The 245,480-nt window shown below is 45.6% G+C and overlaps 1 protein-coding gene and 1 pseudogene across 4 annotated transcripts; one reads left to right on the forward strand and one right to left on the reverse strand.

The window, feature by feature from the left end:
• Positions 1 to 20,251: 20,251 nt before the first annotated feature.
• Positions 20,252 to 231,527, forward strand: DNAH6 (dynein axonemal heavy chain 6). Of its 3 annotated transcripts, none has more exons than XM_084766547.1 (78): positions 20,252 to 20,402; positions 20,724 to 20,795; positions 21,855 to 22,090; positions 24,667 to 24,822; positions 26,936 to 27,198; positions 32,624 to 32,891; positions 35,798 to 35,932; positions 36,130 to 36,250; positions 36,549 to 36,675; positions 37,305 to 37,473; positions 38,276 to 38,392; positions 40,635 to 40,835; positions 51,055 to 51,175; positions 55,590 to 55,741; positions 57,791 to 57,943; positions 61,397 to 61,648; positions 67,241 to 67,369; positions 69,548 to 69,661; positions 72,329 to 72,472; positions 74,079 to 74,291; positions 75,143 to 75,235; positions 77,133 to 77,252; positions 78,188 to 78,368; positions 82,230 to 82,326; positions 83,356 to 83,575; positions 84,923 to 85,087; positions 85,168 to 85,278; positions 87,649 to 87,774; positions 87,860 to 88,015; positions 88,758 to 88,919; positions 93,476 to 93,613; positions 96,649 to 96,816; positions 100,179 to 100,327; positions 102,350 to 102,457; positions 104,952 to 105,507; positions 106,274 to 106,396; positions 113,435 to 113,617; positions 114,291 to 114,434; positions 118,787 to 119,008; positions 119,966 to 120,113; positions 122,600 to 122,757; positions 125,644 to 125,775; positions 126,683 to 126,854; positions 128,637 to 128,783; positions 129,941 to 130,014; positions 132,679 to 132,833; positions 135,957 to 136,188; positions 142,325 to 142,477; positions 144,538 to 144,678; positions 146,488 to 146,730; positions 148,344 to 148,511; positions 149,679 to 149,914; positions 150,254 to 150,515; positions 152,338 to 152,461; positions 153,169 to 153,365; positions 154,925 to 155,128; positions 155,961 to 156,086; positions 160,132 to 160,296; positions 161,285 to 161,352; positions 163,766 to 163,946; positions 165,348 to 165,527; positions 170,420 to 170,653; positions 179,428 to 179,563; positions 189,870 to 190,012; positions 190,863 to 191,053; positions 192,855 to 193,015; positions 194,738 to 194,826; positions 195,932 to 196,078; positions 196,891 to 197,029; positions 198,893 to 199,012; positions 199,981 to 200,102; positions 204,395 to 204,524; positions 217,313 to 217,440; positions 219,177 to 219,362; positions 220,233 to 220,305; positions 222,258 to 222,409; positions 223,643 to 223,865; positions 231,306 to 231,527. In XM_084766547.1, the coding sequence occupies exons 3-78, from the start codon at positions 21,863 to 21,865 to the stop codon at positions 231,407 to 231,409; spliced, it is 12,429 nt and encodes a 4,142-aa protein (XP_084622673.1). In that variant the 5' UTR covers positions 20,252 to 20,402; positions 20,724 to 20,795; positions 21,855 to 21,862; the 3' UTR covers positions 231,410 to 231,527. The 3 variants fall into 3 exon arrangements, with proteins under 3 accessions (XP_084622673.1, XP_084622674.1, XP_084622675.1); XM_084766548.1 differs by having other exon boundaries at positions 20,724 to 20,791; XM_084766549.1 differs by lacking the exons at positions 179,428 to 179,563; positions 192,855 to 193,015; positions 194,738 to 194,826; ... (9 more) ...; positions 223,643 to 223,865; positions 231,306 to 231,527 and having other exon boundaries at positions 190,863 to 190,997.
• Positions 177,666 to 178,138, reverse strand: LOC311588663 (large ribosomal subunit protein eL42-like; annotated as a pseudogene). The gene has a single exon. The product of its transcript is annotated as a large ribosomal subunit protein eL42-like (transcript).
• Positions 231,528 to 245,480: the final 13,953 nt, after the last annotated feature.

The following is a 245,480-nucleotide window of genomic DNA, read 5'->3' on the forward strand; positions in this document are numbered from 1 at the left end:
ACCGTGGTCACGCACCTTGGTTTTCCTTGCCTGTTAAAGAAAAGATAATGCCTCTGTTGCCTTCCTTGTAAGGTTCCGAAAATAACCCCTGATAATAGGGATCGAATTCTCACTAGTGGCCAGGCAAAAGAAAGGACCAAAAGAGATTAAAGATTTGAAGCTCCGCAGCTAATAGTTTCCTGAAGCAGGAATCTTTTTGTTACTGATTCACTGCCTTCGACTAGTGCTAAATGCATGGATGCCTCATTCTAAAATCCTAAGAACTACAATTCGAGATCAAATATATAATGTTTATCTCATTGGAACAAACTATTCACTCCACGTTTTTAAAACCTCAGTGAGCCCTGGAGCCAAAACGTAAGGTTTCTTGTCTAAAACTGCATTCCTAAGATTCCTTATCATTATCATCAATAAAGTTATTCTAGTTCACTAAGTCATTACTGCAAGTCTCTGGACATGTCTAAAAGCTCCTTAGTTGTCTTGTAGAGTCTGCGCTTGTGGGAAAGTTAAATATTATCAATACTTTCCGAATAGGTCCAGTTTTTTTTTGTTGTGGTGGTTTGGTTTGGTTTGGTTTTGGGGGGTTGGTTTGGTTTTTGGGGTTGGGCTGGGTTTTGGGTTGGGGCAGGGAGTTTGTTTGTTCGTTTGTTTGTTTGTCTGTTTGTTTTTGAGACAGGTTTTCTCTGTATAACAGCCCTGGCTGTCCTGAAACTTGCTTTGTAGACCAGGCTGACCTCAAACTCACAGAGATCCACCTGCCTTTGCCTGTGCTGGGATTAAAGATGTGCACCATCTTGAACACTGGTTTTAAAGAGGAACCTTTTCACTGAATATTTATTTAATAATTAAACATTTTTGTTTCCCTTATTTAACAAAATATCTATTTAAAGAAAAATATCCCGTGGGAGAGGGGGAGGAAGGATTGAAGGAGCCAGAGAGGTCAAGAACACCACAAGAAAACCTAATAAATCAACTAACCTGGACCCATAGGAGCCACAGAGACTGAACTGCCAGAGAGCATGCATGGGGCTAACTTAGGCCTCTGCACATATGTCACAGTTGAGCAGCTTGTTCTTCACGTGGCACTCCCAACAGCAGGAGCAGCGCTGTCTCTGACTCTGTTGCCTGCTCTTTCCCCTAACCGGGTTGTCTTGTCTATCCATAATAAGAGAAGATGCTCCTAGGCCTACTGCAGCTTGATATGCCAAGGCAGGTTGATGTCCAGGGGAGATCTCCTCTTTTCTGAGGAAAAAGGGAGGATTGGGGGATAGGGGGGCAGGGGAAGGGACTGGGAAGAGAGGAGGGAGGAGAAGCTGCAATCAGGATGTAAGATAGATAGATAGATAGATAGATACATACATACATACATACATACATACATATAGATTATGAATATAGTGTGTGTGTGTGTGTGTGTGTGTGTGTGTGTGTGTGTGTGTACACTATATTGACAACATTATACTGATTAGACTAAGTGAGCAGGGGCTAGGAGACCATTTGAACTCATGGTAGCACACATGCATACCAAAGGATGGAAAGTAAATCCAACTAAATATCAGGGCTTTCTACCTCAGTGAAATTCTTAGAGGACTCCAGTGGTGTGGGGCATGCAGACATTTTCCTTCTAAGGTAAAGGATAAGTTATTGCACTTGGCCCCTCCCACCATCAAGAAAGAAGCACAGTGTTTAGTGGCCTGTTTAGATTTTTGTATACACCACACTCCTCACTTGGGTGACTCCATCTCATATATCAAGTGACTCAGAACGCTACTAACTTTGAGTGGGGCCTGGAACAGGAGAAGGCTCTTCAACAGGTCCAAGCTGCTGTGCAAGCTATGCTACACTTGGACCATATGATCTGGCCGACCCAGGTACTTGAGATGTCTGTGGCAGATATGGATGCTGTTTGGAGCCTTTGGCAGGCCTCTATAGTGAATCAGAGAACAGACTTTTGGATTTTGGAGAAAAACTTTACTCTCATCTGCAGACTATTCTCCCTTTGAGAGGCACCTTTTGGCCTGCTATTGGGTCTTAGTGGAAACTGAACATTTGACAATGGGTCAACAAACTACTATATAACTTGAACTGCTCATTATGAGCTGAGTGTTATCTGACCCACCAAGTCATAAAGTAAGATGTGCATTGTCAAATGGTATATGGTAGTATATGCGTGATCTAGCCTTAGCAGGCCCTGAAGGCACAAGCAAGTTACAAAGAATTTCCCAAAATGCCTTTGGTTTCTACTCCTCTTTTACAATGTTATCTGCTGCCAAGAATGCCCTATAGCCTCATGGGGTATTCTCTATGATCAGTTGATTGAGGAAGAGAAGACTGGGGCCTGGTTTACTGATGGCTTTGCACACTACACAGGCACCACCCAGAACTGGACAGCTGCAGCATTACAACCACTTTCTGGGACAACCCTGAAAGGCACAGGTAAAGGGAAATCTTCACAGTGGGCAGAACTTCGGGCAGTACACATGGTCATGCATTTTGTTTGGAAAGAGAACTGGCCAGATGTGTTATTGTTCACTGACTCATGGGCTGTAGCTCACGCACTGGCGGGATGGTCAAAGGCTTGGGAAGAGCATGATTGGAAAATTGGTGAGAAAGACAACCGAAGAAGAATTATATGGGTAGATCCTCTAGCCGGGGATGAGTGGCTGTGAAGATACTTGGGTCACACGTGACTTCAGCTAAGCAGGAGTTCATTAATCAAGTAGACAGGATAAACCATCCTGTGGACAGTCAGCCTTTCCTCAGCCATCCCTGTCATTGTGCACTGGGCCCGTGAACAGAGTGGCCCTGGTGGCAGAGACGGAGGCTACGCATGGGCTCATCACCATGGGATTTCCACTCACCAAGGCTGACCTGGCTACAGCTGCTGCTGAGTGCCAGATCTGCCATCAGCATAGACTAACACTGAGTCCCAGATATGGCATCACTCCCTGGGGTGACCAGCCAGTGACCTGGTGGCAGGTTGACTAAATCAAACCACTTCCTCCATGGAAAAGAAAAGGCTTTGTCCTTACTGGAGTAGCTACTCATTCCAGTTATGGATTTGCCTTTCTGTTCACACTTCTGCTAAACCCACCACCCAGGACTTAGAATGACGAATCCACAATCCAAGTCCCCCACAAAGTATGCCCCTGAGCAAGGACTTCACTTCACAGCCAGAGAGGTGCAACAGTGGGTCCCCAGTCATGGAATCCACCTTTCTTACTATGTCCCCACCATCCTAATAGAAGATGGAGTGGCCTTTTGATGACACACTTGCAATGCCAATTCGGTAGCAGCAGCATGGAGGGCTGGGGGGCGGGGTTCTCCAGAAGGCTGTATATGCCTCGAATCCACTTCCAGTGTGTGCTGTGGTTTCTACTACATTCAGGACCCACAGGTCCAGGAACCAAAGGGTGGAAAGGCAATATTTCCACTCACTGTCACCCCCTAGTGACCCGCTGGGAAAATTTTTACTTCCTGTCCCGGAGAAGGTAAATTCTGCTGGCCTAGAAGTTTTTGGTTGCAGAGAGGGCAGCGCTTCTGCCAGGAGATACAACACACATTCCATCGAGCTGGAAGCTCAGGCTTGGCCACTTTGGAATGCCCTGAAGCCGACAGGCTAAGGAAGGAATAACAGTGTTAGGAGTGGTGACTGATCCAGATTACCAAGGGGAAATTGGGTTGTTTCTCCACAACAGAGGTAGGAGAAGGTATGACAGGAGTACAGAAGACCCTACAGGGCATCTCTTGGTGCTTCCGTGTCCTGAGATTGCAGTCAATGGGAACCTACAACAGCCGAATACCAGACAGGAGGACAAGGGCACAGACCCATCAGGGATGAAGGTATGGGTCACTCACTCCTCCAGGGGAAGAGCCACGACCTGCTGAGGTGTTTGCTGAGGGTGGAGGAAATACAGAATGGGCAGCAAGGAAAATAGTTATAAATACCATCCAAGGCCACAGGACCAGTTGCAGAAACAAGGATTATAACTGACATGGGTGTTTCTGTCATACTTTGTTAAGAATGTGTTTGTACAGATATTTGCACTTTCTTTCCTTGATTTCTTCATTGTGTGGTGTAATATCAGTTGTCAGTTTAAGTCTGAGATACCAAAGAATGTCCCTCAAAAGGCTAGAAATATGGTGTAGGATAGAACCTGTTTTCTAAAGTACAGATTCTTAGAATTTGCACGCAGGTCCTCACGCAACTGCTCCACTTTACTGATGGAGTTACCTCCCCATCCTTCCTATGGTTTTGATTTTTGGGGTTTTTTTGTTTTTTGATTTTTGGGGGTGTTCGTTCATTCATTTGTTTTGTTTTATATGCTAGACATTCTTGCCCAGCAATGGAAGGAAATCAAGGGGATACAAACTGGAAAGGAAGAAGTCAAAGTATATCTTTATTTGCAGATCAAATGACAGTATACATAAGTGACCCTAAAAATTCTCCCACTCCAACAATCAGCCAACCTGGGGCTGACTCTGTTGGAATGAAAGACAACTTGATCAGAACTGTGAGGAAGGGATTTGCATCGTCTTCTGGGTCTTCTTGCATCATGTCTCTGGTGCTAGGAAATGTATCTGACAGTGGATGGTACCAAGACAAGGCAAAACAAGACTGAGCGAGGCTGAGCAGCACACTGTCTACCATCAACGCTCAAGGCGGTACCCAGTGCTGTCTGTGAAGAAGGGAAGCCTCCCTTCCCAGCGGGAGTTAGCTTTTTCTTTTCTTCTCTTTCCAGTCACCAAATGAAACTTCCCATATTGCCAAGCCCGACGCTGCCTGTTGAGTGGCCCAGTTCAAGTCAGCTCTTTTCCTTCATGCCCAGTGCAGGTCTTAGAACAGCATCTGTTTTTCCTACTAAGTAGGTACCCTCTGTGGAATGTTCTACTCCTTCCATGCCAGCACAGTCCCCACTTGCCATCAGTGGGACTTGCAAATAGTTCAGGCCTTCATGTAAAATATACTCCTGACTTTCTCCCTAGATTCTGACCTCTGGATTTATATTTCCATGAAATGGAAAGAAAAACTTGAAGGTATTTTGACATGTCACCCTGTTTTATAATCTTCACTCACATGTCAGGCATGGTGCAGCATGTCTATACTTCCAGAATTTGGGAAACTGAGGCAAGGAAGATTACGAGTTTGAGGACAGCCTGAGCTACATATCCCCGATCCCTGTTTGTCTCTTATGCACATATGTATCTTTAGTCAATAAAGGACAAAATGTTTGAGCTGCTAAGGTTTTTAACAGTAACTACTACCTGTAACCCCAGTGAACATGAAAGTAGGGTAGAGAGTGAGGTCCAGAATGCCTTGTACAAAGCCTCACAAAATGAGTATTAAAAAAAAAAAGTTGGCCAAAAAACACAAAAACCTAGAGCACACCTACCCAAGACCAGTGAAAACTAGCTGAAACCATTGGTCCACATGCAGAGAGAGGCCCTGTGGAGTGGCCGAAGATGACCTGTGGCTTATTTGTGATATTAAAACACACAAGCCTAGGTGGATAGTTAAGTGGCTAATGAGACATGTCATGAATGAAAGTATATGCAGAGCTACATGTAACAGACAGAGCATGCTCAGAAAAGCCCACATTATGTAAATGAGCTCCAAAGCTTAATCCTTTGTTTGGTGGAACTATTTGGGCTAGAGAGCTCACCCTCTTTGTTTTACCCATTTCTTCTCATGCAATGTACAAGCCTTTCTTTTTCTAATTATTTTGTTTGTTTTTTTTTTCAAGATAGGGTTTCTCTGTGTAGCCTTGGCTGTCCTGGACTTGCTTTGTAGAACTCATAGAGATCCACCTGCCTCTGCTTCCCTGAGTGCTGGATTTAAGGTGCATGCCACCACGCCCAGCTCTTTATATGGGGATCAGGAAGTGGGTGGGGGTGGGGCATGAACGGCCATGGAACAGACTCCTGGGAATCAGACTTCAGAGACCATACTCAAAGGTACAGACCTAACTTTATTGTTCAGTGTATAAAGCCTTTAAAAGGTTAAAGTGCCAATCAGACTATCCCATGCTAGACTCAAGCACCAACAGCAAACAATCAGGTACCAATCTGAGGAAATGGGGCGACGGCGGTGGGGGCAGGGGCGCCACGACTACCTCAGGAGACTTCTGTAAAGAAGGAGGAAGCTGTCACCGCCCTAGCCTTGGGTCCATTTTGAGACTTCACTAGTGTGCTAGGTAGGTCTCTAGTAGATCGGCACTGTGTGCAGCGGATCAGGACTCCGCTGGAGGAGTCTCAGGAGCCGCCGCCACTTCCCTCGCCGTTCTCTGTGGCCTCCAAAAGGCTTGTCGCCACCACCCACACAGCTTTATTTTTAATTTTTAATTATGTGTGTGGGTGTCAATTTGTGCACATGTGTGTGTGAGCCATTAGAGGACGTTGGATCCCTGAAACTGGAGTTAAAGATAATTCTGAACCTCCCAATGTGGATGCTAGAAGCAAAACTAGAGCCTTAGTCACGGAGCTGTGTCTCCAGCCCAGTGTATCTTTTCCCACCAGCTTCGCTTGGGTGCCTGCTGTTATCCACATGCCTCTGTCCAATTCTTTTTTCTGGAACCCACGAACCTAGAACTTGCTAAACCCTGACTATTATCAGTGAAGGTCACCAGGAATGAAAATGAATGCACGATGTCTCCGAGGTGTTGATGAGGAGAAGGTTTTATTATTGTAGCTATGAGAGAGATACAGTCAGAGGCAACTGGAAGAGGCCAGAGCAGGGAAAGAAAAATACAAGGCTGAACATGGCCAGCCTACTAAACCAGGCCTGAGAGGAGAATGGGGAGAGCAAGAGAAGAGGGAGGGCAAAGGAGACTAAGGGGTGGTGGCGGGGGTGGGGGGTAGAGAGAGGAAGGAGCCCAGAGCAGAGAACCAAGAGAACACTGGGCCAGAATGGCGGGGTTATATAAGAGAAGCCAGGGAGGGAAGCGAAGCCACAGGCTGGAGAGGCTTAGGATAGGGGCAGGGTCAGAAGAGGAGCCACAGGCACAGAGCCAGCCTGGCCAGCTGTCATGTTAGTATGCTAATAGGTGCCACACTTAGCCATTTGTCCTGAGCTTCTTTGGAAGCAAACAACCAGCACTTGGGAGGCTGAGTCAGGCAGGCCACAGATTCAAAGCCAGTCTGGGATTCATGGCAAATCCCAAGCCACCGTGGGATATGTATAGTCAGACTTTGCTTCAAATCGAACTCTTGTTTTCTTTGCTTGGTTTTTTTGTTTGTTTGTTTGTTTTTTAGGTTAAAACTGTGATTTTTATGTAACAGTACCACCTCTGGGTGAGAAAGTGGAAAATACTTCATCTGACTGACTTATCCCTTGTAGAGGAATTTTAATCCAGCAACGTGCCTGCTCTGGCAAGGGATCACATCCAAAGACCTTCGAGGCCTATATGATCTGTCTGGAATACACACATGCCCTTAGTACACACTTTTAAGGTAAAATTAGTTTGCAGATGGAAGCAACCATTTTCAAAAGTGATGTCTAATTGGAGGGTGGCCAAAGTGATGAATCAGAGAAAGATTTGACAGGCTAGAATGCGCCCATCTCTCAGGGGAATTAGCACAGGAGAGAGAAGCTATTTAAGAGCAGTGTGTTTGGTCAACTGGGAGTCAGTGCAGTGCATTTGAGTTCATTCATGAGTTATGCAGCCCAGTGCAGGTCAGAAGAGGCAGTTGAAGGCAGAGAAGAAGGATCCAGAAGATTAGGACAAACTGCCAGAGTTAGATTGAAGCCAAGCAGGGCAATTCAATAAGAAGTCAACTTGAATCAGTTGGCTTGAAGAGGAGTTTGAACCAGAACAGCTGAGTTAGTTATAGCACCCAGCTAGAGGGCAGAAAGAACTAGGAAGGAGTGATCTTATCTAGAAATAAGCTTCTGAAATGACAAGTACATGGGGCAAATAAAAGTTACTTTTATAAACCCTCAAATTTTCCCTCCATTAACCCTCATACAAGCCTATTTTCCTCAAGCTTTCTCAAACATATCTTAATATTTTCACAATTCTGTACCTTTAAGTATAAAATGATGCTGCCAGGGCCTTGAGATGCCACTAGCGAATAGTCCAAAATACATTTAAATCTTCAGTTTCTTGAGCTTTTTCCCTCCAGCCTCACCCACCCCAGATCCAATGACTGCCGCATTGCAAGTGACATCTACCTCAAGCTGCCTGAAACCAGCTGCTGGGATTCCAATTGCTGCTGCCTGTGTCCGGTTAGAGAGAGGAAGGAGAAATGTGTCTTACGGCCTTGGGCAGAAATGTCAGGAAAAGAGCCTGCTGCTGCAAACAAAGAGAGGCACCAAGGTCAAGCTACAGAGCAAAATTATGTTGTCTGCTGGTTAATAGCTAACCAGTTTGCTCCTTTATTGCCCACAGAACTTGGCAACCTCCTAGGTCTACGTGGCTGTTTGCCTTTCCCACGGCAAGGAAGGAGGGATTTTCTTTCACCCTAAACACAACTGACAAATAAAAGTCTGAGCAGACAAGAGAGGCATTTACCAAAAGAAAATTGTTCTGCATAGAACTATCTCAGCGAGGATGAGAATATTTCGAAGGGACACTTGTTTTCCACCCTTTTTGCCTACCAAAGTAGGCAATAGGAACTCAGGAGATTGCAATTTCCCCTGGAATCTAATGCTGGGAGAAAGAAAAGGCTGAAGCCTGGTGCCAGCCAGAGAGGGGCCTGTCTCCCAGGATGAGAGTTCATTCAGTTCGGGCTTGTCAGACTGCAATGCAGGAGAGACTGGAGTTCAGAAAATGGCGGAGGAACCGCACATTGACCAGGCCTGCTCAGCTAGGCACACCTCCTGCTTCCTACCTAAAGCCGTGCCTCGCATTGGAGCCCTGAACACAAACTTGAGGAGTCCTAGACTTTTTTCTCTCTTCTCTCCAAAGCAGCCACATGGAACAAATCTCCTTTCTGCTTTTTACTATTATGTCACCACTTAAGTGACCTCTCATGGATGCAGCATGGTCAAGTCTAGCTTGCTAGGGCTTCCCAGAGTCAAGAAGACAAATCTATGAAGTTCTTGCTGGTCTCAGCGGTTCAGAAGGAGCTTAATGATCAGAACCTATCGACCACATATTCATTCAACAAGTATTGAGCAGGGCCCTCTGCTGTTGAAATTCAAAAATGGCTGTAAACAGATATGTAAACCAATTGCCAAACCAACCCAATAAAACTTCATTTATAAAACCAGGTAGCAGGGCTAGAGAGATGGCTCAGAGGTGAAGAGCACTGACTGCTCTTCCAGAGGTCCTGAGTTCAATTCCCAGCAACCACATAGTGGCTCACAACCATCTATAATGTGATCTGATACCCTCTTCTGGCCTGCAGGTGTACATGTAGGCAGAGCACTGTATACATAATAATAAATAAATAAATATTAACAAAAAGAACAGGTAGCAATCTGAATTCAACCCAGAGTATACAGTTAGCTGACTTATGCTCTGTGCTACATATGGACAAACATTATGTATGATTATATAGACAATGTTCCATTCTTTTGAACAAAATGGGGTAATACATATCTATGACACACATTCCGCCAAATATATTTAACATATTTTGCCCCATTCAATAAACATAGCTTTACTTTGGTTCTAGGCTGTTACGTGAGTGCTGGAACCTGAACTCTTGTCCTCTGAGTGTTCTTAACTGCTGAGCCAGCTCTCCAGCTCCATGACCCAGCTTTCAAATTTAACAAATACTGTAAAAAAAATTCTCCCTGAAACACTGTACAAATTTGGATTCTGTAGGTAGGAAATCTTGGGCAAGTTCAGGTTATTTCAATTCCTGAAGAGGATGCTAAAAGAGTTAGCACTGAATGTCTCCGAAAGACTCTACATCAACGGTCCTCAGTCTTCCTAACAATGGGACAGTTCCTCATGTTGAAGTGACTCCTGCTACATCACAACTATAATTTTGCTACTGTTATGAATCATAAGGTAAATATCTGCTATGCCATCTCCCAAGGAAGTAGTGACCCACAGGTTGAGAACGGTTGCTCGACATGAAATCCCCATCCAAAGACAGGGTAGGTATACAAGTAGTTCAAATGAACAAAAAAGGAAGCCAGAATGGAGTAACCTTGGCAGGAAATCAGCCCTAGGCTCAAAGATAGGTGAGGAAGTGAAATGTTGGGATTGAATATTCAGAGAAGGACTCACCTGGGACCATAATAAAATGCAAGGACACCCTGGGACTTCATATGGCCAAACAGATGAGAGTAAGCCACAGGAGAAGGTGCAGGCCTGGGGCTGTTGAGTTTGGAGATATGGTGTGACACAGCAAACGTAAGAGGAGAATACTTTTTTGTTTCAGAGATTCTTGTAGCTCCTCTTTGCTTTCTGAGAACCAGAAGGTTGGTCACCCTCAGTTCTGACAGCTTTTTATTGTGGAATTACTAGAACAAATTCTGCAGAAATTCTCTATATAGACTTAAGAAACAGGATGTTTAGGAGGGAGGGGCTCAAGGAAGAAAACTGGAGGGGAGAATAGTGTTGTCTTCAAATGCTTCAAAAGAGATCGTGGGGGGATGCTACAGGATAGTGGGGTGATGGCTCTGCTGAAGACGGGATTTCTTACAATAAAAGTCTCCCAGCGGGGTCATAAAGTAACACACATCCTGTAGCTGGGAATCAATAGAGAGGAGAAACCCAGCCAGGCATGGTGGCACAGGCTTTTAACACCAGCACTCAGAAGGCAGAGAGGCAAGCAGATCTCTTGAGTTGTAGGCCAGGATGGTCTTCAGAGTCCCAGGACAGCCAGGGCTACACAGAGAAACATGTGGGGGAAAAAAAACAGAGGGGGGGGCGGAGAGGGAGAGCGAGAAAGGGTGAGGGGGAGAAGACACCCACCCACTGGGCACCATTCCTAACTTGAGTACTCCGGAGACTTTTTTTCCACGACAGCCTTTCTTAAAATTTAACATCCAGGGAGCTGCCTGAGAAATATGATGCTGGCTGATTCGGGAAGTTGGGGGCAGGATGTTAGAGTCTGTGTATCTAACAAGTTCCAGATGACACCAAAGCCACTGATCCACAAATCTGACTGTGAAGAGCAAGAACTTAAGCAGAGGGACTGGGACTTGACCACACATGGGAATCATCCAGGAAGAGGGAATCTTTCCTTTCTGAAACCTTTTAATTCCCAAAATGTGATTACCCAAGACCAACCATGGTTCATCAGTTATACATATTAACAATGACTCAATAATTACTATTAAGTTTCATAAGCTCTGAGACTCAATCCTTTCAAGCCTTCTACAAATCTAACAAACGTTACCCAGCAGAGCCACAATTCCTAATTTATTTGGCCACAAGATGTCACCAAAGGAACAAAGTATGCATCTCAAAGCCTTGCAAAGCCAAGCAAGGCATCCTCTGTCCCATCTTCCCAGTTCTGAGGAAGAACAGATCAGAGGTTCTTTTAAAAATTGATCAAATCTATAGAAAAACTGGGTATGCACAAACATAAACACAATTTCCATAAATTTCGCAGGACCTGCAATTTAAATCTTCCCTTACTCTATGATGCCTCTGTTACAACCTTCACGACAGCTGACCTGCTTCATAACGAAAACAGAATCTGGCCCTAGTTTTCCAATTTGCTCAGTTCACCCTCCATTTTCCTTTCATCTTCATAGAACAGGCTTAATTTCTTTTTGAGGTTTTAACTTTTTATTTATTTTTGCGTATGTATGTGGGGAGGGCAGACAACAACTTGCCGAAGTCAGTTCTCTTTGTCTAGTGTCTGGGCTCAGGTTGACAGGCTTGGCAGCAAGCCTGCTTAACCACTGGACCATCTCATAGGCCTGACATCATTTCTTTTCATTGACGGTTAAATTATCCAAATCCTGATCGTTCCACCTGATCTCTGCCAAAATTCATACTTTCTTGTGCCAATTTTGCAGCCATTCACTTTTCTGGTTATTAGAATAGCATAAGGTCATTTTGTTTAAATACAAAAGGCCAAAGGCTATTATACAGATATAGCTCACAAACATTTATAGTTTTCTTTCATATACTTTCTGAGTTTATATATGTAGCCAATACTTATGAAATAAAGCCATACTTGCGTGTATGTGTGGTGTGTGCATACATCTTGGGTATTGCTCCTCAAGCACTTTCCACCTTGGGGAAATGGTCTCGCATTGGCCTGGTGCTCACAGATTAGGCTAGGGTAGCTGGCCAGAGAGCCCCAAGGATCTGCCTGACTCTGCTTCCCCAACAGTAGGATTACAAGAGATGCATGTGTTGATTCTACACATCAAACTCAGCACTTTTCTCATGCTTGCGAGGTAGCAACAAAACACCTGAAAACTCTAGAATAAAAAGAATAAAACACACCCAAGAGCAGTAGACAGCAGGAAATAATAAAACTCAGGGATGAAATCAATAAATTAGAAACAAAGAGAACAATACAAAGAATCAACCAAACCGAGAGCTGGTTCTTTAAGAAAATCAACAAAATAGACATACCCTTAGCTAAACTAACTAAAAGGTAGAGAGACAATATCCAAATTAACAAAATCAGGAAAGAAAAGAGGGACATTACAACAGACACGAGGAAATCCAAAGAATCATTAGATCTTACTTCAAAGAACCTGTACTCCACAAAATTGGAAAATCTAAATGAAATGGATAATCTTCTTGATATATTCCACTTACCAAAGTTAAATCAAGACCAAACAAATTAAATAGTCCTATAACCCCTAAGGAAATAGAAGCAGTCATTAAAAGTCTCCTCTAACCACCCCCGAAATCCCAGGGCCAAATGGTTTAAGCACAAAAGTCTACCAAACCTTCAAAGAAGAGCTAATACCAACACTCCTCAAATTATTCCACAAAATGGAAACAGAAGGAACATTGCCAAACTCATTCTATGAGTCCACAGTCACCCTGATACCTAAATCACACAAAGACCCAGCAAAGGAAGTGAATTTCAGACCAATTTCCCTTATAAACATTGATGAAAACTGCTCAATAAGATACTCACAAACCGAATATAGGAAAACATCAAAAACATCATCCACCATGACCAAGTATGCTTCATCCCAGGGATGCAGGGATTGGTCCAACACACAAAAACCCATCAATGTAATCCATCATGTGAACAAATGGAAAGAAAAATAAAAACCAAATGATCATCTCATTAGATACTGAAAAGGCCTTTGACAAAAACTGACATCTTAAAAGTCTTGGAGAGATCAGAGATACAAGACACATACCTAAACACAATAAAGGCAATATACAACAAGCCTATAGCCAACATCAAATTAAGGGGAGAGAAACGTAAAGAAATTTCACTAAAATCGGGGCCAAGACAAGGCTGCCCACTCTCTCCATATCTTTTCAATAGAATTCTTGAAGTCCTAGCTAGAGCAATAAGACAACTAAAGGAGATCAAAGGGATATAAATTGGGACGGAAGAAGTCAAAAGTATTGCTATTAGCATATGATATGATAGGATACATAAATGACCCCCAAAATTCTACCAGAGAACTCCTACACCTGGTACACATCTTCAGCAAAATGTCTAGACACAAAATAAGCTTTTAAAAAAAATCACTCACCCTTCTCTGTACAAAAGTCATACAGGCTGAGAAAGATATTAGGGAAACAACACCCTTCATAATAGCCACAAATAACATAAAATATCTTGTTGTAACTATTTTAAAAAAAAACAAGTCAAAGACCTGTATGACAAGGACTTCAAGTTTCTGAAGAAAAAAATTGAAGAAAATATCAGAAGATGGTAAGATGTCCCACGCTCATGGATCAATAGGGTTAACATAGTAAAAATGGCTTTTCTACCTAAAGCAATCTACAGATTCAATGCAATTCTAATCAAAATATCAACACATTTTTTACAGACCTTCAAAGAATAATTCTCAATCTTATATGGAAAAATAAAAAACCCAGAATAGCCAAAACAATGCTGTACAATAAAAGAACTTCTGGCGATATCACCATCTCTGATTTCAAGCTGTACTACAGAGCAATGGTAATAAAAATTATGTGGTATTGACATAGAGACAGACTAGTTGATCAGTGTAACCAAATCAAAGACTCAAAATAAACCCACATACCTACAAACACTTGATATTTGACAAAGAAGCCAAAACCATAGAGTGGAAAAAAAAGAAAGCATCTTCAACAAATGGTGCTGGTCTAACTGGATGTCTACATGTAGAAAATGCAAATAGATCCATATTCAGCACAAAACTCAAGTCCAAGTAGATCCGAAGACCTCAACATAAAACCAGATACACTTAAGATGATAGAAGAGAAAGTGCAAAATAGCCTTGAACTCATTGGCACAGGGAACAACTTCCTGAACAGAACACCAACAACTCAGGCACTAAGGTCAATAATTAATAAATGGGACCTCATGAAACTGAAAAGCTTCTCTAAGACAAAGGACACTGTCAAGAGAACAAAACAGCAGCCTACAGATTGGGAAAGTATCTTCACCAACCCTACATCCAACAGAGGGCTAATATCCAAAATACATAAAGAACTCAAGAAATTAAACACCAACAGACCAAATAATCCAATTAAAAATGGGGTACAGAGCCAAACAGAGAATTATCAACTGAGAAACTTCTAATGGCTCAGAAACACTTAAAGAAATGCTCAATGTCCTTAGTCATCAGGAAAATGCAAATCAAAACGACTCTGAGATTCCATCTTATACCTGTCAGAATGGCTGAAAACAAAAACTCAAGTGACAGCACATGCTGGTAAGGATGTGGAGAAAGGGGAACACTTCTCCGTTACTGGTGGGTGTGCAAATGTGAAAAACCACATTGGAAATCAATCTGGCGCTTTCTCAGAAAATTGGGAATAGCTTTACCTCAAGACCCAGTTGTACCACTCCTGAGTATATACCCAAAGGATGTTCTTTCATACCACAAGGACATTTGTTCAGCTATGCTCACAGCACCTTTATTTGTAATAGTTAGAAACTGGAAACAACCCAGATGTCCCTCAACTAAAGAATGGATAAAGAAAATATGGAACATTCACACAATGGAATACTACTCAGCTATTAAAAACAAGGAAGTCATGAAATTTGCAGGCAAATGGGTGGAACTAGAAAATATCACCCTGAGTGAGGTAACCCAGACCCAGAAAGACACGCATACTCACTTATAAGTGGATATTAGCCATATAGTACAGGATAGCCGTACTACAATCGACCGACCTACAGAAGCTCAATAACAAGGAAGTCCCAAGGAAGGATGCTTGAATCTCACTCAGAAAGGCAAATCGAATAAATATCAAAAGTAGATGAAGAGAGGGAACAGGGAGGAAGAGGATGTGGGGAGGGGAATAAGGGTGGGGATCAGATCTTGGGGAGAGCAGAGTGGGAGGAGAGAGAACTGGGAAAGAGAAGGGAAGCCAAGGGGAGGCATCTCCGCATCAAGCTGGAAACCTACCACAGGGAAGGCTCTTGGGAACATATAGGGGTGACTCATGGAAACTGAAGTGGCCACTCCTAGCCATGCAGGACTTCCAGTAGAGAGAGGGAGACACCAACTCACTCACAAAGCCTTTGACCGAAAATTTACCCTGCCTACAAGGAGTACGGGGATAAAGATAGAGTTGAGATTGAGGGAATGGCCAACCAATGACTAACCCAACTTAAGACCCACCCCATGAGAGAGGGTCGACCTCTGACACTACAAAGGATGCTCTGCTATGCTTGCAGAAAGGAGCCTAACTTAACTGTCCTCTGAGAGGCTCCACCCAGCGGTGGACCGAAACAGATGCTGAGACTCACAGCCAAACCTTAGGTGGAGCTCTGGGAGTCTTGTTGAAGAGTGCAGGGGTGAGGGGGTGGGGGAGGGAGATATAAAGACCCAAAGGGGACAAGAACTCCACAAGAAAACCAGCAGAGTCAACTAACCTGGGCCCATGGGGGCTTACAGAGACTGAGCATGCATTGGTCCCTGACAGATACGTAACTGATGGGCAGCTTCATCTTCATATAGGTCCCTGCAAGTGGAGGGCAGGGGGCTGTCTCTCACATGGACTCTGTTGCCTGCTTTTGGGTCACTTTCCTCTAGCCAGACTGCCTTGTCTGACTTCAGTGGAAAGGATGTACTTAGTCCTGACATGACTTGATGTGCTGGGGTGTGTTGGTGGGAGGGTCCTCTTATCTGAGGAGGTGAGGTGGGAAAGGGGAAAGAGGGTGGGAGAGTGCTTTGACCAGGATTTAAAGTGAATAAATAAATCTAATAAAAAGGAAATCACTCCATAAGATGTGGACATAGGGAAGCCCGTAGAACATTTTCTTAATTAGTGATTGATCTGAGAAGGTAAGCCTTCTATAAGAAAGCAGGCTAAGCAAACCATGAGGAGCAATCCAGTAAGCAGTACTCTTCCATGGCCTCTGCATCAGCTCTTGCCTCCAGGTTCCTGTGACTTGTAAGTTCCTGTCCTGACTTTCTTTGGTGATGAAGCATAAGCCAAATAAGCCCTTTCCTCTCTAAGTCATGGTGTTTCGTCTCAGCAGTGGCAACCACAACTAAGACAATCATCTTATGTAAATTGTTTCATGGCCCATTTAATTCTCTATAATAAGGTCTGGCGTTACTGCATATTTATTGTATATAGTTTTAAACGCTGAAGGAAAGTGTAGAAAATGCTTGCACAGATGGCAGCTCTTGCTGTGGTGGCTTCACAGCCCCTTTTCAGAATGATTTCCAGAGTGGTGGCTTCACAACCTCTTTTCAGAATGATTTCCAGAGTGCCACCTCAGATTTTCAGTGAAAGCCAGTGCCATTTTCTCTTCAAATCCCAACAAACCAATGTCGTTTATCGGGTTTCTTTAGGCTTGATTCACTACCAAAAAATTAATTTTGTCACATTATAAAATTATGAATACAGGTGCTTGGAGAGCTGGCTCAGTAGTTGAAAGCACTGGTTGCTCTTACAGATGATCCAGGTTTGATTCCCAGCCCCCACACAGCAGCTCGTCATTATCTGTGTAACTCCAGCTCCAGGGATCTGATGTCCCTTTCTGACCTCCGCGGCCACCAGGCACACATATGGTGCAATGGCATGCACGAAAGCAGAGCACTCATACACATAAAGTAAAGTAATTAAAATGAATACTTAAACCCCTTCAAAAGGATGCCAATACAGACCATTCTGCTTTTCAATGCACTCCAATGACATTAATGGAAGACGCAGTATTTAGACCCATCAATGGAGCTGGGGAGTCACCTCAGAGAGTAAAGGTGCCACCAAGCCTGCCATCCTGAAGTTTGATCCTCAGGGCCCGCATAGTGCAAGGAGAGAACCGATTCTCAAAGGCTGTCCTCTGACCCCCACATGTGTGCCACTGTTACACACCAAACAAACAAAATGAGTATGTAATTTTTTTTAAAGAGAGATAAAACCCATTGGTGTTAGCACATCGTTTTTCATTTTAATTATATATTTTACTTAACCCAATGTACCTAAAATATTATACTTTCAGCATGTAGTTAATATAAAACATCAGTGGGATATTTTACATTATTTCTTGCATTCTAAGTCTGTTTTGTTTTGGGATTGTTTATTTGGTTGGTTGGTCGGTTTTTGTTGGGGTTTTTTTTTGGGGGGGGTGGTGTTTTTGTTTTGTTTGATTTGGTTTTGTTTTGGTTTTTCAAGACAGGGTTTCTCTCTATGTGTGACTCTGGCTGTCCTGGACTTTGTAGACCAGGCTAGCCTTGAACTTACAGAGCTCTGCCTGCCTCTGCATTTTGAGTACTGGGATTACAGGCATGTGTCTTTAACTCTATTGTATATTTTATCTTATTGATTTAGTTTGAGATGGGGTTGCAGGTTTCCCAGGCTAATGGAAGTCTCTACATGACTAACAATGACTTTGAACTCTTGAAATCACTCCCTTGGGTTAGCATATTATCTGCAAAGACAAGGCCATATGTTCAGAAATAAACATCATTTAATGTGAAGGAAAACCAGTATTTTTAATTTTATAATTCTAGAAATAGAAACACAACAAAACAAGCCATCCTCCCTTCCCCTCTTAAAAAAAAAGCAAACTTTAAAAAATGCCAGCTTGTTATGTGTAGTAGCAAGCTGTTTTGAACAAGCTGTGAATAGACAGCAGGCGAGGGCACCCTGGAAAATTCAGGCTGAGAGCCTTGAAGCCAGACAATGTCCTGACCTGCTGCCAAATGGGGCAAAGTTGAAACTCCTGTTATAAGCAGTGTGATAGAATGTGGCACCTCAGCCTACTGACACACAGGGTTTCTCTCTCTCTCTTTCTGTGTGTGTGGGGGGGGGGAGGGTGTGTGTGGGTGGTGGTGGTGTGTGTGGTGTGTATGTGTAGTGTGGTGTGTATGTGTGTGTGGTGTGTGTGTATGTAGTGTGTGTGTGGTGTGTATGTATGTGTGGTGTGTATGTGTGTGTGGTGTGTGTGTATGTAGTGTGTGTGGTGTGTATGTGTGTGTGGTGTGTGTGTGTGTGATGTAGTGTGTGTGGTGTATGTTTATGTGGTATGTGTGTGGTATATGTGTGTGTGGTGTGTGCGGTGTGTAGTATGTGGTGTGTGGAGTGTATGTGTGTGTGTGGTGTGTGTATGGTTTGTATGTGTGTGGTGTGTGTGTGGTGTTTGTGTGGTATGGTGTGTGTAGTGTGTATGTGTGTGTGGTGTATGTGAGTGTAGTGTGTAGTGTGTGTGTGGTGTGTGGTATGTGTGTGGTATGTTTGTGGTGTGTATGTGTGTGGTGTGTGTGTGTGTGTGTGGTGTGTGTGGTTTGTACGTGTGTGTGGTGTGGTGTGTGTGTGGTGTTTGTGTGGTGTGGTGTGTGTAGTGTGTATGTGTGTGGTGTATGTAGTGTATGTGTGTGTGGTGTGTATGTGGTGTGTGTGGTGTGTGTGTGGTGTGTGTGTTGTGTAATGTGTGTGGTGTGAGTATATGTGTATGTGTGGTGTGTGTGTGATGTATGTGTGTGTAGTGTGTGTGGTGTTTGTGTGGTGTGGTGTGTGTAGTGTGTATGTGTGTGGTGTATGTAGTGTATGTGTGTGTGGTGTGTGTGTGGTGTGTGTGTGGTGTGTAATGTGTGTGGTGTGAGTGTATGTGTATGTGTGGTGTGTGTGTGTGATGTATGTGTGTGTGGTGTGTAGTGTGGTGTGGGTGGGGTGTGTGTGTGTGCTGTGCTGTGTAATGTGTATGGTGTGTGTGGTGTGGTGTGTGTGGTGTGTGGTGTGGTGTGTGTGTGTGTGTCGAATGCTGGAGTGGGGAGAAGCAGGCTGAGAGTGAGAAACTCTGGATTTCCAAGGACCAGGCCTGGGTCCAGAGCTGTAGGTTCTCACGCCGTGCACCAAGCCGCTTAGATGCCGTAGCATGCCTAATGAGCCTTGTTTAACATCAGGCCTTCGTTATTCAAAAAGACCTTTGCTACTAAATTAGTGTGCATTTATAAAATATGTTGTGTTAATTTTTACAAGTTGCTAAAAAGCCAAGTTGCCAACTTAAATATATATAATTTAAACACTCCCTAGAGCCAGTGAGATTGCTCAATCTGCTGCCAAGGCTGGTGACATGACTTTCATCCTGGGATCCATATGAAGGGAGAGAACAGAATTCTTGTAATATGTTTCCTGAAAACTTCATGTGGCAAGAGACAAATGTCAGCTCAATACTCAGTTCGTGTGTGAGGGGAGGTAGGGTTTTCAAGCTAGCATGCTAAATGCGGTTTGTGCCGCTGTTTTCTCGGCTTCACTTAAGGGGTCGCCATCCAAGGCTTGAACACGGTAAAAAGGGGAAGAGGTAAAAAGGAGAAGAGAAAAAGAAGGCAGTTCCAGGCGTGATTACCAAATTTGTAAGGAAGGGCTTCCACAGTCCACCCACCCTCCTCCTCAGACTTTTCTTTTTCTTTTTTCTTTTTCTTTTTTCTCTTTTTTCACCTCAGGGTTTTAAGATGTGGGCGAACGTCAAGTTAGACTCTTGAGAGACAGCAGATTCTTGCAAGAGGTTGGATGGAAGATCACAGACCATTCAGGAAGGAAGGAACACACAGAATGACGGAACCACCTCTCCTTGCGGTACACTCAGCCTGCCTGGGATTTCCAGCCTAAAGAATTTGCGCCTGCTCCCTGAGAACTAGTGACGTCAAACGCTCTGGAGGCACCGATTGGTTCAATTGCTTGGCGCGCTCCTGGCTTGGGAGAGCGAAGGCAGTAGCGCAGCTCCGCGTTACTGGCCAGCAACGACAGGCTCCTCCTTGGCGCACGGAGCGTCCTTGGAGGCCCAGTGGTTGCTAAGCAACAGGAAATATTTTCCACAGAGACTAGGCTTTCTGTTCCCAGACCAGGCATTTCTCAGTCTTTGGAGACCCCTCAGAAACGCCGCTATTGAACCCCTTGGTGAGTCCAATGGAACTGAGCTCTGGGCAGAGCCAGACACTCAGGGATGGAAAGCCTCAAGAAGGATGGATTCAGCGATAGTTTACTATCTTAGGGGACCAGAAAGTAAAGACTAGAAATGTAAGACTTGCCCAAGACCTTACAGTGACTGCTTAAATCTAGACCTATCCTGTCCAATAGGGCAGCTCCTAAACGCCAGGTATAAATGCAATCAGAAAATTAAGATAACCCTGCATTACAGAGCACCGTTAAGTATTGAAAGGATAGTTCGGATATTGGATAAAATACATAGTTAAAACCGAGACCTCTCGTTTTTAACAGGTTTACTTGAGAAGTTGAAACTGCATAAGAGGATTTTGATTCCTATTGGCACCAATCCAGATTAAAACGTAGGTATGTCAACGCCTAATTCAGGACGTGTGTGTGTGTGTACACAATTGTGTGTGCACCCTTGCATGTACATATCGGCACATGGGAGGCTAGAGACATTGGACTGTCTCCTTCAATTGCTTCTCCACCCCCATCCCCTTTTTTGAGACAGGATCTCTCACTGGATCTGGCTGGCCAGCAAGCCCTGGCGTTCACCCCCGTCTGCCATCACTCCCCAAGGCTTCAGTTACACGCAACACTTCTGTGCCTTGGTTTTTACGTGGGTGCTCAGGATCCAAACTCTGGTCCTGGTGTTTGTTGTCCTGTTTTGGTTTTGTGTCAACTTGACACAAGCTAGGGTTTCTTGGGGAGGACTCTCAACTGAGAAAATGCCTCCCTTAGATTGGCCTAAGGGCTTGTCTGTCCAGCGTTTTCTTGCTTGGTGCTTGACGTGGAAGGGCCAGTCTACCGCTGTCTGTGCCACCTCTGAGCAGGTGATCCTGGGTTGTACAAGAAAGCAGGCTGAGCAAGCCAATCAGTGATGTTCCTTAATGACCTTGGCTTCAAATTCCTGCCTTGAGTCCCTGCCCTGACTTCCCTTCAGGATGACTACAAGCTGTAAGATGAAACACACCCTTTTCTCCCCCAAGTTGCTTTTGGTCAGCGATTTACCACAGCAATGGAAACACTACTACGACACTTGTCTAGCAAGCATTTCACAGATGGAGCCGTCTTCCCAGCCCCCTTACCTGCGTTTTTAAGAAGTTCCCTGGGAGACGTTTCGCACATGCAGATCTGAGAAATGTAGTGTTCAGTGCCCACCTCTGCATCCGTCCCAATCCGAGCCAGCGTAGTTCCCAGAGCAGGGCTTCTTCAAGCCACGCCCAGCACACTTCTCAGTCGGCATTCCTCTGGTTCAAGCTCTCTGTTGATGGGGACCACAACAGCTTTGATTTGTGCTCTTTGGGCGAAAGCATGTGAAATCACTTCCCCCTATTCCTTAATTCCATCTCCACTCCCTACAGCTCTCCCCAATTTCGTTCAACTTTGCACCTTTTTTTTTTCTTTATTCCACTCGTGTAGGAGTAAGGATGGCTTCCAAAGATACGGAGAGTGAGATTGACCTGGAAGACATTGAACAGCGTGAAGAAGGAAATGCTGTGCTTGCCAGACTAAACAATATAAGAGCAAAAGGAGTTCTGAATTATGTGACACTCAAAGAAAATGAACCTAAACGTCAAACTCTCATGTTTAGGCACTCCACTAAAGCTCAAGAGAGGACAAGAAAGCTGCAGCAGCCTGTAAAACTGGAGCCTCTGGTAAGTTAAAGGAAAAAGGAAAACCCAAGCAAACAAACCACACACACACACACACACACACATGCATGCACACATGCATGCACACACACACATGCACGCACATACGCACATGCACACACACTTGCGTAATGGAAGTTTTGATTTCTTTGTAAACTCAGTTATGCTGTGTAAATATGTTTTGTTTTAATCCCAAGTGTGGAATTTTAGTTTGGGCCTCAGTTTGTCCACAGCTAATAATAGCCTCGTGCGAGCCATGGTCTTTACCAGCTGGTAACAGCCTACTTTGAGGCAGCACAGAGAGGGGTGTGGTCAAGGACTCTGAGGAAGATAAATAGCAGAGCCTGGAGAGAGAAAGGGTGCCATGTGGTGGTGGCATCTGGTGTGTAGCAGTTTGGAGAGACCAGAGACAGAAAGTGTGACGGCTTGGAGATAGATGGACAGAAATGTTTCAATACAACAGCTTGGAGGAGACTGCTTGCTGTGTTTCCTGTTGGTGGAGATTGGTATTGTCCCCAAAGAAACTAATGGACCCTAAACATCTGGGAGAAGTAAAGAGGTCTGTGCCCCCTCTCTCCACTAACCTCCTTTCTCTCTTACTCAGAGTTAAGGGGTTGGTGGAAGGGAGGTAGAGGCTTGAATACCTCAAATAAAATAGAATTTAAAAACAAGTGTCAAAAGCCAAGTGTAGTGGTGCACACCTTTAACCCCAGCACTCGGGAAGCAGAGGCAGGCAGATCGCTGTGAGTTCGAGCCCAGCCTGGTCTATAAAGCGAGACCAGGACAGCCAAGGCTACACAGAGAAACCCTGTCTCGGAAAAAAAAACCCAAGTGTCAACACACACACACACACACACACACACACACACACACACAATGCTGGCTTTGTGTGTGTACGTGCACACGCATGCATGTGTGTGTATATTTGACACAAGTTAGGGTTAACCTCAATTGAGAAAAGGCCTCCATCAGATTGGCCTGTGGAGGAATTGGTCGATGGGGCATTTTCTTGATCGTTGATGTGGGAGGGTCCAGCCCACTAAACCAGTCCTGGGAGATATAAATGTAAAAATAGCTGACTGTGAGACTGGAAGGCAAGCCAGTAAGCAGCATTCCCCCATGGTCTCTGCTCCTTAGATTTCTGTGCCCTTCTCTTTCTCCCTGCATTTATCTGCCTCAAGATGCCTGCCTTGAGTTCTTGCCCTAACTTCCCTTAATGGACTGTAAGCTGCAAGAGGAAGTAAACACTTTCCTCCCCACATTGTATTGCATTTGGTCACCGCGGTGTTTATCACAGCAATAGTAAGCAAACCAGGACATCTCCCAAGCATGAGGACCTTAGTTCAATCCCCTGGAATTCACATTACAAAACAAGCGTGGGTGTGGAGCTGGCTAGGGTGGCATGTGCGTGCTATCCTTTTGAAGAGGGTGACAAGCAGGTCCCTGGAACCGGCTAGCTATCTACCTACTCTACTTTGTGAGTCCCAAGACAATGGGAGGACTGTCTCCAAAAAATGAGGTGGACAGTACCTGAGGGATGACAGCAAAAGTTGTTCTCTGACCCCAGTTCACATATAAATACACATGCATACACACAGCACGAACAAAGGAAAAACCATGTGCTTTCTGTGTTTTGCTCTCCTTCCCTGCATTTGTCGGGATCCTCTCTTTTCTTTGCGCCTATTGTGTCTGTCTCATTCAGTTGGCATTCTGGTCTCTGAAGTCGCTTCCATATTTGGGATTCAGTCCTAGTATCGATCTTTGCAAGCTTACTAGAGCCGTGCTACTATTGACATCTTCAGTCTGCCTCTGAAGTCTATATTGGACTTTGAAGGGTTCATAGTTTCCATGGTTAACCTCATGTCTCATGGTAAATTGTTGTTGGGGAGGTTGTGTGGTGGTTTGAGTAAGAACGGCCCCCATTGGCTCATAGAACGCTTAGTCACCATGGAGTGACACCATTTGAAATGATTAGAAGGATTAGGACCTGTGGCATTGTTGGAGTAGATGTGGCCCTGTCGTAGGAAGTGTGTCACTGCGGGTGGGCCTTGAAGTTTGAAAAGCCCACGCCAGGCTTAGTCTTTCTCTCCTCCTCTGGGCCTGCAGATCAGGAGGTAGCTCTCCACATGACTCTTCCGGTTTGTGTCAAGATAACCAAAACTAATCAGGGTGGAAACTGACCTCGTTTCCCCTGAGTATCCACTGGTAATTTTCAGGTGCCCCATTCTAAAGGTCATTTTGCATCCCAGAGCCTTGGCCCTCTTTCCTTCAGCACACAGACTTGTGTGGTGGTGCCCGTTTCTTCCAACAGTTGAGTGGTGGTGCATTTGCCACCGTTCATTAGAGGTAAGTGATTCCATGGTTCCAAGCTTTCCTTAAACGCAGTTCTAGAAGTGTTGACAGCAAGCAGAAAAGTCTTCTCTGAGCAGCAGCTCAGGGGCAGGAAGCAGGAGGACTGTGGCTTGCATAGGAACTTAGAACAGAGCAGATGAACTTCCAACAGGGCGAGAGCCCAATCGTGGTCACGATAAAGTCTGCAATGACGTTAACAAGATGACCCCATCTCTTACTCCCCAAAGCCAGTGCTGAAGATCTACCAAGACCACAAGCAGCCAGACTACATATACAAACAGAACCGACAGCAGCTCATGCTCCCCGGCATCCTTCAGCCAAGCACAGCCGAAAGGTCTTCACTTACTTCTCAGGAGGCTCAGGAGGCTGTGAAAAGGAAGCAGGTATGACGTGTAAACCACTTAATCTTTTAAACTGCCAGGTTTGTCACGGTGCTCTCATGCTCTCAGTTCCTAAGAATGTGGATAAAGTTTCACACGCCTGGAAAAATAAGAGTATTTCTAAGGAAAATGAGCACAGAAAAGGAAAGTCATGGGAGGAAACATCTGGCATCTTGATTGCCTTCTGATGTTTTCTTGCATGTTAATGGTGTTATTATATAATGTTAAATATATATATATATGTATATATATATATAATTATTTGAAATTTGTAATAGACTTTTTACTAGAAGTGGAGAAACTCTTGGGAAACTCTGAAGAGGGGCAATAAAATGGCGCCCGCCTTTAATCCCAGTACTCAGGAGGCAGAGGCAGGCGGAGCCAACCTGGTCTACATAGCAAGTTCCGGAACAGCCAGAACTACATAGTGAGACCCTGTCTCAAAAGAGAAAGGAAGAAAGGAAGGAAGGGAGGGAGGGAGGAAGGGAGGGAGGGAGGAGGAAGAAAAGATAGAGATCAAGGTAGCCCAAAACACATCGTGTACTCAATGGGAATTCTAAAGCAATCGACTGCTTTATAGTCGTTTTAGGAATGAACTTGACAAGTGCTCATCAGAGCCTAACTTTAAACCAGTGGCTTTCAGCCTTCCTAATGCTGGGACCCTTTAATACATTTCCTCCTGTTGTGGTGACCCCCAGCTGTAAAATTATTTCATTTCTACTTCCTAACTGTTATGTTGCTACTGTTATGAATTATAATGTAAGTATCTGTGTTTTCCAATGGTCTTAGGCAACCCCTGTGAAAAGGTCAGTCAATCCACAAAGAGGTTGCAACCCACAGGTTAAGAACCACTCCTTTAAGTGATGGTAGGTAGGTAATTCAGAAAGAAAGAGAGATGGGAGAAGCTGTTCCTCCTTCTTGAGGGAGAATCTAAGTAGAGCCAGGGAAATGTTTGACTTCTAAAAAACTGATTCATTTGACATAAAAACCCTCACAAACTTGAGGGTTAAGAATAGAAACCATATGGGCATCTTCCATGGATGGGATGGCTGAGCAGGAATGGCAGCTTCTGAGCAATGCACAGTTCCTGGTTGTAAATTGAAGGAATTTGCTTAAAGGGATTAAAGAGAAACATGGAAGAAAAGAGATGCCTGGGAGAAACATATATATATATATATATATATATATATATATATATATATATATATATATATATATATATGGGGGGTGAGCACAGGGAGGGAGGGTGGCACTCAGCCTTCCTGCTCGGAAGTGTGGTCCAGCTACCGGTCAGTGCCACCTCCACTGTGAGCAGGTTAGAGATGCTGAATCCCAGGCCCACCATCCTAGCAGTACCAAATCAGAACCTGCCCTTTAAACGAGTCCTTTACATCTCCGTTAATCCACAAGTGCACTTAGATTTGAGAAGCGCTGGTCCAGATAGCAATGATCTCCAGTGGTCACTGGCGCCGTCCTCCCAGAGCTCCATCCACAAAGAAGCACCGCTTATTACAAGATATGATGGAAGCAGCCTGCGGCTGCATTCACCGAAAAACATCAAAGCCATCCAAATAAAGTGCTAAGGCTGAGAGGAGGCAGATAGAGCGCAACTGAGCAAGGAGAGGGCTGAGCTCCCAGAGAGCCAGCAGCACATGGTGCAATAAGTGTGGTGTTAAAGAGAGAAGGCTGCTCACCTTTGACCATGTCCCCTGGTCGGGGAGACCTGGTGGCACTCAGAGGAAGGACAGCAGGTTACCAAGAAGAGACTTGATACCCTATGATCATATAGAGGGGGAAGTAATCCCCCTCAGGAACAGTCATAGGGGAGGGGAATAAGAGGAAATTGGGAGGGAGGGAAGAATGGGAGGATACAAGGGATGGGATAACCATTGAGATGTAACAAGAATAAATTAATAAAGGAGGAAAAAAAAAAAGAGAGAGAAGGCCGCGCGGGACTGTTGTGTGGTAAAGGAATGGTGAGGGTTGAGATGCCGCTCCTTAATGGCAAGTGAACGCGGTCAGCCTCTTTGAGGGGATTTTGCGTCTTGGCCTTTTTTTTTCCTCTCCTTTGTTCGTTTTGCTGAAGCTCCTGCTTAATACTTTTGTCTTTGTTTAGCCCCATCGCCCCTCTGCTGATGTATTCTCCCCTCCTCCGTCTAAACTGCCGCGCACGGGTATCGGAAGAAGAGGGCTCTTCGGAAAGAGGTCTTCAACTTATCCCAAGTACACCTTCCAGGACCGAGAGGAAGTCATCAAAGCCAACATTAGAGACCCCTTGCAAATCATCAAAATCGTCCATGAGAACGAGCACCTTGGGTTCCTTTACATGATTTCGGCAGTGCCCAAGTCTTCCATTGAATACGACACATATAACCTGAAGTGAGTTCTCATTTATAAAGCCATTCATTCGATTAGTGTAACAAATCACAAATAAGACTGTAAATATTATTCATAATTGATTTGGTACAGATGATAAATGTGATCAAAAGTAATTTTGATTGTCTCCCAATTTTAAGTGACTCTTCATACAGTAATTTTATTTATATCTCCCATTTATCTTTCCTTTTTCTAGGTACAAAAGTTAACTATTTTACAAGGCAGTGCACTGCTGTGTTTCTCATATATTTATGTAGCATTACATAATGTTTTAGCATGTATTCTGATCGGTATTACAAACACTTCTTTATTTTGTTTTTATCACTGAGAAAATAGAATATCAAGCTATAATCTCAGCAGGGAAAGGCTAGACTGGGCTTTAGCTCAACTATACCGCCACCAGAAACTTCTGCACTGCATCTGCCACAGAAAGAGGCATCTCTAGAGTTAAAAGTGATGGTACTTTTGATAGCTAATTGCATGAGGACCAGTCATCCCAAGTGCTGGGAATTTCTAGTCGACTGGCACAGGGCAATAAAGCATCTTCCACCACTCGCTGCTTCCTGCTTACTTAGTTCTCTCCTGAGAGGTGGCAGCCGAGACCTTCAACAAATCCTGCACCAAGTCTTGATGTGAGACTCCGGGAGCTACTTCAGAAAGGGTTAGGGGCCTCGCCATGGCTACTTAGGAACTACATTTTACATGGAGCTTTTATCAAACTTGATGGACTATGCCCCTTGCATTTGTTTTATTGTATGATATAAAGAAATCATCAGTAGCATCTTCACAAGCCCTTGCAGTCATCAAAGTTCTGTCTCTACGTGGGTGTTTTATAGCAAATCTGGGAAGTGTTTTAGGATTATAGAACATTTTTATGCCTCACAGGAACATGACCTTTGTTTAAAATCACAACTCCATTCTCCTGGTAAACTGTTAATTAAGCTGATTGTTTCTAAGTAACATTGATTATGATTTAAAAAAAAAAACAACCCTGACTGGTAAACTATTTCTGCATGGGGAGGAGCTAAAAATGAGTTATGACTGTATGGTGGAGAGCAATTGCTTTGGCATTCCCAAAGCACAGAACCTTGGGGTCCGAATTCAGGGAAGAACCTTTCAGCAGTGGACAAGCCTAAGGAAATAAGATCACAGAACATTGCACACAGCATCTGAATTTGTATGGGCTCTCACTGACCTGGCTGCCCCCTCTGTCTGCTAATTGGATTGGGTTGGATCTCTGTGAGAAGAGTCTTGTCACACTAGTAGGAAACAGCTCGGGTCAGTAATGTGCTTTCTTTTCAGGCATGAGAATTTGAGTTCAGTCCCCAGCACCCAGATAAACAGCTGGGCATGGTGCCATGTGTTTGCCGTTCCAGTGCTGGTGAGGTGAACACAGAACCACCCCTGGAGCTCACCAGGTAGCAACTTAGCCTAATCAATGAGCCCCAGATGCTAGTAAAGGACCCTGTGTCACGAAATAAGACAGATGACTCCTGTGAATAATAGTTGATGTTGATCTCTGGCCTCCACATGTACAGACACACACACACATACATGCATATGCACACATGTATTTTCATACATGCATGCACACTAATCAATACACACACTATATATATATATAAAGCATGAAGTTGGGAAGGGGCGTGTTTGGGGGAGGATATGGAGATAGATATGATCATATTTCATTTTATATATTTAAAATCCTCAAAAAAAATCACAGTTGATGTAGGAAGTGGGGGAGAAGGACTAATGGGCCTCAAAGCTGGTCCATGGGATGTTGAAGAAGGGGGGGGTTGAATATGGCTGCTGGCCCACACCATTCTGAAGGGACAAGGGAAGACGTGAAGCTTCCAGTTAGATGAGCAGCAGGGTCAGGAAAAGGCTATCGACAAACAGGAAGATGTTCTGCACAGTTCAGATAGATAAAATGTAGCCAAGAGTCTATAATACTTAAAAGGAAGTTAGGGCCAGCTTTTTGTTGTCAGTATGGAGGAAATTATAAGAGATGCTGAGGAAGGGAAAATGCCATGGCAGTTTTTAAGTGTCTCCGTGAGAGTGAACTCACTTGGGCTCTGCAGTTTTTTCTTATTTGTAAATGTCCAAGTGGAGGCCAGTAGCTCATAAATATCTCTATCAGCATGGTCTAGGAAGCTGTTGACCTTGGAATGCATGAGGATTCATGGTCTGGGTTTGACCTGGATTCTAGTTTTTCCATAAGCACCCAGTATGACTCCACGCTAAGGATCCAGTGTCTGAGCCTGGACACAAACTGGCCCCACAGGCTCGTGTCCTGAGCACATGGTAGAAACACAGAATGATGCTTACAAATTTTCCTCTGACCACATGTACTCTGTGGCATGCCCCCATCCCAATAAACAAATAAATAACAATAAAAATGTAATGCATGCTTGTGAAAGGTTTACCTGTGTTTTGCTTTGTGGTGAGGCCTGAAAATATTTTGTAAAGAAATAAAATAAAAATAAATCTCTAAGTAGCATTAATCCCTAGCAAGTGGATCGATGTCATGGGCCCCAGCTGTTGGGCCCATGGCCCCCCGTCAGCAGCTAGCACACAGAGCAAGTTTTCCAGACATGTCTAAAACAGTGGCCATCTGCTTGTTCTTACTTGGTTTTAATGTCTGATGCTAATGAGACACCTGAGCTGATTGAAATTTCAGTGGTATAGTGCCTTGAATAAGAACAGTCCCTATGGGCACATATATATTTGAATGCTTAGTCACTCAATAGTGGCACTATTCGAAAGGATTAGAAGGACTGGAGGCTTGGCCTTGAGGAATTATGTCACTGGGGGTGGGCTTTGAGGTTTAAGAAGTCCACACCAGCTGCCCTGCCAAATGATTCAGGATGCAGCTCTTAGCTACTGCAGCACCACCATGCCTACCTGCTGCCAGACTCCCCAACATAATGATAATGAACTAACCTCTGACACTGTAAGCAAGCCCCCAATCAAATGCTTTGTTTTAGAAGAGTTACCTTGGTCATGGCATCTCTCCACAGCAACAGAATGGTGACTCAAACAAGAGGCAAGTTGAAGTTTCATATGATGGAGAGAACCCAAATACGTTCCAGTTATATCTTCAGCTATTGATAGTGTCAAAGGAAAAGCATTCAGATGTTTCGTGCAATGCCTGACACACATTTTCCTGTGTGTGTTCATCAGAATATGTACAAAAAGTCAGACACTGAGGTCAGATGAAAGCAAAGCAGGTAGAGTTTTCCAAAGCAGCAGTGAAGTAGGAAAGCAACATTTTTTTCCTGTTTTATTAATGTAAAAATATAAAGAAATAGCCCAAACTGGCTTATGGGAATGGTTCATAGCGCTTTGACTAAGAGGCCCAGAGCAGATAAGAATTTTTGTTCTGATCTCTTAAAAGCTGATCATAAGTGTGTATCTCATTGATCTTCAGTCATGGAAGGCATTTCGCAGACCTTTGAAAGGCCTCTCTGTAAGGACCTTACTCTCCAGACTCAAAACACAGAGCCAAACCAAAAATATATAGGTGGGAAACATTGGCTCTCACTGCGGTGCCACTGTCTACTCTTTATCTAGTGCATATACTTTTTAAAACTATTCAAATTGTTTATGTTTTAATTATGTATGTGTGTTGTGGGGGAAAGGGTATGATGTGCACAGGAGTGCTAGTACCTGTGGTAGCGAGAAGAGGGCAACAGGTCCCCTGCAGCTGGAGTAACAAGTAAGCCGCTGACATGGGTGGGAATTGACCTCCAGTCCTCTGCAAGAACAGCCATTAGCCTTAACCACCGCGCACCCACTCTAGCCCCTATTGCGGGCACTTTTGCATGGCTTTAATACAGAAATGATTTGGGCTTTGATTTTTGTGCTTACTTGTTGTCTCGTGACTCTAGACTCCCCTAGACTCTTTATGAGTGCTACTCTCCTATATCCCTGAACATATTTTGAAAAGGTGGTATACCATATTTCACACTTGTCTTATTTCATTTAAGCAGCACTTGCTTTGTTGCTATATGTAAAATGGCAGAAAATATCTTTGTGCCTTAAATTCCTGTCAAGGAATTTTTAAATCGACAATCTTCTTTTAAAAAACCTACCCTTAAGCCGGGCCTGGTGTCACACGCCTTTAATCCCAGCACTCAGGAGGCAGAGGCAGGTGGAATTGTGAGTTCGAGGCCAGCCTGGTCTACAAAGTGAGTCCAGGACAGCCAAGGCTACACAGAGAAACCCTGTTTTGAGGGAAAAAATCTGCCCTTATTTTTCCCTTTTAATTTGTCCCGTTTTTGCATTTCTTCTTCTTTTGCTATATGAAGCTGAGGAATGCCCTTGAGAGCAGATGAAAAGCTGCATCTTTAGTTACAAAACTTTTGACGGTAATTCATGTGATGAATTAGGCATATATTTGAGCTTAATTAGGATTTTTATTCTACTCTTCATAACTCATGTTTCCTTTCATCTTTCTCATAATTCTGCCAGTACTGGATAGTTTAAGGGTCTTTTGTGCTGTTGATATTGAATAATCCCTAGAATTCTCAACTTTCCTAATGCTGTGACCCTTTATACGGTTCTTCATGCTGTGGTGACCCTCAACCACAAAATTTCTTTTGTTGTTATTTCGTAACTAATTTTGCTACCGTTATGAATCATAGCGTAAGTACCTCTCCCTTCTCCCGCCCCTCCCTCCGCCCCTCACCCCCCACTCCCCCACCCCACCCCCTCCACCCCACCCCCCTGCTAGGGGTCAGGACCCACGGATTGAGAACCAAAGCTCTAAAGAGTTACTAATTAATACAAACTCAATTTCAAGAAGTTTGTATGAAAGGACATTAAGTTAAGAATATCTGTAGTTGAGCAGGACGTAGTGGCACACACCTTTAACCCCAGCACTCAGGAGGCAGAGGCAGGCAGCCCTCTGTGAGTTCAAAGCCAGCCTGATCTATGTACTGAGTTTCAGGATAGCCAGGCCCACATAGTAAGATCCTATCTCAAGAAAAATATTGTCTAGAGTGAGGGTAGCAAGATGGCTTGTGGGTAAAGACACTTGCAGCCAAGCCTGCAGACCTCGAGTTGGACTCCCCAGAACCCACATAGTGGAAGGAGAAAACTGACTCCCACAGGTTGTCCCCTGAATGGCACAGGCCTGTAAGTAAATGTATAAAAGTGTCTACAGTGGACTTCTTTTGCTGAAAAGATGACTCAGCTGTAATGATTGAACATGTCACTAACATGACATCTGTCCAACATCTTGTCTGTTTGAAGTTTGCCCTTCTCCCTTGAGACTTTTCTTTAGTTTCAAAGTTTGTTGGAATTGGCTAAGCTTTCAATGGTCTTGTCCTTTGATACTTTTATCTCTCTACAACAACCAAAAAGCGTTTCCATTGCTTACTTCGCAATACTTGACCCATTTGTCTCAATCGGTATTTGCCCACAGGGTCGTAAGTTATGAAAACATCAATAAAAATGACTACTACACAATTAGCAGTAGGGCGGTGACCCACGTTTACAACGACGACATCGAGTACATCGAGCTCGAACGGTGGGAGAAGGAGTATCTGTACCACAGGGAGCTCACCAAGATCCCCATCTTCTCGCTCTTCCGGAAGTGGAAGGCTTTCAGCGTGTGGAGGAAGAACGTCCGCTCCAAGAAAATCATGAGCTGCCGGAAAGCACTGCAAAAAAATCTATTCATTGTTAATCCTGTACGTATTCTTTAATCGTGTTTTAAAAGCATTAGGAGCAAGAAAGTGTGACTTGGTCACGAGTGTTGGTATAGAAACGCCTGGCATAGACTATTTCATCTTGGTAAAAGTACTTAACAGCCTTTTCCCCCCTCGCAACAGCTAGCATGTCTTCTGGCCCCTTAACTAGGGCCGCAAAAGGCAGGCATGTAGGAAGAGAGTGGCTCCTTCAATTAAAGGCAGTTTACAAATCTTTGATTGGTGATTCCCTGGCGAGGGGAGGCTCGTGCGCCTCTGCCCGGTCTATGACTAAGTATGCCAATGTCGTGCAGGCAACACTTAGGCAGCCTGTTTCTACAACACTAGTTATCTAGAGTCAGCAGGCACAGTTTGCTTCTCTTTGAGAATAATCTGTCAGTTGTACAGTAGAAGAGGTTGAGAGAACTAAGATAAATATAGATCAATAATAATTAAAATTAACCACGCAAAGTAAGTGTTAGGATGTGTCCTCTCCGGTCATCCCATTGCGTATGCTAAACTGTGTAAGGATATCGCTCGTTCCGTGCAGCATTAGCCTCAGACTCAGCATCTATCACTTCAAGCTTGTTAGCCTCTTGAACTTGTTTTTTGTTTTGTTTTGAGACAGGGTTTCTCTGTGTAGCCTTGGCTGTCCTGGACTCGCTTTGTAGACCAGGCTGGCCTCGAACTCACAGAGAGCCACCTGCCTCTGCCTCCCGAGTGCTGGGATTAAGGGCGTGTGCCACCACACCCGGCTCCCACTCGAACTCTTTTTTACCATGCTTTGAACAATGTATAGATTATATTGGGTTTTTAAGTCATTATGAAAAAAAAATCTTCCTGGATTTCTCCTTTTTATGTATATGAGTGCTCTATGCGCATGTACACCTGCATCTAAGGATATAGATGGTTGTGAACCGCCATGTGGTTGCTGGGAATTGAACTGAGGCAGTGCTCTTAACCACTGAGCCATCTTTTAAATGGCCTCTCCCAGTCCTATTGTCCTTTTATACTGAAGACTGTCACTTTGTCAGTGCTGTCATGGTCATGAGAGTATCTCCTCTTAAATTTCTTCCTAGCGTGCTAGAAATTTCTCATCTTTCTAAGCTAAGGTTCACCTAGCATTCTACCTACTTTTGTTGTTCAAATATCTATTAGGTGCTAACTGACATCCCACAAGCACAATGGCACAATTAAGTGACTCTGGGGGCTGATTCTTCTAGAATAGGCTAAAAGAAGATGCATGAAATTGAAACATTTTATTTAAGAATCATTTTTTAAACTTAAAAAAATTAACCTTTATTTTGTGTGTTGCCCGTATATTTGTCTGTGTTCTATATGTGTGCAGGGCTTGTGGAGACCAGAAGAGTGTTGGATCCCCTGGGGATGGAGTTACAGACAGTTGTGAGCTGCCATGTGGGTGCTGGGAATCGAACCTGGGTCCTCTGGAAAAGCAGCTAGTACTCCTAACCATTCGGCAACCTCTCCAGCGCCTAGTTTTACATTTTTGTTGCATTTTACTTCTTTGGTGTGTGTGTGTGTGTGTGTGTGTGTGTGTGTGTGTGTGTGTGTGTGTGTGTGTGTACACGCTTGCACATATATGTGTGGAGGTCACAGGACAACTTATGGGATTTGTTCTCTCCTTCTACTTGGTGTATCCCTAGAACTGAACTAAGGCCCTCAGGCTTAGTGGCAGATATCTTTACTTGCTGAGCCATCTTGCTGGCCCTGCTATTTTATTTCATGTTTCTTTTATGAAAATACCCATCCCTGTAAGCACCTGGATCTATATTTTAACAACTTGTTGATACATAATTTAATATGCTTGGTGTATATCCACCCGCCCACAGTGTATAACTTAGTAATATAACTTACTTTAGTGTGTTCACAGGTTGGACCAAGCATTGCCACAGTCAATTTTGGCACATATCCGTCACCCTAAAAAGAAGCTCCACTTGCCGCAAATAGCCATCCCCCATTTCTCCCCAGCTCCCTTGCTCCTCCCCCAACATCTACTTCCTGTCTCCATGACTTTGCCCACTCTATGCACTATGGAATCATATAATGTGACAGACATTTTTCCCTTAATCTAATCTCTTCAAAATGCCCCTGTGCTGTGAAATAGCATTTATTTTCACTGGCTAAATGTAATTCTTTGTGTGGTTCACCTACTTCATTTTTTTTATTTATTGATAGATATTTGAATTCTTTCTGCTTCTTGGCAATTACAAATAACGTGGTTTTTAACAAATAAATATCCATATATAATTTTTCTGAGAACATTATAAATTTTCAAAATATTTTCTAAGCACATTATCAATATTCATGTATAAGTTTTCCCCCCTTGGGAACATTATTGGGGTGGAAGTGCTGAGTCGTTGATGACTTTGTTTATCCTTTTCTAGCACATCTTGTTAGCCATGGTAAATTTAAAGTAAAGTTTATTTTGTTCAATGTCAATATCATAGCCTTTTAGATTAATAAGTGGTCCCTTCTGTGATCATTGTGACTGGACATCATAAAGCCTTTTAGTAGCTATTAGCTGAAGCTAATGAAATTTAAAATGCACAGTTTTCTGCTGCTTGCCTTCAATTTTGCTCCTTAATAGCCAAAAGACATGCATGCCTCTCAACATGAAAGGGAGACAATTGGGCAAACGAAATATGGTAACTTGAGAAATTCTTTTACAAAAAAGTTTCTGAAGAGTTCCCACTTGATGACTGACTTTTGTACCTCATTAGCCACGGTAACACACACACACACACACACACACACACACACACACACACACACACACGTACCTATAACCACTTCATAACCGATTTTTGTGTGGCACATACTTTTACAGTGTAGGACTTTAAAGTTTAAGCAATGATTAATTCTTCTTCTTCTTTTTTTTTTTTATTCAGTATCTGCTACCAGCTCTTCTTAAAATCAATGACATGTGCTATCAACTGAGTTTTATGGGACTTTGTTATATTGAAAAATTTCACACCTACACCCTGCAGGACTTCAAGGCTGCACAAATTGTGCGGCTGCAGGAGGTAATGGATGTTGTCTGTCAAGTTTCAGACGCCTCTCTTCTCTGGAGACTTTGCTATGACTAATTATACCCACCCCACCCCCCACCCCCCCCACCCCCCACCCCCCACCCCCCCCACCCCCCACCCCCCCCACCCCCCACCCCCCACCCCCCACCCCCCACCCCCCCCACCCCCCCCCCACCCCCGTGAATGCTCAGGTGACAGAGCGCCTGGAAGATTTCCGAAGTGAGGCAAAAGATGTGGTCCGGAAGTCGTGCCGCTTTGCCTTACGTGCCGAAGGATTTATCCCTGATGACTGTGTATTTGAACCCTACCAGGGTATGAAGGACCAAGAACTGGGAGGGCCCAAAAGGGGGTTGCCTTCTAAAATACTCTCTCTCCGGTGTTTCCACTTTCTTCAGAGTTAAATAACTGTTCTCTTTTCACTTGTACCACAGTTCTGCTTCATGTGTAGATTCTATTCTATTTGCTTTCTGGGGTTAAGGATTGTTTCACAAACCAAAGGATCATGTTTCTTTTGTACTTTGTGTACTTTGGTTGTTTGTTTGTTTTTCTTTGAATGAATAATTGAAAGATGAAATGTTTACAAAAGATTTCTGTCTTGTCTTTTCCTCAGATTACTTTAAGTTAAATACTAAACGTTCTATTGAAACTCCATTTGATTTGCCCGCTTACGGAGAATCTGAAAAAATGACGTACACAGAACAGGCCAGCAAAAGGCATCATTGCATGAGGCTCACCTGGTGAGAGCATCTTCTTTCAGGATAAAGTAGGGAATCTATCCCTTTTAAAGACATGAACAAGCCAGCCCTGGGCTGGGGAGATGGCTCAGTGGTACCCCATGTAAAACATAGATACAGCTTGCAGTGCCAACACTCCACTAAGGACGCAGATCGGTGCCTTTGGGCTAACAGTTCCTGTCAAAGGGCATTAATACCATGAGAATCATGTTACAGGAGTATGTGCCCCATATGAGCTAAACTGCAAAGATCTCATACTTTACCTGCAGATGTAAGTTACATGCATTGTATGCATAGATCTTTTCTTTAAAGCTCTTTGAAGAACTCCTGTGGCTGCTTGACTAGGGGGATGGATGTATTATACTTAATATCCATCTTGTTCATCAAATAGCCCATGGGGAGTCGTTAAGTCGATGCCCTATATTTGAATATAGTTATACTTTCAAGGGAAAAAAGCCTAAGAGCAACTATCTGAACTATCTCGTGTTTTAATATAACTCAACCAAAATTCCCCGAGGCATTATGTTTTAAATTTTAAGTTCCTGCCTTAGAGTTGCTGTTGAAAATATGTAGTAGTCAAAAAGAAAATGTAGTGGGCACAGAAAGCTGAGAGCATTTGCCTTTCTCTCAAGCTTCATCCGTCTGAATGACTACCTAATTCAGAACACGCTGCACGTCCTAACCGTGAACACCGTCAGCTCGCTTCTGAATTTTCTCTCTGACAAACTAAAGCGAACCCCCTCGGCGGACGTCATCCAGAAGTGGGTCACTGAGGAAAAGCCCGAAGTCAGTGAGAAAAAGGTACATTTGGACAAAATCAAGTCTCCAGGTGTTCCCTGAGGAGCGTCTCTGTGTCAGAATTTTTGCTGTGGTTTTCTATGTTATGGAAAAACTGAGAACTTTCTCTTTGAATGTTGTATGGTTAGTTTTAATGGTCATTCTTGACACAGCCCAGAACCATGCAGGACAGGAGTCTTAGCGAAGAATAATGCAAGTCGGGCTGCCTGCCCTGAAGGTGGCGTGTCCTAGGTGGCAGCCACCATTGCCTGGGCTGAGCCCCTGCCCTATAGAAGTAGGAAGAGTAAAAAAAAAAAAAAAGGAGGCAAGGATGCATTCTGCCCCTGTTCTTGACTGTGGACATGATGTGGCTCGTGGCTTGAGGTCCTGCCTTGACCTCATCTCAGTGACCTCCTGTGGCTTGGAATTGTGAGCCCAACCAACCCCCTTGTCTCCAGTGCACCTATTTGTTAGGGCATTTTATGACAGCCACAGAAATGAGCAAGGGAGTATCTGTCACAATACTGGCTATTAGAACGTGAGGCTTCCATCAAGTATATGAACCCCATTTCTATTTAAAGTAGTTTTCCAAGTTTGCTTGCATTTCCATTTTTACAAAGACATTTTTACTTCCCTTTGTATATCATCTTCCAATCTTTTTATTTGTTCTTCCTATGGTATTATCCCCAGAAAGACTTCCACGTGCCAAGGATCTAAATTTAGCTCATTGTCTGAAGTCAAGTCCACTCATCTCTGTGTGTTCACTGTCCTCCATAGCATTCTGCTGGGTGGGGTCCTTGTAACCGTGTGCATGTGGTCCTCCCAGGGGGCGCCACTGATGGAAAAGCAGGAAGAAGATGAGTCTCTCATCCCCATGTTCCTCACAGAACTGATTCTCACGGTCCAGTCGCTACTCTTCGAGCCTTCTTTGGAAGACTTTCTGGTGGGTATTTCATACTCTACCATCTACAAGTAAGCAACCTTTAACATAACGCAGCAACTTCTCTCTGGTCAGCGAATAGGCAAGACTGCCCTTGGCACTGCCCCTTTGCCTGGGGAGAAGAGATCAGAGGCACTCCCTCAGGAGGATGATTCAGGGTGGTGCAAGCCTTGCATTGGTTAAAGCAACTCTCTGAACAGTGTCTAACACACCTCGCTGTGTTGTAAACACCACTTTTGAGCTCGTTTCAAAACCACAGTTTTACCTTACAAAATTCTGGGGAGGGGTTGGTTATTCACCTTAACAATACACAAATTTGTCAACATAAAACAATAGCCATGTTTCCTCCCAGTCTTGTTTTGTGTCGGCTGGTGTGCCTGCATGCCTAGTGCACCATGAGGTTATATGCACTTGCACACATTTTTAAGTTGGAGATTCTATAGTGTTCTCCTGGCCATCCTTCTTTCTCTTTTTAAAAAATTTCTTTCTCAATTTTTTTTCAAAATATCTTTTTTTTATTATTTATTTTTAATTTTATGTGCGTTGATGTTTCGCCTGCATTGTATTTACGTGAGGGTCCCAGGTCCCCTGGAACTGGAGTTACAGACAGTTGTGAGCTGTCATATGGGTGCTAGGAATTGAACCTGGGTCCTCTGAGCCATCTCTCCATCCCCCTATTGATGAGTTATTTTTATAAAAACAACTTTTGTTTCTCTTAGCTTGTCTCTTAACCTGGCTATCACATGAATAATTGAGGCTCTTTTATAACACAAGGCTTCACAACACAATCTTGAGCAGTCTAAGTCTGTTCTTAACCCTCCATGCTCTTTTGTCTTACTCCCAGCAAGCATCCCAGTGACACTTGCACTTTGTAGCTTTCCTCAGCTCCAGCTCTTCCCTCCTGATCCTCCATGGACATCTCCCCATGGCTGAATCTCCTACTTCCTCTCCCCTGGCTGGCAGGAAGTCCAGCCCTATTCTCTCCCCTACTCGTCGATTAGCTGTAAGCTGCTTTATTGACATATCAGAGGACAATGGGGGAGCAGTGTTTACATAACATTTAGACAGGAAATCAGAATTTAAACTACACAATAACTTTATGCCCCCCCTCTTTCTCTTTAACATTGTACTATAAGCATTTCTCCATGTCATTAATTACTTGCAAATATCTTATAGCATTTTCCACATATATATGGTAGATATTAATATATTACTAATATATCATATTATTTTATATAATTATATATTGCATAATTAATACATACTAATATATCACAATTCATAGGCCTAATCCACCATTTTTTAATATTTTTGCTTTCTCTAATATCTTTAGTTATTATGAGTAATTCCACAGGGAATGTCTTTGCACATAAATCTTTGTTTCTATGTCTAATTTTTACCTCAGCTTATATTTGTAGACTAGAAGCCATTTTTCCAAATATCAATAATCATTCACGTTTTCCCTGAAGTTTCCCTTGGCTTTCCTTCTCCCATAACCCTCTAGAGTTCTGTTCAGAGGTCAAATATGTACCTTATCATAGTGTGTTACAATTCTTTTCTTCTTTCTTTCTTTCTTTTGTCTTGTTTTTCAAAACAAGATTTCTTTGTGTAGCCCTGGCTGTCCTGGACTTAGCTCTGTAGACCACGCTGGCCTTGAACTCATGGAGATCCTGCCACCTCTGTTTCCATAGTACTAGGATTAAAGGCGTGCGCCGCTATCACTGCAGCCACTGCCGCTGCCGCCGCCGCCACCACCACCACCACCCCAGCAGTTTGCCTCATTTCAATCAGAAAATACTTGCTCTGAAAGCAGAACCATGTCTTCTGATTTGGTGTATTCTTAGAATTGCAGAGTCAACACACCTGCTCTGGTTGAGTTATTCCTTTTTTAAAAAACAGATTTTATTTATTCATTCATTCATTCATTTAGTGTGTGTGTGCGTGTGTGTGTGTGTGTGTGTGTGTGTGTGTGTGTGTGTGTGTGTGTGTGCAAGAGTACATGCAGGAGAACGAGGCCAAGCAAAGGTGCAAAAATCTCCTGGAACTGGAGTTGCAGGCAATTGTGAGGTGCCCAACGTGGGTGATGGGATCTTAAGTACAGTTTATGGAAGAGCAGCAAGTACTCTAAATTTCTCAGGCACCTCTTTAGCCACAGAATGAATTATTCTTAGTTATCAGAAAATCCAAGAACTTCCTAAACACAGTCATCTGTGCTTACATTATGGTTGTGTTTTCTCTCTGACAGGATGGCATTTCTGGGGCAATTAATCATTTTCAAAACACTGTGTTGTCCGTTCCTAATCTGGTGCCTGACTCATACTTTGACGCTTTCACCAGCCCGTTCATTAACAAAAAGCTTGAGGAGAAGACCTGCGGCCCCGGGCCAAGCCTGTCCTCCGTGTTTGAGGATGACAGGAACTTTCTCACCATCATCCTGCAAATAAAGGTAGATTTACTTTTACTGTTTATTATATTCCCAAATTGTAGGAAATCAAGGACTGTGCATTCTTCCTCTCTTATCCTTGAATGTTCTATTTGTGGAAACTGACAGGTCCCTAATGTCTAAATAGTAAGATCTGAAAATAATGTGGAAACCTTAAAAATTGTCCTGCTGGGGCCGGTGAGATGGCTGAGCGGGTAGGTGCTGGGGCCGGTGAGATGGCTCAGTGGGTGGGTACTAGGGCCGGTGAGATGGCTCAGTGGGTGTGTACTAGGGCCGGTGAGATGGCTGAGCGGGTAGGTGCTGGGGCCGGTGAGATGGCTGAGCGGGTAGGTGCTGGGGCCGGTGAGATGGCTGAGCGGGTAGGTGCTGGCTGCCACCTGATGACCTGAGTTTAAGCCCAGGAAGCCACGTGATGGAAGGAGAGAACCGGTTCCTACAGGCCAGTTTTACTCTGACATCTATCAGTGTATGGTGGCAACTGCCATCATACAAAGTAAGTGAATAAATATGTAATTAAAACATTTTAAATATGCTGCAAAACTTAAGATTACATTTTTTAAAGCCTTATTATGTCTGGCAGAACAGGGGCCTGCCATTAGCAAACCACTGTCATGTGTTCCTTGGGACACCATGCAGGTCCACAGAGCAGAGCAAGGTCTTGCCAGCCTCATTCTGACTGAAGTCATCTTTTCTTAAATGCTTTGTGTTTCTTTAAGAAACCATTTAACTATCTGAGACCTATTAGAGATTAAATATAAGGGCTTCTGCCCATCACCCTTAAATACTGATGCTGACTCTATGTTGTTTTTTTATTTTGCGTGTGGATGTCGATGAGAAACAGAGGAAACATGGAGGTCAAAGGACAGTTGTAAGCTTAGGTTTTTCAAAAAACCTACTTTATTTAGGGTTCTCAAAAGCCTCTACCTCCCTTCTGACCAGAGGAAGGAGAGAATGAAAGAATGCGGACCTTTTAAAACATAGTTCCTTGGGCCATTTCCACTCTGCACTGTCAGGATACCGGCAATCCAATCCAATAGCAAACACCAAACAACACAAATCCATAGCAGCGCCACAGTCCAGCAGAAACAGCAAAGCCCTGCGGACTCGGCACATGTCAGCAGAATCTGCTGGAATCCCAGGAGAAGTTCTCTGGCATATTTCTCTCCATAAAGCAGAGATCAACAAAGTTTTGCACAGCAGCGAACAATGCAAACCCATCATCTCACTGTCTGTGGGGTTGTATTTATGTTTCGTCTAAACATCATGGGCCCTCTCACATGTCACTTTTCCACAAAATATCATGTGCCCTTTCACAAGACAGCTTCCAGAAAAACATCACGTGACACACATGAGTTTTTAAAGAAACCAGAAACTCCTGCTTCAGACAGCTTGTAGGGTTGGTCCTGGAGGCTGAACTCAGGTCACCAGGTTGGGCAGCAAGCTCCTTTCCTCTCTGAACACCTCTCCAATTCAGATGCTGAGTAAAGCTCAGCTTGTTTTTCATGTGGGTCCCCTAACAATGGAGCAGGGGCTGTCTCTGCCTCTGTTGCCTGCCTTTGGATCCCTTTCCCAAAGTTGGGCTGCCTTGTCTGGCCTCAGGGGAAGAGGATGCACTTAGTCCTGCTGTGACTTGATGTGCCAGGGTACGATGGTACCCATGGGGTTGGGGTGAGGTCTCCCTTTCTCTGAGGAGAAGGAAAAGATGAGTGGGGAGAAAGGGAGTGGGGGTAGGGGTGTCAGAGGGGGAACTAGGAGGAGAGGAGGGCGGGGGCTATGAACAGGCCGTAAAGTGAAAATAATTAATGAAAATCAAAGAGACTTTGAACAAACTATTCCGCACAAAATTCTTTAACCTTGGTGTCCTGATTTTAAAAATAAGTTTAGATTGATTGATTTATTTTTGTTTGTTTATCTTGTTTTGTTTTGAGACAAGGTCCTAGCTGTCCTAGAGCTTGCTCTATGGACCAGGCTGGCCTTGAGCTCACAGAGATCCTCCTGCCTTTGCTCTGGAGTGCTGGGATTAAAGATGTGCACTGCCACCACCACCTAGGTTATATTGATTTATTTTACGTGTATGAGAGTTTTGCCTGAATGTGTGCCTACGTGCCACATGCATGCAGTGCCCGTGGAGGTCAGAGTAGGTGTGGGACCTAAGGAACTGGAGTCACAGACAGCTGTGAATGGCACATGGACGCTAGGAACCAAACCTGAGTCTTCCCCAAGCACAACCAGTTCTCCTGACCGCCGAGCCATCTCTCCAGGCCCCGTTATCCCAACCTTAATGCCAAAGCATTGGCATGAGAAAGGAAAAGACAGCCCACTCTAGGTGGGGTCTGTTTCTCCCCAATCTTGGGTAATCGGGCTTCTGAAATCAGAGCAGGACTGTGGCTCCTACTCTCAACTGCCTTCCTTCCATTATACGATGTGTTTTAGACATAAAGTTTGCCAACTTGTCGGTCCTACATTATACATTCAGCATTATAAAACTTAAACTTAGTTACACATTTTCACCTTCTCAAACTTCATACAAGCAACACAGAGGGGTTTGGGGAGACAGTCAGAAAAGTGCCGGCTTACAAACATGAGCTTTGAGCTTGCACCCCTGCAGCACCCATGCAAAAGTAGAGCATTATGGCATGCATCTGAAACTTTAGCTGGGCACTAAGGGGACAGAGGTAGGCAAAGCCCTGGAGCTTGCTGGCCAGCTGGTCTAACCAGTTGGTAAGCCCCAGGCTTAAAGAGAGATCCTGTCTCAAAAAACAAAATGGAGGGCAATTGAAGAAGGCACTTAAAGTTGACCTCTGGCTTCTGTATCTACACAGGGATACACCCACTATAAACAAACAAGTAAAGTAACATTTTAGATAACACACAAAGCATGGCAATAATAAAGTATTATTTTTCAATAAACTCATGAGAAGAAAAAAGAAAAAGTTTTTTATCGAGCCAAAGTAGTCCCTTAAGGATCAATGTTGTAGAAAATCAAATTTTAATAGTTTTATCCAATAGAGAGACACTGAGTGTATCAACCACTCCACGGCAGGCTTCCTGTTCAGGACCAACATACAATGGACTACACAGTTTTGTTTTGTGTGCACGCTATTTTTTGGCTAATTTTGTTCTTTTATTTTTGATGTTTTGGTTCATTTGTTTCCCTGCTTAGGTATTGTTTTATTTTGTTTTCTTGTTTGGGGAAGTTTTATTGTTGTATTAGTTTTTGTTGTTGTTTGGTGGGGTTTTTTTGTTTTGTTTTGTTTTTGTCTTTTTCTTAGAAAGAACTTAAGGTCGGGCGGGTAGGGAGGGGAGGGGAAGAATATGATCAAAACATAATTTAAAATAAATAGTTTTATAGAAGAAAAAAAGCATATTTAAATGCACAAATACCTTGGGAATTTGTTAGCTGAGAAGGAATCTACTACAGAAAGAGTTTCCTTCACCTAAGGAGTGAGTTTAAAGCAAATAAAACTGGTGGTTTGTGTTTGCTATGGATTTGCTTGTGACTATATAGAAGCCTAAAACAAAGACGGATCCTGAGGAGAGAGTACACAGTTGAGGTATGCTCCTCTAAAGGAGAAATTACCCAGATTAAATAACAAGGAGCATGGAGACAATGCGAGGGGAGAAGAAGGTGACGACCAACACAGAGGCCATAGGCAGAAGTCATTAATACAATCAAAAATTAAACAATGAGACTAAAAAAACAGGCAACCAGAAAACATATTTTTAAAAAATCTGACCAAGTTGAAATGAATATACCAGAAATACAAGGAATAATGAGTTCTGCTGTGAGTTGGAAACACAGAGAAACCTTGTCTCAAAAAACCAAAAAGAAAAAGGAAAAATGCTGAGGAGATGGCTGGCTCAGCTGTTAAAGGCTAGGTTCACAACAAAAAATACAAACAAAGCAAATGCGCAAAGAATGAGTTCTGCCCCCCTCTGTAAAGAAAGGATTGGGGCTCATGTGTGCTAGGCAAATATTCTACCACTGAGCTACATCTGCAGCCATCTTTTTTTTTTTCATCTCTTTAATTTATATATTTGTTCACTTTACACACCAATCACAGCGCGCGCGTGCGCGCACACACACACACACACACACACACACACACACACACACACATACACGCCATCCTGCCTCACCACTTCATGTCACATCAGGACTAAGAGCATCCTCTTGCACTGAGGCCAGACATGGCTGCCCAGCTAGGAGGAAGTGATCCAATAGCAGGCAACTGCATCCATGTCAATGACAACCCCCGCTCCAGTTGCTAAGGGACCCACATGAAGACTGAGCTGGCCATCAGCTCCGTAAGTGTAGGGCCTAGGTCCAGTCGACACATGCACCTAGGTTAGTGCTTAAGTCTCTGTGAGCCCCCATGGACCTAGGTAAGTTGACTCTGTCGGTCTCCTGTGGAGTTCTTGTCCAGTTCAGGTCCCTCCATCCTTCCCCAAACTCCTCTACAGGATTCCCAGATCTCTATCTAATGTTTGCTGGTGGGTCTCAATATCTGTTTCTGTCAGCTGCCGGGTGGAGCTTCTCAGAGGAACAGTTAGCTTGGCTCATGTCTGCAAGCAAAGCAGAGTATAATTAATAGTGACAGGGGTTGGCTCTCTCCCATGGGGTGGGTCTCAACTAGGCCAGTCCTTGGTTGGTCATTTCCTTACACTCTGCTCCATCCTTTATCCCTGCATATCTTGTATGTGGGGTAAACTTTGGGTCAAAAGTTTTGTTGGTGGGTTGGTGCCACCCTCCCTCCATCGGAAGTCCTGCCTGGCTGTAGGGGGTGACCGTTTCAGTCTTCACATCCCCCACTGCAGGGAGCCTCAGCTCTAGTCACCCCACATCCTCCCAGGCGCCTACCCTGATGTAGGCCTCCAGCCAGTCCTGGAGATCCCCACCCATCGGCTTCCCATCTCTCTCTCAGCCTCACTGCCTCCCACTCCCGCTTTCCTACACCTGGTCCCTGCCCTCGCCCCCTCCCCCACCCCCTCCCACCCAGTCCCTCTCTTCATCCACAGCAGATGTCTGTTTTATTTCCCTTTCTGAGTGAGACTCAAGCTTCCTCCCATGGCGCCTCCTTGGTACTTATCTACTTTGGGTCTGTGCATTGTAGTATGTTTATCCTGTGCTGTGTGGCTAATGTCCACTCATAAGTAAGTATGTGAGTCTTTCTGGGTCTTGGTTACCTCATTCAGGATGATTTTTTTTTCTAGTTCCACCTATTGGCCTGCAAAATTCATAATGCCCTTGTTTTTAGTAGCTGAGGAGTATTTCGTTGCGTAAATGTGCCACATTTTCTTTTCCCATTCTTCAGTTGAGGGACATCTAGGTTGTTTCCAGTTTCTAACTATTATGAATAAAGCTGATATGAATATAGTTGAGCAAATGGACCCAAACACCAACATCTCAGGCACTGAGAACAATAATTAGTAAATGGGACCTCATGAAACTGAAAAGCTTCTGTAAAGCAAAGGACACTCACTGTCAATATGACAAAAAGGGCAGCCTACAGATTGGGAAAAGATCTTCACCAACCCTACATCTGGCAGAGAGCTAATATCCAAAACTTAAGAACTTAAGAAATTAAACCTCAACAGAGGAATCTCAAATAGCTGAGAAACACTTAAAGAAATGTTCCATGTCCTTTAGTCATCAGGGAAATGTAAATCAAAACGACTCGGAGATTCCATCTTATATACATCAGAATGGCTAAGCTCAAGAACTCGAGTGCTAGTGAGTATGGGGAGAAAGGGGAACACTCTTCTATTGCCGGTGGAAGTGCAAACTTGTACAACCACTTTGGAAATCAATCTGGCGCTTTCTCCGAATATTGGAAAGCTATAATACCCAGCTATAATACTTTTGGGCATATGCCCAAAAGATGCTCCACCATACTGCAAGGACACCCACAGCCCTCTTTTCACCCTTTATTTTGAGATGAGGTCTTACTGAGTTACCACGGCTGGCTTCGCCTGTAGCTCAGGCAGGCATCGAGCTTTTGATCCTCTGGCTTCGGTCTCTCAAATAGCTAGGATTGCAGATCCGTGTGTCACCAGGTCCAGTTTAAACAAAGGCTTTTAATTTAGCTTACAAAGCCTAACAAGCCAATATGCTACCAGACAGAAGGCAGTGATTCCGAAAGGCCAAGCTAAAGGGTTGTTCAGGGGTCTAACGACAGACAAGCAGTAAGAAAGCAGAACCGTGACCCTGTGAGTGGAAGACCACCACACGTTGTGGACACCTTGGGGACTCAGCATGCAGCTGTACTCAGGGCCGTGACTTAACACAGTAAAAGCATGTAGAGTGAGATCAGCAACAGGAAACAACATGTGAAATAAAGTCCAAGAGAACAGAGCACAAGCCCCCCAGGGCCCTCTCCCAGTGGAGACCCTTGATCCCTTCTGCAAGGAGAGGTGAGGACCACGGAAACAGTGGCCAGCAGGGATGCTGCTTAGCATCTCCACATCCAAGTTCCCACTGATGCCTACACGAAGGCATGCTCTGCCCAGCATGACTCCCCGGAGGGAAAGCAGATGTTCAGCATAAACCACAGGTTTTCCTGAAGTATTCAGATACGAGCCGAGTATCTGATAAATGATGACAGAGCCCTCTCTGAAGCCCAGGTTTTCTGATGCTGAGCAAAGGCCATCTTTGCAGGCAGACCTTATTTGAAAACCCACAATTTGTAATGAAATATAAAAGTATGTGTACCAAATATGTTCGGAGACTCTTTCATAAGACACAGAGGCAGACTGAAACATAAACGGAACATAAATTAAAAGTAATATAAATCAAATACCTTAATGTACACTCTCATCATAAGGAAGACCAAATAGAAAAGAAATAAGGATAGGGAAGGTATAGCCAGCCCAACTAGAGTGGAAAGAAATGACCATTAAAATAAAGAAACAAATAGACAAAAGCCCTGAAAGCTCTGAGACTACTGTACAGATGTTGATCAAAATGAATTTGAATATTTAGGGGAAATCTGTTTACAATAACTAGCTGACACAGAAACCTTGCCATAGAGAAAATTATGGCTTATGAAACGCACTTGACATTGGTGATTTTTTTTTGTTTTTTGTTTTGTTTTGTTTTGCTTTTGTTTGTTTCTTGTTGTTGTTGCTGTTGTTTTGGGGTTTTGTTGTTGTTGTTGTTGTTGTTGGGTTTTTGTGGTTTTTTTTTTTTCCTTTTTCGAGACAGGGTTTCTCTGTCTAATAGCTGGCCTCTAACTCACACAGATCCACCTGTCTCTGCCTCCCTAGTGCTGGGATTAAAGGCGTGTGTCACCATGCCCTGCTGACTCTGGTGGTTTCATGGGGGGGGGGGTATCAGATCGTCAAAGATCATTATAGTCTCATTATTTCCCCTGCACATCTTTAGGATCTTTTCCTCCCCTTTCATGGTTCCTTTTTAGTTTATGACCACCCTCATCCCCCAACACACACACACACACACACACACACACACACACACACACACACACACACACGAAGTTAAGCTTGGATTCTGCAAGGGGCGGGGGATACTTGTGATATGAAAGCAGGAGGCAGGACCATTTGAGAAGGAAGGGGATTGGTAAAGATTGGAAACAAAAAGACAAATGGGGGAGGGGAAATAAAATGGAGTGTAATGACACATATGTCTAACACATGTAATAAAACTCATTACTTTGTATAGTAACGTAAAAATCAGTTAAAACCATTTCCAAGGGCCTAGTGTTCACAATACTACATAAGCTGTTCTAGAATATTAGAAATGTTTAAAGGAAAAAGGCTTCCACTCATAATAACAAAAAGAAGATACTATAAACAGTAATAACCTAATAGGAACTATTTAAAATTCAGCTATGAATATAGAAAATTTAAAGGTTTTGTGGAGGACACAAACTAGAATTGAATGAGTATCCTAAGACAGGGTGGCTCAGTGTCATAGAGACAGCCATTGCCCCCAAAGAGGTAGGCAAACTTACAGTCACCCTGGTAAGTTAAATACACATATACATACATACACAATACATGTATACATACATACATACATACATACACAATACATACATACATACATAATACATACATACATGCATACACAATACATACATACATACATATACATATATACATACATACATACACAATACATACATACATACATACATACACAATACATACATACATACATACACAATACATACATACATACACAATATATACATACATATATAATACATATATTTGAAAAGAAAAAGCCTTTGAAAGATAGTATACTTACTTATTATTAAACATATTACTCTACAGCTAAAAAGATCAGGCACTATCTCATGAATAGATATCAAACTAGTAGCCTAAAGCAGGAAGTCAACAAATAAACTCCAATATACAGAGATTTGTTGAATGCAAAATACAATAACAGAGGTCATTAAAAGCATCGCATTATGTTAAAAAAAACTGTATGTGCATTTGTTTTTTAACAATGCCACTTTTAAAAACAGCCTGAAAACCCAGGATCAGTGATAAAACAGGACACATGCGTGAGGTTACTGTTAGCATCTTGCTCCTAATCACAAAACATTGGAAATTATCAAAATACCCATCCCTGGGAGAATGATTGACTAAGCTATGTGCATCCTCGCAAAAGAAAGATACAGAAGCCAACAAAAGATTCAGGAAGATAGCTGTTAACAGGAGTGACTTCCCAGATGGATTGTTAGATGAGCAAGGCCAGAGACAACTGAATTTCTGTCATCTGTCCGTTTTTATATCAGAAAAAAAAAAAAAGGCAGCGAGGGAGTCAACAAACCAGAAGCTAAGGGAAACGGCTTCGTGTCGGAGATGGAGGAAATGGGTTGGGAAGGTGAGGATGACGGACAAGGCAAGGAGCGAACACAGTAGGGAGGGTAGCTGTTCTATGTTTATGTTTTAATACAGTTTGAAACGAGTCAGGGTAGAGTAAAATAAAGCACAAACAAAAACAAAGGAACCCAAATTAATTTCAAATGAGCAACATTACCACACTGAAGAATGGAGAGACAGGGACTAAAACAAGTACATTACTAATTTTTATTATTATTATCTATTATTGCCAAGGATTGAAACTCAGGGCCTTACATAAATTTGACCACAGTAGTTTGGCCACATAGACTTATGCTAAAAACAACTGCTGAGCTCTAGCTGTGGGCTTGATTTTTGCTTTTTTCTTCTCTTTTTTTTATTTATTATTTTTATTTCTTTTTTATTTTATGGAATTGGGGTGTAGGCAATTCTAGACCACTTTCTGTGTGTGTTTCACAGTTGAACAAATAAGTAAAAACATACTGTGGGCAGTTACACTAGTTAGGTTCCTATTTCTGTGATGAAACACCACGACAAATGCAACTGTGGAGGTGAGGGCTTATTTCTGCTTACAGTTGTGGTCCATCTCTCAGGGAAGTCAGGGCAGGAACGAGGAGGCAGGAACTGAAGTACAGACCATCAAGAAATGTTCTGACTGCTTGCTCGCCCAAGCCTGCTCAGCCTGCTTTGTTATACAGCCCAGGAACACCTGCCCAGACGTGGCACTGCCCCCAAGGGGCTGGGTCTTCCCTCAAGGATCCTTAAATAAGAAAATGTACTACAAAGTTGCATACAGGCAGTCTGATGGGGGACGAGGAATCCCTCAGTTAAGGTTTCTTTTTCCCAGATGGTTCCAGCTCATATCAATTTGACCAAACACTAACCAGCACAGCAGTGGAGAGCTTAGAGAGAGGTCAGTCAGAGAGTTGACGGACGGGCAAAGAGAGGAAGGACAGAATGCGCCAAATGATGTTGCATGCTTTTTAATTGGCTGGCTGAAAAATAGAGAATTGAGTCTTATGTATGCATGCAGTGTGGTGTGTGTGTGTGTGTGTGTGTGTGTGTGTGTGTGTGTGTGTGTGTGTGTGTGTTAAATTGAATTCCACTTAAGAAAACTTGCCTTGGAAGTGAGGAAGATGGCTCAGGAGTTAAAAGCACGCTGTGGTCCTGCAGAAGACCCAAGCTTGATTTCCAGCACACATACCAGGCAGCTCACATCTCTTAAGACCTCCTTCACGGCATCACATGGCTCTGGCCACCATGGGCACCTGCACTCACGTGCACATAGTCACACATACACACACACACACACACACACACACACACACACACATGACTAAAAATAATAAGGATAAAGGAAAACAGTCTTGTTCGTCTGTCTGCCACTTAGGAAACAATTCACTCAGCGTTCGAATCTGCTCGCTTGTACGCAGCGACATTTGAAAAGTTTCAGTTGTTCTTCAGGGAGAACGAGAGTCTTGATCTGCAGGCGCTGAAGCATCAGGAGCCTGGTGAGTCTGCCCTCACGGCACATCTGACCGGGGCGACGAGGTTCCTCATCTCCCAGCTTTCTGTTCAGTGGTGCTCAGGGACACAACCAGCAGCCTGAAACACTTGGCCTGACGCAAGGCAACACTTGTCCGGGTCTAATATTCCATGGAACACTCGCTCCCTTTCCTCTCACTCTGCACTGTTTATTGGGTACTGTGGGAGGCAGTTCCTCGGTCTCCAGTGGCTGTCTATTGAGGCTGCCGTGAGTACCAAGGCTCTAAGACCTGTGTGCATTGCAAGGAGTTGGAAAGGATGTGGAATGCTTCCATTCCTGTCAGGCGAAGCTTCCAGAAGCTTTCTGTCTCAGAGATTCACGTTGCATTTTTCTTCTGTATTTCTTCTGCATTTTCTTCTGCATTTCTCCCACACTGAGACCTGGTGGGAAGGATCAACAACTCTTAGTGTTGAATTCAGGCCCAGGGAAAATCATCTCATTAAATTTCTTATTCTAATAGGAGGCTGGAGAGATGGCTCAGAGGCTAAGAGCACTGGCTGTTCTTTTATGGTCACATAGTGCACTCTTATACATGCAGTCAAAACACCTGTACACATTAAAAAAAGAAAGAAAGAAGAAAAGTAATCTATACTGCCCAGTGAACTTCCAGAAAAGGGGGTTTCTGAGTGGTAAAGGAATTAAGCACAGTTCACAGGATGCTATTTTCAAAGCATGAAGCACTTTAGATTTTTTAAAAATTTATGAACTGGCTTTATAGCAGTTTTATTTTCAAAAAATCTGGTTTTTATTTTATTAATTTTTTAAACATAAAGTACACCTATTCCAAATAACCATCTTAGTAATTTAGATCATCCAGTTCACAGGGGATTAAACCCTGGACCCGTGTACACACTGAGCTGCATCCCCAGCCTATGGCTTTCTTATTTGTAAGATTTATCTTGTGCAAAAAAGTAAGCGTTGTGCCACCTCCTCCTCCTCCTCCTCTTCCTCCTCCTCCTCCTTGACTGTAACTGTGTTTATTGATGGACCCAGGACCTCTGGGGAGGCTCTAGAAGGGAGGGGGGAAGGAGGAGATAGGGCATGTTGAACACTTTATGACAGAACTGCTTCTAGACCAGGCGAGGGGGGCAGTGAGGCCTCAGGCACACAGCCACACCCAGTCGCCCGCAGACAGAGGTGGATGACAGGCACTGTGCCTGCTTCTTACATGCCTTAACTTTCAAGACTCTGAGGAGCAAGACTCCTTTTTTTCAATGAATACTAGATTGTTAATGATGCCAAATGGGGCTCCACTTTAAAAACAAAATAATTAGGCAAGCCCGTTTCCACTGCCCTTTGGCTACAGTGTCACATGGCATGCTGGCTTTTTGTACTGGAATGAGTTCGAAGGGTTTCAAGGATGTGATGCCTTGTACGCCATGGCACAGCGTCACGGTGACAATAACATCATAGAGCCTGGCATGAGAACACAAAGTAGGGCTAATCCAAAAACCCAGTGTAATCAACGAGCTCATGTAAGGTAGCTAAGTTTTCAGAAACACCAGAAGATACAAGGTACTGAAAGACAAGCCTAGGGCTGTCGAGTTACAACTGTATTATAAAGAATGCTTTTTATCAACAACATGGTTAAAAAAAATGCATGGAAACCAGGCATGATGGTACATGCCTGAAATCGTAATATTTAGCAGGCTCAGGCAGGAAGTTTGTGAGTTCTAGGACAGCCTGAGCTACAGAGTAAGATGCTGCCTCAAAAACCCAAACTAATAATAATAATAATAATAATAACAACAACAACAACAACAACAACAATAACTCAAGAGTAGTTACCTTTCCACTGATCCCAGTGGGTTAGAAAAGGGTTGGCCCAGCAAGTCAACTAAGCTGTAGCAGATGGCTCCACACCCAGGAGGAAACGGGCCACACAAACTGGAGTCATGCAGTAAAGGACACAGGTGGAGAGGGACGGGAGTATGAAGACAGGGTAGGGATGTAGGAGGAGTGGGGTAGAGTAACAACGGTCAAAATGCATTATGTGACATTCTCAAGAAATTAATAAAGTATTTGTATTAAAAATAAACAATAAAACACTGGACGCCACACCCACAAAGTCTCACCAACTTGACAACTTAAACATAAGCTGAACAAGCACAACTAACAAGCCCATGAGGCCTCAACCCTGCACACAGAGCCACAGGCAACTAACACGCCAAGGTGGATGGGGAGCCCGTGGGGCCTCAACCCTGCACACAGAGCCACAGGCAGCTAACACGCCAAGGTGGATGGGGAGCCCGTGGGGCCTCAACCCTGCACACAGAGCCACAGGCAGCTAACACGCCAAGGTGGATGGGGAGCCCGTGGGGCCTCAACCCTGCACACAGAGCCACAGGCAACTAACACGCCAAGGTGGGTGGGGAGCCCGTGGGGCCTCAACCCTGCACACAGAGCCACAGGCAACTAACACGCCAAGGTGGGTGGGGAGCCCGTGGGGCCTCAACCCTGCACACAGAGCCACAGGCAGCTAACACGCCAACGTGGATGGGGAGCCCGTGGGGCCTCAACCCTGCACACAGAGCCACAGGCAACTAACACGCCAAGGTGGATGGGGAGCCCGTGGGGCCTCAACCCTGCACACAGAGCCACAGGCAACTAACACGCCAAGGTGGATGGGGAGCCCGTGGGGCCTCAACCCTGCACACAGAGCCACAGGCAGCTAACACGCCAAGGTGGATGGGGAGCCCGTGGGGCTTCAACCCTGCACACAGAGCCACAGGCAGCTAACACACACCAAGGTGGATGGGGAGCCCGTGGGGCCTCAACCCTGCACACAGAGCCACAGGCAGCTAACACGCCAAGGTGGATGAGGAGCCCATGGGGCCTCAATCCTGCACACAGAGCCACAGGCAACTAACACACACCAAGGTGGATGGGGAGCCCGTGGGGCCTCAACCCTGCACACAGAGCCACAGGCAACTAACACGCCAAGGTGGGTGGAGAGCCCGTGGGGTCTCAACTCTGCACATAGAGCCACAGGCAACTAAGGAATGCTGAGACTGAAATCATCTTCCCCAGGGAAGAGCACAACCAATTGGTTTTCCAATACCAAATGATCAGCTCTGAAAATAATACAAGTAACATTACACAGCCTGAGCTAGTTATATTTACCAATAAATATGCCTATGTATATAACAACTAATGAAAAAAGAAGTCATGAATTTGAAAGAGAGCAAAGAGGAGTATATTGGAAGGTGTAGAGGCAGGAAAGGGAAGTGGGAAATTATGTAAGTATTATAATCTTAAAATTAAAGAAATAAAAAAAACTATTGCCAGAACTGTCAACACACCTTCAATTTGTGAGAAACACAGTGTCTCTAAAGTGTAAGGCATAACAAGAGGCGCATCCAAAGTTAATTCACTCGTTATCTCCTTATGAGAGCCCAAAGACATGATGTTGACATCATAAAATAGTGGAGCTTTTATTATGAGAAAAGCGTATTCATAAGCATCACGAATTAACATTTTAGAATTACATAAAGCACTCTAAGTACAGCAATAGCATAAATACATAAATTTATTAATCTTAAATTTTCATTGTGTATGTTCATTGTAATGGTAGTATGTTTATTTTTACAATAGTATAAATACTTTTCAAACTAGGAAACACTGGACAATGAGAAAATACCCTCCCTGTCCCGCCCTCCCATTGCCCCCTGCCCTGTCTACCCTACTCCCCCTCACTACTCTCCCCCACCCTCCCATTGCCCCCTCTCCTATCTCCCTACCCCCTCACTATTCTCCTTTGTCTCTCTGAACAGTTTCCTTTCTACTTTCCTGTCATACACATATGACTTTGCATCTACACAAAGTCTGCAGGCCACCTAAGACACATGATATTTGTCTTTCAGAGACTGGCTTAGTTAGCTTAGTATGATGACCTCTAGTCATTTTCCTTCAGGTGACATAACTTCATTCTTCACAGCTGAAAAAAAAAAGCCACCAATATGTACAGCAATCTCATTTTCTTTATCCACTTCCGCTGCCAGACATCTAGGTTGTTCCGTAACTTAGTAGATTAGTAACATTGAGTGAGAGTGTCTCTGTGATGTGCTGCCTGGAATCCTTCAGCTATTATCCAAGGAGAGGTGGGGTCATTTGTAATCTTAAAAATCAAGGATGGTATATATATTAATTTATGTATGGTAGGTGTATATGACCTTGGCCTGGCTACGCTGTGACTGGCTTAGTTTACATTCCCACCAGCAGAGAGTGAGGGCTCCCACTCAGTCACATCCTTGCCAGCGTCACATCTGTTGTTTGTTGCTTAATGGCTGCCCTTCAGGCTTGGGTGGGTTTCAATGCCCTGTAGGCTGTTAAAATCTAGTGCGAGCAGTTCTATAATTTATGCCTCTTGTTTTCTGTAGATGTCAAATTCTTCAGTACCCAGCTGGAAAAGTATCACAAACAGCACAAGGACTCAGTAGCCCTGAGACCCACCAGAAACGTAGGCCTGCTGCTCATTGACACCAAGCAGCTGAAAGAAAAGCTAATCCCATCGCCACTGCGGTGCCTGGAGGTAACTGTGAGATAAAAAAGGATTCACTTATGTGTGTGTTCATGTGTGTGTGGTATGTGTGTGTGTGTGCACACGCGCACACACACATATGCGAATGAAGGATCACCATTATTATGGTAAGTTCAGCATTTGCAATACACAAAGATCAATGTATTGCATTTTTATTATTACAGTTTTTATTAAATATTTTACATATACATTTATATTATTACACATATATACAATAAATTACCTACAGCAAGAAGAACCATGAAACAATCAGGAATTATATAAATGTTACATTCATAGTGTTTTGACTATTCTTATTTGGCAGCCTTGAAGAAAACATCTCTCCTATCTAGGTGTGTCTAAAATTCTGAACGTAAATGAATATCTCATTATCATCAACTTAAAACATCTATCTAGACCTAAAAATATCTTAACCCCTAAACAGCTCGGCTTAACTGTAAAACTAAACTATCTGGTCTTCAACCCCATCAGAGACTTGAGAAGGAATAAAATTAATTATCTGAGTAGACAGGAAGTGCAGGTTAGCAGCTTCCCAAATGAGAAGATAACAGAGACAGTTTGCTGCCTGAACAGTCATGCAAAACTCTCTGTAACATTGGAGCATCATCTTTAGCCTTCTAGCCCAATATATCCGACAGACACATTTGTGAGGCAGGAACTATTGAGGACTTGCTTACCCTGTCTTGGCAGAGTTTGGCCGTCAACTCTGCCTGCATCCAACCTTGCCCATTTTTAGGCAGAATTCTGTCATGGGCAGAAACGAGGACATTTTGCCCAGTGGCTGCTTTGCCACATTTGAAGCCATCTCCATAAGGAGGTTCTTTGATATTCCTTATCGTCTTTGAGGTAGGCTGGGTACATTTACAATGAGATAACTTAACTCCTGCAATGTATTTCTTTTTAATGTGTGAAATATTTGGCAACACCATAATTAAAATGATAATAAGAGTAGGCAGCCAGGTGCAGTGGCACATGCCTGTAATCTCAGCACTTGGGAAGGCAAAGGCAGGTGGATCTGAGTTGCAAGCCAGCCTGGTCTACAAAGCAAGCCCAGGACAGCCAGGGCTACACAGAGAAACTCTGTCTCAGAAAAAAAAACAGGCACATAAGTATTTCTTTGACTGTAACATCATAGGGGATCCGGTGCTTTTTTCCTGGCCTCCTAGGGCACCGGCCACATACATGATGCACGTATATGCATACAAGGCAAGACATCTTTTTATGAAAAGATATAATTGAGACAAATACAAATTAATTTCAACAGTTATTCGTACAACCAAAACACCAAGCCAAAGAAAGCAAAACTCAAACTCAGGTGACTAGAAAACATATACATTCACAAATGTCCAGAAATGAGTGAACACCCAGTGTCCCTTTGCTGTGTCCAGGCCCTCGGTCTCTTATCCTCCTTTCTAAGCTCTGAAAGGAACATCACCTTGTGCTTATGAAATGGTGGCTGCAAGTTTCCACGGGCTATGTGCTTCCTTGTCTATATAAAATGAGAAAGAAGAGACTAGGGTTTTAAGTACTCACGTCCCTCAGCCTGCAACAAAAACTGTCACGGTCAGAGGTCCACCCTAATCCAGTTACTTTGTTCAAAAAACAAAAACAAAAACAAAAAAACAAACAAAAACAAAAACAAACAAACCAAAAAAAAAACCTTGCTCATATTCACCCTGGGATCAGTTAAACTTTATCTTTGTTCCTGAAAAGGAGATCATTTCTTCTAAACCATATGGTTGCTACTAAATAGGAAAACAGTGGACTGGGGCCTGGTGCTGAGGGGGGTCCTAATGTCCACTGCGTAGGACAAAGGAGCAGAAGGCATCCCCTGAGTGCTGTCAGAGCACTGAGCAAATCATCCCATAAGCTGTGTGCTTTGAACGGCTGTCAAAATCTGGCCTTGCCTTGGTTTCCATAGCTAGTCAGTGAGAGGTTGTCTTTGCACACTGCTGTTTCCCAAATACCTGCCAAGACTTCTTCAAATATGTAAGAAAGCAAAAGTACTCAATTGTTTTCGTCTTCTTTTCTGTTTCTTAGGTGCTAAATAGTATGCTTCCCCGTTTGAGCAAGAAGAAAGTGGATGCCATCATCTCGGAGGCGCAAGATGCAGAGTACAAACTCGAGTTCGCCCCAACTACCACCATAGAATATGTCAACAGCTTAGTGTTCCTTGACGAGATTCAGGAGCGGGTAGGTTGGCTGATCTCCAATGACCCAGTGTCTCAGGCCACGTCGTAGTAAGGGAAGCTGCATGACAGGACGAAATAAGAGATCCAGAGTCAGGAAACAGTTGCTAAGTATCAGACACCCTCTCGGGCATGGTAAATGATGCCGTGTGTCAACAGCCACTAAGCTTCACCTAGTTCTAATCACTCAGCAGGCCTCGCATGGAGTCTTACAGACCTCACACTTAGAATCCTCACAAATACTACATCTGAGGAAACAATCTAAAGTAGGCATTATCCAAGGTCACATGCATGTGGTAAGGCTGGGATCAAAATCTGAGTGTCTTTGATCACAAAACCAATATTCTCAAATGTAGTGTAGAAAACCAATATTCTCAAATGTAGTGTAGTCCTAATCTTGCAGTAAGTGGTAATGTGGATGTAGATTGTCATGGGGGGGGAAATCCTTTAGCCCTACACCTGCACAACAGCTCAGGTTTTTCTATTAAAAGCGGGGGGGGGGGGCGTGCAGGGGAGACTAGGGGGAGCAACTAACTTAAGTAGAGATAGCCTCTCTCTCTCTCTCTCTCTCTCTCTCTCTCTCTCTCTCTCTCTCTTTCTCTCTCTCTCTCTGCCTCTCTGCGTCTCTATGTCTCTGTCTGTGTGTTTGTGTGTTTGTGTGTGTGTGTGCATCCATCTCCTGTGTGTACCTCTCTTGCTTGCTTTTTCCCTGAAAACTTGATTTTCCCCTGCTAGGCTCTTCTTGGTGACAGCAATATAACATTTGGCTCCAGTAATTAATTTTTTCCCCTAAACTCATTGCTCTCAGTTTGGCTTTGAAGTAGCTATAAATCACTTTCTACGACATCAGACTTCGAAGAAGTGTCACAGAGTAAAAGGTGGCTCTGTGTTATTAACAGAGCTAACAGTAAAGCCCCCTCCACATGCCTGCAGAAGCAGCATCCTTGTTTATTTGGAGAACAATCCCTTCCCAAAGAGGCAGGTAGTTGTGGTTTTTTGACTCAGACTTGCCGCATCCATTGATGATGAAAGATGTCAAAGATTTATCCTTGCATGTGCACTGTTGTGTTGGGACGAAGAGCCAGACCTTAACGTGACCTACTCTACACAAAAATGGAATCCTCGTTTAAGGGTTCAGAGCTGTTGTATGGAAGCTCCCCTCTTCCATCACATGTGTAACCAGGTTCTGAATCCTCTCAGGGGCAGAACAGGAGAGCTACACCCCTCCCTCTCATCTGGTCACTCCACTACTCATTGGGGGTCATTTCCGGTCCCTTCCTCCAACAGACTTGCTGTGCTGTGCTTCATGGTGTAGTGGCAAACATGGCCACCAGCAGCTCCCCAGGGGCAGGTGTAAGTCTAGCCAGCCACCAAAAGAGATAGGCCTGATTTTTCATGTAGAAAGAATTGTATCTGTCTATAACTAGCTTCAGGTGCTGGATACTTTGTTGACAGCCAGCCAAGCTCATAGGAGTAACTTAGAAAATGGAAAACCGGTGCTGGAGAGGCGACTCTAAAGTTAAGAGGCATGGCTGCTCTTCCAGAGGACCTTAATTTGCTTCTGATCACATCAAACAGCTCACGACTGCCTGTAACTCCAACCCCAGAGGATCTGGACACCAGCTTCTGGATGATACTTACATGCATGTATACACATACACACACACACACGCGCGCGCGCACAGCAAATAAAATAAATTGATAATAAAAGAAAAGAAAGTGCAAATGTATTCTAAGTTTGTCTGGGGTTTTCCAGACACTATGGATAGATAAAAGGATGAGGCGTGGGGACACGAGGAAACAAAGGCCTCTCTTCTCTCCAGAAGCTTCGCAAAGGGGCCGGACCTCCAGCAGAGCAGAGCCTGGCTGTTCCTCAGAAAGGCACATCCTTGGGCCCCTGCCTAGGTCTCATAAATCAGAAGCTCTGGAAGGGGCAAAACAGCCTGTGGGAATGCTCTTCCCAAGGCTGTTGTCCGTCAAGCTACAGGCAGAGACCCCTTCTCCACCAGCCTCCCTGCAGCTAGTGTCCACACAAAAGCAGACAGTGGGCATCACATTTACAGCTCCCTGCAGTCAGTGTCCACACAAAAGCAGACAGTGGGCATCACACTTGCAGCTCCCTGCAGTCAGTGTCCACACAAAAGCAGACAGCGGGCATCACACTTACAGCTCCCTGCGGTCAGTGTCCACACAAAAGCAGACAGCGGGCATCACACTTACAGCTCCCTGCAGTCAGTGTCCACACAAAAGCAGACAGTGGCCATCACACTTACAGCTCCCTGCAGTCAGTGTCCACACAAAAGCAGACAGCGGGCATCACACTTACAGCTCCCTGCGGTCAGTGTCCACACAAAAGCAGACAGCGGGCATCACACTTACAGCTCCCTGCGGTCAGTGTCCACACAAAAGCAGACAGCGGGCATCACACTTACAGCTCCCTGAAGTCAGTGTCCACACAAAAGCAGACAGTGGGCATCATACTTACGGCCAACTCCTCTTAGCTGTGCTCAAGGTCTGTGGGAGCTGGGGTCTCCAGGTCCCGACTGAGAACTTGGCGCCTTCTATTATCCTGTGGTAGAGCTGGGAGTGAGGAATTTGCAGAGCCATTTGTTCCCAGAAAATTAGGGAACACGGGAAATGCACTGTCTGTCCACTGAAAGTAAACTATCAAAGGTGCTGAGTACTATTTGGGATGCAATAAAATATTTTAGTGAATTATAGTGAAGCATCACCGTAGATCTGGGTTCTGGACCTGTGACCCAGGAATGTGGCCTGTCCACACTTCAGGCGACTGCTGCTCAGTGTGTGCCCCCTGACACTCAGATGCAAGCAATCACAGCAATATATGGTCTTAGAAGCCAGGTCTCACTGTTTAATGCAGCAAAGAACAGAAAGTTGGGAGAGAAAGGCTGATTTTACTTTCTACGACTGCAGTCAGCTCTGGCCATGTACCTCCTGGTTCAATTGCCCAACAACCTGTACTGTAGCAATGCTTGCATTTACCATGTGATCAGCTTCAGCTAACTAGATGGCCATGCCAGATGCACTCATATGTTGACCATTAACACGTTGACGTTCATAATTCATAGAGGCACCTCCTAGTAGAAAACACTACTGCTCCACTGTGTTTCATGACCTATTTTTTTCTTTTAAATTTTAATTTATTATTATTTGTTCAGATTGCATCCCGAATGTCATACCTTCACTTGTATCTTCCCATTCCCACCCTCCCTTCCTCCCTCTTCTGCCCTATTCCCCTCCCCTAGACCTCCGACAGAAGGGCACCTCCTCCCCCACCGTATGACCACAGCCTATCAGATCTCATCTGGATAGCCTGCTTAGCTCTCCTCTGTGCCCACCAGGCCTCTCCGCCAAGGGGAAGTGATCAAATCCCGGGGGGTGGGGGCGCAAGGGCGTCACCAGAGCTCATGAGCGATGTTTTTGTTTGTTTGTTTAGATTGAAAGCCTGGAGGAGGAAGGGAACACCGTGGTTCAGATGTACAAGCTCATTGAACAGTATCAGGTGCCCACACCTCCTGAAGACTTTGCTGTTTTTGCCACGATGAAGCCGTCCATCAACGCCGTGCGGAACGCCATCGACAAGTCGGTGGGTGACCGAGAAACCAGCATTAAGCAGTTTTGTCTGCACCTGGGGCGAGATCTTGAAGATCTCAACAACGAAGTGAATGAAGTCAAGCTGCTAGCACAGGTGAGCAGATCGTCTCAAATAATCCATCCAGTTTCCAGCATTCGGGTAGGGTTTACAGTGTGCATCAATCGTTATGTATATGTTATAGATTACATTAAGCTAGTTAATCTATCCATCACATTACATACTTGTTATTTTGTGATGAGAACTTTGAAATTGTTCTTCAAATTACTTAGAGACTAGATTTCATTTCAAAAAGTTTTTTTTTCTTCTTTTATTCTAAACAATTCTTTAAGCTGCTATTTAAAACTTAAGCATTTCCAAATCTCTCTTTTAATGTACTGAATGAAGTCCAGGGCACTGTGAGCCAAGTCTGTGTCTAACATTCAGTTCTCGTCCTCCTGGCTGGTATTTAGGATTTTGAAATCAGTGTATTTACTGCTTGCTAACTCATTTTGTAGCTGATGTTGCAGTGTAAAATTTGTTGAGGATAGTGGCATATTCCTATAATACTAGGCATAATATAAACTGATAAAGAGGAATAGAGATTATCTGTTTAATTTGCACCTTTTTATGGAAAAGCTTCATAAATTAGACTGCACATCTAGATGATTCTTAACTAAAATGTTCCTGCGAGCATAATTTTTAATGACTCATTGTTTTATTATCATTGGCTAAATCTTAGCCTAAGAATTGTAAAACCATAACAGAATTTTGAAAATAGCACAAGTGCTCACCAATAGAAGATTAATAAAATATATTTATCTAGATACCCTGAAATGAACATAGTGCATTAACAGCTACAATATTCATTTGTATTAACATGGAGACATTGAAACCAGCTAACACCATATGCATACTGTTAGGCAAACATGGTTCTAATAACTTGCTATTGTTGTTACATTTATATTGAGGCTTTTTGAAAAAAAATTCCAAATAGACCAGATGTAAATGACTACAGAAATTATAAGCTTTGGTGAATTATCAGGAAGTGAGCACATTCGTGTTCTTCTACCAAGAACTATTGCATTACTAGTGTCCTTGAGTTCTCACTGTAACCCTTTCTTTACCCCCAAAGTCAGCTATTGCCCTGAATCTTGCTGTCTTAAAATCATGCAGTGCTTTCTTGTGTTCATAGCACTGTGTGTGGATGCAGTTAATGTATGTTTATTGCTGTATAGTATTTCATTGCATCGCACGTGTTAAGCATCCATTCCACAGTTGACAGACATTATCTAAAGCATTTTACAAAAGGAAAAGAATGCTTCTAGAAGCCATTCTACATGTGCTTGTGTGTTTGATTTATTTTTCAGAACACGTGTAAGTTTTTTCACATTTCACAGAGAAGAAGGTAAGATATGGGGGGAAGTTGCTCAGGGTCACAAAGAGGTGGAGCCAGGACTCAGGCACAGGCAGTTGTTTTCATTGGTTACCGTAGCTGGCAATTCCTGTCCCGTGTGCTGTGCTGTGCGCACTGCAGGTCATCAAAGCGAGAGTCACTATCAAAAGAACAAAATGCCAGCACATGCCTCGCGTGTGACTGTGGGTATCACTAACCAGTCCATCTTCTGTGGGGGGGTTTAAATAGATTCCCTCTCATTCTTGGGCAAAAAACTATCATCTATAATTTACTGCACAAATAAGACCATTTGCTATCAAGACACCCCACCCCACCCACACACAGACATACACACTCACACTGATGGGGGCACGTCGGGGAGGAAAACCTAAATGTGAAAGCCAGTGGTGACTGGAAGAATTTGTAAGCCAGATGTTTGAAGGCCATATTGAGAAAGTCATGCATTATTGGGGCTGTGGGATCTGGCAAAACTGATGGCTTATAGCAATAGGAACTAGCACGGTGCTTAAGGAAACAGGAAATTCCATTAGCCAACAACTACCTGAGAGTGCCAGGTCCATCCCAGTCATGACAAAGGCACCAGTGCCCACATAAGATGCTTCTGCCATGACAATTCCATTGGCGTTTTCTAATCTAGGGCACACTGCCATTTTAATGCAAGGCCACACTGGGCAGGAGATGGATTAGCTAGCCCCTAAGTAATGACTATAAATTCTTAGGTTTTCTCATTTCCTCAGATGCTGTCAAACCCAATTGGAAGTTTCTACTTTGTTCCTAAACCATTCTATGCCCATTTTCTGGGCTTTCAATGCCCAAATGTCAGTCAGATACTTGCCTTAAGATATATGCCTTAGTTTATGTATTCCTATTTTCTCTTTTCTTCTTTGTGATTACACATATACATATTGTACCATATTATGAATTTTACATGTTTTAGGCAATGTGTATATAATTTCATAGTTCCTGGTTCTAATTCCCATAGTTTTGGGTATTTTATAAATTATGTAATAACTAACCTGTCTTGTTATTGTTCTATTGCTGTGAAGAAACATCATGACCAAAGCAACTCTTATAAAAAAGAACACATTTAGTTGGGGGCTTGTTTACAGTTTTGGAGGATTAGTCCATTATCTTCATGGCAGGAAGCATGGCAGCAGGCAGGCACAAGATGGCAGGCAAGCAGGCACGAGATGGGTGATTACATCCTGATCCAGAGAGAGGGAGAGAGAGAATAAGTGTCTGGGACTGACACAGGCTTTTGAAACCTGAAATCCCACCCCTCATTTATGTAGCTCCTCCCATAAGGCCACACCTCCTAGTCCTTCTAATCCTTCTCCAACAGTTCACCAATTGGGGACTGAGCGTGCAAACATATGTGCTTATGGGGCTGCTCTCATCCAAACCGCCGTAAGAGCCAGTTGGGAAGGCAGACATCCTTGATGAAGCCTTGGAATAACTTTAAAGTGCTAAAGGGGAAATGGAGTCTTGTTACAATGATGCCTGGTGTGGCAGGCAGCAAGGTCCCTCTCTCTACCCTTTGTTTCTCTCCAAGAGGCCAAAGAAACTACTGCTTCTCTTTGCCAACAGTGGCACATAAACTGAAAATTCACTATTATGCCTGGTCCCCACATTTCAATCCTGGAGATAGCCATAAAGCTATTTTCTGTCTCCTAGTAAGTGAAGACTTTCATGGGACACGCCATTTGGGCTAGTGTCCAATTATAAGTGAGTATATACCATGTGAGTCTTTCTGCTTCTGGGTTAACTCACTCCGTATGATCATTTCTAGTCCCTGGTGGCACTCAAAGAAAGAATAAGCAGGCTACCAAGATGAGACTTGAAAGCCTATGACCACATAGTGGGGGAGGAGGTCTCCCTCAGTCATAGACCTAGGGGAGGGCAATAGGGTGAAAGAGGGAGGGAAGGAGGAATGGGAGGATACAAGTGAGGGGATAACAATTGACTTGTAATCTGAATGAATTAATTAAGTAAAAATAAAAAATTTTTAGAAAGATATTTTCTGATGGTAGGTCATAAGCACTCCGACACAAGCACCCTTTTAAAAGGGTCTCAACATAGCCTATGCAGAAAGAATTCTGCATAGAGGTTAAGAAGGTTCTAAACAGGCCTTGTGGGTTCGTTCTATTAGCACTAGATCATACTGTTTTAATCTAGGCACACTTCAGTGCAATAATTTATGCATCAAGTGTGTTTACATAATAAATTCTAAAGACAAACCCCAAAGGCCTAGGTTTACAAAGTCCCATGATAGCCAAACACCTGAAAAGTAATGGCCAAGGGAGGTGCGAGGCTTTGTACTCCGTTCCCCATGTCTCACTCTGTGTCTCTTCATCTGTCTCCATATGACAGCTGACGTACAAATATCTCCCCAAGTTCCAGGGACCACGCTGATAAATTAACTAACTCCAAGGAGGGGTCGTGGGAACCTCACTTAGAGGCACAGGCAAAGCCATCTGGGCCTTGCAGTTGGCTTCAGAAGGAGAGCAGCCTCGGGAGGGAGGGAGCCCTCTGCCTGTGGCGTCCAGATGTCTCTAGATAGATAGCAAATGAGCTGATGGGTGCTCAGCTGGGCTGGGGGCTGCCCTGCAGCAGCTCGGTTTGCTCAGAGGGGAACTCACACCTGGTACCTGGAGCCAGTGTTTGCTACTTTGTAGGTTCCTTTTTTTTTCTCTCTCTCTCTACCACCCTCCTCCACCTTTATTAGCCCCTAACACTAGATGGTAAAGGGAAAAGAGGGTAGAGAGAAGGGGCGGGGCGATGTTATCATTAGACTGATTCCGGCTGCCTAGGGGCGTGGAGTTCCTTGAGGCAAATTTCATTCACTATTGGGATATCTCATTTCTTCTTGTTGTTTCTTTGCACACAACTACGTAACAAATAGCATCCAACAGCAGCCAACTACCAACTGGTCACCAACAGCATCTCCACCTCACAGATCCCTAGCATTTATATACCCTCTGAAAAGTTCCCAGAATTCCAAACGTCACACACTCACAGAAACTATCTGCGGCTGGCAAATCGTGCCCCCCTCAGAGCACCAGGCAAACTGTAGTCAGCTGCTGTTTAAGTGGCCTCTTAGCCCCGCACCAGAGATTAAGACAAAAACAAATTTCCATAATATTTCTTTGCCTTTTTTAAAAAAAGAAACCAAAATTGCAAAGTTCTCACTACAGGTATCAGAAGTATTCTGTGAAAAAATACTAGAAGAATCTGACTTGCCTTGCTGTCTCTCTTAACTCAAAGCGTTTTCATTGCCTTGTTTTCAAAAGGAATTTTTGTCTGTATCACAGCCTTCTCTCCTCTGCCACATTCACATCTCCACAGCTGAAGTCTTGTTTGTTTCCAAGTAGGAAATGAAAGAGACTGTATGAGGTTCTGTTTCTATCATGATGGGAGGAGGAGCACGCATGAGCCATGATGGGGGGAGGGGCACGCATGAGCCATGAAGGGGGGAGGGGCACGCTTGAGCCATGATGGGGGGAGGGGCACGCATGAGCCATGATGGGGGAGGGGCACACATGAGCCATGATGGGGGGAGGGGCACGCATGAGCCATGATGGGGGAGGGGCACGCATGAGCCATGATGGGGGAAGGGGCACACATGAGCCATGATGGGGGGAGGGGCACGCATGAGCCATGATGGGGGAGGGGCATGCATGAGCCATGATGGGGGAAGGGGCACGCATGAGCCATGATGGGGGAAGGGGCACACATGAGCCATGATGGGGGAGGGGCACACATGAGCCATGATGGGGGGAGGGGCACGCATGAGCCATGATGGGGGAAGGGGCACGCATGAGCCATGATGGGGGAAGGGGCACGCATGAGCCATGATGGGGGAGGGGCACACATGAGCCATGATGGGGGGGGCAGGGCACCCATGAACCATGATGGGGGAGGGGCATGCATGAGGCAGGGCACTCACATATGCAGGTCAGAAGACATCTTGTGCCTTCCCTTCACTGTGTGAATCCCAGGGACCAAACCCCAAGTCATTAAGAGTCTGCCATTGTCCACTGAGCAATCATGCTAGCCACTTTCTGTTTTAAAACAGTGTTATGTTCCTACGTAATGTTTTTTTCTACAATTTTCTATTTCTTACTGTGATGATATATAATGTTTAGAAAAAAACACAACCATTTTTAGTACAGTGTCTAGGAGTCAGAGAGAAAAGAGAATTAGGGAAAATGCGATTTTGGAAACACGTTTATTGGCTCACATAATCTTGAACAAGTAAACCTGACTAACCAGAACCCACGTTGACTTTACAGGACCCACAGATTTTGGATGTTACTGCTGACCAGGAGAAAATAAAGCTGATGTTGAGTGATCTGCAGTCTGTCCTGGATGACCTTCAGAAACGTGCCTTTCAGTACAAATCCTACCAGAAGAATTTCAAGGTAGCCACGGCTGTTCGTGTGTGCCTCTGGAATGCACACATAGAGATGTATTTACGCATCAGTGCTTTCAGCAAAGTGACCAGAACCGCTCAGTGGACAGTTGTGTGCTGGTCAGTGTGCCACAAGCACCAAGGGAGATGAGTGCACAAGAGGGCTGCAGACTTAGCAGGGAAAGTCGGCTATGACAAGTGTAAGGACCTGAGTTTGGGTTTCCACACCAATACCTGAGTAAGAGCCAGATGGATGTAGCAGCCTGCCTGTCATCCCAGCGATTGGGAGGTGGTGACAGGGTATCCCTGGGGCAAGCTGACTAGCTGGACCAGAAAACTTAGCAAGTTCTGGGTTCAGTGCTTCAAAATATCAGGCAGAGAGCACTCAGGGAACATGTGACATCACCATGGCTTTCTTCACAGCTCTTCCTAGCCCACACTGCCTTCTGCAGCTGTCAGTCATCTGATAAGAGCAAAAGCATGAATGGCTTTGATGGCGTTAATGGAAGACAAGGCTAGCATCCCTCCCCATTTCATTTTGTGTTTCTATTGCTGTGAAGAGACACCATGGCCATGACAACTCTTATAACAGAAAGTATTTCATTAGGGCTGGCTTAGCCCATTATTGTCATAGCAGGAAGCACAGAGGTGCACAGGCAGACATGATGCTGGAGAAGGAGCCACAAGTTCTACATCTGGATTGACAGGCAACAGGAAGAGAGAGAGAGAGAGAGAGAGAGAAAGAGAGGAGAGAGAGAGAGACAGAGAGAGAGAGAGACAGAGAGACAGAGAGAGACAGAGAGAGAGAGAGGAGAGAGAGAGACCCTGAGCCTTGCTGCAACATCTGGAACCTTAAAACCCACCCTCAGTGACACCCTTACTCCAGCAGGGTTGCACCCACTCTTAACAAGGCCACACCTCCTAATAGTGTCACTCCCTATGGCCCTCTTGGGGGGGGCATTTCCATTCAAACCACTACACCCCTATGTCAGAGCTCTAGTTTAATCACAGAATCTAACACCTTCTGTCCAGTCAGTTCAAGGGAAGTTTCCTGACATCCAATCCAAAGCAATCTTTATGTGATCTCTCACGGAAACACCTTCAGGAGCAGGAGAGGTGGCTCGGCAGTTAAAAGCACTTGCTGCTCTTCCAGAGGACAGGACGTCGGTTCTCAATTCTCGGCGCACACAATGGATGGTCTATAACTCCAGCTCCAGGAAATTAGATGTCCTTTTGTGACCTCAAAGGACATCTATAACACATATACACACACACACACACACACACACACACACACACACATATCATCATCATCATCATCATCATCATCATCATCATCATAAAATAATAAAGTAGTAAAAATCAGTCTTTACAAAAAGAAACCACCTTCAGGATATGTGCCTTCTTCCTATCTACAAGGTTTCTCTGCAGTCCATGTGGATAGAAACAGAGCAGTTGTTCTAACCTCACCTCCCTCCACGCTCCCCTCCAACAGCACCACAAACACGTGTTCCTCCTCCACCACCAAAGCATCGGAGCCCTGGGGGAAAGCAGTCAGTCTGAAGACTCATCTATTGACCCCCTAAAAGACCGAGATCCAGAACTGCATGCCCACGGTGCTCTTCCAATGAGGGTCCTGTTCAGAATGTGTAAGGCATAAGGACACATCATGAGTTATATTTTTGTCACTCGAATGAGAAGCTGCACTGTACCGAGAATTCCGTGGGTTTTTTTTTTAAAGACAGATTTATTCCAGTATATTTTTTTGTGCCAGGGGTTTTTGTAATACTCATTTGAGGAACATAAATGTTTTGTAGATTGAGGCTTCTCAAAGTCGTTCTGAACTCCTGGGATCAAGCAATTCTTGCCCTTAAACTTTCTGCATAGCTGGATTTAAAGGAGTGCCACCAGGCCTTGTGGTACCTGGCTTCTGCCCAGTCCTACATCCCAAGGGCTAGCCTACGAGGTCTACTTTATCCCAGGCTATTTCCTTGATGTCTTCAATTGCTTCAAGATGCTTCAATTGCACATCCGTGGGGTTTTTAAGGTCACTCCCTTTCCTTCTCTTTTCCCATTTAGGGCCCACATTCTTTCTTCCAGGAAATCATAGCAGCAAGAGCTACCTGTAGGACCGCAGAGCCCTTCTGCCTGAACGCTAAGCCTGCGTCTTGTTTCTTGTACTTTAAAGGTGGAAGTGTCCAAGTTTGATGCTTTGGAAGAAGTTAGTGCTGAACTGAAGCTCAAACAGCTGCTCTGGGATTCCTTGTCTGAGTGGGATAAACTCCAGCAGGAGTGGCTGCAGGTAGGAGCAGAACAGCTCTCGCCCTCAATGAAATGCGTACTTCAATGCTCAGAAAGTTGAGTTCATGTATCTGCCATGGGGAAAAAAAAGTTAGCTATGATGGCATTGAAACTAGGACACAAGACAAAAATAGCTTTACATCCTTGTTCATATTTCATGTTTTTGCATTCCAAAGGAATTCATGTGTGTGATCCGTTTGGGGAGGTGGTTATGAAAGCTGCGCTTTCTCCTTTATTCCACTGGCCGTTCGTTGTCAGTAGGAGCTAGATGAGGCTTCTTGTCACTGAGCCCATTTATCACACTGACCCACTTAGAAAAAGTGGGGGAGAGGTTTTGCAACCTGAAAGTTTCCATTTTGTTCTTCCTTTTAAAACGACGTCAAATTACTCCATCACCGTGTTATTTGATGTGTAAAGTGGATGGCTATGCATAATGTAAAGTACAGTTGTATGAAAACCTAGCAGCCTGCTGGTTAATTGCAAGAGGCCCTTTGTCACTAAAGGCTATGAAGCAAAAAATTTCCTTATAAGGCAGAGTTCCTGACTCCTTTGTTTAAGAGGGCTGCACGATGCAAGTGTCCAGGGACCACACGACACAACGTCTGACTGCGGTGTGACTTCTAAACACGGTGCTGCTGTGAAACACACCGGTGTTCTTGAGGACTGTCAGGGTTTGTTTGTGATTTTCCTACTCTAGGTATCTGTTAGTTTAGGCTTCTTCTTGCCATTGATGGAAGGAGTCCGTTTTCTTTACAGTGGTAGGATAGACTCAGAGGAGCAACCGCAGAAGTGGACTCTCTTGTCTGCGGTGTCTAGTACGGCAGCCACCATAGCTTTGCATCAAGGATCTACCCTTATTCAAAACTTGAAAGGGAAGCAGAAGACATGACCACCTTCAACCGTGATCAGCTTTTTAAAGTATCACTCTTTAAAGTATGACAGGAATGAGGAACAAATACTGTGTACGCCTGGTGCTTCCTGCCTGTTGTAGTGCCTGTAACTAGAGGCCACATGTCTGAATCAAAACCCAAACACGCAGGCAATGTTTTCCAGGTAATATTCCAAGTGATGGGAGAGCCAGTGAGGCGTTTTTTTATTTTTACTTTTAATTGAGTCTCTGGGTTTCACATCATGCACCCCAATCCCCCTTGTCTCCCTGTCGCCTCACATCTGCCCTCTGCCCTTGCAACCTCCCCCTTAAAAAAAAGAAGCACACACACAAACAAAAAATAAACAAAACAAAGCATAGGAAACATCTCGTCATGGAAGATATAGTGTGTCACAGTGTGTCTCACGGTATCCTGACATCCTTACTTGCAAATGTTCATTGCAATGAGTCATTGGTCTTGTTGGAGTTCTCTGACTTCTCTGACAGCCATCAATACTGGATCCTTACTGGGACTCTTCCCAGTTATCCTGTTGTTACTGTGTCATGGAGATCTTGCCATTTCACGTACCCCAACACTTCACAGATGATATAGATTTTAGGGTGGACCAACTCAGATCTGGGCCTAGGTGGTAGCTGAGCTAGCAGCCCACCAGCTCTCCCTTAACTGCACCACCAAGCAGGCTCTCCAGCAATGTTCTAGCTAGGCCACCCAAAGCCACCAAAGGCAGGAGGTAGGGTCAGCTCTCCTCCTGTTCTCATGTCCTAGGAATGGGCTCACCTACACCCACACCACCAAAGCCAACTCCACTGGCTGCCCAGTCAAGGCTCAGTGTCCACACTCCCAAGTGCTGCAGCCGGTGAGGGACTGGGCCAGCTCTCCTGAACTCACACCCTCAGGGCTGGTTCACCCATACCTTCACCATCAGAGCCAGCTCTATTGTGTTGCCCAGGCAAGATAAAGGGCCCTCTCTCCTAAGTTCTATAGCCAGTGAGGGGCCAGTATGGCTCTTCAGCTCCGATGAATTCAGGGCCAGCTCTCCCAAATACCAGAGGTGATGAGGGGCAAGGCAGAGGGGGTATCATCCCCTCTTCCACCCCACCCTGGCAGACCAACTCTCCCTTGATCTTGTCCTCAGGGATGACTCAGCCATGCCCCACCCACCAGGTACAGCTCCACTGTGCTGCCCAGGTGAGGCACAGGGCCACTTTATCTTGACTGCCACAGCCATTGAGGGGTGAGGCCAGTTCGGCCCAGACCAGGGATGTTCCCATAGTCCTTAATGGTAATATGAGGATCACAGTACTGCACTTTATAATGAAGGAGACAAAGCTATGAAAAGAATTAGCAGTTGACATTATAAATGGCTGTTTCTAAGCCTACAGCTTTGATCTGGTTTAAATTTTTAAGTGCCAGGAATATTCAAATGAAGTTAAGCTTTTATACTACTTTAAGCTTGGCTTTTTTTCCTTTTTTAAAATTTTTCATTTTAATTTTATTAATTTATTCAGATTACAACTCAATTGTTATCCCATCCCTTGTATCCCGCTTTCACCCTGTTTCCCTTCCCTAGGTCTAAGACCGAGGGGGACCTCCTCCCTCACTATATGGTCATAGGCTATCAAGTCACATCTTGGTAGCCTGCTTATTCTTTCTTTGAGTGCCACCAGGCCTCCCCACCAAGCGGAGGTGATCAAATATGTAGCACCCAAGTGCATGTCAAAGTCAGTCCCCGTTAAGCTTGACTCTAATCATGTGTTTTAACTTTTTTTTCCCCACAGTCTAAATTTGACTGTTTGGATCCAGAAGCCCTAAACAGTCAAGTTAGTAAATATGCTAAATTTGTGACACAATTGGAGAAGGGCTTGCCACCCAACAGTGTGGTGCCCCAGCTCAAGCAGAAGGTGGAGAAAATGAAAGAAAAGGTAAGATGACTGGGAAATCATTACAACCGAACTCAGACGCCCTGGTTGGTTGGTTGCAAGAAAAAGAAAGAACAGTCCGCTTTGTCTTTCTCAGCAACTGGTAAAATTGCGCAATTGAGAATGGTGATTAGAAGAGATGCTCGGGGCCTGTTGAGGCCAGGATGCTGCTGATGTTCTCGGCGCATAGGCAACAGATGGGGCTCGTGCAGACAGCCACGCCCATTTGCCCTACTGCTCTGCACAGCTAGGCACTGTCCGGATGTACTAAGTGTGAAAAAGTCTGGGAAGCAGATAGTGTGTATAAACGGCTAGACTGAAACTTTGCACTGGAGCCAAGGCAGTCCTTAAATAGGGTAAAGGATGAGGTGGGGCTGGGTAAAAGGCACTTGCAGCCAACTCAGAAGTTGACCTTCCCATACTGAACTTGCCTGCTTTCTCCCATTTCCGTTGAGACCCCTATTAAATTCCTTGCAGTGGATCTACGTGCTCTGTTCCCAGTACATGCACCGTCTCTGAGTTTGATCCTGTTCACTGTTGACTGTAGGGTGTGTTCTGTGGGAGTCATTTTGCTTTTTGCTGTGTGCCTTTTCCTGTGTCTTGGTCGGCTGTTGTTGAAACCCAGACATCTTCTGCAGCAGTGAGTGATTCCTGAGGTCGGTGACTTGCAGTCTTGGAGCTGAGCGTTAGTTTTGCTCTGTTTACTTTTTTGTTTGCCATGTTATAACTCCAGTTGGGAGTTCAGCCGCGTTAGATCTGACACTGTGACTATTTGCCTCCCTGCCCCCTGGTTTCTTGTGTTCTAGTGACACCTACTATTACCTTGTGCATGAGCTGGGTCCCAGAGGCTGTTTCCAGGTCCTTTGTGTGTGTGTGTGTGTGCGTGCGTGCGTGCATGCATGCACGCGCGCCCAACTGAGAACCAGTTTCCGGTAGCTTTCTATTCTACACTGCATTCTTCTTACATGACAAATGGCAGCAGCCTGGTGGGAAAGGTGCAGACCCCGTGATTAGTTCCATTCTGGGTGTTCCATTCTTGCTGTCTGTTCTAGTGTTCAGAGAAGCATGTGACTACCAGGTTTACCCAAATTTTGAAGTAGTTTGCTGCCCTGAAACTCACCGTTCTCGGTCTTTAAAAAAATTTCTTCATTTGCATTTTTCTTCTGAATTTTCTTTAAGATAGGTATGTTTTCAACTCTCTGTACTTATACATGGAAACCATGCCCAAGGTGTTTTGATAAATTCCACCCACCATCTCTCCCTTCCAACTTCTCCCAGACTCCCCATCACATTGCCTTCCCAACCTCATGCAGTCTTTTTCAGACACTGAGTCATTTATCAAATGCCACCAGTACGTTGATGGGTCTAGGGCCACCCAATGTTGCATGAGTGACCTACACAGGGCCACATCCCCGAAGAACCCTTATGAGGCCTGCTCCCCAAAGCCAGCAGCTACCAGTGGCTCCTTAGGGAGTGAGTGGACATCAGGAGCCCCTCCCCCATCTGTGCTGTGGTGTTTACAGGCTTGGTCATATACAGGTCTTACACATGTTGTACTTTTTACAATTAAAAACAAAACGCAGCACCTCTGAACATGTCCATTTCCCAGCTCCCTGTGATCATTGACTTGAGGAACCCAACCCTGAAATCTCGGCACTGGGCAGCCATTGAACAAACCGTTGATGCCCAGCTAGTGGACGTTGAAATCCCGTTGACCCTAGAGAGGCTGTCTGAACTACACGTCTTTGACTTTGGTCAAGAAATCCAGGACATATCTGGACAAGCTTCTGGGGAGGCTGCCTTAGAGACAATTCTTAAGAAGGTAATTCAAGGAAAAGCCAGGGGGTGACGGTGTGTCCCTTTCATTTCAGCATCAGAGAAAGGGAGAAAGGTAGGTGAATCCTTGGGGCTTGTGAGCCAGCCAGAGTAACCTACTTAGAAAGTTCCAGAGAATGAGGCTGATCTTTGGCCTCCACATGCATATGCACATGTGTACAAGGTTGACTAATAGGCAAATGCACACATGGAAACACACACAGATATATACATACACAAACTGTAGAATGTAAAGGTTTTCAGATACAACACAAAGTTAGTAATATCTATGTGATCTGGGTGGAATTTTCAGCATCAGAGGCAGCAGCCTCTCTTCTCTCTTTGAAAGAGGTCCTTAGTGTTATACATATTCGGCCTACAGCCCAACCAGAAGTCCACAGCAACAAGGGAGGCTGTGTGTTGGCTTTTATTAACAACTACATGTCAGAAGGTTTTTAAAAATCAGAAATAAATATATATATATACTATTTTCTGAAAGCCCAGAGAAGGCCGGGCTGGGCTAACTGCCTTAAAATACACCAAGAAGATGTCTCTATTTACAACATTATCTCCTTAGCCTAACAACATGTGTCTACCAGCCCAGGTATCTAAATAAAAAGAATGTTTTCCTCTGTCCCCTAAGATGTACATCATCACCAGCCCTTCATATGTATTAGTAACAGTCAAATGAAACCAAGAAAATCAATGACTTCTGACCAAGAAAAGGATCTTGAGAATTTCAAGGACCATGGGGGGAAAACGGGGGAGCTAGTGTCCTCTTATTTCACTTCATGTGCCTTTAGTGTGCATCCAGAGGCAGGTGAGTTTACATATCCTAATGCTTGAACCGTCTCCAAGGTGGAAGATTCTTGGAAAACAACTGAATTTGTCATTCTTCCTCACCGTGACTCTAAGGACGTGTTTATCCTGGGCGGCACAGATGACATACAGGTGTGTAACCGGGTTATGGGAAATTTGTGGTAAGCCAAGCATGGTGTCACATGCCTGTAATCTCAACCTTTGGGAGACAATGGCAGGAGGATTGCTATACATTCAGGCCAGCCTGGGCTACATATCAAGTTCTAGGCTAGCCAGGGATAGATGATAACACTCCTCTTCAAAATAAAGAGGAAGGGAGGGAGAGGAAGGGGAACGGGGGTGGAGAGAAGGAGGAAGGAGAGAGGGGTACAATTTTGTGATTAAGGTACGGCCCATACCTCCTGCAGCTCCTGTGAATGATTAAGATGAGGCAGTGAACTATGAGTCGCTATGGAAAAACTAATTTGGAAAGCAAGATGTAAATAATTGACATAAATATTTACCAAAGGCATAAAATGGTGCTGTGTGCGTGTGTGTGTGTGTGTGTGTGTGTGTGTGTGTGTGAGAGAGAGAGAGAGAGAGAGAGAGAGAGAGAGAGAGAGAGAGAGGGAGAGAGAAAGAGAGAGAGAGAGAGAGAGAGAGAGAGAGAGAGAGAGAGGCAGGCCTACAGTTGAGGGATTTATTAAAGCAAAGCGATCAATTATGTGTGAAGTGATGGCAGAGACTTTCCTAATCAGCCAGGACAAGTGGACCTTGAAGATGGGTGATAGAGAAGGGAGGAGGGGGGAGCTTCAGACTGTTTCACCACAGCCAAGTAACACGGGTGAGCATTTCATGTGTGCAGCCAGCTAAAAAGCTAAACTCACTTCCATCTGTCTAGGCAGAGAAAATCTAACCCCATGTGCTTAGAGCATTAGGTCACTTAAAATCTGAGGGTACATTGGTTTAGCAAACGGAATGGGTCCCATGGCCCAACTTAAAAGGCAAAGCCCTAGCATAAGGGTAGATTCAAGGCAGAAGTAGAAATAAAATTGTTGGGAGAGAAGGCAAAATCAGGCATCACTCTATGCAGCAGGTGGTTAAGCCAAGTTAAGGGCAGGAGTTGGGATCCAAGCGACACCAGTTGATGGGGTTCCAATGAACAACTCAATTTTCAGGTCAACACATTTTTTTCAATTCACATGTTTTATGAGGGATGTTGTTGTTCAAGGGGAGCTGTAGGGGTGTGAAGGTGGTGTGAATACTCCTCTAGTGAACTCAGTTTCAGCTTCCCGGAGATGATTTAAAGGGAAATAACCATTCATTGAACTGATGGTGACTTTGCAAGCACAGAGCATTTTGAGAGATGAAAGCCTATGGACGTGAGCTGTATAAAGGAGACGCTGGCTGCCTAGTGTGTAGGGCAGGAGAAGACCATTCAACAATGCAAACACTTGTGCCATTAATGGCTACAGGATCGGGGCTTAGAGATGGCTCATTCAGTAAAACAGTTGCTGTACTTAAAGCGTGGAGACCCGAATTCAAGTCCCAACACCTATATGAAAAGCTAGGGTGGAGCAAGGAGATGATGTGTTCTTTCAATCCTAGCACTAAAGAGTCCGAGATGGTGGACCTCTGGGGCTCCCTGACCAGCCAGTCTAGTCCAACCAGGGAGTCCTGGGTCCTAGTGAGTGACCTTTCCTCAAAAAAACAGTGTGTGGCTCCTGAGGAACATCACCCTAGGTCAACCTCTGCCCTCCACATGCATGTGCATTCATGAGAGTGCACAGCACTCATACACACACACACACACACACACACACACACACACACACACACACACATCTCTTAGTTAGGTACCCCCCCCAGTGACCTTGGAGAGAACACAGATAATTGTAAGCATAGTAAAAGCCCAGCCTTGTCAGTGGCTGGGTAGGAAGCAGTAGGTGGGGCTTCAAACAAGTTGTCCTTAAATGGACCCTCAGAATCCAAAATACCCTGAGCCAAGGCTTCACGGCTCTGCCTGTGTCTCTGTCTCTTCTCTCTGAAGGTCCTTCTAGATGACAGCACCATCAACATTGCCACCATCGCCTCATCACGGTACGTGGGTCCCCTGAAGTCTCGAGTGGATGACTGGCAGAAACAACTTTCCTTATTCAATCAAACACTGGTAAGTAAGGGCAATCTCAGCTCCTGAACTCTGAACCAGAGAGCCACAAGGCCCTTCGAATTATGGATCCTGTGGGGTGAGGGACACAGCAGCTCAGTGGTAGAAGGCTTGACCAGCATGTACACACACACACACACACAAGCACACACACACACACACAAGCACACACACACTATGTATATATGTAGGTATATATATATGTGTGTGTGTGGTGTCCTGTTGTTTTAATATTATATAATTTAGAAATGTAGGATTTAATTTTCAACATTTTGTTGCATTCAGAATGAAAAGAAAGCACACGTGCATTTGATTTGCTTGTATCATTATGCAGCCTACTGGCACCATTGTCATCATTGTTAAATGATTTTGATATGAGAAAAAATACCACAGTGTTAGTTACACATTTGTTAGTTACATATCTGCATAATTGTTACTAAGTACAATACATCTGGAGTCTCGTAATTTCGTGAGTCAGGAAGCGAGACCGGCCTGTGCTGGGTCCCTCGGCTCAGGGGATCCCAGAGCCATGATATTCCAAAACTACCATGATCGCGACAGCTCCTCACTAAGCCTCTTGCTGGGTGACTCTGGGCTGCACTTGTATATATTTGGGAGTCACCATGAACTTGTTTCCCATCCCATCCTTTAGATTTCTGCCAGAAGTATCTTGCTTCCCAGCAGAACGCTTCATGGGGCCCCTCTGGCTTTCCACGTGGCTGACTCATAATTATCTTCCCCGGAGAGTGGGATGGAATCAGGCTGGGCTGATCCTGGGCCCTTTTAGGATATTTTTATCTCAAAGGACTCAAGGGGAGCAGACATAAGCAGCTCCCAGGGGAAAGATGCAGTGAGTCACAGGGCCATGGATTCCCAGTGTAACCAGTGGCTTGGAAGTTTGGAAGTCCCACTTTGATAGTCTCCATATTTTTCTCCAGGAAGAGTGGCTGAACTGTCAGAGAAACTGGCTCTACCTAGAAAGCATCTTTAATGCCCCAGATATCCAGAGGCAGCTGCCCGCAGAAGCCAAGATGTTCCTTCAGGTGGACAAGTCGTGGAAGGAAATCATGCGGAAGGTGAACCGGCTGCCCAACGCACTCCGGGCAGCCACACAGCCAGGTAGAAACGTCAAAGCAAGCACGTCAAATAAGGCATCTCCCTGATCATCCGATGTCTGTCACCTCTAAAGCTCTAAATGGCCCATGGTACATCCAGGGCTTGATTGGTACATCCAGGGCTTGATTGATACATCCAGGACTTGATTAGTACATCCAGGGCTTGATTGGTACATCCAGGGCTTGATTGGTACATCCAGGGCTTGATTGGTACATCCAGTGCTTAATTGGTACATCCAGTACTTGATTGATACATCCAGGACTTGATTGGTACATCCAGTGCTTAATTGGTACATCCAGGGCTTGATTGATACATCCAGGCCTTGATTGGTACATCCAGGACTTGAGTGACCTGAGCACTCTACTTTCTGATTATTGGCTTATAGTTCAGTTTGTGATTTTTAGAACACACATTAAATTCTGTTCAGATTCTCCCTCAGAGATAGAATCACAAAAAATTACATAGTTTTAACTCATTCATTAGGATGAATTAAAAATATCACCATTTGTTGTGATTCAGTAGCAAAATTGAAATTATATTAAGGATTTTCCCTAGCATATACTAAGTATACATAATCATGAATTACAGTATGACATTTTACACATGTGCATTATGCATTTTGACCATATTCAGTGACATTACCCACTCTCATCCCCTTTCCTCTCCTGCTGATCTCTCTCTTTTCCTAACTAGCCCCCTTCCCACTCCCGTGTCTGTTTGTGTGTACGAACCAATGAGTTTAGCATTATTTACAGGATCACGGGCACCTTACCAGTGGCTACACCACCAAAGATGTCACATCGTCCCCCAGCATCAAGGCTGAAATGTTTTAACAGGTTCTGTTTCTGTACACATGCAATCCATCTCCGCATGTACATACACAACCTGAGGTTTACACTCTTTACCAAAGCCTCCGGCGGCCTGCTTGTCACGTGGCCGATGGCAGCTTGTGACGCTGATGGGGACTAGTCAGACACTATCCCTGCCTAACAAAGGCAACTTTGGGGACTACATTCTTTGCCCAAAGGTTCTTACATAAAACACAGAAAAGGGAAACTATGGAATGATAAAAAATTGAACATCCGCACAGGTCTCAGGACTGATAGAGAGAGGGTGCTCGCCTTCGTCGGCTCACAGCTGTCTTCCAGCTGGCAGTAACGCCTCCCCGGCCTCTGACCCTTTGCTCCTTTGTCTCTCATTCTCTGTAGTAAGCATTCTTCTTCTTCTTCTTCTTCTTCTTCTTCTTCTTCTTCTTCTTCTTCTTCTTCTTCTTCTTAAGATTTATTTATTTATTGTTTTGTATAGTGTTCTGCCTGCATGTACAGCTGCAGGCCAGAAGAGGGCATCAGATCACATTACAGATGGTTGTGAGCCACCATGTGGTTGCTGGGAATTGAACTCAGGACCTCCAGAAGTGCAGTCCATGTGCTTAACCTCTGAGCCATCTCTCCAGCCCCAGTAAGCATTCTTATAATGCTGTCGGACCCGCCAGACGACCTAGAATAACTTCCCATACTATGATCCTTAATTTAATACGTCTGCAAGGTTCCCATTTCCGTACAAACCAAACAGGTCCATAAGTGCAGGGGATGAGGACATCAGCATCCCTGGGGGCGGGACCATTACCCTGCCTCCCACAGTCCTTCCACTGTCATGTCCAAACCTTCAGCGCATAAATATAGTGATGTTTTATTACAGACTGTTGCCCCAGTCCCCAGCAGACTTGTTATAAAATGGACACCTAAAATTATGTGTTCTTTGGAAATTTCATACATGAATATAATGTATTTAGGGCGTATCCTTTAGCCGTTCTCCCCTGCTCCTCCCCAAGCCCACCAATCCCCTCAACCTCATGTCCCCCTTCCCTTCCTCTTTGCCCCCTTTCTTGCCCCACCCACTCTGCCTCCTCCTCCTCTTTCTTCTACAACCATCTAGGCCCATTTAGCACTGCTCATATGTGAAGATATAGGGCATCTATCAACTGATGATGGGAAATAGGTCTTTTGGGAAAAAAAAAGAATATGATTCCAAAATAAATCTTGGCTTAAAGACTTCAAATAAAGAAATATAAATTTGTAATAAATCTGACTCCAAACAATGGTAAAGCCATGAAGAAAAAGAAAATAGGATAAGGGAGTAGCTGGGGTGTGTGTGTGTGTGTGTGTGTGTGTGTGTGTGTGTGTGCATTCAAGCACACGTGTGTATGTTGCATATGTGGGTTCATGTGTATATCTGTGTGTACATGTGTTTATGTGAGCATAAACTATTTATGCATGTGTGCAGGTGTGTACATGTGTGTGTACATGGCAGGTGTGGTCTGTGTATATGTGTATGTATATGTGTTCGTGTGTGTATGTGTGTGAGTATGTGTATGCATCTGCAGGTAGTAGGTAGATAGGTAGGTAGGTATGTGTGCATGTATACATGCATGTTTATGTGCATGTGTGTGCATGTGTATGCATGTATATGTGTGTACATGCATGTTTATGTGCATGTGTGTATATCTGTGTACATGTGTGTTTTCTGTGTTTACATATGTATATAAGTGTGTGTAGGTGTGTATTTACGTGTATGTATCTGTTCATGTGTGTGTGCATGTGTATGTGTGCATATGTGTATGCATGTGTATGTGTATAAGTATGTAAGTGTGTGCATTTGCATGTGTATATGTATGTGTTATTGGACTTTTCAATAAAGTAGCTCTTGAGGAGAAACTTGCAGGAGAAAGTGAGTGAAAGTCTGTGTGCTTAGAAGGAGGATTGTTGAAAGCAGAGGAGAGAACAAAGAACAGCATGAGGCTCTGGGTAAGAGCATGCTTAGAGTGCTGGCTGCTGGAGTCTCATGTGGGCTGCAGTGGCGCGCTTGGGGACTGAGTCTTGCTTAGGACATGAGGCCAATGGGACCAGTGGGTGTAAGTGAGTGACTGGCCACTAGATGGCGCCATTGACTACATATGGTCTCAGAAGTCACGGTACAGCTTTGGGATTTGATTTTTTGGGCAGGTAGGAGAGCAGGAACTGTGATCAGCATCAACATTACAAAAATGAAGAGACGTGCTGACTGCTGCCTTAGTAGTGACAAATAATGACCATGACCACACTTAGCCTTTAACCATGACAGAAAAGTTACAAGGAAGAAACTGACAAAATAGGAGGTTCTAGACACTGGCTCTATTTGCCTTTTGTTTGTGTGCTCACAGCCTCCTAAAAGCAGAGGACGCCTGCCAAAATTATTTTAAATTAAAAATACTGTTCTAGCAAGGCAAATATTACTATATTACAATTAATTAAGAGTAATAATTCTTTGGCTGGGGAGATAGCTTAGCAGTTAAAGCAATGACCACACAAGTGAAAAGACTGGCGTTCTGATCCACAGATTTCAGGGTAACAGATGTAGCTCATATGTCGTCCGTCCTTGGAAAGAAGTACAAAGCCTGAAGGCAGAGATGGGAGATGCCCAGAGCAAGCTGAGCAAGACTGGCTGGGAAGCTCTGGCTTTGGCTGAGAGACTGTGCTTTAAAAGAATAGGTTGCATGAGCACACACACACACACATGCACACACACACACACACATGCACACACATACACACATGCACACACATGCACACACTCCAACAAACATGCAGGCATGTATACCTACGCCCATTCATGCATACCACATACATATCACATACATAGAAAGGGGATTTTTTTTTAATGAACTAAGCTTTTTAGCCAATACTCCCATTTTATTTTTCATTGTTCCAACAAACAAAACAAAAGCTTTAACATGTTACTATCTTTTACTTTCATTTAAAATTACATTCTCTATTTTAATATAATTTGGCCAAACCCCTCTCCTTTTTTTTTTTTAATTATTAATAGGGCTTCTGGAGACTTTTCAAAACAATAACGCGTTACTTGACCAAATACAGAAGTGTCTGGAGGCATACTTAGAGTCAAAGAGAGTTATCTTCCCAAGGTAAGTTTTTAAAACAGCCTGAGATATTTTGTTGTAGCCTGTAGATCAGCTGTAGATGACAGTAGCATCCTCACACAGCAGAGCACTGGAGACAAGGCGGGAGCCCCGCAGCAGAATGCTGGAGAGGAGGAGGCAGGAGCCCCCGCTGCCTCTAGCCTTGCTGTTGGGCTAATACTGAGCTCTCAGAGACGCTGGAGGAGAGCGAAGCTCACTCTGCTGAGGGCACAGGGAACCTGCAGATCCTCATTGCCCCCATCACCCCATCCTCAGCTCTGCAACCTCTCTAGCTTTAACTCTTCTATTCCTTGCATGTAATGGGGGCCCTAGAATCTTCACCCCTCTCAACATAAGTGGGTCCCCAAGAGGCTTGGCCGCCCACTGTGCAGTGTTGGCACGACTTGAGTGTCTAGAAGCTTCAGACAAAACCGAGACTGACATAATTGCATTGTAAATGCGCACATGCATTGCTTGGGCCTAAGTTTGGCCAGGAACAGACAAACTTATTCTTTACCAATTTGGCTTAAAATGGTATGGAAACACATACAAGATGTTTTGTTTCTACCTAAGTCTGGCCATGATAAAGTTAGAAATGGTATGTTGGCAGAGCCATATTCTGTCACTTTTCACAGAAGCATGTGCTGCCTTTTGCTTGGTACCATGTCACAGGAGCAAGTAATGGCCCAGCAACCATCCACCTGTCTATTAGCTCTTCAATAGTTAATGTGCTCCATGACACATCTTCACCAAAGAACTTCACTGCCAAGTAAGGCCAACAGGCAAACAGACCAGTATTATATAGCAAGACCTAAATGTAATGAATAGTTGTTAGAGAAATCCTTTCTAGTCTAGCCATCAGGTTTAAGCGTTTGAGATACACCATTAACCTTTACAAGAACCTACTCCCAACCCCAAAGCAAAGCTGCCTCTGGCCAGCAGCAGATGTGGCAGGGTCTTATCTGTCATGTCTACCCAAGGCTAAGCATCTGTGTGAGGTGATGCTTTCCACTCAGTGCCTCTTTTCCTTGGCAGGTTTTACTTCCTGTCAAATGATGAGCTCCTGGAGATTTTGGCCCAGACACGAAACCCGCAAGCCGTGCAGCCTCATCTAAGGAAGTGCTTTGACTCCATCTCAAAGCTCGAGTTTGCTCTCATGCCACCTACAGAAGGGAAGATCCCTGGCATCGATACTGAGCCGGAAAAGGTCTTCACCAATGACATCTTGGCCATGCTGTCACCGGAGGGAGAGCGGGTAAGATGCTTCAACTTAACCGTTCTTTGCGGATAAGCTCAATCACACGTCTGGGACTGGGGTAGAGGCGGCTTCACTCTCAGCCTGGCCTGGCCAGAGACTCCGCCAGCCCAGCAGTGTCGAGAACAGCTGTAGTCCAACTCTTATGCTCAAAGAGCTGAAGAGCTAGTGGAGAAACTGTGCAGCACTACAAGTCACCGCGATAATTGCAGTGGCCCATTCAGGGAGTGATGTGGAAAGAAGCAATCACGTGTTAGCCAGCTCTGCAAGGAACTTCGGCTGACCAAGAGTGCCGGGCCTTTGTCAAGACGAAGACGTGTCACCCTCTAACAGCGTCCACAAGATAGCCTGAGCAATAACACCCTATTAGGAGGGTGACAGGGACTTCCAGTGTATGTAAATGATTTAAGGCAGCACCCAATGAGCTCTGAGTGAGAGTTTCTTACTTCAGCTCCTCTAGGGCTGTGCAGCACCTACGTACTGAGAACACCCACTGAGGGGGATCAAGGTATCGGCAGACAGAAGAGCCCGCTAACTGCACAGGGGACACACACACACACACACACACACACACACACACACACACCGACATACACACATATATGTATATAGACACACACACACACACCACATACATACACAGACACACAGAGACAGACAGACACAGACACACACACAGACAGACAGACAGACACACATGCCCCAACATGCACACATATACATACACAGAGACACACACACACATACACACACCCCAATATACACACATATACATACACAGAAACACACACACATACGCACACACCTCAACATACACACACAGACAGACACACACACACACATGCATAGATGCACACATGCATGCATGCATCATTGCTGGTGCAGAAGGAAATGAAAGAGAGGATTAAAGATAGAACATTGAGAAAACATGAAATGCCAAAGGAAGGTGAAAAAAATGCTTAAGGGAATCCCAAACAAGAAGACATCCGTGTTACCGGAAGTCAGAGAAAGAGAAGCAAGAGGCATGCAGGAAAGACGTCGGTGGGATCTTTCAGTCGTGGAGTCACGGGTGACTACAGAACAGATTTCCAGGAATGGCTGGGGGTAAACCTCAAACTACAACGCTATGGAAAGGGACCCGGGTGAAGAGATCCGTGGAGCCCGTGGGGACTCCTGTTCCCAGCCCTCAGAGCATGTTTTTACTAGAGAGCAGTGGGGTGGGTTGTGTGATGTGATGTCAGAGGCATCGCTGTTCCCAGAGCTCGGGGTTTGGTGTGGGAATCCAACAGGTGGAAGCTTCCGTGAGTGCACCTGTGTCACTCTCTTCTCATCCTAACTGCCTCCTAGGTTGGCCTGGGGAAAGGCCTCAAGGCGAGAGGCAACGTGGAAGAGTGGCTCGGGAAGGTGGAGGAAGCCATGTTCACGTCTCTCCGCCGCCTGTGCAAAGCTGCCATCGCGGACTACCAGAGCAAACCCAGGACAGAGTGGGTGATCGCTGGCCACCCCTCGCAAGTAACACTCCTGTTCAATGTCTCCTTCCGGGGCCTGCTTTGGTGCGACACAGCACATGCTTAGGGGGATGTTCATTGCAGGTGATCCTGACCATTTCCCAGATCATGTGGTGCCGGGATTTGACTGAGAGTCTAGAGTCTGAAGGCAATCACATAGAGGCCCTGGAAGAATTTGAAAAAGTAAATTTTGAGGTAAGTTCTTTATCAGGGAGGCACTGGACATGTTGCCATGAGAGATGGTCCCCATGGTTTTTATCATGACTAAAGCAAAGTCAGAAATTCTGTTGTGCTGACATGGCTTCCAAAGCTCTGGAGCTCTTACTGAAGCGACTGTGTTGTGGTTTTCATAGGGACACTTCCTTGATGCTTATTAAGTATTTGTATGAGTAACTATAAACTAGGCAGTAGAGCAAATTGAGAGGAAAACTTAAGGGTTATTTATCATGATTTACAAATATTCAGACACAACTGTGTTCACTAGGATTAATGTGCTGGTTCAAATGAGGTGACCCCCATAGTGTCAGTATTTGAATGCTTAGTCTCCCATTGTGGCACTGTTTGGGAAGGCTTAGGAGGCGTGGCCTTGTTGGAGGAAGTGTGTCATTGGGGGTGGGCCCTGAGGTTTCAAAGCCTCGTACTATTCCATGCTTGTGGTTTGAAGATAGAGCCCTCTGCTCTGCCATCATGCACACTTATCCTGTAAGCTGCCTTGATAATGGTGTTTTATCACAGCAATAGAAGGGTAATTATTACAACTAGGATGCCTCTCACAGAAATTTATATATATATTTTAAATTCTTGAGTGAAGCCAGCACTGTCATGCATGCCTGAAACCACAGTGTTGTGGGGCAGAGAGGTAAGTGGATCCTAGAAACTTACTGGTCAGCTAGCCAGCCTAGTGTGAAAAACAAAAAAAAACACCTTCAATTTTAGTGCAAGCTGTCTCAAGGCAATTAAAAAAAAACAGAAAGCAATGGGGGAAGACGCATCCTCTTCTGGCTTCTGCATGCATGTGAGACTTTACACCTGCACACACGCACACACAACTTTAAGACAGTATTGCAAATGCACAGTACAGTATTTCTTGCGATAGGCACAGTGTTGTGCTGTGGATCTCTAGGACCCCTTCATCTTGCCCAACTCTGCAGCGTCCTCTCTTCTCAGATAAAGGGTGAGGGTAGCGTGTGTTCGACATTTTCATAATTTTGTTTTTCTTACAATAAGGTTTTGTTAGCATCATGCCTGAGGACTAGAGATATTCAGCATCGTATGTACGGGTCTATAGTAACAAGTACAGATATAGACATGTCTTCTTTAGGAAAATACTATTCAAGTCCCTTTCTCATCTTTTAATTGGATTATTTGGGGGTTTTTTATTGTTATCTTATGCCACATATAAAAACCAATTCAAAGTAGATTCAGGAAAGATTTAAATACATGACCTAAAAGGTCTGTGACATTTTCCTTCACATTGATTTTTTTTTCTGGCCATGACACCAAACGCAAAAATAGACAAAGAGACTACCAAACTAAAATGCTTTTCCTGGCAAAGCAAACAGTTCACAGAGTTGAGACACAATCTAGACAACAAAGATATGTTCTCTGCAAGCCGAGTTCCATCAGGGGCCTAGGCCAGATCTCCAGCTCCAAATTTAATTACACTTCCAAGTGCTGCCACATTTCTAAAGGTTCACCCTTGAAACGGAACAGGGAGAGAGAGCAGCTGCCCTGAGAGAAGCAGAAACGCCACAGGGAGATTGTCAGTGCACTTCTTTCTCCAGAGCCCCAAAGTAGAAAAGTGGATCCTCAGAGACAGTCCCATGACCATCTGCAGATGTCCAGCCCAGAGGTATGAGACTTCCAGAGGCGCCATTCTACTTTGAAAATGATGTAATAATTTGGAGTAAATCAGGAGCTAAAATATTTGTATTTACTTAGTCATTGGCCTGGTTAGAATGTTCTGCAATGATTTTTATTAGTAGTAGTAGAAAATTATACCTATGAATGAGAGGTATCACCCAGGCTGACCTGCAAATCTATGTAGACTAGGCTAGCCCCAAACTCACAGAGATCCACCTTCCTCTGCCTTTGAGCGCTGGGATTAGAGGCGTGTGCCACCACGTCTATAGAGCAGTCTACCCACAGAAACGTCACCATGTACCAGGGGCTTTCCTGAAGCAAATGTCTATCCAGGTCTGATTTTGCCATTTCATGTGAGTGAGCACACACACACTTCTATTAAATAAATGAATTAGACTTATGGATTTGTAACTAAAGTCAGTTCCCTTCAATAATGACAACTGACAATTGATTGTGTGACAGCCATTCAGTTATTGACCCTCTCCAATCCTTAGTTTGCTTAAATGCAAAAATGATGTCTAGTTTATGCTTCATAGAAGTCTTATGGGAATTAAATAAAACATTGTATTAGTTGGACACAAAATTATAAAGTTTTCTAATTAGACAGTTTTAACGTGTATCTACTTTAAATTTAACAATAAAAAATACATATGCCATCCGATGTTAGAAATTTCACTGCCACAATTCTCCTTTCCTGTGCAGAGATTAAATGCCCTGGCTGCAATAGTTCGAGGCAGTCTTCCTAAGTTACACAGAAACATCATAACTGCGTTGATTACCATTGATGTGCACGCAAGAGATATAGTTACTGAACTGGTCCAAGTCAAGGTAAGCCTTTCGTCGAAGGCACACACCACGGCAATCTGCGAACTCCGTGTGGCTAACACTCCCGTCGTTTCTATCGATAACGTAGGTAAACACAGCCGACTCCTTTGACTGGCAGAGACAGCTGCGCTATTACTGGGACATAGACCTGGATAACTGTGTGGCTAGAATGGCGCTATCTCAGTACACCTACGGCTACGAGTACTTGGGAGCCTGCCCGAGGCTGGTCATCACTCCTCTCACAGTAAGCTGTCAGTCCCTGAGGTTCACTCTGGCACACGGCAGTCTTGAAAGGATCTACCATCCCCACATCTTTATAAAGCAAAGGCTTGCATTGTTTGGTTTATGTGCCCCTGTCTGTGAGTAAATTTCAGTTAGGATTTTTCAGGGCCAGGGAGATTTTTTTTTTCTGGAAAGTTCCCACCATTCAGGCATGAGGAGTTGAATTCAGATCTCTAGCACCCATATAAGAACTGGGCACAGGAGCCTGCGCTGTAATCACCATGTTAGGGAAGCAGAAACAGGAAGATCCCAGCGGATCACTGCCCAGCCCGCCTAACCAACCAGTGAGAGACCCTGCCTCAAAAAACAAAAGTGGAGAGCCGGGCGTGGTGGCACACACCTTTAATCCCAGCACTCGGGAGGCGGAGGCAGCTGGATCGCTGTGAGTTCAAGGCCAGCCTGGTCTACAAAGTGAGTCCAGGACAGCCAAGTATACACAGAGAAACCCTGTCTCAAAAAAAAAAAGTGGAACGTGATTGAGGAAGACACCTAATGTTGACCACTGACATAAACATACACAGACCTACACACACATCTCACAAATGTGAGTGTGTGTGTATGTGTGTGCATGCGCGCGCACGCGCGCACACACACACACACACACACACACACACACACACACTTCTATTAATAAATGAATTAGACTCTGAATTTTTAACTGAAGTCAGCTCCCTTCAATACTGACAATTGATTGGTTTCTTCAGGATCGCTGCTATCTTTGCCTCATGGGGGCTTTGCAGCTCGACCTGGGAGGCGCACCTGCTGGCCCCGCTGGCACCGGGAAAACAGAGACCACCAAAGACCTTGCCAAAGCTCTCGCCATCCAGTGTGTGGTTTTCAACTGTTCTGACGGTCTGGACTACAAGGTGCACTTGCAGCTTTTAACCTGAATACAAGCCGTAATGTTTTTTCATCAGCTTCCTTTGTTTGCAGCGTGACTTAAAAATGAGGAGACACCGAGGTGAGGGTGAACAGAGAAGAAATTGGTATTAAAGTAAAATGAACAAACAGAGCAGGTCAACAGGTGGTGGGCAAGGTCATGTGGGTCAAAACCAACGCAAGGGAGACTTGTCACAGAGTGAAAAGGGTTTAAAGAAAATCTATACACGGGAGACGGGGCTGGAAAGATGGCTAGGCAGTTAAGAGTGCCTGCTGCTCTTTCAGGAAACCTCGGTTCCATTCCCAGCATCATCAGGTGGTTCACAGCCATCCACAACCCTGGCTGCAGGATATCTGACGCCCTCTTCTGGCCTTCACAGATACTGCATGCCTACGTACACACACAGATGCTATCTACTGATATTTCACATGTTAGAAACTAAAGATAATTTATTTTATATATTTATTTGACTTAAAATACCAATAATAATGTTAACATAATCATCTATTTTGTAAAAAAAAATAACTTCACAGGCAAAAAGCTTACTGGCTCCTCATGTGTCTTTTTAATCGTTGATAGTTGGCAAAACAGATGACAACTACATTCTCATATTTTCCTCTGGATTTAATCTGTTGAGGTTTGTTTTTTTGGTTGAATTAGATGAAGAAAGCCTCTCATAGAAATGTACTCTGAAAAGAGAGGAATATTTTAATAATTTTTCAGGTAGTTAAGTGCAAAAAGCAGATAACACTTTACTATAATCGTGAAAATGCTTTGACCCCACAGACACCCTGAAAGACACCTTTGGGCTTGTAAAGATCCCTGTCCCTGTCGGGTCTTCTATTCTTCTGGTGGATGCTGTTAAAATCACAAATACATATTTCTTTACTATTAGAAACCTTGAACATTATCAATTCATTAAGTAAGACTTTTTTTTAGACACTGTCTTCCAACTTTCTACCTTCCATTTCCTGTCACAGTATGACATTTGCACATTCTTCAATACCTGTCTCTATTTTGTCTGGAAATTGAACATAAAATGTCAGTGCCTCGCACAGTACTCATGCTGAGATTGCTCTTTGCAGGGTGTGAGGGCGTCGTAGATGCCTAGACAAGAGTTAACACAGCAAAACACACTCCCTGCCCTTCAAAGGAGAGAATTCCGAGCACCACAGTCTCTTTCCTTACCTCCTCTGGGACATTATTTTCAAGACTTGGGTGTGTATTATCTCCCAGTGATCTCCTAGTAAAATAGATGAGATATTTGATTCTATTGGCTTCTCTAGTTGACCACAATTTCACAAGCCATAAATATCAGTGTGAGTCACTGGGAGCCCACAACGGAGGTCGGCAAAGAAAACATACCGTCACTGTTTACAGGAAGAGACATGTGATGTGAACCACAGCATGACTGACTGAACGCACCCCTCTCCCAGCCACCCCAGTCTCTGCTGCATCTACAGCAAAGCTTCAGGCACGCTGTCCTTTGCCCGCTACCCAGGTGGGCGTTATCACGAAATGCATCAAAGAATTGCCCTTGCTTCCCACCAGCATCTCCTGCAGCGCGTTTTGGGATTGTTTCTCAAAAGATGGTCAAGTCCTGACATCCATCTACCTGGCTTAGGGATAGAATCTTTACCATTATATAAGATAACGGTAGAACTGAATGCACCTAACCCAGTGATGCACGCTGTTCTAAGAAGGAACTGTGAGTACAGTCACATAAATAAAAGAGGAAAACTATGTTTAAAAAAACAAACACTAGAAGCAGAGACTGGAGTGGTGCAATGCAAGTTGGGAAATAGTAGGGACATACAAAAATCTGGAGGCAAGAAAAGATAATTTGCCTGGGTAAGCATAGTTTATCAACACCTTGATTTCCAATTTCTAGTGTCTAGACCTGCTTTTCCAGAGGCCAGAGGTTCAATTTCCATTCTCTCCCCCCATGGTGGCTCACAGCCACTTGCATTTCCAGTTCCATAAGATCTGGCATCTTCTCTGGCCTCTGTGGGTATTATGCTCACATGTGGTGCACAGACATACATGCAGACAAAACACCTATGCACGTAAAATAGAATAATAAGTGTTTCAAAATAAATTTATCTTTACATAAATATTATGGGTATACATATGTGCATTCAGTGAAAAACTTTTCTTCACTGAGCCTTTGCTGAGACCTGGGCCAAACCTAACCCCTACAACAAGCTTCTCTTGCATTCTACAACTACCACGGTTCCCTCAGGGATCACAGTGGTCACTTCGCCCTTGTTGGGACAAGGAATACATGCAAATGTGTTTGACTATGAGTGTCTTGCTGTCTACCTTGGGCCCCTACACTCTATCCTCTTTTTTACTTACATAGAAAGGGAGCTGGAGATATGGCTCGAGTAGTTAAAAGAGTGTACGCTACTCATGCGTTGGACCCAAGTTCAGTTTCAAGAACCCATGTTGGGAAGCTCACAACCACTTGTAAATCCAGCCCCAGAGGATCCCATGCCCTCTTCTGGCCCCTGCAGGCACCTGCACACATGTCCATATACACACAGAGAGAGACACAGGTGCACACACGTGCACACATGCACGCACAAACATACACTTTAAAAATTAAAATAGATCTTAAAGAACAAAGAAAAAAATAGAACCTACCTCACTGGCAACAACATTTGTTAATCAGTTGGCCACTAGAGGCATCTTTTCCGGAAACCACTAATTAGACCTCTGGTAGGCAGGCTGCAAGATTTGCACCCCGAGCCAATGCATCATACTAAGATAGGGTTTTGGTGAGGCCAGGCTGCTCTCAGCATCTGCTGGCATTCGGTACTGACAGCCCCTGGGAGGGCTGGCTTTCTAACTCCTACAGTCCTCCTCAGCCAAGAGGGACAGAAGGAGAATGTCACATGTACTCAAGGAGACATGTTTTAGCAAAGAACTTACATCAAAAATCACAGTTAGTTGCTTCTTTCTCACTTCTGTTAAGTTGCCCACACATGGGTATTGCTCGAAAGTTTTCATGTACCCCAGAAGACAGGCATCTCCCAAGGAGAAAGTTCCTCACTCCATGATGCCAGCTTGGTGTTTAGTTTTACACCCATTCTGTTCTTCGGCACATGTTTAATTTTTCTAAAGTTGGCTATCATATTATTAATTTTCAAAAACTTATCTCTGCCAAGCTTCTTATTGTATTATAGAGTGCAAATCTCTCGCAGGCCTTTCTGAGGAGGCCACTGTAATTATTTCAAACGCTTGTCCTTTTCCTCAGTGGCCTGCATTCCCTCCAGGTTGCCCTTCACCCCATCCCTTCTCTTTCTGCATGTTGGTCTCCCCTGAAATAGCTTTCGGCTGGTTCCTAGGTCTGTGTGGGATGCTTGCTTCCCCAGAATGTGAGCTGGGCCCTGAGGTTATAGCACATACAGATCACATATGTGCCCAGCGAGTCTGGGCATGAGAAGCCAGTGCCACTTGTTGAGTGACAGCTGAGAGTCTTCCTTCTAAGTGTTCACATTTCGGCTGTGCTCTCTCCTGAATAAACTGTCTTTTTCTTTTCAATAATTTATTTATTCTCATTTGATGTGCGTTGGTATTTTGCTTGCATGAACATCTGTGTCAGGGTGTCAGATATTGGAGTTATAGTTGTGAGCTGCCATGTGGGTGCTGGGCATTGAACCTGGGTCCTCAGGAAGAACGTCAGTGCTCTTAACAGCTGAGCCATCCCTCCAGCCCCAAGCCATCTTTTATTATTACTGAGTGTCGATGACTGAATTGAGAGATCTGGAATCATCTTTCTTTCCTTGTCTCTGCTTTCCTGACCCTAACCCCATTAGGATTCTGCTATAGAGTAAGTCAACAGAGGCTGGAAAGGTGGCTCAGCTTATCAGTTAAGAGCCCTGGAAGCTCTTGCAAGCTCCTGGTTCAGCTCCTGGCAGGTGGCTCACAACTGTAACCTCAGTTCCAGGGGATCCAATGCCCTCTTCTGGCTGCAGTGGACACTGCACCCACATGGTGCACATATATGCATAGAAAAAATTTTCAAACATAACATAAAAAATAAATCTTTTTTTTTTTAATGAAAAAGAACAAATCAGGACCCACTCCCAGTGCAGCAGTGCCTCTGCTCGGAGTTCTCGTGTATTGCCCGACACAGTGGGCACCATTCAGAGACAACGGAAGTTCCCCAAGGCCTCTTCAAAGCCCTCAAGTTTGTCTCTTCCATGTGTTATCTTTCTTTTTTGAGAACCTGTAAGTATTTGCCAAAACTAAGTGGCAGTTATGAATAAAGATTTCCCAAGGAGATATGTTCCAGGTTATCAATGTATTTAAGAGAAAAATCAGATTCAAACCACTTCAAGGAAAGCAAAAAGACATGCCCCTGTAGACATGAGCTCGCTGGGGGCACATGGGGGTACGCGATGCTTAACATCATTAGGGTACCATCGCCACAGCATCCCAGAGAACACCTTTCTTTACTGTCTTTGCTCCTGATTGTAAACATTAGAGGAGACCAACAATGCGGCCTGAAGCTGAGCGACTTTGCTTGCATTTCAGATGATGGGGCGCTTCTTCAGTGGCTTGGCACAGTCGGGGGCCTGGTGCTGCTTCGATGAATTCAATCGCATAGACATCGAAGTCTTGTCAGTCATTGCCCAGCAACTCATCACCATCAGGAACGCCAAAGCCGCAAAGGTGAGATGGCGGGGTGGCTGGCTTCAGTGTAGCCTTCTCAAATTGGCCTTAATGCAGTGAACAGTGCCTTAGGAAGGGCATGCCTTCAGTATAATGGTGAATGCCACAGTGACAGCATTTCCTTGGGTATATGAAGTCTTAGTCTAAACAAATTTTTTTAAAAAACATTCTATGCTGGGTCCTGGTCCCATAGAGACTATGAGACCCAGTGTCTGTGCTCAGGAAACCCTTCTTTCACCTCCAGAACACACACACACACACACACACACACACACACACACACACACACACACACACACTCCTCACTTTCTTCTCCTTACTTTTGAGATTTACACACCTGTTTCTCTAATGCCACCTTTTCTGGGCCACACAATTTTCTTCGTGGCCTCCAGGGTCAACCAAGTGTTATTGGGAAAATAGGAGAGAAAATCTGAGAATCCCCAAAAGTCCATACTTCTTCCAGCGACCCCAGCAGAGCTCACTGAACTGCAAAATCTGAGGGACAAATGAAGATTCTGAGTGGCTCTGCTACTTACCTTATCCCTGAAGACGGGGCTGTACTTGGGAGGCGATGGTTGTGAAGGATGGCACCTTCTAGGCTTGGTCACTAAGGAGCAGCACAACTCAGCCTGCACAAACTTGAGCTTTCCTCAGTCCCTGAAGGGAACTAACTCTTGCAAATCTTCCTGCAAGTCTCTTAACTCCTCCCTCAGCTCCTTCCAGAAGACACTCACCTTCCTCAGGCTCCATCAATAAAATTCATATTGCAAAGCTGGAGGGTCTTTGGACTCACCCCAGCTCAGGGGTCAATTATTATTGAAAGGTGACCTGGTAAAGAGTTATAAAGTCCAATGTGGACACCCCAAGAGGTCACTCTCCCCAGGCTCTGTCCCTTTCCACAAAGGTGGAAATGAAGCTGGGCTTTGTGCCTACACATTCCTATGACTTCTCAAAGTCCTGTGGGTGGTGACTGAGTAGGCAAACCATGCAGGAAACAGTTAAGAAATTTTTAATTTAAAAAGGTTTTTTTAACCAGCAAAAAATTGAGGATTTTAAAAATATGATCTCTGCAAAATAGCCAATTATTTTAAAAAGAAAGAAAGAAAAAAAAAAGAAAGAAAGGACAGACTGGACTTTCAGTGAGTGGCTGAGTGAGCAAATATCTGTGGTGTTTTTGTATTTTCATTAACCTTTTGTGAAGGAGATGGTTACAGGTGTAGAAGATTCAGAGAAGTTAGAAAGTATTTCTAGGGACATCACAGATACACACGCCTAAATCTAAGTGGCTCCTGCTGTCTGCATTCTGTGCTGCTTTCCTCCCACTCTGTGAAGGGTGGATTACATGCAAAGGTTTCCAGATAGAATTTCAAATCCTTCCCAGAGAGCAAATCTGGAGCTCACAGGGGCAGGAACCAGAGAGAATGGAGGCAGGTTGACACATTCCCAGCTGGAGGGCCGCCCTGTAGTCTAGTGGGCCACACCCTTAGAACCAAATAAGACACTGAACCCTAGGTGTAGAGTCTTGAGCAGTACAGCTATCTGTTCTGAGGCAGCCAGATCACCCACCATGACACAGGGCTCGGCTCCTCCCAGGTCTTCCCCATTGTCTCAGGCCTAGAACAGCAACTTCATCCCGTGGCCCAACTCAGAACCTGGCCTTCATCTGTCTTGTCTCTCTACCATCAGCCCAGAATCAAAACTGTCACTAGATTTGCATCTGCTGGGAGCCCTTCACCCACACATATACTTCTCAGATCCTGGCTCCCCAGTGACAATTCTCACACATATCCCAGACTGTAGTTTGCCCAGACTCTCCGTTGTCACCTCTACCCCAACACTAGAAAGGCTTCTTTGCTTCCCACAAGCCATGAGACAAAGGAGGAATTCTTTAACTTAGAATGAAAGACCCCCTGATGCTCGGAGCCCAGTGTACTCGTAATTTTCTCATTGTCAGGAGCAACCTTAGGGAAGAGGGGCTTATTTTGGCTTACAGTTAGGGGTGATACAGTCCTCATCACAGCGGGGGGAAGGGATGGAAGTAAAGGCTTGAAGGCTAAGACATGGTCATGAAGGCATAGTGGTATGAGCCTGAGGTAACTGGCCAGTCAGGAAATAGAGAGCAGACAGGATGTAGTCCAGACTATAAAGCCTCAGTGCCTACCTCTAGTGATTCACTTCCGCCATTGAGTCACTGCCTTGTCAAAGTTCCACAGCTTTCTGAAACAGCATCGCCAGTTGGAAGTGAATGTTCAAACATGGGGAACATTAGCATTGAGCCCACAGTGCCAGGCCTAGCTGTGCTTCCATCTTAACTTTGTTACTCTTTAGCCAAGTGGGTCCTGCTTGTTCCCTGAATATGCAGTGTTCTCCCCTGTGCTTGCTCCTCTTGCCCAAAAAGCTGCCTAAAACATTCCTCCTCGTTCTTCAGGTCTGTTCCCCCAGCATGGGTTTTGCGTACACACACACACACACACACACACACACACACACACACAAACACACACACAAACACACACACACACACAGAGGAATGGTCACAGTGTCTAGGTCTGACTGCACACGGCAGGGTTCAAGTGGAAGCATCCTTCAACCCTGGGTAACATTGGCTCACCCAGGCCTCCAACCTGAAACAGATGTTCAATAATCACCTACTGTTAAATGAAAGTGGGGAAGTAGTGCTGTGATAAAGGGGCCACACCACTCAAAGATGAAAACTAGACTGAAATTTCCTGGAGCAGGGAGGGGGCCGGACATTGAAGGTGAAGAGTCTCAGCATTGGTTGAGACCGGAAGCTCTCAAGACCTGGCCAGGAAAGGGCACACAACTTGGGTAAGGTAAGGCAGGAAGCAATAACACTGAACCCAGAAGAGACTGGAGGTTGGTTGATCAAGAGAAAGCTTCCTCAATCCCAGAGCAGGATTCGGCGGGCTCTCCTCGGTCTTCCCTTAAGTAAGTCTCTGGTTCAAGCCATGGCTGTGTGAAAGAATTTACAAGCCCCCCAGAGAATCGCTTACTTATGCCTTCTCCGTGAACAGCTCTCCAGGTTCATGTTTGAGGGGCGAGAGATCAAGCTTATCATGACCTGCGCGGCTTTCATTACCATGAACCCTGGCTATGCAGGCAGGACGGAGTTGCCAGACAACCTGAAAGCGCTGTTCAGACCGTTCGCTATGATGGTTCCCAATTACGCGTTGATCGCAGAGGTGAGCATCAGACGATAACGAAGCAGGGTTTTATGCACGGTTCGTTTTATTTGCCATCTAATTCTGTCAAGACAGAAACTCCTTTTATTTCCTAGTTTCATTTTTGTTACTGTAATAAAGTGCCACAACCAAAAGCAACTTAGGAAAGAGAGGATTTATTTTAGCTCATAATTCCAGATTGCAGTTCATCAGACCTGACAAGAAAAGAGGTCAGGAACTTAAAACAGTGAGTCACATCCACAGACAAGAGCAGAGAAGTGAATGCACAATTGCATACTTGTACTCAGCTCACTTATACACTTAGATAGTCCAGGACCTAAGCCCAGGGAGTGGTGCTGCCCACAGTGGACATCCCCCACTGACATAACCACAGGCCAACCTGGGGTAGACACTCCCTCACTAGGACCTCTCTTCCCAGGCGATTCTAGAGTGTGACAAATTGACAACTTCCACCATCTCATTTTCTAAGCACCCAAGCAATGGCTATTCATTATTATTCATGTGTACCCTAAGTGTAAATTCAAGCAAAAAGAAAATGTTTTGTTCTGCACGCTTGTTTAGTTTTCAGTCTTACTGCTAATATTCAGACTGTTCCAAATGGTTTATAGAATATATCAGACTCCTAAGCATGGAATGACACAATGTATTCAATTAATCCAGTTACTGGGACTTAATCTAATTCAGCTCTAGGAGTTAAAATGTTGGGATTCGTTCTAAAAAGATAGCGTTATCCTCATTCCTCTTTGGATATAAATTTAATTAAGGTCAAGAAGTAATTGAGCCCAGTCTGGTGCCTCCTGCCTGTAATCTTAATACTCGGAAGGCTAAAACAGGAGGATCACTGGAAGTTCAAAACCAGCGTGGATAACTGAGTGAGATTTCATCTCAAAAAAAAGAAAGGAAGGGGGCTGGAGAGATGGCGCAGAGGTTAAGGGCACTGACTGCTCCTCCAGAGGTCCTGAGTTCAATTCCCAGCAACCACATGATGGCTCACAACCATCTGTAATGTGATCTAATGCCCTCTTCTGGCCTACAGGTGTACATACAGGCAGAGCACAGTATACATGATAATAAATAAATAATAAATCTTTTTTAAAAAGAAAGAAAAGAAAAGAAAAAATAGAAAGTAGTATTGAGTCAAAGCTGTATTAATTACTTGAATATTAATAATCACTTGAATATTAAGAATAGGGTTCATTTGTAGTCTTTAATAGTTTAGATAAAAACCAATAATCATGAATAAATTGATTATGGTTGTTTAGTCTTTCTATATCTATTAAGGAATCCTTTTATTTGAACATTTTTGTTCTTTTGTCCTATCTAAGAATTCATGTGTACAAGTTTTACATGTGTTTCTCAAAGCACATTTAATTGAGGTATGCTTTATGTACAATAAAAAGTAAACAGGGCTCATAAAAATACGAGCAAGTGTTTTCACAGAGATTCATCCGTCTGGCGCCAAGACCAAAATGCATGGCTTCCTTTCAGAACTCCAAAAGCTCCCTTGAGCTCTGTGCTGCATTTCATATCGATGGACACTTCCCCTTTTAGAATGGAATTTCTCGGAAAGCACCAGTTACTCCTGTGGCTAATCCATCCCTGTGAATTATTAAAGAATCTTTTACCTGAAGTAAAAGGCATTGACTAAGGCTAGACTAAACCACCACTGGAGGAACTTCAACTTGAGTTAGCACAACGCTTGAAGCATTCTGAGGTGTCCTGTATCTCCTGTGGGTGTGACGGTGCGGAGGGCAGCTCAAAGAAGCAACACTTTTGCTCTCGCTTCTGTGACCTGTTCAACACTGTGCTCACATGGCCCACTTTGTCCTATTGTTGTGCTGTTTGGTCCTGAATGGGAGGAATTTCAAAGTCCAGTCTCCTGGGCATGTTTCCCGTGCTTGTCACAGATGAATCTTGTCAGGGCTTCTCCCCAGCAAATGCTTTTAACTCTGACAAATATCCTCCCTCCATAATTAGAGCACTGCAGACTCCAAGCAGGGAAAGCAAGGCAGTTTACTTTCTGACCTTGCAAGGCTGGGCCACAGCCTAGAATGGCAGGCCACTGATTGAAGCACAAGCCCCGCCCCTTTGCCTCCGTGGCTGAGGCATCAGCAGAATTTGATCTTACAAACCATCTGGTCTTATCTTCCCTCTGCTGCTTATGTTTGTCCTATTCTGAACAACAACAACAAAAAAAATCATGTGAGTTTATCTTCAACTCTGCCTTTTAAGTTTATTGGGTATTATGACCTTGTCACATGTCACATCTGCAAGTCATTAGGCAAGATTAGCTCTTAATAATTTTCTATTCTAAGCTTGTAGCTTGGGGTACATAGCTTAGCAGACTCTAGCAGGGCTCCTGTGTCTGGACTTAAACTGACTCGAAGCATCTTTGAAAACGGACGGCCATGTAGTATGTTTTACATAATCGCCTACGGTGTGCAGAGCACTGTGAAACCAACAGTGCAAGAGCCACAAAGAAAGCAGAGCAGTGAGGTGAGCTGTGTGGTCCAAACCCTGCTCCTTAGCTCCCTTGCTACGGTTGAGGCAGGTCATGGCTATGATGGGAAGACTCCATTTTTACCTCTGCTGTCGGAGACACTAAGATTTGAGCAGCAAGAGAGCTTAGCAGGAAAAGGCACTTGCAATTCTGAAAACCTGGATTCAAGCCCTGGGACTTTCTCTCTCTCTCTGGGATGGAGAGGGGACAAAAACCTTTGCTTAGGTTGCCTTGGTTGAAGGAGCAGTAATCGTTGCATTCCACCAGAGCAGCTCTCCTCCTCCTCCTCAGCCTGGAGGGCAGCTCTCCTCCTCCTCAGCCTAGAGAGCAGCTCTCCTCCTCTTCCTCAGCCTGGAGGGTAGCTCTCCTCCTCCTCAGCCTGGAGGGCAGCTGTCCTTCTCAGCCTGGAGAAGCCCAATTCTTGCTTTTGTGTTCAGAGTTTACACCACCATTCAACCTCTATGTGAACATTTTTTAAAAAAGAAAGAAAAAATAGACAAAACTTCTCCTTAACCCAAGTGTCACGATCTGTAAAGATGGCAGAATCACTACTCAAGGGTCCCCGGGCTATCTCCGCCTGTCAGTCTTCCTGGTGCACAGAAAACCCTTTCCATCCTGCCCCTGACTTTCCTCGCCGCCGTTACAAAAATGTCTGACAGAAACAACTCGAGGGAGAAGGTTTTATTGTGGCTCACAGCTTGAGGATACATCAGCGATAAGAGCGGTCACATCCCTACCACAGTCTGGAACCTGTTTGTCTCCTCACTATGCAGTGTAAAGCCTGGGGTCAAGTGCATCTGTATCGGGCTAATACGTGGCAGGCATGACAATGTGCAACACCGTCTCCTCTCCCCTCTCCTAGGTAATTCTGTATTCTGAAGGATTTGAGTCAAGTAAAATTCTAGCGAGAAAGATGACGCAGATGTACAAGCTCTGCAGCGAGCAGCTGTCCCAGCAGGATCACTACGACTTTGGCATGAGAGCCGTCAAGTCCGTGCTGGTCATGGCTGGGTAAGAACCCCGGGGGAGATAGAAAGCCCAGGCAGGAAAGTGCTGGCTATGAGACTAGGAGGTCCATCCTCAGAGGCCACGTAAGAAAGCCAAGCATGGCCTCGCATGCCTGCAATCGCGCTGCTGAGGAGGCAGCGGCAGGCAAGTCCCTGGGCCTCCCTCCCAGGCCAGCCAGGACCTCTGACTCGGTAAGCTTCAGGCCAGTGAGAGAACTTGCCTCAAAAAACAAGGAGGGTGGCTCCCAAGGACACGCAAGGTTGTCCTCTGGTCCCCCATGTATATGTGGCCACACAGAAGTACACACGCATGGTGGGGGCATGGAGACAGAGACAGAGAGTGAGGGGTGGGGGATAAGGATGGACAAGAGTGCAGCTCGTAATCAGATTTGAATGGGCGACTCACAGAGGCTTTGAGAGCAATGCCTGATGAAGATCAAATGAGTAATAAACATGGGCTGCCGCTGTTCTGAGAGTCCCTCCTTTGTCACTTGGGTTGACCCAGTGACACATCTGTACTGTGAGCCCAACTGGACTCTAACTTGTGTTTCTCCCGAACTCCTCTGGTGCATTGGGTTTCAGAGAGCAAGCGCCATGACTGCAGCCGGAGGGATGAATCAGCAGTTAAGAGCAGTTGCTGCTCCGGAAGGGTCTGAGTTTGCCTCCCAGCAGCCATGCCGGATGGCTCACAGCTGTCCACAGTCCCAAGACATCCTATACGCTCCTCTGACCTCCATGGGCACTGCACTCACTCACACATACCCCACAGGCATACAATTAAAGATAAAATAACATCTATTTCGTAAAAGCCTCAGCAACTGTCAGGCTGACCCAGAGGCTCACGGTCTGATATGCACAGGCTGAAAGGTGAACCCCAGGTTGCCTAAAACAACCCCGAGGGCTAAAAGGAACTTGGTGTTTATTCTCGGTCCGTGATTATGTCAGACTCTCTGACTTCAAAGCAAAGGTTCAAATTCAAAACAAACTGCTTCCCGGTCACTAGCAAAGGAGGCTCCAGTTTCAGGCTCTACCCTTTCCCGTTATGACCACTCGAAGCCAGCACCTCCTCAGTCCCCAACTTGCCCAGAGCCTAAAATGAAATGTGTTCTTTTTCTAGCTCTTCCGGTCAGACAAGGACTCACTGAACCCAGTTGGGTGCACCCAGGCCACCTGGCTCCTGAAGCTTGCTTGGCATAAGCCTCACTGCCATCCCCACGCTCAGTCCTTTACTGTAGCCTAGCGTATTCCGTACAGCTCCTCTTTACAGCTGGGTAACAGCTAGGAATCCAGCATGTTCAGATCTGTTTGCATTCAGGGAACATAGCTGCATCCCAGTGGGTGAGACCAACAAGTGTGCAGGCATCTATCTATACGATGTGCCGAAGACAACAACAGGGCAGTGCCTGAAGTTTGCGGCAGAGACAAACTAGCCTATAGCAGCTTTCTGGAGGAGAGGGTGGTTCAGCTGCTTTTGAAGGATGGATAAGAGCAGAGAAAGTATTGCAGAGATGGGTCAGCAGTTAAAAGCATTTTCTGCTCTCCCAGATTTTGACTCTCAGCACCCACCCTGGGCCCAGCACCCAACTGCGTAGCTCACTACTGCCTGTAACTCCAGCTCCAGGGAATTTGACAACCGTCACTTGGCTCCCATGGGAAACATACATACACACATGAATAAAAATAAAATAAGTGTTTTTTTTTACAAAGAGCAGGCAAAATAGAAAGGCAGGGAATTCAGGACAGAGGGGACAGAAAGTGACAGGGATGTGCCCATGGTGATACAATTACAGGGCTCTAAATTCAGATTGGACAGTCTAGATTGATGAGGGAGGGTCTTTGAGGAAATGTCCCTGTCTCTGTCCTCTGGGCTTTATGGCCAATGAAGGCTTTGTCCCTATGCTGTTATACACACAGGATGATAAGTTATTAGCAGGAATCTCAGTGGAGTCCCTGGCCCACGGGCCTAGAACATTCCATCCCGTCTTCCATTCTTTCAGTGTCTTACTAACAACTCTTTTGAATTTAGGTCTCTAAAGAGAGAGAACCCAGACCTAAGCGAAGATGTGGTCCTGATCAGAGCGCTGAGAGACTCCAACTTGCCGAAATTCTTAACAGAGGATGCCCTCCTGTTCAGGCAAGCTTCCTAGAGTTCATGGCGTGAAGCTCCCAGGACTCAGGGCATTGAGCTCCCAGAGCTCACAGGATCAAGCACAGGCACCCACAGAGGGAAAAGGCTCTTGCTGCTCAGGGGTTCTCTGTCTCTTTAAAACCAATGCATTTCTAATCTTTTCTGGAGATATGTGCATCCCTTAAGCAGCAGCCAGTGGGGACATACTCACCTATGAGCCTACCATGTGGGAGAGGGCAGGAAGATCAAGGATGGAAAGCTAGCCTGGGCTACATGAGATCTTATCTAAAAAAAATAAAAAAATAAAAAGCAGAAGTATGAACTGAACTTACAAGGCTATTCTAATCACCTTTTATCTTTTCAAAAATATTGATCACCAAATTGTGTCATTTTACAAATTGGCATTTGGCTACAAATTCCTGGTCTAAGAGAAATTTCTAGTCTGAAAAACAAGTCAGGCTTGGAATTTAACATAAGCATGACTGCTTTAATAGTTCCTTTTTTAATTCATTTGATTTTGTTTCTCCAGGTTATATACTTTAAATATAACTTCTTATATACACATAGAGTGTATACTTAAATATACATATCTTAAAAATAAGGTAGTATATAAATTAGCCTTATAGAAGTCAAAAGTATCTTGCCTTTCACCAGACCCCACTCCCTGGAGCCCATCATTTTCAGCTCTTCTGTTTGTTTTATCGTACCCTCCATAGTTGACACCATGCCTGTGCCATCTCCTGGTTTGTGGGTTTGAGACAGTGTGTGACTAAGGCAGATGGGAATACACAGCCCCACCCAGCCCCTCCGCACAGTTGAACTGCAGTACCACTTGAGCTAAGCAGCCAAGGTTTCCAGAGTACTGTAAGGGTATGAATGTCAGCTGAGCCCTCCCCATCTCTCCTCCCCCCCCCTCCCCCTCCCCCTCCTCCCACCACCACCCCCATCAGTCTCCTTTGTTCCTCTAAGCAAGCGGTTCTCAACCTTCTTAACACTATGACCCTTAACATAGTTCCTCATGTTGTGGTGAACCCCAGCCAGAGAGTTATTTCATTGCTACTTCATTAACTGTAATTTTCTACTGTTATGAATCGTAAGGTAAATGTCTGACAGGCAGGAGGTCTGATACGTGACCCCCAGGTTGAGAACCACCCAAACAGTTTACTTATGTTTTCTTGTCGCATATGAGTGTGTCTCCAGTATGTGTCTGGAAGTAATGGTGCCTTGCCCTCTTTCCTCCCACAGGAATCTCCTCCCAACCATTTCTCAGAACTTTCTCAGCTCTTCACTTCCTCCCTTTATAGCTAGTACTAATTTTCTATTTTATTTGTCTTTTGAAGTTTTCACTCAGTGTGTTTTGGTCACATTCACCCCCTTCCCCTGCTCCCCCCCCCAAAATTACCTCCTTCTAGCCACCCACCTAATGTTATGTGTTTTTAAATTTATTATTATTTATTGATATTACATCCCAACTGTTGTCCCCTCGCTTGTATCCTCACATTCCCACCCTCTCTCCCTCCTTCTTCCTCCCTATTCCCCTCCCCTAGACAGGAGGGCCTCCTCCCCCACCATATGACCACAACCCATCAGGTTTATGTGTGTTTTTAAGTGATTAAGTCCAATTTGTGCTGCCCATATCCTCTTGGGTGCCTTCCACTGTAGCATGTTCCGTAGGGGAATTAGTAACGGTCATGGCGGGGGGATGGGCTTTCAGGGAGGGGAGAGAGGACAGTGGTACAGAGGGTTTAGCAGAACAGTGGATCCAGAAGGATAGGTGGGGGTAGGAGCAAGAGAACAGGGTAGAGGCGCAGGCAGGCAGAGAGACAGCTAAGGCTCAAGACCTTTGGGGAAAAGCCATATGTAAACCTTCTACTCCAGAGGCTTCCTAGGATATATATGTATATACCTGTATGTACATATATATATATATACATATGTGCATATATACACATATATGTATATATACATATACCCTTATATAAAGAGTTTAAATGGAGTTACCCTGTAACTGGCTGCCAAAGCACCTACTGATTTTCTATTTGCACCTCCATCGTATTTTTCTCAATATCCACATATAGTCATAAGCGCATATAATACATTAGGGAAACATCGAAATGAAAAAAAATTAAATCTATTGGTAAATTCATCCGTTAGGTGTTTGGTACTGGGCCACCATGCACTGTGGACAATACAGAAATAACTCCTATTGTTCATCCTATAGGATATCCTATTTTGCAGGAAAAAACAAAAAAACAAAAATTCAAAAGAAAAGAAAAGGAAAGGAAAGGAAAGAAAAGAAAAGGAAAGGAAAGAAAAGGAAAAAAACACTGGTCTTTTTCTGCTGCGCAGAAAATGGGATCAGCAGAAAGTGTAGATCCCAGCACAGCCTAGGGCAGGCTTATGCTGTGGATGGTCAGAGGACCATTCAGTTACTTATGACAAGTACGGGAAATCAAGAATGGCTGGTGACCCCTAACTGATGCCATCTCTGTTTTGTCAGTGGGATCATATCTGATCTTTTCCCTGGAGTTCAAATCCCGGAACATGACTATGGCATTTTGCAATCGACAATTGTGGACGTCATGATTGAACAAAACCTTCAGCCCGAGTTATGTATGGTCAAAAAGGTGATACAGTTATACGAAACTATGCTGGTGAGGCACGGCGTCATGTTGGTCGGACCGACCGGAGGTGGCAAGACCACTGTTTACCAAGTATTAGCACAAACTTTGGGGAATCTGGAGAAACTCAACCTGGGCGATCCTTTTTATCAGCCAGTAAAAACCTACGTTCTTAACCCAAAATCAATCACCATGGGTGAGTTGTACGGGGAAGTCAATAACGTGACCTTGGAATGGAAGGATGGTTTGATGGCACTCAGTGTCCGAGCAGCCGTGAATGACACTTCGGAAGATCATAAGTGGATAATCAGTGACGGGCCAGTGGACGCTCTTTGGATTGAAAACATGAATACTGTGTTGGATGACAACAAGATGCTGTGCCTGGCTAACAGCGAAAGGATCAAACTCACCCCTCAGATCCACATGCTTTTCGAGGTAAATGCATGCTTTGCTGCGGGGCGAAATATTTACGGAATTTACATGCCACCACCAAAAACAGATCACATCACAGTGATCCATTGTTTTCATCATTTGCCTGTGGTTTTTATTTGCTTGCTGAATACTGAGTAAAATTTTCTTTGTCATAGTTTGACAATACCTGTCAGATGCTCTCATTTCTCTATAAAAATAGAAGTAAAATTGATTCTAGCTTCACTTGCTCTCTTTCGGAGATAGATATGTGTGTGGCTTACATAATTTTCACTTCTAGGGAAAACACTGTTAGGTGTTCTGTGAATAAATTCTCCCACTGTGGCAGGAGTGGACTTTCTCTTTGTAAGGGACTGTGAGAAGGGGGGAGTCAAACACAGCTACCAAAATTCACAGAAAATACCAACCGTAGCCTCGCGATCCATCAAATACATAGAGTATCCACTGTATACATTGTATGTGTCTAAATTTTAGGATACAAAACTGACAAAAAAGTAAATAGAATTTTAAAAGGAGGAAAGACAGTGCCTACTGCGTACACTTAAGAATTAGATAAACTGGGTATGGTGGCACACGCCTTTAATCCCAGCCCTTGGGAGACAGAGACAGGTGATCTCTCTGAGTTCGAGGCCAGCCTGGCCTACAAAGAGTTTCAGGACAGCCAGGGCTACACAGAAAAACTCTGTCTCAGAAAAAAAAAAGTGTGTTTCCTTATTAGTAAAGTTGAAAGGTTATGGAAGCTACCTATTAGCTGTTTCCTGTTCAACTTTAGGTACAAGATCTCAAGGTAGCGTCTCCTGCAACCGTCAGCCGATGTGGGATGGTGTTTGTGGATCCCGAAGAGCTCAAGTGGATGCCTTATGTGAAAACCTGGATGAGCGGATTCTCCAAAAATGTAAGCGCAGTCCTCCCTGTATCTGTCAGTGCACATATGTGAGTCCCTTTAGCAGTGTGTGTGATTAGAGGAATTCCATCATGTTAGCTTGCCTCTCTCCCTACAAATCCCTGGGTCCTCAGCCTGTTGTACATTACCCCGCCTGCCAGCTGCCTGGCGCTCTGCCTCCTGCTCTCTCTACTCAGCATCTCTGCAAACTGACTCCTCTTAAGGACCAAGATGAAGTACTACCTCCAGCCTCACGTCCCCCCCCACCCCCCATAAATTCACAGAACAGGTTGAGCCAGCGACCAAGACTTTGCAAGACAGCCTGGTGGGTGATCAGAGGAAAGCCCAATAGAAAGAATATTTAACTTGAGACACTGATGGGATTTTAGGGTTCAGGAGCCACTAACACCTCTGAGAGGCAGAAGGAAACCCTGTTTACCCCCTTCCCTGATCATAGGTGCAGGACACACTATGACCTCAGAGGTACAAGGTGATGTGATCAGCTGGTTATAGACAGTGCCCCAGTATCGATCCATGGTTATTAACTGGAGTATGTGGCCTGCAGCAGGGTTCGCTCTGCATTGTGCATTACATGGGGTTTTAAGCACATAAAGTCATGTATCCACCGTTATAGTGCTTCCCTTCCCTGTCCTGAAGCTCCTCAGTACTCTGTCTACCCGTGCTTCCACCCCTCAGCACAGTACTCAATGATGTCTTCCCACCCTTAGAGTCCCACCTTTCCCAGAAGCCACCATTGGGATCATACTATATAACATTTTGGAACTAGCTTTTTTTTTTTAATTTAGCAATGTGCATTTAAGGCACATCGTATCTTTCTTGGTTTGATATCTCATTTCTTTTTTTAAAATTTAACATCAACGTGTGTGTGTGTGTGTGTGTGTGTGTGTGTGTGTGTGTGTGTGTGTGTTTTGGTCCCCCTGTAAGTGGAATTACAGACAGTTGTGAGCAGCCACATGGGTGCCAGGAATTGAACCTGGGACCTCTTGAACAGCAGCCAGTGCTCTTAACCACTGAGCAATCTCTCCAGCTCCCATCTCATTTCTTTTTAACACTGAGTAATAATATTTCATTGTATGGACATAGCACAGTTTGTTTATCCATTCACCTCCATTTTGGATGCCTGGGGTTTAAAAAAAGTTATCAATAAAACTGTGACAGGCACTAGTATGCAGGTTTTCCCTAAAATTTTTATTAGTTTGAGTATACACATAGAAGCATCGTTTCTAGATCAGATTCGTATACTTGGCTTTGGAAGAAATCTCCAGATTGTCTTGCCCATTGGCTGAGCCATCTTGTATCCACAACACAGGAGAATTGCTGTTGCTTAAACACTTACTGTCATTTGGCATATTTTCTCTTGGTGCTCTGGGACTCATACACCTTAGCGTGTGGGTATGGCAGGCTCTTGTTTCAATCTGCAGATACTCAAGCATGCTTTTGTGTGCTTGTTGGTGTCTGTGTGTCATCTTTGCTAAAGAATGTATTAAGGAATAGTTTTGCCTGTTACTTTACTGAGATTGGTTGTTTTTATGGTTGATATGAAGAATAGACCAGCCTCAGTTGCATATCAAGTTCAAGGCTAGCCTAGACTGGACTATATGCAGCCCTAAAGGGGCAGGGTGAACAGAGGTCTTTGTACATTTCTATACAAATCTTTTTATCAAATTATGTCTTTTGGAACTGTTTTCTCCTAGGCAATGGCTTCTCTTTTTTTTTTTTAATCTTTTTTTAAAGATTTATTTATTTATTATGTATATAGTGCTCTGTCTGCATGTACACCTGCAGGCCAGAAGAGGGCACCAGATCTCATTATAGATGGTTGTGAGCCATCATGTGGTTGCTGGGAATTGAACTCAGGAACCTCTGGAAGAGCAGACAGTGCTCTTAACCTCTGAGCCATCTCTCCATGCCCAGCTATGGCTTTTTATTCCCTTAGCAGTATTCTGATATCTTTTTGGACAATATAATCATACAGTTTCTGTCCTCCTATGTTTACAGAGCATATTTTTAAGGTTTATTTATATTATGAGTGTGTTTTGTCTGCACGCGTGTCTGTGTAGCATGTGCATGGCTGATGCCCACGGAGGGCACAAGAGGTTGTCAGATCCTCTGGAACTGGAGTTATGGGTGGCTGTGAGCCATCTTGTAGGCTCTGGGAATGGAGCTTAGGTCCCCTCCAGGAGCAGCTAGTGCTCTTAACTGCTGAGCCTTCTCCCCAGGCCCCAAAAGCTTCTAATCGTAATGAGGCCTAACATCAGATTTTTTTCACATACTATGGTATTAATGTTGCACCTAGAAACCCATTTTCAATGCCAAAATCATCTCAGTCTCTCTTATTTTCCATAAGTTTTATGTTTTACATTGAAGCCAATGTAGATAGATGAATAATTCTTTCTATATTAATTAATTAATACATGAAACTATTAAGGCAATGGTCTTCTTTAACCAGCTAGTTCCCCCAGCTAGTTCCCCAATGATTGACACACAAAGACTCTGATTTATTATTGAGCTGCAGGCACCATGCTGGGCATACTCTACTGCTGAACTGCTCTAATCCTAGTACCTTTCAACCCCACATAAAAGGCAATCACCTACTAATCTGATGGTTCTCGGTGGCTTCTTCTCCATCAGTCCGTCCTTTACAGCGATGTGTTCATCTCCGTCTTGCCTCATGGTGACTCCTCTCTCTCCGGCTTCCTATCCACCTGTTACATCTTCTCCTGTTTTTCTGTCATCTCATCCATCCTCTTCCTCCCTCAAGCCCAAGCCCTGGCACCTCAAACTCCGCCTCCCTCTCTTCTGCCCAGTCTTAGGCTTCGGCATCTTTATTTAGCCAATCAGGGATAATTGGGGATCATTCTTTATTATCACATGGAGATCATTTGGGGATCATTCTTTATTATCACATGGAGATAATTCAACATTCATAACAATGCCCACGTCAGGGCACTGAAACCACCATTTGAAAACACAGTTGGACCTTCCTCCAATAACAATGACTCATTTTGAGTTCATATTTGTAAAGGGTCTAAGGTCAGTATCTCTATTCATGTGGGTTCATGATGTTTTTTTTTTGTTTTGCTTTACTTTTAAATTTTGTAACAACGTTTTTAAAACTCCAAAGGCAGTAGAGGAACTCCTAGGAAAGAGCAGGACAATGGGAGAGTGTTAGGTAAAGAGATACAATAGATGCATATACAACAATGTCACCATTGGGCCTAGTGATATGTGAAATTAATCTGCACTAAGAGCTATAATTTTGAAAAAGGGCCTTTGGGAGAGTTCAAAAATGGTGGCGCCTATCGCACACTGTATCTGATCTGCTACTGCATGGAGGCCAGGGACCAGATTGGGAGCCACAGACGGCAAGAACTGGAGAACACTCCAGGCTTTAGAAGGGAACCCACCTGCAGTCTGCAGCCGGCGTCTATAGCCCAGGCACAGTGTATGCAGCGGTGGAACACCAGAGCTCCTGGCCTGGGGAAGTCTCAGGGCAACAAGTAAATCTGTCCTCAGACATTCCCACCTGCCCCACCCCAGTCCACAGGGAGGCCTGGAGGCCCCGGCAAAGCCCACGGTGCCCAGCAACAGCATGCGTGGTCTGGGCGGAGCCAGGCAGCCAGCCTCAGCGGACCAAGCCTGCAAAATTTGGCTGATAGAACCCAGCCAGGACAGTGCCACGGCCCAACAGGAGAAACTAGACTTCCCTGAGGGTCTGGAAGGGGGTCTGAATTGTGGCCACAGATCAGTGGGACTGAACCGCCAAAGGTACACAACCTAGACAGGTCAGCTATCTAGACTGGTCTGGGCAGGAACCTGACTGCGAGCCTCAGTGGTCTGGGCCTGGACAATTGGGCAGTTAAAACCTGGCCCCGCAAGGTGCCCCAAGACACCCCAAGGTGCGTCGGTGTCTCCCACATGCTTGGGAGAGGCTGGATTGCCTCCAGGGGTCAGGAAAGAAAATTAAACAGCAGCCCCCAACACAGCTAGTCTGAATCCCCTCAGTAGCGTGAATGGAATCAGTCAGAAGCCTACCTCTGCTGACCAAGTCAGGTGCTTAAGGTGTAGAGCAAAGTCTCCTGAAGCAGAAACCAGTCACCTGCCAATTCCAGGGAAGAACTCCCTGATCCCCACAGGCAAGGGCACGTGAGCTATAATCACTCACCAACTATCCACTCTCAACGACCAGTGAAGGACACCAGAAGCTACCACCCAACATCAAAGAAGGCAAAATAACTAAAGGACAGTGTAAGAACACAAACAACAAAAAACAAAACAACTTGGCATCTCCAGATCCAAACTATCCCAAAGAAAGCAACCCTGAGAACTCAAACACAATAGAAATATAAGAAAATGACCTCAAATCCTTAGTAATGAAGATGATAATGGAGGAAATGAATAAAATCCACAATCAAATGCAGGAAGATGCAGCCAAACAGGTGGAAGACATAAAAGAGGCCTATAGTGAGGCACTGGAAATTTTTTCAGGAAAATACAAACAACCAGATGAAGGAAATCAATAAAACAGTTCAAGACCTGAAGATGAAAATGGAAACAGTGATAAAAGCACAGACAGAAGAAAAACAGGAACGAGAGACCTTAGAGAAGAAAGTAAACAGCACAGAAGTGAGCTTCTCTAACAGACACCGGGAAATGGAGGAATGAATCTTGGGACTAGAAGATACAATTGTAGAACTCAAAGCAACCATCAAAGACAATGCTAAATCTGAAAAATTCTTGACACAAAATATCCAAGAAATCAAGGACACCATGAAAAGACGGAACCTGAGAATAATAGGCATCGCAGAAAGACACCCGACTCCAAGGCCCAGAAAATATCTTCAACAAAATCATAGAAGAAATTTTCCCTAATATAAAGAAGGAGATGCATATAAACATACAAGATGACGACGACGACGATGATGATGATGGTGATGATGATGTGTCTTTGCGACAGGATCTCATGTAGCATGGAGTCTTATGTACCACAGGCTGCCCTTAAACTTACTATGTAGCTGAGGAGGGCATTGAACATCTGATCCTCCCACCTCCACCACCTCCCAAGGGCTGGGATTATAGGTGTGAACTACCAAGTCTAGCTTTAACATTTGTTCTTTTGTTCAGGAAATGTTGGTTGTAATTGCATAGGTCTATTCTGAACTCTCTGATCTGTCTCACTGGGGGCTTTGCTTGGAGACAGGATCTTATCATGTATTTCCTTTAACTTATAATTCTCCTGCCTCAGTCTATGAAATATGTGTGTATACATATATATTTGTACATACATATGTGTGTATAGATATATTTTTTAACATATATTCAAATTATCTTTATTTTGCCCCAGATCTTGAAGTGGGATGGTGTCTTAGTTACCTTTCTTTACTGTGAAGAGACACCACAACCAAGGCAACTTATAAAAGAGATGATTTACTGGGCACCTTCTTACAGTTTCAAAGTGTGAACTCATGACCATCATGGTGTGGAGCATGGCAGTGGGCAAGCAGGCATGGCACTGAGCAGTAGTTGAGAGCTCATATTGCAATCCATAGGCCTGAGGCAGAGAAGGAGAGAGGCAATGGGGATGGTGTGGCCTTCTGAAACCTCAGAGCCCGTCCCAGGGACACACCGCCCCCTACAGGCCATGCCTCCTCATCAGTTCCTCCAACTGGGAACCAAGTATTTAAACATATGAGTCTATTGTGGATATTCAGGCCACCGCAGATGCCATCAACCCTCCAGATTTGCTGTTCTTCAGCATTTTGTTGCCTTTTCATACAAGCCTTAGAATCAGTTTGATATTATCTACAGAATAACTCTCTGGAACTTTGAGATTTTCTGGAGTTAATTTGTGGATGAAATTTAGTGGAGCTGACCTCTTTAACCTTTTTTACTCCTTGCATCTGTGAACGTGGTATAGGTCATTATTTACATCTTTGGTTTTCTTCATCAGGACATTATCTGTCTTCTCCTAGAGATCTAGTATATGTTTTGGTTGATTTATAATAATTGATTCTTGTTGCTAACGTAATGCAATCGTGTGTTTTAAATGTAAATCCCAATTGTTCAACCTAGTATATAAGAAAATAATTGTCTTCCTTATATCATGGATTAGCCTGTGACCCACAGTGACCTAAAACTTTTCTATGTAATTGATTCTTAGTACTTAGTTTTAGTCTTATTTTGCTAGTTTGGGGAGATTTTTTTATGTACAAAATACTGCCATCTTTGAATAAAGACAGTTTTACATTTATGTTTTCTTTTTTACAAAATATTTTATTTTTTAAGTCTAAGTGTTAGAGGTGGTTTCAGTTTTTGATGTGTGTGTGCGTGCGTGTGTGTTTACGTGTGTATATACAACATATATTTGTACATACATATATGTACATGTATATGCAGGCATGTGCATGTGAGGCCAGAAGGGGACATCAGATGCCATGGAGCCTCAGTTATAGGCAGTTAGTTGTGAGCCTTCTGACACACTAGAACCAAACTCTTGTCATCCACAAAAGTAGTGTGTGTCCTTCTCCCTGATCCACCTCTCCTACCCCTACTTCTCCTGTTCCAATCTGCACACTTTTGGTTTGATTGCCCTGTCACATTAGCTTGAACTCACAACACAGAGCTAAGTAATAAGGGTTGAGCTCACTTTTAAGTCCCTTCCGTCTTGCTGAGATGTTGAAATGTTGTCTTCTCTGCTTACTCCTTTTATTGCTGTCATCTGTGAAAGACTGCCAGCAAACAATGCTGTGTACTTTAAGAGCTAACTATAAAGTGAAACCTCTTTACCAAACCAAGAGGTACAGTGCATTCTCCACTGCCTGGTATATCCTCTGTGCATCCCTGCTGAGCCATGGGCCTCCGTGGAGACTGTGTTTCATGTGTGATGCTATGATGCTGAAATCCTTTCATATAAAGGCTATTTAACACACTACATATATGGACTTTAAACAACATCTTTCTAAATTTAAATTTAATCATATGCTTTATCTTCAGTAAGAATTTTAAAACATTTATTTGTTTCATTTTCAGCTGAATGATGAAACCAAGGAATATTTGTTGAATCTTTTCAATCGTTATGTTGAAGAAGGGTTACACTTTATAAACAAAAAGTGCAGCCAAGCCATCCCACAGGTGGACATCAGCAAAGTGACCACACTCTGCTGCCTGTTGGAGTCTTTGCTTCTTGGCAAAGATGGAGGTATCTTGTCAATGGTAGGAAGTTTCATTTTGTTTTTTATTTCTGTGTGCGTGCGTGTGTGTGTGCGTGCGTGCCTACGTCTGTGCCATGGCACATGTGTGAAGATCAGAGAGAATTGGTTCTCTTCCCACCAAGGGCTCAGGGACCAGGCTCAGCTTGTCATGCTTAAGGGCTTTTACCCACTGAGCCATCTTAGTATATGCATGAAGCCTTCTTAGTATAAAGCTACAAAAATACTATTGTTCTATGAGATTCTTGGCCAATAAAAACTCCAAAATTTGACCAATTGATTTTTAATGTAATGTTCATGGGACTAGTGGCTGCGTTAGGCTCACAGAGGTACGTGGGAGGCTCTGATTCAGTCCTCTACTCAACCTCCAATACCACTGTGGTGTGCAGCGTACTCCAGGCCAGCGCATGCCCATTCTGCTCAAAGGCGTTCAAGCAGGTATGGAGTACATTACAGAGCACCGTGGGCAGTCAGCCTTGGGGTGTGCCTCTCATTCATTTTTCATCATTTCCTGTCACGTCAATAAGGAAGAACCGCTTTGTGGATCACCAAAGAACATATTCTCCATGCCAGTTAAATACGTGAGTCTAAATAAGACAAAGTCCCAAACTTTACAGTTTAGGGTTTGCCTTCTATCAGAAGGTAAGATATTTACACTTTTTTCTTTATTCTTACAGGAGCAAATGAAGCTGAACACTGTGCTGTGCCAGACTTTTGTGTTCTGCTACTTGTGGTCTTTGGGTGGAAACTTAACTGAAAATTACTGGGATTCATTTGATACATTTATTAGAACGCAATTTGATGATAATCCTGATGCCAGGGTAAGGACCAAGTGGAGGTGGCATCATCACCTCAAATCCTTAAAATTCAAGAATAAAACTCTGAGACCTTTATGTTTTGTAAATAGAGCAGTAATAATGGTGTGATTAAACAAACACTCCAGAAAAATGTAGCTGTATTTAATTTTAAATAGAAATACGTGAGCAAGATAAACAGCAACTTTAAGAGCTTTAGTCCTATTCATTGTGAGGGTTTGAAAAAGCTCTTCCTCTCTTTTGGCCACTGCAAGAGTACTCCATTAAACATAAAAACGAACAAACAAACAAACAAGAAAATTTTCAGCATGCTTTCCAAGGCATTTGACATTAATATGACAAACGGTCTGTGTACTCTGTACTGTGGATGAATACTGAGTCCTAACTGTTGATCAGTATTGATCCAGAATTACATTTTAGACATCCTAATACTGGAGTCTTTGCTACTTGCCATACAACCAAATGTGCTTCAGTGACTAGATTCCTCACCACCACAGAGGCATTTGTAAAGATGGAGAAAAAAACATTCAAATGTACCTTGTGTTAATGGGCTGAAACTAGAAATGCCAGTACTGGTGGGTTTTCAACATACTAATGAGTGGATGTTTTGTATGAAAATTGACATGTGCATACAGTTGTCCTTGGAGAAACTGATTCCAGTACTCCCCCAAAGATTCCAAAGCCTGCAGATGCTCAAGTAAGTCCCTTCTATCAAATGGGACACACTTCCTCCAGCATACGCTAACTCCTCTCTAGGGTACTTAGAGCTCCCAATGCAGTGCAACACAGTCAGCACTGACTGTTTGTAAATCTCTTGGTCTATGTGTGCTTGTTTGATTGACTGACTCTTCCATTTCCGACATTTCTGCTGGGTTCTTTTCCTGACTCCGTTTCCTTAGTAAGCTTTTTTTCACATGTTGTCAAGCAAGTTGCTCGTCCATTTTGCTACTTTCCTTTCCCATCATGGTGATTTTAATCTAGGACCTGAACTAATTTTCTTGCTTCACCCATGCTGTCCAAATCCTCCTTGAAATTGTTTAATTTTTTAAAATGTAGCATGTGGAATTGTTTTTCTTTTCTTTCTTTTTTTTTTAAGGTAGGGTCTCACTATGTAGCCCTGGCTTGGAACTCACTGTATAGACCAGGCTGACCTAAAACTTACAGATAGTGACCTTCTTCATCTTTCTGGATGTTCCACCTCTAGCAAACAAAGAATTGTTTTCATGACATTTAAGTTACTCCATAATCTTTGCCTTCTGCACGATACGTCTTAGCGATTTCTTATCTTAGTGTTTCTGATCTGTAATTTACAGATCTGTTGGGTTAGAAGAATCTCTTTTTTTTTTCTTACCACCTTTTGCTTTATTTTAAAGTTGTATTTTTTAATTTTATGTGTATGAGTGTTTTGCCTGGAAATATGTATGCCCACCACATGTGTATAGCGCTCACAGAGGCCAACGGGGGGGAATTGGATCCCCTGGAACTGGAGTTACAGGTCATTGTGAGCCACCATGTGGGTGCAGGAAACTGAACCTGGATCTTCTACAAAAGCAGCCAGTGCTCTTGCCTGCTGAGCTGTCTTCCCAGTCCCTGGTTGGTTTGATTTTATGTGGTCTTTTTCATTCCCAGTCATCACTTTGACCTATAAACCTGGCTACTATTTAGAGAGAAGCAGGTAACAGTAGCAGGGATGATGGCTTGACGACAGACCTGACACTAAAGTGCAGTAACAAGCAATGCTGCAGTTCAACTTCATGCCTTCAGTGAGGTACAGGAAAAACAGGTGTTAGGATGTTGTGAAGACAGATGGAGCATGAGGGTTATGAGAGCTACAGAGCGTATGACTAGGTAAAAGGGGAAATCATAAAGAAAAAAGGGAAAGGCAAAATCCAATTGATCAAAATAAAAAGTAAAGCAAAATAATCAAGAAATCTATACCAGGCTGGGAATAGAACTCAGAGGTAGGATGCTTGCCTGGAAGAGGGGGGGGAGGACAAAAGAAGGAGGGCGGGTGGGAGGAAGGGAGGGAGGGAGGAACTAACTAACATGGAAGGAAGGAAAAAAAGTAAGAAAACATGAAGATTCAGAAAATAAAAGACAAGTGAAGTTTAAGTTTTCGAACCTCCTGTTGCTATTCTTCCTAACTGGAAGCTCCTGTGCCCTGCATGGTCTCCTGAAGGTGAGAAAGCAGGTGCGTGTATCTTAAATAAGAACAGCTTAAGGAGTATAGTGCTGAGCAGGGGTTGCCAGGGGTCTTCTCTCGGAGTTTCCCAGCCAGCAGCATGGGCTGCAGTCTCGGCACAGTGCCTGCCCTGCCAGGGACTAAGTTCTTTCTGCACGTGTCAGACTTCAAGGTCCCAGGCTCCAAGGGACTTGGGCTGCGCGCATACAGACAATTAGGCACACACACCTAAATAAAAATAGATAAAATAGATACATAAGGAAGTACATCCCATTCTCACTCTGTCAGCTGAAGACAGGAAGACCTCTGGCATTTGCTAGCCACCAACCTAGCTCCAGGCTCAGCAAGACCTCATCTCAAATGAATAAGAGATTGATAGAGGAGGATGCCCAGTGTCCCCCCAATAATAGAGGAGGATACCCAGTGTGCCCCTGAATGATAGAGCCGGACGCCCAGTGTACCCCAATGATAGAGGAGGACGCCCAGTGTACCCCAATGATAGAGGAGGACACCCAGTGTGCCCCTGAATGATAGAGGAGGACGCCCAGTGTACCCCAATGATAGAGGAGGATGCCCAGTGTACCCCAATGATAGAGGAGGACACCCAGTGTGCCCCTGAATGATAGAGGAGGACGCCCAGTGTACCCCAATGATAGAGGAGGACGCCCAGTGTACCCCAATGATAGAGGAGGATACCCAGTGTCCCCCAATGATAGAGGAGGATGCCCAGTGTCCCCCAATGATAGAGGAGGATGCCCAGTGTGCCCCAATGATAGAGGAGGATGCCCAGTGTGCCCCAATGATAGAGGAGGATGCCCAGTGTCCCCCAATGATAGAGGAGGATGCCCAGTGTCCCCCAATGATAGAGGAGGACGCCCAGTGTACCCCTGAATGATAGAGGAGGACACCCAGTGTGCCCCTGAATGATAGAGGAGGACACCCAGTGTACCCCAATGATAGAGGAGGATGCCCAGTGTACCCCAATGATAGAGGAGGACGCCCAGTGTCCCCCCAATGATAGAGGAGGATGCCCAGTGTCCCCCAATGATAGAGGAGGATGCCCAGTGTCCCCCAATGATAGAGGAGGATGCCCAGTGTACCCCCAATGATAGAGGAGGACGCCCAGTGTCCCCCCAATGATAGAGGAGGATGCCCAGTGTGCCCCAATGATAGAGGAGGATGCCCAGTGTCCCCCAATGATAGAGGAGGATGCCCAGTGTCCCCCAATGATAGAGGAGGATGCCCAGTGTGCCCCAATGATAGAGGAGGATGCCCAGTGTCCCCCAATGATAGAGGAGGATGCCCAGTGTCCCCCAATGATAGAGGAGGACGCCCAGTGTACCCCTGAATGATAGAGGAGGACACCCAGTGTGCCCCTGAATGATAGAGGAGGACACCCAGTGTACCCCAATGATAGAGGAGGATGCCCAGTGTACCCCAATGATAGAGGAGGACGCCCAGTGTCCCCCCAATGATAGAGGAGGACACCCAGTGTGCCCCTGAATGATAGAGGAGGACACCCAGTGTACCCCAATGATAGAGGAGGATGCCCAGTGTCCCCCAATGATAGAGGAGGATGCCCAGTGTCCCCCAATGGTAGAGGAGGATGCCCAGTGTCCCCCAATGATAGAGGAGGATGCCCAGTGTCCCCCAATGATAGAGGAGGATGCCCAGTGTACCCCAATGATAGAGGAGGATGCCCAGTGTCCCCCCAATGATAGAGGAGGACACCCAGTGTGCCCCTGAATGATAGAGGAGGATGCCCAGTGTCCCCCCAATGATAGAGGAGGATGCCCAGTGTCCCCCAATGATAGAGGAGGATGCCCAGTGTACCCCAATGGTAGAGTACGATGCCCAGTGTCCCCCCAATGATAGAGGAGGATGCCCAGTATCCCCCTGAATGATAGAGGACGCCCAGTGTGCCCCCGGCCTCTGCACTCACTCAGAGCAGGCACCTGCACGCATGAATGTATGCACACACACACAAATGAATGCATCTCCACTGCAGTTAAATTTTAGAAGTAAACAGTTAGCCTCTGATATTTGAGCATAGTCTTGTTAAAGAGACAAATGGAGTTCAACTCCATTCCTGTTCTCTCACTTCCTTTGTTTTTATGCGAGTGTATCTGTTTCCGGGGGTCAGTGTTGTCCCTTGACATTTGATTTTATCCTTCAGCTTCCTAGTTCTGGAGATTTGTGGAGCATTCATATAGACTTCGACACCAAACGCCTGGACCCCTGGGAGCGAATCATACCGACCTTCAAGTACAGCAGGGACATCCCGTTCTTTGAGATGCTGGTCCCTACAACAGACACGGTGCGCTATGGCTATCTAATGGAAAAGCTGCTGGCGGTCAGACATTCGGTGTTGTTTACCGGAACAACTGGGGTTGGCAAGGTAGGAATCCCTCACCAGCTAAGAAGGGCTGTCACACTGAGGGCACCGTGGAGTTAGGGTCCTCGGATCAGAAGTAACACATGATTTCCCAGAGGAGGTTTGTTTTTTATTGGTTGTATCACTTTTTCAGGAAGAGTTTAACTGCGCAGAATCCATGCTGATTATTTCTGAATGTATCCTCGGGTGGCTGTTGTAGACCAGGCTTGAGTTTAGGGGTGTTTATGTACTTCTGCAGTTGCTACACGTCATCTGGGTAGAAACTGCCCAGGGCAGTTGTGTTCCCCAAGGACTCTTGCTGACAATCATTCTGCCCTGTTTCCTATTTAACTGACACAGCCACGACTTGGTGTCACTTCAATTCTGGGAGGAACTGGAGAACAAAATAAAGGAGTCTACACAAAGCAGGATTCATTGTTTACTTTCCATATTATTTCTCAGAAATGTGGGCCAGCAAGATGGCTCAGCAAGCAAAGGAGCTTGCTGCCAAGCTGAGTTCAGTCTCCAGGACCCACAGGTGAAAGGACAGAACCAGTTCCTACAACTTGTCCTCTGACCTCCACCCATGTGCACCATGATACACAGCCACCCCCACATATGCGTGCTTACACAAACACACACACACACACACACACACAAAAATGTAAATTTTAAAATATTTCAAAAAAACAAAGAAATGTGGGCCTACCTCCATTATCAAATTGGACTGGATGGTAACACGAATTTTGGTGTGACACTGAGACTTTTTTCTTAATTAGATCTGACTCGAATATTTCTTTGGTTCTGATAAATGTAACTGAAATCAATGTCCATAGCGAAACAATACCAGCCTCACCTAGATCCAGCCTTCCTTTTTCTATACTGTTTCTCACTCATCGTCCTGGCCTGTGGCCAGTATAGGCACTGGAAAAGTACCATATTAAATATGAAATCAATTAACGTATTCTTTTCTATTCAAAGTCTGTTATTGCAAGAGGATTGCTGAATAGAATTCAAGAATCAGCTGGCTATGTCCCTGTTTATCTAAATTTTTCTGCCCAAACTTCATCTGCAAGGACACAAGAGATCATTGAGTCAAAACTAGAACGAAAAAGAAAAAACATTCTAGGTAAGAATCATCAGCGAAGTTTTGTTCTGCAGAAATGATTTCATTCGGCCAATAAGTTGCATACAAAGAAAGCAAGCTGAGGAGCTTTGCGCCAGCTCACTCCTGTGATGAGCAGCCTGGTCCTCCGCGGGAAGCACTGACCTCTTCCAGGGCCTAGGGGTCATGCTGAGGGCCGTGCCTCAGCCCCAGTCCTGCCAACGGGCATGTTTCTCATCTAGATACCTCACTGTGGAGTGCAAGTTGTTTGTTTCTCCCACACTGTGTCAGCTACTCTTCTCATAGCTGTGACCCAAAAAAAAAAAACTGACAAAAGCAACTTAAAGGGAGAGGAACTTGTTCTGGCTCCCAGTTTAAGGGAGACGGTTGATCATTGTGGGAAAACACAGCTTCAGGCCCAAGCAGGTGGTCACACGGCATTTGTGGTCAAGAATCAGAGGGATGAATGCTGATGCTTGACTTGCTTTCTCCGCTTTTTATTTTTCATTTTTCTTCAGTCTGGGGTCCCAGTCCATGGGATGGTGCCAGCCACATTCAAGGTTAATCTTTTCTTCTAAGCTAAGCCTCTCTGGAAACACACTCACAGACACACCCGGAAGTGTCTCCCCGAGGTAGCTCCAAGTGAAGACTAACTATCGTCTGCAGCCTCTGACACCCCATGGCTTCCCTTCTTCCCACTCAAGGCCCTCAAACCCCAATAGATTTCCATTTCCCTAAAAATCAACAAACATCTTCATATCTGGTACATGGAGTTTCTGGGTTCCATAGCATGAGCCTAGGTTTGTTGTCAGTCAGTGTTTTCAGGCAAGATATAGCATCTCCTCTTTCCCTTATTAGCTAGTTAGTGAGTGACTTGTAGGTTTTTTTTAAAGCATATTTTTCCTGGCACCTTCAGGTATTCTATGTCCTAACTAATGTAAAACATCAGCCCCATGCCTATTGTAAGCCAGCCCTCATCTCTGTTGTCAGTCAGATTTTCAGCTCCAGGTACTGACATGACCGTAGCGTGGGGTGATCTTTTTTTATTATTATTAATTTATTCTTATTACATCTCAATGGTTATCCCATCCCTTGTATCCTCCCATTCTTCCCTCCCTCCCATTTTCCCCTTATTCCCCTCCCCATGACTGTTCCTGAGGGGGATTACCTCCCCCTGTATATGCTCATAGGGTATCAAGTCTCTTCTTGGTAACCTGCTGTCCTTCCTCTGAGTGCCACCAGGTCTCCCCCGCGTGGGGTGATCTTACTAACCCTTTCTTCCTGTGGAGGTCCTGATGCTCAGGGGCAGGAGAAGAAGGAGTTGACTAATGCTTTGTTCCTCACTGACATTTATATTGTCCCTTTGTGTGGCCCATGCCCCTCTGGGGCTGGATTACAACCCATGTTCTCTGGGAGGCAGGCAGGCATGCAGGAGCAAACTCTTGTGAGCATTCATAAAAGAGCAGTTCACTGGCCAGGTTTCTGCCTCCTCACCGGAAAGCTGTCTGAGGGAGATCTCAAGGTCTCAGCCTCCATTCATTTCCACCCTCCAGCAATACAAGCTCTCCCTTTCAGTGTTGGCCTTCAGTTAGCAGAGCCTGTGGCCCTCTGAATGGTACCTGACAGAGCTTGGGCGCAGATGCCTTCCACATTTTGATAATGCACTGGCCTCCATGTACCAACAGTGGGGTTACCAACTGCCTAACTGCCTCACTGCCTCTCAAGGTTCCCTTTTCCTTGCGTGGCTAGACACAGGGCAGCAGACGTCAGTCTGGTTTTTTGTAACGAGCTCCAAATTTTTATGAATTATTCTCTTAGGTCTCTTCCCTACTCTGGTCTTGCTACATATGGCTTCTCTGGGGCTGAATATGGCTTGAAGCTCTTAAGTAGCTTTAGTTGCATTGGAATCATCACATATCACTCATCCCAGCCACAGGACTGTAGCTGTTTTCTCAAACCTGCATACCAGACAGAGGGAACTCACCTTCTGAGCTTCCTTCCTACTGTCTGGGGTTTCCCATTGATGGGATTGGGATGGTTTCAAATATCAAAGCCTGCTTTCCATGTTGGGGTGATGAGGTGTGATATTCATGAGTTGAAACCTTTGGTATCCGTGTACTTCCTTCATTGGAAAGATAATTCCCTTCCTCCCTCATGCCCAGGCACTCAGGCCACACTTCTGGTGAGGGTAGAGGATGAGGATGAGATCAGGAAAGGTCCTGACATCACTGGGGAGCTTCTGAGAGGAAGTGTGGCGTGACAACATGAATGCATCGGTCAGGTCTATGTCTCCTGGCAGAGGGTGGATGGGCAAATCCCACATGACCCCAAATGCCTCAGTGGTCTCACCACCTCCCAACGCCATTACACCAAGGACCAAGCTTCAGCGTGAATTTTTGTGAGGACAAATCATTTTTAAACCACCACCATCACAACAACAACAGCAAAATGTCCTTAAATTTTCTAAGGACAAATGGTGCTTCTTTCAAAACTCCTTTCTCTTGTCCCAGGAGCACCAGGAAACAAGCGAGTTGTGATTTTTGTTGACGATCTGAACATGCCCCGGCTGGATCGCTACGGCTCCCAGCCGCCAATCGAATTGCTTCGGCAGTATCAAGACTTTGGTGGATTCTATGATAGAAGCAAACTCTTTTGGAAAGAAATACAGGTTAATTTTTATATTTTACATTTATTGGTGTGTCCAAATATGGAATGCTATTTTTCTGGGCTACTTTAACAAAAATACTACAATCTGGGTAGCTTAACCTCTTTTCTTGTGATTCTGAAGGTGACAAGTTAAAGATCAAGGCGTGAGCAGAATCCACTCCTCTAGGATTTCCCTCCTTAATCTGTATATGTTCCACTTATCCCTGACCTTTTGCATGGGTTTGTTAGTCTGATTGCTAATCTCAGTTACACCAGATGAGTAAGTCATAAAGATATTTATTGCTAACTGTGGTTTTGGTCCAAGGGCAAGAGGCCACATGTGGTGACAGCCTTCCTGCTTCACCACTGGGACCATGCAAGTAGTAGATGACACTGGAGAGATGTGGACAAATGTCTCTTCAACCCAGATAGGTAGCCAATGGCAGACCAAAGCAACGATATCACCAAAATCCAAGCTGATGAACCAATGAGTTATAGGTGTGAGTAAAGGGTTAGTTACAGGAACGTACGTGACTCTAGGGCAGCTGCAGGGCTGGATATAGTGGTGCACGTCTTCAATCCTAGCATTTAGGAGGCAGAAATGTACAGATCTCTATACATTCAAGGCCAGCATGATCTACACATGAGTTTTAGGCCAACCAAGATCACAGAGTGAAACCCTGTCTCAGAAAGAGAAAAAAAAAGAGGAGCAGATGTCTCACCAAAGCTCCCCACCTCCACCCCCACCAGCATGGGGGACAACTCATGAAAGCTGGATCTGGAGTTTGTTGCACAACTTGCAGGCAGTTAGAGTGTTCAGAGATCTGCTCTCCTCAGCAGTCCTTACTACCTGTATAATCTTGGGGATAAAGAGACCTTGTGAATCTATTAAGTTTCTTGGACTTCCTGGAACTTGTAGGCTGTTTATATCCCGATATGACCAAGCTTCCTTTTACAACATCTTAAGAAACAGGGGGAAAATGCTACACAACAGCAAGCCATCAGGTGGAGAAATACGAGGAGCATGTACCTTCTTATCTCTGTCCCTGCTCTCATGAGACCACCAATAACTCAATAGTGGAAGTGCCACTCTGATGACCTTATCCAGCCCTAATCACTTCCAAAAGTTAACATCTCAAAACATCATGGTTGGAGTAAGCTTCTTTCCTCTAGGTGCCTCATAACAGGTATTAAAGTCCACCATGAGTTATAGAGGAGGCAAAGTATACTCAAACCACAGCAATTGGCTTCCTTCTGTGTCCTAATTGCTTATAGAGGTACCATTTGTATTGTATTAGGAGGTCACCCTAAAGATATCATTTTACATTAATCATCTCTCCAAATTCCCTGTCTCCAAAAGCAATCCATTTTTTTTTTTTTACCACAAATCAGGACTGCAACACATTACTTCTGAGTAAGTTGAGTCTGAAAAACATGGTTTGGTGTTTTGTTGGTTGGTTGATTGGTTGGTTGGTTGGTTGGGTTTTTTAATTTGTAATTCAATTCATTCCACCTGCATTGAATTTGTGCTGTGCTGCTTCAGGAGATGAGCAGCAAATGAGACAGTCCTTACCTCCTAGAGAGCCCAGTTTTGGAGAGTAGACAGACATTTGTAGCGAAGGATGACTAGGAGAGACAGAGAGGATTCAGAGTTGAGATTGGGGTAAGTATGAGGGAAGCAGGTGTTTGGGAGCCCAGAGTATAAAGACAGAACAAAAAGAGTGAACACTTTATGCCTTGTAAACAAGGAGTCTGGAATGCCCTGGTCCTGTCAAATGTCACTCGGAACAGCAAAAGGAACATAGCCCACATCTCAGAGGGCTGAGGGTACGTGACAGACTGTGGGTGTATCCTCTTCGTGATGGGGAGTCTCTGAAGCAAGCATTCTAGAAAGATTTACTTGGCTGTGGGAGAGGAGTGAACTAGAGAGGAAGCAAGCGTAGGAAATCTGCAGCCCCTACAAGGAGAAAAGATAAGAGTCAGAGCCTCAGTGTGGTACATGTGCAACCAACAAACCATCAGCAGGACTTAGGAGTCTGAGGGAGAGTGGGGATCCTGCCCTGCCTGCCTCCTCTGTTTCTGTTCTGGGAGGGGACGTGTCTGGGGTAAGTCATTTTATTCATAGTAAAGACAAATTGCACTAAGTGCTCTCCGAGCATCCCTGAAAAACAAATGGTATTGTTAGCTAAAGAAAAGCTAAAAGAAAACCCTAGACTTTCTTTTGAATGTATGGGCAAACCATTGTACATACTTCTCTGATCACTTTTTCCTTTTCATTTCCATGGTCATTATTTGGAGCCAGGCCCTCTCTCTGTCCAACTCCTGAAGCCAATAGTCAGGACCTCATAAAGATATTAGTCAGGTTAAACTAACACATTTAACTGATCTCTAGACACCCTAGGTCTGCTTCCTGGTATGCAGACAGCCTGAGTGGCCTCTTAGTCTCTACTGTTTGTTTTTAAACTTATTTTTTTTTAATTTCTAATCATGTGCCTAGCCAGAGAGTGCATGTGCCCTACAGAGTCCAGAAGAAGGTGTCTGAGCCCCTGAAACTACGGGTACTTGAGTGATGTGGGTGCTGGGAATGAAACTCTGCAACAGCAAACGACAGTCCCCAGCCAGAGCAGAGCAGGTTCTTAAGCCCTGAGCCATCTTGCCAGCCCCTAGAGTGGCCTTCTCAAAATACAGCCCTGACACTGCCAACTGAGCAACTTAGTTAAGCATCCAAGCCTTTTTTTTTCCATCATGAAACAAGGGTAGCTATAGTGACCTCATACCATCATGGGGTTGTGGTGCTGGCTCGTGATAGGTCCTCAGAAGAATGTTGCTTCTGAGTCCGGATATTAGGGAGGGCAGTTCTTACCTCTTCCTCTGCAGGGTGAACCCAGGTGGCCTTCTCTCCACACAGGATGTAACAATTGTATCAGCGTGTGCCCCTCCAGGAGGGGGCCGCAACCCCGTGACACCCCGCTTTATCCGACACTTCAGCATGTTGTGCCTCCCCACGCCCTCGGAGCACAGCCTGAAGCAGATCTTTCAGGTGAGTGTGGATTCCAACACAAACAAGATGGGCCAAGGAAAACATGTACTAAGAATCTCATAGTCAAAATAGTCCCCTGGGTTTCTAGGGATCCCTTTCATCCCTTTCCTAAGCAGAAAGCTCGTGACCATGGGCACACAGACAGCCCCTGACTGGTGTCTGCATTATTGATTTCTGTACTTGTAGTCTCACAGGCAGACTATTTAGGAATGCAGAAAGATTAAACATGACATTCACTCCCAAAGAAGGCAGATATCTTCCACTGCCTAGGCTGTACCTCTTTGTACACTTATGGCCTCCAGGTCTGGATCTCCCCTTAGACCACACAACACTCCAGGCAGCTCCAGATGACAGACTTCATCGACTCTGACACCATTATGAACAATGAGCCATCTTCCTCCCACTTGTACTAACCTCCCAAAGGGGCCATTCCTTCGTCTTTTAAATGAGAAACACCTTGTTGCCTTAACCTAGAAGTGCTCAGCAGAGCGTCCAATGGATGTGAAACATTATTCTGAAAAGAATGATGACAGAGCATGAATCAGAGAGGGCATGCCACCACAGCCCACCCGCGGTCTTGGGGGAAGATTCAAACTGACAGAGAGGGAGGAGATCCCAGGAACAGAGTTCTTGAGTGAACACAGTCACAGAGACAGGAAAAGCGAAGTTCACCGTAAGCCACAGGCCAGCGATGAATTCCACTCAGCCAACCCAAACAACCACAAACCACAAGAAAGGGCGTGTTCTGAAATGAACAAAGGCTTGGCACACAGATGCTTTTGTGTTGGAATTTAGCCCTCTTCTAGTTGTGCAGATATCAAAACTAGAGCATTTGAAAGACAAACATTTGTTGTTGTTGTTTTTTAAAAAGCAATCTAAGGCTCTCACATTACATTTCTGGTTCTAGGCCATCTTGAATGGCTTCCTGGCTGACTTCCCACCAGCCGTAAAGCAAACTGCACCGAACATTGTGGAAGCTGCAGTTGAGATTTATAACAGGATGAGTATTGACCTTCTGCCGACCCCAGCCAAGTCCCACTACGTCTTTAACCTGAGAGATTTATCCAAGTGTGTGCAAGGTAGTGTCCTGAGGCCTCATTCCTGGTTCTGCATTTCCATCGCCCTCTCAGAAACCATGCCCAACTGGGCACGCCCAGCACGGGATCTAGAATCACCTGGGAGAGGGGACATTCTTGGCCTGGTTAATTGAGGTGGGAAGAGCTGCCCACTGTGGGTGGCGCTATTCCCTGTGTTTGAGATCTAGGCTATGTAAGAAGGAAGAAGTGACCTGAGCGTGTCCTATTTCTCCACGTTGCTGTCCCTGCTGCCTGACTGTGGGTATGTTGTGCATAGCTGCCCCAAGCTCCTGCTCATAAGACCTCACTGAAAAGACGCATTATTACCTGGAACTGTGAGGAAAAACAAACCCTTCCTTCCTTCTAAGTTGCCTTTGACAGGATATTCTATCACAGCAACAGGAAAGTAGCTAAGACACAGAACATACTTTATTCAAGTCCCCTCACACCCCTGCCTCAAGCTGAACTCCAGGACTTTCTCAGATCTCTAACATCCATCCCACATCTCACTTCCAGCTGAGGGTGAGAAATAGAAAGTTGAAAAATAGAAACAATCTGACCAGAGATTCTTCATCTCCCCAGTCTCCCAGACAACCCATATCTCCCTACCCTGGACTGCCCTGCCCCTGTACGCCGCCTCTGGTACAAAGTTCCATCCCTACCTGCCTCATCAGAGATTTGGTTTTTATAATTCCTACACCGCTTTTATAGTATCTTCTTCTGGTAGATCCTTCCCAGCATAGATTTTGAAAATCTGATAATACATCCTACCTTTAAAAGATAATTCCTAGCCAGCCGGTGGTGGCGCACGCCTTTAGTCCCAGCACTCGGGAGGCAGAGGCAGGTGGATCACTGTGAGTTTGAGGCCAGCCTGGTCTACAAAGTGAGTCTAAGACAGTCAAGGCTACACAGAGAAACCCTGTCTCGAAAAAAAAAAAAAAGATAATTCCTTTCCATTTCTAGATATATTCTTGTAAAAAGTGGCCTCTCTTCACGATCCCTCCAATTCTACCGTTACTGTGTGTCAGTCAAAGCTTATAGCTAACACTGGGTCTCACTCTGCTTCCCACAGTCCGGATCCGGGTGTTTGGCACCACCCCTCTGTGCCGCCCCAGCAGTCCTGGGTGCAAGTGCTCCTACTATGTTCCCTACTCTCACCCTGGCTGCTGTCGCACTCCATAGGCATGGATAGCTGCTCCTCCTCCCTATCTTAAAATTACGGTCTGGGTTCCGTCCTCAGTCTACTTTTTGTTCAACCTCAGTCAATTCTCTGTTCCAGGTATAGCGTCCCCTCTTCTCAACGCCCTCACTCAGCTCTCCAGTTGGACTTCTTGAACTAGCTGATTGAAAGTAGACTCTTAGCCAGGCTTGGTGACGCACGCCTTTAATCACAACACTCGGGAGGTGGAGGCAGGTGGGATCTCTGTGAGTTCTAGGCCAGTCTGGTCTACATAGTGGCTTCTGGGAAATCCAGAGCTGTATATTGAGAACCTGTCTCAAGGAAGGAATAAAAAAGAATCTTGCTTCACCCCTCCACCACGGGCCACGGCGATCCCTGCATTACAGGGGACTGCCATTAATTCCTCTGGTGTCGCCATGAGCCTTGGTGACCTCCCACTCCAGAAACAACTTCCCCTTCACAGTCAATCCCGAAGCTAACCACCCCTCTCCATCCCAATTGGACTTAAGTGTTTTCTACTTTATTAAACTGTTACGAGATACTTCATAAGTGCATATTTTTCCTTTCTTCCCATTTTCTTAAAAAAAAACCACACACACAAACAGGTATTCTCCAGTGTGACCCAGGAACAATAAGGGAAGAAGTGCAAATATTTCGGCTGTTTTGCCACGAGTGTCAAAGAGTGTTCCATGATCGTCTGATCAATAGTGAAGACAAACACTATTTCCACGTCATTTTGACAGAAATGTCCAGTAAATATCTTTCTTTATCTTTTTTATTTTAAAAAAATTAGAAAAGCAATTTGGTTTCTATAAAATAGGAAATAAAAGCAAGCTTATGAATTTTAGGCATTCATAAGTAAAAATTTTAATAGCTGAAATACATACAAATATTATAAAACTGAGCTACTAGAATAAAGCAAGTTTTGATAGTCTTATTCAACTATGAAATTAGAAGTAGGTACAGGAAAGTAGAGGAATAAAACTTACTCTAATAAGAAGCCAGGATGACATGTTTCCTCTGCTACAAGGAAGAGATAGAGATAATGCTGATGAGTGATATGACAGAAGAGGGAAGTCAGGGAGGAAGCAGTTGAAATAATGTGGGAGGGAACAAGAGAGGGCCAGGGGTGAACAGAAGGACAAATGTCACATGCCTTCTTCGGTCAGGGGGAATGTAGATGTAATGTAGATGTAATGTAGGTGTGTGCGTGTGTGTGTGTGTGTGTGTGTGTGTGTGTGTGTGTGTGTGTGTAGACTCACAGCATATGTATGTCATATATATATGGCATCATAGGGAATCTAGGTATAACTATTTATGTATATGCAGATCTATGTGATACATATGTTACACATCATGAAGAAAATCAATATAACCATATATATGTATGTATGTATATATGTATGTATAGACCCATGTTGTATGTATATATATATGTGTGTGTGTGTGTATATGTGTGTGTGCACGCTTCTAATTTTAAAAAATAGATAAAAAGAAATGACAATAATTCTAAAATGTTCCTTTCTATTTAATAAATATTCAATATTGACTATTTAATAAACGTTTTAAAGAGTGCTGGGCATGGTGGCGCACAGCTTTAATCCCAGCACTCGGGAGGCAGAGACAAGTGGATCTCTGTGAGTTCGAGGCCAGCCTGATCTACAAATCGAGTCCAGGACAGCCAAGGCTAACACAGAGAAAACCTGTTTCCAAAATCCGGGAAAAAAAAAGTTTTAAAGGCTAACCAAATCTGTGAAATTATCCACTCAACTAAAATGGCATATTGTTGACATGGGTCTCTCTCTCTCTCTCTGTTTTCATATTAGCTACAGATATTATTCTGCAGAACTTATTAAAATATTCCCTTCAAGTTGATCCCCATCCTAAAGTTGCTTTTATGTTTTAACAGACAAGCACTTTGGAATTGCAATCGACCTGGAGTACTTTTTGAAGAAGCCTATCATATTTGGTGATTTTATTAAGGTGAGTGTCTGTTGCTTGACTCTGCTGAAAGGTGTTAGCGTGGGTGCTGCTTTCCAAATCAGATTCTTCTACACAATGATTCTGCATTTGTGAAGATTAAACATTTAAGCCGAGTATGGACAAGCTCTCCCATGTGCCAAATCTGCCTGCTGCCTTGTTCTTAGAAATACAGTCTATCCCAACACATCTGCACCCACTCACTCCTTCGTGTGCATCTATGTGGTCATCTTTGCCAAATGACAGCAGAGTCCAGCAGCAAAGGCAAAGACAGGGTGAGCTGCGACACCAAAATTATTTACTATCTGGTCTTTTGCAGCAAAATTTACATTTGTTTTGATGATAGTTCAAGCCAGCAACCATCAGAAGGAGGCAAAGAGGTTTAGTTCCTTTACTCGAGCCCAGAATCCTGTGTTCTACATGGCTCTGCAGCCCCTGAACAAATGCTTCTGGTCATGGAAGTTTATTAAAGAAGCCACTGTTCAAGGAAACTCTAATCAGTAACAAAATATTATTATATTTAACCATCTTTTATGTCATTACATGTTTCTCTTGTATCCTTCCAAAAGTGCCAACACGTGGGTCCAATTTTATCTTCTGAACCTTCCTAGAAAACCTGTGATCTACACACACACACACACACACACACACACACACACACACAGAGCAAACTGCCTTCTGCTTCCACCAAACTGACTCTTGCTTGGGGAATACATTCTTGGTGTCTCAAGGCCAAGGACCCATTTTGTTCCCCCCAAGGTCTTAGCCACACACACAAAGCAAGGTACATAGCAGCCTGCCAACCAAAGCCAGTAATTTGATAATAAATAGACTGGCCTTTATGTAAGCTGTATGCTGGGCCACACTCCAGATGGCTCCTACCATCTGATGGGTAAAGGATAATTTATTTGTGTGAAATATGCGTATTTAAAGTTATCATTAAAAACTAAGGTCCAGCAGCCATAGATGCCTATGCAAGTCTTGTACAGTGTTAAAGCAGTTGGTATTCCCCACAAGTGTGGCCAGAGCCCAGGAGCCTGCACCCCTAGCTAGGGAGCTGTTGACATGTGGTGGCTGCTGGGAGAGAGAGTCAGTTTTCTTCATCAATGTGGCCCTTGTAGGCTGGTTGCAGTGCTCCAGTGGGCAGGCCTATACCCATGGACATATAGGCAGCACTGATTGGACTCAGTGATTATAAAACTCAAGATCAACTAATTAATTCTTTAAAAGAAGAAGAAGAAGAAGAAGAAGAAGAAGAAGAAGAAAAAGAAGAAGAAGAAGAAGAAAAAGAAGAAGAAGAAGACACCATGAACTAGGAAAGGCAAAGTAGAGTGAGGTGCTGGAGTTGTTAAGGGGGAAGATGGATGTCACCTAAATATACTGTATGCCAGTTCAAAGTTACCAACAAATTCTTCAAAAGGAAAGAAAAGCTAGGTCAAACACAACAAAGTAAAAAATAAATAAATCTCGAGTGTTTGTGTCACAGACATAAACTGTTTATATCTACTACATGTTTGTTTTCACAAATTACATTTGCCATGTGTTTTCAGTGATGGTTTGTCAAATGAAAGAATAAAGACAGGCCTGGAGAGATGGCTCAGTCGGCAAAGTGCTTGCCTGACAAGTGTGACGAGCTGAGTTCGGATCCCCAGAACTCCTGTAGAAAGCCGGGTGCAGTAGGGTATACCCATAATCCTAGCCATAGTAAGATGAGAGGCAAAGACAGGGGGTCCCTGGAAACAGCGGGCCAGCTACCCTGGCTTTTTTTTTTTTACAAAGTTCTGGGCTAATAAGACAGGAAAAACAAAGATGTCCAAGGACAGACATCACCCAAGGTTGTCCTCTGACCTCCATGATAGAATATCTGCATCTCTACATGCACACAGACAGACAGATAGACAGGCAGGCAGACACGCACGCGCACACACACACAACCTGACTTGGGTTGGGGCATGACTAGGTGGTTGAGCATTTGCATAGCATGTGTGAGCCATAGGTACAAGCAGAACTCTCTTTGCTTTGTCCACGTCTATTTTAGTAGCAGTGCCTCCCAGCAGCTGATACAGCAGAGAAAAGGCATCTTCAACTGGTCCAACCAGGGAACTGCGTTCCTTTTCATTTACACTTGATTTTTTAAAGGACTTACTTATTTTACGCATATGAGTGCTCTATCTACATGTACACCTGAGGGCATCAGATCCCAGTACAGATGATTGTGAGCCACCATGTGGTTGCTGGGAACTGAACTCAGGACCTCTTAACCACTGAGCCATCTCTCCAGCCCTTACACCTGATTTTTATTCTCAATAGCAATTTAACTCTATTGTTAAATAGAGTTAACAATAGGCTGCTGTTGTCAAAAACACAAAAATGATCATATGGATGATAATTCACAGAGATAGCAACCTTCCATGTGCACTTTCAATTACCTTTTTGAATGTCAATAGCCTAAGAGTAAAAGTATGAAACCAGAGCATTGAATTGCACAAAAAATTAAAATGAATCCAAACTCCTTTCTGCATTGATTTTATTGAAAAATTCATTGACATTACAACTTACCACTTGAAAAAGTGAAGTGAAGAGAATTTTCCCAATAGCGTGTGCCATATGTCTACGTAAGGTAATTGATCCAACTTGACGTGTCTCTACAAATCAATCACCTTACAGTTTGGAATAGATAAAGCTGACCGTATCTACGATGATTTACCTGACATGGAGAAAATCGGGAATGTTCTACAGGACTATCTTGATGACTACAACCTCACACACCCTAAGGAAGTAAAGCTGGTGTTCTTCCAGGATGCCATAGAACACGTGTCAAGGTATGGTACTGCAGGCTCCCGGCTATACACTGATCTTACCTGTTTGTCATTAAGATAGAAACTTAAGCTATGCTCAGGGGCGCACACCTGTAATCCCAGCACTCAGGGAGACAAAGAAAGTTGGATCTCTGTGCATTTGAAGCCAGCCTAGTCTACCAAGCGAGTTCAGAACAGCCAAGGCTACACTGAGAAACCCTATCTCAGAAAAAAAAGATAGAAATTTTGATGCATTAGTAGTTGAGTTAAAGTCTTATAGAAATAATTAATGTGGATTAAAAGATATAGAATATGGTTTTTAAAGAGTTTAGTTATTTACGTGTGTGTGTGTGTGCCTGAGGTAGCCAAAAAAGGATATTGGATCCCCTACACATGGAGACACTACATGCAGTTGTGAACTGCCTGATGAGGGTGCTAGAAACAAAACCCAGGTCCTCTGGAAGAGAAATATGTGTTCTTAGTCACTGAGTCATCTCTCTAGCTCCACAATATATTTCAATGTGCCTTAAATAAATACCACCTGAATTCTCTATGGAACACCACATGTTATTGCTAAATACTGAAACATTAGATTTATTTATGAGTATGGGTGTGTTATCTACATGTATGTATGTGTGCCATGTGCATGTCTGATACCCTTGGTGGTGAAGAGAGGGTATTAGATTCCCTGGAACTGGGTTTTCAGGTGGTTATAAACCACCATGAGAGTGCTGGGAACAAACCTAATTCTCTAGTCCCTAGCAGTGCAAAATATTGATCAATTTCATTGTTTTTAATCTTATCTTATTATAAATAGTATCTCAAGTGGTTTAAATGATATAGTGGGCTAATTTCATGTATGACTATGAAGAGAGCTCAAGATCATAGGAAACACCATTGAACCCTGGTGACAAAGCCATCTGCCTGCAAGTGTGACTCCTGCCCACTCACAGCTCTCTTGGAGGGCCATTCCTCCCATGTGGGCACTGAGTCTGAATTGTGGAGACAGTACAGTAGCGTTCAGGAGTACAGTACAGTTTAATGCAGTTCAGATCAGTGCAGTTCGGTTCATGGAGTTCAGAGGCAGTTTTCCCAAGCAGAGGAACTCAGTGAGCATCAGAGAGAAACCGGTTTGAATCAGTCAGCTTGGAGAGGAGTTTGAGCCAGAACAGCTGGGTTGAACCAGCCAGCCAGAGTTCAGAAAGGACTGGAAAGGGTGAGCTTATTCAGCAGTAAGTCTTGGAAGCTAAAAACACTCTAGGCCTGGGTTAGCAGATGGAAGCTGGAAGCTGAAGGCTTCAAGGTCCAGGCTTACAGAAGATTAGATTGTCCGGAGGCTAGAATATTCCAGGCCTAGCCCTAGGGATATTTAGATAGAAACTCTCTGGGCTCAGTCATGTATCAGTAAGGCTCTCATCTCATCCCATTATCTGACAAAATAGAAACATTTACACTTGTGAAATGATACCTTGAGGCCTGGTGTGTGACCAGCCCATATTGGTTCATTTCTTTGGGGAAATCTCTTACTCCTGCTTTAGATGCTCAAAAAAATTTTAATGTGTGTCAAAAATATAGATCTCAAAGAAAGAAGTGAATGTGATTCCAACCTCTGTGTGTGTGTGTGTGTCTGTGTGTGTGTGTGTGTGTGTGTGTGTGTGTGTGTGTGTGTTTTAGAGGACAACTTACCAGAGTCGATTCTTTCCTTCCTCAGGTCTTCAGGCTTGACAGCAAGTGTCCTAAAGCCATTGAGGCATCTCTTTAGCCCACAGACAACTTCTTGTTTCTCCTTTGTAGTTGCTGTTGTGTGGCCTCTAAAATTCTATTTGAGTCCCATGGTTTATCCTCCTATACTTCTGTGTTCTTCCTCAGCCTCTGTCTTTGTCTCTGTCTCTGTGTGTGTGTGTGTGTGTGTGTGTGTGTGTGTGTGTGTGTGTGTGTCTCTGTCTCTGTCTCTGTCTCTCTGTCTCTCTCTCTGTCTCTCTGTCTCTCTCTGTCTCTCTGTCTCTCTGTCTCTCTCTCACTCACACACACACACACACACACACACACACACACACATATTCTGAGCATTCCTTAAACATGTCTTCTACCTCACCTGCTTCATTCAGCTTCTGCTAACCTTCTCAAATTAGCGGTCACATTTAGCCATATCCTTTTTTTTTTTCCCCTGAATTCAGATTCAATGTTCTCCTTCTTGAGTACCCAGTCTAATATCATGACCACTGTGCTGTTTTAAATCCTCATGAGCAAGGCAACTTATAAAAGAGAGCGTTTAGTGAGGGCTCACAGTTAGAGGGGTAGAGTCCGTGGCCTTCACAGCAGGAGAATGAGAGCAGGCCAGCAGGCAGGCATGGTGAGGAGCGGTTGCAGAGAGGCTCCAGCTCATCCACACACTTGGGGGGGGGCATAACTGGAAATGGCAAGGCCCAGTGACACAGCTCTGCGAGCAAGGCCACACCTCCTAATTTGTCCCAAACAGTCCCACCAACTGGGGACCAAGCATTCGATCATATGAGCCCACCAAAGTCATTCTTTTTTATTTAAGTAATGTATTCAGATTACATTTCAATCGTTATCTCCTTGCTTGTCTCCTCCCATTCCTCCCTCCCTCCCTCTTACACCCCATTCCCCTCCCCTAGGTCTGTGACAGAAGGGGACCTTCTCCCCCACCATATGGTCACAGCCTATCCCTATTCAAAGCACCACCATAACATTCTAAAATGCTGTTGACCTCATACAGTGACTGGCCGCACTAACCCCCCACTGCTCAGTGTCTTTTTTACATGCAGTGATTTGTGTGTGTGTGTGTGTGTGTGTGTTCTTCAAGTGGAGACTTGCGCTTTGCCTGTGTATAACCTGTATCCAAGATCACTCGGGGTTCCTGACAAAACTCTTTATACTTAAACAAAAAAGAAAAGAAAAGGTCCTTTAGTTTAAATGTGCACGCCTAACAGCCCATGGTAAGCAGAGAAGAGACAGAGAAAGGAGGCAACACGGCACTCAGCCGCCATGACTAGCCTGACACAGCTTGGTTCTCCCTTCAGTACCTGCTCCCCTAGCCACAGCCATCCCACTGAGGCAGGCCTCCTCAGCAGCAGCCAGGCCTGTGAACCGGAACTCAGTCTTCCTCTGCTTTGCTTCCTGCAGAATCGCACGGATGATCCGCCAGGAAAGGGGCAACGCGCTGCTGGTCGGGGTAGGGGGCACAGGAAAGCAGTCCCTCACAAGACTAGCAGCGCACATCTGTGGATACAAGTGTTTCCAGATTGAACTTAGCCGAGGGTATAATTATGACAGTTTCCATGAAGATCTAAGGAAGCTGTATAAGATGGCGGGTGTGGAAGACAAAAATATGGTTTTCCTTTTCACAGACACTCAGGTATGTATTTAAACAATGAGCACATAGTTACACCCCACTGTGAGCACACGGGTTACAATCCTCTGTGAGCACAAGGGTTATACCCCACTGTGAGCACATGGTTACACCCTACTGTGAGCACATGGTTACACTCCACTGTGATCACATAGTTACACCCCACTGTGAGCACACGGGTTACGATCCTCTGTGAGCACATGGGTACACCCCACTGTGAGCACATGGTTACACCCCACTGTAAGCACATGGTTACACCCTACTGTGAGCACATGGTTACACGCCACTGTGAGCACATGGTTACACCCCACTGTAAGCACATGGTTACACCCCACTGTGAGCACATGGTTATACCCTACTGTGAGCACATGGTTACACCCCACTGTGAGCACATGGTTACACTCCACTGTGAGCACATGGTTACACTCCACTGTGAGCACATGGTTACACCCCACTGTGAGCACATGGCTACACCCCACTGTGAGCACATGGTTACACCCCACTGTGAGCACATGGTTACACCCCACTGTGAGCACATGGTTACACCCCACTGTGAGCACATGGTTACACCCCACTGTGAGCACATGGTTACACCCCACTGTGAGCACATGGTTACACCCCACTGTGAGCACATGGTTACACCCCACTGTGAGCACATGGTTACACCCCACTGTGAGCACATGGTTACACCCCACTGTGAGCACATGGTTACACTCCACTGTGAGCACATGGTTACACCCCACTGTAAGCACATGGTTACACCCCACTGTGAGCACATGGTTATACCCTACTGTGAGCACATGGTTACACCCCACTGTGAGCACATGGTTACACTCCACTGTGAGCACATGGTTACACTCCACTGTGAGCACATGGTTACACCCCACTGTGAGCACATGGCTACACCCCACTGTGAGCACATGGTTACACCCCACTGTGAGCACATGGTTACACCCCACTGTGAGCACATGGTTACACCCCACTGTGAGCACATGGTTACACCCCACTGTGAGCACATGGTTACACCCCACTGTGAGCACATGGTTACACCCCACTGTGAGCACATGGTTACACCCCACTGTGAGCACATGGTTACACCCCACTGTGAGCACATGGTTACACCCCACTGTGAGCACATGGTTACACCCCACTGTGAGCACATGGTTACACCCCATTGTGAGCACATGGTTATACCCCACTGTGAGCACATGGTTACACCCCACTGTGAGCACACGGTACACCCCACTGTGAGCACATGGTTACACCCCACTGTGAGCACATGGTTATACCCTACTGTGAGCACATGGTTACACCCCACTGTGAGCACATGGTTACACTCCACTGTGAGCACATGGTTACACCCCACTGTGAGCACATGGTTACACCCCACTGTGAGCACATGGTTACACCCCACTGTGAGCACATGGTTACACCCCACTGTGAGCACATGGTTACACCCCACTGTGAGCACATGGTTACACCCCATTGTGAGCACATGGTTACACCCCACTGTGAGCACATGGGTACACCCCACTGTTCTGAGGATGGGTAAATAATAAAGGATCACTGTCTTTGCCAACAGATTCCCTAAACCCTGTAGCTTGTTTTTTTCTTTTTCTTTTTCTTTTTCTTTTTCTTTTTTTTTTTTTTTTTTTTTTTTTTTTTTGAGATAGGGTTCTCTGTGTAGTCTTGGCTGTCCTAGACTCACTTTGTAGACCAGGCTGATCTCCAACTCACAGTGCTCTGCCTGCCTCTGCCTCCAGAGTGCTGGGATTAAAGGTGTGCACCACCATGCCTGGGTCACATTTTTTTAAACCAAGTTTCTCCCTTTAAATTCTAAGTATTTATAAATAAAGTGTAAAGAGAAGTATTCTTTTTTTTAAAGTAATTTATTCAGATTACATCTCAATTGATATCCTCTCACTTGTATCTTCCTGTCCCCCCTCCCTCCCTCTTTATTCTATTCCCCTCCCCTAGGTCTGTGACAGAAGGGGACCTCCTCCCCCACTATAAGATCACAGCCTATTAGGCCTCATCCTGATAGCCTGTTTACTCTTCCTCTGAGTGTCACCAGGTCTCCCCACCAAGGGGAAGTGGTCTAATAGGGGGCACAAGAGTTCATGTCTGAGTCAGTCCCTGCTCTCCACACAACTGTGGAGAATGTGCTGTCCATTGGCTAGATCTGAGTAGGGGTTCTAGGTTTACTGCATGCATTGTCCTTGGTTGGTACCATAGTTTGAGCTGACCAGCCTGAGTCCAAATCTGCCAGCCTTAATGGTCTTCTTGTAGGTTTCTAGGACCCTCTGGATCCTTCTATTTCCCCATTTTCCCTTACCTCTCTCACCTGGAGTCCCAATAGGAAGTCCCAGTATCCATCCTAATCTCTGGCTAAGTGAATACATTCTTGGGATATCTCTGTTGGGTTAGTGTCCAATTATAAGTGAGTATATACCGTGTATCTTTCTGGTTGCGGGTTAACTCACTTAGATGATCATTTCAAGTTCCACCCATTTGCCTATAAATTTCAGGATTTCCTTGTTTTTAATAGCTGAGTAGTAGTATTCCATAGTGTAAGCGCACCACAGTGTCTTTATCCATTCTCCGACTGAGGGACATCTAAGTTGTTTCCAGGTTCTGGCTATTATGAATAAGGCTGCTATGAACATAGTTGAGCAAGTGTTCTTGTTGTGTGGTGGAGCATCTTTTGGGTATATTCCAAGGAGTGGAATAGCTGGGTCTTGAGGCAGCCCTATTCCCAGTTTTCTGAGAAAGTGCCAGATTGATTTCCAAAGTGGTTGTACAAGTTTGCACTCCCACCAGCAGTGAAGGAGTGATTCCCCTTTCTCCGCATCCTCTCCATTATGTGCTGTCACTTGAGTTTTTGATCTTAGCCATTCTGATGGGTGTAAGATGGAATCACAGAGTCGTTTTGATTTGCATTTAAGAGGGAAAGTTTATTGTCCTAGTTTCATTTCTGTTGCTCCAATCAGACAGCCAGGAAGAATGCAGTGTAGGGGAGAACACTACTTTGGCTCACAGTTTCTGGTTACAGCAGAGAAGCCACAGTGGCAGGATCTGAAACAGCTGGGCGTGACACACCCACAGAGAGCAACAAAAGGAAGAGAGTTCGCACATGCTCAGTTTCTTTTTTTTTTAACTTTTTTAAAAATATATTTTATTAATTTATTCATATTACATCTCAATTGTTATCCCATCCCTTGTATCCTCCCATTCCTCCCTCCCTCCCATTTTCCCCTTACTCCCCTCCCCTATGACTGTGACTGAGGGGGACCTCCTCCCCCTGTATATGCTCATAGGGTATCAAGTCTCTTCTTGGTAGCCTGCTATCCTTCCTCTGAGTGCCACCAGGTCTCCCCATCCAGGAGACGTGGTCAAGGATCCAAAGGGTCCTAGAAACCTACAAGAAGAACATTATGATGGCCGGATTTGGGCCCAAAGATCCTGTTCAAACTATGGCACCAGCCAAGAACAATACATGCAGTAAACTTCGAACCCCTACCCAGATCTAGCCAATGGACAGGCAGTCTCCACAGTTGAGTGGAGAGAGGTGACTGACTTTCATACATGCTCACTTTCTTGCTTGAACTCAGATCTTTTCTCCACTCTTACACAGTTCAGGACCCACTGCCAGGGAATGGTGCTGCCTACAGTGGGCTCAGCCTCCCACATCAACTAACTCCAAACAAGTCCCCACAGACGTGATGACAGGCCAAGCCACTGGAGGCAATCCCTCGCTGAGACTCTCTTCCCAGATGATGATGCTAGGTTGTATCAGGTTGACAGTTCAAGCTGAGCACCACAGTCATGAGCTCTTTCTTTTGAAATACATATAGAAATGATACACGTAAATAATTTATACCGTGAACTCTTTCTTCGGAAGTACATACAGAAACCCTCTATGTAAATCATTTACTTCTGTACTAGATCAAGAATCGGAGTTATGTTTTAGGCAACTTAACTCTAGAATTCAGTGGCCAGTATGAGTGATTTTAAATTCTATAGCTGAAGGCTTACACACACACACACACACACACACACACACACACACACACACACACCTTTTTTTTAAAAAATAATGTGGCATTGGCAGAGTGTGGAAAAACTCAGCCTGTTGCTCAGCAAGTAAAAGCAATCTGAGATGGATCCCAAGGCCCCACAAGGTGGAGGGAGAGAATTACATCCTGAAAGTTGTCCTTTAACCTCCATGCACACTCTTACACACACACACACACATTAATACATTTGACCTTCATGCACACTCTTACACACACACACACATGCTAATTAATACATTAAAATTCAATAAAGAAGTTAAATCTCTATTTAGGAACAATAAGCTAAATATAAATTTGAATTTGAGAAAATTAGAAACAATCAAAACTAGTTTAGGAAGAAAAATAATAAGAAAGCATCAGGGCAAATGAGATGAAGAGATTAAAGCACAAAACCACAAGAGACAAAGTCCACGTTTGTTCTAAGGGGAAATCAGCCAAGTTCTGAATAACAAGACTTCCCAGAAGCAAGACGACAAATATTTCTATTACTTGCACCAACTCTGAGAGCAGAGGCTTATGTCATAATATACAAATTACCTACTCCAGTTTAAAAGAAAATATCAAGATGTAAGTAGTTGCAACGTCTGAACAGACTTTTCTTTTTACCAGAAATGACTTATTTTATTCTTTGAGAATTTCGTGTCTATACTGTCCCCCAGCTCCACCATGAGCTCAGTCACCCTTGTCCTTCCCAGCTTCATGTCGTCCTTTTTTCCTTTGTGACCCACTGGGTATATTTGGTTCTGCCCCCGTGTGCATGGTGTAGGGCCATCTACTGAACCATGGACGACTCACTAGGGGTTCTTCCCTTGGATAAAACTGACTCACTCAGTCTCATCAGGCATGGAAGATCAGCAGCTTCTTAGCAAGGCAAGAGGCCTCGTGCAGCCCTCCCCACCCACACGGGAACATTGACTGGCCCGAGAGCATGCAGGACTTATGCAGATAGGCACCGCTACCGTGAGTCACATCCAGAAGGCACTGTTTTATGGTGGAGAGAAGTCAGTGTGGCTTACTTTGCCCTTGCTTCAAAAGCAAAGGCATGCCAATTAAATTCTCCCAAAGGAAGCACTTATAAGACCCAAATTAACAGAAGTAAACGTGAAACATTACTAAAGTCATACTTGACCTAAATGAGAAATTGTTGTTATTTGTTCACTTTAAATGCTAATCTCACTCCTGGGAATTTGATCCATGAAAATAATTTACTCCTAGCTGAGGAGTAAATCTTTAGGCCTAAAGATGAATGTGTAATATAAACTAAATTGCCAGCTATATATGCTCATAGAAATGCATGGCGCATTGTCTCTACGGGCCATAGGATAAATACTCTACCAAAGTAGTGTGGTTTAATATTTACAATAAAATCATAGCTGAATGGAGCAGAATTTAAGATACTTGTATGTGTGACTTTGAAGGGTAAGATAATTGTGCCAGTAAGCTTTAACAGAACCACCTGCAAAAGAGAGTTTCAGTTGCAAAATTGTTTAGATCAGATTGGCCTGTGAGGGACTGTCTTGATTGCTAATTGACAAGGGAGGACCCAGCCCCTTGTAGGCAGTACTATTCCCTGTGTGCATGGCTGGGAGGGAGGGGTGGGAAGGTAGGGAGAGGGGGTGCAGGGGGAGGGGGACAATCTCTCAACAGTAGAAAGGGGGAAGAAGCCAGCTGAGCATGAGCAAACAAGCAACAAAGATAAGTGTATTTCTCTCTGCTTTTGGACCACAGATGGTATGTTACCAGCTGCTTTGAGTTCCTGCCTTGACTGCAACCTGGATCTGTACTTCAAATAAACCCTTTTTTCCCAGTGTCACTTTTGGTCCAGGGTGTTTTATCACAGCAAGAGCAGTGAAGCCAGGACACATGCAAGTGCCCTTCAAAAGATAAACACAAGAGAGAAAGATGGAAACTAAATACAGCCACTGTGTTAGGATTTAAGATGCCATCTACAGTTTAAGTATCTTTTAAGGGTAGAACTTGGACCTGTACGTTTTGAATACTCAGTAACTTCATCTAATAACTGTAGCATGCTGGATTTAACGATGGCCGCTCTGCTTTTTCCACAGATCGTCGTAGAAGAGTTCCTTGAGGATATAAACAATATTCTAAACTCGGGTGAAGTGCCTAACTTATTTGAAAAGGATGAGCTGGAGCAGGTTTTAGCAGCCACCCGACCGAAAGCAAAGGAAGCTGGGATTTCTGAGGGGAACAGAGATGAGGTAGCGCATTTCAGAACAGTCACCCCGCCTTCTAAGCCAACACTGCCTCAGCTTCCTGGTCAGCAGCCCGCAGTGCTCTTAGAAGGAGTCCACAGGGAGAGCTTTTATATGATTTTCTTTGCAATTCTCTGTGCTTTATTTTTCTGGGTTTAAGGGTTCGCCATACTTCCAGAAATGTCCATGGAACACAAATCAGAAGTCCCATTGCCCCCGCAGAGATTACAGTTGCAGCCAGCTCCCTTCTTCCTTGAGCCTGTGCTTGTTAGATACACCTGCAGTGTCTAGCCTGAGGGAGGCTTCAGGCACAAGCTTTTAAAGCGAAGTCGCCTGACAGCAAACAAAGGTGTTTTCTCTCTGTAGAACAGTGTAGCTGCTGCTCATCTCCACTGCACTGGCACCGTGATTTTCAGGCACCCCAATCCCTCCCCTTCTCTCTGCACCTCTTTCCACTTTGGTGCTATGATTCCTGGATAGTTGCTGTGTCCCCGGTGAGAACTCTCCTGGGTGAGAGACATTGAGTACAGTCAGCAAGTCCTCTGCAGCTACCTTAAGGCAGAGTGGATTCATTAGGGAGGTTCCCAACCTCAGGAGGCTCAAGACAGAGGAGCAGCCAGACCTCCTCGGAATGAGTGTGCAGAGAGCACTTGTCCTCGTACCCTTCCTGTCCTGTGGAAATAATCTGACCAGAAGTAACTGGTAGGAGAAAAGAATTTCTTTGGCTCACAATTACAGATTCCAGTCCCTGACAGCGGGGGAAGTCAAGGCGGGAACTTGAGGCAGCTCTTCTCTCACATACATAAAGCTGTGCCTCCCACAGCGGGGCTGGGTCAAGACAACCTCCCACAGACTCTCATGAGCAGCCCAGCCTGGCGTGGCTAATCCCTCAATGAGGCCCTTTCCAGGTTATTCTAGGTTATGTCAGGCTGGCAACAAAAACTAGACATCACATCCATCTTGAGAGTTCACGGCCCCAGGAGGCAAACTTCTACTGTTAAACCAGGGAGCCGATAGATAGCCAATCACCGCGCCCCGGTTAGCAGCTGCCAGCCACAAAGCAGTGTGTCCTCTCCCACGGTAGGAAGCACCTGACATAGAAGTAATATCAAAAAGTCAGTCTCCCCGGGGCCACACCATTTCTTTCAGGCTCTGCAGCTGCAAAGATAAATACCAGGGCCCTGCCTCTTCCTCCACAGTGCTCTCTGTCCTGAGGCAAAACCTATGACTCTCTCTCCACTTTATTCATGAGGTCTCTCCAAAGGGATATACAGTGCCCAGGTTGCAATGGAAACTGAAAAATGTCTTTTTTTCTTTTGGGGGGATACCAGACATTAACCCTAGGGTCTCATACACGGTAGCTAAGCCATCCACCGCTGAACTCCAATACTCCATTTTAAAAGTTTGAGACCATGCCTCACCAAATTTCCAGTTGTGGCCTTGAGTTTACCCTGTAGTTCAAGCCAGCCTTGAACTTGCAACCCTCCTGCCTCAGCCTCCAGAGTAGGTGGGATTACAAAACTATACCACCAGCAGCTCTGCCTCAAACTGTCATTTTTATATTTCCAGATTGCATGAGTGTTTTCCTTACTTTCTTGTTGCTATGATTTAAAAAAAAATCTAACAGAAGTAACTAAAGATGAAAGGGTTTATTCCAGCTCCATAGTTCAGGGGCACAGTGCACCATGGGTACAGCTCATCACGGCTGGGAAGTCATGGTACCAAGAAGCTGCAGCAACTGGACACATCACATCCACAACCGCAAAGCAGAGGAACAAACGTGTGCATGTTATAGAGCAGCCCCTTTCTCCACATCATAAAGTCCAGGGTCCCCTGCCTAGGAAACGGTCCCACTCAGAATTAAGATGGGTCTTCCCACAGCAAGCAATGTGACCAAGCTAACCTTTCCCGGCATCCCCAGCTGAATCTAGATCTTGTCAGCCACACTGAGTGTGGATGTTGGCGATTCATTCATCTGTGCCGATTTTATCTGGCAATAGACTCCTTGCCTGTTTTCCTTGCTGTTCCCTCCTTGCTTTGCCCTGACCCCTGGTCTTTATTGTCAGGTGTTTCAGTACTTCATCAGCCTAGTGCGGCAGAAGCTGCACATCGTCCTCTGCATGAGCCCGGTCGGCGAGGCCTTCAGGTCCCGATGCCGGATGTTCCCCTCCCTGGTGAACTGCTGCACCATTGACTGGTTTGTCCAGGTCAGTGACATCCCAGGACAGCTCTTTGAGAAGACATGTTTGCTTGTTTAGGGGGGAGGCGGGCTACCACACTATCCGAGCATAGCTCACAATGCTTGAGTTTCTTCTAAAGGCTTCCGGGAAGATACTCAGACATAGGATGATGGTGATGGTCACAGAACAAGGAGAAAACACTGTTTGTAAAGGGAGGGAGGCCACTGACACTGAAGTCATTGTGATCCCGATGAGAGCCGTTTAGGTCCATGATTGGGGAGGGAACTGAAAAGCAAAGAGGCCAAGAGATGGTCCAGCCGTTAAGAACTCTGGTTCTTCTTCTAGATGACCTGGGTCCAATTGCCAGCAGCCACACGGTTGCTGAAAGTCATTTGTAACACCAGTTTCAGAAGCTCTAACTTTACCTCTTCTGCCACCAAGGGCACTGCGCACATGGGGTGCACAGACATACACGTAAGCAAAATACCAATACTCATGATACAAAAAATAAACTCAACACCAGGGGGCAACCAGAGTCAGTGAGTATAGGCAACACTTTCAAGAAGTTTCCTCAAAGGAAACAGTAAGACATGAGTAAGGGCTGGAGTGGTCCAGCGAGGCCAAGAAAGTCCTATTTTTTATTTTTTTATTATGTTATTTATTTAGGGGATAGTGTGTATATGCAACAACACTTACATGGAAGTCAGATGTCGTCTTGTTGGAGTTAGTTCTGGGCTTCCACCATTGTGGGTTCAAAGGTCAAATTCAGGTTGCCAAGCTTGGCAGCAACCGCCTTTACTTGCTGATCTGTCTTGCTGTCCCAGAAAGAAGTGCTTTAAATAGAATTTTAAACTCTGGGTGTGCTGATAAAAATGGAGTAGCAAGAGAAATACACTGATACAACAGTAAGCCTCATGGAACCAACTTCACTGAATAACAGTGAAGCATAGGATGTAGTTGTCACTGAAGAAGCTGTGTCCTGGGTGACAGGAGGGTAGGGATAAGAAGCACCAGTACAGGTGGGATCAGGAGAAGAGCCCACTAAGGTTTTATTTGCTTATGTTTTCTTTTTATTTACTTAGCAAGCAAAACCATCCCCCGAAAGTAACACAACAGGGAAACAGAAGTCTAGGGACTAGTGTGCAAAGCACAAGACTACAAAACGGACACATTAGAAAAGGCAGACATGTGTCTGGGATGTACTTGAGGCCTAGTTGTCACCAACTGAAGGCGAAGTAAGCCAAATATGGTGCAACTAAAACCAAAAAGATTGCTTCTCATTTAGGACCATAAAGTGAAAGACCCTGGCTCAAAAAAATAATAATAATAAGCAACCATCAGGGAAATGTGAGTGTGTGCTGGGGTCGTCTCTCTAGCTGTACTCAGCTGCCCCAGCAGCAGCACAGGGTAACTAAGGGTAGCATTTGACCAAGGGTCAGCGGAGCTCCAGACAAGTGAGGTGGGCAGGAGTTGAGGTCTGTGTGGGACAGTGATTATGTTGACACACTGATGTCACTGTATCACAGTGAAGTTTAGAGGTCCTTGTCACTTGTATAATCCTATACATGGCATTCCAAAGATAACCTGCCATTCCTTCTAATCACCCAGTGTTTATCGGCAACTTCGATGACCTTGCCACATCTGAGGGAAAACTGGTCAGCAGATGAAGATCTGGGTCCTCTAGAATAAGAATCAGTTCAAGAAACCCCAAAGGCAGGATAGGTGAAGGGAAGGACTAGACCAGATGTTCCAGACAGATGCCGTTCCTTAATTCTTGAACTTTGTGTGGTAAAAATGACCGACAGAGCGTTTTACAGGTTGCCTCTTTATTTACAGTGGCCCAAAGAAGCGCTTCTGTCTGTATCGAAGACGTTTTTCTCAGCTGTCGACACCGGAAATGAAGATCTAAAAGAGAAGCTTTCCTTCATGTGCGTGAATGTGCACCTGAGCGTCTCCCAGATGGCCGACCGCTACTACAGCGAGCTGCGCAGGCGCTACTACACCACGCCCACCTCCTACCTGGAGCTCATCAACCTCTACCTGACCATGCTCACTGAGAAAAGGAAGCAGTTAGTTTCGGTACGTTTGGTCTCGTCCCTAAGAACAATCTGTCTTTTGGCTTAAAGGCAAGCCTTTGGAGGGTGAATAAAAGATCTGTGTCCCCTGCCTTACCCCAAAGGCTAAGCAAGTCTTCTACCACTAAGCTACATCTCTCTCTGTCTAAACATCCATCTCCAAACCAAATCATGTTCTTCACAACCTGAAATGGTACCCCCCCCAAAAAAGAGGGGTCTTGTTGTGTTGGTGCAAGCGCCTCTCCCTTCAGTTATTTCTGTTAGCTCGGTAGAATAAAGGCAACAGCATTGAGACCGAGCAGAGCTCTCATCGTCTCTGTAGGGTTTAGCACGGAAGAAAGATTTTTGATGAGCGATAGAGGCGAGTCTTGAATGCTCTGCCATGTGCTGATAAGTCAGCTCCAAGGCCAAGGACGTTACTGTCACACAGTCTCCATGCCACCCAAACTCCGCCTCTTTTTTTTTTTTTTAATTCTTGTTATATCTCAATGGTTATCCCATCCCTTGTATCCTCCCATTCTTCCCTCCCTCCCATTTTCCCCTTACTCCCCTCCCCTATGACTGTGACTGAGGGGGACTTCCTCCCCTTTATAGGGAGAATAGCAAACTCTGCCTCTTACATCACAATCTTGAGCCTGTTGTGAAGGATCTGTAAGCTTGAACGGAAGATAACGCTAAACTGGGAGCGATGCCCAAGTCTGCAATTCCAGCACTTAAGCTAGGACACAAGAAGACCAGAAACTCAAAGCCATTCTGGGCTACATAGTGAGCCTGAGGCTAACCTGGGCTACCAGAGACCACATAAGAACAAAAATTAACATGGAATTGTTTTAAGTTAGAAAATAAGCTTTGGAAGTACTTGTAGATTCTACTTGGATTGTTGTAAATTTTTAATAAGATGCTGTTAAAGAATAAATAAGTAAAACAAATATGTAAGGCATTATGTTCATGAAGTACTTAAACTTCGGCCTGACACAGGAGGTGCCCAGAAATAGAGCCATAACATGATCCAAAACTCCAACATTTAAACTACAGCACAAGTGGAAGCCATTGTTACTTAGATATTTAGAAAATTTGGGGGGGGGGGGTGGCGGCAGCCACCTCCGACTTCTACCCATATGAAATGATCTTTTGACACACCTTCAAAGCAGTGCCCCTTCTTCCCTAAAGAGGAGTCCCCCGTGCCGTGTGCCACCTCTGCGGTCCCACACAAGCCTTATTACACCTCGGAAGTAGGGTTCAAGTGCAGCAGTCAGAGCTCTGTGCCCAGAGTTCTGCCTCCCCCGGCTCTCAAGGCCCTTGGCCCACTCCAAGTGAACAAGTGCCCAGAGTAGACGCCTCCTGGGATTCCTGTCTGAGCTTATCGCCCACATTCAACACCCTCAGTGAGCCAAATGGTTGGGGACTTCCCACAGCTGTAGTCGGAGGGATGGGATCCAAACACATGGCCAGTGAGGAGGCCAGTCCCCAGCGGTTTCCCTACTTGCAGTAGGTTCGCAACTTGAACTGTTACAGATTGGTCTGATGGTTCTACAGGTACACGTTTTCATGTATAAATAATGAATGATGACAATCCACAGCTTATAAAACTGTTGCAACTTTTCTGTTGCCATTTAGGCACGGGATCGTGTGAAGAACGGTCTCACCAAGCTATTGGAAACAAACCTGCTGGTAGATAAAATGAAATTAGACCTTTCGGCTTTGGAGCCGGTGCTGCTACAAAAATCACAAGATGTCGAAGCCCTGATGGAAAAACTGGTGGTGGACCAAGAAAATGCTGACCAGGTATGCGGTGGTGTGGACACGGTCCGGTCACATGGGCAAGACGGAGCCTCAAGAATTGCACACAATAAGTGTATTGCTTTTCTCATTGCTATGGCCAGATGTCTGACAGGAAGCAGTTTAAGGGAGGAAGGATCTGTTTGAGCTAACAGCTTGAGGGGTTACAGTCCATCACGGCTTCAGGAGTCTGAGCCAGCTGGCCACAGTGTATTCACAATCGAGAATCAGAGACAGATGAACATTGGGGTTCGGGGTGCTTTCTCCTTTTAAATCAGTCTAAGACACTCCCTGCCCAGCCCGTAGGATGGCACTGCCCACATTCAGGGTGGGTCTTCCCTGATCAGTTAGTCCTTTTTGGAAACAACCCTGTAGACACACTCAGAGTTGTGTTTCCACAGTAACTGTAAATTCTGTCAAGCTGACAACCAAGATTAATTCACAGCAAGTGATTAGGGTTAGGGTTAGGGTTAGAGTTAGGGTTATTAAATACCAAAATTGGTAATGCTGTTTTTGTAGACATTCAGTAATGTCTTAAGTTGTAAAGAATAGCAAATTGGGATGACTCTCTACCACTGAAATGATACCTACCCCTCAGTAACCAGATCTGAAGTTATAAAAAAAAATCTCCTCCTCCTCTTTCTCCTTCTTTTCCTCCTCCCCTTTCTCCTTGTCCTCCTCATCTTCTTCCTCCTGCTCATCCTCCTCCTCCTAAGAAGGAACTACTTGTTGATCTTATCACAGGACATGAGATAGATGAAGTTTGAAGGAAATGAGACTCCCGCTCACCACTGGTCTAACAAAAGGACAAATACAGGCATCCTGTCCATTCAAATACAAACCAGATATCTCTCATCTGAAATGCTTAGCACAAGAGGTATTCTGGATTTTTCCAGATTTGTGAATGCCTGCACATAAATGAGATAGATACACAACCCGAGACTCAAGTCTAAGCACAGTCCATTTGATGTATAAACACTCTATAATCATCTTACAGTAACTTACGATCACTTTAGCTGCCTGCACTGAACTGTGGCTAGCATGTGAGGTCAAGTGTTGAATTCTCTGCTTGTGACAGTGTTTGATGCCCTAGATGTTTCAGATTTCAGAGTTTTCTTACTAGGGATGCTCAGCATTAATGAGGCCTCTAGAGCACCCTTGGTTCTGTCTTAGGTCCGTAACGTTGTGCAAGAAGATGAAGCAATAGCCAAAGTGAAAGCTGAAGAGACTCAAGCGATAGCTGATGATGCCCAGAGAGACCTGGAGGAAGCGCTGCCTGCCCTGGATGCCGCCAATAAAGCGCTGGATTCCTTAGATAAAGCAGATATCTCTGAAATCAGGGTCTTCACGAAGCCTCCTGACTTAGTCATGACCGTGATGGAAGCCATCTCCATCCTCCTCAATGCCAAGTGAGTGGTCCAGGGCGTCTGGTGAAGTTCTCCTCTAATTTGTGTTCTCCATTTTCATATCTTCCTCAATGTCTACTCATCCCTTTCTCTAGCCACCCCTCCTTAGTTTGACTGGTCATTGAACAAAGTTATTCAACAAGTGTTCTGCCCAATGTCTATTTTATGATAGATATAGTGGAAGATATAAAACTACTCTCTGTGGGATTCAGGTAGTTGGTCCTTTACCAGAATTGCACAGCTACTGTGATATATATATATATATTACAATGTTCTCACAGGAGCTCTGTTATGCCATTGTCTGGTGGCAATGTTTTTAACTCACCGTGGTCTGTCTTTCAGGCCGGACTGGCCAACAGCAAAGCAGCTTCTTGGTGACTCTAACTTCCTAAGAAGGCTTTTAGAGTACGACAAGGAAAACATAAAGCCACAGATTCTGGCAAAGCTTCAAAGGTACATCAACAACCCTGACTTCGTGCCTGAAAAGGTGGAAAAGGTCTCCAAGGCCTGCAAGTCCATGTGCATGTGGGTGAGAGCCATGGATCTGTACTCTCGGGTGGTCAAGGAAGTCGAACCAAAGAGACAGAAGCTCCGTGCTGCCCAGGTACATTATCCATATTGCAACATTCAAAGGATGGAAGGTCATAACCAACTCGCACCCACACTCTGTGGGTGGCCACTGTGGTCCTCCTGTGTACCATGTGAGGGGCTGTAGTCTGGAATAGCAGCTCTTTTTTGTTGTTGTTGGTTTTGTTTTTTTCGAGACAGGGTTTTGCTGGGTAGCCTTGGCTGTCCTGGACTCGCTTTGTAGACCAGGCTGGCCTCAAACTCAGAGCAATCCACCTGCCTCTGCCTCCTAAATTCTGGGACTAAAGGAGTGTGCCACAACACCCGGATCCAGCAGCTCATTTTTAATAATAGCAGGCAAAGATGGTTTTTCCCCAGAACTTTTCTCTAAAGTCAGACTTTTGTAGCATAAGAAGAAAGTAAATCTTGAGTAGATTAGCATCCTTAATATTAGGGGAAAGGTAAATATGTCTGTGATGCTTATCAAGTTTCTAATATCTCTTGCATCTTGATGGTCTGGGTTCCCACACCTGGTGGTGTTATGTCGGGTGTCAGAACCACTGAACCCACAATCAGACATGAGGTTTTCAGTCTTCTCAAGAGCAAAGAGTGAAATACAAGTGGAACAGATCACCAAAGCTATTGGATCAAGCAGGAATGAGCAAACCTGTCTAGACACACCCAGCTAGTAAATACTACTCTGGCCTGGCACTGTGACTACCCCCACAGTGCCAAGGCTCTGAGTTAAGTCCTCAGCACAGTGAAGAAAGAGAATCAAGAAGTGGGGGCAAGAGGAACAGAGGAGAAAGAAGTCCTAGTCTGGTTCACAGCCTGAACAGAAACAAGCAGTAGTTTACCATTGCTGGGGGAAGGAAAAGCACTTTCCTTCTGGCATGGTGCCCATGTCCCTGTAAGCAACCCTAAGGAAACTCATTAGGTTATTAAAAACAAAAGCATAAAGGTAGAAGACTAGCTGGGAAGAGGAGGGGAATTGGGAGAGTTGGAGGGGCACAAGAGAGGGTAATGGAAATTGAACATGATAAAATACATTATATATGTATATGAAAATGTCATAATGAAGCCCATTGTGTATAACTCATATGTGCTAATAAAATAGTTTTTTAAAATAAGCAATAGCTTAGTTGTGGCTAATGGGCCACACTTCTTACCCTAACCATTACCATAACCATAACCATAGCCCTAGCCCTAGCCCTGACCCTAGCCATAACCATAACCATAACCATAACCATAACCCTAGCCTTAGCCCTAGCCCTGACCCTAACCATAACCATAACCATAACCATAGCCCTAGCCATAACTCCAACCATAACCACAACCCTAGCCCTAACTCTAACCTTCTGATACAGAAAACTAGTTAGAAAATATTATCTCCATCATATATGAATATTCAATTTGTTTCATAATCTCAAATCTTAATTTATGATGGTAACTACTACATGTATTTCTCTATTCGTTTTATGACTTATTTTGTTGGCATTTGTTCTTGCTCTTTCTTTCTTTGTTTTCTTCTGACCATGTAGCCTAGGCTGACCTTAAACTTGCTATGGAACCAAGGCTGATTCTGGATTTCTGACCCTTATTGCCTCTGCCTCCCAACTGTTGGGATCATGGTATGCGCCTCCATGGCTGGTTCTATGCAGCACTAAGGATCAAACATAGGGCTTCACGGATGCCACACAAGTATCCTGTCATCCAAGCGACATCCCTAGCCCAAGGGCTGCAAGATAGAAGAAGTCTTTGGGGAAATGTTAAAAAGGACACAAATCACATTATAAATCAATTTTACACACAGGCAAACCAGTCTTTGTGGGACCCATTTGCTTGCTTGCTTTTGTTAGGCTGAACTTGACGTTACAATGGCTACTCTGAAAGAAAAGCAAGCATTGCTGAAGCAAGTGGAAGATCAAATAAAGACTTTGCAAGATGAGTACGACAAAGGCGTGAATGAGAAAGAAAGTCTGGGTAAGAGGCTCATGGCTTGTTTTGGACAGGAAAGCCCTGGTTTCCAAAAGAAGGAAGAGTTTTCAGAGTCAGATCATAGCTTTTTTAGAAGACCTTGTTTTATTTTTAATTATGGCTGTATATGGGGGTGGGGGGGTGTATAAGCACATGAGTGCAGTACCTGCAGGAGCCAGAAGAGGGCACCAGATAGCCTCAAAGCCAGAGTTAACAGTCAGCATCTTACATGGGTGTTGGGTGCCACACTCAAGTCCTTGTAGGAATAGTTAGTACTCTTACCTACTGAGCCATCTCTCCAGCTCCCAGATCTTAGCTTCAGCTAACATGTAGAACATGCTTTCATTGTCCTTTCATAAGAATGAAGACACTGTATAAGTTCACCATGTTACATACAAAAAGGCTTGCTAGAGCATTTGTGTTATAACTCAAAAGAACACATGACTTTGGTCTACACAATAAATACCGCAGGCCCACAGCGAACACTGTTTTCAGCCAGCATAAAGAGCACACAGGAAGTTCTTGACATGGAAGAGACCAGACTTGGCTCTGAAATGTACACACATGAGGAATTGATGTGAGCGTTCATAAAGATGAACTGACCTCATTCGCTACCTAACACTAGCACCTTTGGAAACCAAAGCAAGTCAATCACCTTTTAATAATTTGGAAAACATTGACTAATATGATCCAATGTTCTCAAAACTGTGCAGCAAAGAACATGGCCCTGACCAAAGCACGCCTGGTACGTGCTGGAAAGCTGACGGCTGCCTTAGGAGACGAGCAGGTTCGGTGGGAAGAAAGTATTGAGACATTTCAGGAGGAGATAGCCAACATCGTTGGAAACGTGTTTATAGCAGCAGCCTGCGTGGCTTATTATGGTGCTTTCACGGCCCAGTACAGGCAGATGGTGAGTAAGGCCACTGTGTGAAGAGTGGTAAGAAACAACAGGAACTGGGTGGGATATGGTGGACTCATTTTCCTAGGTTTTTTTAAAAATATATTTTATTAATGTATTCATATTACATCTCAATGGTTATCCCATCCCTTGTATCCTCCCATTCCTCCCTCTCTCCCATTTTCCCCCTACTCCCCTCCCCTATGTCTGTGACTGAGGGGGACCTCCTCCCCCTGTATATGCTCATAGGGTATCAAGTCTCTTCTTGGTAGCCTGCTGTCCTTCCTCTGAATGCCACCAGGCCTCCTCATGCAGGGGACATGGTCAAATATGGGGCATCAGAGTTCGTGTGAAAGTCAGACCCCACTCTCCACTCAACGGTGGAGAGCGTCCTATCCATTGGCTACATTTTCCTAGGTTTAAATGGAAGTCACTATGGCAACTCACTAGGGCAGAAGTGTGTTTGTATACACACACACACACACACACACACACACACACACACACACACACACTGAGCTTTTCACCTCTCCCATTGGCTGACCATAGCATACACCTAAGCTTCCAATAACACATTTCTCCCCTCCCTTCTTCTGCACTGTAAAGCTACCTGTCCCTCAACACAGTAACCTGAGAGACAGGATGGATACAATGCGGTCCCTACCTTTATGTGGGAAATGCCACAAAAAAAGGAAGAAAGGAAGGAAGAAAAGAAAGAAAGAAATGGCACCTAAAGTCAGAAGAGATGTGGTATTGCCAAGAGGCAGAACAAGCACAGAGCACCTGAGGCAGAAGATAGGAAGGAGCAAGACATGGGATGAATATCTATACATACATATATTCATATATTCAGAATTATAGACAGTTATGAGCCTTCTGACATGGGTGTTGGAAATACCCATGTTCCCAAGCAGGGAGAGAGAGAGAGAGAGAGAGAGAGAGAGAGAGAGAGAGAGAGAGAGAGAGAGTGTGTGTGTGTGTGTGTGTGTGTGTGTGTGTCTGTCTGTCTGTCTGTCTGTCTGTCTGTGTGTGTCTGTGTGTGTGTGTCTGTGTGTGTGTGTGTCTGTGTGTCTCTGTGTGTGTGTGTGTGTGTGTGTGTAGATAAATGTTCTATCTACATGCACTTTCCTGAGAACTAAATTACCAGGAAGAACTGCATAGTCGTTTTTTATGAAATAGCTTCCTAAAAATGTTTACCTTCATAAGCCATAGAACGTGGTCTAGGAGGCACCCAAACTTGGGAAATGCTCAAGGGTCCTCTGGTTCCGTGTGAATAGTCCTTTGCTGGGAAGGAGAAGAAAGACCGTTCTATGTCACACAGCAGTACTCACAACAATCCTGACAGCTCCATTCGCATAGTTCTGGACACTCCAAAGAGAAAACTGAAGTCCACACAGGAGAATAGCATGCCTGAAGTGAAAGTTAATGGCACAGTTTTGGCATTAGATTCCTTGGCTTTTCGGCCACTTCTGTGTTCCGTGTTCCCTGTGGGGGGATCCGCAGGTCATAGCTCTCCCAGCCGCTGGCTTCCTGCTGCTCTGCACCATATACGAATGTTCTCCCTTATACAGCTTATCGAGTGCTGGATCGAGTACTGCCTGATCTTGGAGATCCCGATTGATCCCTCCTTCAGTCTCATTAACACTCTTGGGGATCCCTACGAAATCCGCCAATGGAACACAGATGGGCTGCCCAGAGACCTGATATCAACTGAAAATGGCATTTTGGTTACTCAGGGGAGAAGGTGGCCTTTGATGATCGATCCCCAAGACCAGGTGTGTACAAAACCCTTGTGATGGGGTGGCCCGCTGATGAATAGAACATGTAAGAGAGGGTTTTAGCATGATTGAAAGACTTAAGTTTCCATGGAGACTTAGGCCTAGGGAGTTGAGAAGCCTTTTATTTGGAGACCCTCATCTTGCAGACGTGTTTGGGTTTGTGAAAAGTCAGAAGGGGCCTGCGTAAGAGCCCCGCCCCCTCCTCCCTCCCCACCACCCCCCCGCCCCCCTTTTCCCTTCCCTGCCCCCCACCCCACTCCCCCCGCCCGCATCCCTGCCCCCCCCACGTTCTTCATTTTGACGGGTTTGTTGAAAGTTTCAGCCATTGCCTTTCCGTGTCCACGGGGACCATACAAATGGGCAGAAACTCATGATCATGCATCTTTTTACCCTAAAAAGTCTGAGGAATCGGGGTGAAGTCAGGATGCACAGAACTGGGGGCAAGCCTGCCTTCAATTTCCAGACTCCTGCTGTCTGGCTTCCGAAATCAAAGTGGGGATTAGAACAGGAAGCCTTGAGAAAGTCACAGAAATGAAGCTAAGAACCAGAAGCCTGGGCTTTCCCAGGTGGCTCTTTCCTTCCTTTGTTTTAAATTTGAACAAAAAGAGAAATCTCAAACACTGGACTTAAAAGGTGTTTTTATTAGGGAGAGAATTTTGGTTGGTTGGTTGGTTGGTTGGTTGGTTGGTTGGTTTTGGGGAGTTGGGTTTTGTTTTGTTTTGTTTTGTTTTATCTCTAATTTAGCTCTAGATTGAACGATATCTCAAAACTTTACTCTAGAAACTTCCACTTTCCCAACATTTGGCCTTCGTTGTGTTTCCTCACACAGGCCAACCGCTGGATAAGAAACAAGGAAAGCAAGAGTGGGTTAAAGGTCATTAAGCTTACAGACAACAATTTCTTACGGATACTGGAAAATTCCATCCGACTGGGTTTACCTGTCCTGCTGGAAGAGGTTCGATTTTTACTTTGCCCTCTCATGTTAGTTGCTAACTGATAGATGTCTGGGATGCTTGCTGTGCATGCCAACAGACCACATCTGCGCATGTGCAGGACACCAGTCAAGTCCATCTTCAAGTCGGTCAAACCAGTTGCTACTCAATAGCACATTCTCAGATGAGCCGGAATCTGTGGGTTGAAGGAATTTTTCACCTCACTGTTTTGTAGCAAAGAGTCTCTACTCCACTGCACATTCCCAAGCCTCCCTGTGGGCTTACCAGGTGAAAATTTTCAAAGCAGTAATGACAGCAGGAACCCCTGTCTACATACATGTAACACACCAATGATGAACCATGAACCATTCTCGTAGATGTAATTAATCATTATTTCTACTTGGGCATAAGGTCAGATTAATCTAATGACTAATAAAAAATGAACCTTTTTATTTGAGACAAGTCTCACATATACAGGCTGTTCTCAAATGTATTATGTAGCCAAATATTACCTTGAACTCTTGACCCGCCTGGCTTTACCTCCTGAATTCTGGGATTACAGATATGTGCTACCAACACTAGTTTCTACAGTGCTAGGCCTAGAACATGGGCTTTGGACATGCTGGGCAAACACACTACCAACTGACCTACATTCCCAGCCCCTAGAGGCGTGGCTCATTGAGTTAAGATGTTCTCCTGTGAGATTTATCATTCCAAGACTAATTAGTTCATTCATTCCACAAACAATATACTCAGGGTCCCTGTCCCCAATAGCACACAGACTCACTAGGAACAAAGATAGCAAACAAAGAAAGCAAAGTGATGGAGAGGAAGAGTTCTTTTATTTCTTTTTTAATTTATATTAAGTAATTTGTTCATATTACTTCTTATTTGTTATCCCCTCGCTTGTATCTTCCCGTTCCCCCTCCCTCTTTCATCCTATTCTCCTCCCCTAGGTCTGTGTCAAAAGGGGACCTCCTCCCCCACTATAAGATCACAGCCTATCTAGGCCTCATCCTGGTAGCCTGCTTACTCTTCCTCTGAGTGTCACCAGGTCTCCCCACCAAGGGGAAATGGTCTAATAGGGGGCACAAGAGTTCATGTCCAAGCCGGTCCCTGCTCTTCACACAATTGTGGAGAATGTGCTGTCCATTGGCTAGATCTGAGTAGGGGTTCTAGGTTTACTGCATGCATTGTCCTTGGTTAGTACCATAGTTTGAGCTGAACAGCCTGAGTCCAAATCCGCCAGCCTTAATGGTCTTCTTGTAGGTTTCTAGGACCCTCTGGATCCTTCTATTTCCCTGTTCTGTCTTACCTCTCTCACGTAGAGTCCCAATAAGAAGTCCTAGTATCCATCCTAATCTCCGGCTAAGTGAATACATTCATGGGATATCTCTGTTGGGCTAGTGTCCAATTATAAGTGATTATATGCCATGTGCCTCTTTCTGGGTCTGGGTTAACTCACTCAGGATAATCATTTCTAGTTCCACCTATTTGTCCATAAATGTCAGGATTTTCTTGTTTTTAATAGCTGAGTAGTATTCCATTGTGTAAACGCACCACAATTTCTTTATCCATTCTTTGACTGAGGGACATCTAGGTTGCTTCAAGGTTCTGGCTATTACAAATAAGGCTGCTATGAACATGGTTGAGCAAGTGTTCTTGTTGTGTGGTGGAGCATCTTTTGGGTATATTCCAAGGAGTGGGATAGTTGGGTGTTGAGGCAGCCCTATTCCCAGTTTTCTGAGAAAGTGCCAGATTGATTTCCAAAATGGTTGTACAAGTTTGCACTACCACCAGCAGTGAAGGAGTGATTCCCCTTTCTCCGCATCCTCTCCAGCATATGCTGTCACTTGAGTTTTCGATCTTAGCCATTCTGAGAGGTATAAGATGGAATCTCAGAGTAATTTTGATTTGCATTTCTCTGATGATCAAGGATGTTGAGCATTTCTTTAAGTGTTTTCTTCAAATCTCTGAAGAAGGAGATTGAAGATCACATCAGAAGATGGGAAGATCTCCCTTGTTCATGCATCAGGAGACTTAACAGTAAAAATGGCCATCTTACCAAAGGCAATTTACAGATTCAATACAATCCCTATCAAAATACCTACACAAATTTTTAAAGACATTGGAAGAGTTCTTTTAAACAAAAGCTCTGAAGGAACAAGCATTATACACAGACAGCCAGTAAGAGCAGGGACCTGATCCCATCCTAGTTTCATCCTCTTGCTGGGATAAGACACTCTCACAAAAGCAACTTGGAGAGGAAAGAGTTCGTTTGACTTATACTTCCAAGTCACCGTCCATCACTGAGGAACGGTCAGGTAGCAGCAAGAACACTGCTCATTGGCTCCTTCACTGACTCATACTTAGTTTTGTTAATAGACCCCAGTGTCACCTTCCATCATCAACCAGTCATTAGGACAATGTCCCACAGACATGTTCACAGGCCGATCTGATTTAGACAACCCCTCTACTGAGGCTCCCTCATCTCAGATGACTCTAGGTTTTCTCAAGTTAGCAATAAAAACTAACCAGCCAAGAGCCTAGAGAGGGTGAGAAGTAAGCTGCGATTTCTGCCTCAGCTCAATCCTGCAAGGTCTCTTAGATGATGGGACTCAGGCACCAAGAAGGTTGCCTAATGACCACACTCAACTTCCTTAGTTTGCCATTCCATTTTTATAAGGGAACAAGGAATAAATAAAAGCATGGGCTGTGACCTCCTCAATCCCATGTAGAAGTATCTCTGATTCAGCCCAAAGGATGCTCAGAAATGACACTGACCTGGGGTAACTTAGCTGCAGCCCTTTCATGCTAACAAGGACCGGTAATTAACATGATGGCATCCCAAACATTTGTGCAAACCAAGCAGTCACAATTTTGTTCTCAGTGTCCCATGTCATTAATCTTTATTTCAACCTTACCAGATAGCTACTATCATTAACCCATTCTTCCAATGGAAAAGATGATCTAAAATCTAAACAGTCTTCACTGCCCAGAAAATCCAAAATGAGCAACAATACTCCCCATTTGAGTCACATAGAGTACCAAGGCCTCAGTGTGGCCAAGCTTTGGCCAACACAGAGAAGGTGCTAGAATGGATCCTGAGCCCTGACTTGAACCCTGAAGTCATGTGGTAGAGGAAAGTCTCTAGAAGACTTCAAGCTGTGCTCTCAACTCTGCGCTTACTTTGAGCCAGGAGAGGTCCCAAGGATTTTTCTCTTTCACAGCAGAGGACAAAATTCTTCCATAGTGTTGTGTCCCTGTGCAAGAGAGCCCTCTGTAGGAGAGCACACTTGGGAGTCAGGCTCCCAGCCCTTGGCAGGAAGCTCCAGCTGGGCCTTCCCTGCTCTCTGAGGCTTGACGTTATTACCATGGTGCTTGGTTCTTGGATCCTCTCTGGATTTGCTGCAGTGGGTCTTGCCAGCTCTGTTCCTACCTATCTGTGAGCATGAAATCAATCTAGTCTATTTCAGCATTTTGTGTGGAGGCCAGGGAAGCGGTGGTTCATATGTTGTGCATGCACGTAGAGGCCAGAAATTGACCTCGGATGTCTTCCTCTTTCAGTCTGCATCCTGTTTTTTGAAACAGCATGTCTCACTGAACCAGGAGCTTACTGATTAAGTATACAGTCTTAGATAGTCTCAAGGCAGATTATTAACTTGGCTACAAAGTCCAGCACAAGTTCAATCTTTTTGAGATCAAGAAATATTTTCAGAAAAATGTGTCGCCACATAGACCTAGTTGTCTGCAGACAACTGAGGAGTGGGTCACTCAGCAGCCATATCCCACCACGAGCCTTTCCTCTCTTAGCTTATTTCTCATGGGGCTGGATAGCATATGAGATTATCCTAAACAAACGCATGACCTTTGTGTGCTCTTATTCACTTATATAATTGATAAAATAATCAGAAAACATGTAGTGTTGGAGGTAAGGTAAGGACATTAGAAAAAAAGATCGCTGGGGGAAGTGCTTATTGGAAGTAAATTCTGAGGCCCCTAAGTGACGGGTTGATGGTGTCCATTTTCAGCTCTTTGCTTTTTGCATGGTTTGTTCCTATTTTTAAGCTCAAAGAAGTCTTGGATCCAGCTCTGGAACCCATTCTTTTAAAGCAAACTTTCATCAGTGGCGGGAGACTACTCATCCGCCTTGGAGACTCGGACATCGATTATGACAAGAGTTTCCGGTTCTATATGACAACCAAGATGCCGAATCCCCACTACCTGCCTGAGGTGCGTATGAGTGGCTAGTCTGGAACTTTCTACGCAGCTGAACTATGTGGGCTGAGTCTCCAAAGCTTGGTGGGTTCCCACCTGCAGGGACCAGCTGACAACCTCTCCTGCTCTCCCATTTCTCCCTCCGCCGCCCTCCCCCTTTCCTTTCACAGGACACAAGTGCCCCCACCAAGTCAGTCCCCAAAGCAATGGCCTGTCTCACAGTTCTGTTCAAATGCCCATGTCCTATACACCCAAATAAAATTGTCACCTATTGGGAAACTCTAGTAACTGGATGAATTTAAGGAATCATTCGTTGGCCAGAGTTTCAATAACTGTAGACATGGCATAAGGCATTATCCTCTTCCTTCGTCTTGCCATTGATTTATTCAAGAGGTCTGAATATTGCGATAGTATACTAATAGATTCCCATAAAAAGGATACAATGAAATGAAAGAAGTAAAGCTCATCTTATTACAAATAAAGCTTCTTCTTAACAAAGCCATTATGTGCAAGTCACTATTTATAACTGAGTGCTTTTATTACCTTGTTCTATCACCATAGATACCCATGGGTTCTTTACTAACGATCAGAAATTGACGCTTGACAGGGATGAAAAGGTTTGCCAAACATCATGAAAGCACTAAAGGATGCAGCTGGAATTCAAACCCAGCTTGTTGATTCTAAAATGTGGCTACTAACCCTTTTCTGGCTCATCAGTCCTTAAACCATCATGTAGGACCCTGGGTTAGGGAAGACAGGGAGGAGCAAGATTACTCCTCCTCCTGGCAGAGAAAAAGCACATTTGAATTTTGAAAGCCATGCTATGCTTGGCAAGTGTGGGTAGAGGAGTGCATAATCCTGCCAGAGGTGCCTCTCTTTAGACAATAGGGACTCTTGTTCTTGTTTTAAGCACACACACACACACACACACACACACACACACACACACACACACACACATCTTACACTTAGGCATTCACTATTCTCCATGTTTCTCCCCCAGGTATGCATTAAAGTCACCATCATCAATTTCACTGTAACTAAATCTGGTCTGGAGGATCAGTTGCTAAGGTAACCTGAAGAGAGAGTATGTATGGGGAGCTGGGTGACGACAGGCATGGGTTTCCTAATGTTTTGCTTAGAAGGGTTTTGAGATTTACTTTTTATATTTAATCCTGTGTGTCCATGTTTTGTATATCTGCACTTGAGTGCAGGTACCTCCAGAGGCCAGCAGATGGCATCAGATCTCTTGGAGCTGGAGTTAGAGGATGTTATAAGCCACTATGCAGCAGTAGTTGCTGGGATGACCTTTTTGTGTGTGTGTGTGAAGGTTGTCTCTGTATATTCAACTGTGGTTGCTATAGAGAGCTCTGGACTTTCCGGACTTCGGTGTTGTTATTCTTGTGAATCATCACCTGCCTCATATTTTGTAAACACTCTTCCCTCACTTTCTGATTGGCTTAATAAAGAGCTGACAGGCAATAGCTAGTGAGGAAAGGAACGGAGGGGCTTCAAGGTTAAGATAGGGTCTCTGTGAGACAAATCAGACACGGGGATTCAGTGTGCAATAAGAAGCAGACATACAGGGCTGAGAGATAGAGGTAAAGACTTGGCCAATGTGGCAGGATATAGGTCAGGTTAATTTATGAGCTAGCTGAGAGTCTGTCCAGCTACAGTGCTTAAGCTTTTATAAATATTGATAAAAGTCTTTATTTAAGAGCTGGCAGATCTAGACAGCCCTGCTATAAGTTGTATGCACTTTTAACTTCTGGGCCATTCTTCTGGCCATTGCTTAGATTTTTTGACAAAGAAAAACAAATAATAAAATAAATCTCGACAAAAAAATATGATATCAGGCCTTATCAAATCCACAGCTAAACAGGAGGTCTTTTTTAAATGTGATATCAAACTGTAAACACTATCTGTAGTATTATTTTCACAATATATCATCGAACTTACTCCATGTCTATATACGCATAAACATACATCTAAAGATTCTGTTATTATAGTTTATGTATATAGTGTTATACATTTATATTATTATATACAGTGCTCTCCTATTTTATTTACTGTGTGTATGCACATGTTGTGAGCACTGTACACCACCACTCAGAGGACAGCCACAGGAGTTGGTGCTCTCCCTCCAATATGGGGGTCTCAGGGATTGAATTCAAGTCTCCAGGCTCAGCAGCAGGCTCCTGTGCCTGCTGGGCCATCACAACGTCCCACCCAGCGGAACAACTTAGAAAGATGCATCTCAAACAATGGCCACCTCTAAGGAAGGCATTAGGTATGGAAACGGAGCCTCTCAGACCATGATTACCACTAAGGAGAGCATTAGATGTGGAAATGGAGCTGACAAGATAGAGCTGACATCTGTCCATCATTTGCTTTGTTATAAGGATGAACTCACATATTATTTATACAAAATAATTGCTTCTTTGAGGTGGTACAGTTTCATAATCTCCCATGCTCATATTTTTTTTTTGCTCCTGCCTAGGATGCCTGCTTTCTATTTTCCACTTGGCATAGATGAGCATTAGTGAATGAAACTTATTGATTACAGTGGCAAACTGACTCCCCACAAATGAGTAGATGCGAGAATTATGGTGGAGAACAGATCTCTGGCATACAAGGCAAATAACCATAACTGACATTCAGGCCAGGGGATGCACTCAGTCCGTAAAGCACTTGGTGGGCAAGCATGGGGACCTGAGTTCAGTTTTTGTATTTATTTATTATTTAGTGGGGAGTGTCTTATGCATGGGCCACAGGGCATGTGTAGAAGTCGGAGTCAATAATCTCTTTCCCTGGACGGGTTCCAGGAGGCGAGCTCGGGTCATCAGCCCTGGTTCCAAGCACCTTTACCTGCTGGGTCATTTCTGGAGGCCCTGGGACCTCGATTCAATTCCCAGAACTCACTGCTTGTAATCCCAGCACTGGGAAGGTGGAGAGAGGCAGATGCCTGGATGTCTTCAGTCAGCCAGCCTTGCCTAATGAGCGAGCTCCAGACCAATGAGGCCAGTCTCAAAATAAGTTGAGTAGCATTGCTGAGGAATACCACCAGAGGAACACACACACACACACACACACACACACACACACACACACACACGTGCTCAAACACAGACACAGAGAGAGACACATACACTCACACTCATGCATATGCACACACACAGATATGCACAGAAACATGTGCACATGTACGCAAACACAGGCATGAGCACACACAAATGTGCACACACAGACACTCCAAATAAATAAGTACATATAAAAGTAAATAAGTGATTGGCGTGCAGTTCTCTGAAGAGCCATCACGCCCACCCAGCAAACCAGGAATACTGTGCTTTCAGATTCAGCTACACAGCTCTCCCAATGCCCAGTTACTGAATACTCAGGAAAAAAGCCAAAACACAGGGAAGGAAACAGCCGTGACTTAAGGGAGCCAACGGTTGTAACCCAGCTCTCCCAACCCTGCTTCTAGCGACGTGGTGCGACTTGAGAAGCCCGAGCTAGAGGAACAGAGAATCCAACTCATTGTGAGGATCAACAGTGACAAAAACCAGCTGAAAGCGATTGAGGACAAAATCCTGAAATTGCTCTTTGCATCCGAGGGGAACATTCTGGATAACGAAGAACTCATAGATACGCTCCAGGACTCAAAGGCAAGTGACACAGTCTTAGTGTTTACAGAGAGCGTTGATAATCAATCCATGACACTGTAGACCTGTCCCAGCATTCAAAAGGCTGGTGGGGGGGGGGGGTGCGGGGGAGGATCAAAAATTGAATGCCAACCTGGACTATAGTGAATTACAGAGTCGTATGGGTTAAGTGTAAGGAAACTCAACCCGAGAAATGTACACTGCTTTAAAAGTCAGAGTTTATGGGGATGGATGACTCTGTGATGGCTCAGTGGTTAAGAGTACTGGCTGCTCTTCCAAAGGACCGACATGGTGACTAATAGCCACCTGTAACTCCTGTTCCAGAGGATCCAGCACCGTCTTCCGGCATCTTCCAGCACTGTACACAAGTGGTGCACAGGCAGGCAAAATACCCATACACACAACATAAAAATTTTAATACGTCATCATTTCAGCATCTGAGGGGCCTGCAGGGTTTCAAGGCAAGAATGTAAGTTGCCAGGGACACACATAGCTTGCCTGGCTCTCAGGCCTCCTCATCAACAAAAGAAGAGCAAGTAAACTGTCCACCACTGACACGCCCCTCCCCCACCCTCCATCCCCCACCCCACCACCACCCTGTCTATTCAACATTTAAAAAAATAAACATTGTGAAGAACCAGGACAAGAGACAAAAGGAACGCTACTGTCATCTCCTCAGGTAGTCTGCCTAGAGGCTAAATCAATCTGGGCATAAGTCTTGCCCTTCATTAGGCGGGTGAGTTCTGGGACAAGCTTGTCCTATCATCTCTTCTCTAAGCATTAGGTCTGGCGGTCACACACCACCTGGGTCAATAGAAACCTGTGGGTGCCACGAAGAGATTTCACGCTCAGTGTGTGATCCTGGAGTGATTTGCCCCATACACTTAAAGCATGGTTTCGGAAGTGTGGTCCAAGGAACACGGCCCATTAAGTGCTTCTCATTGATTCACAGAGGCGGAGTGCTTTACTAAGAAAACAAAATTACCCTTGAGCCTTCGACTAGACACGAGACCATGTCACAGTCTCTATATTTGCTTGACGTTAGGTCATCCTGGAAGTGGTGGCCTACGGATGTACGCAGTGACGAACACTTACCTAGAATGTTCACGCACTGAGTCTCTGCACTCTGAGCACTCTACCGCCAAGCTCCATCCCAGGCCCTTCTCAGAAACTGTCCACTGTCCTTCCGGGTTTCCTAATCACAAGGAGCCGGGATCAGCTCGGTCAGAAGACCAGCACTGGGTCCCGAACCTCTTCCACTGCATCTTTACCTTGATGCCGTCTTACTACAACCGGAAATTCACTCCATCCGTATTCCTTTCCTAAACTGGACTGGATGCATTCCAAAATCCCTACTATTTTTCAGAGGCAGATCCCTAAGAACTTTGCTATGTGTTTATTTAGATCACTTCCGGTGCCATTAAAACCAGGCTGCAGGAAGCCGAGTCCACGGAGCAGATGATCAACGTGGCTCGAGAGAAGTACCGCCCAGTGGCCACACAGGGCTCCGTGATGTACTTCGTCATCGCCAGCCTCTCAGAAATCGATCCCATGTATCAGTATTCGCTGAAGTATTTTAAACAGGTAACTGCCTTGTTGTTGTGATTTCCCTTTGAACCCTGTTGGGTTATTTTATGTCTTTGACAAACCATGAATGAAATTTTAGGGGTAAAATCCTCCCAGATGTGAGGTGCAGGCACAGAGTTCAAGAGTGGTCCCATCTACCAGATCAAATGAGAAGTTCAGTGTTCAGTCTATAGAGGAGGAAGAGGGCTGAGCTTCATTCTCTCTCCTTCCTCAACTACCTAGCTTGCTTGCTTCCCCTCTGGGCTGCCCGCCATTTGCTGTAAGACGCGCTTTAGGGCCACGGTTCTCAACATGTGGGTCTTGACCCTTTTGAAAGTCATTGCTTATCAGATATCCTGCATATCAGATATCCACCTTACAATTCATAACAACAGCAAAAATCATAGTTATGAAGTAGTAAAAAAATATATGGTTGGGGGTCACCCCAACATGAGGAACTCCATTGAAGGGTGGCAGCATTAGGACAGTTGAGACCCACTGCTTCAGAGGTTAGGGAGATGGAGCAATGGTTAAAGCACTTTCTACTCAAGAGCAAAGACTAGAGCAAATGTCAGGTGGACAAGCTGCCTGGCTGTAATCCCTGCCTGAGGAGGCAGAGACAGGGCCTCCTCAGAGCAATCCAGCCACATCGATGATCACTGGGTTTGATCAAGATATCTGTTTTAAGAATTCAAGTGGAAGAGTGAAGACAATTCCCTACATCGACCTCAGGTCTCCACATACGTGTTCACATGTGTGCGCGTGTTCACGCACCCGCAGAAACATCTCACAGTCACACCATATCTCCCAGCACACACACACACACACACACACACACACACACACACACACACACACACACAGGGAAATAGAATAGAATCTCTTTGTACTTGGTGCTGGTTCTTTCTACTCTGCAGTAGGCTTGGACATGGGGTGCCAACCTTAGCAGGGCTGGCTCCTGTGTCTGCCCCACCCATCCCCAGAATGTCTCCTTCACCAGGCTGCACCTTCTTCCCTGATTGGCTATGACTCAGGGGCCTCTCTTCCCTTTGCCCCTTTTCTGTTTCACTATCCAGCTGGGAGACATTTCCTGTTTTATCTCAGTCTCTCTCGCCTCACGTTCACACCTGACTCAGCTAATGCCTCGCCATCTATTTTTTTAAGTTTTATTTTTTATTGATAATATTCATATTACATCTCAATTGTTATCCCATCCCTTGTATCCTCCCATTCCTCCCTCCCTCCCATTTTCCCCTTACTCCCCTCCCCTATGACTGTGACTGAGGGGAACATCCTCCCCCTGTATATGCTCACAGGGTATCAAGTCTCTTCTTGGTAGCCTGCTATCTTTCCTCTGAGTGCCACCAGGCCTCCCCATCCAGGGGACATGGTCAAATATGGGGCACCAGAGTTCGTGTGAAAGTCAGACTCCACCCTCCACTCAACTGTGGAGAATGTCCTGTCCACTATCCCTCGCCATCTTTAAAGTCATGTTCAGTGCCTACCAAGAGCACCCCGAGTCCTGGGGCATCCGCAAGCTCTGCTGCTTCACTGAAGACTTCAAGGAGACGGAAACCTCACCCCAGGAGTGCCTCGCGAGTCCTATCTTCCTTCCACCTTCCTCCTCCTCTTGTCATGTCTGTGTTGTGTCTTTTATCAAAAAAACTAAATAGTCAGAAAGGTGGGAAAATGTTAAGTTTTAGCTAACTTAAAATTAGGGGAGTATACACAATATGCAATCCATATAAACAAAAGCTTGGAGAGGAAAAGGCAAGAGAAGGCAGAAAAGAAATAGTATGCATATTTAAGGTATATAACATGTTATGGGATTCATATAGATAGTAAAAAGCTTTCTATAGAGAAGCAACTTAGCATATCCATATTCTCACAGTTACCTGTATCTTTTGTTTTTGTAGTCAACGCAGATTTTTTTAAAACTACTCATTTAAGCAGGAATCAATGGAAGAGTATGATTTTGTTACTTAGTCTTCGGGTTATATCTTAGGGAGACTCCGTCCTCCTACCTATCTTCCACTCTATGTTTTCCAGTCCGCCTCTCTCCATTTTCTCCCCCCCCCACCCCCACCCCCCTCCTGTCCTCTATCAGCTCCCACAGCATATACTGGCCCCTCTTCTCTGCAGAGCAATTTAGCTTAGGGCCACTTTCCTAATTTTCCATGGTCACCCCCGTGACATTACGACAAACGCCTCTTCCTCCTACGTGCCCCGCAGTAGAGAACCACAGATACGCTTGATTGCTTGGGACACCCTAGCCAAACTGATCCATTCCTGTTGCCTACCTTCTTCACTGGCTCATTCATGATGACATCACTCTCTCTAATAGCTACAGTACCCTGACTTCTAGCCACAGCGCCACCGTCTCCAGCAAGGCCTGCCGCACCCCTCTGCAAGCTGAGCAGGCGGCACAGCTGTGAGGACTTACTCCTCACACGGGTGGGTTGCTGAGCACTCTACAAGAGGCCCTGGTGCCTTGAAATAAGCGCACACTCCAAGCAAGGCAAAAGGTTTACTTCAGAGGCCTGCAAAGCTATGCCCAGTCAAGCAGGCAAGCACACCTGGCAGCAGTCTCATTGGATTTTAATCCCTAACTCAAAGGGACCCTGTGCCTCACTCCAAGTGGCCATGTTCTTACTCAGTTGGCTAATTTAACGCATCACAGTTGAGAAGCAGAATGCAATGTGGAACGGGAAGTGCAGCCCTGAGCACATACTTTAATTCCAGGAAGTGCTGACCCTGCGGGAATTTAAATTTCTTCCAAGCAGCTTCTTTACCATGTCTCTCTCTCTCTCTCTCTCTCTCTCTCTCTCTCTCTCTCTCTCTCTCTCTCTCTCTCTCTTTTTGTCTTAATGGATTTTGTTTCATTTAATTCTTTAGTAGGAAAAAAGCAGTATGTTTTGTTTATAATCCCTTCCTCTTTTGTAGTGCATTTTTATTTTCTTCAAATTTAAATAACATTGTCTGTCTTTCCTGGATTGTGGTGGTCATCAGGAACTTAAGATAAGACATGGGAAGTTGCTTCAGCTAGTGGCTGACCTAACCCCCGTACACATACGATCACAAACATCCAGCTGTACTCACAGTCAGTGGCCACTCCAAGGCTGTGGCCATCTTGCTACAAGAAAATGTGGTGGCACACAGCTTTAGTCCCAGCACTTGGGGAGGCAGAGGCAGGTGGATCTCTGTGAGTTCGAGGCCAGCCTAGTCTACAAAGTGAGTTCAGGACAGCCAAGGTTACACAGAGAAACTCTATCTTGGAAAAAGAAAGAAAGAAAGAAAGAAAGAAAGAAAGAAAGAAAGAAAGAAAGAAAGAAAGAAAGAGATGAAGAAGGAAGGGAGGGAAGGAGGGAGGGAGGGAGGGAGAGAGGAAGGGACGGAGGAAGAGAAAACGGGTTGAGTACCAAGAGGCCATCTCCCTGAAGCAAAGGTACAGAGCACCAGGTAGAGCTTTGGGCTGCCTCTTTGTAGCACGCACAGCACTCACTCTGAGGTCTAACAAGTTGCTCAATAGTCCAGACTTGAGGAAGAGGGTACCATCCTGATTCCAGATGGGTGGGCTAGCCAACAATTCCAGTAGTTGTTCCTGTCACCTCAGTGCTCTGTGTAACACTTAGCCCACCTCACCTCAAATGCGGGGTGTCTCTCTCCAGCTGCAGCGTGACCTCCCAGAAGGCCGTGCTAAAGTGCTCCACTCCTCTGTCCCCTGTGGCACCGTGAGCTGTCTCTTGAGTAAAGAGACTGTTTACATTTACCCGCAGCAGTCAAACAATCCCCGTGAAAACAGAAATACCTGGACAAGTATTATGACAAATAAATAAATAAATAAATAAATAAATAAATAAATAAATAAATAAATAAAATGAGCTAGACTTGGTCTTAACAGCTACTGTCGCCATGATCAGGGCCCGACAGTAATTGGACCGGCTGGAGAGAAGTCTACCCCGTTTGGAAACTCACATGCCCTGTGTTGACAAGGCTACCTGAAAACTGAAAGCCAGTGAAGCCTCTGTTCAGAGTGCCTGGGCTCTCTTCCTGCAGTGCCACCTCCTCGAGCAGCCTTTAAAGTTGTGTGCACTGGAGTCACCCCTCAAATCCTACAGCATATGTCCCTTTGTTTGTTTGTTTGTTTTGTTTTGTTTTGTTTTGTTTTGTTAGCAGATACAATGCCAAGTAAAGTAAGGATTATTAACTCCTTTAATACCTCCTAAATGACTTGGATAATACCTTCTTATTCCTGCTGTTTGGGAATTCATGCTTTTCAAGGGCTTAAAACCTCCTTCAAGAAATAAATGTGTGAGGGCTGCAAAGATGATGAGCAGTTAAGAGCGCTCACTGCTCTGGCACCCGCACGGCAGCTCACAACTGTCCCTAACGCCAGTTCCACTCCTGTGGGTCCAGTGCCCACTCCTGGCCTCCACAGGCAGCAGGCATGTTTGTGGTGAACATATATACATGCAAGCATACATAAAATAAAAATGCACATGTATACACATACATACAAATGTGGGGCTGGAGAGATGGTTCAGAGGTTAAAGAGCAATGGCTGTTCTTCCAAGGGTCCTGAGTTCAATTCCCAGCAACCACATGGTGGCTCACAACCATCTATAATGAAATATGGTGCCCTCTCCTGGCCTGCAGCTGTACATGCAAGCAAAACACTGTATACATAATAAGTATATCTTTTTTTTTTAAAAGAGTTTGTCATTGGTCCATTTCTGAAAAGTGATGGTGGCCACGCAGAAGATAAATCTCACATACTATGTTGACAGACTAGGTTTTTTTCTCCCCGCAGTGTTTAGCTGCCACATTGCTCACTGAATGTCAAAGTGAGTGGGGAAAGAGGACCAGGTTTTGCTTCACATAGAATCAGCCAAATTCTCTTTCTTCCTCAGTTGTTCAACACAACAATTGAAACCTCCGAGAAGGCTGACGATCTACAGAACCGCCTGGACATCCTCCTGCAGCAGACCCTCCTCACGGCGTACACCAATGTGTCCCGGGGGCTTTTCGAGCAGCACAAACTCATCTACAGCTTCATGCTCTGCGTTGAGATCATGCGCCAGCAAGGCCAACTCACTGATGCCGAGTGGAACTTCTTCCTCCGGGGTTCTGCAGGAATAGAGAAGGTACCATGACACGCTAAAAAACTTGAACGTTCCCCCCGCCCACTAACTCGTGTGTTACTCTCCTTTACTGTTGTGACCAGATAGTGACCAAAATACATGACAGGGAAGGAACTTGAGGGAGTGTTCACTCGAGCTCAGCAGAGAGCACAGTCTGTCATGAAGGGATGGCAGAGCAGGAAGCACCCAGTCACGTGTTGTATCCATAGTCAGGGAGCAGAGCTAGGACTAGAAGCTGGGCAGCCACTTGATGTTGCTCCAGAGTCAAGAGGCCAGGTTACAGCTCAGTTTGGCTGACAGCCAGCTGTAATATTTGGTTGACACTTTGCCTCTTACACAGCATTATCCTCACTGCAGAAAAGGGTTATCAGGAGTCACCAGTGAGCTAGAAAATTATCTGAGAAACTGGAGAAATGGCTCAGTGGTTAAAAGTGCTCGCTGCTACTTACGAGGACCAAGATGAAGTCCCAGCACTCACATTTGATAGCTCATAACTACCTATCACTCCAACTCCAAGGGATCCAACATCCTCCATGAGCGCTTGCACACTAGTGCACACACACACACACACACACACACACACACACACACTTAAAAAGCTCTCTTACAAAACAAGACCAAAAAATTTAACCAACCATCTTACAAATGCGAAGAGTTTTCTCACATGGAGCCTCAGAGAAATGAAAGAACTTTCCAGAACACACTAATGCATGAGAGACTGATTCAAGAATGTGTTTAAGCCTCCACAGCCAGGTCCATCCCACTGCTCACTGATGTCCCTCATGAGCAACACATTTTAAAAGAGGTTTGAAATCCTCCAAACTCAAAGTTGTAAAAACACACAGAAATCAAAAAAATTAATTAATCAATTAAAGGCCAGGCTTAGTGACACACACTTTTAATTCCAGAATTTGGAGGGTGTGTGCAGGTGGATCTCTGTGAGTTCAAGGCCAACCTGGTCTACATAGAAAGTCCCAGGCTAGCCAGAGCTACATAGTAAGACCCTGTCAAAAATAAACAAGCAAACCCACAAGAACTCCTCTTTAGAAATTTCTGAGAAGTTTTTAAAATTAAATTTTCCTTCTCTCATAAGAAATTAAAATGAAAGATAAATGATTTTTTTTAATGTTTGGGACAGTGAGATGGCTCAGGGGTAAAGGCACTTGCTGCCAATCCTGATGACCTGAGTTCAATCCTCAAGACCCACAGAATAGAAAAAAAAAGAAATTACTCCCACAAATTTTCCTCTGACTTCTGCATAAGCACCATGGCATGTTTGTACCCACATGCATGCACACACAGTAAATCAATTAATAAATATTTAATATATGTTTGGAGATATAATTTATACCACTACCTATTTACCTGTATATCTTAATTGTAATAATTTCTATTTTTATCTTAAGTGTCATATGGATTTTGCTATCTTACAAAATACATTAGATTTCCTGGCATGATATAAGAAATTAATTCCCAAACTGAAAAGATGACTCAGCAATTAAGAGCACTGTCTGCTTTGCAAGAGGTCCTGAGTTCAATTCCCAGCAACAACATGGTGGCTCACAACCATCTATACAGGGATCTGATGCCCTCTCTGGCATGCAGGTGTACATGCAGATAAAGCACACACACATACTCCTTTTTTGAGACAGCGTTTCTCTGTGTAGACTTGGCTGTCTTGGACTTGCTTTGTAGACCAGGCTGGCCTCAAACTCACATTAATCCAACTGCCTCTGCCTCCCAAGTGCTGAGATGCAAGGCGTGCACCACCATGCCTCACACATATCTATTTTAAAAAATAATTATTTCCCATGTTAAACATTATCTATGAAAAAAATGTGCACTGATCAAGGGTGATTTAGTGTTTCTCAGGACTGGAGAGGAGGGGTGTAGTCAGACAAGGTGAGAGCTCAGGCACTCCTCATTTCCTGGCACTTGGCTTTACGGGGCTCTACGGTCATGCTTTTCACAGATTAAAAGTTAATAACAACTTTGCATCCAGGTCATCTCTAGGCCATTATCCAGTAGCGTGGGCTTACTTTATGACTCTGGGTGTCATATTAGTCACTCTCTCACTATTTCAAGCTCTTGGTATTATTGTATCTATGCTCAAAGATCCGCAGTGCTACGATTGCTTGCCACAAGCCACACCCAGTGAAGCAGTGACCTTATATGTGAGTGTTCTTAAAGCTTAACCAACCAGCTACCCCATCTCTTCCTGTCTTTTCTTGGGACCCCCTTCCCCTGGATTACAACGTTGAAATTAGGCCAATTACAGCGAAAGGGGCGGGAGGAGCTGAGAGGAGATGTGAGGGAGGGGACAAATGAGAACAAAGTATAATAATACATACGTATAAAAACTCCATGATGAAATCCATTATTATGTATCCTAACTTAAAATTGTTATATCAAAGAAATAAAATTAGCAGCTGGAGCCGGGCGTGGTGGTGCACGCCTTTAATCCCAGCACTCGGGAGGCAGAGGCAGGCGGATCGCTGTGAGTTCGAGGCCAGCCTGGCCTACAAAGCGAGTCCAGGACAGCTAAGGCTACACAGAGAAACCTTGTCTCAAAAAAACAAAAAAAAAAAATTAGCAGCTGGAGAGATGGCTCCATTGTTAAGAGCTCTGGCCACTCTTTCTGAGGATGCAGGTTCTGGTCCCAACGCACAGTTATGGTAATTCATAACTACTTGTAACTCCAACTTCAGGAGTTCCAATGCCCTCTTCTGGCCTTCTTGGGTACCAGGCACACACATGGGCTACATATATATATGCAGGCAAACACTCATGTGCATAAAATAAAATATTTTTAAGAGGAAGAAATTAAGGCGACTAATGGCCCTGCAGTGGCTTCTGGGTGTTCAAATGAGAGGAGGCATCATCAGTTTCTCATTTGGAATGTAAAGCCATGATCCATTAAGGTTGAGGAAGCCAGGCCTCCTGGACCAGGTAATGAGCAGAGCCACAAGAGCACAGGGAGAGCTCTTGAGGAAAATTACTTTTTGTTGTTATGGGGGCGAAGGGGTTCTTTGTTTGTTTAGTTTTTTTAGATTTCAATGAGTTTTGTTTTGTTTTTGATGCAGGGTCTCTCTATTATATAACACTGTCTGTCTTGGAGCTCACTATGTAGACCAGGCTGGCCTCAAACTCACAGAGATCTGCCTGCCTCCACCTCATGAGTTGATGGAGTTAATGTCATGTGTCACTACACCTGGCCTCTTGAAGGAAATTAAATGCACCACTCCAGTGAGCATAGAAATGATAAGAAAAGATAAAAAAGAAGGAGGAAGAGAAAAAGGAGGAGGAAGAAGAAAGGAGAGGGAGGAAGGAGGAGGAGGAGAAGGAGGAGGAAGAGGAAGAAGAACAAGAACAAGAACAAGAAGAACAAGAAGAAGAACAAGAACAAGAAGAACAAGAACAAGAACAAGAACAAGAAGAAGAAGAAGAAGAAGAAGAAGAACAAGAAGAACAAGAAGAACAAGAAGAACAAGAACAAGAAGAACAAGAACAAGAAGAACAAGAAGAAGAAGAAAGGAGAGGAGAGGAGAGGAAAGGAAAGGAAAGGAAAGGAAAGGAAAGGAAAGGAAAGGAAAGGAAAGGAAAAGAAGATCGATCCAATCACTACATCCCCTTAAATACAGAGCAGAGTCCCAGCCCTCTGAGTCTATGAGACAGAGAAGTTACAGAAGAAAAGTTTGAGAGCAGAAAAGGCGTTGAAGTAAAGAAACCTTCTTTGTCATTATAAGGGCAACATGAAGCAACAGGTGCTGTTACAGACACTGCAGCAAGCCGTCTAGACTATCAGCTGAGGCCCCTGAGGAAGACAGCTTCGCTGAGCAAGATTCCCAACAGAGATGAAATAGGCACCTGTTGGAGGACAATGCCATCTAGAACTTCCAAAGGAAAGCCAATGCTCGCCTCCAAAGCTTCAGACAACAGGCTCACTCATGAATCCTAAAGCCTGAAGAATGATACTAAGGGCTAGAAAGACGGATCAGAGGTTAAGAGTGCTGACTGCTCTAGCAAAGCACCGAGGTTCCGTTCTCAGCATCCACATAGCAGTTCCCAACAGTCTAACTCCAGCTCCAGGGGATACACCGCCCTCTTCTCATGGCTCTGGGAGCTGCATGCACTGTACATACATCTATACCGGCAAAACACTCAGGCCCATGATACAAAATACATTTTTCAAAAAAAATTTTTAAAGATCGAAAAAAGAGGAAATGATAGTGAAAGTCCCCCATCGTGCCAAGTGGAGCGGCAGAGCCTGTTGAGTGGCATCTAGGGACTGGAAGAGGCTGGGCAGTTGAGAATGCCTGCTGCTCTTGCAGAGGACCTGAGTTCGGTTCTCAGCACACACTTTAGGTGGCTCACAGGCTGCCTATAACTTGTGACTCCAAAGGATCCATCACCCTCTTCTGGCTTCTGCAGGCACCCATATGCATGGATGCATACAAACCCACAAATATACACATAAATAAAAACAAATCTTTTTAAAGAAAGAAGTAACATCTGTATGCAACATGGTCCCTAAACATCTCATGACCACTGTTAAGATTACAGCTCAGGAGAGAAAAAGATTTCACTCTGGTTCATGAAGATGCATGAGGCAAATGTTGTCTCCATGCTTTCTGGAGCAATATCCCCTCTACAGCCCAACGGACCAGGGGATAATTGATTTTCAACTCTCATTACTTCAGAAGCACATCTTATAAAGCTGCCATAGAATGTGATCTAGATATCTGCACAAAGCACATTGAAATTTTCTGAAAAGAGTTCAACATCTAGACATCATTACGAGTATTCATGATTTAAGGGAAGGGGTCAACAGGAATTGTAAAAGTCACTTTTATTTGCCTGATAGAAAGTCATCTCTGAGGCTTACTGTCTCCGTCTGCTAACTTAGACCTAGTCCTGGGAACTTCTAGGGTCTGTACAATCTAATCTAGGCCTAAAATGTTTTCAGCCTCTGAGACTCACTGCTGAATAAGCTCACCCTTTCTAGCTCTTTCTGAGCTCTGGCTGGCTGGTTCAACTCAGCTATTCTGGCTCAAACTCCTTGCCAAGCTGACTGATCAATCTGGCTTCTCTCAGCTTCTGACTGAATTGCTCTGCTTGGCCTCTAACTAATTCTAGCAGTCTGTTCTAATCTTCTGGCTCCTTCTCATTCTCTGGATCATTCTGTCTTCACCTGTGTCTAGCTTGTTCTCTCTCTCTCTCTCTCTCTCTCTCTCTCTCTCTCTCTCTCTCTCTCTCTCTCTCTCTCTCTCTCTCTCTCTCTGCAACCTGTCTCTGTATAACTGACCTGGTAAAAACTGCCTCCCCACCCCCATCCTTCTCGCTGCACTGCTCTCTTAAGTTGCCTCTCTTCCCTCTCTGTTCTCATGAGAGTTGGGAATATCCTATCTCTGACTCATTCTGTCAAGTCTTTCTCTGATTAGTCATTTTGCCTGCCTTTCAATTAGACATCACTCTGAAACATGGGTGCTTCCTTCAACAAACTAACTTTACCTTCATTGTTTGGGATTAAAGATATGTACTACAGACATGTCTGCATTCCAGCCAGATCACACAGACTTTAGACAGTCTTTGGATATGATTACAGCAGTCCTGTTGCTGGGTTAAAATTCCTATTCAAGGAGTGTAGAATATGCTGACTTCAACCCTCATGGATGACTTTGAGAGGATCCAGACTTCGGTCCAGGGAAGAAGTACAGATGTAGCTTTTTAAAACTCCAGAGAACCTCTGCGAGTTCGAGGCCAAGTGAGTCCAGGCCAGCCAGAGCAAATACAAAGAAACCCTGTCTCAAGAAACAAACAAACAAACAAAAAGATTGAAAAATTCAGAGAACTAGAGTTAGAAGTGTCTGGGGAATTGGAAAGAGTGACTGACTTGCCTCGATCTCATGATGAAACCTGAATTTCTTCTTGTAGACCAAAGGGTGTGGGTTCTGGAAATGGAAACTACTTCTGGTGAAGACACTTTGAAGATTGTGGGAGGGGCTTAAAATATTACACAAGGGATCGGCGAGATGGCTCAACAGATAAGAGCATTTGCTGCTCTTACAGAACCTCTGAAGGCACCCGTACACTTCTCTCCTCTCTTGAGCAGGGGCAAATAAAACAAATCTTTGTAAATAAAACATCACACAAACTTACTTGAATAAGAAGAATTTGAGAGGCCTGACTCCAATTTTGCAAGCTGCAGAGAAATGTGTTGTAAAAGGAAGAACCAAGATTTGCGTTGAACTGTTGCTTCCTGGTCTTAAGAAATGTCCACAGCCACCACCCTGAGCAGTCAGCAGCCATCAGTGCCAGGACCATGCAGTGGTAAAGGCATCACCACAGGAAAGACTCAGATGATCATTAGCGATTTTAGCAATGATGTGCTGAATTAAGGATATACACTTCTAAGCATAATGCCACCTGTTGTATATGTACCAGACTACAATATAGTATCAAATAATTCCATGTGCCCTTGTAAACTAGGAACTTAGTGTGACATTTAATTGCATTGTCCACGTTGTTGCAGTGGTCTGGAAGTGGACCTGTGATGTCTCCTGGAGTGTGTTTACATATAGTCTGACATTGAGAGGATTAAATCTTCTAAAACTGGCTGTGGAATGGCTGCACTTACCTGTTAATATTCAAAGATCATTGGGTTATATCAGCAGTTCTCAGTCTGTGAGTTGAGACTCCCTTTGGAGAGGTCTCATATCAGATATCTATCCTGCATATCTGGTATTTATATTATGATTCATAACAGTAGCAAAATTACAGTTATGCAGTGACAACAAAATGGCTTTATGGTGGAAGGCGGTCACCACACCATGAGAAGCTGTACTGAGGGGCCACAGCATTAGGAAGGTTGAGAACTACTTTATGCTTTAAATGGTTGGACTGCATGAGGTATGATTTATGCAACAGGCTGTTTGAAAACACAGTCCAAGACCTCAGGTATCTACCTAGGGGAATTTCAAAGATCTAGTTTAGGCTATCATCACAGTTAACCCTCTTTTTTTTTTTTTTCTTGAACGATTTCTTTATTCCTTCCCCAAAGACCAACTGCAATGAAATGAAGTGAGTCAAAGCTCATGACTTATTGTCTTCATAACAACATCGCCTTAGAACTGGATCACTTGGCCCTTTCTCTTCTTATCGCCTCCCAGTTCAAAATGCTCGCACCTCTTAATAGCCGCATCCTCTTAGATCTGCAGTTGGGCTCAACACACTCCAGTCTCAGCACAATCTTCTTTGTAGTTTTAGCCTTTTTGCGGAAAATCGGCTTAGTCTGCCCACCATAGCCACTCTGTTTCCTGTCATAACGCCGCTTTCCCTGAGCATATAAAGAATCCTTGCCCTTCTTGTACTGTGTCACATTGTGGGGCTGGTGCTTGCCACATTTCTTGCAAAATGTCTGGCGGGTCTTAGGAACATTCACCATGTTGGCGGGAGCGTTATCGGCTCAGAAAGAAAGAAGGCAGGCCAGCAACCTTAACCCTCTTTTGAAAAGGTTTTCAACCATATGTAAGTGTTTTCTTTTAAATTATGTGTATTTGGGGGGAGAGGTGCATGAGTCCTTGCCAAGTCCAGAAGAAGACAACAGATTCCCTGGAACGGAAGTCACAGGTGGTTGTGAGCCATCTAACATGGCTGCTGGAATTCGAACTCAGATTCTCTGCAAAAAATAAGCAAGTGTTCTTAACCTCCGAGCCATCTCTCCATCCCTGTATAATTAAATTTTCACTGGTGCTGGTATTACTCCTCTGCTCAGCTTCCCTCACCTTTCAGGCTGAGACTCTGGACTCTGCTTTGGATGGCAGTTGTGCAGGAGAAAAGAAACCATGGACCATGAAAGGACCCTAGAGCTGGGAAGATGGGTGTGGGTGTTCCGGGAGAGCCTGCATGTGAGCACAACAGACTTGACTTTTCTCCTTCACTAGCTCAACTCTGCTCTCTTGCAGTGTCAACTTGAAGGTCTCAGCACCTGTCCTCATGTGCAGAGCAGTCTCCTGAGAGCTTGCCTTGACACAGCACTGTGACCTTTGCTTGCTTGCTTCCTTCCTTCCTTTTTTAAGACAAGGTAGCCTAGGCTGGGTTTGAACTCATGATCCTCCTATCTCAGCCTCCAATGGGATTATGGGTGTGCACTATCATAGTAACACACTTACCTATGTCTATTTCACTATATCTTACTATCTGTGTTAAGAAAATGGTTGCAAGCCAAGAGTGGTAGAGCATGCCTTTAATCCCAGCACTCTGGAGGCAGAGGCAGGCAGATCTTAATGAGTTTGAGGCCAGCCTGGTCTATATAGTGAGTCCAAGACAGCCAGGGCTATTACACAGAGAATCCCTGTCTCGAAAAACCAAAAATAAGTGGTTGTATGTAGGAGTGTACACTTGGGGGGTGACCACGGACACATGGATAGAGGCCAGCATAGCATGCTGGGTACCCTCCTCTATTTCTCTTTTCTCTTGAGATGGACTCTCTCGCTAGCCTAGAGCTCACTGGTTTTTTTGTTAGGTTTCTGGCCAGCAAGTTCCAGCTCCACTCCTGACTCTGAAAGAGGTGGACAGCCACACCCAGATTTTCCTGTTGATGCTGAGGACCTGAACTCAAGCCTTCATTCTTGCACAGCAGGCGCCCCTCCCCACAAGCCCCCAGGAAAGGCTGTTTTCTAACATGCTGTTTCAGCTCATTTTCCCCCTAGACAAGGTGGAAAAGCATGCTGCTGCGGCTGTCTCTGTAAACTGCTGTTCTCTCTGGCCCACTGTAGGAGCGCCCTCCTAAGCCAGAAGCTCCATGGCTGCCTCTTCAAATGTGGTTCGCATGCTGTGACCTAGAAGAATCGTTTCCGGTCTTTGAAGGACTTACAAAACATATACTGTTACATCCCATTTCTGTGTGCATAGGTAAGATGACAAAAAGTACTGTTGATGGGGGGGGGGGGGTGTTGACACTTTTTAAACTCTATTTTATTTGAGGTATTGAAGCTTCTACCTTCCTTCCCCCAACTCCTTAGCTCTGGATAACAGAGAGAGAATGTTAGTGTAGAGATGGGCACAGACCCCTTTACTTCTTCCAGCTATTCAGGGGCAATTGGGTTCTTTGGGGACAGTACAAATCTCCATCAACAGCAAACACGCAAGCATTCTCCACCAAGCCTCTGCGCTGAAATGTTTCTCTCTGCCTCTCTACAAACCACCACACTGTCTGCCCCTGGTCTCCCTAAACTGCTACTCACCACCACCACACACACACGCACACACAGTTTTTCTCTCCAGGCTCTCCTGTTTATCTTCCTCTGAGTCCTAAGCCACGCCCCTCTCCCTGCTGCATGAGGCAGGCTGTTACCAGCTGGCAAAGACCACGCCCCGCAGGAGGCAATTATAAGCTGTGGACGAACTAAAGCCCAAACTAAAATCTCACACTTGGGATTAAAGCAAAACATATTTACATAAGTGAGTTTTCAAAGAAACTAAGACTTCCATTACAGGAGGGGCTAAATAGGCTCCTGAGTCCTGACTTTAATTTGTGCATTCACCTTTTCTCCCAGCGTCTATACTTTTGATGGGGTGGGAATCCCTTTATTTTTAAGACATTATAAGTCAATCTCTTTTACTACAATATCTTGAATTGAATTCTTGGCCCACGAAGTTTGAATATTTCATGGCTATTTCACAGTGTGTGTGTCTGTGTGTCTGTGTGTCTGTGTGTGTCTGTGTGTGTGTATGTGTGTGTATGTGTGAGTGTGGTGTATCCATGAGTTTATCCATTATGTGGGAGAGTGTACTTGCCCATGCAAGCAGGCAGCAATGGAAGCCAGAAGCTGGTGTCTGTGTGTGTCTGTGTGTGAGTGTGGTATATCCATGAGTTTATCCATTATGTGGGAGAGTGTGCTTGCCCATGCAAGCAGGCAACTATGGAAGCCAGAAGCTGGTGTTGGATGTTTTTCTTATATTCCTTCTCTTCCCTGTTTATTGAGACAGGGTCTTTCGCTGAGCCTAAAGTTAACCATTTCCATAGACTGGTTGGCTAGAGAGCCCTTGAGATCCACCTGCCTCGGTGTCCATCTCTGGCTTTTGCATGAGTGCTAGAGAGCAGAACTTGGGTATCCAGGCTTGCACATCAGGCATTTTGCACACTGAGCCATCTTCCCAACCTCGGCCTCATCCCTTTTAAGGCATTCCATAGGCCTTTACATTTTTTAACTTTTTATTTTTAATTTGTTCGCTTTATATCCCGATTGTAGTCACCTCCTGATCCCAGCCTCCCTCCCTCCCCCCCATCCCTCCCTCCCCTAATCCTCAGAAAGGGGAGCCCTCCTCCCCTAACATCTGACCTCAACCTATCAAATCTCACTTGGACTGCCTGTACCCTCTTCCTCTGTGGCCTAGCAAGGCTGCCCCACCAGGGGAAGTGATCAACATGTGGGGCCAGAAGTAGTCCCTATGCCCCATATTATGAGACACACAAGGAGACTGTGCTATCTGTAAACTACATCTGAGCACAGGGTCTAGGTCCTCACCATGTGTGGTCCTTCCTTGAGGCATCAGTCTCTGTAACACCCCCTCCTCTGCCAGGATTTGTTGGCTCCATTGGTCTTGTGGAGTTCCTGACCTTTCCAGGTCCCTCTATTCCACAACTCTTCCATAAGACTCCCTGTGCTCCACTCTGGCTGTGTGTCTCAGCATCTGCTTGGATCTCCTGCTGGGTGGAGTCTCTCAGAGAACCTCTGTGGTAGGCTCCCTTCCTGTTCCTTCTCTTCAGTTGCTTCTGGTATCTATTCTATTTGCCCTTCTGAGTGAGAATTAAGCATCCTCCCTAGGGTCGTCCTTGTCATTTAGCTTCCTTAGGTCTGTATATTATAGTGTGGGTATCATGTATTGTGTGGCTAATATCATTTATAAGTAAGTATAAGCCATGTGTGTCTTTCTGGGTCTGGCTTACTTCACTCAAGATGATCTTTTCTAGTTCCATCCATTTCCCTTCAAGATTTCCTTGTATTTAATAGTATTCCATTGTGTAAATGTACCACAGTTTCTTTATCCATTCTTCAGTTGTGGGATAGCTAGGCTGTTTCCAGATTCTGGCTGTTACAAATAAAGCTGCTATGAACATAGTTGAGCAAATGTCCTTGTTGTATGATGGAGCATCTTTCAGGTATATGCCCCAATTAAAAAACGGGGTATGGAACTAAACAGAAAATTCTCAACAGAGGAATATCAAATGACTTGACTGAGAAACACTTTTAAAAATATTCATCGTCCCTAGTCATCAGGGAAATGCAAATCAAAACAGCTCGGAGATTCCATCTTACACCCATCAGAATGGCTAAGACCAAAAACTCAAGTGACAGCGCATGCTGGTGAGGACATAAAGAAAGGGGAACACTCCTCCATTGATGGTGGGAATGCAAACTTGTACAACCACTCTGGAAATCAGTCTGGTGCTTTCTCAGAAAATTGGGAATAGCTCTACATCTTTACATTTTTTTTTAAGGGGTAGCATATACACTGAAAAGTCAGAAGTACAACTTAACCACACACACTTACACACTTATAAACCACGACTGCTTGAGAAATGGGAAGTGGCAGCGTGTCAGAATCCCTCCCACTTCTTCATGGCACCTCCCTCCTCACAACAGCTCTGAACTGTAACACTGTGGTTAATTCGTGCCATTTCTAAAAGTACCTTTTGTAGTTCAAAGGCATTTGATATTTGGAGGCCTTGTTTTGTGGATCATTAACTCGATTATACAACAAAAATTATCCCTGTGCTTTGCATGAGATTGATTGATTGTATTCTTTAGACATTTTGGCATCGGGATGCATGTGCTAACTACGGGAAATGTTCGATGCAGCTTGTTTATTGGAGGCAAGATTCTGTATGTGATGTCACCTCAAACTTGCTCTGCCATTTATTCCATTGATGGGTTTTTGTTTGTTTGTTTGTTTTAGGTTTTTTGAGACAGGGTTTCTCTGTGTAACAGCCATGGCTGTCCTAGACTTGCTTTGTACACCACCAGGCTGGCCTTGAACTCAGAGAGATCCTCCTGCCTCTGCCTCCCCAGTGCTGGGATTAAAGGTGCGCACCAGCACTGCTCAGCTTCATTGTTGGGTTTATACTCATTCTGTCAGCTTCTGAAAGAAGTGAGTTGAGGTACACTATGTAATGAACAATTTCTGTTTGTAGTCTTACATGTTTAACCACATCTTGTAAAATCATGCTATTCTATGTATATAAAGTTATTTTCTCCAATGTAAATCCTCCATTTCTACATAATTCTCTTTACTCCAAACAATATTTTTTTACTTAAAATCTATTTTAAATTGTTTTTATGTATCTATGTTTATGTGTGGTATGCCACACGTGTGGGAGTAACAGAGGAAGCCAGAAGAGGGTATCTGATACCTTGGCCCTGGGGTTACAGGCAGGGTAAACAGAACTAGGGTCCTCTGTAGGCTCTGTTTCTTAACAATTAAACTTTATTATACAACCCAACTAGCTTACACAAGAGGGAAAAAAGGTTAAAGGGAAAAAAGAGTGAACCCACGGGACGGGTCCTTAGGTGTCTCTGGCCTGTGTGCTGGTCCAGCCTGTTCGCTGATCCATGTGCGCTCAAGCCCAGTCTGAACCTGCTGCAGCTCTCTCCTCTCTGCCGGCCTGAGTCAAGTGTGAAGGGCCATCTCCTTCTCCCATTGAGGGTCGATTAGAAAGACAATAGTCCAGGTGGAATCCCCAGGTCTGCTTCCTGAACTCCAGGGCCAGGATGGCTCCACTCAGTCTATCACAAGGGTTTATCCATGGGGTGCCCAAGGGTAAAGCCCGCCATGACTGCTTTTACCTGTGACAAAGCTTATAGCCTGTCCCACAGTCTTCTGTGCTCTTAACTTCTGAGTCATCTCTCTAGCCTTTGAAAATCTCTTTTGTAATGTAACTTTCTCTAAGTAGCCTTCATCTCCGTATTTCCACAGTCTTATTTCTAATTCTTTGTGTTTTACTGCTACAGTTCAGGTGTATCTTTGGTGAGATGTCGTTGTTTTGTGGAGTGTTAAGTAAATCTCTTTATTCATGGGCAGGTTTTAGTCCATTGTATTTATTTCAGATGTTGATCTATTTCTGTTTTCCAAACTGGTGTGGATTTTTAGCCCCTGGAGGATATTTGGGAATGTCTGGAGATAATTTCTTTGTCACGCTGGGTGGTGCTACAGGTGTCTGGTAGGTAGTGACCCAGATTGTGGCTGAGCACCCTATGATGCTCAGAACTCTCCATGGAAAGGAGCCACCCGGTCCAAAATGGCAGCATTAGTGAGTCTAGGAACTGGCTCGGACTACAAAAAAAAAAAAACACTATTTGATAAGGGCATCAAATATAAATGTCACTTACATATAATACATCAGTTAATGAGATAGCTAGAGGCCATAGCAGAACCCCACATGAAATCTACTCATCAGAGAAGACCATACAGGGGCAGTTAGAAATGGGCCTGAGACACAGGACCTAAGTGCAGAGAAAGAAGAGAGGAGCTGGGCTGACAGACTCAGTAATTCTGGAAGCAGCCATTGCTTCTTGATAAGAGGATAAGGTGGTAAAGTGTTACCCCTGTCTGATGAACTAAAATGTCAGAAGGTGTTAAAGCTTCCATTTACACGGTGTATGCTTTAAAAGTGAGATTTAGGTCTTGACTGGTGATATTTGTCACTCTTAACCTAAACATATAGCCTTTTATGGTTTTCAAGTGCAGGATATTCAGGGGCTGGGGAGACAGCTCAGGGCTTGAGTGTTTCGTGGTCTTCCATAGGGCCTGGGTTCATTTCCAAGTACCCACATCAGGCAGCTCAGAGCCACCAGCAACCCCAGCTCCAGGAATCAGCCGCCCTCCACTCACTTCCCTGGGCACCCACACACATGTGGCATACACTCACACATCTGCATAAATAAAAGCAAAAAATAGAGGGAGGAGTGGGAGTGGATCTGGGGATAGTTACGGTGAGGAGTTGGAGATGATAAAAATATATGGCATATATGAAGCTATCAAATAATAAACATGTTCTATTAAAATAAAAGCAAATAAGCTTTTATGATAAGGCATACATTTAAATATGCCAAAGCAGTAGAGATCGGATAGCAACCGAGAACCTCGGGGAACCTCAGGGAAGTCAGCTGCGTACTTTGGGAATACTTTGTCCCTGGGGGGTCTTTACCCTTCCCTTTTGTTTAATAAGCATCTCGTTTAAGATATGATTAGCTCTTTCAACAACTGCCTGCCCTGTTGGATTGTGTGGTATGCCAGTAATGTGCTTAATATTATAACATGTAAAGAATTTCTTCATCTTAAGGGATGCATATGCAGGAGCATTGTCAGTCTTAATTTGTGCAGGTATTCCCATAATTGCCATTATTTTCAATAAATGAGTAATTACACAATCAGCCTTTTCAGAACTTAGGGCACTTGCCCATCTAAATCCTGAATAGGTATCGATAGTTTGATATACAAATTTTAGTTTTCCAAATTCTGCAAAATGAAACATATCCATCTGTCAAATTTCATTCTTTTTGGTACCCCTAGGTTAACTCCAGCAGGTAAAGAGTTTTGATTATATGTAGGGCACCTATTAATTGTTTCTCTGGCTTGTTGCCAAGTGATAGGGAAAATTGTTCAGTCCTTGTATCATCATACTGGACTTGTTGTCTTAAGTCAGCATGTTGCCCTTCACCAAGCAATTGTTCTTTACTAACATTTATCTCCCTTCTCTGATTTTCTTGTTCCATCCTCTCTGCCTCCCGTCACCACCATGATAACCACTGCAGTCACTGCGCATCTTCTAACACCACTGAAACCAAACTTTCCCAATCTTGGGGAGCAAGTCTGTGCTGCGTGGCCCAGGTACTCAGCATTTGTTTAACAAAAGTGGAATGTAATCCATATCTAACGATTGATTCTTTAAAATGTTTTAAATCTAGCCATTTCATCATAGCCCTCAGCACCATTCTGAGCAGGCACATGTCTTACAGTAACTGGAAAAGCTGATGGTGACTGGGTGACCTTGGAGGGTTCCTCTATGGGAACATTTTTCTCCCAAGACCCTTTTGTTTTTCTGCCGATCTGCTCCTCTAGTTTGTTTACAGCCTCTCTGGCTCCCCATTTCTCGCCAGCCCCTTGCACATGCTGGTGCTCTGACCACCTGGTCCGTGGAGCAGGGCGGGGCAGCAATAGTGGGAAACACTCTCTCTCAGTTACCAGGTTTTTCTCCTTTATCAACAGCGCCATTTGTTTTCTATTTGCTTCGACTTCTACCTTCAGATTTTCTAGTTGTGCTGCCAACTCTGCAATCCTTTCCAGAACGATAGAATTTACAGACCCTTCCAGTTTTTGCATCTTATCAGTCTCTCTTCCAATCTTTTAAAAATGTAATACAGTAAAAGGACCAAGAACAAACAAAAAATTCCCTCTGGATATAAAGCAGGAAAGCACTTTGCAACAGCAGCTGGAATTTTGCTGACACCCTGAAAGAGCATTGCTATATCTTGAAAACCTGTATCTTCCCCTGCAATGTTAGAAACTAAATTACCCATGATGCCCAAAGCACATTGGATGCCACCTGTAGGCTCAATTTTCTTACCAACTATATTTTATTATGAACTTACTAAACAAGCCTACCTCCCTTACAACTCAACTAACCCAAACAATAGGAAAAGGAAAGTAAAGAACACAATAATGAAACCTTAAGGATATTAGTTCTAAGGAACAATTCTCTTGGCATTGTCAGCAGGACCTCAACAAACCAGCAATCCCACTAAAGTTGCTGCTGGGACCTGGAGCAACTGGAACCTGAAGCCTCAGCTGGAGTCCAAAGCCTTGATGCTTTCCCTGGAGCAGTTTTCTCCAGGAGCATCTCTTGAAGTGTTGATGAACAGCCAAAACAATCCCAAGTCTTCTCTCTCTCAAGCCTCTTACTAGGATGTTGTCAGCTGGCAACATCCAAGCTCCCCCAGGAAGTGATTCAACTTCTAAGGGGATAAACATCCTGCTCTCTCACTAGTCTGTTCCCCATTCCACACTTGGGATCAACAAAAATATGTTTATCTCTCCTACACAGGATAGCTAAAACAATATTGTACAATAAAAGATCATCCAGAGGAATCTCCATCTCTGATCTAAAGCTCTACTATAGAGCAAGAGTAATTAAAACAGCATGGAACTGGCATAGTAATAGACTGGTTGATCAATGGAATCGAAATCAAAGACCCAGAAATAAATCCACATACCTCTGGACACTTGATTTTTTACAAAGAAGCCAAGTCTATACAATGGAAAAAGGATAGCATCTTCAACAAATGGTGCTGGTCTAACTGGATGTCTACATGTAGAAAAATGCAATTAGACCCATATTTGTCACCATGCACAAAACTCAAGTCCAAGTGGATTAAGGACCTCAACATAAAACCAAAGACATTAAATCTGTTAGAAGAAAAAGTGGTGAAGAGTCTTGAACTCATTGGCACAGGAGACAACTTCCTAAACAGAACACCAACAGCCCAGGCCTTAAGGTCAACAATTAATAAATGGGACCTCATGAGGCTGAGAAGCTTCTGTAAGGCAGGAGACACTGTCAACAGAACAAAGCGACTGCCTACAGACAGGAAAAAGATCTTCACCAACCCTACATCTGACAAAGGGCCACCAAAATATATAAAGAGCTCAAGAAATTAAACACCACCAAACCAAATAACCCGGTTAAGAAATTGTGTTCAGAGCTAAACAGAATTCCAAACAGAGGAATATCGAATGGCTGAGAGACACTTAAAGAAATGCTCAAAGTCCTTAGTCATCAGAGAAATGCAAATTAAAATGACCCTGAGATTCCATCTTACAGCCATCAGAATGGCTAAGATTTAAAAAAAAAAAAAAAACCCTCAAGTGACAGCACCTGCTGGCAAGGATGTGGAAAAAAGGACCATTCCTTCATTGCTGGTGGGAGTGCAAACTTATACAACCACTTTGGAAATCAATCTGGTGCTTTCTCAGGAAATTGCGAATACGGCTACTTCACTCCTTGAAATATACCTGAAAGATGCTCCACCACACAACAAAGACATTTGCTCAACTATGTTCATAGCAGCCTTATTCATGATAGCCAGAAGCTGGAAACAACCTAGAGGTACCCCAGTCGAAGAATGGATAAAGAAACTGTGGTACATTTGCACTATAGAATACCACTCAGCTATTAAAAACAAGGAGATCTTGAAATTTGCAGGCAGGTGGATGGAACTAGAAATGATCATCCTGAGTGAGTTAACCCAGACTCGGAAAGATACACATGGTATATACTCACTTATAATTGGATATTAGCCCAACATGGATGCCCTCTGAGAGTCTTTACTCAGTGGGGGATGCTGGGACTTACTATTGGGGCTCTAGTGGGGAGATAGAAGGACCCAAAGGGTCCTAGAACCCTACAAAAAGACCATCAAGGCTGGTGGATCTGGACCCAGAAGAGCCTACATAAAGTACTGTACCAACCAAGGACAATGCATGCAGTAAACCTAGATCCCCTATTCAGATCTAGCCAATGGACAATGCATTCTCCACAACTGTGAAGAGCAGGGACTGACTCTGACATGAACTCTGGTGCCTCCTATTTGACTAATTCCCCTTGTTGGGGAGGCTTGGTGGCACTCAGAGGAAGGGGAAGCAGGTTATCTGGATGAGACTGATAGGCTATGATCATATAGTTGGGGAGGAGGTCCCCTTCTGCCGCAGCTCTAAAGGGGGGGGGGAAATAGGGTGAAAGAGGGAGGGAAGGAAGAATGGTAAGATAGAAGTGAGAAGATACAATTGAGATGTAATCTGAATAGAGCAGTGCAGGGAGAAAAAGGGGGCAGCGGTGGGTGAGAGTCTGTGAGGCAGTTTTTACTGGGACAGTTTTAAAGAGGCAGACTAGGCACAGGTGAAGACAGAATGAGCCAGAGAAGGAGAAGGAGCCAGAAGATTAGAACACATTGCCAGAGTTAGTTAGAGGCCAAGCAGAGCAATTAAGTCAGAAGCCAAGAGATGCTGCATTGAATCAGTCAGTTTGGAAAGAATTTGGGCCAAAACAGCTGAGTCAAACCAGACAGGAAGAGTAAGTTTATTTAGCATTAAGTTTCAAAGGCTAAGACATTCTTGGCTTAGGTCAGCAGTTGGTGGTTGGAAGTTTAAGCCCTCAAGGTCCAGGCTTGCAGAAGATTAGATTGTACAGAGGCTAGAAGCCTCCGGGCCTAAGCCTAGGGATAGTTAGAACAGAGAAAAATGTTCTGGGCTCAACCCACGCCTTGAATTTGCACAGCTTGGGTACAGCTCTCATGCCATTCCATCATCAGATGAAATAAAAACAGCATTTACAGGCTACAGAGATGAGAAGGGGCCCTGGATCATCTGGAGCTGGAGTATGGATGGTGGAGAGCTGCCATGTGGGAGCTGGGAGTTGAACCTGGGCCGTCTGAAAGAGCAGCCAGAGTTCTTAACCTCTATGCTATCTCTCCTGCACCACCACCCATATGCTATTTCTTACACTTATTGTATTCTTTTTTGCTTTTCCTTCTGCCTCCAACAGGGGCGGTTTGATATATTTCATGATATTATCTAATATGTGTGTTTATTTTGTTGTGCTTTTATGTAATTTTATCTTAATTAGAACTTGACCTATTGCCTCCTTTAATTATGATTTTTTTGGGGATTTTTTTTTCCTGAGACAGGGTTTCTCTGTGTAGCCTTGGCTGTCCTGGACTCACTTTGTAGACCAGGCTGGCCTCGAACTCCCAGTGATCCACCTGCGTCTGCCTCCCGAGTGCTGGGATTAAAGGTGTGCGCCACTACCGCCTGGTTTTATGATTATTTTAAGATCTGTTTTAGCCAATGTTATGCTAATCATTTCCACTTTCAGTTTTGCTTATACTATTTCTATACATTCCTTTGTTTTTAACCCCTCTATTATTTTTATTTGTTTGATTGTATGTGTTTTGCTGTTAGATTTTGCTTTGTGGTCTCCTTTTAAATTCTTTGCTTTGTAACTGGTTTGAGTAGCAGTGAGTTTAATGTTTTCACACATTTGTTTTTTTAAAAAAAACTGGCAGTAAGCACAGGAATCTCCTTTTAACTACCAGCATATATTTCTTTAATTTCAGAGTCAAAACTTCTTGGATTAAAGCATCTTTTAAAACTGTCTTTCCAGGATCTTTTGAGACCTATATTAACCCACAGCATTGGGAAGGATACGTTAAACCAAAACACGAAGACGAAAAGGATCATACGTGGGGCTTATACTTCCAGTCTTTCCATAAGCTAATCCTTATTAAATGCTGTAAAGAAGAAAAGGTGAGCCACCATTTTTAATTAAAGGGCATGTCCACTGAAGGCCACCAGCTAGTTGTGAGTTATAGATTTGCTTGTGGCTAACAACAGCCAAGTTTAGGAAATAGCTTTAAAAATAAAGATGACGGTTTTAGTAGAATGTGTTTTCCCTGCAGGATAAAAAAAAAAAGCCACCCAGGAACCTTGTCACCTCCTGCCAGCTGCTCACTATTAGGGAAGTGTCACCATTTCACATGTGGGACTGGGGACTATTGGAAGGTTTTGGCAGGGAACTAACCTTAATAACAGGAGGAGACATTTAATGGGCACAAATCTGTAGTCTCCAGACCTGTTTGAAAACTGTTGAAGTAGTCTTTGTGAGAGATCATGGATACATGAGCTAAGACAGAAGTAGAAGATTGCCAAGAGGGCAGGGAATGTGACGAGGGGACAGCTGTGGCTCCCAGGTTCTGCTTGAGTGCCAGTGGGGATGGCTGTACCAAAAACTAAGCCAAAGTGAAAGGATGAAAAGGATGAATGTATCAGATAAAGACGAATGTGCCTGCCACTGCCTGTCAGAGTGGGTGGCAGCTTAGAAACTCCAGAGAGAAGTGTGTATTAGAATACAGATGAGGAGATCAGAAACATTCAGTCGCAAAGCAAAGCCCAGCTCAGGCAGCTAAGAGCTGGTCACTTGCACATGGCACAAATAGCTCCAAAGGATCTAGTGCCCTCTTCTGGCCTCTAAAAGTACCTGCACTCACATGCACATGCTCACAAGCATCCTTCTAAGAGTGAAAATTGGGGTAGGAATATAAAGTGTTCCTCAATCAAGCATAGTACTTCTAACATTTTTTTTCTTTCCAACTTTCAGGTGGTTTTTGCTCTTACAGACTTTGTGATGGAGAATCTTGGCAAACAGTTTATTGAAACACCTCCAGTGGACCTGGCCACTCTATACCAGGATATGTCAAGCAGCACCCCCCTGGTGTTCATCTTGAGCACAGGCTCTGATCCCATGGGTGCCTTTCAAAGATTTGCCCGGGAGAGTGGGTATGCAGAACGGTAAGGTCACATCACAAGGTTGTAGTTATATATGGGGTGTGGGGTGTGTGTGTGTGTGTGTGTGTGTGTGTGTGTGTGTGTGTGTAGTGTGTGCGTGTGTGTGTGTGTGTGTGTGTGTGTGTGGTGTGTGTGTGTGTGTGTGGTGTGTGTGTGTGCGTGTATGTGTGTGTGTGGTGTGTGTGTGTGTGTGTGCGCGTGCGTGCGTGTGTGTGTGTGTGTGCGCGTGTGTGTGTGGTGTGTATGCGTGTGTGTGTGTGTGCGTGTGTGTGTGTGTGTGTGTGTGTGCGTGTGTGTGTGTGTGTGTGTGTGGTGTGTGTGTGTGCATGTGTGTGCGTGCCTGTGTGTGTGTGTGTGTGTATGTGCGTGGGGGGGTGTATGTGTGTATGTGTATGTGTATGCGTGTGTGTGTGTGTGTGTGTGTGTGTGTATGTGTGTGTGTTATCATTCTGTGTTCTCCCCTGTGTGTGAAGCAAGGTTTTTCCATTTAAGTAGCCCTTACTAAATAAACTGGATTACTCAGCCATGGGTATTGTTAGGGAGGGGGTCAAAAATCATAAGTGTGGGTATAAATTTCATCTGACCCAAAGAGAGATTGCCTAAAATCAAGGCACAATCTAGTGGAAATCTATTAGAACTTGGCTGAGTATTAGAACTTATGTAGCATTTAACACATGATTACCAATCATATAAACATAACAAAAGTGAACCTTGCTCCTTATGTTCAACTATGTTTAGGAACAGAATTCTTTATGTTCTTATAATTTCATCTTTCTCAAGATGACCTCTAGCTCAATGGAATCCAAATGAAATTGTTGATATGGCCTAGTCCCTGGACTGAGAATTATAGAGAAATGATGGGTCTCATCTCTTTATTTAGGCTTCATGATTGATATTTGTTAAGCTTCTGCAAAGAAACAGAATCATAGGCTACTACCATGGGTGACAAATGAGGGCAGAGAGAGGGGAGGGGGAGACAGAGAGAGAGAGAGAGAGAGAGAGAGAGAGAGAGAGAGAGAGGAGAAGAGAAGAGGAGAGAGAGAGGAGAGAGAGAGAGAGAGAGAGAGAGAGAGAGAGAGATTATGTATAGAAATTTATTATAAGGAATTGAATCATGCAATTACGGAGTCTGAGGGGTCCCAAGTTCTGAAGTCAGCACCTTGTAAGCTCTGAAGAGCTGGTGGTATATAGCTCCAGTCTTAACTCTTGCATCCATGATCCCTCATAAAGACTAATGGAGATGTTGTTTAAAAAAACATTTGGCACCCAACATGTGATCTTAAGCCAGTGGGATGACAATATACATAAGATGAACTTTGGTGCCTCATCTTGTACATGCAAATCAGTCCTGATAGCTGGCAGATATAAACATAGTTGGCAAAGCCAAAAATAGAGGATAATATAGGTAATAACATCTGAAGCATGAAATATTTCTTAAATGAAAATATTAAAAAAGAGAGATCATGTAAAAAGTTGACAAGCTAGGTCTCATTGTGCACATCTGTAATCCTAACACTCAGGAAGTGAAGAAAGAGAATTTTAAATTCATGGACAGACCTGCAGTGGATGTGAAACTCACTGAGCAAAGACATTTGCAGCCAACCCTAGTGACTTAAGTTCAGCTCCTGGTCCCACACAGTAGGAGGAGAGAACCAACTCATGTTAATTGTTTTCTGACTTTCATATGCACCCCATGGAACCTACATGTGTGCAGAGAATATAAATAAATGTAATTTCTTAATGAATTAAGATCTCTCTATTGCTTACAAATAGCATGAAAGTCTTTCCCTGTCGTTCCACCCAGAGTACAGTCAATTTCACTGGGACAAGGACAAGGCCCCATTGCCGAGAAGATGATCAAGGATGCAATGAAGTTCGGAAACTGGGTGTTTCTGCAGAACTGCCATCTCGCGGTTTCCTGGATGCTGGCAATGGAGGAGCTGATCAAAACCTTCACAGATCCAAGTAAGTTGTGCTTCCAAGCAGTGGCATCAGCCTCACACAGCTCTTCTAGTCCAGACAGTCTAATGGCTGTTCTCCATTACAGTACAATCCCAGTGATTTCTCCTATGGAGAAGAAAGATTTGAGCAAAAGGGATATTCAAATATAGGCCTTTGGACTCCAAGTAAGGGGATAGCCCACTGAATCATTTGCTTCACATTGCGTTCTGTGGGAAAGCCACCTGAGCTTGGAATGTATCTTATGGATATGATTTTTTAAAAAATAGAGAGAGAGGTGGAGAGACGGCTCAGAGGTTAAGAGCACTGTTCTTCCAAAAGTCCTGAGTTGAAGTCCCAGCAACCCAAGGTGGCTCACAACCATCTATAATGAGATCTGGTGCCCTCTTCTGGTGTGCAGGCACACAAGAGGGCAGGATACTGTATAAATAAATAAATCTTTAAAAAAAAAAAACAGGAAAACAGGCTTGGATCAAGAAAAGACATCAAATCTTACCGTATAAAAGGAAAGCGCAGAGCTCAGCTGTGTGGCACATTCCTTGAACGCCTGCACTTGTCAAGTAAAGGCAGTAAGGTTAGGAGAGCACGGTCATGTTTGGCTACATGGAAGTTCAGTGCTGGCCTCGGCTACATATACTCTGTCTACAATAAAACAGCAAAACAGAAATAGAGACATACAGGCCTGGGTGTGATGGTGCACACCTTTAATCCAGGGCTCGGGAGGCAGAGGCAAGTGGATCTCTGTAAGTTCAAAGCCAGCCTGGTCTACATAGTAGACCCATCTCACAAAATAAACATGCAGAACCAGGATGCCATGAGGAGAATATCAAAATGGCCTCCAGTATCTAGGACCCTGTCCCTGGGCCCTTGCCAATTACAGAAGGCTTTCAGAGAAGGGAAGAGCTATATGACCCTTGGCTCCTTTACTCACTGCTGTCTATTGAGGAGACAAGCTACTTCTTTACAGGGTACCCAGATGCCTTGGTCACTAAGTCACCATCCCTGAAAGACTCCTCCTCCCCATCACCACCCCTATATGTTTACATGGAAAATGGTGAGATGACAAGGTCTTCATTACAGGTCATGGTCCAGCATCACAAAAGCAGCCCCTGGCAGCAGGGCTCCTTTGGCTTCTCAGCAGGCTCTTCAAGAAGCCTTAGCCAACTGACAGGAGGTGGGAACGAACTCCCACCCCTACCTAGATGAGGAGTTAGTGGCCAATGATAGCTGCTGGGGGAGGGGGAGCCCACCTTCGCTGAGTGCAGCCCCTGGAAGCTGGCCATGCTTCACTGGGAGTCACACATCCCAGAATATTCGGGCAGCACAAATTAGACTTGATAGGTGGGGGAAAAAAGTGTGTGAAAGGGATCTGGGAGGAGTTCAGGGAGGGCGTGTAAAATGATCAAAACGCATAGAGAATGTCCAAAGAACCAATAGCATATATAGATAGTAAATAAATGAAGGTAAATGCTTTTCATTGATATGTGTGGTTTTGTTATTGAAACTTGCCAGCTTTCAGGCTGCCAAGCCCCCCTGACAGGAAGTCTCGAGATCAACTATTCATACCTTCCTTCGTCCTCGAACACTTAATGGTAGACTTGAAACTTATAAACTGAGTCTTTCGGTGGCCTTTACAGCATTGTTTTCCTTCCCTAAAATAACCTTTTCTGGTTTAAAAAAAATACCCCCTACAATCTATGAATTTTCTGTTGTCTCTGTTTTAAACAGATCAGACAATCAAGGAGACCTTCCGTCTTTTTCTAAGCTCCATGCCCAGCGCCACGTTTCCTGTGACCGTCCTTCAGAATTCTGTCAAGGTAACATATGTGTACAACTAGAGCGTGAGAGAGTTTGTCTTTGAAGGTCCCCAGGGACTCCAGGGACCGAAGACCTTGCAGAGAGCCATGTAAGGGACTGTGTGGCCAGGACGGCAAGGTGGAAGTCGTTAATCATTCTTTCAAATGAGAACAGGCAGAGAAGTGATTTCCCTAGACAGGTCTCATTTTGGCACGCCCTGATCTATTGGCCATTCAACTCCCCCAACTCTTCCCTCTGCAAGAAAATGCTACATGCATACAGAGATGGGAACGGCCCCCTCCTGGAGCTAAGGGGCTGTCTCAGCATTTGGCAGACAAGAAAGCCTCCCGTTGTGGTAAGTCCCTATAAGAGGGAAATCTTTGCACAGGAGAAACAAAAGATGCCTCTTTCCTCCCCCACCCCCATCCTGGGGCATGGTGGGGCAAAGTATGCAGGACAGTTCTGTATTTTGACTTGACCACAAAATCCAATAGAAACTTACTAAGCTTCCCGGCTTATATTTAAAGAGGGAAGGACCCCAAACGGAAATATCCTGTGATGCTATTTCAACCATGATAGCTCTGAGGACCCCACTAGGCTCTGTTCACCATGGACTGTGGTTGAACAAGACAAAAAGTTGTTGCACCAAGAAAATGGCTTGGTGAATAATAGCACTTGGTGTGCAGCCACATGGACCTGAGTTCAAATCCCCAGTACTCATATAAAAAGTCGGTACAACATATATGCCTGTAACCCCAGTGCTATAGAGGTCAGAAATTAGAGAAGTACTGGAGTTTGCCAGTCTCTATCCTTAGCTCCATGGTCAGTGAGAGACTCTGTCTCAAATAATAAATAAAATTGAGCATAGTAGAGCAGAATAGCATCTTTCACCAGCCTATGAGCACACAGGGGTATGAACATAAACACACACACACACACACACACACACACACACACACACACACATGCAATGTGCACACACAAAGTAGGCCTGGCCATGTCAAAAGTGCCCCCATGGGCATCAGTTGTCCATATCTCAGCATCTCCAATCTATGTGTGCTATCCAGAAATAACACAACCCTATAAAATCACCCTCTCTGCTGTGTATGTTGTTTCCAAATCCAGGTAACCAATGAGCCTCCAAAAGGCTTGCGTGCAAATATCAGGCGAGCCTTTACTGAAATGACAGCCTCATTTTTTGAAGAAAATATACTTGGAAGGAAATGGAGACAACTAATATTTGGAATTTGTTTCTTCCACGCAATTATTCAGGTACACTCCATTCTGCTTTTCTAGAAAGATCTGCTAATTTCTATTTATTTGCATGAATGAGTATGTGTCCAGGTGTGTGTATACTCATTTACACGCCATGAGGTGAGTTCTTGGTCCTACCAGAAAAAGGGCGCTGGATCCCCTGGTGCTGGAATTAGATGGAGCTATGAGCCTAGAATCACCAGGGAAGAGTCTCGGCAAGGTTGTCAAGAGCAGCTTGGCCTATGGGAGACCGTCTTGACTACTAATGGATATGGGAGGACACAGACCACTACGGGTAGCACCATTCCCTGGGCTTGGGCCGTGAGTTGTGTAAAAATAAAGGAAGAGATGAGCATCCTCTCTGCTCTTGCCTATGCACACAATGAGGTCCGCTGCTCCAAGTTCCTGCTGCTGTGGCTTACCCAGAGTCGTTGATGGTAGCCTGGAGTTGAGAGTACAGATCAACTGGTCCTCTCTTAAGTTCCCCTCCCCCCTCCCATTAGGGTATTTTTGTGCCAAACTCTAGGTGGGCTTTTTCTGTTTTGTTTTACCCTGAAGAACGGTCCCTTCTGATAGATCTGCCAAATCTAACAGAAAACCAGATTTTCCTTTAGCAACATGGGGAACATTGGATGAAGATGTGTTTGGCATGTTTGGCAAAGGCCTGGCTGAAGCTGAACCAAATGTTGTCATCACTGAGTGCAGTACGGAGGTGCCCACCACTCAGGGAAACTTTTGTTTCTTTCAGTACTGAAGATTAACCTCGTCGTCATTATACAAAATTAGCTTCATCAAATTTTGTCTCAGGTTGGTCTCACCTTCTATTCTAGGAGAGAAAGAAGTTCGGCCCCCTTGGCTGGAATATCTGCTATGAATTTAATGACAGTGACAGAGAATGCGCCTTACTGAACCTCAACCTTTACTGTCACGAAGGAAAGATCCCCTGGGATGCGCTAATTTACATAACTGGTCAGTACCGTGCCCATGGCCAGGGATTCTGGCCGCGCAGGCGCAGCAGAGCTATTGATTTACACCTTCCAGGCCCCTGTGAAGACTGTGAACACCTCAGTGTTTAATGTTGCCAATGACAACTGATGTCCCCACTGAGAACTTACAGTAGTGACTAAGTGCATCATGGGAATATTTGCCCATAGAAAATTAAGGAGACATTTCTCATCAATAACAATAATACCAGATGTTGTGTGTGTGTGTATGTGGGTCTATGTATGTGTGTGTGTATGTGTGTGGTGTACATACATACCCATATGTGTGATCATGCATGTGCATACATGTGAAATCTAGAAGCATCCAGTGTATTGCTCAATCACTCTTCACCTTATTTTTTTAATGTTTTGAAATTTTCATACACATATCCATATCTTAATCATGTCTGCCTCCATCCTCCCCCCTCCTCCTCCCCTTAGGCAGAGTGGGAGCCATTTTTCTTTGGGGCTGTAGTCGTCACTGGTAGGACTCGATCTTAGTTTCTGAGGCAGGGTCTCTCACTGAACCTGGAGCTCACCTATTTGGCTAGGCTGACTGGCCAATGAACTCTGCCTGTGCCTGTACCCTCTCCCCCTGTCAGGTGCTAGGAATGCAGACACAAGCCATCAGGCCTCGCTTTTCTGCTGGGTTTCCCAGTTCAGCTTCTTAACCCTGGCGCACCAGGCACTTAATGACATCCATCTCCTCAGCCCCAGGCTTACTTTAAATATTTAACATGAGTCAGTATGTTAAAGTCTTACATCAACCTTGAAATATCATACATGAAATAGTAAAGTGTGCCAATGAATCAAGAATGTTCCCAAGGCATTATATCAGCATTAAAAACCATTCAGTGTGGTTCCTTTCTGCTCACTTTTTTTTTTTTTTTTTTTTTTGAGCAACCCTGAAGCATGCTAGGTGATGCATCTCTGGAGAGAGAGAGGCATTGCAGCCATAAATTTGCGTTCCCCCTGACATAATCTCTGACAGGCAAGCTCTCTCTTTCACTTGGGATCCGTCTTTTCCTTCCTGGCTTGATAACAATAATTTATGAGGTGTGTACAGATCGACTGTCTTTCTATAAATGTAAGGTTCCCTTTTACTCAGTGAGCTCAAACGAAAGCAATGTCTCATGGAAAATACGTTTTAGAACCTGATAGTCACTGGGGTCAACACTCGGGAATATTCTGAAGCAAAGGAAAAAAAGGAGAAATCCTTCAGTAAAGCACAATGGCTTTCATTTCTGTTATTTGGAAAAAATAAAGTAAAATACTAGTACTGAGAAGATGGCTCAGCAGCTGAGAGTACTCACTGCCCTTGCAAAGGATCCAGGTTCAAGTACCAGTACCAACATTGGAGGTCTTGTTCCAGATGAGCTGATGTTCTCTTCTAGCCTCTGTGGGCTCCTGCATGCACAGGGTGCATCTAAACTCATATGGAATCACATACATACATGCATACATGTATATACAATTTTAAAAAATAAAATTAAGCCAGGCAAGGTGGTGTACGCCTGTAATCCTAACACTCAGGGAGGCAGAGGCAGGAGGATCTCTGTGAGTTTGAGGACAGCCAGGTCTATAAATCAAGTCCAGGACAGTGAAGGCTACACAGAGAAACCCTGTCTCAGAAAAACTAAAAATTTTTTTAAAAACCAAAATTATTAGGATAGCATACATATATTAGATTTTTCCACTTTTTAAAAATTGACTTATATCTTAGAGAGACATAGCAATGACTTTTGACAACGACTACATGTGTATACAAATAAATTTATTAGAATTTTGGTATGTTTATTAATGTAAAAAGTCAATAGTAATAGATTTTAAAATGCAAGCTCCCTTTCAGGTGAAATCACCTATGGCGGGCGAGTGACTGACACCTGGGATCAGAGATGCCTCCGAACTGTCTTGAAAAGGTTCTTCTCTCCTGAAACATTAAGAGAGAACTATAAATACTCTGAATCAGGTAAGTGGCTTTTATGGGGGGGGGGGGGGAGTCCCTTCCCTGGGAGCCTCCAGCAGCATCTCTCAGTTGTCCAGCAAATCTTCCTGCCCATCTTCACAGCTTCATCCATCCCACGTCTGACTGTCATGGCCAGTTTGATAGCAAGAACACAATGGTGTGTGTTACATAGCAGCCCCTGTGAATTAGCTCTGTATTAAACTTGATTGTATTACAGCTAAACGCATTTTCAGAGCTCTGGGCTAATGTATTTTTAATATGATTAGAGAACACTTCCATTACCGATATTGAGTAATGAAGATGTACGAATTGGAGGCAACTCATTTTGCATCAGACGGTAGTCAGATGGATGGCCATGGGTGTCGGTTCCTGAGAGGAGGGAATCTGATGACTGCACTGCAAGCTCACAAAAGGTCCTCTTGCCGTGTTGCCAGACACAGCTTCAAGTCAGCCGTGTGGCTTGTCATCATTAGGAAAAGGGCAGTGGCCCTATAGCCAACGCTTTGTGAATGTAACCTTTGATTTGAGGAGCTGGCATCCATTTACCAAGCCAGCACAAAGACAGTTTCTAACATGGGCATAAATTTGGATCCCTTAATGAGACTGACTTCCAACAGTGTCCAGAATCCATCTTGTCTCCATACTCTGAAAAGAGTGCTATGCTTATCTCTGATGCTCAAGGCCTCAAGAAAAATCAGTGTAACTGTGGGGCTGGAACAGTGGCTGGGCAGTTAAACAGCACAAACTGTTCTTGGAGATGACCTGTGTTCTGTTCCCTGCACCCATGTTGGGTGGCCCGCAATCACCTGTAACTCCAGCTCCAAGGAACGCCCTCTTTCTGCACTCACACCTACATGCCCATGGGAAGACACACATACATACAGATAATTTTGTGATTAAAATAAAAACCAAGCCAGGCAGTGCTGAGCCATTTCCTACACACGTGTCTTCTGTGATTTTTTTAATGACAGGCATCTATTTTGCCCCCTTGGCTGACAGCCTCCAAGAGTTTAAGGACTACATTGAAGATCTGCCTTTGATAGATGATCCAGAAATTTTTGGAATGCATGAAAATGCTAACCTAGTTTTCCAGGTATGTAGTCTTTCCGCTTGAAAGATGTATTTACCACCCTTTTCTTTCAGCAATGGTTTCAATCCAGCTTGGTACCTTTGGAATCCTTAATGAGACTCATCTTCCAATAGTATCCAGAATCATCCTGGGCTCCATACTCCGAAAAGATGCAGATTCTAATCTCGGATGCTCAAAGCCTCAAGAAAAATTATTAATACAACTGGACACAGCTTTCACAGAATCCTAAGCCGTGTGTGTGTGTGTGTGTGTGTGTGTGTGTGTGTGTGTGTGTGTGTTCCCTTCTCACACCACACTGGCCACTTTTGGCTCATGTTACACAGAGTCATGAGTGAACATGGTTAGATCAGAGCTACAGTTATAAGTACCCAAAGCATCTCTTGGGTTCAGATCCTATGTACACCTATCCAGGGAAGATAATTAACCTTGCTCTGTCACTGGCTCCAAAACAGTGGTTCTCAACCTGTGGGTTGTGACCCAAATGGCCTTTTCACGGGGTCACCTAAGACCATCAGAAAACACCAATATTTGTGTTATTATTTATAACAATAGCAAAATTACATATGTGAAGTAGCTGTGAAAATTACTTTATGGCTGGGGGCGTCACCACAACATGAGGAACTGTATTAAAGGCTCGCAGCTTTAGGAAGGTTGAAAGCCACAGCTCTAGAGTATGGTGGATTATTTTTACTCCTCTGTCAAGATCTTTTGATACCCGCCCCCTTATCTGAGAGTAATCTGAACTCATGTGACATTTGACAGTCCCTCATGACACTGGGCACAACTCACCTTCCCCAACTTCATGCCATCTTAGGCTGTGTCGAGGGCTCTAGATATCTCTAAAAGTCGAGGATTAGATTCTTTTTGAAGAGGTCGGGGCAGAGAGATCATCTTCCTTTTCAATTTAAGTTTTGCCCGTATTCATGTTAGAAGGTGATGTCTACCTCAGTATCCAGGGCTCCAGGGACACTGGCATGTCCAGAAAGCACACCACGAGATCAGTGTTCCAATGCCTCACTTCATGTTGGCCCACAAGGACACTGCTCCTCAGAGTGATGTGTCATCGTTTCTCTTGGTCTACTTTCAGGAGAATGTACTTGTGGCTAAAACCTTCTATTGACTCCACTGTGACCTCAGACTGCTTTTCCTAAAAGGTGGAGAGGGGGGAATAGACAAAGGGGAAAAAAGCGTGGGAGGGCTGGCCCAGCCTCGTCTTGAGGACAGCTTTGGGAATAACTGCCCACCCACTGCCAGGCGGCACTATGATCCAGGCACGGCGGCTTTTGTCTTTTCCCTTGGTTTCAGCATGACTAGCAGAGCCGACAGTGTAATGTGTCCCAGACCTGCTTTTCTCGGCAGCGTTCCTTCTTCCACAGTTCTGGATTCGCAGCCACTTTCCTTTGAGCAATTGTCCCTTTCCTCCCACGAAAGTCTGAGAAGATGAAAGTTGAAGAGCTGGCCCAGCAGTTCAAAGCACTGGCTTTTCTTCTAGAGGGCTTGGGTTCCATTCCCAGCACCCACATGGGCAGCTCATAACCATCTGTAGCTCCAGTTCCGAGCGATTCAGTGCCACCTGTTGGCCTCCACATACACGAGTGCACATGGTACACAAACATGCTGGCAAACCACCCATAATATAATTAGTGCACAGAGGTAGGTGTGTGACCTAAGATTAACCAAAGTTGACACCTCCTCCCTCTGCCACTCTAATTGCTCCAAGAGGTACCCAGATGTCTAGCACAGTACACGCAAACGCTGAGTCTCAGGGAGGGTCCTCTGGAACCATTGGATGGGATGTCATATCTGCAGTTATCTATCTTTCCCTGGATAAGCCCAACCCCTGCCCCAGCCACCAGGTAGGGGAAGTTCATCTGCCACAGGAAAACAGTACGAGCTACCAGGAGCAGAGCAGCTGCGCATATGCAGAAGAGACAAGGAGGCCTCTGTTTATACCTGCACAGGGAACTCACAGCGCCATCTCCACCCTGCCAAGGCTCCAACTGAGCCACAGAATTAAACTGGCATTGTTGGTACAGATTCACAGGAGAAAGGTTTGCAGATTTAATATAAGCTTTGTGTGACTCCAGTGACAAATGAAGCCCAAAGAAATGGCAAAACCTACGCCACTTGGTATTATGTTAAACACAGGGAAGCAGTGTGGGGCAGTGAATGAGGTATGTCGGAGGGCAGAGCAAGATACAGATTGTTTTGTGTCTGTTATTTATTATTGTTGTTGTTGTTGTTGTTGTTATTGTTGTTGTTGTTGTTGTTGTTATCATTATTATTATTATTATTATTATTATTATTATTATTATTATAGATTATAATAGAATAATGTCATTCCCCTATCCCATTTTCTCCCTTTAAGTCCTTTTATGTATCATGGCCTCTTTTCTTTGTTGTTGTTGTTGTGGTGGTGGTGGTGGTGGTGGTGGGGTGTGTGTGTGTGTGTTCCTAAATACATAAATTCAATCTGTTCATTCTGTATAATGTTACTAATATGTATGTTTTCAGGGCTGAACATTTGATAGAAGTGTGCTCTTCCCTGAGAAGACAATTGGATTTTTTTATAATTTTTTGAGACAGAGTCCCTACACAGGCCCAGGTATCCTGGAACTCACTCTGTAGACCAGGCTGGCCCTGAACTCACAGAGATCACCTGCCTCTGCCTCCAGAGTGCTGGGATTACAAGCATGTGCCACAGGCAAGACCATTGGATTTTAATAAGCTCTCTTCTCTCCTGATACCAGAAGGCCTTCTTTCATGTGGGAGATTTTACCTCCTGTTTCTGGGAAGGAAAAATATTTGAAATCGGTCTTCCATCTGTTTGCAAGTTGCATTGAGCTAGAGAAAAATCTTTATATCAAAGTGGATGGTTATGAACTGGCAAGTTCTTCTTAGGCTGGGTAACTCCGCCCCTTTTGAGCTATGTGGTCTTTTTTGTTGTTGTTTTTTGTTTTGTTTTGTTTTGTTTTTTTGGTTTTTTGAGACAAGGTTTCTCTGTGTAGCCTTGGCTGTCCTGGACTCACTTTGTAGACCAGGCCAGCCTCGAACTCACAGCGATCCGCCTGCCTCTGCCTCCCGAGTGCTGGGATTAAAGGCGTGCGCCACCATGCCCGGCTGCTATGTGGTCTTAACGCAAAGGATTTCTCCCTCCGGGTAGCAAGTTATATCTAAATAAGTGCTTAGTAGGAAGTAGTAAAGGACAGAACGGGCAGGAAGGGGGCAGATCTGTGTCCCAAGTCTGTGTCAGCAGCCCCCCTCTGCTGTCCAACCCTGGCTTTGTCACCCCAGCGCACTGCCAAAATGTCACTTTCTAAAACTGATCCTGAACAAGGTGGACATGAGGGAGAAGTGAGTTGTTCTGAGAATGAGTTTTAATGTTTTATGAAGAAACACAAGCTAACAACCAACCACGGATACTAAGGCTGCCACCCCATGTGTCAAATTCTGCTCGGACAATGAGTGCCGTTGGCTGTCTTCGTGAGCCCCTTGCTGCTGCAAGGATGCTTTGCTAAAGGACCGTGTGGCTGAGAGGTGAAGGAGGCCGGCCTGTGTCCACACAGCTGCTGTGCCTGTCACCCTACTAGAAAGGTTGCCCTATCCTGGAGGGAAAGGAAGGAAGGAGGAAAACACCCTAAAGACACAGTTACCGAGCCAGCTAAGGAGGAAGCTTGCTGAGCTTCCGGTCCACACTCGGGGACGCCCATGTCCATGCTGGGTCAGCTCGGCACAGAGGCCAGGAAAGATAGAGCCGAAACACTTGGCTCAGCTAGGAGAGCCCGTGCTAGCGCTGCAGGCCAAGCCCACTGATTGCCTCTGTGCTGGGCGAAGTCAATGATGTGATTATCGATGGCGAAGCAGCTTTTGCCTTCCTCTCTAATCAATGGACATAAGGTCTCAGTCAGGAAAGATGAATAGGTCTGGAAATCTGCTGAACAGCGTTGTGTATGTAATCAATGGAGCTGTACACTTAAAATTCAACTAAGAGAGAGCTGGTGAGATGACTCGATGCCAAGCCTAATGACACGAGTTCAGTTTCTAAGACCCACAAGGCAAATTGCCCTCTGACCTCCACTTACACATCACGGCACACACGTGCACACAATTTTTTTAAAATTGTAAAAAATATTTTTGGTTTGGTTACGAGAGTAACTCTCGTATTGCTTCCTCATAACTAAATCACTGCCTTTGTTTTCGAAAAACTTCCCTCATTGCTGTATGTAAATGATACATACGCATGGCAAACGCGTGGTGACTCCACCTCCCCTGTTCTGTCTCTTACCACCCCCCAGTACAAAGAGACCAACACCCTCATCACCACGATCCTCGAGGTCCAGCCGAGATCCTCCGCTGGTGGCGAGGGGAAAAGCAATGACGAAATTGTCCAGGATCTCGTTGCTTCCATCCGAACCAGGGTTCCAGGTAATAAATTCCTGCTGGCATCCACCCTTCACGGGAGCTTTAGGAGTAAACGCAGATGTCGAGGCTTAATTTTCATACGTTTTTCTTTCCCTGGAGGGCTCACCTCACGTGGGGTTCTCTGCCTATGTCTAGAGAGCTACTGCGCCCCATCAGCCCACCTGCAAGACCTGTGTAGGGCCACAGGCTCACAGCCCACACAGCTCTAGCCAGGCTTTGCTCTGATCGCTGATGCTAACGTCTCTGGGCCTGTGGTGTCCGAGACGGTAGCCCTGGCCACATGCGGCAGCTTGTTAACCTTAAACAAATTCCGCTTCGAGTCCTTTGTTGCACTGAGCGGTTTTAAGTGCTTGTGTCCTGCACAGCACCAATGGAGGCATTTCCATCGCTGCCTGGGGTTTTATCAGAATCCTGTTCTGGGCCAGGTGTGGTGGTGCACGCCTTTAATACCAGCACTCAGGAGGCAGAGGCAGGGGGATTGCTGTGAGTTCAGGGCCAGCCTGATCTTCAAAATGAGTCCAGGATAGCCAAGGCTACACAAAGAAACACTGTCTCAAAACAAACAAACAAACAAAAAAAAGAATCCTGTTCTAGAATCTACCTCAGTATTTTTTTCTTCAGTCAGGAGAAACAGTTAAGTTATTTTAATCTCATTTGCTGGTAACTTATGGAATCTTTCTGAATGATCATGAAAGAGCCACCTCCCCCACCCCCCACTTCCCTGAGACTGACAATACGCTTACGTCCCTACATCAGTTGTTCATGGTTGGAGGTGACATCATAACAAGAGAAAGAAAATTGAGGTAGAGGAAAAGAACCCGGGTCCAAGTCCTGCCAATACTCCAAAGGCCTCCAGACAAAAAGAAACCACGTGACCCAAGAATAACCGCATCATTCCCCAACCCACAAGGGCTGGGCCCCCAAAACAGAACGTCCACTTGGGCAGGAGTTCTGGTAATGTTGCAGAAAACTGCCAGTCAACTTAGGGAGCAGTTTCTTCTCAGTAAATATAACAAATGGGTGAGGATAGAAGTGACACAAAGACGAGGGGCGGCGGAGACAGTAGACGTTCTCCCGAGCCCCACTGACGCTGAGGAGACTTTCCCCGCATCCTGCGTAGAACTCACACTCGCACTGTGAAACAGGAAGTGGGCTCCTCCACGCTTCGTGGAGCTTCGGGTCTTCCTGTGAGATGAGAAACAAGCCGTCTCCCAAGCCTGAGGGGCAGGAGGTCTGATCAGCTCCACAGAAGAACCTGGAGTTCCTGAAGCATCCCCCAAAGGGAGTGATAAGGCTCCTGTAAGCACAGCTCTGCGGCCCTGAGAGATCAGACTGACCCACATCCTGCTGAGCAAGGTCCCTCCAGCAGCCAACTTGTGAACGCTTAGGAAGGAATCTAGTCGGTGTGTAGTATATCTTAGGGCCCCACGCGTGCTCACACTTTGCACAGATGTGCAAGGGAAGTGCAATGCTTTCCTTCATTCTAGCCCATGCGCCTCATCTGGACCTTTGGAGGACTAGGGGTAGGAACGACACATCAGCTCTCCCTCCAGTCTGACCAGATGTCAGACTCAGGATAAACTCTTAAGTCTCTCCAGTCTCCATCCCCCAACTCCCACCCCGCCCCCTTCCCCAGGAAGCAGTGCAGACCTACAGAGAAGAACACACTCATACTCCAGTGGGAGTGGGGGCAGGGGTGGGAGCTGGGTCCCTGGAATGTGGCTTGTCAGCTGAGCCATCACCTTTCTGGGTGGCGTTTGCTACAGAGATATTCAGAGCCCTGCCTCTGGTCCTACCAAAGCCGCATGTATCTGGTGTGGAGCATTCTCCCCCCCCCCCATTCCCATGTGTGTCTCAGGGATTGAACTCGGGTTGGGAGGCTTGGCAGCAGGCTCTGTTACCCCCTGACCGATCCCCCACCCCAAGTGTATCTTCTTAAGCCCCCTGCCACACCGCCACACGCCCTTGCAGGATCCCCTCTCTCACACCCACTGTGCAGGAGCTCCTCTCTCACACTCACTGTGCAGGAGCCCCTCTCTCACACCCACTGTGCAGGAGCTCCTCTCTCACACTCACTGTGCAGGATCCCTCTCTCACACCCACTGTGCAGGAGCTCCTCTCTCACACTCACTGTGCAGGAGCCCCTCTCTCACACTCACTGTGCAGGAGCTCCTCTCTCACACTCACTGTGCAGGATCCCCTCTCTCACACTCACTGTGCAGGAGCCCCTCTCTCACACTCACTGTGCAGGAGCCCCTCTCTCACACCCACTGTGCAGGAGCCCTCTCACACTCACTGTGCAGGAGCCCCTCTCTCACACCCACTGTGCAGGAGCTCCTCTCTCACACCCACTGTGCAGGAGCCCCTCTCTCACACCCACTGTGCAGGAGCTCCTCTCTCACACTCACTGTGCAGGATCCCCTCTCTCACACTCACTGTGCAGGATCCCCTCTCTCACACCCACTGTGCAGGATCCCCTCTCTCACACTCACTGTGCAGGATCCCCTCTCTCACACTCACTGTGCAGGAGCCCCTCTCTCACACCCACTGTGCAGGATCCCCTCTCTCACACTCACTGTGCAGGAGCCCCTCTCTCACACCCACTGTGCAGGAGCTCCTCTCTCACACTCACTGTGCAGGATCCCCTCTCTCACACTCACTGTGCAGGAGCCTCTCACACCCACTGTGCAGGAGCTCCTCTCTCACACTCACTGTGCAGGATCCCCTCTCTCACACTCACTGTGCAGGAGCCCTCTCTCACACTCACTGTGCAGGATCCCCTCTCTCACACTCACTGTGCAGGAGCCTCTCACACCCACTGTGCAGGAGCTCCTCTCTCACACTCACTGTGCAGGATCCCCTCTCTCACACTCACTGTGCAGGAGCCCTCTCTCACACTCACTGTGCAGGATCCCCTCTCTCACACTCACTGTGCAGGAGCCTCTCACACCCACTGTGCAGGAGCTCCTCTCTCACACTCACTGTGCAGGATCCCCTCTCTCACACTCACTGTGCAGGAGCCCTCTCTCACACTCACTGTGCAGGAGCCCCTCTCTCACACCCACTGTGCAGGAGCTCCTCTCTCACACTCACTGTGCAGGATCCCCTCTCTCACACTCACTGTGCAGGAGCCTCTCACACCCACTGTGCAGGAGCTCCTCTCTCACACTCACTGTGCAGGATCCCCTCTCTCACACTCACTGTGCAGGAGCCCTCTCTCACACTCACTGTGCAGGATCCCCTCTCTCACACTCACTGTGCAGGAGCCTCTCACACCCACTGTGCAGGAGCTCCTCTCTCACACTCACTGTGCAGGATCCCCTCTCTCACACTCACTGTGCAGGAGCCCTCTCTCACACTCACTGTGCAGGAGCCCCTCTCTCACACCCACTGTGCAGGAGCTCCTCTCTCACACTCACTGTGCAGGATCCCCTCTCTCACACTCACTGTGCAGGAGCCTCTCACACCCACTGTGCAGGAGCTCCTCTCTCACACTCGCTGTGCAGGATCCCCTCTCTCACACTCACTGTGCAGGAGCCCTCTCTCACACTCACTGTGCAGGATCCCCTCTCTCACACCCACTGTGCAGGAGCCCCTCTCTCACACTCACTGTGCAGGAGCCCCTCTCTCACACCCACTGTGCAGGAGCCCCTCTCTCACACTCACTGTGCAGGAGCCCCTCTCTCACACTCACTGTGCAGGAGCCCCTCTCTCACACTCACTGTGCAGGAGCCCCTCTCTCACACCCACTGTGCAGGAGCCCCTCTCTCACACTCACTGTGCAGGAGCCCCTCTCTCACACCCACTGTGCAGGAGCTCCTCTCTCACACCCACTGTGCAGGAGCCCCTCTCTCACACCCACTGTGCAGGAGCTCCTCTCTCACACCCACTGTGCAGGAGCTCCTCTCTCAACACCCACTGTGCAGGAGCCCCTCTCTCACACCCACTGTGCAGGAGCTCCACTCTCACACTCACTGTGCAGGATCCCCTCTCTCACACTCACTGTGCATGAGCCCTCTCTCACACTCACTGTGCAGGATCCCCTCTCTCACACTCACTGTGCAGGAGCCCTCTCTCACACTCACTGTGCAGGATCCCCTCTCTCACACCCACTGTGCAGGAGCCCCTCTCTCACACTCACTGTGCAGGAGCCCCTCTCTCACACTCACTGTGCAGGAGCCCCTCTCTCACACTCACTGTGCAGGATCCCCTCTCTCACACTCACTGTGCAGGAGCCCCTCTCTCACACCCACCGTGCAGGAGCTCCTCTCTCACACCCACTGTGCAGGAGCCCCTCTCTCACACTCACTGTGCAGGAGCCCTCTCACACTCACTGTGCAGGAGCTCCTCTCTCACACTCACTGTGCAGGATCCCTCTCTCACACTCACTGTGCAGGAGCCCCTCTCTCACACCCACTGTGCAGGAGCCCTCTCTCACACTCACTGTGCAGGAGCCCCTCTCTCACACCCACTGTGCAGGAGCCCCTCTCTCACACTCACTGTGCAGGAGCCCCTCTCTCACACTCACTGTGCAGGAGCCCCTCTCTCACACTCACTGTGCAGGAGCCCCTCTCTCACACCCACTGTGCAGGAGCCCCTCTCTCACACTCACTGTGCAGGAGCCCCTCTCTCACACCCACTGTGCAGGAGCTCCTCTCTCACACCCACTGTGCAGGAGCCCCTCTCTCACACTCACTGTGCAGGAGCTCCTCTCTCACACCCACTGTGCAGGAGCTCCTCTCTCAACACCCACTGTGCAGGAGCCCCTCTCTCACACCCACTGTGCAGGAGCTCCACTCTCACACTCACTTTGCAGGATCCCCTCTCTCACACTCACTGTGCAGGAGCCCTCTCTCACACTCACTGTGCAGGATCCCCTCTCTCACACTCACTGTGCAGGAGCCCTCTCTCACACTCACTGTGCAGGATCCCCTCTCTCACACCCACTCTGCAGGAGCCCCTCTCTCACACTCACTGTGCAGGAGCCCCTCTCTCACACTCACTGTGCAGGAGCCCCTCTCTCACACTCACTGTGCAGGATCCCCTCTCTCACACTCACTGTGCAGGAGCCCCTCTCTCACACCCACCGTGCAGGAGCTCCTCTCTCACACCCACTGTGCAGGAGCCCCTCTCTCACACTCACTGCGCAGGAGCCCTCTCACACTCACTGTGCAGGAGCTCCTCTCTCACACTCACTGTGCAGGATCCCTCTCTCACACTCACTGTGCAGGAGCCCCTCTCTCACACCCACTGTGCAGGAGCCCTCTCTCACACTCACTGTGCAGGAGCCCCTCTCTCACACCCACTGCGCAGGAGCTCCTCTCTCACACCCACTGTGCAGGAGCCCCTCTCTCACACTCACTGTGCAGGATCCCTCTCTCACACTCACTGTGCAGGAGCCCCTCTCTCACACCCACTGTGCAGGAGCTCCTCTCTCACACTCACTGTGCAGGAGCCACTCTCTCACACCCACTGTGCAGGAGCTCCTCTCTCACACTGACTGTGCAGGATCCCCTCTCTCACACTCACTGTGCAGGAGCCTCTCACACCCACTGTGCAGGAGCTCCTCTCTCACACTCACTGTGCAGGATCCCCTCTCTCACACTCACTGTGCAGGAGCCCTCTCTCACACTCACGGTGCAGGATCCCCTCTCTCACACTCACTGTGCAGGAGCCTCTCACACCCACTGTGCAGGAGCTCCTCTCTCACACTCACTGTGCAGGATCCTCTCTCTCACACTCACTGTGCAGGAGCCCTCTCTCACACTCACTGTGCAGGATCCCCTCTCTCACACTCACTGTACAGGAGCCTCTCACACCCACTGTGCAGGAGCTCCTCTCTCACACTCACTGTGCAGGATCCCCTCTCTCACACTCACTGTGCAGGAGCCCTCTCTCACACTCACTGTGCAGGAGCCCCTCTCTCACACCCACTGTGCAGGAGCTCCTCTCTCACACTCACTGTGCAGGATCCCCTCTCTCACACTCACTGTGCAGGAGCCTCTCACACCCACTGTGCAGGAGCTCCTCTCTCACACTCACTGTGCAGGATCCCCTCTCTCACACTCACTGTGCAGGAGCCCTCTCTCACACTCACTGTGCAGGATCCCCTCTCTCACACTCACTGTGCAGGAGCCTCTCACACCCACTGTGCAGGAGCTCCTCTCTCACACTCACTGTGCAGGATCCCCTCTCTCACACTCACTGTGCAGGAGCCCTCTCTCACACTCACTGTGCAGGAGCCCCTCTCTCACACCCACTGTGCAGGAGCTCCTCTCTCACACTCACTGTGCAGGATCCCCTCTCTCACACTCACTGTGCAGGAGCCTCTCACACCCACTGTGCAGGAGCTCCTCTCTCACACTCACTGTGCAGGATCCCCTCTCTCACACTCACTGTGCAGGAGCCCTCTCTCACACTCACTGTGCAGGATCCCCTCTCTCACACCCACTGTGCAGGAGCCCCTCTCTCACACTCACTGTGCAGGAGCCCCTCTCTCACACCCACTGTGCAGGAGCCCCTCTCTCACACTCACTGTGCAGGAGCCCCTCTCTCACACCCACTGTGCAGGAGCCCCTCTCTCACACTCACTGTGCAGGAGCCCCTCTCTCACACTCACTGTGCAGGAGCCCCTCTCTCACACCCACTGTGCAGGAGCCCCTCTCTCACACTCACTGTGCAGGAGCCCCTCTCTCACACCCACTGTGCAGGAGCTCCTCTCTCACACCCACTGTGCAGGAGCCCCTCTCTCACACCCACTGTGCAGGAGCTCCTCTCTCACACCCACTGTGCAGGAGCTCCTCTCTCAACACCCACTGTGCAGGAGCCCCTCTCTCACACCCACTGTGCAGGAGCTCCACTCTCACACTCACTGTGCAGGATCCCCTCTCTCACACTCACTGTGCAGGAGCCCTCTCTCACACTCACTGTGCAGGATCCCCTCTCTCACACTCACTGTGCAGGAGCCCTCTCTCACACTCACTGTGCAGGATCCCCTCTCTCACACCCACTGTGCAGGAGCCCCTCTCTCACACTCACTGTGCAGGAGCCCCTCTCTCACACTCACTGTGCAGGAGCCCCTCTCTCACACTCACTGTGCAGGATCCCCTCTCTCACACTCACTGTGCAGGAGCCCCTCTCTCACACCCACCGTGCAGGAGCTCCTCTCTCACACCCACTGTGCAGGAGCCCCTCTCTCACACTCACTGCGCAGGAGCCCTCTCATACTCACTGTGCAGGAGCTCCTCTCTCACACTCACTGTGCAGGATCCCTCTCTCACACTCACTGTGCAGGAGCCCCTCTCTCACACCCAGTGTGCAGGAGCCCTCTCTCACACTCACTGTGCAGGAGCCCCTCTCTCACACCCACTGTGCAGGAGCCCCTCTCTCACACTCACTGTGCAGGAGCCCCTCTCTCACACTCACTGTGCAGGAGCCCCTCTCTCACACTCACTGTGCAGGATCCCCTCTCTCACACTCACTGTGCAGGAGCCCCTCTCTCACACCCACCGTGCAGGAGCTCCTCTCTCACACCCACTGTGCAGGAGCCCCTCTCTCACACTCACTGCGCAGGAGCCCTCTCACACTCACTGTGCAGGAGCTCCTCTCTCACACTCACTGTGCAGGATCCCTCTCTCACACTCACTGTGCAGGAGCCCCTCTCTCACACTCACTGTGCAGGAGCCCTCTCTCACACTCACTGTGCAGGAGCCCCTCTCTCACACCCACTGCGCAGGAGCTCCTCTCTCACACCCACTGTGCAGGAGCTCCTCTCTCACACCCACTGTGCAGGAGCTCCTCTCTCAACACCCACTGTGCAGGAGCCCCTCTCTCACACCCACTGTGCAGGAGCTCCACTCTCACACTCACTGTGCAGGATCCCCTCTCTCACACTCACTGTGCAGGAGCCCTCTCTCACACTCACTGTGCAGGATCCCCTCTCTCACACTCACTGTGCAGGAGCCCTCTCTCACACTCACTGTGCAGGATCCCCTCTCTCACACCCACTGTGCAGGAGCCCCTCTCTCACACTCACTGTGCAGGAGCCCCTCTCTCACACCCACCGTGCAGGAGCTCCTCTCTCACACCCACTGTGCAGGAGCCCCTCTCTCACACTCACTGCGCAGGAGCCCTCTCACACTCACTGTGCAGGAGCTCCTCTCTCACACTCACTGTGCAGGATCCCTCTCTCACACTCACTGTGCAGGAGCCCCTCTCTCACACCCAGTGTGCAGGAGCCCTCTCTCACACTCACTGTGCAGGAGCCCCTCTCTCACACCCACTGTGCAGGAGCCCCTCTCTCACACTCACTGTGCAGGAGCCCCTCTCTCACACTCACTGTGCAGGAGCCCCTCTCTCACACTCACTGTGCAGGAGCCCCTCTCTCACACCCACTGTGCAGGAGCTCCTCTCTCAACACCCACTGTGCAGGAGCCCCTCTCTCACACCCACTGTGCAGGAGCTCCACTCTCACACTCACTGTGCAGGATCCCCTCTCTCACACTCACTGTGCAGGAGCCCTCTCTCACACTCACTGTGCAGGATCCCCTCTCTCACACCCACTGTGCAGGAGCCCCTCTCTCACACCCACTGTGCAGGAGCTCCTCTCTCACACCCACTGTGCAGGAGCTCCTCTCTCACACCCACTGTGCAGGAGCTCCTCTCTCAACACCCACTGTGCAGGAGCCCCTCTCTCACACCCACTGTGCAGGAGCTCCACTCTCACACTCACTGTGCAGGATCCCCTCTCTCACACTCACTGTGCAGGAGCCCTCTCTCACACTCACTGTGCAGGATCCCCTCTCTCACACTCACTGTGCAGGAGCCCTCTCTCACACTCACTGTGCAGGATCCCCTCTCTCACACCCACTGTGCAGGAGCCCCTCTCTCACACTCACTGTGCAGGAGCCCCTCTCTCACACTCACTGTGCAGGAGCCCCTCTCTCACACTCACTGTGCAGGATCCCCTCTCTCACACTCACTGTGCAGGAGCCCCTCTCTCACACCCACCGTGCAGGAGCTCCTCTCTCACACCCACTGTGCAGGAGCCCCTCTCTCACACTCACTGCGCAGGAGCCCTCTCACACTCACTGTGCAGGAGCTCCTCTCTCACACTCACTGTGCAGGATCCCTCTCTCACACTCACTGTGCAGGAGCCCCTCTCTCACACCCACTGTGCAGGAGCCCTCTCTCACACTCACTGTGCAGCAGCCCCTCTCTCACACCCACTGTGCAGGAGCCCCTCTCTCACACCCACTGTGCAGGAGCCCCTCTCTCACACCCACTGTGCAGGAGCCCCTCTCTCACACCCACTGTGCAGGAGCCCCTCTCTCACACTCACTGTGCAGGAGCCCCTCTCTCACACTCACTGTGCAGGAGCCCCTCTCTCACACTTACTGTGCAGGAGCCCCTCTCTCACACTCACTGTGCAGGAGCCCCTCTCTCACACCCACTGTGCAGGATCCCTCTCTCACACTCACTGCGCAGGAGCCCCTCTCTCACACTCACTGCGCATGAGCCCTCTCACACTCACTGTGCAGGAGCCCCTCTCTCACACTCACTGTGCAGGAGCCCCTCTCTCACACTCACTGTGCAGGAGCCCTCTCTCACACTCACTGTGCAGGAGCCCCTCTCTCACACCCACTGTGCAGGAGCCCCTCTCTCACACTCACTGTGCAGGAGCCCCTCTCTCACACCCACTGTGCAGGATCCCCTCTCTCACACCCACTGTGCAGGATCCCCTCTCTCACACCCACTGTGCAGGATCCCCTCTCTCACACCCACTGTGCAGGATCCCCTCTCTCACACCCACTGTGCAGGAGCCCTCTCTCACACTCACTGTGCAGGAGCCCCTCTCTCACACTCACTGTGCAGGAGCCCCTCTCTCACACCCACTGTGCAGGATCCCTCTCTCACACTCACTGTGCAGGAGCCCCTCTCTCACACTCACTGCGCAGGAGCCCTCTCACACTCACTGTGCAGGAGCCCCTCTCTCACACTCACTGCGCAGGAGCCCTCTCACACTCACTGTGCAGGAGCCCCTCTCTCACACTCACTGCGCAGGAGCCCTCTCACACTCACTGCGCAGGAGCCCCTCTCTCACACTCACTGCGCAGGAGCCCTCTCACACTCACTGTGCAGGAGCCCCTCTCTCACACCCACTGTGCAGGAGCCCTCTCTCACACTCACTGTGCAGGAGCCCCTCTCTCACACTCACTGTGCAGGAGCCCCTCTCTCACACTCACTGTGCAGGAGCCCCTCTCTCACACTCACTGTGCAGGAGCCCTCTCTCACACCCACTGTGCAGGAGCCCTCTCTCACACTCACTGTGCAGGAGCCCCTCTCTCACACTCACTGTGCAGGAGCCCCTCTCTCACACTCACTGCGCAGGAGCTCCTCTCTCACACTCACTGTGCAGGAGCTCCTCTCTCACACCCACTGTGCAGGAGCCCCTCTCTCACACTCACTGTGCAGGAGCTCCTCTCTCACACCCACTGTGCAGGAGCCCTCTCTCACACTCACTGTGCAGGAGCCCCTCTCTCACACTCACTGTGCAGGAGCTCCTCTCTCACACCCACTGTGCAGGAGCCCCTCTCTCACACCCACTGTGCAGGAGCCCCTCTCTCACACTCACTGTGCAGGATCCCTCTCTCACACTCACTGTGCAGGAGCCCTCTCTCACACTCACTGTGCAGGAGCCCCTCTCTCACACTCACTGTGCAGGAGCCCTCTCTCACACCCACTGTGCAGGAGCTCCTCTCTCACACCCACTGTGCAGGAGCCCTCTCTCACACTCACTGTGCAGGAGCTCCTCTCTCACACCCACTGTGCAGGAGCCCCTCTCTCACACTCACTGTGCAGGAGCTCCTCTCTCACACCCACTGTGCAGGAGCCCTCTCTCACACTCACTGTGCAGGAGCCCCTCTCTCACACTCACTGTGCAGGAGCTCCTCTCTCACACCCACTGTGCAGGAGCCCCTCTCTCACACCCACTGTGCAGGAGCCCCTCTCTCACACTCACTGTGCAGGATCCCTCTCTCACACTCACTGTGCAGGAGCCCTCTCTCACACTCACTGTGCAGGAGCCCCTCTCTCACACTCACTGTGCAGGAGCCCTCTCTCACACCCACTGTGCAGGAGCCCCTCTCTTACACTCACTGTGCAGGAGCCCCTCTCTCACACTCACTGTGCAGGAGCCCCTCTCTCACACTCACTGTGCAGGAGCTCCTCTCTCACACTCACTGCGCAAGAGCTCCTCTCTCACACTCACTGTGCAGGAGCTCCTCTCTCACACCCACTGTGCAGGAGCCCCTCTCTCACACTCACTGTGCAGGAGCCCCTCTCTCAGACCCACTGTGCAGGAGCCCCTCTCTCACACTCACTGTGCAGGAGCTCCTCTCTCACACTCACTGCGCAGGAGCTCCTCTCTCACACTCACTGTGCAGGAGCTCCTCTCTCACACTCACTGCGCAGGAGCTCCTCTCTCACACTCACTGTGCAGGAGCTCCTCTCTCACACCCACTGTGCAGGAGCCCTCTCTCACACTCACTGTGCAGGAGCCCCTCTCTCACACTCACTGTGCAGGAGCTCCTCTCTCACACTCACTGCGCAGGAGCTCCTCTCTCACACTCACTGCGCAGGAGCTCCTCTCTCACACTCACTGTGCAGGAGCCCCTCTCTCACACCCACTGTGCAGGAGCCCCTCTCTCACACTCACTGTGCAGGAGCCCCTCTCTCAGACCTCCACACTCCGCAGTCACTCTGACTTCTATTGTTCCTGCTCCTCCCGTGATTGTCCAGAAAGAAAAGGAGCCGGCTGCTCTCTGTCTGGTACACACATGCCTCTCCCCTCCACACACCAGCAGTGTCTCCTGTGAGCTGCCTACCTGTGTCCAAGCCAAAGTCCACACAGTTCAAAGAGGCACAGAAGATAAAAATAGCTGGACAAGAAGTGAATGGAAGTGAATGCTGACTCTCTCCCTCCCCCCCCCCTCTCTCTCTCTCTCTCACACACACACACACACACACACACACACACACATTTTTCCTATTTTCATTAATTTAAGCCTTATTTTTTATAACTGCTTCTGTGCAAACACATAGACTTATAAATAATAAGAATGTTGTCAAATTTACGCTCTGGCTTAAATGATGAAAGAAATTAGCTTCAGGAGGAAAAAAAGTAACAAAAAGCTAGGCCCAGTGATATGGCTCAGTGGATAAACTGCTCATCTGGCAAGTCTGAGGATATGAGTTCAATCCCCAGAACTCACATGAAGGTGGAAGGAGGAAACTGACTCCTCCAAGTTGTCCTTACACACACACAGAGGCATGGCATGGCATGCATACACACACACCCAGGCATGGCATGGCATGTACACACACACACACACAGAGGCATGGCATGGCATGCACACACACACACACACACCCAGGCATGGCATGGCATGTACACACACACACACAAACAGGCATGGCATGCACACACCCACACTCACACACACACACACAGAGGCATGGCATGGCATGCACACACACACACACACAGGCATGGCATGGCATGCACACACACACACACACACAAACAGGCATGGCATGCACACACACACACACACACACACACACACACACACACACAAACAGGCATGGCATGCACACACCCACACTCACACGTCCTATGAAACAGAATGATAATAAATAATATTTTAAAGGAGAAGCCCATGACATTAGCAGTGTCATAAAGATGGAAATCAAGGATGTCTTGTCTGAGAAGCCAACTGTGTGTGTTTCAGAAGTCCTGATCATGGAGGGAGCTTCTGAGAGCCTTTTCGTCAAGGACCCTCAAGGTCGCCTGGACTCTCTGACCACCGTCCTTGGCCAGGAAGTGGACCGGTTCAACAATCTTCTGAAGTTAATACACGTATGAAGTTTACTTCCAACATTGAGACTGGGTAGCCGAGCCTTGTAGAGAACGCTCTAGAAACATGAGTGTGTTTATAAGTCTCCATCGCATCATCCCTATGTTTCTATTTGGCTGTTGTTACTACTCTCCAGCCCCAGGCTGTGTATGGCTGAGCCAATACTGCCTTATTCCAACAGTGACTGTGTGAACATGGGACCTTGCAAGCCCTGCATTCCTTGCTGGCCTACCTTATACCTTTAGAATAGCATCAACTGGCTTAACATTTTCCAGGACCTCAGCACTCAGTTACAAGTGAATTGCTGCTGAGGAGATAGTTCAGTCAGGAAAGTGTTTGCCTTGCAAGCACACTGACCAAAGTTCAAGCCCCAGACCACCTGGTGGGGGTCGGGGGGACTCAGGCAGTGGCATGCACTTGTAACACCCCACCTACCCACCCCACCCCTGATCTTGAGAAGCAGAAAGAAAGGCGGGTCCCTGGGGAATCATTGGCCATCAGCTTAGCCTACTTGGTAAGTTCCAGGCCAAGGAGAAGATAGCTCAGCAGTTAAGAGCACTTTTTGCTCTTCCAGAGGACCTGGGCTCGATTCCCAGCTCACAACCATCTGTAACACCATTCGCACAGAGTCAGACCCCTCTCCTGGCCTCCCCAGGCACTAGGCACATATGTGGTGCATGTTGTGGAAAATCGGTTATTAATATCTACTAATAATCCATAGCATTATTACGGCAGTTATTGCTCAACCACTATCACATCAATAAAGGGCACAGACACCTGTTCGAGTTTTAAGGTGCCAGTGCACTGGAACTGAGCAGAAACTAAGCCCTGAAGCTGCCTTGTTTCTCCCAGCCCCACCCCCTGAGCCCCTCGTTCCCACCACAGTGCTACCAACGCTTGCTTAAGCTTCCCGCCTGGGCTGTTTCTCTCCGACCACACTGATCCTCAGCGCAGGCTCCTCCCCTGCGGGCTCTGCTTTCTCTTCTCCTCTCCTCAGCCTGTCTCTCATCTCCTTCCCCTCTCTGCTTCCCCTCTTGTGACCCTCTGTCCTCCAGGCCCACTTCTGCCCTACCCAGGTGTCGGCATTTTTTGGTTTTTTGTTTTTGTTTTTATTTTTTGGGTTTTGGGGTTTTGGTTTGTTTGGGTTTTTGGATTTTTGTTTGTTTGTTTGTTTGTTTTTGTTGTTGTTTTGTTTTGTTTTGTTTCCAAGACAAGGTTTCTCTGTGTAGCTTTAGCTGTCCTGGACTCGCTTTGTAGACCAGGCTGGCCCTGAACTCACAGAAATCTGCCTGCCTATGCCTCCCTTCTGGGATTACCATGCCCAGCTTTGGTGTAGGCATTTTTATTTAGCCAATCAGGGATAATTTGGAGGCAAGGTTACACAGCATCACGTTGGTATATGTGGGGGTCAGCTCGAAGACCAGTAAGAATCTTGGGGGAGGCCAGGGCAGGGGACATGAGATTAACATCAGAATGCGAAGCACCAAACCATGCCATAACAGGTGCACAGATATGCACTGGCAAAACACTTAAACGCATAAAAATAATAAAATAAATAGATTTAATTTCTTTCAGAAAAGGTAAAGACAATGCCTGAGGGACAATACCTGAAGTTGTCTTTGCCACATGTGTGTACATGCGCATGCTCAGACACACACATATGGACTGTGAAAGCAATAGTCCTCTCCACCACATAATTATGTCTGTAACGTGCACTGATCTTTTTTTGTTCCGTCAGATTTCCCTAGAAACACTCAATAAAGCCATTGCGGGACTCGTGGTGATGTCTGAAGAAATGGAAAAAGTGTATCAGAGTTTCCTCAACAACCAAGTTCCCTCTCTTTGGTCTAACACAGCCTACCCATCCCTGAAGCCATTGGGATCATGGGTCAAAGACCTTATTCTACGGACTGCATTTGTGGATGTACGAAGATTTCTCTCATTTTGGGTTTGATGGATTTTGACAGTGTGGCTGGCCCTACACTCCTGAGGGAGTTCTGAGTAGCAACTATTAGGAATCATTTGATTTCAGAGAAACAGAACCTTCCAGAACGGCTTCACTTTGAAAGTCTTAAGCAAATTATAATGCCAGTTTCCCTAGGCTCTTATCTATATATTGGTTTTCTACCTCAGGCCCCTTCTTGAGGTTTTGACTGCAGCGTATGGCCCCATTGTAAGGTGCAAAGCACAACTTGGCTCCACACAGCCAAATCTACCTTGGCTGCCCAAGCCTCTGGTCCCCTGCAGTTCCAGGTTTGCAGTCAGGGCTGGTAGGTGAGGAAGGGAATGGACCAGTGGTAATATGAGGGACAGTGGGTAACTCAGGAGCCAGTGAGGGGCTGGAGAGATGGCTCAGAGGTTAAAAGCAGCTTCTGCTGGCTGCTCTTCCAAAGGTCCTGAGCTCAAATCCCAGCAACCACATGGTGGCTCACAACCATCCATAATGAGATCTGATGCCCTCTTCTGGCCTGCAGGAAGAGTGCTGTATACACAATAAATAAATAAATATTTTTTTAAAAGGAGGGGGGAGTCAATCAGACTCCACTTCCCAGCTCTGATTCGGATGGCACACCTCAAAAAATGAAGTGCCTCAGCCGGGCGTGGTGGTGCACGCCTTTAATCCCAGCGCTAAGAAGGGAGAGGCAGGCAGATCGCTGTGAGTTCGAGGCCAGCCTGGTCTACAAAGTGAGTCTAGGACAGCCAAGGCTACACAGAGAAACCCTGTCTTGAAGAAAATACAACCAAAACAAAACAAAAAAACGAAGTGCCTCATTAAATCCTGTCTCCCCCTCAGCTGTGGCTCAAAAGAGGACAGCCCAAATCCTTCTGGATTTCCGGATTCTTCTTTCCTCAAGGATTCCTCACAGGTACTGGTGCCTCCCCTAGGAAAGTACAAGGGAAAGGTTGTGGTTTGTAGGCACTGGAGAAACTGTGGCTGCCAGTGGATGGCCTGACTGGCCCTGCTGACCCGATACAATCTAAGAGGTAGGGGGTGCAGAACTAGATGCGCACCCCCATCATCCCTTACCCCCCTCACTCTCTCTCTCTCTCTCTCTCACACACACACACACACACACACACACACACACACACACACACACACACACACCCGCCGCCCTTCTTAGGTTATCTATGCATGGGTTTGCTGTAGGCTAAATCCATTGATTCAGTTCTCCATGGCACACAGCCCTCCCGTGCCCCTCCTCCTTCAAGAGCATCAACTGATGTTTTACACCACCACCCTACTCTCTCTCTCTGTCTCTCTCTGTCTCTCTCTGTCTCTCTCTGTCTCTCTCTCTCTCTCTCTCTCTCTCTCTCTCTCTCTCTCTCTCTCTCTCTCTCTCTCTCCTAAACTCTAAGCAGACTCCTCTCTAAAAAATACTTTACATTTTGAGACAGAGTCTCCTGTAGCCCAGCCTGTCTTGACCTCATCGCACAGCCAAGGAAGACACCGTACTTCTAATCTACTGCCCCCACCTCCCCAGTCCTGGGATTACGTGCGTGTGGCAGCGCCCACCTGTGGCCCAGTTTCAGACAGTGCTGAGAATTGAACCCAGAGCTCTGGGCATTCTAGGCACCAGAAGCAAGCCAGTCTGAAACACTCCTGATATCTACCCTTCATCCATCTCCCAGAGGGATCCAGGCCTTGGGGCTTCTGGAGACCCAGTCTTCAGTCCATCTCATTCCTAACCCCCAATAACCAGCCCACGTATGCAAGCTGCCCAAAAACTTCTATTCTCACTAGTTTGTCTCATTCGTGGCAGGACAATATGCATCCAACTTAGTCTCTCCTTGGTCTTTTGTTTGTTTGGTTTTAGCTTGGGATTCGCTGGTGCTTTTTGTTTGTTTGTTTGTTTGTTTGTTTGTTTGAGTTTTAGGGTTGTTTTGTTTTGGATTATTTGGTTGGTTGGCTGGTTTTTTGAGACAGGATCTCACTACATAGCCTTGGCTAGCCTGGAACTCACTATGTAAATTAGGCTGGCCTTGACCTTAACAGAGATCTGCCTGCCTCTGTCTCCCAAGTGCTGGGCGGAAAAGGGTGTTCCACCATGCCCAGCTTGTTTGTTTTATAGATTTGTGGGTGAGTGCTTGTGTGTGCTTCTGTGCTTGTGCATGCGTGTGTGCATGCTTGCATGAGTGTGTGCCTGTGTGTGTGTGTGTGTGTGTGTGTGTGTGTGTGTGTGTACACTTGAGCAAGTATTTGGTATGTGCATATGTGTGCAGATGCACTTGAAGGCCAGAGCAGGGTGTTGGATTCCCCTAGCACTGGAGTTCTAGGTGGCCGTGAGCTGCCTGATGTGGATACTGGGAGCTGAATGTGGATCTGTGCAAGAGCAACAGGTGCTCTAACCACTGAGCCATCACTCCAGCATCTTTTCCTCTCTTAATCATGACATGGGCTTGTACATCCCTTGGGTCCTTAACCATCCCTGCCCCCAGCATGATCCAAGTTTCTACGCTCTATGAACTACTCCATGAAGAGTGTTAATAGCCTCTGTTGCTTTTTAAATTGTTTTTTTCTTACATTCGTTGGCTTGTTCGTTTGTTCATTTTGTTTGTTTGTTTAGAAAGAAGGAAGACAAGTGTGGATGGAGGTAAGGAGGCAACTTCCTGCAGTTGGCTTTCTCCTTCCATGATGTAGGTTCCGGCAATCAGGCGTGGCAGCAGATGCCTTTATCTGCGTCATCCCACCCGCCTGGATATGGGTTTCTATGGAGAGGAAGTTCTCTAATGCTAGCACAGCCTGGGCAGACAGGAGGGACGTTGTATGTGTGGAGCGTCAATGTGCTTTAAAGGACCCACTTCTTCCTATTTCCAGGCACTCTTCAGAACCATGCTCGAAAATATAATCTGCCTATAGATGAGCTGAGTTTCAAGTACAACATGGTGCCCGTCTACCGAGACCAAGCCCTGGTGACGGAAGCAGCCAAGGACATTCGCTTTGGAGAAGAACTGCCCATGGACCTGATGGTATTGTCCACACAACTGCATGGCCAAGAAGCTTCTATTTTATTGTCAGTGGAGAGTTCAGCCAGTCTCCCCTGCCCCACAGCCTCCATTTTCAGAAGTGGGAAGGGAGGGTGGTACTCACACCCCAAAGCCAGCTCCACAGCAGCAGCTGCATGGGCTCTCTTCAAATATAGTCCGATATATAGAAATAATTTTTCTGCATGAAGCTATATTATTAAGACTCAGACAGCAATAGTCTCCATCTTACAGAGGCAATGTAACAAGATGTTAAAAACAAGAGGTTTCAGATTAAAAAAATAAAACATTGAGTTTGAATCCTGATTCTACCCTTCACCAGCCATGTGGGCTGAAACAATTACAAGTCTGAACTTTGATGTTCTCATCTATAAAGTAGGGCTGATGACAGCGCTCTAAAAACGGAGTGGCACCTGTCATGTAGCCAACACGAAGCTCACTCACAATAGTCTACTATAATATTATAGACTAAATTTGTCTACAGCAACCACTCAGCCTCCTCATAGCAGATCTGAAATGCTTGCTTCACACCTCTTCATACCCCCTTCTTACTGTAAGTACAGTGAATAACTAATAGATATGTGCGATATATGAAACCTTGATGGTTTTCATACTCTTCAAAAAGTATTGCAGGGGGCTGGAGAGGTGGCTCAGCGGTTAAGAGCACTGCCTGCTCTTCCGAAGGACCCGGGTTCAATTCCCAGCACCCATATGGCAGCTCACAACTGTCTGTAACTCCAAGATCTGACACTTTCATACCAATGCACATAGATTAAAGTTAAATAAAATAAAAAAAATAAATACAAAAAGTATTGCAGATATATAATCTGTCTTCTAGAAGGCACCCAGATCCCCAGAAGGCCTTACTGAAATGACACATGATAATTCCAGCCCTTGACTCACTCTCCCTCTCAGGAGGGAGAGAAAAGTCATTACTCATAATGTCAGATAGTCTAGTCATAATTGGGCTTCCCAGGGGCATCTGCAGTTCTGCATCCTGGTGGGGCATGGACAGTATCAAATTCAGTGCCAAGCTGAGGATCAGGGTAGCCTACCTCTCAGACCGTTAGGATGCCCTTCTCTTACAATGCAGTAATAGAAACTACTGTTTTTAGAAGGGCTTGTTGAAGAGGTGGGACAGGACAATGGATCGTTGTTAAGGAATGTTCATCTCTTCTCCTCCGCCCACCCCTACCTAAACTTCTGAGTGTCTTTCAGTTGCCCTCTCCTGAAGATGGGGTTCTTGTTCATGGAATGTTCATGGATGCTTCTCGGTGGGACGATAAGGAGATGGTCATAGAAGACGCATTGCCGGGACAGATGAACCCCATGCTGCCTGTAGTTCACTTTGAACCACAACGAAACTATGAGCCAATCCAGACACTCTACCACTCCCCTCTCTACAAAACAGGAGCCCGCGCAGGGACTCTTTCAACCACAGGTGAGGATGTTCTTAAGACTTGTACATGGGGTTGGAGAGATAGCTCAGCAGTGAAGAGCACTCTTTGAGGCTTTTACAGAGGACCCCACTTTGATTCTCAGCACCCACAATGTGGCTGACAACCATCTGTATCTCCAGTTCCAGGGGATCCAGTGCCCTCTTCTGGCTGCCCAGGGCACTGCACACATGTGGTGCACAGACAAGCAAGCAGGCAAAACACCCACATACACAAGAATAAATGAATATTTGTAACTGTACAGGTAATAACCAAATAAAAAGCTCAATCAAAACCCAAATGCTGCTGGGCATGGTAGCATATACCTTTAATCCCAGCAAAGGCAGGCAGATCTCTGTGAGTTCAAGGCCAATCTGGTCTACACAGTGAGTTCCAGGGTAACCAGGGGCACACAGTAAGACCCTGTCTCAAAAACAGGAGGAGGAGGAGGAGAGGGATGAAGGAGGAGGAGAAGCAAGAGGAGAAAGGGGAGGAGGGGGAGGAGGGTAAGGAGAAAGAGGAGGAGGAAGGGGAGGAGGGGCAGGAGGAGGAGGGGAGAGGAGGAGAAGCAAGGGAGAAGGAGGAGGGGGAGAAGGAGGAAGAAGAAGAGGAGAAGGAGGAGGAGGAGCCAAATACTGGTCACTCAGTCAATACAGTGCTTGCCTAGTATGTACAAAGTCCTGGGGAAGTTCTAAGCACTGTGTAAAACTGGGTGGTGGTATGTACCTGTAACCTCAACCCTCTAGAAGTAGAGACAAGAAGATCAGAAGTTCAAGATCATCTTCAACCATTTAACAACTTTGTGGGACCAGCCTTGGATATGAGTCAGCCTCTCTCTCTCTCTCTCTCTCTCTCTCTCTCTCTCTCTCTCTCTCTCTCTCTCTCTCTCTCTCTCATGCACATGCACACACACACACACACTGCTGAGCTAGGGATAAAAGTCCATTACAGAATACTTACCTGGCATGGAAAGTATCTAGTTTTAGTGCCCAGGTCTGTTATTGGTCCAATTAACTAGATTTAAAATGGGAGTGCCTGTGCTGGGGAGGCAGCTGAGCAGTTACAATCATTTGCTGTTCTTGCAGAGTACTGGGATTCCATCTCTAGCATGAATGTTAGCCTGTAACTCCAGCGCCAGAGGATCTGACTCCCTCTTCCGGCCTCTTCAGACACATACACTCACATGCACACCCCTCTCACAGAGATGCACACACATACAAGTAAATAAAAATGAAAGAATTTATTTTTAGTGGAGGCACCTATTCCACAGGCACTTATAAATGTTGAAATTGTGTTTGTGTGTTACCACACTTTGGGTGGACGTGAAATATAGTCCTATAAAAAGAAAGCACAGAGAAAAAAATCTCTGCAGATAACATGAGAGCCTGTGGACCAACCCAGGAGCTGGCTCAGTGGGTAAGTCAGTAGGCTTGTCACCAAGCCTAACAACTGACCTTGATTCCCAAGACCCACATGATGTTAGGAGGAACTGAACCCCACAAGTTTTCCTCCAACTCCCATGTATGTGGCATGTCTTATATAGGTTCACATACACATAATAAATGTAATGTCTTTTTTTAAAAATGAATTTTCAAAGAAAAAGAGACCGCTAAAGAATATCCTGAGAAAACACCTCAAAATATAGCACAGTGCACTGAGAAAGTCTGATGCTGTAGGAAGAGCTATAATCCCCCACATTTATCCAGTAGCAACTTAGGAGAAAGTAAGAATGAGGGCAAGGCAATCTTTACAAAGAATAAAAGCTAGTGGTTCCCTAACCTAAAGAAATGCTGTGTCCTTAGACTCAGAAATCTCGCCAAGTAGGGCAAGGGGTGCTTTTACAATGGAATCTGGGAAGGGTACATGGATGTTTGCAGAGTGTCCAGGGTAGCGTCCAGCACATAGTAAATTCCATCTCTGCAAATTGGACACAGAACAGCATTCATGAAGAAAATTCTTAGGAGATTATGGAACCCTTTATCCTAATGATGGTGACCAGGAAAGGGCAACCTCTCGGGGTACCTGAACACCAATACAGCCTTCTCCTGGGATATGAATATGAATTTATGGATGACAAGACTGGATCAAGAACTATGAACCACTTTACTTTAAGGATGATGTGCTAGCCTCCTTTGTGTTGCTTCAACCAAACATTCTAACAGAAAGCGACTTAAGGGAGGAAAGGCTGCATTTGGCCTATCACTGAGGGAAGTCAGGGCCGGAATGAAGGTAGAAACCTTCAGGCAGGAATCCTGGGGGACCACCGCTCGCTAGCTCAGCCACAAGCTCCTGTTTAACTTTCTTACACAGCCCAGGACCACCAGCCTAGGGTTGGCACCACCCAGGGTGGGCTGGGTCCTCTTACATCATTTGATAATCAAGATGATCCCCCACTGACATGCCAACGGGCTGATCTTATCTAGGCAACTCCTCAGTGGAGACTTTTCTCTCAGGTATCTCTAGTCCATGTCAAGTTGAAAACTAACACTTGTCAGGACCAAGGGAGCATCTATTTAAATTTTTTCTACACAGCCTTGTAAATCATCATAATGGAAGAGTTCTGACACAGCATGATGTTGGCCTCAGGGATGAAATTAACAAACATTAAGCAGTCACCGTGCACCATGACATGGCAAACGTTAGACAGTCACCGCGCACCGTGACACAGGCTCTGGGAGGCTGTCAGAAGCTTCTTGGTACTGAAAGCCAAACTGCCCTCCTAACAGAGATGTCGTGCCGTGCATCTGCCAGCTCGCACCTCCCTGGAGTCAGTGATGGTATCGACTCAATGATTAAGGTGCAGCCTCAAGCATTAATTTAATCATTAATTCAGTGATTAAAGGAAGAGTCAATACTGGGCTGCTTACTGCAGCTCAGCACCATGCAGAAGGCCTTCGCCAGACCATAAAACGGGAACTTGGATTTGCCTACATAACTGATCACACGAAAAATCCCAAAGTCGCCTCCAGGAAAGGGGTCTGCTACAAGTGATAGACAGTAGGAACAGCCACTACATAACCATCAACAGAATTCTTGGTAGAGAACACTTGCTCAGCATGTCTGAGGCCGTGAGTTCAATCCCAACGCTGACAAAACGCTAAGAAGTTAACAGGATGCAGCCAGCCTGGTGGCACACACCTTTAACCTCAGCATTCTGGAAGCAGCGACAGGTGGATCTCTGGGGATTGAAAGCCAGATTGAGCTACATAGTGAGTTCCAGGCCAGCCAGGGCTACTTAGTGAGACCCTATCTCCCAACAAACAAATACTGTTAAAAGAATCCCTGTGTTCCATCAAAAACAAACAGGAACAAAAGTAAAAGAAAAGGTCTCGCTCCCAAGAGCACATTTGGTCTGATTAGGAGCAAATCCGACAAGGAGAACACGCTTGGAACACTTCAAGCATGCTCCTGAGGTCCACACGGCAAAACCAGACTGAGGAGGGGAGCCGAGGCCCGTCCGTAGGTGGGAAGACTTGGCGTTGTCATGATCCCAATTCCCTCCCAAATCAATCTGTGGATTTAAAACAGCCTCAAATAACTGAAAGAAATAACTCTTCCGATGCACTGTGAGGTGAAAACAAAGAAGAGTGCTCCTTTGAATAAAATAAAACCGAAGGCTCTGTTTCTAACAAATCTTCCTGCAGCTACGACAGTGCCACAAAGGACCTGCACATCAGTCGGATGCACGGCGGAGAACCAGGAGCAAATGAGAGTCCACATGGTGCCAGAGAAATGGTTGCACCACAGTTAGATTTTGTTTTGTTTGGGGGGGGGTGTTGTTCTGTTTTGTTTTGGGGTGGTTTTGTTGTTGTTGTTGTTGTTGTTGTTGTTGTTGTTGTTGTTTGCTTGCTTGTTGGTTGGTTGGTTGATTGGTTGGGGGGTTTTATTGTTGTTGTTGTCTTCAGTTTTTTTTGGGGGGGTTGGTTTTTCGAGATAAGGTTTCTCTGTTACACAGAGCCCTGCCTGTCCTGGACTCTCTTTGTAGGCCAGCCTGGCCTCAAACTCACAGAGATCCACCTGCCTCTGCCTCCCAAGTGCTGGAATTAAAGGTACATTTAGATTCTTAGCTCATATTACACACAAAGATTTTAAATTAGCTTGGAGAGATGGCTCAGCAGAAAAGGGCGATTGCCACTCTTGCGGAGGACTAGCGTTCAGCCCCTGGCACTGACTTCAGAGAGCTCACAACTTCTCACTCCAGCTCCAGGGCCTTTGATGCCCTCTTCTGGCCGACAGGCACATACTCACATGCATACTACGACCTACATGCACATATACATAAAAAGAAAATCTTAAGTTAAATCATTGGTAGGTACTTGAGGCTTAATCATCAAATTTTAAATTGCTTGACTCCTAATGAAATGGTTGTAATAACTGCCAGTGGATGCTCATCTCTTCAAAAGTCAGGCGTGCGCATGCTCCCTAGTGGAGGGTCAGTCAATCAGGTGTGTGCATGCTCCCTAGTGGAGGGTCAGTCAATCAGGTGTGTGCATGCTCCCTCGTGGAGGTCCAGGCCACTGAAATGCTCTTACCAACACACTCAAACCTTAGTGTGAACACATCTCAGTGGCTAAACCTTCCTTCCCACGGATAGGAGATTCTGGGAAACTTAGTGGGGCTAACAGCCTGGTTGGGTCAACAACCATATCATAACAGGTGATAAAGAGGCATAGGGATAACTTATCGTTAAAGGAGACTTAGCACACATCAGTGCTGTGAGGTGTGGCCCTTATTTGAATTCTGAATCAACCCTAAGTCAAGTTCCAACTGTGTGTGTGTGTGTGTGTGTGTGTGTGTGTGTGTGTGTGTGGTTGTGTGCTGGGTTTGTTCACGTGTATGAGTATATACACACTAGAAAAATATGAATAGCTATTAGAAATTAATATTTAGCTATGATAGTTGTATCTTTAGGAATCATGATTTAGAAACACATACTAAAATAAGTGTAGCAAAAATTGTTACCTATCATTTGCCTCAAAATAATCCAAGAGACAAGCGGGGGGGGGGGGGGGGGGGAGTTGCACGCCTTTAATGCCAGCACTCGGGAGGCAGAGGCAGGCTGTGGGTTCCAGGCCAGACTTGTCTACAAAGCAAGTTCAGGACAGCCAAGGCCAACACAGAGAGACCTTGTCTCGAAAAAAAAAAAATCATCATCATCATAATCATAATCTAAGAGAGTGTGAGGAAGTGTGTACTATGAGTTAGATACCAAAGGAACATTTATATTTTCATTTTTACACAAAAAAAGAAAAAAATAAACATGATCAAACATGAACAGTGAGCCTAGCTAACCAATCAGCATGTTCTAACAATGTCTCAATGTGTTTTAGAAGGACACAATAATACTGCTTTGAAACTAAACTGAAAAAAAAAATGGCTGTCCAAGTCTCGTTAACTGTAGCAGCATAAAGGATGGAAGCAGGCAGGCTCCGGTTGTAACGGAGACTGAATTATTCTCAGATGTAAAACACGTTTCTTCACTAAGGGGTCCCACCCACCTCAGGGCAAGTTCAGCTGAGCACCATGCAGGGCCTGGTCCTGCCTGCAAACAGCAGCCTTTGTGAGCATGCTCAGTAGTTCTAAAGCCCACCCAATACCTTCTGTTCAAGCACCCTCACCTTCTGGGGAACATAGCCTCTATTTCAGAATCCTTTTCTTTCTCATTCGTTTGTTTGTTTGTTTGTTTGTTTGTTTGTTTTGAGACAGGGTCTCACTCTGTAGCCCTAGTACCTTGGAACTCGCTATGTAAACCAGGCTGGGCTCCAACTCATAGAGATCCATCTGTCTCTGTCTGCCCAGTGCTGCAGACAGGCATGAACTACCAGCCTGATTGACTGAATGAATGATTGATTTTGCGTTGGCTTGGTTTAGTTTGGTCTGGTTTCAAGACAGAGTTCTCTGTGTAGCCTTGGCTGTCCTGGACTGGCACTGTAGACCAGGCTGGCCTCGAACTCCCATCGATCCACCTGCCTCTGCTTCCCTGAGTGCTGGCATCACAGGCCTGTGCCACCATACCCGGCTTTTTGTTTTGTTTTGTTTTGTTTTTTAATTATGTATGTTTGTGGTGGTGGTGGTGGAGGTAAAGAACGGAATGTACACCTGAGAACACTACCCACAGTGGCCAGAAGAGGGCATCAGATGCCCTGGAGCTGGAGTTACAGGCAGCTTAAGCTGCCAGTCATTGGTGTGGGAACTAAACTCAAATATTATACACTCTTAGCCATTGAGCCATTCTCCGGCCCTTCTCCATCCTTTCCTTACACACATTCAGCCTCACTTAACCTTTACTTTCTTTAACCACAGTCCACTATACAGCATCGGCGTCATAACCACCCTGTTTTGTCAGAAGCACAAGACCTCTGACATGAGCCCTCTGGGATTTCGGTTTAGGTGGATATGTGACATGAGCCACATGCGCACGTGTGCACGTGCACACACACACACACACACATACACACCTGCGCGGTCTGTCCCAGTCATCTACCCCTTAGAGGTGGCTGCTGCCTAACTCTGAGTCATCCCAGAGTGTCCTGTCCTCCCTAGGTCTAGAGAAAGACTTGGGACATGGCCACACCCTGCAGCCACTGCCTCAGTCTAAACAGAATCAGTTCTCCGTTGGCCAGAAATGAATTTAGCTGCCTTCCAAAATCCTCTTTCCCTAAGTCTCACACACTTTGTAGACCAGGCTGGCCTCGAACTGACAAAGATCTGCTTGCCTCTGTCTCCCTGAGTGCTAGGATCACAGGAGTGCACCACCATGCCCGGCATAAGAGTGACTTTTCATATTGAATGGCTAAGCACTGAAGACAAATCCCTGGCGCTATGCTTATTCATTTCAGGAGCCCAAGACTCCCAGGAAGGGAGGGGGAGGGAGGGGAGGGAGGGGGAGGGAAGGGAGAAGGAAGGGAGGGAGGGGGAGGGAGAGAGGGGAGGAAGGGAGGGAGAGGGAGAGAGGAAGGGGGAGGGAGGGAGGGGAGGAAGGAAGGGAGAGAGGGGAGGAAGGAAGGGAGAGAGGGGGAGGGAAGGAGGGAGGGGGAGGGAGGGAGGGGAGGAAGGAAGGTGAGGTAGATAGGTAGATGACTGACTACATGAACAGATGCCCTACCTGCCATTAGATACCCCTAAGTCCCACTGGAATGTCAGACCTGATTCCCAGCCCAGTGTTCCTACATTGACACTACAGAGACCCTGAGCCATACTCACAAAGGCATCAGGGTCTAAGCCAGACAGGCCCTACAGCACCGTGTGTTCTGAAATCTCCTTTTGGATAGCACGGAACACACCGAGGACCGTGCCCAACATCCTCAGATTCAGTCAGGTCTGGAGGGAGAGTCTTCACTCTCAGTGTCTTCTCTCTGGGAATCCAGGGGTTACTGTTTAAACGACAGCTCTTCTCTCCCACTCCCACCCCATCCCTTCCCCCACCCCCTCGTATCTTTCATTAGGCCATTCCACCAACTTCGTGGTGACTGTCCTCTTACCCTCCAAGAGGCCCAATGATTACTGGATCGCCAAGGGATCCGCGCTGCTCTGCCAGCTGAGTGAGTGAGCCGAGCGACAAGCACTCTGACCCCGCCGCCGAGACCTCCCCTGAGGAGGAGAAATTGCCTTCTGACTTGATGTAAGAGTAGCAACTGTGGCTGTTATTTCTCCTATGACCTAAAATAAAGCAGTTTTGAATTATAAATGTTGGAAATCCTGGCTGTGATGTGGAGGTGACAGATTCACACCCCCTAATAAACTGGCTCCTCCACTGCAGGTGAGAGCCAGGCTGCTTCTCTTGAGTGTGGTGCTGGGAGCCCTGAGAGGAACCAGGAGTCAGCCCCTCATTCACACACGCTCCCGTCCCTGTCACGCTGGTTTGAGGAGCCCACAGTTCACATTAGCCACATAGCCTTGCACACTTCTCTTTCTAGACCTAACTAAGACTCTCAAAAATCCAACATGTAGGGGCTGGAGAGATGGCTCAGAGGTTAAGAGCACTGGCTGCTCTTCCGGAGGTCCTGAGTTCAATTCCCAGCAACCACGTGGTGGCCTCCCAGCCATCTATAATGAGATCTGATGCCCTCTTCTGGCCTTCAGGCATACACATACACATAATAATGAATAAATAACCCTTTTCAAAAAGCCAACATGTAGCAGACTGACCCAGTGACATCAACAGCCGTCAGGTGTGTCCAACCTTTTGATATTTGTAACCTGACATTGTCACCTACAAGCTTCATCCTTGAGAACTGTGCAATTGAACTACCAAAAAAAAAGTGGAAAAAATCGTGTGTTGTATGTGTGTGTGTGCATGTCTGTGGGCTCATGCTTGCTACCACAGTGCACATGTGAAGACAGGATGGCAATCCTCACCTTGCACTTTGAGGCAGGGTCTCTCTCATTAGTTGCTGCACATAGCAGCAGAGCTGACTCATGAGCTTCTGGCAATTCTCTCATCTCTGAAAGAATGGACTGAGATTTCAGACATGCCAATGTGTCGGGCTTTTATGTGGGTTCTGGAGAACACAGCTCAAGCTATCGGGCTCCTGTGGCAAACACTCTACCCACTGGACCATCCCCTCTGCTCATTGCAGTGTTTGAAGTAAGTTTCTGGTTTTGTGTTGGGACACATGCATAGCTGTCCTCAGCTGCATGCAACTGAGCAGCCAGACAGATCTTGCCCATGGCACCAGTTTCCCACTCTATAGAGCTGTATCAGAGCACTTGGACGAGGGGCTGTAGAGATCTGAGCAGCTAAGAGTACTTGCAGCTCTTGCAAAGGACCCAAGTTGGGTGCCCAGCACTCACACTGAGTGACTTACAACTGCCTGCAACTTCAGCTGTAGGGGGTCCAATGACACTATCTTCTGGCTTGTAAGGGCAGCTACACATACACACACACACACACACACACACACACACACACACACACACTAATAAAAAACCTTTTAGCTGAGTGCAGCAGTGCATACCTGTAATCCCTCAGGGAGGCAGAAGCAGGTGGATCTCTGTGAGTTCGAGGCCAGCCTGGTCTTAAAGTAAGTCCAGGACAGCCACAGCTACACGGAGAAACTCTCTCAAAAAAAAGAAAAAAAGAAAAAGAAAAAAAATCTTCAAAAGAGAAAAAAAATCACCAGAGGAGCCTGGGAATTCAGGACAGCACAGATGGCTCCTGCACACACACAGAATCCCCTCCTTCAACTTTAGGATGAGCCAGTGTCAAAACAGACCGCATCCCACGTGGGTGTATCTGAGCCCAAGAGCTGACTGGGAATGAGCCCACAAAGAGGTCTCCAGAGCAATGCGAAGACGGCTTGCTGTGCAAACATGAGGACTCAAGTTTGGCTCTGTAATATCCACATGAAAGCTGAGCTTGGTGAGTCTATAACCACAATGCTAAGAGTGAGGGCACAGACATAAGAGGGTCCCTTGAATTCATCGGACAGCCATGCCAGCAGTGGATGAGCTGCAGGGTCACTGAAGGACCCCGTAACAAAAAGTAAGTTCCAGCATGACAGAAGAAACCCAAGGTCAACCTCTGATCTCTACACACACCTACACACACACACACACACACACACACCAGGAAAGAAAGGGAAGCCAGTGCCTAAAATCCAAGCAATCAAACTGCCCTAAGCCATGTAAGGATAAATAATACTACTACTTGGTCCCATCCAATGCTGGACAACCGCTCTGAGGTTTGTAAGCTACTCCAAGGCCCAAGAGGACAGAAAAGGAACCAACAGGTAAGAGAGGCTGATCTGGATAGGGAAAGACAGCTGGGCAGCGCTCAAAAGTTCCCACTTCTGCCTCCCCAGTGCTGGGATTAAAGGCGTGTGCCGCCACTACCCAGTCAGTCTGTGAATTTTTTTAAAGATTTATTTATTTATTTATTTATTATGTATACAATGCTCAAGAGGGCATTAGATCTCATATAGATGGTTGTGAGCCACCATGTGGTTGCTGGGAATTGAACTCAGGACCTTTGGAAGGGCAGCCAGTGCTCTTTAACCTCTGAGCCATCTCTCCAGCCCCGGGGTCTGTGAATGTTTAAAGTGGTCTTTTAAAGTGAAAGAGATCAGTCTTGGCCTGAATCCTCTAATTATTGGGAGAGGGATGTCTCTCTCTCTCTCTTGACACCCGGCATTAGCACCCAGAACACAGGAGGCCACAGGGACAGGCAAGCCCCGATAGCCATCATCTGCCTGTGGCGAAAATTTACTTGTAAAAAGCTGCAGTTGGGGACAGAGGGACGGGCCTGTCCATGACAGGGACCTGGAGTTTTAGGCACTAAGAGGCAAAGAGGACAGAGAACCAGGGCATTGTTGAAACTGCTGCAGCTTCCAAGACGCCCCCTCCCCAGTGTCCACACAGCGGCTTTACATCTCCCCTCTTTAAAGATAGTCATATGGATTAGTACACTAATTCAGTGGTTTGGGCCATCTCCACCAGCAAATGACAACATTAGGAGGATAGCCAATGGTCCTGCAGTTTGGTGAGTGCTAATAGCCTTGCTAAGGGAAGGCCCAACTCTGAGTTGGCCCAGCATGAGCCGCTGGCACTCTTGAGCACAGATCTAGCTCTCTGACCACTGGGCACAGGCAAGCCATGAGGACTCCGCCCTGGATGTCCGCCCCTCTCACCTACCCTAGTCTGGACCTGTGTGCACACCACACAGGCGTGCCAAGGAAGGGACAAGTTGAGGGGCCCGTGACCTCAGGCTCACCTGGTCCTTTCAACTCACCTAAACCCATGGCCACCCTGAAAGTAAGTGACTCAAGTTGAAAATACTGCAAAGGGCAACTTAATATTCCATCAGTGGAGGGAGGTTAAAGAGCCACATGGGACACGGACAGCTGCTTGGCTTCCCACCTACTACCTCCAGGCTGCTAGCGTTTATGCTTTTAAAAAATGAAATTTGGGGCTGAGCTCAGTGATCAAAAAAGGTACTTGCCTCTGGGCGCAGTGGTACATACCTGTAATCCCAGAACTTGGGGAGGCAGAGGCAGGCAGATCGCTGTGAGTTTGAGGCCAGTCTGGTCTACAAAGCAAGCCAAGGACAGCCAAGGCTACACTCAGACACCTGTCTCAAAAAAACCAAAAAACAAAAAACAAAGAACAAACACAAACAAACAGAAAAACACTTGCTGCTACTATAGAGGACCTGAGTTCTAGGTTCGAATCCCAGTGCCTACATTGGTAGCTCACAATCTTTTATAAAATCCAGTTGCATGGAGAACCAATGCCATCTCCTAGCCTCCGTGGGCACCTGAACACACATGGTACATGTACATACAGCCAGGTGCATACACATAAAAACAAGAAAATCTTCAAAACCGCAAGTCACACAGGATACCAGGGGTCCCTTCAGTCCTTTCAATAACCCCCTAGTCCCATGGGCATGGAATTCTGTTCCTCCCTTCTTTGTTTATGCCTCTGGACAATGGCATGCCATTAAGCTTTTCTCTTCTAAGGCTCCCGCAAGAATTCTGTCATCTTGCTATCACTCATACGATGGCGCTCTCGAGGACAGACTTTCACTCAGTCCCCTCTGCCTCAGGTCGCTCACCCTGATGCTGGTGCAGCACTTACACAGCCCTGGTCTGATCCAGACTCCACAGAGCTGCTCATCAGATGCCACTCTGCCTGGTTTCTACTTGATGTCAGTCAGAATGTTTCTTTCAGTGGGCTCCTCTTAAGCCCAGACTGTAACTCCAAAATGCATACACACGAACACGTGAACAAAGATGCACACACACACACACACACACACACACACACACACACACACACACACACACATACCATAATATCTGTGCTTCCCTTAAAAGCTACTGACTCAGAATCTGGCTCCCTCACTAGCTGGTGCACTAGGTGAAGTCAGGACCAACATCTCTCCAGGTCGTCCAACAGTATACAGTATGCACAGAGCCACACACGCCGGAGGGACTCAGCTTGGGTTTGGTTTAAGGGAGCCTGGATTCCAGCTTCTCTGGTGTAATTCCTCCAGAGGCTTCCTGCCCTTTGACCCAGCGCTGAGCTACAGCCTTGCTTCTCTAGTACGTGCTTTCTTTGCTCACTAGTTCTAGTAAGTGCACTCGCGGCTACAAAGCTTCTGGCATTGAACAGTTACAAAATTGTCACAGAGCTTCGATGGGAAAGGGGCTGAAAAATAGAGTTCTTTGTGACTTTAATTCTCACATCATTCAGCTTCCAATGGGCCCATCCACACATCTATGTCTTTTCCAACAGGAGACACATGTAGTTTAAGGTAGGCTCGAAGCAACTGCCTTAAATGAGGAGACAGGCACGTGGAGAAGGCTAGCTACCCCTTGAGGGGTCGCCCATCTCTCCCAGCGTGAAGGTCATTCCCAGGTGTTTAACACCCTATTCCCAGAGAAACACGGATGCAGACATGTTCAGCTCACCTGCCTCTCCTCTCTCTTCCCCTCTCTTCCCCTCCCCTCCCTTCCCCTCCCCTCATCTTCTGACACACTCTTAAATCACTGAGTGGCTGGAGCGGCTGGCCTTGGAGTGCCATCAATTTCTTCTGGAGCTTCTGCTCCCCCTTGCCTGGAAGGTTGGCATCTCTAGAATGGAGGGGGGCAGTGATGGAGAGAGAGAGAGAGAGAGAGAGAGAGAGAGAGAGAGAGAGAGAGAGAGAGAGAGCACTTCTGGTGCCAAGACTTCAAGAATTAGGACTTCCAGCGCAAAGATGGCCAATGAAGCAAGCTATAAGGAGAACCTTTTCCTCTTCCCTCTGAACAAGCCGAAAGTTGTTTGTATGATGCGGCACTTGTGGCTCAGGACATCCCAACAGGCAGATCGCACAAAATTCAAGGCCACCAAGAACAGAAGTTGTTGCCTCATTCTCAAACCACTCAAGAATCCATCCGATTGATCCCCTTAGCTCTCCCCATGTATCCTCATGGCATACTCTCCTAATCCCCCAGCCTTAAGGTGAAAACCCAAGATTCTTTCCCAAAACAAATAGATCGGCAGTGTGTCTAGAAAGAGAGATCATAGCTCTTAAAGAGGGATGGAAAGTGTTTAAACATCATTTGCTTTAAAAAAAAAAAAATGAAGTGGTCCTGAACCCTGTTGTCTTTCTGTATTTTTTTAAACGTTCATTGTGTTTTTAAGTGTGTGTGTGTGTGTGTGTGTGTGTGTGTGTGTGTGTGTGTGTGTACAGGACATCATAAGAGGGTATCAGACCCCCAGAGCTGTAGTTACAGGTCCTTGTGAGCTGCTCCATATAGATCCTGGGGACAGAACTCTGGTCCTCTGCAAGAGCAGCATGTGCTCCTAACTGCTGAGCCTTCTCTCCAGCTTCCACCCCGTACCTTTTTGCAGGTTCGATTCAGAAGTCTATTCTCTGGTGGGTGGTAGCCACCCTATCACCAGGGGAAGTGCTCATAGGCCTGGCCACCAGCCAGCCACCTCACCCAGGCCTGCACCTCAACTGCCTTCCCCAGAGAAAACAGACACTTTCACAGCTGATGGGAAACTCAAACTTGCTTCTAGTCTTCCTCTAAAGGTGACTTTAATCCCCAGACATCCTTTGTGAAAGTTTGTACTGCCTTTTTTGGGGGGGGGGAGGCGGGGCGGGGGCCATGCTGTGTGTGTGTGTGTGTGTGTGTGTGTCTGTGTGTGTGTGTGTGTGTGTGTGTGTGTGTGTGTGTGTGTGTCTGTGTGTGAGTGTGTGAAGGTCAGAGGACAGCTTGGTAGAGCTGGGTGTGGGGATTGAACGCAGCCGATCACGGTTGGAACCACGTTCACTGGGCCATCTAAACATCTCTAACAGTAAAAAAATAAATAAATAAGATATTAGAAGGACTTATGCCCATCTTTGGCTAAACTAAAGTTTGGAAAGATGAAGTTCCCGGGCTGAGGATGACATTACAGGCCGCTAAGAGAATTCCAACCACTAGAGGTCAGTGTCCCAGCATAGCTGTGGAGCCCAGCACTAACTAGCACTGGCAAGGACTTTTGAACGTCTGCAGGCCCGAGGTTGACCTCGCCTCTGAACTGAAGGATAACAGCACCAGGCAGGGCAGGTGGAAGGAAAGGGGAAGACAGAAGAAAGCAAAGCCAAGCAACGGGGATAAAATTCGGGGGACCTGAAGACAATGCTCCAACGTTACAGAGACTTTTGGGTGACTGACTATTCAGGTAGCAAACTGTCTCTGTCATCTTCTCATTTGGAAAGCTGCTAACCTGCACTCCCAGTATACTCAGGTAATCAATTTTATTCCTTCTCAAGTCTCTGATGGGGTTGAAGACCAGATAGTTTAGTTTTACAATTAGGCTTAGTTGTTTAGGGGTTAAGATGTTTTTATGTCTAGATAGATGTTTCAAGTTGATAATGAAGAGATGTGATAGATATTGATTTACATTCAGAATTTTAAAGGCACCAAGATAGGAAAGATGTTTTCTTCAAGGCTGTCAAATACAAATAGCCAAAACACTAAGAATGTAACATTTATATAAGTCCTGATTATGTCATGATTCTTCTTGCTATAAGTAGTTTATTGTATATATGTATAATAATACAAATGTATATGTAAAAATAAAAATGTTTAATTAAAAAAATCAGGGGCCAGGCGTGGTGGCACACTTAATCCCAGCACTCCAGAGGCAGAGGCAGGAGGATCAATGTGAGTTCAAGGCCAGTCTGGTCTACAAAAAGAGTCCAGGACAGCCAGAGCTGCTACAAGGAGAAACCCTGTCTCAAAAACAAAACAAAACAAGACAGCCAAGAGTTAACCCTTTATGTAAAAATAAGTATATTTATCTCATTAGTGCTCAGATTTGCTTTTATCTTTAATTATAAAATTATACACATATAAACAAAATTTATTTGTGTGTGTGTGTGTGTGTGTGTGTGTGTGTGTGTGTGTGTGTGTGTTGTATGCAGTTGCCCATGGAGAGAGACTTCAGAAAAGGTGTTAAATCCCTGGAGCCAGAGTTACAGTTGTGAACCACCCAATGAGGGTGCTGGGAACCAAGCTAGAGACCTCTGAAAGAGCAGCAAATGCTCTTAACCTCTGAAGCATCTCTCCAGTCATGAAAATAAACTTTCCTTGTGACTTATTGACAGCGAGTGTTTTGTTTGTATACCTATTTTATATACCCACACACATGGGGTCCCACAAAAATTTGTTGGGCAAAAGGAGCCACGTGTAGATTTAAGACTTCCTGACAGTCTTTCTGTCTTTCGCCACTCCCTTCTCTCAGAGGCATTTCACCTTCCAGGATGATGCTGAATTCAGCCCACAGTGTCTGTCCTCAATCCTGCAATTCCTTCTTTTCTTTGGATGTTCACACACTTTGTCCCAACTCTAGCATGTACCAAGACAGTGTGAGTCACACCTGTTGGTTCTCATCTCTGCACCTCAGCATCCTTGTGCAAAAGGACACTGGTCCTCTTTGGGCCTCAAAAGCAGAGCTGTCATATCCACACTCTGTATATATATTTTTTTTTTAATTTAATATATGTGTGTTGGTTTGAGGGTGTCAGATCTTGGAGTTGTGAGCTGCCATGTGGGTGCTGGGAATTGAACCCAGGTCCTTTGGAAGAGTAGGCAGTGCTCTTAACCGCTGAGCCATCTCTCCAGCCCCATATCCACACTCTGAAGTGAGTCGCCTAAGTCAGCCTTGATCCTTTCTCCTCTCTGACAGCTGGCACACGCTCTGTGCCACATCCCGGGAAGCTGTTGCCCTTACCTGGGCTCCTGGAGTAACCCTCCCTGGTGCCTGTCTGTTCTTCACCACTCGGCTTTCCACGTTATTTTTATTTGTGTATGTGTGTGCGTGTGTGTGCATGTGCATGTGTGTGCATGTGTATGTGTGTGCATGTGTGTACATGTGTATACATGTGTGTGTGTGCATGCCACACAGAGGCCAGAAGGAGTCTGATTCTCGTGGAGCAGTAGTTACAGGCAGTTGTGAGCACCCGCAGTGGGTGCTGGGAACTGACCTTGGGCCCTGTGCAAGCTCAGCAGCCATTCTTAGGCACCGAACCATCTCTCCAGCCTCTTATTGATTTTGTTAATTAGAAATTTGTTTCTTTTTCCCTCATTTTTCAAGTGTGTGTGCGTGTGTGTGTGTGTGTGTGTGTGTGTGTGTGTGTGTAGATGTGTGTTTGCATGAGTCAGAGGTTAACTATCAAACCCTATCTTATTTCTTGAGGCAAGCCTTCTCACTGAACGTAGAGATGACTGTTTCAGCTAGCCTGTGCCAGCTCCCAGAGCTGACATTACAGCCGTGCGCCACTACACTCAGCTTTTGAGGTGGGGATGAGTGATCCAAACTCCGCTCCTCAGATTGGCCGGGCAGGCGTTTTACCCACTGAGCCACCTCCCCAGCCCCAGAACCTAACGTGTCATGATCCTCCCTGGGGGGAAGAGCACGTGCCAAGTTTCCCAAACACAACCTGAAACCAACCCATCACAGAGCAAAGCTCACTGGAGCATCGGTGGAAAGGGCAGATTCAAAATTTTGCTCGGCTGAGAGTTTTCCCTGGCACTGGGGCCCGGACTGGGATAGGAAATTCCGGCATCAGCTGGATTTGGAGCTGGCTGGACTCTACCAAGCTCCTGGCAACGTTGACGGCCCCCTGGCACTCTCTCACCGGCTCTTCCCAGGTCTGCACCAGTTTATAGCCTCTCACGGCTTCTTTCCATCTGCCTCTCAGACCCCTGCATACAAGAAACTTCATTTACTGGACTATTCTCTCCTTCAGTGAAAAGTACAATTTGAACCATCTTGAGAACTGGCTGATGTCTTTAGCAAGGCATTTTTGACTCTGCAGAGACAACAAATTTTTGGTCTCAAATCAGCAAAGGACTCTCTGCAGCCCCCCAGACCATGTTTTCCCACGAGCTAGGGCCATGTGCCAGCAGTGTGTTAGTCTTCCCACCTGTGGGTATAGCCTAGTGTTCGTCCACAGAGATTTGTGTGCATTGGTTAATCCAAAGAGAATTGAAATAGGTCAAAATCAAATGAGTCTTTGGGGGTCTTCTTGCTACATCATGTGACAGAAAGCAAAAAGCCACCAAGCCCAGTGCTGTGTGAGCCCCCCTTCCCCTGCCTCTTTATAGTCTGGTGTTGCACAGGCTGCCCCCAAACTTGCTATGTAGATGAGGATAGCCTTGAGGTTCTCATCCACCACCTCTGCCTCTTGCATGCTGGGATGACAGGCATGTTCCTGTACCCGTCTGTACGGCAGTAGGCATGGAGCCCAGGGCTTCACATCCATGAAGCACCCACCAGCTGAGCTACATCCCCAACCCTGGATGATCCACTTCCCTTAGGGCCTTAATTTCACTTCTCCTAAGGGAGAAGATATCATGGCCCAATCCTCTCTTAAGAGTCCCACAATATAATACCTGAATTTTGGAGGTGAATGTTGAGACCACAGCACCCATCATCTCTTGGTTTTTCTGGTTCCTGTCAAGCACCTTTAACCAAGAGATTAGGGACAGGTCCTTTTTTATAAAAACCCCCTGTCCTACTTTACTTTCTGTTGCTGTTATTCAGGCCAGACGTGATTTTGGTAGGGAAAATGGCTTGTTTCATTTTACACTTCCATGTCACAGTTCTCTGTTAAAAGAATCCAGGGGACTTGGGGGGGACTTGGGGCAAGAATCTAAAGACAGGAAGAAGAAGAAGAAGAAGAAGAAGAAGAAGAAGAAGAAGAAGAAGAAGAAGAAGAAGAGGAGGAGGAGGAGGAGGAGGAGGAGGAGGAGGAGGAGAGGAGGAGGAGGTGGAGGAAGAAGAAGAAGAAGAAGAAGAAGAAGAAGAAGAAGAAGAAGAAGAAGAAGAAGAAGAAGAAGAAGAAGAAGAAGAAGAAGCTGAGGAGGAGCACTGCTCACTGGATTATGCATTATGCTCTGGCTCACTCACATACTTATATAGCACAGAACCACCTGCCATGGGATGGTGCTGCCCACAGTGGGCTGAGCCCTCCTGCATCAATTAATAAAATCAAGACAATTCCCCCATAGACAGGTCCATAAAACCAATCTGATCTAGACAATTCTTCAGTTGAGCCTTTCCTCTTAGACTGCATGAGTCTGAATTACCCTTACTCTTGACTGTGTCAAGTTCACAGTTAAAGCTAATTACAACATCTCCTCCCTCCTCTCTCTGCTAAGGGGATCCGTACTCATGCGCACAAATATGCACACATAGTAATGGAAGTTTTGGGTTCTTTTAAATATCAGTTATGTGCCTCATGCGGCACAGAGAGGGGCGTGATGTTTGCCAGCTAATTAGTGTAATTCTGAGGGCTTTGAGGGGTATAAATATGAGAGCTCAGAGAGAGAAAGTGTGGCAGGTTGGAAAAGACAGGTTGAGAGAAGGCTTCGAGGAGTGCTTGGAGGATGATGCTCCCAGAGAGGAACATGCTTCAATCAACTCTAGACAGCCAGGAGATGTAAAGAGGTCTACACCGATCTCTCCACTAACCTTCTTTCTCTCATACCTAGAGTTGAGGAATCAAAAGGGATTGGGGAAAAGGGTGGTAGAAGCAGTAAACACTCCAAATATATAGAGTTTAAAAAATAGTGTCAGAAAAAAAATTAGTGTCAGGGCTAGAGACATGGCTTAGAGGTTAAAAGCACTGTCTGCTCTTCCAGAGATCCTAAATTCAATCCCCAGCAACCCTGTGGTGGCTCACAACCATCTATAATGTGATCTATGCCCTCTTCTGGCTTGCAAGTGTACAATCAGGCAGAGTACTGTATACATAATAATCTCTTTTTTTTAAAATCTTAAAAAAAAAAACTAGTGTCGCTGGGCATAGTGGCGCATGCCTTTAATCCCAGCACTTGGGAGGCAGAGGCAGGCAGATTGCTGTGAGTTTGAGGCCAGCCTGGTCTACAAAGTGAGTCCAGGACAGCTAAGGCTACAGAGGGAAACCCTGTCTCAGAAAAATACAAAACAAAAAACCTAGTGTCAACAGGTGACACCCAATGTTAGGCACCTGCTGCATGAGGCAGGCTGTTACCAGCTGGCAAAGACCAAGCCCTGCCGGAGGCAATTATCAGCTGTGGACATACTAAAGCTCAAACTAAAATCCCACACTTGGGATTAAAACAAAAACATATTTACATAACATAACTGAGATTAAAGAAACTAAAACTTCCATTACACACATGCCCATAAAAAATAACAAAATAACTCTTTAATGAAATGAGTAGCAGGGCATGGTGGCACACACCTTTAATGCCAGCACTAGGGAGGCAGAGGCAGGTGGATCGCTGTGAGTGTGAGGCCGGCATGGTCTACAAAGCAAGTCCGGGACAGCCAGAGCTACAGAGAAATCCTGTCTCCTCCCCCCAAAAAAATGAGTATATAAAACATTTTAAGATAAAGGAAAAGGGAAAACAAATGAAAGAGAAGAGGAGAGGGGCTGGAGAGATGGCTCAGCGGTTAAGAGCACTGTCTGCTCTTCAAAAGGTCCTGAGTTCCATTCCTGGCAACCACACGGTGGCTCACAACCATCTATACTGGGATCTGATGCCCTCTTCTGGCATGCAGCTCTACATGCAGATAGAGCACTCATATACCTAAAATAAACAAGTAAATCTAAAAAAACAAACAAACAAACAAAACAAAAACCTGGTTCACTTTCCAGCATCCACATGACAGCTCACAAACATCTGTAACTCCAGTTTCATGGGATCTGACACCTTTTCCATGCATGTGGTACACTTACAAACATATAGGCAAAACATATAAAAATAAATCTTTTAAAAAGAGGAGGAGGAGGGGAGGATGTGGTCATCGCTCATTCCTTTAGCAGTGACCCACTCTTTATCCAAAAGCCACCGTGAGCCCTTCCTGGACCATGTGATCATGGCTTCAAGTAAACGCTTCACAGGATGATGGATGAGAGGACCACAGGGGATTAACTCTCATCTTAGAAGGTCATCATTAAAGGAAGTCGTATGACTGAAACTGAATCAGTCCCTAGCTCTAGGACAGCACAGGACAGGGCCGCAGGCCGAGGGAACACTGAGTGTGTGCACACAGCTCACCTGCTCCTCGGTTACTACTGAGAATGTAGCAGGACTGTGGACAAACAAATCTGCATGTATTTTGGGGTTGGTGCCCTATGGAATGAGGTGATATTTTTTTTCCTTACCTGTTGCTGTAAAGCAAACCTACAGAGGAGAAAGGCCAGAATCTCCAATTACAAGCACCTTCCAAATCCATCACAGAAAAGGTGAGCCAGCCATTCCCTTGCATCCTGGTGAGTTTCAAAATTGAGACATCCTGTTTCAACAAAAATTTATGATGGGGTGACAGGAGCCCCAAATAAGTCACATTTCTATAGCCAGCAAGTGTCAACTCTCAGAAGCACAACCAGCTTAAAAACAAGAGGTCTGGGAAGCCAGGCCTGCTTGGCACTAACTCAGTGTGATTTAAGAGAGGCCTCTCTGCTCACTGACCTCTATGTTCCTGCCCCTCAACACACTGATGAGAGAAGATGGAGACCAGCAAACTGCAGCAGGAGTTCCTTTTCTGGGCTGGCCACGCCCCTCCTCCAGGAGCCTCACTGCCCTTCCTCCCCTGGGCTCCAGAGAAGGTGCAGGCCCCACACCCAACAGCTCCTTAGGTCTCAGTCCTCCATCACGTGCTCTATGCCTCACTAGCCAGAGACTGCAACTTCAAGAGGTGGCATCTTGCTCAGCATTTGTCCTGCCTCTCCAGCCAGAACACAGACTCCTGGGGCAAGAGCTGTCCCCACCACAGTGTCCTGTTCTGGAACTTTCTAGTGAATGCCTAGATCCAGCTGTTTCATCTGCCAGGCGACCCACCAAGAATACACCAAGTCTTGGGTTCCATCCCAGTACCTCTTAAACCCCGTATGGTGACACATCTCTGTAACATCAGCATGAACAGTAAAAGAAACTTGAAGAGGTGGGACCTAATGAAAGGAATTTAGGCCATGTGGGGTGGGAGAGAGGGGGGGGGTTGTCCTTGAAAGGTGTGTTGGTCAGTTCTGATTGTTAAACTGACTAGACTAAGAAACCCAGAGAAATGAATGCTGAGAAACAGTCTTCCAGACAGGGAGTTCTTGGGAAGAACTCACAGCAGCTGTGGTTGCCTGCACTAGACCCTGACATTAAACATCAAGTCCCACCTAGAACTTGAGATACTGACAGTCGCTGGCTCCTGGGGGAGGAAGATGGCCCTTCAAGGATGTGGCCTCTAGTAGCTCCCCTACTAGAGCAACTCATTACACACGCACGCACACACACTCACACATACACACACACACACACACACACACACACACACACACACACACACACACACGAAAAAAGACAGGAAAGTAGGGGAAAGACCAGTTAGGAAGAAGAAAAAGGGGAGAAGCGGGACTGAACAGGGGATAAGAGGTAAGGAGGGGTGAAAATGATCAAAACACATTACGTACACGTATGAAGATGAAGCTATCATGATGAAACCAATTGTTATGTATCCTTTATATAAGCTGAAAGAAAAACATAATTTTTTTAAAAAGCAAACGGGGGTCTGCACAGAACCCCTTGCCACACCCGTTTGGGTATCTACAAAGGTCCATCATGGACTTGACATACTCCAGATGCCTTTGAGGAAGCAGG

Source organism: Acomys minous, assembly GCF_964271855.1.
Source record: "Acomys minous genome assembly, chromosome: 17".
NCBI lineage: Eukaryota > Metazoa > Chordata > Mammalia > Rodentia > Muridae > Acomys > Acomys minous.

Coding starts and splice junctions, on each gene's coding strand:
- DNAH6 (XM_084766547.1), top strand. CDS start 21,863: ATGGCTTCCAAAGATACGGAGAGTGAGATTGACCTGGAAGACATTGAA. Junction 37,474..38,275: donor CCGAAGTCAGTGAGAAAAAG/GTACATTTGGAC, acceptor TGGTCCTCCCAG/GGGGCGCCACTGATGGAAAA. Junction 199,013..199,980: donor CTATAAATACTCTGAATCAG/GTAAGTGGCTTT, acceptor TTTTAATGACAG/GCATCTATTTTGCCCCCTTG.